At 35.1% G+C, this 234,056-nt stretch overlaps 9 protein-coding genes and 1 long non-coding RNA gene across 21 annotated transcripts; 4 read left to right on the forward strand and 6 right to left on the reverse strand.

Annotated features, from left to right (window-relative positions):
• Nucleotides 1-26,608: 26,608 nt before the first annotated feature.
• Nucleotides 26,609-28,033, reverse strand: LOC132784005 (uncharacterized). Its single transcript, XM_060789351.1, has one exon. It carries the CDS (start codon nucleotides 28,031-28,033, stop codon nucleotides 26,609-26,611), a length of 1,425 nt encoding a protein of 474 aa, XP_060645334.1.
• Nucleotides 28,034-32,320: 4,287 nt separating this feature from the next.
• On the forward strand, nucleotides 32,321-35,767 carry LOC132787134 (uncharacterized). Of its 3 annotated transcripts, XR_009632514.1 has the most exons (6): nucleotides 32,423-32,726; nucleotides 32,793-33,076; nucleotides 33,153-33,583; nucleotides 34,000-34,084; nucleotides 34,143-34,505; nucleotides 34,566-35,767. It is a non-coding gene; the product is annotated as an uncharacterized LOC132787134 (long non-coding RNA). The 3 variants fall into 3 exon arrangements; XR_009632513.1 differs by lacking the exon at nucleotides 33,153-33,583 and having other exon boundaries at nucleotides 34,566-35,765; XR_009632515.1 differs by lacking the exons at nucleotides 32,423-32,726; nucleotides 32,793-33,076; nucleotides 33,153-33,583 and adding an exon at nucleotides 32,321-32,397 and having other exon boundaries at nucleotides 34,566-35,764.
• A 7,969-nt stretch (nucleotides 35,768-43,736) lies between these two features.
• Nucleotides 43,737-45,254, forward strand: LOC132787053 (2,3-diketo-L-gulonate reductase). The gene has a single exon (XM_060793924.1). It carries the CDS (start codon nucleotides 43,847-43,849, stop codon nucleotides 45,173-45,175), a length of 1,329 nt encoding a protein of 442 aa, XP_060649907.1. The 5' UTR covers nucleotides 43,737-43,846; the 3' UTR covers nucleotides 45,176-45,254.
• Nucleotides 45,255-51,624: 6,370 nt separating this feature from the next.
• Nucleotides 51,625-53,542, reverse strand: LOC132784006 (uncharacterized). The gene is made up of 2 exons (XM_060789352.1): nucleotides 53,503-53,542; nucleotides 51,625-52,855 (listed from the first exon to the last, which is right to left on the reverse strand). The coding sequence occupies exons 1-2, from the start codon at nucleotides 53,540-53,542 to the stop codon at nucleotides 51,702-51,704; spliced, it is 1,194 nt and encodes a 397-aa protein (XP_060645335.1). The 3' UTR covers nucleotides 51,625-51,701.
• Nucleotides 53,543-73,496: 19,954 nt separating this feature from the next.
• LOC132785051 (neuroligin-1) lies at nucleotides 73,497-150,366 on the forward strand. 9 transcript variants are annotated; one of them, XM_060791016.1, is made up of 13 exons: nucleotides 73,497-73,584; nucleotides 74,377-75,041; nucleotides 84,016-84,425; nucleotides 84,478-84,695; nucleotides 86,817-86,966; nucleotides 87,028-87,461; nucleotides 88,023-88,373; nucleotides 93,018-93,445; nucleotides 93,985-94,103; nucleotides 97,455-97,772; nucleotides 107,264-108,397; nucleotides 122,497-122,965; nucleotides 149,120-150,366. In XM_060791016.1, the coding sequence occupies exons 3-12, from the start codon at nucleotides 84,178-84,180 to the stop codon at nucleotides 122,922-122,924; spliced, it is 3,828 nt and encodes a 1,275-aa protein (XP_060646999.1). In that variant the 5' UTR covers nucleotides 73,497-73,584; nucleotides 74,377-75,041; nucleotides 84,016-84,177; the 3' UTR covers nucleotides 122,925-122,965; nucleotides 149,120-150,366. The 9 variants fall into 9 exon arrangements, with proteins under 9 accessions (XP_060646999.1, XP_060647002.1, XP_060646997.1 ...); XM_060791019.1 differs by having other exon boundaries at nucleotides 74,587-75,041; XM_060791014.1 differs by having other exon boundaries at nucleotides 73,503-73,645.
• On the reverse strand, nucleotides 77,215-77,982 carry LOC132784007 (uncharacterized). Its single transcript, XM_060789353.1, has one exon. It carries the CDS (start codon nucleotides 77,980-77,982, stop codon nucleotides 77,215-77,217), a length of 768 nt encoding a protein of 255 aa, XP_060645336.1.
• Nucleotides 78,614-82,461, reverse strand: LOC132785053 (modular serine protease-like). Its single transcript, XM_060791024.1, has 4 exons — nucleotides 82,092-82,461; nucleotides 79,834-80,606; nucleotides 79,174-79,753; nucleotides 78,614-79,116 (listed from the first exon to the last, which is right to left on the reverse strand). Exons 1-4 carry the CDS (start codon nucleotides 82,442-82,444, stop codon nucleotides 78,630-78,632), a joined length of 2,193 nt encoding a protein of 730 aa, XP_060647007.1. The 5' UTR covers nucleotides 82,445-82,461; the 3' UTR covers nucleotides 78,614-78,629.
• Nucleotides 131,115-155,029, reverse strand: LOC132785054 (modular serine protease-like). 2 transcript variants are annotated; one of them, XM_060791025.1, is made up of 4 exons: nucleotides 135,260-135,639; nucleotides 132,434-133,206; nucleotides 131,767-132,349; nucleotides 131,115-131,709 (listed from the first exon to the last, which is right to left on the reverse strand). In XM_060791025.1, the coding sequence occupies exons 1-4, from the start codon at nucleotides 135,601-135,603 to the stop codon at nucleotides 131,220-131,222; spliced, it is 2,190 nt and encodes a 729-aa protein (XP_060647008.1). In that variant the 5' UTR covers nucleotides 135,604-135,639; the 3' UTR covers nucleotides 131,115-131,219. The 2 variants fall into 2 exon arrangements, with proteins under 2 accessions (XP_060647008.1, XP_060647009.1); XM_060791026.1 differs by lacking the exon at nucleotides 135,260-135,639 and adding an exon at nucleotides 155,014-155,029 and having other exon boundaries at nucleotides 131,118-131,709.
• Nucleotides 155,030-163,713: 8,684 nt separating this feature from the next.
• Nucleotides 163,714-226,619, forward strand: LOC132787254 (putative transcription factor capicua). Its single transcript, XM_060794186.1, is given in 21 exon segments — nucleotides 163,714-164,058; nucleotides 164,864-165,100; nucleotides 204,894-206,325; nucleotides 206,393-206,530; nucleotides 209,564-210,222; nucleotides 211,098-211,310; nucleotides 211,405-211,529; nucleotides 213,927-214,727; nucleotides 215,739-217,135; nucleotides 217,200-217,428; nucleotides 217,514-217,816; nucleotides 220,550-220,704; nucleotides 221,399-221,468; nucleotides 221,471-221,836; nucleotides 221,905-221,948; nucleotides 221,950-222,251; nucleotides 222,314-222,477; nucleotides 222,577-222,669; nucleotides 222,733-222,917; nucleotides 222,993-223,149; nucleotides 223,448-226,619. Coding segments are annotated over 19 exon segments (6,768 nt in total). The 5' UTR covers nucleotides 163,714-164,058; nucleotides 164,864-165,100; nucleotides 204,894-205,116; the 3' UTR covers nucleotides 223,606-226,619.
• Nucleotides 226,620-227,600: 981 nt separating this feature from the next.
• Nucleotides 227,601-228,967, reverse strand: LOC132787255 (uncharacterized). Its single transcript, XM_060794187.1, has 3 exons — nucleotides 228,778-228,967; nucleotides 227,916-228,285; nucleotides 227,601-227,854 (listed from the first exon to the last, which is right to left on the reverse strand). Exons 1-3 carry the CDS (start codon nucleotides 228,946-228,948, stop codon nucleotides 227,685-227,687), a joined length of 711 nt encoding a protein of 236 aa, XP_060650170.1. The 5' UTR covers nucleotides 228,949-228,967; the 3' UTR covers nucleotides 227,601-227,684.
• Nucleotides 228,968-234,056: the final 5,089 nt, after the last annotated feature.

Here is a 234,056-nt window from a genome sequence, read left to right on the forward strand (position 1 = left end):
AAAAGAAGTAAAAGGTAGATTAAGAATCGCATGATGTTAATTCAGATAAACTGACTAATGATGTGTAAAAAACTAGACTCATCGTCTATAAAACGATGGTGAGCAAATGAATATGAATTTATCAACATTATTTAGATACCAATCGACATAAGAGCTTAATTTTAATCAAGAATCGACTGAATGCTGAAAGTCTGAAATATTTATTTATTTTAGTATATGATATAATTACAAGTTAGTTTACAATACAGTTAAGATACTTTGTTAACTTTATTAATTTGTTTTTTTGTAAAATGTAGTCTAGGTATTAAGACAAAACTTAGAAACTCTCACTCTCAAGAATAAAATGAATTCTTAAATTTGAACTTAATTGCAAATGTACTTTACTTTTGCATATTGTCGAGTCACTGATGTTCTTCACAATATAGCTAACTATGTGATGGATATGCATTTGTGATAGTGTTAATCTGGGTGCACTGTCAATACTTATCGATAGTTCGATACAATCCTATTTGAAGGTGGATTTCTGCGCACGACGCAATAGGCAACCAAATGCAATTACTTTATATAATCTGAATATCTGAATTAAATAAATTACATTACCATTTAAACCATATTTATGAGGAATATTAGACTTCAAGAATATTTCGATATGTATATTAAATAAAAATACCTTGACAAATACACTGTGTATTTTAGCAAGTAGAATTTAGAGTTTAGATTTCATCTACTCTACAAATTTTACTTTATGAATTTCGGCTTTAAGTGTAGATCTTCATAATAGTTGAACATATGTCTGTTATATAAATATACTTTGCCCACTACAATTTTAGTGTGTATTTTACCAAATATAATTTAGAGTTTAGATTTCATCTACTCTACAAATTTTACGTATTTCGGCCTTAAGTGTAGACCTTGACAATAGTTGAACTGCAATTATGAATGTTTGTTTTACAAAGATTTTTCCGTAGCCAAATTACAGGCAGCAGTCAGAGAGCGGTCATAAGAAAGGCGTTTGCTAGGAAGCTGCATTTAGCCCCAGGGATGCGAGTATTAGAGCTCCTATGCACTAATTATACAGCCATACACTTGACTCATGGCAAACAACAAGAATGCCGCATTTCTGTGATGGGGTCGGGTGAAAGTCTCGCGAAGGGGGGATGCTGGGGGACCCTAGAAGCTATGAGCTAGGAGCTTGTGGCATAAAAGGCCAAACCCCTTTGAATGAATACGGTTGAACGCGCTGCGCTCGCCAGGCAGTTTAACTTAATTACAGCCTCTGTTAACTGCTGTCGCCGTCACATCAGGCGTAAATGAACGGAAATGAATTCATAAAATGTGTGCGAGTGTGTGTGTGTGTGTATATGTGTGTGAGGCACAAACTGAACGCAACGCAACTCAACGTAACTCAACTAAGCACAACGTGACGCAACGTTGCGCGTTTAAAAGTGTAAATAATATGTGTGCTTAGTTTGTCAAGTACAGACTGAAGTGGAGTGCAGAGTGAAGTCAAGTGTTTGCCTGCGAGTATCTCTCTCGCTCTCTCATTGTGTGTGTGTGTGTGTGTTTGTGTGTGGTTGCAATTGTAGTACACACACTTCTCTATGGACTTGGGCAGCCCGAAAACTCATCAACAGCAGCAGCAGCAGCCATCATTTTGTATGAAGGCAATAACAAAATACCGCACAAACACAGCGCACAAATTTGTGGTCGACATTGTGTGTGCCTGAAAGGGGAGGAGGATAGGGGTGGAGGATGCGGGTTAGTAACTGTCACCAAATTAAACAAATAAACTCCCTTTGGCACCGGATGTTGCATTCAAAATGCGCTGACTTTACATTTCTGCAGTGCAGTGCAAACAAGTCAAGCTAACGTGAGTTTTCACACTGCGCCGGTTCATGTCCCGGCTATCATCACATTTTCCATTTCCCATCTCCATGGCGACTAATGCATTTTGACGGCCCATAAACCAGAAATTTGATTTAGAATTTTTAATCCAGGGGTTACATAAGTTCATTTACTAAAAATACGAAACTTTCATTTTAGTTTTCTCTTTAGAATATGTGAAACTATAAAAATAGAAGAAAAAAAAGGAAAAGGAAAAGAGATAGTTTAAAGGATTTATTTATAGAACACAGTTAATAGTAGAAATAATAGTTGTATAGTGGGGTCTAAATACATATTTTAAAAATCAATTGTTCACGTTAAATAGATAGTGTAAGAAATTCTATGGCAATTTTATTGAACGTAAATTTTACAGTAAAATAATATTGAACTCTTGTATTTATATGTAGAATTTATGTATGAGTTTAATTTCAAAAGCCCATTAACAAATATATTGTTAGAATTTTAAATTAAAAGTTGAATATACTTCCACTTAATAATTTAAACATATAATTTTTTTGTATACATTTCTTGCTAAATTGATGAAAAGTTAAAGTTAGAAAAACATTTTATATCTGTTCAAAGCCAATATTAATTATTTAAACAATAGTCATTGGACTAAACTGTTTTTATTTAAAAAATATACAATATAATGAAAAAAATTGACTAAGAAATAATTCTCATTTTAAATATGATTAAAATTAGTAGTTTGTAAGAAATTATACCATCCAAGTTTATGAAAAGCCAATTTCACACTTGGTAAATCTTCTTAAATATATTAGAAGCAACAATATAATTAGTCATCAGATTGGACTCAAACTTAACCGTCATCGATCCAAAGATTCATCTCGTCTTCAACTTGAATGTCAACAAAAATTTGGGGCAATGTCACATTACACTTGCTAGTTTTACGAGTATTTGTGAATAGTTTTGCGGATACAGCCTTGAATGGCAGTTAGAGTATTCAGTAAGTAATAAAATGTGCCTTTATTCTGCCAATCCGTCTTCGGTAATTCATTACAACTTGAGCTCAAGTCGAAACGCTCACATTTGCGATGTGTTTGTTGCCAACAGCAGCGGAGGGAAAAGTTGCAGTTTGCTTATCTCTGGCATGTTGCCGTTGCCTGGATACGTGCGGTTGTCATCCTGGATTAGGCACATATCCTTGACTCTCCCTTTGGCCTTTGTGTGTTGTGTATGCGATGGCATTCGCAACGAGTCTGGCGCAAAGCGGCAATGGAACAACTTTGGCCCAAAAGTTACCTTTTGACACACATGAGGCGACGACGCGTGTAAAAGTTTTTGTTGCTGCATAAAATTAGGCGCGGTATCCTTAGAAGGAGAGGGAGGAGGGGCAGCGAAATCTTCTCAGCTGCTTTAATCAGCGGCGTGCGCTCGTTTAACGCAAATTAAATTGTGTTGTGCTCTGTGTTCTCTCTTCTCTGTTCTCTGTGTAGGGAAACTCAACTCCACTCATGATTAACGCATTTTGCTTTTAATTTCCCTTAGCATACACACACACACACACACACACACATCCACAGACAACTACCGAGTCGAGGCTCCTGCAGTTGTTGATAAGATTTTAACACGCCGCATGTATTTTTCGCAACAAGCCCAAAAACTTTTTGGCCGTTGACGCCCCAGCGGCAGTCTCCAGCTCGACAGGCCAACTTTTCAAGCTTAATGCGCCTGGAAAGGCGACGAAGGTAAACGACGATGAGAGACTGTGGAAAACGCACCCGAAAAACGCAAAACGAAAAAGCCTTTGGCGCACTTGGAAACCCGTAACCATACAAGAACTTACAACCAAGTCACACGTCTCTTTTGTTTATGGAATACTCTAACAAAGCACAAGAAGGGTCGACACAAAACATTTTAATTTTAGTTGCCAACAAAGAAAACTCTATTTGACATCTAACTAAATCTTCAAATTTACTTAAACAGCATTAAATTCATGTTTTATATAATGTTTTCGTATAGTGTAATTTCGTTTCACCATGTCAAAGGCATTTTTTCATCCCTTTTTTGTGGTACTTATCTCTTTTTCCCCTTCTTTCGTAATGTTGTGTGGAAAAATCTCTAAGCTGTCTTAAAATTTCTGAGGAAAAAGTTGAGTGTGAAGTGGGGAAAAAGCTACATGAGAATCGGCTTGGTTGCCACACTCCAACCCACCACAGCTTTTCGCTCGCATGAACAGATCAACAGATTAAATAAAAGTTTGGTTGCCATACCTCGCTTATTCCCTCAACTAAGCACCTGCCGCATAAAGAATTGTACAATACATTGTTTGTCATTTTACAGCCAAATACGCGCTGATTGCGGTTAATGATGACACTGCAGATAACCCTAAACATTTTCACTTCCAGCTTCTGCTGCTGCTGCCTTGCAATGTCACAAGGTGAATGGGGAAGGCCCTCGAAATGGCAAATGGCTGATAAGTCGTATCTCACAATTGCGGAAAATTCATGTGTTGCTATTTATTATGGAGTTGAAGATACAATTAAGATGCCAGCAGGGCCATCAAGTGCTTAAGTGCAAAAATGTTATCACTAATGACACTTTCGATCACACTAGAATTGGCTCAACTCAACGAGGCCAATTTATTTTATATTAAGCCATTTAATGGATAAGCAAGCGCTTAGAGCGAAGGTTATCTTGTACATACATATATATTTCTTATTTAAAATTTGTATATTTGTTCTATGTTTTCCTAAGGACAATTTGCTGCAGATTTAATTATTGATATTTTGAATTAACAAGTAAGGGCTGAGATTATCTTGTCCTTATTTTATTTAAATTTTTTCTTTATAGTACATTTGGAATGCAGTTCTATATAGATATACCAAATTTAGACTTTGATATATTTTATTATGTTGCGGTATATTTTTGATATATTGTAAGAATATGGTTTTATTGAAAATGACGAACACATTTTACTGCTTTCTTTTACTCTTACTTGCTTAAAATTGGATCATTATTCTCTACTTATAATGATTTTTACAACAAATCACAATTGCTAAGTTCTTGCAAATATGAGTGTGCTTATTAAAGATTTGGTATTGACTCGCAATTTATTCATTTTAAATAAAATTGCTGTTTAGCAAGTATAAATTGCTAGTTTTGTCTCTAGGTTTTCGCTTTCATTACTCCAATTTAATCTAGTTGTATTTATTGATAATTTGAATACAGCAAACACAGCACAATTGTTAGGCACTTTCGTGTGAGTGTGTGTTCATCGAAATTTTGTTATTGACTCGCATATTGCATATTGCCTAACCAACACTTGACAAGGGCTCTCATAATTTAGCCAGAGAGCATCGTGGAAATAAGCATAGCTCAATTCGTCAGCTGTCTGGATGAGAGCTGCGTATAAATCCGCAACTACAACATTCGCAGCAACTTCAGCCAGAGGCCGACACATGACAAGTGCACTTAATGTTGCTGTATGTGTTTTGTGAACTGCGCTTAGTTAACTGACAGTTGCGTGAACGAGTGTGGCTGAAGCATTCACATAGCCAGTGTCATTGGCATTTGCGTCGAGGAGGCGTGAGATATGTCTGCTCCTGACATTCATTTGAATAGAACGAATACTCGTAAACTCCTCACTCATACATCCACTCACACACACACACACACACACTCAGTTAGTAACAAGATTATCATTACGTTTATTATCATCTTCACTTCCACTTCAAGGACGCACGCAAGCAGAGCAAAAAACCCAGTGACTAGCGGAAGGGAGACGTTCTCATTTCATGTTGTATACTCGTAATTAAGTCGCTCATTTGATGCTTAAATCCTTGCCGCCGACCGCAGGAACCGCACAATCAATCTCAAGTCGTCTGGGTAAATTCGCTCGATTTATTTTTGCCCACTCGATGCGAGCGAGCAGCATTTATCAAAAATGTTGTTGAGCCAGCGAAAATTTGAAGAGTGCTCAGCTGAATTTAATAATCATTTAGGCAGCAAGTAATCGTAAACACTTGTGTGCAAGTACTTTACTACACTACTGTATAGATTGTGCTCGTCGTATTAGCTGAACAGCTGTTACTGCTGCTGCTGCTGCTGTATTTCTCCAATAAACAAATATCACGTATACGCCGCATGAGGCACATTACGCACACAAGACGATGGCCCACGTCTGTCGGGCAAATGCTCGGTAATTGAAACTATTTGCTTTTTGGCATTTTCATTAACGCCAATTTCCGTAAAATTTAACGCACTTCCTGACAAATGTTGCCAGCGCCTGAAATTGGCATCCACGATGCAAAATAGAGGCAACAGCCATTGGCCAAATGAGCGTCGACTTGAAATGTGCTAATTACTTGAAAATCAATTGTCGCAATTCATTTCAGTCTTCCCTCCCTTTCATTTTGGTGTGTGTGTGCTTGCTCTTTCAAAATTAAGTATGTTAATTTAAATTTAACGTTCCAATGAATTTTACTTTGTGCTGTGCAGCTGGCATGAAAGCAGCTTGCATATTCCTTCAAACGAGCAGATTTCGCTCGCGTTCTCTTATTTTCCTTTCGCTGAAAATGATTTCTGCAAATGTTCTTAATGAAGGCCAACCGACATCACAGCCGCCGCTTTAGTCCTTAGTCCTTAGTCGTCGTCCTGTCATGTAATCAACGCCAACGCAAAGTGACGACCATCAAAAAAATTAGTGAACAGCGCGGAAAAAATGTGTAAAGGATTTGTGGGAAGGTGAATGGGATTGAATTGAGCCGCGTGTCCTTCGAATGCTCACCAAATGAAGCTACAATTAATAAATGATTTATGCGGGAATCTTTGCCATGAATATCTAATCTCATAGCGATAGATAATGAGAATCATTGAGACATCGAGCTGTAATTTATCCACAACCCGCATTTTTTTTTTTGTGGTATTCTCAATGAAGTGCATAAAATATTATTAATTATTTGGCAATGCTTCTTAAAGTAGATTGTACTCTTGCAATTTAAGACTTGCTAAAACTACTCGTAACCATGGTAAAAACAAAGCTTTGCAAAGTTACAAACTTTCCCCTTAGATATTAGGATATTGTTGGTTTCTAAAGTTGTGGCATGCAAAGTTTATTGCAAAAAACTTTAGAATACTTTACTTTCTTATTCGTGCGTCTAGCGGCGGTCTCTTGCTTAGGAGATGATGGATTTTGCGAATTGATTGGCAATGTTTCAGGTTTCACATTTTGATGGAGCTTCAAATTTCCCAATCAACGAAATTATCAAGTTGCGTCTGTGCTTCATTTTTACTGGGTATTTATTTCTTTAATCTATTTCTTTAATCTATATTTAAAAATAAATATGAATGAAAATTTAGATTATATATATTCCACTCCTTGAAAATTATTCCAAAGCTCAGTATTATTAGTATTTTAAATATAACAAAACATTTTTTGAAGTCATTGACATTGAAGAAAGAGAAAAAACACGCGTTGGCAGTAAAGTAATTTAAAGAAATCGAATTGGTCTGTTGCACTTACGATAAGTATGTGCTTGCAACACCCAATTTAAGCTATTCAAAGCTCTGGAAGGAATATTGTTTGAATCGTGAATGGCATACAGAATAACAATATAAATGGCTAACGAGGGGGAAAAAGTGCAAGGCAGCAGCACTCGATAGACAGTTTAAATGGCGCAAGAGCAAAAAAAAAAGGTAAAATAAAGAAAGTTTAAATGTAATTTAATGACCAGTAGAGGGATATTTCCACTATGAAAAAGAAAACAGAAATAATAGAATAAATAGAAAACTTTTCAAGTCAAGTTCACTAGCATCTTCGCTCGTACTCGTACCTTGCACAAAATTGCATTTCCACATTTTTTTGCAACCCGAAACGAGAAAAACGTACAAAGTTTTCGTTGGCAATTTATTTGTTTGCTTCTTGCTTCGTTCATTTTGTAAACAGCATGGAAAATTACACAGAACTTTGGCAGCAAAACAAAAGTTAAAGGGAGCTGCATGTATTGGATAAATCAGACTGCAGCTCATTGTTCTCGTTTCTCAGCTTTTTCCTTGTCGTTTAGAGCACCAGCTGACTGACTGGTTGGCTGACTGCCTGACTGACTGAATACCTGACTGCCCAATGTGCAAACATTCTGGTGAATTGGCTTGGCTCCTGGCACAGTTCATTGCCAGTTCACTGCATACGAAAGCATTTGAAGGCATGACTGCAATTGCGATTGACTCGTATCCATCGGTGGTCTCTATTGATCTCTTATTCACAATATAGACGGAGAGAGTTGAATGCTTTTAGATATCACTTCTGCTGAACAAAAGATTTCTTAATATGACGAGAGTTCCAATACCAATCACATTGAGAAGAAATAACTTGAGATGGTCTGCGGGTCTCATATTCTAAATTTTAATCATACAACTAATACAACTTTTAGAAAATAAAACATAACATGAATCACAGAGCCTATAAAGTTTTTATACCCGCTACCCATAGGGTAGAAGGGTATTATAACTTTGTGCCGACAGGAAATGTATGTAACAGGTAAAAGGAGGCATCTCCGACCCTATAAAGTATATATATTCTTGATCAGCGACAACAGCCGAGACGATCTAGCCATGTCCGTCTGTGTGTCTGTCCGTCTGTGTGTCCGTCCGTCTGTCCGTATGAACACCTAGATCTCCGAGACTATAAGAGATAAAGCTATACGAGAGATAGAGCAGAATTTGTTATGTTTGCACGCAGATCAAGTTTGTTTCAAATTTTTGCCACGCCCACTTCCGCCCCCGCAAATCAAAAAAATGGAATAACAAGCGTAATTTTAAAGCTGGAGTAGGTATATATAATAATAACTATAGTAGTTATGATTCCTGAAAATTTGGTTGCGATCAGATAAAAATTGTCGAAGTTATTAAAGAAATACTTTTGTATGGGCAAATACGCCTACTTACAAGGGGTCTTAGTTACTTTGGCTGACAATCTGGTATATTGAGCCGTCTATGGTATATTTTGAATGCGGTACTTTATCGATATACCACATATACCATTCGGTATATTTTTAGTATTTTTGCAGTATATTTGGTACATTTTGAGAATAATACCGCAAAATATATTGCTTTTATTCAAAATGGGTAGCGGGTATCTCACAGTCGAGTACACTCGACTGTAGCTTTCTTACTTGTTAATTTTGAAAACAATAAAGCTTTTATATTAGTTTAAGGTTTCACATATTAATAGAGGAGATTTATACTTGCTATTTATACATAGGTGAGATAGGTATTATAACATAGTGCCGGCAGAAAAGAATCTAAAAGGCAGAAGGAGGTATTAAGAATATACATATACAGTGTCAGTGTCAAAAGCCGAGACTATATACCAATGTCCATCTGTCTGTCTTTCCATCCACCGTTTTGAAGTCTAGATCTCAGAGATAGAAATATATTTTTTTTTCGACTGCACTTGTTATGTTTAGAATAAATAACTGCCAAATTAAGCAACAATAAGTAATATCAGGTGCCCATTACTTCACAATTTATTTTAAATTCATGATTATTCGACGTTTACAAATCCTTCAATAATTGAATGCATATATGTTAAATAACTTGATTGTATGCATATTTGCAAATTGTACAAATTGGCCTATAGTATTTCCTAATAGGATGGGTATGTACCTAACACCTTATAGCTGTTTTCTCTCACTGTGCCTGCGCCGCAGGCAACAGCCACAACGCCAACGGATGTTCAAGGTGGGGGAGGAGGTGGGACGACGGGCGGCGGCGAGGGCGATAACTATGATGAGCGCATAAGGTACTTTCGAATGAAGAAGGCAGAATTCCGCTGCAAGGAGCAAGAGCTGGCCGCAGAGGTCAAGGGGCTTGAGGTGACGTAGGCAAGGCTAGCTATCGAAAATGTCTTGCTCTTGGACTCTTTACGAAAAGACTCAATGAGCAACCGATTTATGAGTTCTATTGATGCTAATAGTCATTTATGACAGCAATAACATCTTCAATACATTCTTCTTATGGGCGACTATTATCTTAGTCATTCGAATCGGATTCGGGTTCAATTCAACTGGATGATGTTTGTCCGGGAAGAACTATAAATAAAAAATAAAATATTTTAAAAAAATATTTATAAAAATGTTCACAACCGACATACGTGAACAATTGAGGAGCATTTTAGATTTTTAGTTAAAATAGTTGTATTTGAAGTGACTCTGAGCTCTGGACTCTCTAGACTAACTATACAATCGTCTAGATAACCTTACTAAGATTATGTTTGCAAAGGTATCTGAGTTATTTTACAATATTATTTAAACTTCATTTCAAGTTGTCATTGAATTTGATAGATCTAGATTCTATAATTGTATCATGGTCTAGCCTAGTCTAAGCGTGGGTATTGATATTGTTTGAGTAATCTTAGTGTGGTATCAATATGATTTAATACGATACCGTTGTGATTGGCAAAACTGATGCTGCCAACTCACCCCAAATATTGGATTACTACATCAAATATATACTAACATCTGTTGGCGAGTGCATCTATTGTCGAATGCAGATGTTATCGCGCCCATCTAATTTGCACAACAGTCGCGTCGCAAATTTTGATACCACCTTAAAATTTAAATTCAAACTGCAAATAAACTGAAAATGCTCACCCCTACAACGTGTTATGTTCAGAATAATGAATTATTGCGATCAGATAAAAATTTTTGGAAGTTATTTAAGAAATACATTTCGGCAAAAATCGGGTCTAAGCTGCTTTGGCAGTCAATCAGATATTTTTTTTTAAGATATGGTATATTTTGAATGTACAATAACAATATATCATATATAGCTTTCAGTATTTGTATATATTTTGTGTATATTTTTATAATACGGTTTTCTGAATAATAAAACATTTATTTTTTTTTTTTTGAGTTAGATATTCTTACCATCATAAGTTAATAGACGAGTTTCAATTGCTCATTCTTGCATTGCGTGAATATTAACTATTTTTCATGCTTCGAAATCAATGTAAATATGTACTTCAATGGCTCGAATTTGTGGCTTTCATATCGAAATTGTCGAAGCTTTTAGTCGCTTTTCGAATGTCGTCACCATAAATGCATTTCCCATTTCACCGTTGCTAAGGGCTGTCAAAAAGCATTCATTAAAATTGTTGAACATTTTCAGTGAATTACAATCACACCGGAACCACAGGCACTCACATTAAAACGCCGCAGGTGTTTCGGCAATTGTGGAATGGGGCGAGATTGGCACTTAAGCCTTTGGAGTTCGCACATGCTTATTACAATCCTGGATATACCATACACACACACATACATATTTATTTACACCTCTTGGAATTCATAGTACTCAGCGTCGCCTACTTTCGACGGTAATCATTTCCGGCACATGAGAGAACTCACCTTAAACACGCAATTATTTAAACGAAAAAAAATTCCATTTAACGCTATCAAGCTGATAACAAATAAAATTGTACATCTGCCATCGGGCAAGGAGAGCCAGGTAAGTGAGGCAGTCGCAGTCTTTATTGCAAACAACAATGGAATGGCCTCTAAGAGGTAATGGAAGCGGCAATGGCAGACGCAGAGGCAGAGGCAAAGGCAGATGGCTGCAAAATGAAAAATCCCTCAATATGCAATTTACCATAAATTTATAATTTACTGACAAATTATTTTCATAAGCCATTTGCATTTATATGGCCCACAAACTGAGACACATGAGCCTGCAGCGCCCTCAAATGAAGCATTGCACGTGAGAAACTGAGCAAAGTCCCTTTTGTAAGGTATTTATTACATGAGACCTAAAAGCAGTTTTTTTAATTTAGCAAAATCTCTTTCTTTCTCTAATTAGATGTCTAACGATTTAGCCTAATATTTGGTAATTACAACTGATTTATTATTAGCCGGAGATACCGTTTGGAAAGCCAACTCTAGGGTATTGTGAAAAGACAACCACAGAAGAGAACAACAGGCTGTTAAGCAGTTAGCAAAGACTTCGCTTTCACTTGCTCCTCAATGCCATTTTTCGGCTTTTATGTACGAAAATTTTGCAACGGGGAAGTCGACTCATAAAATATAAAATTGATTTTCACGCGAGTCATTAACTTCCTTAAGCATCCGCATACAAGAATGTGAGTGTTGTTTTTTTCTTTCTTTCTTTTTATATATATTTTTTTTCGAGGGAAAGGGTGACTGCATTATTCATGTGCTTGTGTGGGAACTTGGGGAAGTTGCACACACCGAAGGAACACTTCTTCCAAACAATGTGGCAATCCGATTAATTTGCCGAAAATTTACCAAAAGAGCTCAGGAAATTGTTTAATTTCATATGAAATTTAAGATGGGAAATGAAGTCGGGTGGAAATTTACAAAAACAAAAGTTTGTTGCGACAAAATTTTGTTAAGTGATGTGTGAATTCTCGCATACAAGAAATGAATGAGTATTTTAAACATTAAATCCCATTATGTTTTAATATTTGCAACCACAAACACGAAATTTCAAATGCAAACTCCCAAACGACTAAAGAAGAGCAAATGAAAAAAAAGTTTTAAAATTATATTTACATTTCAAAGGGTCATTAAGGCACACGTGAAATTTAAAATTTAATTATCAACTAATGTCAACAAACTTAACAAACAATTCATTAGAGGTCACGAAAAAAAGGTAGTCAAATCAAATTAGATTTGATTGTTGTTCACATACAAATTTGTTTCTAGTTTGCAAACAAACTATTACAGCTTTTTGTAATAAAGATGCTATTGAAATATAATCACATAAAATCAATTAATATGTATGATAATTTTTTCAATGATCACTTGACTTCTTTGTGTTGATGGACTCTCAATGTTTCTGTTTTATTCATCTGTGCATATGTTACTGCATTGTGTGATTGTGTGACCACACCCAACTGACGATAGTGGCAATTGGAAATTCAAGACTCATTCTCGCATTTGCACATCAATAAATCGCTGTCCAACGACTTTTCATGCTTTTCTTTCTACGGTCAATGTTGTCTCTGTTGCTTCCGGTTTGCATCGAATGCTCACTTCTCGTTGTAGTCTGTCAATGTTAAGCATTTTATGTTCCATCTATGACTTTTGATGGGATAAAAAACATTCGGCTTTCCCCTCCATCTGTATTCTGAATTTTAAATTATAAGATTAACTCAAATTTCTACCAGTATTGAACAGAAGACTTTAAAAAAAGAAACAAATGAAAATACTCTATTAATACGAACTTTTTATTTATTTTTCGTTCTCTCTCTCTTTCCCTATTCTTGTATGTTTTCTTTAATTAAACAAAGGGTACAATTTATGTTAAAAGAGTGGAAAAAAAATAAAACAAATTGCAACTAACAAATCTCCAAGTTTCTCTCATTTCTTTTTGTTTTTGCACGCTGAGCAAATTTATATATAGCAAAGTAAGCGGTAAAGAAACTTGTGAAGTAAAGGCGCACGGTGCAAGCACCATGGAAAATTAATCAGTGGCGTTTAGTTACATCCACGAAATGTATTTAAAGGCCAAATGAGCGTGCATAAGTGATAGAAAGGAGAGAGAGAGAGAGAGAGAGAGAGAGAGAGAGAGAGAAGAACGGATATAAGAAGGAAAACAAACAGAGGCACTCTCAGGCAGGACTGTCATTAAAGATGTGCCGGAGGCTAGGCTAAATTGCGTATACGCCGTGTATACGAAAAACACTTGAAAACGCGCAGTTAAAACGGAAATTGTGTAGCGTTCTTTCTAGTTCTCTTATTCTGGCACTCTTCTCTCATGTTCGTCGCTTTGTTTGCCGTCTCCGCCACCACTTCTCGGTGTAAATTTCCAAAAGGATACAATTTAAAACGTCTTGGAGCCAAAGGCATTGCTACTAGGCAACTCGAAAGAGCAGAAATGTTTTCACTCTTCTGCTGCCCACGCCTCGCAAATGTAAACACAGACACTCACACACACACAAAAGATACAAGAGAAAGCTTGAGACTTCGGACAGCGCTTGTGTGGGTTGTGTGAGTGCGTCTGTCTCCTAATGAGAATGTGAGAAATGCCTTCAAGTTTTGTGTTAATCCGTTAAGTTTGCGAAATGTAAACTCACTTAAACTGAAATTTACACTGTCCATTCCTCAGCTAGATTCTGTCTTAAGAACACAAAACTCAAACCACAAGACCTTACTAATTTTACAATTTTATTTGATCTTTTTGGAAAAGAATTTCAAATTACAGCCAGCAAATGCTTAATATAGAATAATCTCCGTTCCCAACTACAATGTGGAAATATATAAGCCAGCGACTAATTCATTATAATTATATTTATTTCACTGAATTTCTAATTAAAATAATACTGTCAATTATCTCTTGTTTAAAATCAAATACACTTCAATTGAGATTATTGATATTTTAACACAATTTCATTAGTCAATAATTAACTCACTCCTACTTAATCCTTATAGCCAATTATGGTAATTGGTAAATCGATATTATTACATAGTATTTATTCATTTATTTTCATAAAATGCAGAGTGCATCCTGTGATTAGATTGGCTGGATGGCGAAATTAATAAATTTTATTTTCAAATGCCTTTGGAAAATCAACTGTCGCACATAAAGTTTATTATTTTCCTGCCATAGAACAATTTCAGGTAATGAAATACTCTCGACGTCTGAAGACTTTTCGCGACACGTTTTATTACACTTTACATGTTCAATTTGCAGTGGCAGCCGAAAAGAAACAACCAAAAGCAGCAGGCAACAACAACAGAAACAAGATGAAATGGAAAAAATAGAAAGAAAGTCAAGACGAGACGAAGGAAAAGTTGACGTCAATGTTGCCGTCAACGTTTGTTTGCCTGTTTGACTTTTTTAATGTTTTTCTTCAGCATCGCTCTTTTTATTATTATATCCGGTTTACGTGGCGTATGATGAACACGTTTATTGGTTGCGTGGCATTCGTCTTCTCTCCCGACCCAATGCCTTTCAAAGTCTCGCCACGTTTTGAGTTGTTTATCTATCGTCGAAGTGACGGCGGGTGGTTGTGTTTGCCTTATTGGATCTTGATATGTAAAAAGCGTACGCACACACTCACACTCACACACACACGCACAAACACTAACACATACACACATGAGGGCGAGCTTGTTATTTTTGCCATTTCACACAAACCAATTGACAGCACTCACAATAAAGTCGTCGTGGCAACCATTTGACTTTGATTTCATGTGCAGCTGCTGATATCATAGATTCCTGGCAATTTATTTATCCCACAAAGGCATTTGTTGCCTCTAAGTCCACATAACCTGGTAACAAAAAACACACATTCTTATACTTATTAAATGCTTTGTGCAAATGTGTGTACATTATATTGATTTAGGTTGGCTCAACTTTAAAGCTAGCAAAGATTTCTTCAGTTCTCTGTTGCCAATCGACGTTCAAATTATTGTCATTAATTTTTATATCCAGCAAATTTTTTATGCAATTTAAATTGTAAAGATACTCGATCATATAAATTTAACTTTGTTGCCGCTCGACGCCTGCCAACATTTGGTTGGCAACTCCAGGTTAAAGCGTCAAATGAGGGTCACAAACCAAGACAGAGATTGTGCGATAGCGAATCGCACAAATGCGCAGCTCACACGTAAGGCAACAGCAAAGAGCATAAACCAGGATGGAGTGAGGGCATCAGGACATTAACGACACCGCGATAACTTCAATTTTTCATTTTGGTGATTACAAGAATCTCACTCCAAGCGCATTGCCGCCATTTCCGTTTCCGGTTGCCGCTGTGCCGCATGCTCACTCACATACACACACACACACACACATGCATACATATAGAACACGCTATTAGCCTCGGTTCACATTTTAGTTGTCGCAGCTCAGACACTTGACAATTGCAACACGTGCTCACGATTTCAACATTTCTTGTCTGTCTTATTGTGGCAGACATTTTAGGCTCAATTCTGGAGACACTTTTTTCGCCGTTGCAATGGCGTCTTAAATCACACACGCACATACAAACACACAGGTAAGACCCTCAAGTTGTGAGCGTAAAATATTCAAATTAAAAGGACTTATGTAGGCACTCAATGTAACCGCCATTATGCTACATTGTTGTTCTCAGTCAGCAGTCAGCGCAGCATCGACTGAGGACAGAGACCTCGACCTCGACGACTTCTCCCTCGCCATCGACTTGGCAGTATGGGCTGCTGCTTCCGGTGCTTTCAACGCTAAAGCTGTCATTTTTTTACACTTTAGTTGACAGTGGCAGCCATTTGTGGCAACAACCAGAACCCGCTTCCCACTCGCTGCTAGTTGTCCTTGTGGCTGATGTGATGTGCTTGCCTCTTATTGCTGCCACTGCTGTTCTTCGTCTTGTTGTTGTTGTTGTTGTTGTTGTTGTTGTACCTGTGTATGTCGCATTTTCCGGGTAATTTACATTCCCATCACAGCACATACACATACACACTCTCTCAGATACTCATAGTAAGAGATGCATATAGCAGCAACAAAGTCAACTGGCTGCCATTCTTTCTGCTGCTCCTCTTCTGCTCTTCAAACAATCTTAAAATAATAAAAAATAATCATTTCTTATATCGTCGCAACGTTATTTCACCCTCTTTGTTTTAGTTGCCATAGTTTAGTATTCTGTCTGCTTTATATATTTTTTAATTCTCATATTTTTCCCGTAACAGCTGCGCATTTTATAACCAACAAATTAAGCGCATAAATTTGAGACACAGCATTCCCAAGGAATTTGTTGAGTTTATTGAAATGATTCGCAATCTTTAGCTTTCTTCTATGGAGCTGAGACTTCGTACGAGATTTTCAATAGTGAAAATATTTAAAATATAAATCAAATGTAAGTTTTTATTTATATTAAAAATAGAATGCTATGTTTAATACATTTTGGATTTACCATCCATAAAAGAAGACTTGGGCATGCGAAACCTTTAAGTCATCGCATTGTAAGTTGAAGCCACTTCTTTTTTAGCGTACATTAAAAATATGTATTCGTAGTAAAAATATGTACGTTCATTCACGTTTATATTCACATTTGTGTGTGTACATTTGTGAGGCCTTGAGCAGGCAAGTGGAAAATCGGCAGATCACATTTGATTCATTAAAAATACAATTTCACAGAGCGTAGTTGTGTGTTGCTGCTCGGAGACAGGGAAAGCTGAGAATTGAAGTAAAAACTGCTTCGGCTCGAGAAGAGAAAAGGAAAAGCCCTCGAGTGTACACTTTTCTTACTCTTTGTCTGCACTTCTTCTCTTCTTTTTTTTGGGACCGAGACAGAGTAGCTGCTGAAGCGCACTCAAAAATTTATTGTCGGCAACTCGAAGTTCGACATGAATTTTATTTATTTGCATGTAAATCGGATTTGTGTGACCCCAAAGACATTCGAGCGTGAAATATACCAGCAACAGTCGCCACTCACCCCTGGAGCAGTTCCTTTTGCTCACCAGATCTCTGTCCAGCCTGTGTCGGTCAGACACATTGCATCCTGGCCAAGACCACGTGACCATCCGGAAGGTAAAAGACGCAGAGTTCGTCGCCTGAATGAACACCAAAAGCATTCGTGGGCGTTTGTCTTCGAGGCCTTTTCACTTGGCGCTGTTTGAATGTCAAGGCGTGGTCGAGTTTACTGTTTGTTTCGTGTTTGCTCTTGATTTTCTGTTTCCCTTCCACGGAGTACTTTGAATCAAGGAATTAATTGGGTAACTCGAATCTTCTTTAAAGATTTTTCAATTATTATTATATTAATATATATTTTTTTATTCATCTGATCTTGAAATACAATTGTGAAAGAAAATTGAAAATTTCGTGAATTTGGAATAACAGAGTCTTTTTTTCTCAACACTTTATAACTTTAACTTAAAGTGAATTTAAAATATATTTTTTTTATTTATCAATGCTAAGAAGTTGTCTGAGTAACTTTAATGCTCCGTAATGACTACGAAAATATTTGTCATTATTTTTTTTTAAATTTATATTTACTTCATAGCAGCATTCACTGAGTGAATGAACCATTCTCTACTTAATTTTCAGTTATTGTTAACATTCAGTAGAGCCTTATGTATTTGGCTCATCATTTTTTAGGTTCTTTAAAAGTGTATTCATTCTTCAACTTTCAGAAAAGACAATTTCCATCATGTTTTTATTTATCTGCAGCTTTTAGTTGTTTTGTGGATTCAGTTTATTGTTAGCCACGGAACCTTTTTGCGGCATTCCTTTATCATTTGAAATTTAGTCGGATATGGACGTGGGCAGTGTGTTATGCTTGCATGATTACGAGTACAGGGGCCAACTGGTCGACGGCTCTGTTAGCCAGTTTTCAGTGTGTTTTATTAGCTATTATGCCTAAAATATGGCTTACGTCTCGTTTATTGTTATTTATAATGATTCATTTTGCACGTTTTTATGGTTGCCAAGTGCTAAGAACGGTCGCTCATTGGTCGTTGCAACCGTCCGAGCTTCAATTCAGCGCTGAATCTCCGGTGCTCTGATCTGACAATATTTCACTTCACTTTTTATTTTCGTTAATCCGTTTTATTCGCATTCATACGCCCAAGAGTAGGTATTGCCTTTTGAACTGTTATCTTCTGGATGGCAAATTGCTTTTCCTTCGATCTTACATCTGTCTCGTGCCATAAAAGCTTGCAATAATTTACATGATTCGCATTACCTCTCGTTTTTAACATCTACAATTTCACCAGAATCTACAGAAAATCTTACAACTGAAAACTTGTTATTCAATAGCAGCTTTTAACTTTTAACTTTAATCAGATCTAAATGTTCGTTGCGAGATATAAAAAAATCATGATTACTATAGACATTATTGAAGCTACCAAAAATATCGACTCTATCTTTAAAATTACACTTGTTATTTGATTTTTGTCAATTTGAGGTCGTGGTAAAAGATTGAAACAAACTTGATCTCCGTGCAAACATAAAAATTACTGTTAAACTAATTATATCTCATATATATGTATATTCATACAGACGGACGGGCAGACAGATATGACTAGATCGGCTCGACTGTTTACGCTGATCAAGAATACATATACTATATAAGGTCAGAGATACCTCCTTCTGCCTGTTACATACATTTCCTGGAGGCAAAAAGTTATAATACCCTTCTACCCTACTTTGGGTGGAGGATATACAAATACCAATTTTTGATAAAAATTTACCAGATCCTTATTTGTCATATATAATTTAGTTATCGCTTTATATTATAAAATCTTAAGTGCTTTGCCGTAAGCCGCTTTTAAAGAAATTGTTCATCTTTAAAATGTTGTAAATTCGGTCAAACTATTCAAAACTCATAACATATGGTTTACACAATAGTATCTGGAATTTCTTTTTAAAGATATTTGGTATAATAATATTCATAGTTTTGTAATTATGGCTTATCAGCATACAAATTGAGAAATCAAGAAGTTTTCACTTTAATAGGAAGTATAAATTGAATTGTGAGCTCAGTGAAGACTTTTGACATTATGATTAATCGCATAATCCTTGAATATTAAGTGATTCTGTTTGTTATGCTATTATGCAATGGGGACTGTGATTTTGAGTGCCCCTTTGATAAAAAGGTATCTTAGATATAGTGCAGTGTGTAATGGAACAAAAGAGTGTTCTTTTAGCGAGGATGAGTTACATGTTTATTGCAAATATCTCATAACTAACCGTCCTCAAACTTTCTACTGTGCAAACGGAGTGCCTATCGATAAATTTCAAATGTGTAATAAAAAAATTGATTGTATCGATCAATCTGATGAATCGCCTGCACTCTGTAAGATGCAAAAAAAGCTGGAGATGATCCGAATTCTTTATTCGATGTATAAAAAGTACGTAATAAACATGGAAATAACATATAGTACGTTAAAATTCACTTGACAGCATTTTTATCATGCTCAACGATAACTTAATACATTATTTTTAAACATTAAAGAAAATAATAATTACTAGAATGTGCACACAGATATAGAGAAATAAACTGCACTGACTCGCAGTGATATATTCATTTATATTGATTAACTATCAAAATCTATTAGGCTATCAAATTTGGTTCACAAAAATTAGGTATGATCATTAAATATTATTGCGGCTGAAAAAAAAAATAATAATATAAGCAATATAATTAAATAAGCTTCAATTTAATTTCATAGAACTTAAAGTAATACAAACCTGTCGTAGGGGCCGAAGAAAATTAAATTTCCATCAATTTCATTTAATCTGTGAATTTGGTCAGTGCTTCCAAAAACTCCGACGATTTTACCAACATCGATTTCGATTTGTCTTCCCAATTGAGTTTTATTAGTAGACAATATACAAGTTTTCTTCCAGTCCCGTCTTGTGTAGACACAAGATGCGAAAAGACTTTATCACTTCGTTTTGCCGTATATGCGGAACTGATTATCTACAAGACTCGTCGAGTATAAATTCTTGCCAAAGGGAAATTTAAATTTCCCTCGGCTGCGCTGGCAGAATTTGTACTCGACGTTTCTTGTAGAAAATATGCGGTGCACCTCTTGCCGAAAATCTGTGCTTAGATTCTAGTGCGTAGTTCGGAATATGCAAAATAAAAATACGCTCAAAAATATATGCAGTAAATAAAATGTTTATTATACTTGAAATTAAATTTATTAAAACTAATACAATGAGTACTTAAATTTATATATAATATTATCTAAACAGTTTTACTTATAACTAAATAATATAATAGCTAAAAGAAAAAATTAATTTATTTCGCCGTTTTCAATATTCTTCGCCCTGAACAATGCCTTGTAGTTTCTATTTTTATCATCCAACGTAGCTCTTTCGTGGTCCTCAAAACTGTAAATATAAATACAAATACAAATATATTTTTTAATTTAAATCAGATTAGAATAGTAGTTTAATAATATTAACAACTTACCTCTTATTGTTTTATAAAAGACGCGCAGGAAAAAATCAACTTTCTTGTACAACACTCACAAAACAAATGACAAATGATACACAAAATTGCACATGTTCGAGAAAAGTAGGCGTTAGGGAAATTACGCGTTGCGCTAAGAGTCTCGGTCTTGGCATGACACGAAACACAATTGGGTTGGCAATCTAGTATATTTTGCACTCGACGGTACATTTTGAATCTAATAATAGCCTTTGGTATAATTTTAGAACTATTGGGTAAATTAATATGGTATGTTTTAAAATTAATACCGTAATATTTTGCTTTAAAATGGGTAGAGGATATTTCACAATCGAGGACACTGGACTGTAGTTCTCTACTTGTTGGTATATACATATAAATCGAACCTAAAAAAAAACACTAGCGTAATCGGGTCATAGTTGCTTTGGAAGACAATCTGATATTTTATATTTTTAATGTATATTTATTTCGAGATACCAATTATATAATTTATTACATTTTAGTCTTTTTTTCGGTATATTATTTTATATTTCGAGAATATGGATTTATTAAAAATTAGATTCTAGCTTTCTTGCTATTTGTTATTTATTATTTGCGAAACAACATTTCTAAAATTTAGTTGCAAAATAAACAGACGCAGTCAAACATGATATTGAAAGTCTATAATAATGCAATTACAAATTTTAATTAGTTTAATTTTAATTTAATTAATTGGTATTCAATTATATTATTCAGACAAAAAATGTCCGTTGTCAGGTTGATGTGCCGAATTTGTCCATATCATTTTTTCAGAATTTAAAAAAAAAAAAAACATATAAAATAAGAAAGATACAATTGTGCTTGATGATTGAGAGCATTTATTCGTTATCAATGAAGATCGCGAAAGAGTATTCTGCACTTCACTAAAATGTACACATACATATATTTGAATACTTGTGGTAATTATTTAATTTAATTTATTTATAGACGTCAGCTATCATGCCAAGCTTCAACCCAAGACGATTGTATTTCCTCAGATAAAATATGTGATAACAAGTTCGATTGTCCGAATGGCCGGGATGAGTCTATAGAGATGTGCATGCAAGAACTTCGGTATCCCTATTTTCAATGTGGCCATGGAAAGATCATCTATAATAGTAGTCAACTGTGCGACAACAAATATGATTGCCTCGATGGCTCTGATGAGTTGGAAACTCATTGTCAATTCAACGAAAAATGGATTCCGAAGCCGGCATTTACATGTGCAGAGCCTAAGGGAAATGGTTTAAAATTTACTAGCAACACAACAATGTATGCTAAGAAGGAAAGTAATGAAACACATTATTTTGTCTATGCAAGCTGTGTGGTTCAATTCAAGTGCTACGATTCATATCAAGACTTCAAGGGCATAAAGTGGAATGTTTGCATGATTGATGAAAATGGATATGGAAGATGGTTACATGAATTACCAAAGTGACAGTCAAAATAAGAACTCAAAAACTAATGGAGATTTGGGCTGCAGATTAGATACTTATGATCATTATTCAGAAAATTTGCGCATTTGGAACTGTTCAAACGACGGCACAAATTGCGTAAAGAAGATAGAACCACCTTTAACTGACCCGTATATTAAGTTCAACTGGTCGAAGAACTTTATGTTGTTCCCGGAAATTCTACGTGAAAAAACATTTCGTTGTCGAGACAAAAAATGGCAAGGCTACAAACTGGAAGCTCCACCCCAACCAAGATGCGGCAGTGTGTACTTATTAATAGAATTTTCAACGCCATCTTACAAAATGAATATTTATCAATTTGCTTTTTCCTTTTATCTAGAATTGTGCAATACAAGTGATTTGTATTGTCTGGGCTCGTTGGAACCAAAGTGCAAGAAACGGGACAGAAAAATTATAAACTACAACTCGATGAGCTATATGGAACCCGGAACCACAGTTACTTATGATTGTTTACCTGAATACAAAGAAACTAATTCGAAGTTTACCTCGAAATGCCTTAACAACGGAACTTGGAAATATTCTGGTAGTGGAAAAGATTCTTGCTCTATGAAATGCGGACTAACTGAGGAATGGACCGACACCGCAATTGCCCTATTCACAATGGGCAGCTGCTATTTATGACAGAAACAATACGCAGCAGTACGAATACTCCTGTGGTGGTGTCCTAATACGACATAATAGCGTATTGACTGCTGCTCATTGCATTAGTGATGGAATAAATAAATTTGCAACTACCCGATTTTATGTGAAGCCAGTCTAAAAAGCCAGAGTATCCATCACTGATGGTGACAATGATTGTTGGATTGTTTACAAGATATTTGTTAATCCGTAAGTTCCATTCTGTCAATCATATTTGCAGCTCTTTTGATATCTTTTACCTATTAACAAATATAATTCGACATTGTATACATCCGATTTGGCTCTTTTGCATCTGAAAATAAACCCATATTTGCTATTAAAAATAGTTTGCGTACCAATAATCCACTTTGAGTTGGAGGATGCTTATACAAATCGCAATGGCAAAGGTATTGCATGGGATACGAAAGAAAGAATTTTAAATCAAAAGCTAAATTTATCTATGGTCGATGGAACACTAAAAAAAGAGATAACATCGCAAATAGTAACTTTAACATAAATGTAATTTCATACGAGTATTATGATAGAAATACACTTTGTAAAGGAGATAGTGGCTGCGGCTTTTTCGATTATTGCCCTAACGCCAATAAAATGTGTTTATTCGGTATCGTTAGTACAGGTCAAAGTATGGATATAAATAATTGTACAAGTAACGTTAAAATCAATAGTGTTTTGCATCCGAGCGCACTTGCATTTGTGTAAAAAACTATAGAAATAATTTCTAATAGATGTCCCAATTAATCTATTAAAATTGATAACCATCACCTATATAGAGTTTATAAAAAACAAGTAAGAAAGCTACAGTCGAGTGTGCTCGACTGTGAGATACCCGCTACCCATTTTGAATAAAAGCAAAATATTGCGGTATTTTTTCAAAATATAGCAAAAATACAAATATACTAAAATATATACCAAACGGTGTAATTGTTATCGATATAGTACCACATTCAAAATATACCATAGACGACACAATATACCAGATTGTCGGCCAAAGCACCTAAGACCCCTAGTAAGCAGGCGTTTTGCCCATACAAAAGTATTTTCTTAATACGAGTAACGTCCACAATTTTAATCTGATCGCAGTCAATCAGGAATCATAAACCCTAGAGGTATTATTGTATACACAAAAATTCGCAGCTCCAGCTTTAAAATTACGCTTGTTATTCGATTTTTTTGATTTGCGGGGACGGAAGTGGGCGTGGCAAAAATTTGAAACAAACTTGATCTGCGTGCAAATCTTACAAATGCTGTATAGCTCTATCTCTTATAGATCTAGGTAATCATACGGACAGACAAACATGGCTAGATCGTCTCGGCTGTTGACGCTGATCAAGAATATATATACTTTATAGGCTCGGAGATGCCTCCTCCTACTTGTTACATACATTTCCTGCCGGCACAAAGTTATAATACCCTTCTATGCGTAGCGGGTATAAAAATTGGCTCTATAAAATTAAATTGAAATTTATTATTATTATTATTATTATTATTATTATTATTATTATTATTATTATTATTATTATTATTATTATTATTATTATTATTATTATTATTATTATTATTATTATTATTATTATTATTATTATTATTATTATTATTATTATTATTATTATTATTATTATTATTATTATTATTATTATTATTATTATTATTATTATTATTATTATTATTATTATTATTATTATTATTTTTATGTTCTTTACTTTCCGTTTTATAGCCGAAAAAATATTCAATGATCAATCATAACTTTTGTGAACCAAAATTGTTGGCTTAATAAATTCTTAGAGTCAGGCGATGTAAATGATTTAAATATATAGCCGCGATTTAGAGCTGTTTATTTCTCTACATCTTTCAATACCTTAAATTTGTAATTTTTTTTGTTCTTACTTTACTTTTTTACACTTTTGAATATATATTTCTGAAAATCAGCTGTGTGCACATTTTAATAAGTTTTATTTTCTTAATAAAAATGGTTTTTGGTTTTGTTATCGCTGCTGTCATGTGAATTTTAATATAATTATTACGTACTTTTCACACGTCGAATTTTGAATTCCGAGGTTCAGCTTTATTTCTTCCTCCTTACAGATCACTCGATTCATCAGATTGATCTATCGATCAATCAATTATTTTCTTGCACATTTGAGATTTGTCGATAGGCATTCCGTTTGCCTAGAGTAGAAAGTTCGAGGACGGCTATATATATATATTTGCAATTAACATGTAACTCATCCTCGCCAAAAGAACACTCTTTTGTTCCATTACACGGTGCACGGTTCAGTAAGGTTATGCAAAGTTGAAACCAAAATTGGTAGTACTTTTATACCCACTGTATATTAATTTGATATGTGGCATAGGGGATCTCACAGTCGAGCACACTCGACTGTAGCTTTCTTACTTGTTTTATATTTGTACCAATGTAAACTAAAATCAAATAAAAGTATTCAAATACATACTGGCTGGAAATATATTTGATTTTTAACTCACACTTATTTATCTAGGAGCTGCCAAGATATTAATTTGCAATGCGAAAATGCGCAGATTACTCAATAGGCTGGAAAGATGACGAAAAGTGTGTGTTAAGCAGAAGTTAGGTTCACAATTTAAATCGGATTTCAAGAAACCAATAAACAAGAACTATTGGAAAAATATTAAGATGACAAACGACACAAATCCATTGGACAATAAGGTGATCTGGCAAAATCTATAGCATGTGCCGAGCGTATGCGCGAGTCACGAGCAGCCCCCAATAAGAGGACAAGTGAAATTGGATATTACATCCGATGTGGATTCCTTGGCCGATGTACTAGATATACAGCGATTTGTCAGCGACGTGTTCGCTGCGATGAATGTGCCACTTGAGGCCGCTAGCGAGATGGCAGACGCATTGATCGCCGCCGATTATATGGGAGAGCGAAGCATGGGAATAATCGTCTGCCTGCGATTGCCAACGATCTGCTCAATTTGAGAGTCGATCCACGAACGTGGCCGAAATTGCTTTGTGAGCGCGAGGCGTTGGCCCTGGTGGATGGGCAAAATGCACCAGGACCTGTGGTTGCAAATTTCTGCATGGATTTGGCCATGTCCAAGGCTAGGGAACAGATCATTGGCCTTGTGGTGTCTCGATGCTCCAACAACATTGGCATGGCTTCATGGTACGCATGCCAGTCATTGTCGCAGCCATTGATCCAATGCGCTTTTGCGTATCCTTTGAGGAGCGACTGAGCGATTTCCAGCAGCTGCCGCGAGATGCTTTGCCCTGGGACGCCAATCAGACGCCATTGATTCCTGGTGACAAGGAGAGTCTGCATATGCAGATGGTTGACGATCAGGGTGGCATGATTTTATCACCCTGCACTCTCTATACCCTGCGGGAGTATTATTATTGTAAGCAACATAAATTCGCAACTCTAGTTTAAAAATTACTCTTACTTATGAAAAATAAGATTGCCATGGACTTGACACGAAATGAACTCATCTAGCGATTACTGAAAATATTAAGCTGATAGTCGAATTGAGTCAATTGAGTCAATAATTATCATAACGATTTTATTGTCTCATTCACTAATAAACATTACACAACTCAATTAAAATAGTTTATCAATCTATCTTTTCGAACTCTTCAAAATAAAATAAAAATCTGGAATGCAGAAAGTTTATTTTACTTACAAAAACAAAGTGCATTTTCTATCAAAAGTTTCTAGTAGTTTAAATTTTTGTCAAAATATTATAGCTCAGGAGACGGCAACCGAACATAATCTGCGATATCATAGCTGATAATTCTGGGAGCGATAAAGCCGCCGTAACCAGGACTACTTCTATAGTAGAGGCCAATACCGTACAACGGAACTGGCGGATTTGAAGCAACATCCTGCATATCCAGAAATGGAATCGTGGTTTGTGCCGCATCCTTTTCCAGTCCCGTGTTAACAAATTCGATATATTTCTTCTTGTTTGGCAATGGCTCTGAACTGTGTGTTGATCGTGTTGGTACATCCAAATTATCGATGTTTAGTTTTTCGGGTGCATATTCATAAAAACTTAAGCGCCTAGCCACCGAATTTGTTAAAAACTCTTTGTCAATTGATAACAATAATGCTAATTTATATTGATTTAGTTCACCCTTTTTAAACCAATACGCGCCATGAGATACTTTGAGACTCAATCTCCCAAAGAAGACACCGAAACTCACGCCAGTTACAACATATGTTCTATATGTATGTGTTATATCACCCAGAGTTATGCGACGGTTTTCAGAACTCATTGCATGGTAGTCGACTCCCTCGGTGACATTGAAATCATCGATTTTGTAGTCTTCAATGGGCTTCCACTCAACAGTTGATTCGTTGATCGCACCTCGGGGCAAGAGTTGACCCTGTTGTATTTGCAAGTGGATTATGCGATTCTTCTTCACAAACCGCACTCCAGTCACAACTTTGTTATCCCACACATCCGATATAACTGGTCGAAGATTGAAGTATCGATCAGACCTTGGACCCGGTTCATCACATAGGCAGAAGCAGTAGCTGCATTTGTAAAACAATCTCCTCCAGCTCTCCACATTGTTGACGTCACGCCAACATTTCTCGCGCTCTCCAAATCGAGGCCCGTCACTATATTGAATGTAGTCATAGCGACGATTGCTGCTCTCCGGTGACTGACATACAGATAAGTCTGACTCTATGAACCGACAATCGTGAATTCGACCAGAGCACGAAGGTTGTTGAGAACAGAACTTTTGCTCGAAGCATCCCATCTTAGTTGTGTTAGTGTAATCGGGGCAGCTCTGACTGCATGACCCGTCGCTATTGAGATCCACCTCGTTCTCCACATATCCTTGAAGCAGTCGAGTTAGCTCTTCGTAGGTAACGCCTTGAACATGGTTTTTGGGATCGCAACGCCATAAAACACGATCAGCTTTTTTCATCGTATTTATGAGTGTGTCGAGAGCTTCTTCGTTGATAGTGTTGTAGTTGTTGCGAACCAAATTCGTTTCCGTATTGAAATTGCCTGGGCCGGACACCCGTCGAATCAGCAGTGAGTACTCGATTAGAATGTATGCCTTGAGTTCTGTCAGAGCGATATCCTTATACAATGAGTAGATAAGTTGTTGAGGTGTCTGGGAACTATGACAAAGTTTTTCCGATGACATCTCATATTTTTGCCGGAGTTGACCTAAAATTTCCTTGCTGATATATCGCTGTCCGTAAAGTTTCAAATAGAAATCATTATTTAAGAATTTAAGAGAATTTGGCCGAGTTATTTCTTCAGTGAATGAAATAATGAGAGTGTCATTCTCAGAAATAGACAATTTCTCAAAATTCGCAAATTCCTTTGAAATCGCTTCCATGTCGGCAACCATGTTGTTTATTTCATCCATTTGTGTATCACTATCGAATAAATAGTCATATAGCGGATGCTTAGATAGTGTAACGTGATTTTTTTCGATTTGATTAATTTGTGTGGCGATATTCTTGAAATGTTGAAGCACTTTGATTTGATTTTCGAGTTTTTTCCCATTGTCAAATTCACCAAGATCAATATTTATTTCATTAACATCGGTGCGCACCTTCGCTACTGTTTCATTTGCATTATGAACAAATGATACGACTCCGTCTACTTCGTAAAACGTGTCTGACTGACTTTGTTGACTGAAGAGCACAAATATCAGCAGCAATAGCCACGAAAGTGAGAACTGGATTTGCATTGTACGCAAATAGTTAAATTGTTCTTTTGTTCTCAAATGACCGGCAACAGAACTTTTCGCGATGACAGTAAATTCACGAATGATTCGTATTGAAATGTATGATGAGAATCAAACTTTCATATATATTGTATATGCACATAATATACAATGATCGCCACTTGAATAGATCGGCTGTCTAGTAATTATTTGTTAATCTTTTCACCCAAGATACGATCAAAATCCGGGCATTGTATATTCATGTAGAAACGTGTATTTTCAAAAAAAATTTAGGTTGGGTTTTCTACAAATTTAAAAAAATTTATATTCAAGTGGCACGAGCCGTGCGTGTTAACATTAATCAAAAGATTCAAATTAAGTGATAATTATTCGTAGATAATTTTATATTTGATTGTAATAGACCCTTCGCAACTTGAATTCGATTAAGATTATTTAAAAAGAATTTATCTTTATTTATAAAGTAGGTTTTTTGTTGATCGAAGAGTATTCCGAAGATAGTTTTATTGACAATCGCTGTCTCGCTTGCAGTAGCAATTTAGTTTAGCTAACTCATTTTATAAACGGGTCTGGGGATTCGTTACTCACTTCATCATTTTGTCAAACTTAATAGACCTCTTTTTCAGTTCTGATAAATAAAGGGTCTTTATACAACCATTTATAAAGTAAGCTTTTTGGTGATCGAAGAGTATTCCGAAGATAGTTTTATTGACAATCGCTGTCTCGCTTGCAGTACCAATTAAGTTTAGCTTACTCATTTTATAAACCCGTCTGGGGATTCGTTACTCACTTCTCCATTTCGACAAACGTAATAGACCTCTTTTACAGTTCTGAAAAATGAAGGGTCTGAAAAATCTTGTTGTCTGTTTAAAAACTTGTTTTTAAAAAAAAAATTTAAGAAAGTCAATAATTTTATTATTTTTTTTTTCTAAGAATCATTCATATCAAAAAACTCTCATACATAATATTAAACTTTAAACCGTAAAACAAGATTTTTCAATCTAAGCTAATCTTGTTATACTCTTCTTTTCCAAACTTTATCTTAATAATATACATAGATGTCGCTGTTATTTCAGTTATTACTGCTTATTTTCAGGAGTAGCCCATCTTTAACGATTTTAGTCTTGACTTAGGAATTTTAAGAGTTGTATTCAATTTTACAAGTACGAAAACTAAAGTCGAGTGTGCTAGACTGTGGGATACCCGCTACACCCGCATTTTACATAGTATTACACTCAAAATATACTATACAGTTGTTATTATTCTTCGATATTTTTCTTTTTTTGGGAAAGTAATTGCAAAAATTAAAAAAAAAAATTTATTTTTTTAGCTATCTTACTATTTTTTTTGTAATTTCAGAATGTATATTTATTGATTAAATAGGTATTTATATTTCACACTCAAGAATTAAAAATTCCATATGAGTTTGATTTAGGTAGTGTATATTAGCAACGCCAAGCTGTTAAAAATATCAATGTATACATATGAATATAGATAAGTATCAATCAAAACTTAGCAATGCATTAACATTAAATCTGCACTGCACACAATTATGTACACTAACATTTAATATATGTGATATGTATAGTCACGAATATGTAAATAGTAGAAGCAGCACGACGTGTTTTATTTTTCGCTTCCGCCAAGACTTTCCTGACGAACCAATTCGTCCAATAGGGTATGGACTCCGGGACGGCTTGGTAGTGAAGTGCGCAGTTTCGAACTGTTGTGAAATAAATTATTTCGAGGAATTGTGGCGTGACGCAAATAGCAAAATGAGTGCGGTGTATCAAATAGAAAAGTTGGAGGACATCAATTATGATGCTTGGAACATCCAAATGAAGAGTGTGCTGATACATGCAGAGCTATGGGATGTTGTGTCCGAGGATCCACAAAAAGGCGCTTCCGAAGGCGCCAATAGGACGGCAATGGGTAAGAAGGCATTGGCCATGATCACGTTAAGTGTGAAGACATCACAATTGAGTGCTATCAAAAGTTATATAGCGGCACGTGAATCATGGAATAAGCTGAAAAAGATCCATCAGCCAAGTGGACCTGTACGTAAGGTTAAGCTTTACAAAAGGTTGCACGACGCATGACGGAGGGTCAAAGTATGACAAGTTTCATAAATGTATTTTGTGAAATTGTCGATTAACTTGCTGCGGTTGATATACAGTTAAATAATGAGCTACAGGCCATTATATTGCTTTCAAGTCTACCAGAAGAGTTTGACAATTTTGTAGTCGCCATAGAGACGCGCGACATTCTGCCTTTTATTGAAATTCTGTGCATCAAGCTGAAGGAAAAAAGAGAACGAAGAAAAAGTGTAGAGACGCATAGCAACACGGCGCTCGCTTTTTCTGCGACGCAAAACCAAAAGAGAAGAAGAAGCATACAAACGTTGTCTGTTTCAATTGCGGCGTAAAAGGGCACTCTAAGGCCAATTGTCAAAAAAGATCGGTAAAGCAAGACGCAAAAGCGAAAGACAAAAACAAGCAGTGCAGCTTGTTAAATGCATTGGATGCAAGCAGTTTTTCCAAATCAAACTGGTGTTTGGACAGTGACTCAACGATAGAGCTGCAAAAACATCGTTGTTTCCCAATATCGATATTTTCGATGTTTCCCAGATGTGCGTCAAGATAGCTCCGCAACTTTAGCGTCACATATCGATAAAAAAATATCGGCTAAAAAAAACTTTTTATTTTCGTCTTTTTACGTGATATTTAAACTAAAATTAAAAAAGTTTAAATGCAAAACAATAGAAAATTAAATTATCTTGCTATTAAATCCATGTTCGTCAAATTTCATGCCGTATTTAGGCACTAAAATCGTGATTGAAAAATTGGGGTAGCAACATTTTTGCAAATATCTCGTCTTTCACGAGTTGTCGGTCAAATCGGCTTATGACAAGTTATAGAGTATTGTTTTATAAATATATCCTTAAAAATTCATAATTTTAAAACTATTCGTTTTTGAGATATTTCAAGAAAAGTACGATAACCTCAGCTCCAACCCCATACAAAATGAGCACAAAAAATTAATGCTGCCGATTAATGACCGTAACTTTTTTTGACTTTCTTGTCGGCCATAGCGCACATTATACTTTCGTAGATACAACTATAAGGAAGATATATAGCAATTTTGGTTGAAATCCAACTATCTGTTTTTGAGAAAATTGACCTTTTCCTAACCCGCAAAAACAAGTCGCTGCCACTGGCCAGAGAAGCAGACCCTAGTGGACACTCCCTCGCGTCCAAACGTGACCAATATGACAGATTCTGCCTAAATACATTCCTAGTTGGATTTAAGGACCCACTTAGGTCAGCCATTAGAAACCAAAGGCCAGAGACGATCGAGAAAGCGTACGAGTACGGACAGCTTGAACTAAACTGAACTAAACTTTTCTAGAAGTGTCTGAGTAAACATCCTAGAAACCATAACACCGACAAACAATACATTAAGAACACAACCCAAAAATTGTAAAATTCAAAATATCGTCGGAGTTCGTGGCATATACCAACAACACGTCACCGAGCCATCCTTCTCCGTTCCGGCCATTCCCGCCTATGGTTGACTGTATGGCCTTCTCTTCGGACTGGGGGGGGGGGAGGAGTTAACATGCCCCTCTCACCGGCCACATGGAATAATGCCGATCCGGAAACTCCAAGCCTACTCTATGCAACTCCAAGCCTACTCTGACGATAATACACTCATACATAGATTCTGACATACACACATGTTCATGCCTTTTGTAATAAATTGCCACTGACGAAATAGTCTTATTCTGTTCTCCAAACAGCACAGTGCTTTTATTTGTGAGTATTTCTAACATATTACATATTATCACTGATTAACCTAGGACTATTTTGTTTTAATTTGTTTAAAACTATTTCTTTATGAATATGAATCATTATTATTGTTCCCAGAATATACAACTGTCCGAATAAGAATATTATTGTAATACTAATTTTTTTTATTGTTCAAAATATCTTTTGAGAAGGTGTATTGAAATATACCAATTTGGTATTTCTCATTACAAAAGATTCTTGAACAGCCGTGAACTGGTCACACTAAAAGTGTTTCGCTCTCTGCTCTTTAAGCTCTCTTCCCTTTTGTATTATTGACAGAACGAACAAGTTGTAAAGTAAGTAAAGAAATATAACAAGAATTAATTTAAAACAAAACAACCACTCGCCTTGTTCTTTTCAAGATGAGCGGCAACCAAGCGGTCGTGGTGCTAAATTGCCGCGTATGCACCCAGGCATGTAACTACTACAAATCTCTGAAATGTGAGATCGAGATTGGGCCAGAGAGCAGCACAACGGTGGCAAAGATGCTCACCTTTTGCTTTGGCTTTTCGTATGAGCCGCAAGATGGCGCCGCAGCACGTTTGCCACAGCAAATTTGCATGGCTTGTTTGCCATTGGCGAAGCAAGCATACATTTTAAAGCGCACGGCCATCGAAGCCAACGAAGGGGCCTAGTTCCTCAACTGGTAAATATACATATACAGTACATTCTATTTTTATTTAATTTATTCAAATAACTTTGAATGTACATTTTAATATCAGTAAATTTAAACTGACTTGTGCTGAAATAATTGAATGAACTCATGCTAGTCCCTACACACATACACTAAAATACAGAGTTTTGTTTGTTATTCCTTCGATACGAAGATGAAGAAAATGGGACAATTTTAATGTGTAGTGGAGAGATGAAGAACGAAAAATAATGGCGAATTGTAACGCTACAGCATTTTTTTTTAATTTTATTAAGATGAAGAAAATAAAATGATGAATCCAAAAGTACAAAGCATGTACATACATGTATACTTTTGCACTTATGAATGTATAGTTGAGAGATAAAAACGAAAAATAACGGCGAATTACGGTGCTAGTGCAAAACAAAATAAATTGAAATGGTTTCATGCGTATATGTGCTTGGACGTACTTAAATATGAATTATCCACAAAACTACGGAATTCTTTAATATGTAGAAAATGGTAATTATTATTAGCATTGAGAGCATTGAGTATATATGCATACGTATTTATGTGCATGTTTAAATTTACATACCAACGAAAGAACTGAATACGACAGGCACCAGAAACCGTTTACTTCGTGCAGTGTATTCAAAAACTAATCGCAATTTAATGTAAGGTTCAAGAGGATCCAAATAAGAATTAGCATAAAAGTAAATAAAACTTTACATTTTAAATGAGTTCTAATATGCAGCATGCATTCTTAAGAATAGGCACTCTGTTGAGTGCGACTCGGTCTGTTCAACGGTGGAATATTTTTCACTAAATATGACTATAAACTATTGGATTATCATGCATTCTTATAATTTTTAAAGAATAATACATAAATACATGTAAGACTGACTATTATCATCTAAATTATTTTTTTTTTTTTTCAGGGTCATGCACCAGTACCGCAGCAAGCTGAGGCTAGGCGGCCCATATGTAACCCAGCTACTCTAGGCGATACTGGGGCTGCTGAGGGTATAATTATAAAAAATTGTAATCCAAGGAATTAATAATCAATATTTTCAATAAGTAGGTGACCCTCGTGGATCGGTGCGTGGACGACGATTAATTACCGAAATTGTGCGATCTCATCCCAGTGGTCTGCTTACTAAAATGGGTACTACAGGCAAACCAATCACTGTTCAAACAAATTACTTCAAATTTCCCAATTGGTCGCTTTATCAGTACCGTGTTGATTTCTCGCCCGATGTTGATAATACATTCCTACGTCAGTCGTTCAGGAGAGAATATAAGCATTAAAATAAGGAGCGTAGGTATTGTTGAGGCAATGGATCCTCAGCAGTTACAAATTCTTCTTAACTTGATTTTGCGTCGTGCTATGGAAGGCCTGCAACTTCAAATAGTGTCTCGCAATTATTTCGACCCGCAAGCCAAGGTAAGCAATAAAATGTGTAATTTTTTTATATAATTTTAAATATGGTATGCAATTTTGTAGATTGTATTGGATAGTAAGCATCGAATGGAATTATGGCCGGGGTATATAACTTCAATTCGTCAACATGAATCTGATTTTCTCTTATGCACTGAAATCGCAGTTACTGAAATCAGTTATGGACACGCTTATGGATACTGAGGCCTCTCTTGGTTGGGAATGCCCTGATGCATTCGTCGCACTTGAATGGCTCAATTACTTTATCGATTGACTCTTCGCCCGATATGACCATCTGATCCCTCTTCGACCTCCTCGGTTTCGGCCTCGGCCTCAATCTCTTCCTCCTCCACCTGGGAGGCCATTGCTTCGGCCTCATTGGCGTCGCTGCCGCCCAGCAGCTCGTTCATACTGTTGATTGGCGGAGACAGCGGAAGCACTGTTGCTGTTATTATTGTTGTGACTATTGGCATTGTTGTTGAGGCCCAAACGCAAAAGTTCGATGGCCGTGCGCTTTAAAATGTATGCTTGCTTCGCCAATGGCAAACAAGCCATGCAAATTTGCTGTGGCAAACGTGCTGCGGCGCCATCTTGCGGCTCATACGACAAGCCAAAGCAAAAGGTGAGCATCTTTGCCACCGTTGTGCTGCTCTCTGGCCCAATCTCGATCTCACATTTCAGCGATTTGTAGTATTTACATGCCTGGGTGCATACGCGGCAATTTAGCACCACGACTTACTTACTTTACAACTTGTCCGTTCTCTGTCAAAAATACAAAATTGGTATATTTCAATACACCTCCTCAAAAGATATTTTGAAGAATAAAAAAAATTAGTATTACAATAATATTCTTATTCGGACAGTTGTATATTCTGGGAACAATAATGATTCATATTCATCTAGAAATAGTTTTAAACAAATTAAAACAAAATAGTTCTAGGATTAAGGGAAACCCAGTAAAACCTCAAATCATTGGTTAATCAATGATAATATGTAATATGTTAGAAATATTCACAAATAAAAGCACTGTGCTGTTTGGAGAACAGAATAAGACTGACTATTTCGTCAGTGCACAGTGGTTCCGCCAATATGGGAGTTGCGGCCAAAAATACTTCTAGTTGTTATATTGCTACGAAATTTTGCCCAAAATTCTATAAAAATATTTTGTATATATAGTAAAAAAATTGTCTAGATCGGAATACTATATCCTATAGCTCCCATACAACCTTAGTATGGCTTATATGCCGATAGTGCGCCAAAATACTTCCGGTGGAGTTACAGTGCTAAAATTTGATTATTAGCATCCAAGATCTTCTGTGCACCAAAGATCAAAGATGTACATGCGTAAAAGCTCGTATTTATAAGAAGCGCCAATAAAAAATTATAATATAACAAGCGAAAAAAAGAATATGTAAAATTGTCCACAAACACAAAAAAAAACATCACAAAGGCAAATAAGGAGCAGCAGATTGCGTCGCAAATTTGACCTTGAAAACAGTAAGATAGCTTGAGTTTATTAATGAGTATATACACATCGGCAAAAATCTGCAGCTGAACTTAACATTTTTATTACCTGAAAACATTGGCAAATGCACTGATATCACTCATAAAGGGGGAATCGGGGGGCAACATACCTAAAAATCTACTTGAACAGAGATAATGACGATCACAATTCACTTAAAATTAGTATTAATTAAAATTAAGCAATAACAAATAATAAATAATTCAAATTAATTTCAGTAAAAGAACTTGTTAAAGTAAATATCTTCAACTTTAATACCCTTTTTAAATATTTCAATTTGGTGAATTTTTGCGAACGTCCGACCACTTTGAACTTCACTTTTGTTTTGACGAAAAGCTCACTAAACGCAGTTGCAGCAGCAAAATTGAAGACGTGTTCACACTTTGCATTCTATTTTTAGAATGTCCCGTTAGATTTCCGGAAAAAACTAGCTTGCAATGACAAAATGTGGACAATTTTGAGACAAATTCTTTACATTTTGACTAATTATTTTTAAGTCGATTTTTCGATTTATGGCCTACGGGCGCAACCACTGTGCAATGTGGGAAAGTTGACTTGAGGAGGTCATATCAGTCAACAATTGGAAAGTTAATGTGGTTAGCTCTTACGACCAGACTTGATATTTTGGATTCAGTTGCAAAATTGGCTCAGCGGAATAAGGATCCGCGTGTGGAGCATCTAGCAGGAGTGAAGCATGTGTTGCGATATTTATCTTCAACGTCAGAGTTTAAGCTACACTAAGGAAACGAAAGGCGTTTAAAAGCTATGTCGATTCGGATTTGGGTGATTACCAGAGTGACCGGAAGTCATATACGGGTTATGTACATTTTCTGGCAGGTGGTCCGATATCCTGGAAATCGGAGAAGCTAAGGAGCGTAGCGCTTAGCAGCACAGAAGCTGAGTACATGGCGTTATCAACAGCATGCAAAGAGGCGATTGTTGTGTGCAGACTTATAGTCGAAATTGGTTGCGGCGTAGACAGCACCCCAAATGTAGTCCACACTGGCAATTTAAGTCCGCAACAACTTGCAAGGAATCCTGTGCAGACTTATTAACGAAGAATTTGCCGAAGCAAAAACATATGCATTTCATAAATTTGTTAAAATTGAAGTAGTATTTGTAAATATGCTTACATTGAGGAAGAGTGTTAAAAATATCAATGTTCGCATATGAATATAGATAAGTATTGATAACTAACTTAGCATTAATATTAACATCTGCACTGCACATAATTATGTAAACTAACATTTATTCATAGTCGCGAATAAATAGTCAAAGCAGCATGACTTGTTTTATTTTACGCTTCTGCCAAGACTTTCCTGATGAACCCATTCGTCCAATAGTCATATATAATTTAGTTATCGCTTTATACAATATAATAAAATCTTAAGTGCTTTGCTATGGTATGCCGTTTTTTAAAGAAATTGTTCATCTTTGAAATTCTGTAAATGGGCATTTCCTGGGGTCGCTAACGTACGTTCGTACGAGTTAAATTAAAAAATAAAATCGAAAACAAACGTTTCCTGAAACTTTTTTTTATATTTCAATAGCATTTGTTTAGCTCTTTGGTTAGTGTAAATTATGGGGCTTATCGATTTTTAATTTTCATAATATTGTCTTTTTAATTTAATTAAGTTCCGGTCGCGAACGTACGATTTTTCCATGTTATATTATTTATTAATTTTTTTTTCCACAACTTTTTTTGATTAATAACGTCATATTTCTCAAAAACAAACGGATTTAACTCAATTTAATGTGTCTAAAAACACTTAAAGCAAAAAAATAAATTTGTATTTTTTCAAAAATCCATGCGATACAAGTAAAAATCGACATTTGCTTATAGGTAAGGTCGCAAACGTACGCTACTTTGACAATCAATAAAAAAAAGATTGGTTAGAGTAACCCCAACGATTTTTTATATTTAAAATATACTACTGTGGGCAAAAAGTAAGGTGAATTTTCAATTTAAACTTCGCGGGCCTAACAATTCGGCCTAGTTCTTTTTGTCTTGAGCTGGTAGGACTGTTGATGACATCTGTGCCAAATTTCTCATTATCAGTAATATATTTACGCTTGTGTTTTCTAAATGACCAAGAGTGCATTTTTCGATTTTTACAATGTCTGATTGAGAAGTGCCATCGAATTTTTGTTTGCCGAATGAAATTTCGGCTGCGAAAACGTTGAGGATGTTGCGGAAGACCTTTGGTGATTCTACCATGTCACAAAAATAATGTTTATAAGTGGTACAAAGACTTCAAAAAGGGTCGAGAACGTGTTGATGACTTGGAGCGCTCCGGACGACCATCGGCGTCAACAGATGGCTAACATGTCAATGAAGTGGAGGAATTAGTGCGCAAAAATCGTCGGTTGACTGTTAGAGACCTTACTGATATGATTGGAATATCAGAAAGATCTGTGAAAACCATTTTGAAGGACCATTTGGACCTACGAAACGTCAAATCTCGTTTGGTACCAAAAACGACCAATTTCTGTACATGTTTTTCTTGACCATTTCGCCAAAAATTCGACATATATCGTTCCGCAACCACCATATTCGCCTTATTTGGCTCCGTGTGACTTCTGGCTATTCCCAAAACTCAAGAGACCACTTCGGGGAACTCGTTTCAAGTCGATTGAGGAGATAAAATCTAAATCGAAGAAAGCACTGATGGCTATACCGAAAAGAGACTATTTGGCATGTTTCGAGGATAGGAAAAAAAAGTGTGCATAAGAGTATTTTATCGGGAGGGGGATTAATTTAAAGAGCATGATATTGATTTAGAAGAATAAATAAAGATTTTTCATTTTACAAACAAATTCACCTTACTTTTTGCCCACAGTAGTATATACCAAAATAACTTAACACGCGAAGTTTCATTTACCTACTTGCACTTAATGCGAAGCAATTACAATAAAATGATGTTTTCGGTCGCGAACGTACGATTTGAACATAGATAAGAAGCTAAATAAAAATAAACAGTTAATTGAACATTTTTTCGCTCACCTTGCATTTTTCATCTTATTATTAGATTGATATTAAGAGATTTGGTTTGAAATAATTGAACAAAAAAAATGCATATAAAAGTAGCTAAAAACGAAAAAATTACATTTTTTCAGTTTTCAGGCAATTTTTTTTATAAAAACAACTAATTTGGATATTTCTTTATAACATTATACAAAAAAATACGATGAATGTGAAGATTTTTTTTTTCGGTCGTGGTTTACCATTTTCAGGAAATGCCCATATTCGGTCAAACTATTCAAAACTCATAACATATGGTTTACATAATAGTATCTGGAATTGCTCTTTAAAACTATTTGCGATAAAAATATTCATGGTTTTGTAATAATAGCTTATCAGCATACAAATTGAGAATGAACACGTGTGTTCACTCTAGAAGTTTTCACTGTAATAAGAAGTATAAATCGACTGTCGAGAGCAATGGTAAGGCAGTCTGAATTGTGAACTCAGTGAAGACTTTTGACATTATGATTAATCGCATAATCCTTGTAAATTTAGCGATTCCGTTTGTTATCCTATTATGCAATGGGGACTGTGATTTTGAGTGCCCCTTTGATAAAAAGTGCCTTAGATATAGTGCAGTGTGTAATGGAACAAAAGAGTGTTCTTTTGGCGAGGATGAGTTACATGTTAACTGCAAATATCCCATAACTACCCGTCGTTCAACTTTCTACTGTGCAAACGGAGTGCCTATCGATAAATCTCAAATGTGCAATAAAAAAATTGATTGTCTCGATAAATCTGACGAGTCGCCTGCGATCTGTAAGCAGGAGTATGAAATACAGCTTAACCTCCGAATTGAAAATTCGACGTGTGAAAAGTACGTAATAATTATACAAATACGTTTAAATTCACATGACAGCAGCGATAACAAAAACCAAAACCATTTTTATTAAGAAAATAATACTTATTAAAATGTGCACACAGCTGATTTTCAGAAATATATATTCAAAAATAAAAAAAAGTAAAGTAAGAACAAAAAAAATATTACAAATTTAAAACATTGAAAGATGTAGAGAAATAAACAGCTCTGAATCGCGGCTATATATGGTATTCATTTACATCGCCTTACTATCAATCAATTTTGGTTCAAAAAAATTATAAGTGATCATTGAATATTTTTTCGGCTAAGAAACGGATAGTAAAAAAAAATAATAATAAATAAATTTCAATTTAATTTCATAGAACCTGTGTGACAAAAGAAATTGCATTTCCATCAAGTTCACTTCATCTGTGAATTTTGTCAGTGCTTTTAAAAACTCTGACCATTTTACCAACACCTTGGTTAAAAGTTACACTAAAACATATGTTAAATGCTATGTAAAAAGCTCTATTATCTCCATAAAATGTGTTCGATTTGTGATTAAATGAAATTTACATATGATTACTTCATTCTGTTTTTCAATGTCCCCATAAACCCTTGGAGAAAATAATTTTTTTAAATAGAGTGATCCATAATGAAATAAATTACAATATCATACATCATGAAAAGGAGAGAATTCTTATTGAGTTGTTAATGATAATCATATCTAATGCTGAGACTGGCAATTTTTAATAAAAACAAGTATGAAAGCTACAGTCGAGTGTACTCGACTGTGAGATACCCGCTACCCATTTTGAATAAAGCAATATATTTTGCGGTATTATTCTCAAAATATACCAAATATACTGCAATAATACTAAAAATATACCAAATGGTATATGTGGTATATCGATATAGTACCGCATTCAAAATATACCATAGACGGCACAATATACCAGATTGTCAGCCAAAGCAACTAAGACCTCTAGTAAGTAGGCGTTTTTGCCCATACAAAAGTATTTCTTTAATAACTGCGACAATTTTTATCTGATCGCAACCAAGTTTTCAGGGATCATAACTACTATAGTTATTACTGTATATACCAAAATTCGTAACTCTAGCTTTAAAATTACGCTTGTTATTCGATTTTTTTGATTTGCAGGGGCGGAAGTGGGCGTGGTAAAAATTTGAAACAAACTTGATCTGCGTGCAAACATAACAAATGCTGTCGAAAAAAAATTATAGCTCTATCTCTTATAGTCTCTGAGATCTAGGTGTTCATACGGACAGACGGACGGACGGACAGACGGACATGGCTATATCGTCTCGGCTGTTGACGCTGATCAAGAATATATATACTTTATAGGGTCGGAGATGCCTCCTTCTACCTGTTACATACATTTCCTGCCGGCACAAAGTTATAATACCCTTCTACCCTATGGGTAGCGGGTATAAAAATTATAATCACATTTGCTTGAGTAAGAGATAAAAGGATCAAAGAAAAATGAGTAATTTTATTTCTGGACATTCCACATCTTGACTCATCATAAAAAAATCTTAAAATGAATTCGAAAAAAGATTTGTTGTTTATTTCTGTCTGCTCTATACAATCGCAATTAATTTCGTTGCGTTTCTTCAACTTTTGAATGAATGAATGAATGAATGAATGCCTGCTTTTATCACAAACTGCCTAATCTAATGGCTCTCCCTTTTAGTCTCCTGTTGTAATTGAGCGAGAGCTCAATTTCCTGTAGATAGTTGACTTTTATTTTTCTCTTTCATTATTTTCGGCTCTTTCCATTCTCTTTGATCCTAAGGGTATCCTATTAGGTTCAGAGACAGACTAAGACTGCTTATATATATAAATCGAAATTACAAAACATTTTAAAAATATTGTGCTTTTGTATGCTGGGAAAGGCCACATTTCCTTCGTGGCTCTTCAGGAAGGAAGTCCTGAAGATATTTCGAGATAGACCTTTGAGATAGCTTTGGCTGAAAATCTGGTATATTTTGTATTCCATTATATACTTTTTAATGTTGAACTATATCGAGAAACCAAATATTGCCTTTATGATATTCTTGTATTTTAGAATATTTGTAGAATATGGAATTATTAAATTAAAAATTCCAATTTAATTAATTTTAATTAAATTAATTGATATTCAATTCTAGTTAAATTTAAAATTAATTTATTTATTAACCTCAGCTGTCATGCCAAGCTTCAACCCAAGACGATTGTATTTCCTCGGATAAAATATGTGATAACAAGTTCGATTGTCCGAATGGCCGGGATGAATCTATAGAGATGTGCATGCAAGATCTTAAGTATCCCTATTTCCAGTGTAGCAATGGAATAATCATCTATAATAGTAGTCAACTGTGCGACAACAAATATGATTGCCTCGATGGCTCCGATGAGTTGGAAAGTCATTGTCAAAATAACGATAAATGGGAATGGAAGCAGCCAGTTACATGTGAAGAGCCTAAGAGAAATAATATAAAATTTACGAGCAACACAACAATGTATGATAAGAAGGAAAATAATGAAACGCATTATTTTGTCTATGCAAGCGGTGTAGTTCAATTTGAGTGCTACGATTCTAAAGAAGACTTCGAGGGCATAAGCTGGAATGTGTGCACGATTGATGAAAGTGGAAGATGGTTACATGAATTACCAAAGTGTTTTTTATCTTTTATCTTTTATCTAAAATGCAACTTAACAAATTTGGAACCAGGAACCACAGTTACTTATGAATGTTTACCTCATTACAAAGAAACTAATTCGAAGTTTACCTCGGTGTGCCTTAACAACGGAACTTGGGAACATTCTGGTAAAAGAGATAAATATTGCTCTATAAAATGTGGAGTACACGAGCTGCAAACGTCACTGTCTGTAAATGCCCCAGAAACTGAACCGCACCATTCACCATGGTCAGTTGCTATTTATGACAACAAGGATACGCAGCAGTTCCAATACTCCTGTGGTGGTGTCCTAATACGACATAATTTCATATTGACTGCTGCTCATTGCGTTAGTGATGGAATAAACAAATTTGGAATTAACCGATTTCGTGTGATGCCAGCCCAAAGAGCCAATGTATCCATCATTTATAGCCACAATGATTGTCGAAAGGCCAATGAAACCAATAAAGACGAGGCTGATAAACACAGTGAGTGTTGGATAGTTCAGCAGATAATTATTGATCCGTAAGTTCCATTTTGTCAATCATATTCGCAGCTATTGTGATCTCTTTTACATTTTAGCTAATATAATCCGGAAGTCGACTTTTTATCTGATTCGGCTCTTTTTTATCTGGAAGCAAACCCATTTTTGCCATTCAGAATAGTTTGCATACCGGGAATCCACTTTGATTGGGAGAAAGGTTATACAAATCGCAATGGCTCAGTTTTTGCGTGGGATACGAAAGAAAGAAAGTTAAATCAAAAGCTAAATTTCGTTATTGTCTATGGAACACTAAACAATACAGATAACATCGCAAATAGTAACTTTCACATAGATGTAATCTCATATAGTAATGTTAAAACTACACTTTGTAAAGGAGATAGTGGCTGCGGCTTTTTCGATTATTGTCCTAATGACCATAAAATGTGTTTATTCGGGATCGTTAGTACAGGTCAAAGCATGGATATAAACGAATGCACTAGTAACGTTAAAATCAATAGCGTTGTGCATCCGAGTACAGTTGCATTTGTGAATAAATTTATAAAGGCAATTTCTAATAAATGTCCCAAATAATCCATCCAAATTGATAACCATCACTTATATAGATTTCATAAAAAAAATACAAATATTTTGGTAATGAAATAAAATTAGTTGCGTTGTCTACAATACTTTGACTTCTTAGATTTAGTATAACATTTTGTATTTGTACAAATCTAAACTAAAATCAACTAAATATATACAAATACATACTGGCTGAAAATATATTTGATTTTTAACTCACACTTATTTATCTAGGAGCTCTCTAATCAATGCAAAAATGCGCAGATTACTCAATATGCTGGAAAGATTACGAAAAGTGCGCGTTAAGCCGAAGTTAGGTTCACAATTGAAATCGGATCGCAAGGAACCAAACAAGAACTATAAGAAAGATATTAAAATGACAAACGACACAAAACCGTTGGACAACAAGGTAATCTGGCAAAACCTACAGCATGTGCTTCGCGTGTGCGAGGGTCACGAGCAGCCCCCAATAAGAGGACAAGTGAAATTGAATATGGCATCCGATGTGGATTCCTTAGCCGATGTACTAGATATACAGCGATTTGTCAGCGACGTGTTCGCTGCGATGAATGTGCCACTTGAGGCCGCTAGCGAGATGGCAGACGCATTGATCGCCGCCGATTATATGGGAGAGCGAAGCATGGGAATTCATCGTCTGCCTGCGATTGTTAACGATCTGCTCAATTTGAGAGTCGATCCACGAATGAGACCGAAGGTGCTTTGTGAGCGCGAGGCGTTGGCCCTGGTGGATGGGCAAAATGCACCAGGACCTGTGGTTGCAAATTTCTGCATGGACTTGGCCATGTCCAAGGCAAGGGAACAGACCATTGGCCTTGTGGTGTCTCGATGCTCCAACAACATTGGCATGGCTTCATGGTACGCATGCCAGGCATTGTCGCAGCGTTTGCTCGGCGTCTGCATGTCGAGTGGGCTGCCCGTTTTGGTGGCCAGCGGAGGCAAAGAGCCGCTACTGGGCGCCAATTCGATATCCTGTGCAGCGGCAACAGGCACACAGCAACAGTTCGTCATGAATGTGGGCATGCCGGGCTACACGATTGAACAACTGGAGCTCGATTACTGCAATGGTTATGCGGATCAGTTGCCGCCGCATCTGGCCTTGGATTGCAATGGGCTGGCGACTAACAATGTGGCAGATGCTTTACAGGCTCAACGCTTGCTTCCATTTGCGCCCGAGTACAAGGGATTTGGTTTGGCCGCCATGGTTGAAACACTTTGCGGAGTGATGACAGGAGCACGCTATGCCTCACAGCTGGTGGGACGTCAGGGTTTGTTTGGGACGGATCAAGATGTGGCGGATCTGGGTCAGTTGTACATTGCCATTGATCCAATGCGCTTTTGCGTATCCTTTGAGGAGCGACTGAGCGATTTCCAGCAGCTGCTGCGAGATGCTTTGCCCTGGGACGCCAATCAGACGCCATTGATTCCTGGTGACAAGGAGAGTCTGCATATGCAGATGGTTGACGATCAGGGTGGCTTGATTTTATCACCCTGCACTCTCTATGTCCTGCAAGAGTTGAGCGAGCGCTTCAACATAAAACCTCTTGTGGTTCAAAAGACCGAATAAGATGTGACAATTTATTATAAGCCAAATAATAAATTTAATAGGGAAAATTGTTTATGCCACGCCACGCTACGAAAACAAACTACATACAGTGTTTTTCCCTTAAATAATTTAAGGAGACTTAACAAAATTTCAGAACATACAATAATAACAATTTATTTTATGATGCATGAAAATTTGGATGCGATCAGAGAAAAATTGTGGTTTCATATATAGTATAATTATTATTGTATGTAAAACAGTTCACGACTCTAGCTTTAAAATTACGCTTGTTTTCGAATTTTGTCAACTTGCAAAGTGCAAAAATTTTATCGCTATCTCTTATAGTCTCTGAGATCTAGGTGTTTATACAGACGGACCGGCAGACGGATATGGCTTTATCTTCTCGGCTGTTGAAGCGTATCGATAGAACAATTTATATATTTTATAGAATCGGAGATGCGCTCTTCTGACTGTCACATACATTTCCAGCCGACACAATGTTATAATACCCTTTTATCCTATAGGCAGCGGACTCCATCTATTCCGTAGAAGAAGTTTGACTGACTCAATTGACTAAAGATCATCAATATCAGCAGCAATGGCAATGGAAAACTGAATTGGTTTTTATTCCCTTAGTCTAAAGTAACACAACTTTACGCGCTGTCAATAAATTCTCAAATGATTCATATTAACAAATGTGTATAGATCGAGAAAAAGGAAAGCGGATTATTACATTAAGTTGTTAAAATGTTGTTGTATGTACAAAATTCATGGAATATAAGGGTATTATAACTTTGTGCCTCCAGGAAATGTATGTAACAGGCAGAAGTAGGCATCTGAGACCCTATAAAGTGTATGATCAACGTTCGTCTGGATGAATCCCCACATCTCAGAAACTACAGCAATTACTATGTTTTCACGTAGATCAAGTTCATTTCAAATTTTTTCTGCCTACGCAAATCTGCAAAAATCAAAAAAATAGGCGTAATTTTGTAGATAGGATCCCGAATTTTGATATAAATAATAATACCATGTGATTCCTAAAAACGTGGTTGCGATTAAATAAAACAAGTAAGAAAGCTACAGTCGAGTGTACTCGACTGTGAGATACCCACTACCCATTTTGAATAAAAGAAATATATTTTGCGGTATTTTCTCAAAATATACCAAATATACTGCAAAAATACTAAAAACATACCGAATGGTATATTTGGTATATCGACATAGTACTGTATTCAAAATATACCATAGACAGCACAATATACCAGATTGTCAGCCAAAGCAACTAAGACCCCTAGTAAGTAGGCGTTTTTGCCCATACAAAAGTATTTCTTTAATAACTTCGACAATTTTTATCTGATCGTAACCAAATTTTCAGAAATCATAAATACTATAGTTTTTATTGTATATACTAAAATTCGGAATTCTAGCTTTACAATTACGCTTGTTATTCGATTTTTTTGATTTGCGAAGGCGGAAGTGGGCGTGGCAAAAATTTGAAACAAACTTGATCTGCGTGCAAACATAACAAATGCTGTCGAAAAAAAATTATAGCTCTATCTCTTATAGTCTCTGAGATCTAGGTGTTCATACGGACAGACGGACAGACGGACAGACGGACGGGACGGACGGACGGACAGACGGACATGGCTATATCGTCTCGGCTGTTGACGCTGATCAAGAATATATATACTTTATAGTGTCGGAGATGCCTCCTTCTACCTGTTACATACATTTCCTTCCGGCACAAAGTTATAATACCCTTCTACCCTATGGGTAGCGGGTATAAAAATATATATATATTTATTTTATTGAAGAGGGGCAGCAAGTATCCCACAGTGGAGCACAATCGACTGTAGCATTCTTACTTATTAAAATTAAGATTCGGTTAAAAACGTCACAATAAAAATTATTTGAAAACTAAATGAGAGTAAGAGCTGAACTGATACTTTTAATTCCGAATTGTAGGCTGAGAAGTCGTCGATATAAACTGTCAATCGCGACCTTTTTACAAATCTTTGATGACATGACATGGGTTCGGTTTGACTAAATATTTGTTACATTTGTAGTTTGTGCACTTTAATCTTTTTGTCAAGTATCACAATAGTGTACAAAAAAATGTAACATGTTATGACTATGACCAAGAAAAAAACAAAAATAAAAAAAATGCGCAGCTCTTAAAATTAAGATTGTTGATAACGTGCCATGGATGTTAATTCAAACTTGACATGAAATGAACTCATCTAGCGAGTACTGAAAATATTAAGCTGATAGTCGAATTGAGCCTGGAGAGTGCACAGTGGTTATTTTCAATACAATAATCATCATAACAAATTTATTACCTCATTCACTAATGAGCTTTACACAGCTCAAATAAATCTATCTTTTCGAACTTTTCAAAATAAAACAAAAATCTGGAATGCAGAAAATTTATTTTACTTACAAAAAAAGGGCATTTTCCATCAAAAGTTTCTAGTAGTTTAAATTTCTGTCAAAATATTATAGCTCAGGAGACGGCAACCGAACGTTATCTGCGATACCATAGCTGATAATTCTAGGAGCGATAAAGCCACCATAACCAGGACTACTTTTATAGTAGAGACCAATGCTGGACAACGGAACTGGCGGATTTGAAGCAACATCCTGCATATCCAGAAATGGAATCGTGGTTTGTGCCGCATCCTTTTTCAGTCCCGTGTTAACAAATTCGATATATTTCTTCTTGTTTGGCAATGGCTCTGAACTGTGTGTCGATCGTGTTGGTACATCCAAATTATCGATGTTTAGTTTTTCGTGCACATAATCAAATCCTTTCAAACGCGAAACCATATACTTTGTTAAATCTTCTTTGTCCGTTATTAAATTATACAAATCTAGTTCACCCCTTTCAAACCAATACGCGCCATGAGATACTTTGAGACTCAGTCTTCCATAGATCGTTGATTGCACCTCGGGGCAAGAGTTGACCCTGTTGTATTTGCAAATGGATTATGCGATTCTTCTTCACAAACCGCACTCCAGTCACAACTTTGTTATCCCACACATCCGATACAACTGGTCGAAGATTGAAGTATCGATCAGACCGTGGACCCGGTTCATCACATAGGCAGAAGCAGTAGCTGCATTTGTAAAACAATCTCCTCCAGCTCTCCACATTGTTTACGTCACGCCAACATTTCTCGCGCTCTCCAAATCGAGGCCCGTCACTATATTGAATGTAGTCATAGCGACGATTGCTGCTCTCCGGTGACTGACATACAGATAAGTCTGACTCTATGAACCGACAATCGTGAATTCGACCAGAGCACGAAGGTTGTTAAGAACTTTTGCTCGAAGCATCCCATCTTAGTTGTGTTGGTGTAATCGGGGCAGCTCTGACTGCATGACCCGTCGCTATTGAGATCCACCTCGTTCTCCACATATCCTTGAAGTTATTGTTAGCTCTTCGTAGGTACCGCCTTGAACATGGTTTTCTGGATCGCAACGCCATAAAACACGATCAGCTTTTTTCATCGTATTTATGAGTGTGTCGAGAGCTTCTTCGTTGATATTGTTGTAGTTGTTGCGAACCAAATTCGTTTCCGAATTGAAATTGCCTGGGCCGGACACCCGTCGAATCAGCAGTGAGTACTCGATTAGAATGTATGCCTTGAGTTCTGTCAGAGCGATATCCTTATACAATGAGTAGACAAGTTGTTGAGGTGTCTGGGAACTATGACAAAGTTTTTCCGATGACATCTCATATTTTTGCCGGAGTTGACTTAAAATTTCCTTGCTGATATATCGCTGACCGTAAAGTTTCAAATAGAAATCATTATTTAAGAATTTAAGAGAATTTGGCCGAGTTATTTCTTCAGTGAATGAAATAATGAGAGTGTCATTCTCAGAAATAGCCATTTTCTCAAAATTCGCAAATTCCTCTGAAATAGCTTCCATGTCGTCAACCATGTTGCCTATTTCATCCATTTGTGTGTCACTACCGAATAAGTAGTCATATAGCGGATGCTTAGAAATTGTAACGTGATTTTTTTCGATTTGATTAATTTGTGTGGCGATATTCTTGAAATGTTGAAGCACTTTGATTTGATTTTCGAGTTTTTTCGCATTGTCAAATTCACCAAGATCATTATTAATTTCATTAACATCGGTGCGCACCTTCGTAACTGTTTCATTCGCATTATGAACAAATGCTACAACTCCGCTTACGAGGATATCTAAGGGGTGAACTGACTGACTTTGTTGACTGAAGAGCACAAATATCAGCAGCAATAGCCACGAAAGTGAGAACTGGATTTGCATTGTACGCAAATAGTTAAGTTGTTCTTTTGTTCTCAAATGACCGGCAACAGAACTTTTCGCGATGACAGTAAATTCACGAATGATTCGTATTGAAATATATGATGATGATAAACAAACTTTCATATATTTTGTATATGCACATAATATACAATGATCGCCACTTGAATAGATCAACTGTCTAGTAATTTTTGTTATTAATTTTTTCACCCAAGATACGATCAAAATCCGGGCATTATATATTCATGTAGAGACGTCGATTTTCAAATATATTTACGGTGGGTTTTCTACAAATTTAAAAAAAGTTATATTCAAGTGGCACGAGCCGTGCCTGTTAACATTCATCAAAAGATTCAAATTAAGTGATAATTATTCGTAGGTAATTTAATATTTGACTGTAATAGACCATTCGCAACAAGAATTCGATTAAAATTACTAAAAGAATTTATCTTTATACAACCATTATAAGTTTTCTTCGAAGATTTTTTCGAAAATACTTTTATTGACAATCGCTGTCTCGCCCGGAGTAGTACTAGTTTAGTACGTTCCATATTTTTGGGAGTCATTTCATGGCATGTTAAATATTCTACGGCATATATTGAATGCAATTCAACCGATAATCACGGAATATTATCATTAAATTGTCAGTACTATATATTTTCACTGGTCGGGATGTAATTTAAAATGGATAGCGGGTTAACTCCTCTTTAACTTTCTTTCTATTTTTTTTGTGATTTTAGAATGTGTGTGAATATAATGTATTTATTAAAATAGCTTCTGATATTCCACACACTAGAATCAAGAATTCTATGTAAGTTTGATTTTGGTAGTGTATAAGCATTCTGGGTCCGAATGACGATTCGGTATATGTGATGGGCTTAACAGAAAAAAAAATTGCTCAAAGATTTATTTAGGGTGCAAAGTGCTACTGGCGATAGTTCTAGTCAAGTGGAAAAAAAACACAGAGATTAAGTTGCGAAAGTCTTCATGCGACAGAAGTGTCTACCCTAACTGCCCTAACTAGTTTTAATTACCCTTCTACTTCAAAAAAAGTAAATAAATTAGAAAGTCATGATAAACTTTATAATTAGAACTAAAACAAGTAAGAAAGCTACAGTCGAGTGTGCTCGACTGTTAGATACCCGCTACCCGTTTTCAATAAAAGCAAAATATTGCGGTATTATTTTCAAAATATAATATATACAAAAAATAATATTAAATACTAAGAATATACCAACTGGTATATTTGGTATATCGATATACTACCGCATTCAAAATATATCATAAACGGCACAATATACCAGATTGTCAGCCAAAGCAACTAAGACCCCGAGTAAGTGCGTTTTTGCCCAAACAAAATTATTTCTTTAATAACTTCGACAATTTTTATCTGATCGCAGCCAAATTTTAAGAAATCATAAATACTATTCTCTAGCCCTAAAGTTACGCTTGTTATTCGTTTTTTTTTATTTGCGGGGCGGAAGTGGGCGTGGCAAAAATTTGAAACAAACTTGATCTGCGTGCAAATATAACAAATGCTGTCGAAAAAAATTATAGCTCTATCTCTTATAGTCTCTGAGATCCAGTGTTTCATACGGACAGACGAACATAGCTAGATCGTCTCGGCTGTTGATGCTAATCAAGAACATATATATTTTATAAAGTCAGAGATGCATCCTTCTACCTGTTACATACATTTCCTGCACACAAAGTTATAATATCCTTCTACCCTATGGGTAGCGGGTATAAAAACGAAATTAGATAATAATAAATTTTAAAAATGTTGTTTTGTTGAAAATGTCTTGAATATTTGATCTTGATCATGCGTTCTGAGTTCAATATTATTTTCTTTTATAAATATTCCGTCATCTTAATGTTCTTTAAGTAGTAAACAATTGTATAATGCTAATGTAAGCAGGTCTTCTACTTTCAACCTATTTATGTAGCTGTGAGACTGTCTAAATAGTAAACTGGTATAACCATTCGTATTATTGATAACGTTCTGTATGTATTTGTGTAATCTAAAATGAATTTAAGGTCGAGCTTTTGGTCATGAAATCAGTTGCTGAAGTTCTAAAAATAAACCAAATAATAGACGACTTAAGCGTTGGGGCTGCAGATTGTTTCAATCGTTTCATTTTCAAATAAAACTAAAATCTGGAAAGTAGCAAGATTATTTTATTAAAAAAGTGAATTTTATTGTAAATGAAAATTTTAAGAAACCTTTTACAAATAAATAGTGTAACATATTTTACGGCTCGGAAATTGGCAAACGAACATAATCTGCGATATCATAGCTGATAATTCTGGGTGCAACAAATCCACCATATCCTGGACTATTTTTATAGTAGAGGCCAATGCCGAACAACGGAGCTGGCGGATTTGAAGCAACATCCTGCATATCCAGAAATGGAATCGTGGTTTGTGCCGAATCTTTTTCGATTCCTGTGTTAACAAATTCGACACATTGATTCTCTTTTGACAATGGCTCTGAACTGTGTGTTGATCGGGTTGGTACATTCAAATTATCAATGTTTAGTTTTTCGTGTTCATAATCAAATATCCCACGCAAACTCAAAATTTGTATCTCTTTTACATGTTCTTGGTGACCTTTTATATTATATGAATTAAGTTCACCCTTTTCAAACCAATAAATGCCATGAGATACTTCGAGTCTCAGTCTTCCTTGTTTCACAGCAAAACGCACGCCGGTTACTAAAAATATTCTACCATATTTATATGTAATGTCATCCAGGTTTATGCGTCGGTTTTCATAACTCATTGCATGATAGTCAACTCCCTCGGTGACATTGAAATCATCGATTTTGTAGTCATCAATGGGCTTCCACTCAACAGTTGATTCGTTGATCGCACCTCGGGGCAAGAGTTGACCCTGTTGTATTTGCAAATGGATTATGCGATTCTTCTTCACAAACCGCACTCCAGTCACAACTTTGTTATCCCACTCATCCGATATAACTGGTCGAAGATTGAAGTATCGATCAGACCGTGGACCCGGTTCATCACATAGGCAGAAGCAGTAGCTGCATTTGTAAAACAATCTCCTCCAGCTCTCCACATTGTTGACGTCACGCCAACATTTCTCGCGCTCTCCAATTCGAGGCCCGTCACTATATTGAATGTAGTCATAGCGACGAGTGCTGCTCTCCGGTGACTGACATACAGATAAGTCTGACTCTATGAACCGACAATCGTGAATTCGACCAGAGCACGAAGGTTGTTGAGAACAGAACTTTTGCTCGAAGCATCCCATCTTAGTTGTGTTGGTGTAATCGGGGCAGCTCTGACTGCATGACCCGTCGCTATTGAGATCCACCTCGTTCTCCACATATCCTTGAAGCAGTCGAGTTAGCTCTTCGTAGGTACCGCCTAGAACATGGTTTTCTGGATCGCAACGCCATAAAACACGATCAGCTTTTTTTCATCGTATTTATGAGTGTGTCGAGAGCTTCTTCGTTGATAGTGTTGTAGTTGTTGCGAACCAAATTCGTTTCCGAATTGAAATTGCCTGGGCCGGACACCCGTCGAATCAGCAGTGAGTACTCGATTAGAATGTATGCCTTGAGTTCTGTCAGAGCGATATCCTTATACAATGAGTAGACAAGTTGTTGAGGTGTCTGGGAACTATGACAAAGTTTTTCCGATGACATCTCATATTTTTGCCGGAGTTGACTTAAAATTTCCTTGCTGATATATCGCTGACCGTAAAGTTTCAAATAGAAATCATTATTTAAGAATTTAAGAGAATTTGGCCGAGTTATTTCTTCAGTGAATGAAATAATGAGAGTGTCATTCTCAGAAATAGCCATTTTCTCAAAATTCGCAAATTCCTCTGAAATAGCTTCCATGTCGTCAACCATGTTGCCTATTTCATCCATTTGTGTGTCACTAACGAATAAGTAGTCATATAGCGGATGCTTAGAAATTGTAACGTGATTTTTTTCGATCTGATTAATTTGTGTGGCGATGTTCTTGAAATGTTGAAGCACTTTGATTTGATTTTCGAGTTTTTTTCGCATTGTCAAATTCACCAAGATCATTATTTAATTCATCAATATCGGTGCGCGCCATAATCACTGTTTCATTTGAATGATAAACAAATGCTAGAACTCCATCTACTTCGTATAAGAAGTCTGACTGACTTTGTTGACTGAAGATCGTCAATATCAGCAGCAATGACAGTAAAACCGAAATCCGAATTTTCATCTTATTGTTCCCTTAATCACAAATAATCCGCAACACAACTTATCGCGTTGACAATAAATTCGCAAATGATTCATATTAAAATATTTGTATGGATCGAGACTTGAATGTATAGTATATAAGCATTCAAAATACACTGATCGTCACTTGCATAGTACAACTCTCTTTTAGTCGAGTTATGAAAAATAACTCAGGGTAGTCTATTCCAGTGAAAAAAACTGCTTTCACAATCAAAAGTTTTAAATTAAGTCATAATTATAATGGAATAGCTAAAGATTTGACTTTTTCCTAACTATGTATCTGTTCTTTACTTAGTAGATCTGTAATTTGAATTCGCTGTCGATTAGTCATGAAGCCATTTATAAATATAGCTTATTTGGTGATCATAAGCCATTTCGAAATTTGCAGAATAAATGTATATTAATGCCATAAAAGGTGTCCGCAAATAAAAAACAAGTCGGAAAGTTACAGTCGAGTGTGCTCAACTGTGAGATACCCGCTGCCCATTTTGAATAAAAGCAAAATATTGCGGTATTTTTGCAAAATACACCAAAAATACAAATATAATGGTATATCGATATAATACCACATTCAAAATATACCATAGACGGCACAATATACCGAATTGTCAGCTAAAGCAACTAATACCCCTAGTAAATAGGCGTTTTTGCCCATACAAAAATATTTCTTTTATAACTTCCACAATTTTTATGTCATCGCAACCAGGAATCAGGAATCACAACTACTACTGTTAGTATTGTATACACTAAAATTCGCAGCTCTAGCTTAGCTTCCGCCCCCGCAGTACACTCGACTGTAGCTTTCTTACTTGTTTTAGCATAAGAGCATGTCGATATATCAAATATTGCTTTTGGTTAAAAAGCTTTAATATGTATTTGCTATATTAAAGAAATTAATGTCGCAGTGATATGTTTTTTTTTTTTATTTGGGTAGCTGGTAACTCACAGCCGAATACAGTCGACTGTAGCACTTTTATATGTTTATGTGTATTTTGCGCACTTTTATGTATGTAAACTTTTCTTCCTATGACTAGTCCTTCTTATGAAAAATTAACTCCTCTAAAAATTCAGATTATTGATAACACAAAATGGGGTCAAGGTCAAACATGACATGAAATGAAATTAGCTAGCGAGTACTAAAAAGGCAAACTGAAAATAGAATTGTCTCATTCAGTAATGATTTGAAATCAAAACAGAATATTTCAACTTGAGGCAACGTATCTAAAATCTACAAACAACTAGACGCTGTGTGAACTCTGAAAAATTAACATAAATCTGAAATGCAGCAAGATTGTTTTACTTAAATAAAAAAATAATTTTATTTCTGTCAAATTAATATTACATTATCATTAAATTAATGCAAATTATTTTAGGGCTCCAAAGATGACAACCGAACATTCTCTTCAATGTCATAGCTGATAATTTTGGGAGCGATAAGGCTGCCTGGACTACTTTTATAGTAGAGAACAATGCCTAGCAACAGAACTGGATTTGACTTTGCTTGAGCCGTCGAGGCATAATTTCAGTTTAAAATGGGAAGGGTCTACGAAGACCTTCTCGCTCGCCGGAAAGTTTATTCTTCTTTACTCTTAATGCTCATCATGAGCTGAACGCTCTTTCTTAAGACGTTCATCATATAATTTGTAGTATCGAAAAAACGAATTATATTTATCAGTTGATCATACAAATATGATAATTGATATTTAATTATTACCAACTAATAACTATAATTCAAATGTTTTAAAAATCTCTCGTTTTTCATGTAATACAAATTATATGACGAGTTTCTGAAGGTACTCTTGGGAACTAAAGGGTTATTTTCAAGTACCATTCACAGCTGATTTATCAAATATTTCCAAAACAAACATTTCAATTTTCGTTTATCTAAAAATATTTTAACATTTTGTATGAACAATATTAAAAGTTGTAAAACTATGTATTTAATTGCAATTAATTGCTATTTCAGTTATATAATAACTTGAGCATTTAAAGTAAGTTGAATAGCTGAATTGCAAAAGTACTGCCATGATGCATTGAGTGGGTTAGTTTTCCGATCGTATATCATGGCTTGCTTATGTTTTGAATAATTTAGGGTTTCGTTATTTCAGCATTTTTAAAACGATTTTGCCAATGTAAAACGTGAAATGCAAAAAAGTGAGCAACACGAGAGTCAGTTGCATGTTGCAGCTGCTGTTGCCAAAGCAAGCAGAGAGCAGGAGGCTATGAGAAAGAGTCGAGCAGCTGAAGAAGCGGACGCCAGAGCTGGTGAAATAGTCGCATAATGATGTCTACGATAAATTTTACAAATCCTCGAGCAAGCTTATACTCCTTGCGTGTCTTGCTATGCGCTTCCTCTGCCTGCTCCCCCCGCTGCATCATCTGAGCCACTCTCTGCTGTCATTGTCGTTTCCTTTAGTTTTATTTCAGGGGAAGAGCAGCGGAAGCAGAGACTGAGAGCGACGTGGTTGTGGCAACCTTTAAAATATTTTTGCAATTTATTTGCACACACTCTCACACACACACATGGATACTCGCACATGCTTATGCACTTAACTGCATTCGCATACATATGCAAAATAAAGTGATTACAAAGTCTGCACACTCACACATTCCTCACTCAAAGGAGAACTCATGCTTTAATGCATTAAGGCAAGGAATTCTCATTTACATATGCTCATTCACATGTGTGCGTGAGTATGAGTGTGTAGGTGTGTGTGCTTGATTTGTTTGCACGCTCTCGTGTCAGTAGGCATTACAAGCAAATATTTACGAATATTGTTTCATAATAGCAAACATTTACATGGTATCACGCATTGTTTGTATTGTTGCTGACACACGAAAATAAAAAGATACGCACATTTAAAAATAATGAAAACTAATTAATATTGAATTCAATTAGTTTCCAAAAGCAATATATTACTTGCATAGCATAATCTCACAGAATGAACTTTATTAGATCCACTAATCAGCATCAAAACTTGAGCTAATTTCTACTGATTTAATAAACAACAACATAATGTCTTAATGTCATAATAATGTCTTCTTAATGTATTTAGACATTTTCCCAAAAAAATAACCACTTTTTATTAATGCGAAATGTATTTATATTATATTTTTGTATAAGCGAACACTTTGAAATATCCCATAAAATCGTGTTAGAGCAAAACGAAACGTTTCATAAAATATTTTCAAGTTTTCAAGTTAATATTTTAGTTTACTTTCAATAAATGTCTTTTATTTGAATCTCACTCACTCAGTTACGATACTGTACTCACTCTTATACTGCAAATATTGTATTTTTATGTAATACCCCACATATATATTTCGTCTATAAATATACCTGTTGCACGAAACAAACAAATTGCATTTGAAACTAAGAGAAAATCTTATCACGTTTTCCATGTCACGTTACAAATTTCAAATTAAATTAAATACGTAAAATTCAATCAAAATTATGTTCAGAAAAATAAAACTGATTGTTGAACCCACAACTCATAGGGTTGAAGGGTATAATAATTTGGCGCCTGCAGGAAATATATGCAACAGGCAGAAGATGACATCTCCTAACCCATCAAGTTTACATATGTATGTATTCTTTATCAGCGTCAACAGCCGAGACAATATAGTCCGTCTGTCCGTCCGTTTGAACACCTAGATTTCAGTGACGAATTTTCCTTCAATAGCAGATCTAAACAAATCGCATAATATAAAAAAATAACTAAAGTGTTTGTGATTGCTGAATTTAAGTATTTTGGATTTCGATCAGATAAAAGATACTGAAGTTATTTGATAGATACTTTTGTATGGCAAAAAACGTCTACTTACTACGGGTCTTAAGTCTGGTATATTTTGTACTCTATTGTATATTTTGAATACAATACTTTATCGATATACCAAAAATAGACTTCAGTATATTTCAGTATATTAATTTTGTGTATTTTAAGAATATGTTAATACTATACTGTTTTGGTTTTATTGGAAATGTGTAGCGGGTATCTTACAGTCAAGCCCACTTAACTCTAGCTTTCTCACTTGTTTCATCACGTTTTGAAAATATTCTAAGTAAGTATACACATCTCAATTTCCAACGTATTCTTTTCATTACGATATACGAAAAGTCTTTTTTTTTGTCATTTTACAAGTTTGGAAAATCGTTAGATTCTATTATATTTTTTTTACCAATTTGAGGAATGGTAACTTTGAATATATGTATGTTTAAATGTTTTATTCAAAGTCACTGGAATATTTCTTGATGTAATGAATATTAATAAAATTATTTGTATTTAAAGTTGCTACAATCATTGCGATTTAGTGATGCATGCAAATGATGTCTGCTTATGGATAATTCAATCAAAATTAATTATACACAAAATATATTCTCTACCACAAAATTCGCATGTGCAAAAATTAGCTACACACATAAAGAGAGTGTATAACATTAATATAGATGTTTGTGTGTTTTGTTATGCATATCAATATGTTTATTTATTTTATTTCTCCATTATGTATGAATTTAAATTTTGTTGACACTAACTTGTTGTTGCTCGCTCAACAACTGTTGTTATTTGACTGTGTTGTGATTCGGTGTGTACAACAGCTGGAACAGAAACAGAAACGGAAACAGAATCACCGCGGTGGCAACAGTTAAATGAATCAAATCCATTTCAAGCTATTCATCAAATGTCAGCATGTACACCGTGAAGGGCAGCAACAACAACGCCAAAATGCTGGATGTGTGTGGTGTGGATTCAGCTTTGGATCTGGGGCAGCCGCTTGGACCTGCTGCACAGCAGGGTAAACTCGTTTTATAATTGAATTGATCCCATTATGTAGATGGAAACGGTTTTACATTTCGTTTCATCTCGTCTCGTCTCGTCTCGTCTCGTCTCGTTCGTTTCGCATAGCACAAAATGGCGGACAGCGTCGGGCCGTGCAACTTCCGGTCTGGAGCTGAGTGAGAAAAAGAGAGAGCGAGAGCGAGCGGAAAGTTGCAGTTGCCTGGCATAAATAGTAAATGGAAAGCAACTCGCCAAACGGAGAATGACGGCACAACAGCTCGTCTTTCACTTGATTTTCCTGCTGCTGCTGCCTTTCGCATTGGAGGAGGAGGCAGACAACAAGCTGGGTTACAGTTTGAACTAAATAAATTGAATTTAGTGCTTATGCTCTGTCTCGACATTCGTTTTTAATTTCATTCTGGTCTCAAGCCAGCCAAAAGCAAAGAGCTAACCACGACCCTTGCCTCGGTAGATGGATTTAGATCTGCCCGTTGAATTTATTCCTTCCCTCTACTGTTTTTGTAGTTGTTTGATTTGCCTCGCTGCAAATGCATTTATACTTGTGTATACTGAAAGCCAAGACACCTCTAGTATTCAAGTGATTTTTATTTCCCCTTTCAAAGTGCTTTAATTGCACCTGCAATCTGGTAATTTCATTAGCGCTGCGAGGCTATGATTACTAATTCAAATTAACAGCCAATTGCTCTGCTGAAATCATAAGAAAATTGTGAAACTTGATTAGCAATTAAAGATGGAAGCTAAAAAGGTTATGCACAAATCAATATGAGATAAGGGTCTTCTTTCTAAGAAATATAATAGAATCTAATAAAAAGTTAATAATTTTGAAATACTTTTATTACTCTTAAATTTAAAGTGTAAATTCCAAGTTGAGAAAATTTAATTTAAATAATTATAACTTTATTAATCTAAAATTAAGAGTGTGAATACTGCATTGAATAAAATAGGAATTATATTTTCATTTTTATTTTTATTAGCTTTTATTATGTTTCGATATTGAATCTAAATCATATGAATTGAAATAATTGTAAACTATTTACATTACTCTTAAATTTAGTGTGTACATTCTGAGCTGGAACAAAATCGTTAGAATTAAATTTATCTTCAAGTCCGCATGTACAATACAAAATTCAATATCCATTCCAAGCGAATTGAGTAGCTATGAAAATGTTGCAGATTAACATGAAGAAAAAGCTGGCAGTTGCCGCGTGCTTCATGTTGCCGCATAAGAGTGCTGCAGTTGCAAGCCTGTGTCACGTACTGTGGCAACTGTCCATATCAAATGCAAACCCATGTCGATAAATTTACATACACATGCTCCCAGCTGAGACTGTGTGCAAGTATGTCTAGACAAAGCAGAACGTTCCACAGCTGTGTGTGTGCGTGTGTGTGTGTGTGTACAATACATTTCAACAATGTGGCACATAGAACAAAATGCATAAATCATTGTTCGTGTATTCGCTTGTGGCAGAAAGCGTAAATATTTTAGCTGTTGTTGTTGCTCTGTTTTCTTAGCCTTTGTTTTCCCTTGTCCGAGAATACATTGATAATGAACCATATTCATAGATTGATAGCCATTGTACTTAAGAAGACCAGACAACATTTTGCCACAGCCCAAGACATTGTTCGAACGCCTTCAGTTTAAATTGTTGTTTCAACTGCAAAAAGTGAAATCTGTGCAACATTTTATAGAAATCAATAAGCACACTCAATAGCAATTGCGATTGCAATTGCAACATTTCTCTGGCCACGCCTGCCACACACAGAGACGAGCGATGGGGGCAACTTGGTCATGCAACAACAAAGGGACATCATTTAGCAGCTGCATCCGTAAAGTCTTATCATTGGGGGATTTTGATGTATTACAACGAGTCTGTGAGCTCATTGGTATGCAGCAGCATTAGCTCTGCAAGCCATCTGCAGCATGAAGGATGTGACAGGATCAAGAATCGGACATCCAGGGCCGCCTCATGCTCTCCACATGCTAGCAAAATACTTTTTAAAATATGTAAAGCACAACTAAAAACTTAAGTAAATTTGTTTGGCATTTTCCTTAAATAAATTGTACATCTTTCTTTACCAAAAAAAAAACAATTTGTAATTACGTGAAAATTGTAAAAGTAAAATAAACTTAATTTAGAAAAACTACATTTAAATATAAATTATTATTTCATATATATTTTATTACTTCTGTTCTATAACAGACATTAAATATATATAAATGTACTTACAACTAATTAAATTTTTAAGACTTTAATCTTTGAAAGATAAATACATCTTAAAACAAAAGGTATTTCAATATTTTATTATTTGGCAAATTTTTAAGGTTAATTTTAAAACACATTACTAGAAATATTGTAGCAATATTCATTAGCAAATTTTCAAGTCTTGATCGGCTTCTATAATATTATTATTAATATCAGAACAAATTGAAGCTTCTAATGAGTTTGAAAATTTAAAAATGACTAAGATATTATTCTCATTGAATACTTCTTACTTACTTTTTTAAATGCTATAGTTTATATTAACAAAATATAATTGAAACATTCTCTATAGATCAAACTAGATTAATTTATTGCGATTCTTTTTCCTCAATTCATGTGCTGAAAAACAAATATTCTAAGTATTTGGTCCAACTTTTGAAAAACTATTTGAGGAATCGAATATATGTTGCCCAGCTCTTGATTAACTCTTGCCAGATTGTTGCAATTTTTGAGGCAGCCCTTTTTAAAATGTGGCCCTGAGCCAAGAAAAAACCTTTTTGCCACAGGAATCTAAGCATTTTGCCACACCTGAACATAAGCTTCATTTGTCTTTGGTCAAACAAACAAACAGTAGGTCATGCAGATACACACACTGAAAGCCAAAGAGAGCGAGAGAGTGAGAGCAAAAGGGGAAGAGAGAGAGAGAGAGTAGTGAAATATATAGAGACATAGGGACATACAAGCAAACTTATTGAAGAACTTGGGCTTGCAGGTCGGCACGCGTTTTTAGCATAAATTATCTATAGCATATGCCATGAAGTATGCTGTTATCTGCTGCTGCATAAAAATGTTCGAAAATGTGTGCGAGGAGAGGGAGAAGAAGGGAAAGAAAGGGAAGCAAAGAAGAGGAGCTGAACAGTACAGTATTCTTGTCGATCCATCGTCGCATGTCAGCAGCTGCTATGTTTAATTTACGCCCCCAGTTAAACGCAGGTAAATCCCATAAAGCGTTCCCACAATGCAACGTCCACACTTTGCACTCGGCAACAGTAGGATAAATGGCTGGTATTTTATACTTACATACATACTACATTGAGAACAGTGTTCGGTATGCATCAAATATCAACACCATTATTTGTGCTTTGCCATAGATTCATGTTATTCTCATTGTTGCTGTTGTTGTTGTTGTTGTTGTGGTGATGATGTTGATATTGTTACTGCAGCTCAAATGTCCATGCTCCATGTTGCAACATTGAACAAGCGGGTAACGTGCGAGTAACTGGGTTAGTGTATACACACTCACACACTTACATACTATACATTTGTTGGTCTGCAATGTTTATGGATGGCACAATAATAACGTTCCTTTTATAGATTTAGTTTTGTTTTCTATGGTCTAAAATGTAGGTTATTTATGCTGTAAGTGTCGACAAAACTAGTGGCTCAATTTAAACAAATATACTTTGTAGGCCTCTTAAGAGCTTTCATTTATTTAAGTTCATGTACTACTGTTATTTTTATTCCCGCTACTCATAGGGTAGAAGGGTATTATAACTTTGTGCCTGCAGACATCTCCTACCCTGTAAAGTATATGTATTCTTAATCAGCGTTAACATCCAAAACGATATAGACATGTCACAATTTTTGGTACAGACAATAATAACCACAGTATTTATGATTCTTCAAAATTTGGTTGAAGTCGGATAAAAGTTGTGGAAGTTATTTATAGCAAAAAACGCAAATTGAACTCATTTCTAAGTTGCTTTGGCTGTAAAGTATATGTATTCTTAATCAGCGTTAACATCCAAAACGATATAGACATGTCACAATTTTTGGTACAGACAATAATAACCACAGTATTTATGATTCTTCAAAATTTGGTTGAAGTCGGATAAAAGTTGTGGAAGTTATTTATAGCAAAAAACGCAAATTGAACTCATTTCTAAGTTGCTTTGGCTACAGTCTGTTATATTTTGTACTCTATGGTATATTTTGAATATATTGCCATATCGATATACCAAAAGTAGTCTTCGGTACACTTTTAGATTTTTTGTGAAATGTTAATTTAGTATCTTTTAATTTTTTACCTTTTACTCACTGTCGAGCACACTCGATTGTCGCTTGATGCTTTTATTGTTACGGCCTATAAAAACAATATAGATGCAAAATTAAAAAATAGTATCTGATAAAATTTTACATTTTCAATATACTTGTATAATTACAACGTTTGTAAAAAACGAACCTAGGCACATAGAATAATTTAATATTTTTAAACGAAGAAAAGCACAAACGATAAACCCAGGACGAAACTTTCAAGCCATAGATACCAATAGTCTTAAAATAATTTAAAGTTGCAAGTCAAAGAGCCGCATCTCTCGACTTCAGTCTGATTTACACTCTAGTTTTGTGCACGGCGTTTACTTGTCGTTAGGGTTTTTATAGCATCACTTTTAAACATATAACACTAATAAAGTTTTACTAAAAATAACTAAATATAAAGTTGGAAATATTGTAAATATTGTACATATATTAGACGAATGGATAACTAAATTATCTATGAGAAATATAAAATTGAAATACATATATGTATATTTTATAAGCTGTGTAGGAAGTTAGCACAATAACTTAAAGTATTTTACTTCAATTATGAGAAGTTCTTTATGTCGAAAATAACATAATTTGCGTTTTCAATCAGTAGACATATTTGACCAAAAGAGTTTAATTGACTTCAAATAAATTGCTTGGCTAAAAAGATTGTCATTGCTCTGGTTTTGAGTTGTTTACATCTTGCTTTTTACAAGTAAATATTTGAATTTTCTTTGAATACATATGTATATCTGTGACAAGCAAATTATTTTGCTCATCTTATAACTCATGCAATGTGAAGGCTAATTGCCAACTTTTGGCCAAGGACCGACAATTGTTTTTAAACAACAAATTCACAGACTGTCAGACATTTGGACTGAGTTGAAATATCAAATAAACAGAGCCAAGGAGTCACGCAAGGCTGAGAGGCAAATGTCAAGTGCTGTATATTGCATAGCCGGGGTCGACTGACTGTCCTACTGAGTGACTGACAAAGGTGAAAGGACAAAGCCCACTGCACTGGAAGAGCGCAGAGAGAAAGAGAGCGACTACTGACTGAATCACTGACTTTGTGAACGAAGAAAATGTCAACTTGGCAGTGGAGAGACGAGAATTGTACGCATCGAGGAAGCAGCCTCTGCAACAGCCATTGCACTCTATAAGAGACAGAGATAAAAAAGAGAGAGAGAGAGAGAGAGGGCAATTTTGGTTTGGGCCCCAGACAAAGACTGAGATAAAGTTGGAGACGGAGACGAAGATGGAAATGGAAACGGATGGACGTCTTGTCACATTTAGTGCACTTCTACTTAGGCAGCCCAAGCCAAGATGCACAACAAAAGACACGACGCAAATTGAAAACGAAATACTCCGACTTCAACTTCAACTACAACGAAATGTGACTGAAATGCTGCGTTTATCCACGTTTTTCTTGCAAGTAAGAATGCGCAGATATTCTTCTACTTTTTTTTTTGTTTAAATATTTAAATAGTTTAAAGTGCAGAGTGTGGGTGTGTGTGTGCCTGTGACTTGGCAATTTGAGTGCATTGTTGCTGTCACACGAGAGGGCAAGCCATTAAGTACATTAATTTAATGCAGAACTCTGGCCACACATTCGCTTGCCGCTTGCCGCTTTCCTCTTCTCTTCTTTTCTCTTCTCTTCACGGGTGTGTCCCAGTTTTCAATCCCATTCACAGTCTGTCAGCTTTCATTTGAGCTTTCAGTAATGGCAATCAAATTAAAGCGCTCAATGCACTTGAATGGCAACAACGCCGAGTCGCTTGCAGTTTTTCGCTTTTCCCTCCTCATTTCACTGTGCGGTTCATTTGATTTAGCTGCCTCCCTTTGAGCCCAAAAAAAACGGAATTATCAGCCCCCTGACGAAATGAGTTCGATTTTGGAAACTTGATGTGCCCAAAACTGCAGCATTTTCAATTGCCGTTGCATTGAGCGCATTAAAAGATGTCCAAGTTCGACAATTTGCTTTAAAGGGAATTGAGTATTTTATTACTTATTAAACTTTGTCAACTTGTCAGGTATACATCAAGTAACTTAATTATTTAATATTTTAATACATGCAACGCAAGTATGAATTACAATTATTATTCAATTCAAATAAATTTGTTAGAGGTTTCTTTCAAATTAATAAAACTCTGTTGTGTTGTTTCTCAATTTTATGCGCGTCTATTTTATCGTTGCGACGAGAAGTTACTATAACCGAAAATGGGAATATCAAAGCAAAAGATGAATTCAAGTGTGACCAACATTCATTTGGAAATTCCTGCCAAAATACATGCTTAACTTTAGTATTTTAATATAAGTCAAGATCTCGATTTTAAAAAATCTACTTCGATTAATTTAATTACATAATTATTGTTTAACAAATTAAATATTATTTAAATAAAATTTAATCAGTTCGTTGATTTTCAAAAACGATTTAAGTATATACATCTTATTTTTATACCCGAACCATTGGGAAAAATGGTAGTATAATTTTGTGTAGGCAGAAGAAGGCATCTTCGACCCTATAAACTATATTTATTCTTGATCAGCATCAACAGCAGAGACGATATATAGTCATGTCCGTCTTTTTGTCTTTCTGTCTGTCTGTCCGCTCCTTCGTATGAACGTATAGGGTCAGAGACTATAAGATATAGAAATATATTTTTTTCGACAGCACTTGCTATGTTTGTACTTACAATAGTAACCATAGTATGATTCTAAAAGAAATACTATTGTATGAGAAAAATCGCCTACTTGCTATGGGTCTTAGTATCTTTGACTGACAATCTGGTATATTTTGTACTCTATGGCTTATTTCGAATGTTTTACTATATCATTTAGTACTATATAGTACTGTATAACTACATATTATTTTAATTTAGTTTATTTTAAAATTAATACCGCACTATTTTGCTTTTATTCGTGGGGGTATCGGGTATCTTATAGTCGAGCACATTCGACTGTAGCTTTCTTACTTGTTTCTCTCTCAGTGCTTACGTCTCAAGAGCCTCAAGCCTTAATCGTCATAGCCAAAATTCAATTTAATTACATACTTAACTTATTTGTTTTAAATAGCAATTTTTAATGTAGTTAACCAATAAAAATATCAGCGCATAATTGCCATAACATTTGTTTAATTATGGCTACATGAATAAAGCGAGGCTGGACAGCCAATTAACGTTGGAAATACAAATCGCTTTGAAGTCGGTAAACAAGTCTCTTGAATGGATATTAATTTAACAAGTTGACGACAGCAAAGTTGAGGAACGGAAACATAACTGGCAGAGCCTGTAGCTTCCGTCCAGGAATGAGATGTTGACCGTGTTCCTCTTTCTCTCTCTGTTTGCCAGGATGAGACTCTCTATCTCCACCTCCATTGCCATCTGGTTGTCAACCGGGAGCTGGTCTAGTTCAGTTTGTCCAGATTATAGTGCCTTAGTAGTCGCCTTGACAGTTCACGTTGTACAACTTGAACTTATTTCCGTTTCCGGCCGCTTCACGGAATACAATTAACATTGCGTCCAGCGGATGCTTATGCCACGCCCATGGCGCAAAGGCGCTGAAAGGGCGATGCGAAACAAAAGCTTATGCATAAATTACGAACCAGAGTCACCAGATAAGTGCGATAAATTATCAGGCAGCCAAGAACCGAATGCAATCTGCTGCAATTCCTACATTTCCCTTTCCCTCTATTCTTGCTGCTGCCTTCTTAAAACTATCCCTTTCCACACTCACATCTCAACAATTGCACTGGGGCTTTTCTAAGCAAAACTTTTTGTTTGGGTGTCAAGAAAAAAAGAGAAGGAAATAAAATAACTCAAAACATTGTCATAGGAAAACACACACACACACACATTTGAACACTCCTACACGCATGTCTTTTGTTCAGTCTTAAGCAGCCTTTTAGCCTTTTGGCTGTTGTTGCTGGTGTTGATGTTGTCCTTGTTTTTGTAGTCAGCGCCAACAGCAACAGCAGACAGGAAACGGAAGTTTCAACGCGCAGCGGAAATTATTGTTTAGCCTTATTGTTTAGACTGCTTTAGAAATTTGTTTGTCGAATTATGCTCCGTATTCATGCATTCGTTCATTCGGTTTCATCTCATGGGCATTCAGCCTGCGTTCGCCTGCGTTTCTCGTTAGTTTTCTCGCCGACTAATTTTCGGGGCGTGTTTTTTGCCTACAAATTTATGGCTGCCAAAAATTGTTAGCCGAACATCGCACTCCCCAAGACACACCCGAGCTAATGCCTTAAACATGCTGATTCACATGCAGACATCGCCGCGAACAGGCAAACAATGTCCTGCATTCAAAACTCAAAGTTAACTTCGCAGTTTCAGCAAATAATTCAACAAGGAATTGCACATGTTCTTACTTAGCAAAGTTCTTCAAATTCCCACTTAATTACAAGTTTAAAAGATCTACTTTCTATGCTTTTTGTATATGGAAATATATTGCTAAAAATAAAATTGGGTTTTTCATATTGAAAGATTTTTAAATATTCATTCATCACAAACTAGAAACTCATTTTTAAAAACAAGTATCAATTTTAAGAATACCTAATATGTAAATTATGTGTTACTTGAGCAACCTTAAAACGGTTCTCAATTTTTAATTAAAGTTCGTTTGAATAAATTCTTATCTCTTACCATATTCTCTTGCCTCGGATTAAAAGATAATTGCCAATTGTTTCTAATTAACAGCTTTAAAAGCAAATTACGGCCTATCAATTCAAGACAATAATTTAATGAATTTTTAAGACCCTTAAAAGAATGGTTCATTAACAATAAAAATTATGTGACATCAACGAAAATGGCGCACGGAATGCGATGCTTTCAAGGTAATTAAACTTTGGTTGTTTCCCTCGAAATGAATTTGGGCAAAAGGTATAACAACAATAAAGTCGAGTCCTTTGTTGAGCTCGTGCTTATGCACGTATGCCGAGAAATTCCACAACATTTTAAATGCATTTTAAGGGGACTTTCTGCCAGCAGTGGCAGCACCAGGTAAATTATGGAAAGATTATGAGCTCAAAAGCAACGCGAAATCCAGGAAGATGTTTTTTTCAACGAGACACCAGAAAAAAAATCTATTAAAATAAATTGCAATGCATTTTTTACATGGAAATTAACAGCAACACAAATACAAAGAAAAAAGGAAGAAGCGAAAATGTAGGCGAAGTCAGGTCAGACGACTGTTGATGGCCACAAAGACAAAAGAAACTGTACAGGGATCAGGGACCACGCACTGAATAATTCATGAGTGTCGCCTCGTCTTTGGCCATTGCCATTTTCGAGACGCGGCCGAAATGAAAGGCGTTCTATGGTAGTAAGTATTATATTTAATAAGCCGCGGAGAAGGACACCAAGGGCAAGGCTATCAAAAATTCAAAAGTTCCACGGCCAATGTGTAACGCGTCGTATACGCAACGCGGCACAGTAAAATTTTGACAAATATCGTTGCCTACTTTCAGGCTGCCTGTCGACTGCCGCTTTAGCTTAATCATTTAATAAAACTTTTATGCTGACGACGCAACGGCGACATATATATCGATGCCCCCACTTCGTTTTTCTTTTTTTTTGTGTTGCTTTTCTCTTCTTTCTCAATTACTTTTGTTGTCTGTTCTGCTTCGTGTTCTTTGGCGCTCTCTTGTGGCAAACAGCAGACACTTATTAGCCTTCTTCTCTGCCTTTTCGCTTTCGCTTTCGTTTTCTTTTTTTTGCTTTTTGTCATCATTTCAGACTTTAAATTATATCAATTTCTTTTGTGCATTGTACTCCATTGTCGACGGCGCTTAAGTCTATTGTCGCCTAAACGCGGTTAACTTGATGATGGTCGAGGCTGTCCAAAGTGAGCACAGTTTAATTAGCAGCTCAATTTGTGTCACACCATTCATAATCCCTTGCTGCCGGGTATGCTAAATTCAAATCACTTAGATTTCAAACATTTTCGCAGCATTTCAGCTAAAATACGTTTATGCAAAAGTTACTTTACCTGAAGGACGAACGCGAGTCACAAATTTGCCATTTTTATGTGTCCCATAAACACGAACAACGTCAATATGACGACGGCCTGGCAGAATGCCTGAAAGAATGCCGAGCTCAAAACCTGAACTGAACTGAACTGAACTGAGCTGAAAAGTTGGCAATGCATGTGAGCGCCTTTGGCAACGCATAGGACATAAGCGCATAGCGCATACGCACCGTGGTATCCCAAAGTACAAACATATGCAAAATCATCAACTGAAAATTTGCATACAAATGCCATACATATGCCGCAATGTCGTTGTGTTAGTGCAGCGTGTGTGTGAGTGTGTGTGTGTTTATGTACGAAGTATTTCTGTTGCAATTTCCGGCTACTATAACCGGAAGTGGAGCTGCTCAAAAATTCATGCAACCGTAAAAGAAGCAAAGTGCGCCAATAAGCCGTGTGCTGGAGAAGAGAGGAGAGGAGATGAGAGGCAAACGCAGACGAGGAGGAAAGGAGCCCAGAGTAAATCGTACAACGGAAACGGCAGTTGAGACGAAGCATTGCGAGTCGAATTCGCTGCCAGTTTTGGTCACATTTCACTGGCAAAACTCTTTACATATTTTGTGCTCGTCGATTCTCCCTGTTGCCCAACTTCTTGCTTAGAGCAACTGTTTGTCGCCATTCGCCTTGGACTTGCCTCCATTTGCATACACAATATACGAGAATGCCGCAATTCTTCTCTATGGCCATAGATATTACACATGTCTGTAAGTCCATCGGCAAATATATATGCAAATGTGTGTGAGTATCTATATACTATACTTTCTTTGCATTTTCGCTCCTTTGCAAGGCGGGCAAAAAAATGCTCAGCTGTCAACTCGTAAATCATTATTGCTTCCATTTATTTATTGCTCATTTTTATTAATAGTTGGGAAATTGTCAATAAATTTGAATATCCTACATTAAATCAATCTACTGCTGTAAATGAAATAAAATAAATCTTATTTCAAATTTCAACTCATTTAATAGATATTTTCAACAATTGTAAAAGCTCTGAAATAATTAATTAAAATAAATCCATTTTTTTTCTTAGTTATATACATTTTCTTCTGCTTTTCAATATTCCGCTCAATTGGCTTTTGCTCTTCCATGTTCCTTATGACAAATTTTTGTTCTTTTCTGGATTGTGTTAAAGTTTCAACTTGAATAGCAGGTGCTTAATTATTATCAAGTATATAAAGAGTTTTGACCACCCACGAACGCTGCGAGCAAGTACGTAGATAAAGCGAAAAGACAGAGAGAGATAATTATTGCACTAACGGAGAGCAAAAAAAAAAAATAGCAACGTCAAAGTGCGAAAATTGCTTTTTTCTTGAGAAAATGAAACGCTTGAACAAAGTTAAGAAAGAAATGATTCAACTTGCGCAATCGAATATGTATAGTAAGTTAATCAATTAAGCAATTCGATGTGTATGCAAGCTGCCAGAAAATTCACTTTTCCAACTTTGAAACGCGCTCAGAGTCTTTTAGCAGACGTGAATGTGTGCTAGACATTTTTATTTAACAAAAATTAACACTTTTGCACTAGATTCCTAAATGCACTAATTTAAATGAAATAGTCAAATCAAAAATTTAATACTTCAAATATTTCTATATTTTAAGCGCTCTCAGTTTAGCCATGCAAATTATTAATGCCGCTTTATGAATTCAATTTGTGAATCGGAAAATGCATTTTGCGGGCTTAACCAACAATTCGATCGAAATTGCGATTCAACCATATTTTTTATACATATATATTATGAAAACCTGTGAGTTGCGGAAAAGCAAATATAATAATTGAATTTGGTAACCATGCATACAATGCGATACGAGGGAGAGCTCTGGAAAATTCAAATAATTTGTGGCCAAAGGAAATGCTGTGAAGAGTTTCATGGGGAGTCTTCTGGTGAAAATGCATTCATGTCCTGCTGAACCCAAGGACCAAGGCTCTTGGCTGTGAGTACCTATGAAATGCAGCTGTTCACAATTCCAATATAAAATGAAATGAATTCGCCTTTTAAGCATTAAAAAACAATTAAATATCGCGACACGCAAACTTAATTACACATTTCTGTGGCAATGACAACAATACGAAAACTGAATAAAAAAAAAATGCGTCTGATCCGCCTTCCCACAAAATACAACTCGAGTTCCTTGACTGTGGTTTATGTGTATATGTGTGTGTGTGTGTGGCGCGGTAAACTCTTCAAGTTGAATATTTTATGGGCCTACAAACAAATTGTATAATCAACAATTAAAGTGCGACTCGTGATTTGAGTCTGTTGTGGTTCTGGCCGTGCATTAAGTGCGCATTGTCTGCCGCCATTCGCAAACATTTTCCAATTTGTAGCAAATTGCAAAGTTTCGTACGTTTTGCTCTGTTCTGGCACCATCCTCGATTCAGGCGATGGCGATGGCGATGGCGCTGTAGGCCAGTTAAAATTTGCGGCTGTAAACTTCAATTGCGCGTTAAATTTTCCATGTCGACATTTTGTGGGCACCCCCGCGATTTTCCTCATTTACGCCATCAGGCCTCTGCCCTATGCTTGTTCTTATTAATGGCATTAATTAAAAATTTAATTTGTAACAAACCCGTTTGGTTGTTAAACTCGCGCTGTGATTTCATTTCTCTTTCACTGATTGCTGTCCCATTTTGTCTCCATTCGCTGTCAGTATAACAAATTTATGCAACATAAATCAACCCTTTGAGTGGATTGCTCAAACAGTCTGCGACATCTAGATGTCCCGCCACACATTTATCATAATCATTTTTTGCGCATTTAGCAGCGACCTTCAACACGTCAAAGTACTATTAAAACTATGCAAATGATATCGTCTAGCACAAACAACATAGAGAAGTAAAAATATGGTAATTCTGTTTGTTTAGTAGTTCAAATAAAGGCATCGTTGAAACTAAAAGTTTAAGTTGTAGAATAAATAAACACTTGTTTTTCCACAAGTTGTGCGCAATTCCTAATAAAAATAAAAATATTTTCAGACTGACTCTCAATGTATATACTATTCTTTTATTTATCAATAATTATATGACGTATTACAAATATTACAAACATGTTTTTCCTATCTACTCGTCTGCAACAGTTCGTGGTTTTAATCCTTCCGCATGTTGTGTGCCCATAAATTAAATTGAGCACTCTCATAAATTCTTTCCACTCAGACACATCTCAGAATCTAGTCGTGTGTGTGTGTGACCTTCGCACAATTTGTGGCCTCAGACAAGGCACATGGCTTTAGGATATTCCTCTCGGCCTTAAATTAAATGAAAATAATTTGATTTATGTTATTGTATTAGTCACAGACGCCTCTTTAGACCAATCTTGTGTGCAAGAAATTGGCAGTAATAGTGGCATTTTGTTTTTAAATACAATTTTGGGGATGTTTACTTTATCGGGAAAGACGCAAACGTGTTGTAAATGTCGCCAGCAGGGCGTATACGTATTGTTCATAATGCGTAATTCGATGTCATCCTCAACGTTTTTATACGTTTCAGTAGTGAGACATCAACAGATTTTTTATTTTAGTTTTGGCTTTCAAACGGTATTGGATTTATTCTTTATCTATAATTTATCATATTGGTTAAAACACATGTTATTTTTGATGTTATATTTTATATGCATTATATTATAATTTTACATTTATTTATACCAAAATAAAACTAGTAAAATATACATATGCAGTACGTTGTAGTGTTAAAAAAGAAATATAATAATTTGCGTTATTTTTAATAATTAAATTAATGGAAAAATAGAAAATAAGGTACAAAACAAATATTTTAAAACCAACCCACATTAATTAATAATATATTCTAATATAACATTTGAAAAGAAAATCAAAATAACAGAAAAATATTTAATAGTATAAAAAGTATTTAATAAAACAAAAATAATCTTATAATTGATATCAATGGCCGGATAAACATAAATTAAAATTTTTATCAGCAGTAAAATTTTACATTACTCCTTTATGATAATCCTCAAAGAGAAGAATGCCGAACAAATATTGAAATAATTGAGAACAACACAAATCAAATCGTATAAATTATTCTGGACATTTTCTTGTATTTTATTTATTAATCTTTCTACCTTTTTGAGTTTGATCAATTATTCTATTGCCTGCATTTTAGTATTGTCCAACTGTTTTATAGTATTAGTATTATATAGTTTATCATATTATTTTTAATACATCCATGGCAATTTCTTAAATTTAATTCAGTCACGAAAATTTTGAGGTTTTAAATTTTATTTTAAAATTTCAAAAATGGCAGCATTCCTTATGCCACTACCTGCCTCAATGACGGCCAATTGCCAAGCGACCTAGTAAGGTCGTAGCTAACAATGCTGATGACAAATAAGCATTTCTAAAGTATCAAAATGAAGTTAATTTTGGAGCAACAGAGACCGCCGGTTAAACAGCTGTGCAAGAGGAACAAAAGAGCTGAACATTAAAGCGAAGAGCGAAAGCTTAACATGCAGAATACGTTCCACTTCCAAGAAAGCGTGCGCTATTTCAAACACACAGTTATCTCTCTCTCTCTCGTTCTCTCTCTCTGAGTGTTGCTCTCTCGTCGCTTTGGCTCTCTGTGGAAATGAAACTTAACCCACATAGCAGCTGGTATTCCTGTTGAGTGGCGGCCAACGACGAAGTCGATGGCCCAAGAGCCTGGACAACACCGAAAGTCAACTTCAGTCGTTGGATTTCATTCGTGCGTCGTGGACACAAGCGAATTGTTGCAGCTCCTCTGTGCACGTGGCTACAGATGTTCAATGTGTGTGCGCGTATGTGTATGTGTTTAATTGTATGTGTGTATGTGTGTCTGCGAGTGCGGATTACAGTTACCAAGCGGTAAATAGCAAATAAAGCAGAGGCAGAGTCAATGCGACAAGTAAATCGAGAAACGGAGCAATTGAAAAAGTGTTGAGCTGCCTGCATGTCTCCGTATGCAAATCAAAAACGCTCCCTGCCTTTTAAAGAGTGTGGTGTTTGTGTGTGTTTAGTTTGAGTCCAATCATAATCGTTATCATCATCATCTTCATCGACAGCCGGCTTGCGGTGTGTGATTTCTTTGCACTGCAGCCTAAAAGTATGCAGGCAATTTTGAAAGTTCATACTCAACTTACATTCCACTTAACGGTCATTGACGTTCGTTGGTTTTAATTAATGCGATTGCATGCCATTTCGTATGTGAGCCTGTAATTACGCGCCTCTAATTTTAATCGCTGTGCTTAGAATAATTTAACATGCCAACACGCTACCCGACCAGACCGTGAATAAGGTTTTAATGCACGTGTTTGCCACTCTGAGAAATGGGAAGAGAACTGCGAAATAAAAAGCAAAAGCAGTGAACACCACTAATTGAAAATCTTTAATTTCTTATTATTATAATTTTGTATTATACGAAGTAGTATTTAATTTATGTGTAATATTTGAAATTTACTTAACTTTGATCAAACACAATTTAATCATGTGGTCAATATTAGTTTATTATCAGTAGTGTTTATTTTTGGTGAAGCACAATTCTCCCATCAAAGTATAAGTAAATATTATTTCAGTGTCAAGCATTTTTATTCTCCCAGCGTGCTGTTAGTGCAATAAATAATAAATAAATATTTATCTTGTGCTGATCTTTGTATAACGAAATGAAAGCCAAGCTCAGAGCAATAGCAAATACTGAATAAAAAAACAAAAAATATTAATCAGATTTCAATCATAAATGGATAAACAAAAAAAAACCAAATACATAATCACAACACTTATCAAAGTGCCAATTTAATCGTATGTTAAAGTTAATTGTGTCTGCAAATGCCAACGAAGAAATTAGCAACAAAAGCCTGGTAGTACAATCAATGCTAAATTCCTTCAAAACGGTTTCCAAATTTATGTGAGCAATTGTGTTTGTGAACGTGTGATTGAGAGCTTAGCTAAACCAGCAAAAAAAAAAGTGAAAAATAAAAAAAAAGAAAAAAACAAATGAAAATGCCAACATAAGGAATACGTTCGTTTAAAAGAAAAGGATTTTTTACTGCTTCTGCCAAGGCCACTGACAAAGGACGGACATTGATAAAAATCAACAACAACAGTCATAGCCAAGGATTATTATCAAAAGCGTCGAGCAACAACAACAACAACAACTGCTGATGCCACTGTTTGGCCATAAAATAAAAGCACTGGCGTCAGCAATGCCTATCAGAAGCAGAAGTGAGAGCGATATAGCATACGCGTCTATATAAATTTTAACAAGGTAAATCAAGCAGAAAGAACAACATAACAAAATGAGCTTAAGTTGTCAATTGAAAGGCAAAGAGAAATGTCTGAAACATATCGTAACTGATTGTTCTAGACAACACCCAATTTTTCGGTCCCTTTTTTTGTGTGCGTTTCTCAGTCATCTGTGATTTCTTTCCTCGACTAAATGTGTTCTACGCATCAATTTGTGCAATCCTGATTTTAAAAGGTCGAATCTCTCAATGCTTTTCGTACAGAACTATATTTTAAGCACATTTCTCTTGATATACAAATGCTTCTTTATTTAGTATAATTTAACCCAAAAAAATGGTGTTTTCCCATTATTATATGTATTTTTTTTTTAAATAAAAATAATTAAGAATTATAATATATAATTCGTATATTCTGAATTCAATATTTGACTTGTAAACTAGATGTATAGCTTAGTTTCTTTGCTTAAAACATTGATTTTTTTTTATTTTAATTTAAATTTTTATTTGAAATAAATAATGATTTTATTATTAAGTGATTATATGGTATATTTGGAATTAAGTACTTATCGAGTAAACTACATTTTTAACTCATTTTCCTTGCGATAAAAAATAGCTCCTTTTTTTCTTAAGAAATAATTACAATGAAAAGAAGTTTCAGTTTGTTCAAATTAAATAAAAAAAACTACTTTAATAAAAGTGACTTTAGTGAATACTATCATTATGTCGGATATAGTTGGAATCAGAAGTACTTGACCTTATCAATCAATAGATATATAAAATTGCACAGCTTCTACCAAAAAAAAACCAAAGAAAAAATCAATTTAATGAAGATAAATGCGTTCGAAGTGAGAGAGGCAGAAAGCGAGTGCGAATGAGTGAGTGAGAATATGAGGGAGTGAATCGGACCACCGACTTTCACTTGTCATTGCCACAAATAATAAGCGATTACAATGTCGTAAATCTACGCAGCAACAACACCATCAACAACAATAACAACACACACACACACACTTAGACAGACGCTCGGTCACGTTTGCAGATTCATGTTAACTGCCAGAGCTCAGGTGTTGCCTCAGGAGAGCAGCCATTGCTGAGAGAGACTATTCAGTTATCGACGGTATAGAAAATAAGAAACTGCTATTTTTGAGGAGAAGCCATAATTCACCCGAACACGTTGGCGGCTGTCATAAAAAGTTTTCGCTTATTACTCACACAGCGTATCGACCGGCCCGGTTTATGAGGGAACTGATGAGCTGCGTTTGTGCCGAAATCAAATTAATCATTTTACCAATGATTTCGATTATTCATCTCTTCTTCTATTATCCAAATAAAAGCTCACATATTTTCACACTTTATTTCAAAAAAATTTGTGGCACATGGGCTTTGAGCCGAAAGATTTTACAAAATGTTGAAAAACTCATGCCAATATTGAACCCAGACACAAGACAAAAATTTTAGATTAACCCTTCATAGATTGGAGGTGTGCTCGACTAATTTACTAATTGACTAATTTACCAACCTAATACACAGCAAACATATTACAATATACTGAAGGCTATATTTGTTTTATTTGGCATAGTACTACATTCAAAATATACCATAGAGTACTTAACATAGAAGTTTAATAGCCAAAATAACTAAGAGCCTGTTGCAGTAGGCATTTTTGTTTCTCTGATCGCACCTAAATTTTCAAGAATTATAAAAATCATAAAATAAATAGTTATGGTACTTATATATGTAACTTTGTACCTATAAAGTATATATTCTGGATCAGCGTCCATTTGTCCATCTGTCTGTCCGTATCGCAGAAACTATAAGATTGTTATTTTGCACGATTTTTAGGCTAGAACCATGATTTTTTGTACATATAATAAAACTTAGAATATTCATGATTTCTGGAAATTTGGTTTCGATAAAATAAAAAAGTATGTAGAAGTTGTTTAAGAAATACTATTTAATATTTTGGTATATTTTTTATATATAGTATTTATATAATTTCGTATTTTGTGTGACATTTTTAGAATATGTTTTCATTGGAAACGAGTAGCTGGTATTTTAAAATGGAGTATACTCAATTTTTTCAGGCACTTTAAATTATTTAAAAGAAGAAAAAAAACTGTATCTTTACTTTATTAGCATGAATGAAAATATAATAGAGGTTTCCGTAACTTCGCGTGGCATACACAATTTTCCCTATTACCGAACCACAAGAGGTTTTATGCTGAAGCGCACGCTCAACTCCTGCAGGACATAGAGAGTGCAGGGTGATAAAGTTAGGCCATCCTGATCGTTAACCATCTGCATATGCAGACTCTCCTTGTCACCAGGAATCAATGGCGTCTGATTGGCGTCCCAGGGCAAAGCATCTCGCAACAGCTGCTGGAAATCGCTCAGTCGCTCCTCAAAGGATACGCAAAAGCGCATTGGATCAATGGCAATGTACACCTGACCCAGATCCGCCACATCTTGATCCGTCCCAAACAAACCCTGACGTCCCACCAGCTGTGAGGCATAGCGTGCTCCTGCCATCACTCCGCAAAGTGTTTCAACCATGGCGGCCAAACCAAATCCCTTGTACTCGGGCGCAAATGGAAGCAAGCGTTGAGCCTGCAAAGCATCTGCCACATTGCTAGTCGACAGCCCATTGCAATCCAAGGCCAGATGCAGCCGCATATAACCATTGCAGTAATCGAGCTCCAGTTGTTCAATCGTGTAGCCCGGCATGCCCACATTCATGATGAACTGTTGCTGTGTGCCTGTTGCCGCTACACAGGATATCGCCAAGTAGCGGCTCCTTGCCTCCGCTGGCCACCAAATCGGACAGCCCACTTGCCATGCAGACGCCGAGCAAATGTTGCGACAATGCCTGGCAGGCGTACCACGAAGCCATGCCAATGTTCTTGGAGCATCGATTAGCCACACGCTAATGGTCTGCTCCCTTGTCTTGATCATGGCCAAATCCATGCAGAAATTGGCCCATCCACCAGGGCCAATGCCTTGCACTCACAAAACACTTTCGGCCTCATTCGTGGATCGACTCGCAAATTGAGGAGATCGTTGGCAATCGCAGGCAGACGATAAATTCCCATGCTTCGCTCTCCAATATAATCGGCGACGATTAATAATGCCATCTCGCTGCCTTAAGTGGCACATTCATCGCAGTGAACACGTCGCTTACAAATCGCTGTATCTCTAGTACACCGGCCAAGGAATCGACATCGGATGCCATATCCAATTGCACTTGTCCTCTTATTGGGGACTGCTCGTGACCCTCGCACACGCTCGGCACATGCTATAGATTTTGCCAGATCACCTTATTGTAGAACGCTTTGTTGTTTCGCTTGTCGTTTTAAAATATTTCTTATCTTTTTTATCGGTTCCTTGCGATCCGATTTCAATTGTGAATTTAACTTCGACTTGACACGCACTTTTTGTAATCTTTCCAGCATATTGAGCAATCTGCGCATATGTTATACTAAATCTAAGAAATGTTATACTAAATCTAAGAAGTCAAAGTATTATAGGCAACGCAACGAATTTTATTTCATTACCAAAATATTTGTATTTTTTTGATGAAATTTATATAAGTGATGGTTATCAATTTGGATGGATTATTTGGGACATTTATTAGAAATTGCCTTTATAAATTTATTCACAAATGCAACTGTACTCGGATGCACAACGCTATTGATTTTAACGTTACTAGTGCATTCGTTTATATCCATGCTTTGACCTGTACTAATGATCCCGAATAAACACATTTTCTTGCCATTAGGACAATAATCGAAAAAGCCGCAGCCACTATCTCCTTTACAAAGTGTAGTTTTAACATTATATGAGGTTACATCTATGTGAAAGTTACTATTTGCGATATTATCTGCTATGTTTAGTATTCCATCGACATAAACGAAATTTAGCTTTTTATCTGACTTTCTTTTTCCCGAATCCCACGCAAAAACTGAGCCATTGCGATTTGTATAACCTTTCTCCCAATCAAAGTGGATTCCCGGTATGCAAACTATTCTGAATGGCAAAAATGGGTTTGCTTGCAGATGCAAAAGAGCCGAATCGGATGTATACCGTGTCGGATCATATATGCTAAAAAGTAAAAGATTTTACAACAGCTGCGAATATGATTGACAGAATGGAACTTACGGATTAATAAATATCTGCTGAACTATCCAACACTCACTGTGTTTATCAGCCTCGTCTTTATTGGTTTCATTGGCCTTTCGACAATCATTGTGGCTATCAATGACGGATACATTGACTTTTTGGGCTGGCATCACACGAATTCGGTTAGTTCCAAAGTTGTTTTTTTCATCACTAACGCAATGAGCAGCAGTCAATACGAAATTATGTCGTATTAGGACACCACCACAGGAGTATTGGAACTGCTGCGTATTGTTGTTGTCATAAATAGCAACTGACCATGGTGAAAGGTGTGGTTCCGTTTCTGGGGCATTTAGCGCCAGTAACGCTTCCTGATCATTTACTCCACATTTTATAGAGCAATATTCATCTCTATTACCAGAATGATTCCAATTTCCGTTGTTAAGGCACTTCGAGGTAAACTTCGAATTACTTTCTTTGTATTCAGGAAAACAATCATAAGTAACTGTGGTTTCTGGTTCCCAACTGGGTGCCTGGTCGCATTTCGTAGTTGTTCCGTCCCGTTTCTTGCATTTTGGTTCCATCGAGTCCAAGCAATACAATTCACTTGTACTGCACATTTCTAGATAAAAGATAAAAAAACAAATTGATAAATATTAATTTTGTAAGATGGTGTTAAAAATTCTATTAAAAAGTACACACTGCCGCATCTGGGTTTGGGTGGAAGTTCCTTAGAGTTGAGTTTCCATTCTTTGTCTCGACAACGATACATTTTTTCCCGTAGACCTTCCGGGAACAACATTAAGTTCTTCGAACAGTTGAACTTTACATTCGCGTTAGTTAAAGGTGGTTTTATCTTCTCTACGCAATTTTCGCCGTCGTTTGAACAGTTCCAAATGCGCAAATTTTCTGAATAATGATCATAAGTATCTAATCTGCAGCCCCAATCTCCATTTGTGTTTTGGTTCTTATTACGATTGTCCACACACTCTGGTAAATCATTCAACCATTTTCCATTTCCATTTTCATCAATCTTGCACACATTCCACTTTTTGCCCTTGAAGTCTTCCTTAGAATCGTAGCACTCAAATTGAACTACACCGCCTGCATAGACAAAATAATGCGTTTCATTATTTTCCTTCTCAGCATACATTGTTGTGTTGCTCGTAAATTTTATATTATTTCTCTTAGGCTCTTCACATGTAACTGGCTGCTTCCGTTCCCATTTTTCGTTATATTGACAATGAGTTTCCAACTCATCAGAGCCATCGAGGCAATCATATTTGTTGTCGCACAGTTGACTACTATTATAGATGATCTTTCCATTGCCACACTGGAAATAGGGATGCCGAAGTACTTGCATGCACATCTCTATAGATTCATCCCGGCCATTCGGACAATCGAACTTGTCATCACATATTTTATCCGCGGAAATACAATCTTCTTCGGTTGAAGCTTGACATGCCAGCTGAGGTCTATAAATACATTAATTTTAAATTTAACTAGAATTGATTAATTTAATAAAAATTAAATAAATTAAAATTTTCAATTGCATTACCATAGAATTGCCTACTTTATTTGACTTTGAATATTATTACTATTGATTGTGCCTATTTTATTTAAATAAGAATAAATTACTAAAAGGAATAAATGTGAATTTTAAATAATTCCATATTCTACAAATATTCAAAAATACAAAAATATCATAAAGGCTATATTTGGTATCTCGATATAGTTTTACGTTAAAAATATAAAATGGAATACAAAATATACCAGATTGTTAACCAAAGCAAAGAAATGTGGCCTTTCCCAGCATACAAAAGCACAATATTTTAAAAATGTTTTGAAATTTCGATTTATATATAACCAGTCTGTCTCTGAACCCAATACGATACACATAACGTCAAAGAGAATGGAAACAGCCGAAAATAATGATAGAGAAAAATAAAAGTCAACTATCTACAGGAAGTGTTATACGATGTATTGCTCTCGCTCAATTAGCACAAGGGACCGCAAGGGCGAGCCATTAGATTAGGCAGTATGTGATAAAAACAGGCATTCATTCATTCAAAAGTTGAAGAAACGCAACGAAATTAATTGCGATTGTATAGAGCAGACAGAAATAAACAACAAATATTTTTTCGAATTCATTTTAAGATTTGTTTATGATGAGTCAAGATGTGGAATGTCCAGAAATAAAATTACTCATATTTCTTTGATCCTTTTATCTCTTACTCAAGCAAATGTGATTATAATTTTTTTATTGAAAATTGTCAGTCTCAGCATTAGATATGATTATCGTTAACAACTCAATAAGAATTCTCTCTTATTCATGATGAATGATTTTGTAATTTATTTCATTACGGAATACTCTATTTAAAAAAATTATTTTCTCTAAGAGTTTATGGGGACATTGAAAAACAGATTGAAGTAATTACATGTAAATTTCATTTAATCACAAATCAAACACATTTTATGGAAATAATAGAGCTTTTTAAATAACATTTATGTTTTAGTGTAGCTTTTAAGCAAAGTGTTTGTAAAATCGTCAGAGTTTTTAAAAACACTGACAAAATTCACAGATGAAGAGAAATTGATGGAAATTGAATTTTCTTTGTAACACAGATTCTTCCAAACTAAATTGAAATTTATTTATTTTTATTATTCAATGATCAATCATAATTTTTGTGAACCAAAAGTGATGGCTTCATAAATTTCTAAACTACCATATATAGCCGTGATTTAGAGCTGTTTATTTCTCTACATCTTTCGATGACTTAAATTTGTAATATTTATTTTGTTCTTACTTTACTTTTTTACACTTTTGAATATATATTTCTGAAAATCAGTTATGTGCTCATTTTAATTTTAGTAAGTATTATTTTCTTTAGTGTTTAAGAAAAATGGTTTTTGTTTTTGTTATCGCTGCTGAATTGAATTTAAATATAATTATTACGTACTTTTTACAGGTCGAATTTTCAATTCGGAGGTTAAGCTGTATTTCATACTCCTGCTTACAGATCGCAGGCGACTCGTCAGATTTATCGAGACAATCAATTTTTTTATTGCACATTTGAGATTTATCGATAGGCACTCCGTTTGCACAGTAGAAAGTTGAACGACGGGTAGTTATGGGATATTTGCAATTAACATGTAACTCATCCTCGCCAAAAGAACACTCTTTTGTTCCATTACACATTGCACTAAGTCTAAGACACTTTTTATCAAAAGGGCACTCAAAAAAACAGTACCCATTGCATAATAAGATAACAAACGGAATCACCAAATTTACAAGGATTATGCGAATAATCATAATGTCAAAAGTCTTCACTGAGCTCACAATTCAGAATGCCTTACCATTGCTCTCGACAGTCGATTTATACTTCTTATTACAGTGAAAACTTCTTGACGAATACACTTCATAGCAAACTTTTTGCTTATGACATTTTGTTTAGTTTCGTCTCTCGGGGGCGTTCACTTCCCTTAAAAGATCCGAGAGTTACTAAACAGTGCTTGTTCAACCATGAGAGATTTTACTGTGCTCATTTAGAGAGCTCGATAGCCTATGCCCGATAAATAAAGTATATATGTATGTGTTTTGACGCGAGTTTATGTTGAAAAAGTAAGAAAGCTACAGTCGAGTGTACTCGACTGTGAGATACCCGCTACCCAATTTAATTAAAAGCAATATATTTTGCGGTATTATTCTCAAAATATACCGAATATACTGCAAATATACTAAAAATACTAAGAATGTACCAAATGGTATGTTTGGTATATCGATATAGTACACCATTCAAAATATACCATAGACGGCACAATGTGCTAGATTGTCGGACAAAGCAACTCAGACCCCTAGTAAGTAGGCGTTTTTGCCCATACAAAAGTATTTCTTTAATAACTTCCACAATTTTTATCTGATCGCAACCACATTTTCAGGAATCATAACTACTATAGTAATTATTGTATATATATATATATATATATGTATATATAAATTCGCAGCTTTAGCTTTAAAATTGCGCTTGTTATTCGATTTTTTTGATTTGCGGGGGCGGAAGTGGGCGTGGCAAAAATTTGAAATAAACTTGTTCTGCGTGCAAACATAACAAATGCCGTCGAAAATTTATAGCTCTATCTCTTATAGTCTCTGAGACCCAGTGTTTCATACGAACAGGCGGACAGACAGACAGACGCTGATCAAGAATATATACTTTATAGGGTCGGAGATGCCTCCTTCTACCTGTTACATACATTACCTGTCGGCACAAAGTTATAATACCCTTCTACCCTATGGGTAGCGGGTATAAAAACTCACTTTCAAAAATGTTAAGATGATAAGCTACAATTATAAAAAAATATGAATAATACTATTGCAAAGAGCTTTAAGGCGGAAGTTTGGAAGTTTCACATTTTTGCCACGTTCCCAACCCAGTAAATTGAAAAAAAATTGACTAACATGAGTAATTTTGATTCCTAAATTATAGTACATACAATACATACTCAAAATTTGGTTGCGAAATTTTTTATGCAAAAGTTATTTAAGAAATTATTTTGTGTATAAAAAAGCCTAATTACTAACAATCTGGTATACTTTTTACTCTATAGTGTATTTTGAATTTAATACTTTATTGATATACCAAATTTGGTCTTTGGTACATTTTAGTATTAATACGGCATATTAATTTGGTATGTTCTAAGAATAATACCGCACTGTTTAGTTTTTATTCATAATGGTAATCGAGTACAGTCGACTGTAGTTTATTTTAATTAATATTGCAATTCTTTCATTTTAAAATACTCATGAGACTAGTGAGTGCCGGTATAACTGTAGAGCCTTTGAATTTCGAATGCAATGCATTTAATGCAATTTAATATTTTCAGTTAAATACAAAACACCTGGAGGATGGTTGCTCTGCACATGGAAGCCATCACAACATTGGACTATAGATAGTCTATTCAACGAAGTCGTAGATTCAGCAGCAACAGACAATCTTGAAGTATTTGTGCACTCGACGTCAGAAGGAGAGAGAGAACTTGCTGACCATGTGGCGATGTCGCCATCAGCTCAAGCTGCGAGTGCTTCTATGGGCCTGCCTATTGGGCTGGCTTGGCATTGCGAATGCATCGACAAAAGACTTATATTCAGGTGCTCGGCTGGGGCATCGTATTGTGCAAACGCGATATGGACGCTTACATGGTCTCATTTTGCCATTGGATAACTTTCGATTTTTGCGTTCGGTGGAAGTGTTCCTCGGTGTGCCCTATGCAACGCCGCCAACCAAGCAAAATCGGTGGGTACTCTTTCGACTTGGTTCTTTTTCATTTATTAACCTCTTCATATAGTTTTAGCCCAACACGCGCACCAGCGCCTTGGGAAGGGATACGCATCTCGGACACCTACAGTCCTGTTTGTCCGCAGCGTTTACCCAATATACAAAACGAGACAGCCGCCTTGGAGAAGATGCCAAAAGGCCGCTTAGAATACTTGAAAAGATTATTACCATTTCTTGAGAATCAATCGGAGGATTGTTTGTATCTAAACATATTTTCACCAGTCAATGGTAAGCAAGAGACTGAAGCTATTTGAAAAGAATCACGCATTCATAATTCATTTATTCATAATTCATTTATTTGTTTTTTTAATATTCATAGCACTAAGTTATACGAAATATTTATTTAATGAAAATCTTTCTGATTTAGTTATGTTGATATAATTAAGGAATGCAGATTCTTAACATTTTTTTTAGTCCAGAAGGTATAGGGGTAAATGAGAGAAAATGAAAAACAAAATGGCAGTGATATGGTCACCGAATTGAGACGTGTGATAGCACTAGTGCTGTAAATTTGCGAGGGAAAATCAAGATATTAGAATATCTAGAGAATGGCGTAGGGATTTTTAAAAACATTGATTTTTATCGTTGAGTTCGTGTGTATTCGCGAACTAAGTATATGGTCAAATTTCCAACAAAAATATTATGATATGCCATTACATCACATGTTGCGCTGAAATGAGTATACAAAAAATGTATTCGTGCCCAATTTTGTTTTCCAGTGTTCTATGTTATAATAGTTAAACTATTTTCTACGCAAACAAAAATCGATTTCTTGAAAATTCTACAGTGGTGTTACCTCTTAACTTAAATTAACATAAAATTGCGAAATTTAATGTTGTTCAGAATTTTTAAGGCACACAGACAAAAAGGATTTCGGTGTATATCATGTGACGCATAATCCCAATATTTTATGCTTAAAACGAAGCGATTTTATATACACTCACATTTAGGTACACTTATCTTAAGCCTCTGAACGTATACGATAGATTCAGAGGAAATGGAAATAGCGGAACAGAATGAAAGAGAATAATAAAAGTCAACAATCCAAACTAAATTTATATACTATGTACAGAGTTCTGAAAGAGAGTGCGCAAATGATGATTTGGCACTTTATGATAAAGATTCATTTTAAACATATTTTGCGACAGTTGTCGAACATAATTCTCGTGAGAGAGAATTGTACTTAATAAGTTAATTTATCGTGATCGATTTAACAACATTACTGCTTCGAAACACTTGCTTACTACATGCTGAATTATTTAAATGCAAATGTTTTCTAATTATCTCAACGCACTACATAGAAGGGATTAAAAGCTTAATGCCAAAAGTAAATACATATATGTATGTATTTAACAGTCAGACAGCATAAATATATATTAAATGAATTCCTTAAAAAATGCGAATATATATAGCGAATATATATAGCGAATATATATAGCGAATATATGTTGTTGAAGTTGAGAAAGCCCGATTGCTCTATGCTCTCATATTATAAATAATGTAATTAAATATATCCAAAAATTTCGATGCACAAAACAAAACAATTATTTGTCTCCTTATCATAATATAAAACAAGTAAGAAAGCTACAGTCGAGTGTACTCGACTGTGAGATACCCGCTACCCATTTTGAATAAAATAAATATAATTTGCTGTATTTTCTCAAAATATACCGAATATACTGCAAAAATACTAAAAATATACCAAATGGTATATTTGGTATATCGACATAGTACCGCATTCAAAATATACCATAGACGGCACAATATACCAGATTGTCAGCCAAAGCAACTAAGACCCCTAGTAAGTAGGCGTTTTTGCCCATACAAAAATATTTCTTTTATAACTTCGACAATTTTTATCTGATCGCAACCAAATTTTCAGAAATCATAACTACTATAGTAGTTATTATATATACCAAAATTCGGAACTCTAGCTTTAAAATTACGCTTGTTTTTCGATTTTTTTGTTTTGCGGGGGCGGAAGTGGGCGTGGCAAAAATTTGAAACAAACTTGATCTGCGTGCAAACATAACAAATGTTGTCGAAAAAAAACTATAGCTCTATCTCTTATAGTCTCTGAGATCTAGGTGTTCATACGGACGGACGGACAGACACACAGACGGACAGACGGACAGACGGACAGACGGACATGGCTATATCGTCTCGGCTGTTGACGCTGATCAAGAATATATATACTTTATAGGGTCGGAGATGCCTCCTTCTACCTGTTACATACATTTCCTGCCGGCACAAAGTTATAATACCCTTCTACCCTATGGGTAGCGGGTATAATAATATACATTTCGATACCCTTTAAAAATATAATATTTTATTTTGATTTATTCACAGCAGGCGCTAATGAGAAGAAATTACCCGTCATTGTCTTCATACACGGAGAATCTTTTGAGTGGAGCAGCGGCAATCCATACGATGGCTCTGTGCTTGCCAGCTATGGGGAAGTGGTTGTAGTTACGCTTAATTATCGTCTAGGCATTTTAGGTAAGATATTGTTAAATGTCCTCGATATATATTCAATAATGATATGCTATGATTTTATCAGGATTTCTTAATGCGAATCCCAGTCCACATGTCCACGCACGTGTGGCTAATTATGGTCTGATGGATCAGATGGCAGCACTGCATTGGATACAGCAGAACATTCAAAAGTTTGGTGGCGATCCAAATGTTGTGACCCTGGCGGGACATGGAACAGGCGCTGCCTGTATAAATTATCTGATGACATCACCCACAATGGTGCGCGGTCTCTTTCATCGAGCCATTCTAATGTCCGGATCGGCCTATTCCTCATGGGCTCTGGTCGATGATCCAGTCCTGTTCGCCATTAAACTGGCCAAAGAGGTTAACTGTACCATACCCGAAGATTTGAACAGGCATCACGAGCAGATCGTAGATTGCCTTAGAGAGGTGCCACTGGAAGATCTCTATGGAGCTGATATTCAAGCACCAAATTTTCTTACATCATTCGGACCATCGGTGAGCAACATAAAAATATAAAATTGTTGAATTTCTCTGCTTAAATCGATAAAAAGCTTCAATGGCAGCAAAGGAAATTGAGCAAAGTTCAAGAATATGTTAAAAATAGACGCAAGTGCTTACAAGAGAATAGACTAGAGATATTTTCGATTATTCTTATTCTTATCTATATCCCGTATTTGCGGTTTTTCATTTAGGCATCATCTTTCATTACGAGTTCATTCATGACTTACAATGGTCAAAGGTTCGAGTGTAATTTCGGCTTGTTTCTCATTTAGTTTCGACTATCTTGCTTTTGTGCTTAAGCTTTACTGTTTTTCACGCCGATTTTCATTTGTCCATCTTTTTGGTTCATCTTTTTGCCATACGCTTCAGCGGGCTTTATTTCTTACTTCAGTTGCTTTTGTGCTGTCCTTTAAATGTGGTACTTCAAGTTACTTCATTCTTATTTTTTTTTCTTTAGCATAACAATTGAACGCTTTATATCGAAGTTCTTTTGGTCTCACTCTTACTTTATCTTTATTTTTCCCCTTTTGCTTCTGGCTCTCAATTTCAATTTAGGTTGATGGCGTTGTCATACGACCCGGACATTCCAATCTCGATATCGATGATTTAATGACGCGCAACTCAAAGCGTTCATCAGATGGCTCCCAGTCAGCCGGTGGCAATGGCGGTGGCTCTGGTTCTGGGTCAGCGTTCAGTAGCAGCTCTGGCTACTTTGGAGGTTCGGCATCAACGGCAAACATGGGCGGACACTACGATGTACTCTTTGGCGTTGTCACTGGTGAATCGATTTGGCGATTCAGCGCTCACGATATACAAAATGGATTCGAGGGCGAAAGACGGGATAAAATTATACGCACTTATGTGCGCAACGCTTACAATTACCACCTCAATGAGATATTCTATACGGTGAGTACGAGTACCTACTGTAAGGCGAGGCTATAAATAAGCCAACTAACTGGCTCTAACAAAATGTACCAGACCGGAACTGGCTCGAGACTCTTTGTGGGGGCTCCGTGGCCTACAGTCTGCCACATAAATCTGTTAATCTGATTGCACTTTCTCTTGTTTTGTGATTCATCTGAGGATTTCAAAGAGCTTTGGCCAGACCGTGAAAGACATTTTTTTTAAGGCGCCAGTTACTGTCAAGCCTTAATGATTCTCTTATCTTGAGTCTACTTTTTCATGTTATACAAACACAAAGATTATTTAAAAGATTTCATTTTCCTTGGTTATGTTCATACCCAGCACGAAAGATCTATGGGTAGGAATAACGAAAACGCCACGTAAAGGTTGTTGTTCATTTGAAATTTTATTTACAAATTCATTCGAATTTTAGGTCGGTATTTATCCTATATCCTTAGAAAATTATATTCATAATCTATGGTTTCAAAGATCAAAGATATCATTACACCACAGCTCCGGAATATGCTTTCTATACATACTATAATGTTCGCACATAATTTGAGTAGCCTACCTTGAAAATGAAATGAATAACTAAAAAAAAGTTGACGAGTGAAAGGCAGCATCATTTTGAATAAATGACTGGCTGAAAAAGTCAATTAAAACGGTGGCACGTTAGTTACAAGTGTAGCCGTTATTATAAGTACCCAAGTGAGCACGGTGCGTATAAGTAACATTTACAACTACAAAGTAGCTGACATATTAGCACTGAATTTCGTGTTATGCATGTGCTTACACCCTCAGCAATGTTTTATTCTTTGTATACCCGCTACTTATAGGGTAGAAGGGTATTATATTTTGGATTTGGTACTATATCGATATACCAAATATCTTATTTGAATGTATTTTTGTAGTATTTTCGGTATATTTTGAAAATAATACCGCAATAGTTTACTTTTATTCAAAATGGGTAGAGGGTATCTCACAGTCGAGCACACACACGCATTCAAAATATTCCATAGACGGCACAATATACCAGATTGTCGGATTGTCGCAGCTCTAGCTTTAAAATTACGCTTGCTATTCGATTTTTTTGATTTGAAGTAGACGTGGCAAAAATTTGAAACAAACTTGATCTGCGTGCAAACATAACAAATGCTGTCGAAAAAACAATTATAGCTCTATCTCTTATAGTCTCTGAGATCCAGTGTTTCATACGGACAGACGGACAGACACACAGACGGACAGACGGACATGGCTAGATCGTCTTAGCTATTGATGCTGATCAAGAATATATATATTTTATAGGGTCGGAGATGCCTCCTTCTATCTGTTACATACATTTCCTGCCGGCACCAAGCTATAATACCCTTCTACCCTATGGGTAGCGGGTAAAATTACTCAATTTCTGCTTGAAATATATGTAAATCCAAAATACATATATATTCTGATAAGTTAATTTTGTATTTCATATATTTCGTTTGAGTTTTCTAAACATATAAATAAAATGTACCAAGGCTTTGAAAGGTTTGCAATTAACTGATTATATATTTTTTTTATTTTTTAAAGCGATAATTATACTGAGCTACTTTATCAATTTGTATTAAAGTAATAAAAATAATTTATTGGGTAATATTGTTGTTCATATCAAATTTATAATCAACACAACCAATAAAGTGCACTTTGGAGAATTCAATTATTTCAGCAACAATCTCAAACAAAATTTTGGGATATCAAAGTTATGCAGAAACAGAAAGTTGATAATCACCATATGCTACCATGTCGCTGTGGAAAGCACATACCTGAAAAAAACACTTTAGAGGCGCTGTTCGGAAAATGGTTGTGGTCTCTTGTATATAGTGTACTATGTGTGTGGGCAAACCATTAACTCAGCTGGCAAACAATTAAATTTGCAATTCTTTAATTTTTTCGCTTTTATACCCGCTACGGTATAATAACTTTGTGGCTGCAGGAAATGTATGTAACAGGTAGAAGGAGCCATTTTCGATACTATAAAGTATCTTGATCAGCGTCAAATGCCAATACCATCCAATACTTTTTAACAAAAATCAAATCACAATCATAATTTTGAAGCTAGAATTGGTAGTTTTGGTATATACAATAATAACTATAGTCTTTCTGATTCGTGATCAAGTTTATTTCAAATTTTTGCGACTACCACTTCCGTCTCCCCAAATAAAATGGAATAACAAGCGTAATTTTAAAGCTGGAGCTGCGAATTTTGGTGTATACAATAATTTTTAGGATTAGTATTTATGATTCTTGAATTTGGTTGCGATCAGATACAAATTGTGGAAGTTATTAAAGAAATACTTTTGTATGGGCAAAAACGCCTACTTACTAGGGGTCTTAGTTGCTTTGGCCGACAATCTGGTATATTGTGCCGTCTATGGTATATTTTGAATGTGGTACCATATCGATATACCAAATATACCATTTGGTATATTTTCAGTATTTTTGTAGTATTTTCGGTGTATATATGTATATGGCTAGCGGGTATCTCAGAGTCGAGCACTCTCGACTGTAGCTTACTTACTTATTTTATTTTGTATTTTGTAATGCGCAAGCGAGCGAAATGGAAGGCAGTTAACACGCCATTGCAGCCAAATCATTAACACGCTTTATTTGGCAAATGTGTTTTTGTATGTATCCCCACACACAAATACTCACATACACATGCATTGGCAAGGACATGAAGCCAGTCCACACATACAAAAATATATGTGAATTGAGTGTATCTGCATGGGCATGTAGATGTGTAACGGACACCCAACAACACACACACACACACCTACTTAAAAACGCACAGGCTACACTTAACCCAAATCACAGCAGAAGCAACAGCAGAAGCAGCAGAGTCAACAGTCAGCCTCATCCTAAGACACATCGTCATCGCCAGTCGACGCTGTCACCATTTGCCATATTAAAACCAAGTACATTCGTGTGTATGCACGAGTGTGTGTGTGTGTATGTGAGCGTTTTAAGTGCACACAGACACAGAAGCAGCCGTAAATTGCCAACGCATATATCACGATTATAGCGCATACATTCATTCGTATTTATTTTACTTCATTATACTCGCACTGGCACTCGCACTCATTCACCTACTTGGGGGAAAAGGAGACTGCTTGCAATTCTGACATGGGGTTTCGTTCCTACAATGCATTCAGTAATTCCACATATATAGTCTCGTTTTGCATCGAGCCGTAAACTCAAGAAATGTATCTCTACTAATGAATTACAATTCACTTAATGAATTAACTCCAATGTTGCTAAACTATTTTCCCAATTAAATAAATAACATTAATAAAGAATATACTGAACAAACAATATTAAAGGTACTAAAAAAGAACGTATGAATAAATAATATTATTAGTTTATAATACTTGCTTATTTAGATTATCAACTAAATTTCGGAATATCTTTCAAGTACAACACGTCTTATAAACTGAACAACAATATTGCAACTGTCTTTTATCGAATTTACCAAGCAATTAATATAAATGGAAAAAATTCAAAACAAAAACCCTTAAAATAAACATTGCTTTTAAATTCCCGTATCTTATATGGCATATATTGCGCCATATTTCGTTCACTAGAATTGAGTGGAGTAGTGCACCCTTTTTGGTTTTAAATTATGCATGACATCGATTTTACAGATGCATTTTGTGGTTCACTTAAAAACCCACAGATGGTGGCAAAAATAATAATAACCACAGCAAACAGCACAAGCAAAAATCCGCTTGTAATCCCACATGGATTTGACTTGGCATACACATGTGTTCATACATACATGCATATGCATATAGTAGTACACGTGTACCATACCATATACTCACAAACACAAACATGTATTCAAATGTCCTGTAAGCCATTCCAGTTTCCAGATTCTACATGGTAGTATGTGCATATTAGTTTGGGCTTTGGGCTCAAGCAGACAGTTACAACTGCAATAAGGTATTCTTCTGTTTCAGAATGACAAATTACACTTGCCAATACTTGTCCATTTTATTTGTAAGGGATTATGTTATTAATCATATTTTGTGCATTTATAATTTATTAATTTTTTATGTATACAACATCTTAATAGTTTCATTTTAATTGTTTAAGAAACAGCGTTATAATTTTTTAATTTTTTCACAGCACATGTTTTTTTTTACACGCAGATGAAGAAAAAAATCAAATAATAAGTGTAATTTTATTTTATGAAGTTATTTAAGATAAATTTTTGTATGATAAAAAGCAACTAATGAAATCAAGTTTTTTAATTTTGTTTACTCTACTTTATTTTTACTCTAAGTTATATTTTGAATATCAATATCAATTATAGCCATCAGTATATTTTTAGTATTTGTGCGGTGTATTTATTTAATATAATTTTAGAATATGGTATTATTGAAAATCGTCAGTAACTTTATACTTGATGAATTTAGTAGTTTGAATTGTTCAACATTACTATATTGTTGAAAATGCCTAATCTACCATATGCGCAAATAAAATAAATGGTTCCGAATAATTGATGGGTGAAATTCTGTAGCCTTGAATTCGACATTAATTGAAAAATATCGATTCGAAAGACATGAATCACAGCACTGATAAATTTCATCCTTCCATTGCATGTACCCCCAGATTGTGAACGAGTACACGGATTGGGACCGCACATCACAGCATCCGATAAACACACGTGACACGGCGGTGGCAGCGCTATCCGATGCTCAATTCGTGGCGCCCATAGTACGCGCCGGAGACATATTGGCTGCCCAATCGCCGCCACCCGTCAGCTCATCGACTCCCAGCGGAGCTGGCAACGTAGCCGCCTCCACATTGGCTGCCTCAACACAGCCATCGGGTCGCTGTTATTTCTATGTGTTCGACTATCAGACCAAGGATGGCGACTACCCGCAACGCATGGGGACTGTGCACGGTGAGGATTTGCCTTACATATTCGGAGCACCGCTTGTGGATGGTTTCAGTCATTTTCCGCAAAACTATACAAAGTCCGAGACGGCGCTATCTGAGGCAGTGATGATCTACTGGACGAATTTCGCGCGCACCGGGTGAGTTAAGTAGTTGCAGTTAGTTACCCATCATCATCATCATCATTATCATCATCATTATGATAATGGCCGTTAAGCCACTTACACTAATTTGTCAGGCAAGCGACGTTTCTTCCGCTATTCTAAACACTTCTTTTCTTTCGTGTGCAACACTTAGCGCTGATTGTCCGTAAAGCAAAACTGGGTTTTTTGTCTGCTGGCTGCACTTTCAGCAACAGTCTAACAACACCTGCCGCTGCTGCTGTTCACCTGGCCAACTTACCCAACTAAACAACTACACAACTACCCCACTGCCCGAGTGCCATAAAACAAACTATGTAAAGCCCTTGCATTTTAAGCATTTTCTATTTGTGCACGCAGCTTTTAGAAAGAAAACAACAAAAATGTACACGGACAACAAGAACGCCAGGGCACACAAGAAATTCTTTGGAGCACATTTTCACTCAACTGTATCTTGCAATTTATGTATCTTTTCCCATCTCTGTCTGACATATACATCTCTCTTCTCTTTCCCATTCTTCTTTTTACCATCTGCACAGCAATCCCAACGAACATCATCGACAGGACTCAGTGCTGCCGGTTTCAAAGGAACGCAATCGTTTTCGCAGCATCACCTGGGAAAATTATGATCCGTTGCATCAAAAATATTTGGAAATAGGTGAGATGCCAAAAGTTGTTCACTTTGCAGTTTATTTCGACTATTTTCGTGTGCACTTCTCATGTTGGCTGGCCTTAAAATGGGAATTTAAATACCTTTCTGCAAAGAAAAATGCTTGCTTCAATGGTTGCACAAGAAAACAGATTTTCAAATTTCCATATATTCCGAATACATGTACTTCAACACGAGACTAACAATTATTTCTTCCATTTTATATGCACAATACAAATGTTATTTTTTAAGTTTATTTAAAAAAAAATTACTGCGATGAAAGATGAAGACTAATAAATTGCGAAGTGTTATTAGTAGCTATTAAATTTGTAAGTCAAAGTATTTTGTATTTCCAAAACAAAAAGAATATTTAAGCATTAAAAAGTACTTTGAAAAAGGATAGTAAGCAAGTGAATTCCTGAATTGACTTAAGTACAGATAAATTACACATAACTCACACAATATATTCACATACTTAGAACATAAAAAGATTGTTCAACACAAATTCACCTCACACATTGAAATGAGAAAAGAATACGCGAGACTGTGAAATGAGAGCTAAAAATTTAGCAGCATCTTTCTTAAAAGCGGTACCAGCAAATGTGAGTATCAAAAGAAGAGAAAAAATCATGGAATCAAATTTAATTTAAATTTTAAAGAAGGCCCAGGCCCAAAAAAAAAACCCGACGCGTGCTCAGCAGCAAACTGCGGGGGCTGTTGTGAAATATACGGCGGAAAAAGAAAAAAAAACGTGAAATGGGAGAATGCGGGGTAGCATTACAACGAAAAGAGAAACAAGGCTACACCCGAGTGGCTGTTGAAGGTTACCTACCGGAGATAACACAGAAAAAAAGGGAAGCGACTATCAAAGACAACTGACAGCCAGCTGCGCTTAGGCATGCTCGACTCTAAGTTACCTCGTAATAAATTTATATTGTACAATTACATGTGTTTCCTAATCATAATCCAAATACCCTTCTAACATCAGTACTATGCGTATGTACAGTACATCAGGGTATGCGTATGCCAACCATGAGCGGAGCACATAAAGCTTTATATGATGCCTCCGCGTCATGTCAAATGTGTGCAAATGTTATTAAGTTAAAATTTTTCACACCTTTTTTTGTATGTGTGTGTGTGCGACGAGCAGCAACTCAGCGACAACGAGACAACAATTCAAATTTTATAAAATGGTGCTACATATAATGGTAATGAAATTTTGAATGCCTTTCAGCAGATGGTGTCTAGCAAATGCATAAAACGAATTTACATGATATATAAAAATATACAAAAATCGAGGGTAAAAATGGCACACAATTTAAGTCGATTCATTCTATACCCTTTCATGTCCTGTTTCACATTTAAATTAAAAAGTTGCCGCTGATTCAATCTTATTGTATTTCAACAACGAAATCATTTGAGGTCTAAATTTATCTTTTGTGCCCTCATGTATCATTTATTGGCAATAACATTTGTATACAGCTAATGCCATTTTCTGAGAGAGAAGGAATTTACCTGTTTATGATTTCGACTGAACGATAATAGATGGCAATTGGACTGTAAACGAAGCACTTTACGCACATGTTGGCATTACGAGCAGTATACATATCAAGTATACGACTGGTATGCAACGTGCTTTGTTCGCTTTTTGTTTGATTTTAATTGAAAGGACTCGCCAACAGCTGACACACTCGTCCCTTTTCACGTCCCGATGTCCATACCGAGAGGGCGTTCTTGAAAGACTTCAACTTCTGCTCAATACCCCTGTCATTGACATACAATACGCACAAAGGATGTAGTTGCAAAGGATTTGTCGACGCCCACGACTGATTGCGAGTTTTGATTTGATATGCTGAAAAAGTGAAATCGCAATCCATTCGATTTCAATCGCATCGAATGGAATAGAATTATGAGAATACACTGCACACATGTGTCCCCACAATCGAGCGAATCGTTCACAAAGGCACATTCCTCGCAGATTGAATCATACACACACATTGAAAGGCTCACACTCATCATCATTTATGTACACGTCGCTGAAGGTTGATTTCAAAGTTGTGCTGCATAAATTATAAAGAACCTAAGTGTATGCAATATTTATTAACCTATTGACACTCAACGAATGTAGGCTTCTGCTTATCCAAATGCGTTGAAGTGAATCGATGTTTAACAGATTTTTGTATATTACATATTAGTAAAGTGTTTGTACAAAAAATATGAAATATTCCACATTTTCAAAGTTAAACGCAAAGAGTTGCCTAAATAGGGACGAAAATAATTAATGGTTTGTTAAATTTTACTACTACTATTTCATCTTAAATATAGTTTAATTTACAATTTTAATGCATACATTTTTCAAGTTAGGAATTCATACAAATTCTTTTAAGTTAGTAAACTCGTCTTACTTTTTAATCAATCACGCAAATATTGAGAAAATTGTTTGATTTAAATTTTGTACTTTAAATGCAGCATTAACAAATTGAAATGAAAAAACTAATCAAGTAAAATATTTATAAAAATCTATGAGCTATGCATTTATAGCTGCATAATTAAGTTATACAGGAAACAAATAGGAAAGCCACAGTCGTATGTGCTCGACTGTGACTTATCTAATAAAAGACAAACAGTGCGACATTATTCTTAAAATATACCAAAGAAATACTAAAATATACTGAACGCTATATTTGGTATAAATATCAAAACATTTTTATTATATTTTTGTATTTACAAATTCGAAGAAAGTACTTAATTACTAACCATCGTCATAAGCTAAATGCAATTGAATAATTTAAGTTTCTTGAGAAACGTAGAACAAGACGTGTTGTAAAATATTTCATGTCTTGTGCTTTGATTACTAAATAAACAAACTGGCACGGAAGCCTCTGCTTAGCCCAATTGGCTCAGCCAGGCAGACAGACAGACAGACAGAAAGGCAGATTGAAGGGAAAAGCTGAACCCAATCCCAAGTAAACCCCATCCAGGCTATGACCTACCTGGCGGCATCTAAAATTAAGCACTTTTATGTCGTTCAGTCAGTTAAATAAACAAGACATCAACATCAACATCAAGCAAGGCAAACAGGCAAATGGGGGATAAGGTGTCCTCAATTGCGAACAGTGTTTCACCTTTCTGGCATGCAAATGTCTTAAAAGGCAACCCAAAGCAAGAGCAACAACAACAACAACAACATCAACAAGCAACTGAAATAGTTGGCACCAGGTCAATTTGCATGCATGAATACCATCGTATGTCCCATGGTAATAAAGATGTTTACATTAACGCCTTTGTTTTCGCTTTTATTGTCTATTTTTTGGTATTTCTTTTGAAAATGTCAACACAACGCAACACATCTCGGTGAAGGCATGAAACCGCGCATTAAGAATCACTTTCGAGCTCACCAACTCTCGATTTGGCTGCGTCTAATACCCGAGCTACATCGCGCCGGCATGGAGGATGTGATAGCCCGACACAATCTATTTCGCAATCACGACGATATGGAATTGTACGAGGGACCCGTTAAGCCAGATCCATTTGGTTTGTCAGCTGCCGGCACAACAACAACATCCTCCTCCTCATCGTCGTCGCCGTCGTCGCGTCTCCTGTTTATCGATGAGCAAATGATGGTGAAGAAAGGACGGGTACTGAATGCCTCAGCCTATTTGAATGGCATCCTCGGTGGTGAGTATCACGACCTTTGTACAATACAAATAATGCTGCCAGTTGCTGAGTGTAACTTTTGTAATTGTCTGTAGCAACTAAAAGTCCATCAGACAGACCCTAGGTTATCTCTAAAGGCATTCGAAACAATCAGGCATCTTGCAAACTTGATAAATTTACCAACACTGAAAATGAAGCTGACATTTCGTAGTTACTACACAAACTATTTTGACCTCAATATTTCAATAAGAATTGTTTCATTAACTGCAAATTTATTTATTTTTCGTGTGTAGTTAACTATTTCTTAATTATTTCGAAAGTATTTTTAGCTGCTAAATTACTAATTCTATTGTACATGATTGTGTAAAATCTTTAGTACAATGAATTTAAAAGAATACAAAACTATACGACACCATTTCAAATCAAAGTAAACCTAAATTGAAAAGCGAAAAAGACTGTCTAAATCATACTTTCAAGTTGAAAACTATGTTTTTGGCATTCTAAAATTACACATGTCAAAAGCATAATACAAAGGCATTCACTGACAGCAATCTTAACTAACTTGAGATACAAATAAATACACGTATCTTTAGCATATGTTGACGGCAGACACAACATGGCTGAGATTGCCCTTTAGGCTGTTTGGCTAAGGTCTGCTCAATCCCATTGCTTGGACCAAAATGAAAAATTATATCAATTTAAATCATTGTGCCAAGGGTGACATCACATCTTTCTAAACAATATATATTACAAATTATAATTTAAAGCGCAGTTTCGAACCAGCTTTAACTTAAAATACTTATTCAAAATGTTAATAGAGAAAAAGTTGTTGATAAAATCAGAATTTTATGTGTTGTACCTATTTTACTTGTAGTGCTTGTACTACATTTTAGCAATTAAATTAAATTCCTTTGACCCATTAATGAAATTATTAAAAAATATAAATTTAACAAGCATGAAAATATTTCTGTTGTGTATTAAATTGAGTTTAGTTTACACCAACTCGGTGTCAACCGTTTGTTAAACTTTTCTTCAAGTTAAATTCATGAAATATTTATGTTGAATTGAGTAGAAATATAAAGGATATTTTATATGAAAGTAGTATGTCTACCATTTAAGTAAAATATTTTAATTGTCAGCACTAATATTGCGTAAAGTTGGAAATCTGATAGGCTTGATTTATGATTACTTAGCCAACAAATATCTGAATTTACTGTTGGCTTAACATTTATCTAGCTTTTTGAGCATTACGCATAGTGGTAAATACGAGTAGTTGTCATATAATTTATCGTATTTATATAAGGACTTTATATCTGAGCGCAAATGGGGCACAAATTTGCGCAGATGTGCAAGTAAAATAACTTGGTAAAGCGAAACAAATCAAATATTACGCATACGCCATGTGGGGTTCGACAAAGGGTTGTGCGAGTCAAATAAATGCGAATTGTAAGGCAACATTGTTGCCAAATATTTTTCTCTCTTATTTTTCTTTATTTCTGTGGTGGTGAAAGAGAGGCCCAGATGAGGGGAGTATGTTGTAGGTCTATTTGCTGTGACTTAAGCATATAGGGAGAGCTGGAAATCAACACTTTAGCTTTGGCTTTTGCAAGAATCAGAAGATTTGTTTACACTTGGCAAAAGCATCGGCTTGGGCTTGGGCTTGGGCCTAGTCTGGCACTGTCTGTTTACTTCACTTCTGTGGTTCTCTCAAGTTAAATTGCAAATTGCAAAGTTGGCATTTTGTGCCCGGACCATGACGTTTCCATTTGTGTGTGGCCAACTGACCCAACTCGACCCCCAGCTGTGTCGTTTGCTTATTGAAATTACGTCCGGGGCAGCAGCAGTAGCAGCAACAGCACAGAGCCAGACATCTTTTGGCTTTTGAATTTATATTGTGTCGAGTGCTGACTTTTGAAAATGCACTCAACTGTAATCTGTATTAAGTATGTGAATACTTTGGCGTGCGACTTCGGCTTTGGCATTGGCTTGGGCTTGGACCTTGTTGTATCCTTTCATTCGCATTGTCCGAACAAAAAACAAACATAAATTTGTCGTTTCCATTGCCTTTTGGGCAGCAGTAATTCTAGTTCGCTTTGGCACTGATCTTAAGAAGCAATTTAGCATTCTTTTCAGCCACAAATGCAAACTATGCATAATTTTTATACACTTGCCGCCCAAGCTGAAAAAAACTCATTAAGCCAGTTTATATAAAACTCGTTGTAGAACTTTTTCGACACTTACCCTAAATTAACAGCAAACTTTGATGCTGGATGCTCACGATGATGATGATGGTTTTTTTTCAAACACACTTACTGCTGCCAAGTGCAACGCCAACTGCGGATACGAGAAAGTCACCAGCGCTGAATGCAACTCAAACATCAAATGTGTGTGGAGAGGGGGCGTAGCAACTACTCCCGTCGCCGGAGCCGTTTACATTTTCCCTTTTGGCGTATCTCAAAGTCAAAAGTAAGACAGTCAATTTCAAAACCCAAACTCACTCCCTGTGCACACAGCACTTTGACTTGGCCAATACAAAATGCATTAGCTACCAGCATGAGAAAAAGGTTTGGCGCCATGGCCAAGGGGGTTTTAGCCGGGGAGCAGGAACTGCAGGTTGGTTCCCCTAAGTTACGTCGTGTAAATTAAAAGTTATTGCACTGTTGGCTTAGCCGCAGTCCAAATGACTTGTGTGTACCTTTGACTTTTACTTCTGTCATAAAGTGAGCGACATATAGCGAACGCGAACGCGAACTTTAATATAAAAGCAGTGAATTAAACTATATATATAATGATAATAAGCTAGGAGTTTAATTAATTTAAGTTGTACTTAAATTAATTGTACTCACAGAATATTAAAAACCAGTGTTGAGCAGCTTGCGAGCGGAACGAAGGAATAAAAAATAACTTTTCAGTGGAGTGAACGAACTAAATAAATTCACCTTCATCCCGATTTTTAGTTCTGTTCGTTCTTGTTCATATTCACATGTTCCTTTTAATATCATCCAACTATCGATTGCTATAGCAGCGAAGGAATAAAAAATAACTTTTCAGTGGAGTGAACGAACTTAATAAGTTCACCTTCATCCCACTTTTTAGTTCAGTTCAATCTTGTTCTGTTTTTCAATTTCATAGTGTTCATATTCACATGTTCCTTTCAAATCGTCCAAATATTGATTGCTATAGCAACGAAGAATAAAAATATAACTTTTCAGTGGAGTGAACGAACTGTATAGTTCACCTTCATTACACTTTTAAGTTCAGTTCGTTCTTGTTCATATACACATGTTCCTTTCAATATCGTCCAACTATCGATTGCTATAGCAACACTTATTTTGGCGATTTCTGAGTTCAAATTATATTATAAATGCCTTACAAATTTACTAATAAAATTCAATTATTGAACTATGAACTTTAAAACAACGACTATTATCGAAAACAAACGATTAACGATTTTGATGAACGAAATAGAACTCACAATGACGAAAAAAAAACGAACGAACGAAGCGAACACTTATGTATGTACATCACTGACCAAAAATAAACGAGCGAACTTATTCAGTAAATTGAACTATGTTTACATTATTATCGACTATTTATATATGAATTAGAAGTAGACGGACTTTCGAGCAATATCAATTAAGGTATTCGTTACCAATATATTTTAATTGTTGTCTTCAGAATTGTATTTATTAAAACATTCCTAGTTATATGCTTTCAAATTCCTGATCCTCTCTCAAAGCAATTTCTATTTAAGTTCAGTTAAAAAAACCAAAAAAGTATTTAAACTGTCCGCAAAGTGATGTGACCAACTTAAGGACTTGAAAGTTAAGACAGCCGGAGAATAAGTTTGGCACTGACAAAAAAAGATTATTTCAGCCACAAGCTACAACAGCGCTATCTGAGTGCAACCAACTAATCAGCAAAGCAGCATATCCAAGCCAAACAAACAGGCGAGACGCACCCATAAGACTTGTGGTGGCAACATCCCTTCGGAGTATACAAAATGTTCGTTTCAATTAGTGCAAAAGATAGAAATGCGGCAAAACAAACTCGCCTAAAAAACAAGAGTAAAACAGATAGTGTATGACAGAGACAGAGAAAAAGTGGGAAAAAGATCCGAGATAGATGCACGATGATGATAGAATGTTGGAAATGCGACAAACAGCTGTCAGTGTGACAGTCGAGGACACTAAGCCGGGCAAGGACATGACAGGCCACCGACACCGTCAGCATAACCAACACCAACATCCAAAGAGCAACTGTCTCCCAGTGTCATATAGACTCGACATACTTTGCCAGCTATGCACCTTGGGTTCTTGTCGTCACCTTAGCGCCGTGTCGTGACTTTGGACAACAGAAAAACGCGAGTCCAAAAAAATGTGAAAAAGCAAGAGATAAAGAGAGAGAGAGAGAGAGAGAGAAAACGAGAAAAGCATGCAACTAAAAGCCAAAATATCTACGAAAGCAAAGTCGCTGTAAACAAAGAAACCGCACAAATCGAAAAACCAACTGCAAGAGCAGCAAAAAACCTGGTGAAAAACAGTTGAATAGTTGAGCAGTTGAACAGTTGAAGTTGAAGTCGGTCAGAGAAGGAATGGCATCGCATCGCATTGCACAGAAATGGTAATGGAAATGGAAATGTGTTGAAGTGTCCAGGCTCTGCTCAGCTTTTCTTTCGCCTTCTCTGCCTTTGTATCCCAGACTTTCTTTGAACTTTGAAGTGTTGTTGTGCGCCAGCGTTCAGCTCGTTGGTTATGCTGAATCGCTCAAGTTGTGTCTCGCAGCAACACGAAGACTGGGATTTGGAGGGCAAAGCCACAAGCATGCGCCATTGTTTACTAAGGCCGGTGGATGCACATTAGAGATCTATTTGGATGGAAATCGCAAGGGAAATATGTTCTTGGTATGGATTAGAATTCCAGTTATATTTCGAGAGCAACTTCAGTTCTATTTTTGGCCAGTTAAAGTGCCAAGTGTGAGAACTAGACAAAAGAAAGTTATTTTTGGCACATCTCTGACCGCATTCACCACAAGTGTATTGTGAATGGTGAATCTTATAGAAATGCCTGTCTTACGTTTGTATACTAAATCAATTTTATTTATCTTATTTCGTTAACATCATTTTACAATACATTTTTCTGTTTATTTGAAATCAATGATAGCAAATAGTAAAGATTAGTTTTCAAAAATGAAAACCCAAAAATTTAAATACAATATCATAATTTACAATAATATTTTTAAAAAAATTACAATTAAAATGTATTCCAATAAATATCACAACAGTTCCTATCGCTATTCGGAATCGATAAGAACTTAAAAGGCTTCACAAGTTTTTATTATGGCACATTTTAAACCCCACATATAAAGCAAAATCCATTCAGCTACAAGTAAATTGCTCTACTCCCTCAGACTTGAATAACTTTAAGTTTAATCGAGCTTCAACTTGAGCATGAGACTGCTTCCATACTTTTAAGTCTTCACTCAAGGAAAGCCCTCGTTTCTCGTTTTGTTTAGCCTCAATTTTATAGAAAAGTGAAGAGAAAGTAAGCAACTATGTATTTGTTGTTTATCAAAGATGTTTTTTCGCTTAAAGCTGAAACTAAAATGCCGAAAGTTGTTGAATATAAATTCGTAAAGGGAAATGTTTTTGTGTTTTTGGTGAGCTTTAAGCGGAAAGCCTGTTGACGAAATGTCAAACTATAAGCCATAATAAGTCGCCGCAAATTGAAATATCGCCCGAAAGTTGCTCTAGGTAATCACCTCTTAAATGCCCGCTCCCTGGAGAGGTTAGCATCAGCTGCTGCCGCTGATATCTAATTTATGCAAGGTCATTTAATTGAGGCTACACAGCATTGCAAACAATTTTGCATGCCAAGCATTTTACTTGGCCAAGGGGAGATTTGTGGGAAGAGAGGTGGGGCAGCAGTCATTGGGGCATTTGTAACCTAAGTTGATTTTATGGTTGGCTTTTTTGTCATTCCACTAATTAAAGGCACATTAAGCATTAGGCAGCAGTTGCTTCAGCTCTCTAGACCAGGCCAAGGCAATCTCTTTTTGGCTCGAGCTCGAGCCTGGGCTCCGGCTCCGGCTTCGGCTACGGCTTTGGTTATCTGCCTCAAGTTGCTACGGCCATGTGTCCTCGTACATAATTATCTAGGGTCCTTGAACGCATGCGACGCTTGTTGAGGGCGACTTTAACTCAAGCAACCGTCGGTGCTTCGTCCATGCAATAAAACGAAAACGAAATTAAAATAAAAATTAAAAGGAATTAAAATAGAAATTTCCCATGGTACAAAAAAGCAAAAACAACAAAAAAAAACATAGAAGGAGAAAGCGTATTTCAACTTGAAAATAAATGCAAAATGGAGCGTTTTGATAAAAAGCTTACGGTGGGGCATTTAGAAATGCTCGACTAAGCTACAACAAGTCTGTGGGGGTGTGTGTGTTATTTCCATCTCAGCTACCCCTCTCTTATATATATATCTATATGTATATAGTATATAGTATATATGTATGTATTCCTCTTTGCTTGGGGTCGCAACTTATCTGGTTATGCCATTTAGCAAAAGGGGGGCTTTGGTCCCCCAGCTTGTGAGAGGGGCGTAAAGTGTTTGCTCCTTAAGTCCGTCAAGTGACAGGTTGAGTGTTTTCAAATTGCCATACACCGTCAGAGAGACTCGGACAATTTGGGGTTATAAATAAAGTAAAGCGATAGAAGACAATCAGTGACCACTCATATTTGTTGTTGTCTTGCAGCATAGAAGATTTAATCTACTTGTACACTCCACACGTGCGAAGTGATTAACTCTGCTTAAATGTGGAATGTGCCATCTGCTCATGACACTAGTCGAAGGAATTAAATGTGAAAACAGAGTCGAGGGTGAAATTTATAAAAACAGCTTAGATACTCGAGAAACTTTTCGTTTAATAATGGTTGTTTTACTAAGCAACTAGTATGCTGACTAGCGAGTATAGAAATATTATTAATAGTAAAGTAGAAAATTAAGCAGATTTCGCGACATTTTTCTAACTCATGCCAGAATCATTGTAAAGGTTAAATATGCTGTAATAAGTATTCCTAAATCACTTTAACAAATTTGCGACTTACATTTTTTCCACAAATAGAACTTTAACAAGTAAGAAAGATGGAGTGGAGGGTGCTCGGCTGTGAGATACCCGGTATTCATTTTTTATAAAAGCAAAAAGTTTTCTTTTAAAAATGCACAAAAATTAACATTCTGTTAACATTCGGAAATATGTACATATATCGAAAACTATGTTTGTATATCAATATACTATTGCATTCAAAATATTCTATATAGCACAAAGTATACCAGATTGTCCAAACAACTTAGACTTGACTGCCATTTTTATAGCCGCTACCCATAGGATTGATCAAGAATATATGTATATACTTTACGGAGTCCGAGATGCCTTCTTCTGCCTGTTTCATACATTTCCCGTAAGCACAATGTTGAAATACCCTTCTGCTCTAAGATTAGCGGGTATAGAAATTTATAAAGGCAACATCTCCACTGTGTAATTGTAATCCAGCGAAAAGGTATTTATTGAATGTCGAAAAAGTTGACGAAGGCAGTAAAATTCAACGAATTATGAAATATTTCAGAGGTAAATAATTCGTACTGAAATCGGTCTAACTGGTTATTCAGAAAGAAAATGCGTATTATTGAATGCGAATGCGATTTGAAAATGTAAATTGGAAGGCTCTCAAACGCTACTTGGCAGCTGCAAGAGTTCGCACAAGTTATTGAAAAAAAAAAAGAAATAAATAAAAAGAACAACAATGCGCGGCATATTCGAAAAGTGCCTATTATTAAGGCACTCGGGTTGATTGTCTAAATATTTATGCAAAATACATGCACAAGTCTTTAATCTCGTGCAGAACTTTTGCCGAATTGTTTGATATGCAGAAAATTGAAAAGCAAAACTTTTCAGACAGACTTTTCGACATCGACACTCACATGCACGCACACACACACACACAGACACAAACAAACACCGAAGAGAAAGAAGTATGTAAGGATACACACAAGGATACTCAGTCTGTAAAGTCTTGGCATAAAACAATGCGAAGCGTAGGTAGCACTTGAGCCACAGCAACAAGACGGACTCGAAACAAGGGAACAACAAACTGAAGAACAAAGCAACAGCAACAGCAACTACAACTAACGTACAACAAGACACTTGAGCGCATTGACAAATACATTTTCAAGGAAGTGAACTTCAAAAGCATTTGTTTCTTGTTTCGCAGACGTTTGCAGTCCAATTTCGTATTTACCTGCATGCCATAAAATAAATACAATACGACAATGGCAAGCAGCAGCTAAAGCTCATTCAACAAACAAATGCTTTGCTCTAAAATTCGATAAATAAAATATGATAAATATGAAGGAATTTAAATTCCTATTAAATCCATAACATGCATTTGGCACAAATCTCTACTAAAAGAGAATTTTAAAGTTCTAAATTACCTTATTGTAATCGAGCTTAATAATAACAGTCATTTCAAATAATTCTTGAAAATGAAATCAAAGATTATAAATATGCTAATCTCAAGGTACAGTCGACTACTTTTTTTAGTTCAACCAAATCACTTAAAAGCTTTTCAGTCTGTCTTTTTTTCGAATAAAGTTGAATAAAAAAGTGAATATTTTTACTTCTAGGTTTCGATAACGCTTTTCTCAATGATTATTTTAATTCAACTACATTTGATAGAGTAATAAATTAAATGAATAAAATATCGATTTTATCATATTGATGGCCTCACAAAAAAAAAAAATTATTTGCAGCATTTTAAACAATTTAAATAAATTTTCATTTTGAAAAATATATTATTTATTCATTGATTTGTTAAAAACAATATAACTAGATTTAATTGAAATGTAATACTAGTTAAAAATATTAGAATATTTTGCAAATACAAATATTTTCGATATCAAGTGTGAGAAAGCTACAGTAAACTGTGAAATACACCTCTTCTCATTTTCAATAAAACCATATACTAAAAATATACCGAATTCGTATACCGAAAATATATACTAAAGCATACCGAAGGCTAAAATTCATAATATATATAGTACAAAATATACCAGATTATCAGCTAAAACTACTAAGAATCAGCAGAATATTAAAACTACCAATTATTAATTTAATGTCAATTTATTGAATTATTATGAAATAGCTTTAATAGCAGCATATCCATCATATTATTAATACTATGGCTTCAATTTAAGTCTGTTATCTATGTTTATTTAACACAAACACAAACGTATCTATAATTGCATAACGTGTTTATGCAGAGGCAGTCACATGGCTCGTATGCGTCATAAGTCAAGTTGTGGCGATTTATAATTGCCTAGCTGCAGCCGTAAACAACTTGCTTATGCAATAAATTTATATTCATATCATGCTCTATCTCTTCATCTCTCTGTCTCTTTCACTCGATGTTACTCACAAATTCTCCTTCTTTGTCTATTTCCATACACGTATAGTGAGCACCGTGGAGCCGAACAACATGTATACGACATGTATACCAATTGGTGGCAATTATACGGGCAACGGCGGTGGCGTTTTTGCGCCAACAACCCTGGCGAACGCCTCAACGGACACGCTGGCTTCCGGTTTCGAGGCAGCCGGATATGCGGCCTACTCAACGGCGCTGAGCGTAACGATTGCCATCGGTTGCAGTCTGCTCATATTGAATGTGCTGATATTCGCCGGTGTCTACTATCAGCGCGACAAGACACGGCTGGAGGTGAAGACACTGCAGAAGCAGTACCAGCAGCGGGGCATGCATCAGCAGGTGCCGTATCCGCCGGAGCCCATAAAGCATGCCCACTATCACATGGGACACTCGCAGAGCTCCAATGTGATTGTCGATGTGGAGAGCCATGGCCAGGACACGGCTGGTCAGGCGGCGATGCTGTTGCAGGCGGCTGCCGCTGCCGCCGCTGCAGCCAACGAGGCATCCAAGCCGCCGCCTCCTCACATATGCGCCAACACTGGGATGCAATTGACTAGCCAGCAACAGCAACAGCAGCAGCAGCAGTCGACAAGTCAGCAGGATGGCACAAAAATGGTCGACAACTTGGCCAATGTCACCTACAGCACCAGCAGCAAACAACAGCAGCAGCAGCAGCAACACCAACAACACCAACAGCATCAACAACAACAGCAACAGCAGCAGCGTGAACATATGCAAATCAAGAGCATGAGTGTTGCAGGCGGGACACAGACCTTTGGTCGTGGTGGTGGCAACGCTGGCAACAACAGCGGCGCCAATGTGCCAGGCACTGCTGTCGGAGTTGGAGTCGGAGTCGGAGGTGGAGGCGCCTCGGTTGTTGTATCGGGCAACAGTGTTAGCTACAATCCGGGCCTAATGACTTTGCCGAAGGCAAGCCAATTGCATCATGCAGCAACTTTGAATTATGCCCGCAACACGGCCGCATTGAATCTGGCTGGCGGTGGCACCGCACTTGTGGACAGCCGTGGCAATGTGCTGTTAACCAGCACAGCAACTGGCGGCAACAGCAACATTGTCGGCAGTGGCGGGGGCGGCGGCGATTGCATGACGCTGCCACGCAATCTCAATTTAGCTGCAGCCGGGCGACATAATCCCACGACAGGTGAGTTAACAAAACAAAAACATTTAGCCATGATTGCAAACAACCTCAAATCCAATTGAACAAATGGATTTCTCAAGAAGATGAAAGTGTTTTTTTAGTTCTTTTTCTTTGCTTTCTACGTGCCATATTGATGCAAGAAATGCAAACAAAAAATGCTGAAAACACATGCTGCTGTCTGCTGCATTACAGTGGCATGTTGCAGTGGCAGAAGGAAACAATATTGCGGACAGGTAGCAATCAAGCTAAAATATGATAAGATTTCATTTCATTATGAAGTGCTTTACTCGCTTCTCTTCCGTTTTTCGTTTTCGTTTTTGTTAACGTACTCGAAATGTGCTTAGCTTGCATTTGTGAACATCGATTCGATTTAGGTGGATAATCAAGCTAAAGCTTCCACTTCAGCCACAATACTTGAAATGGGAAATTGTGCTAGCAACTTATGTGATTGGAAATACACATTCGTAATTTAATGGGATTTGATTGCGATTATTGCAAAAAAAGATGAAAGTAAATGAAAAATATTTCTAAACTTTAAGCGCCTTTTCATTTATACTTTCTATGAGATGAGTATTAAATTTACATGTGAATTATTTCATTTAAAAAAACAGAGTGTTGGCAACAACAGCAATCAATGACTTGGCATAAGGTATGCGAGCATTATATTTAGTAAATGGGGCAAACACACACACTCTCGCTCTTCGTATGTATAAATCCACTTTTGAAAAAACACAGCTGGTGGTCGGGCTGCTTGTTAGAGGTTGCCAAACAAAGAGAAATATTTGAAAAATGAATGACATAGCAAAATATGGTGAAGGAGCGCCATACACATAAATATCCTGCAAAATCACCCGAAGCTAACAAAAACATTGCTCAATCAAACTGAATGACCTTCGTTCTGGGTCTGACAAGACCGACAACCGAAAACCGAAAAACGAAAACGAAAAGCGAAGCTCCCCTCTGGCTAAACCCAAAAATATGTCCGCGTGAAAATTGAAATTGTACTAATCAGCCACAGAGACCACCGCCCAGGCAAAAAATGAAATAAAAAAAACAAAAAGCAAACCCCCCGAATGGTTGAAAGCTGTGTTGCGTTTCTCATTCAAACAAAATATCCGGCAAAGCCAACAACAACGAACGACAAAACAAAAAAAAGAGAGCGGAGAACAAATAAACAAGAGCGGAGAAAACATTTACGCTTCGCTTAAGTTCAACGCACTTCTGACTTTTGACCACAGTTTTGCCGTCTGACAGCAGACGGAACCAGTTCTGGGTTCTGGCTAAAAGCAACAGCAAAACAGCAGAGCCATCAGCATCAGGAGTAGATTTGTATCCGTTTGCTCAGGCTTCGTCCGCATCCTTCTGTTGCTGCGCCTGTTTAGCTGATGGTCACAACGGAAATTGTTGTACAAATTATGCTTCACTGATTGCCAAGGCTTTAACGGAATTTTATACCCTGTTCTTCGATGCTTTCAAATGGGCATTAAGCGTTTATTGCGTTCAAAACTATTAAAAAACTTCTACTGGTTATTGTTATTTAATTTCCTATTTTTGCTAAATTAATTAATTCATTTCATCACCCAAAAATTATTCATTTTGACTATGTATCATACAAATAATCCAAGTCTATCCTTATAAAGATTTTAATATCAATCACAACGTTTTAGCAACTTTTATTAAAACATTCCTGCCTCAGCATATTATCTACATTTTTGTAATACATTAACAAGAAACTTACATTTCTAATCAGTTTTTTAAGTATTATAAAAAAAAACTATAAATACAAAATAAATAAATACTACAAATGAAATAAAAATAAAAATATACTATAAATACTATATTTTGATTTAATAAAAATACTCCAAGCTTTTTTTTATTATCTCCCTTCACATATTTACAAGTTATTTTATAGTTTTGAAAACACATTTTCAATTAACAATCTTGTCAATAAAAATACCATAAATACTAAGCAATGAATTAAAATGAAAATATAATATAAATACTTTAATTTAATTTCATGAAGATGCTCCGAGCTTGTATTTATTAGTGCCAAAATAGTTATATACTTATAACACTTTTTTAATTAACAATGTTATTCAAACTAATAATTACTTTATTTAACTTTATTCAGTATTTGCGTTTTCCTCTCACAAATTGTCAATTTATATTTAGAATCGCCATAAAAAAATCTTTTATTACCAAAAATGTTATTTGTATTTAATTAAAAAACTATAAGCTTATATGTATTTATTATTTATTTTCTTCAATAACACATTTCAAACAAATATCAGTTTTTTATACATTTTCTATAGTCGTCTTTTTGGGGCACTCGCCAGTTTATTTACAGGTTAGTTTGTAGTCCAAATAACAACTAGTTTTTTCCTTTTTTCCTTATTCTCGTTGACGTCCTGTTTCTCATATTTTTTGTGCTTGTGCTTGATGAGCTGTTAAATGGCAAATGTGAATTGCAGTTGTGGCAAGTTATTGACAGTTTTTCTCAGGCAACACGCTATGAAGTCGTAACGGGGCACTTCAAAAAATATGCCCGCAACAATAAATTTCCAGTCGAGCTGCCGTGACATCTGATAAATTTGATTGTCCCGACAAAAATACGACAAGCTGCATGCCCCAATAGATGTCGGGTCACGATATGATCGAAACGATAAGATTTTCAATTTCAATCGGAGGGCAATTTAACGATTAGACTTTTCTTCATGGCATACACTACGTATGCGCAATAATTTTTGTCTATGCCAAGTACCAAGCAAATCAAAATCGTCTTGTCTGTGGCCATAAAACGTTAACATTGCCTTTAGTTATTACTTTCGCGCATAAAAACAATAAAAACGGCATAAAACTGTTGTTAGTTTAATGCACGGGACTTGCATAATAAAATGAAAACATTAACTAACTGAGCTCTCTATCCGAGTTTTGTTGTACAATACTACGAGGGTCAAGTGTACGTAGCTTCGAAAGAATTATGTTATTTTTATTGTGGCACCCGCAGTGATGCAGGAGGCGACCCGTGAGAGGTTCTCGCAACTGTTGTTGACATTTTGTCCATAAATAAAATTTCAGCAATCGATAGCAACAAATAACAAATATTCTCGACCCTTACCTGACTGCCTGCCTGCCTGGCTGCCAATTTGCAATTGTTTTCATGGACTGTTTATAAAAGTGGCGCGCGATAAGCCATAACAACCCCAAAAACTGCTTTTACTGTCGATGAGTTTGCACATCCCATCATGTAAATACATATAATATATATGCATGTGTGTGTGTGTGTGTGAATGTGTGGTTCGAATGTTCGGTAATCAAATTACCACAGAACGGAATTCAATGTGCTGTGTAGCAGAAAATTTAATAAAGTGCTTGCACATGAATATGAACATTTCAATATATTGTTTGCACTTATCAATTTTGTAGTGCAAAACTAATTGCCAAGCAATATAATTATTTGGCGAATTGAGAAGAACCGTTTAACAATAGACTAATTACTTTATCTTCACAGTTTTTGTAAATTTAAATTGTTATAATTTATAATTACCTATTAAACTATAATTGGTAACATAATTTATAACTAAGTTAGTTCACATTCAGTGAACACTCATAAAAACAACTTAAAACAATAGTTGTCTTCATTAAAAGGTTTTCTAAAGCCAAAATTTAAATTCAACTTTACATCTGTATTTTTGTTTTTACACATACATCAAAAGTTTTATTGAACCCTTAAGATGTTTCAGATTGTTAATTCAATTAAATTATACGATCTTTTGCTTTAATCTTCAATTCTAATTTCAACAATTCCTTATATTTTGATATCTCTATTATCTCCTAATATAAAATAAATAAGTTTATTTTATTCGTAATGTGTTCGAGGCGGATAATCAACTTTATTGATTTTCCTCTTTAAAATTGACTTTGTTAAGACGGTTTAATATTGAGGAAATGTCTTCACATCCGTTTCCTTTCAACATTTTGGCAAATCGTTAAGCTTAGTTCGATTTCTGTTGATTGTATTTCCATCTTACACCTGCCGATGCATTCAAGTGTGCTTAACGTCATACCTTCCATGCCCATTGACGCGCAAATTGTGCAGAATATTTTGCAGAATCTCGTCTCATATGCAGGCAAAATGTTAGAGAATTTCAATCATAATTCAGCCACTTGAGCAGGTTTATGCACTTTGCAAGTGCAAGACTCTAATTGCTGTTCGATAACGATGGAGTTCCGGCGAAAATTGTGTAGTGAAAACAATAATCTTTCTGCAAAATATGAAATCAAATATAATCAACGTGTTTTCCACCCATCGCCGATTGTTGTTGCTGTCGTAGCTGATTTAATTTTACACGACGCGCCTTAGCGGAAGCGGAAATTTTGTAGTGGCTAAGTGGGTGGGGCGGATGGTAAAGTGGTTTTGAGTACTTCAGTACTGCTTCTTGCACCACTCACAGCGTCTCGGCTGTGGCTGCGGATAAAGCTCGCCACTCGACGCCATTATTATCGGCGCTGTCGTCAGGTGCTCGCATTGCCGGAAGTGGCAAGTGCGCTCCTCTTCTGCTTCTGCTTCTGCTTATGCTTCTGTGCTTGGTATTCTCGGCGCTCTCTGCATTATTTATAATTATTGCGAATTTTCATATAATTATGCGTGGGCGCATACTTCTTCTTGTTCTTCTTGGGTGGCACAGGCAACCAGCCTGAGCCCGAGTCCATCTGGTTGGCAACTTTCTTTTCAGTTATTTATTTAAGCAGCATATTTCTCATCTTCTCACAGACCATAAATATTAAAGTCAACTACAGTTTGAGTCCGTGCGAAAATCCTTACGTAATTAATGTTTGTTCTGAGATTTTTGGCTGCCAGCCTTCCACGTTTTTATTTTTTATTATTATATTCTTCGCATCGTTTTCTTTTTTCTCTTTCGGTTGCTCTGTGCACTCAAGTGGCACATTAATTTGTGTTGTTGCTGCTGTTGCTGCTCTTGTATTTACTGTCTGAAGCTCTTGGATTATACAAAATGCTAACGTTGTTTAACGGCAGTTTAATGCCTCATTACGTTTAGTTCGTTTATTTGAACCTTCTTCAAGCTGGGGAAGCATGTTTGGCTTCCTAATAATCATTACACGAAGTCAACTTATAATTATGCACGAGTTAAAGTTTAATTTTATGTATGTAAAATGTATATTCTTTAAATCGATATAGACGGCTTCATAACTTTTTTTAAATTTCGAATATTTATAATAATAAATTATTTTTACTTTTATTTTTATTGGCATTCTTTTTTAAGTCATTCATTATTAAAATTTGTATTGTTGATTGCCTTTGTACATGGTGATATTTAATAATAATTTGATTCTTAGAATTGCATTGCTTCTAAATATTGATTTTGTGTTGGAAAGCAAAGTATTTGCAAATAATAAATAAGTAAGAAAGACTTCAGAGGAGTGTGCAAGAATATACCAATTTAATACCAACATATACTGAATGTCAAATTTGGTATATCGATGTAAAACAACATTGAACATTAAGCAAATACTACAAAAGTATTCTTTTAAATAACTTATACAATTTTTATCGGATCGCAACCAAATTTTCAGGAATCATAAATATGGTATTTATTATTGTACGGCTCTAGTTTCAAAATAATACCCTAGCGGGTATATTAAGAAAATAAAGAAAGAAAAAATAGGAAATTAGGAAATCACAGGCAACAATAGAATTCTTAAGATTACAATATTTTGTGACAGATTCAGAGAATCGCTTTTCGCATACAAATTCAATTTTATATGATAGGCATTTTTTATTTTTATATGAGACTTGCAGAAACTCACAAATTAGAATCTGAAATTACTGAAGTAGAACAAATGAATGCCGCCTTTTAGCGGCTTTTAGACTTATTAAGTATAAAAACGTTTTGTTGCCAAAATTTTGATTAGAGACATTCCGTAAGCTACAAACAAATTCATCTGCAAAAGTTTTGATGTGTAAAAAACAATCATTGGAGAGCGCAGAGTCAGCGCTTCTCGACCGTAATCATTTTTTTTTTTTTTTTGGTTTTTGTTGGCCAATGCCCGATTCGATCTCGAGTTAAGCGAAGCTATGGCATAGTATTCTTGTTATGTGCTACTTTTCAATTTATTCGAAATGCGGCCAAACAAAATAGCAAACTTTGCATACGATTCGCAGTAAATTCAAAAGCTGCCGTCAAACAAAAAAAGCCGCCAGCAAAAATCAACCAAATTGAGTAAAACAATGAAGCGTAAACGATTTTTGCTGACATGTGTGTGCGTGCGCCTCTGACTGTGTGTGTGTGAGTGCGTGTGCGTGTGTGTGGTATGTAAGAGCTTGCTGAATATAATAAAAATAAAGCAGCAAACAAAAGGCAAACGCGACTCGCCTGCTAAGCCCAACACGAGTAAGTACAAGCAAGTACACAATGCGGCAAATGATAGAGAGAGAGAGAGGGAGAGATAGAAGAGACAGAGAGAGCAGATAGACGCAGACCCTGACGTGACGTGATTGTCATCCACATTGTCAACGTCAGGCGACAAGCGGCTGGCAGACTGGGAAAAAGGGAAGCGACACACAGGAACATAAACAGCTTCATACAAATGTTATTATTGAAATTTCAACAGTGGCAAACACGCACACACTGAAATCGTTTATCACACATACGCCGTGTGCGCCGAGCCGGGCCAAGCTGCAGGAAAAGACAAAAGCAAAAGCACAAAAACGAAAAAGATGATGAAAAATCTATTTGCAAAGCAGCCAAGGCATAGAGGAGCTCTTGCCGCCTCCCTCAATCAAGTTTGTCGTCCCCTTTGTCCCCTAACCACATCGTTTCCATCCTTCTCTATCCCAGTCTGTGGCCATATTTATGCCGCCGCCCTCAACATATGTTTGCTGTCTCTTTGGAGCCACAACAAAAAAATACAAAAAACAAAAAAATAAAAAAAATGTATTCTGAGCCTCCACATTGAATCTTTTCAGTATTCGATCTTTTTTTGCGTTTGCTGTGGCTTGTGATGTCGCAGTTTTGTGTTTTCCTTTCGCTTTCGCTTACGCTTTTCCCTTAGTTTTATTATTTGCTTTACATCTCACACTCTCTGCACTTTGATGACTGACCGAACAAGGGGCATACAAATGTCACTTTTCATGTAGTTGTGGTTCATTCTTTGTCAAGGGGATGATAGTTTTGCCTCGTACTTTCCCTTTTCTCGTCTTGTTATGTCGCAGTCCCAATTCCAAATCTCGTACTCCATTGTTGCTCTGCATTGCGCAGCTAGTTAGATAAGACAATATTATTTTATTGCCCGGGCAGAAGGAAAGCCTACATCCACATTCACATCCACATTGGGGCATCCTTAGTGGTCAACGATGACAGCGAACCAATGTACATTGTGGCCCCAGTAAGCCACACAATTTGGCGTAATAAAGGGTCTGCTTTAAGGCTGCGGTTCGTTCGACATATATAGTATTTATGTACTATAGCAAGAGTGCTTGTAAGTTGTAGGCTACAAATATTTTGATTTAATTTCCTTTCAAAAAGTTTACTGCTCTCATTTGCTATAAAAACAAGTGAAGAACCCTTCTTAAAATTAATCCACGAAATTTGTGCGACGTTGAAATAAATTCGACTATTTTTAGCCTTGAGTCTTTAATTTACCTAATTCACAAATTCATTCTGCTTTACTAAATCTAAATAACTTTGTTAATAGTCTCTTTTTTTGCTTAAATTGAATCAACGTCATTTGTTGACCTATAAATTTATTTCGAAATTTTTAGTTGCAATTGTAACAAGGAATATTATAACTTAATTATAAAAATTTGAGCAACACGAAATCAAATTATGGTAAAGCGCTTTACATATTAAACAATAAAGCATTTTTTATGTTTAAAGACTTTTAATTTAATTGAGACGTTGACTAAAGAAGTAAATTTGTAATGAGCACTTTAAACATTTGAATGCATAAATTTTACTTCAAGCTATTTAGCACACTTAGGTCTAAACTGACACTAAAAAGCTTACTTGTATGTAAAAAAGTCTATTTATCGAATTTTCTTCAAAAATTAACCAAAAGGTCAAGGTATTCCATAATTTGGAAGTAGAATTTGTTCATAATTTGTGTAAGAATTTTATGGATTAACAAGGTCTACAAAATTCGATTTTACTAAAAATTTGACTATCTAAAAGGTAATTAAATATTAGAAATATTTGCATACATCAATTGCACTTAAAGTAATTTAAATCCTTAAATAAGTTTGTCTCTTAACTAAAATGGAATATTTTTTATACAATATTTAAATTGCGGATAAGAGCAAATCGTACTGAAAATTCCTTTAAGAGTTTTGTATATTAAACAACGAAAAATTTTTAAAGCTTAAAGAATTTGTATTAATTGTGAATGTGCATCAAGAGGTAAATGAACGCTTGAAACATTTGCATAAATCGATTTCATTTCAAGTATAAAACTTCAAGTACACAAACTAGATTAAGCCGAAGTATTATTGCAAAATGAATTTATAATTCGTAGAAGAGTTTTGCTTTTCAAGCATTAAATTCTTGTACTCAACTGTGCTCTGTTTATCATCAATTAATTAAAAACTTTTTGTGAAAACTTGTGCTGCTTATCGAGTTATTCCATAAAGCGCATGCTGCGAGACAACTCAAATAAGTTGATAGCAACTGGAGCAGTATTCGAAGCGAAGCCGAAGCTAAAGCTGAAGATGAAGCGGCTAATCCAACTAATAAATTTTTCAATTCGTTCTTTAGCTCGGACACATTCAAGGCACATACATAAATCTACATGGTGACACTCATAAATATTTCATTGATGCGCTTCACTGCTCAATTGAATGTAGCAGGAGCTGCTGCTTATAACAGAAATATGTCCAGTTGGGCGTACCGACTTCCATTTCCTTGGCACTTCCTTGGCGCAAGGAGAAAAAAAAGAACATTCTCGTATATTACTTTTCCTTTTCCTTTTTTTTAATATGCTCGTTCAACTTGCTTTCACCCCTGAGTCTTTTTCTGTACTGTTACTTTTGCTTTTGCTGCTGCGATGCTCTCTGCTGCTGCTGTTGCTGCTATTCGTTTGCTGTTTATTGATGACATGACAAACAAGGTACGATTTCCTTGCACTCAAAAAGTTCGACAACCATTTTTCTTATGAAGTTCCCTAGAAAGTTCTCTTCGCTTTTTTTTTTGGCTATTGTATTTGTATGTACATTAACTTCATTTTGCAATCACGCGCGCCATAAATCCAATTTAATTGTGCTGCTCGTTCGCTCACACACACACACACACACACACTGACACACATGCATCTTAGATACGTTCGCCTGATTTGGCACAGCGCACGCTGCGTATACTTAATATTTGTTCATTCGTGCGCTCAATGCCCGAGTCAATGCTAAATAGACGCACATAAATTTCCCTCGATATCCGTTTGATTTCTTCCCACTGCATTTTGAAAAATAGACTTTTTATGCTGTTGCTTCCACATCTCCATTCCTCTCCTCTCTTAGTCCCTCTCTCTCTCTCTCTCTCTCTCACCCCTTCTCTCTAAGACACAGTACCTCTATCTGATTTAGTACGAACAATTTTGTGCTAAGTTGCACAAACTTTTCAAGCATACGATGTTGTTGCTTGTGACGTCGTAGAGCAGGTCAATCACTTGCTGTGATTTATGTTTGATTGAAAAGCTTTAAATTGTATGCTAATCTGGCATGACATAGAGTCATTTATATAACTGCCACTGCAAACAAAACCAATTGGGTCGGATATTCGACAGTTTGCCTCAATGTTTGCTAATTTGCATGCCATTAGCATTAGCGGGCTATGGTCCTCAAATCCTTCATCGAAAATGCTGGGCATATTAAATTATTATTATATTATGTAATACGAAAATATGATGACATCGGAAATAAATCTAAAAGCAAATTAATTTCTACAAATATCTAAAATGAGCAAATACAAATTAGAACCGGGATAAATTACCAATGTAATCAAATGTAGCCGACTTTATTTTACTATTACAGAAGGTTATTGATTTTCATTAATTAAACTGAATAAAGCCATAAAAGTTAAACCTAAAACATACAAATACATATGTCCTAACATTTTTGCAAAAGGTAATAAAAAATACTCCATAAATACGCACTTTATTTAAAGAAGAGAATTGATCAATATTTGGGTATGTGTTAATAAAAACAAGAATTGGGATAAAGGCACTAATCAAAGTATGAATTAACTGTCTGAGAATGAAAAGGATTTGTGATTTTAATAAATTAAATTGAAGCATAAAAATAATTTATACATATAACTTATAATAAACTAAAAATATTTATAAATGTAATGAATTTATTTAATGAGTCGTTTGAAATATTAGAAGCATTTTCATAAAAGTCTTTGCTTAATTTATCATCTTAAATGTTTGTGTTCAGTCAAAACTATATAATCGATTCGCTCGATTGAAAGCCAATTGAATCTTGAACTCTCGAACGAAATAAACACGTCGTCTCTTTTCGCAATAAACAATTGTTTATTAATGAATTTAGTTAGTGTTTGTGTTGGACAACTGGATAATTTGGTTATAAGCTACAACTCAAATAAATAACCAACCAAATATTGATTGATATTGATATTTATATTGATATTTGATTGTTAAAACACTTACACCAACAAAAAAAACAGTTCAATGGGTTCTACAATATATAATATTTCAATCAATCCCTTTCGGACTTCAAATTTATATTTTTTTATGAAAATAATTGCAAGCACAAGTTCTTAATTTAAGAGCAATTCGATAAAGCCCTTTAAATTATGCAAAGCTTACAGTCTTAAATGTAGACTTCCGTAATTGCGTACTACTAACTTAAGATTTTTATTTTAAAAGCTTATCAACATATAAAGAGAATTTAAATTAAAGTTTTTGCTTAATCTTATCGACGTGTTGAACATATTATAGTGAATAAGCTCAATAGAAATCATCAAGTGTCTAAATGATTGTCTATATGCGAGAGCTCATGTAGTTTATCGACCATAATGATGTCGCTCATTAAGCGCAGATGTTCAATGAAACACTTCACTATCTCTGGGCCATAAATTGCAGGCTCTGATCAAATGAGGCAGACGTGGTGAGAGTTGCTGCTATGCAATCCATGCTCCATTTTGATAAGACCCAAAACAGTCAGCTAAGAATCACAGAAAAAAGAGCAATAAATAAACGTGCTCATTAATGCACAACACACACACACGCGCACAGAAATATACTTGCTCTTAAGGGACATTTGCAATGCACATTTGGCTGCACTTGCGCTGCAGCACTTGACTGTTTGGTTATGGGCAGCACTGGCAGCATGACCACAATGCCACATAGGTCTCTCTGGTTAATGGCAACTCGCGGGAGCCACGTCCCATGGCTGCGGTCAAGTTGAGTTATGCATGCATCGCTTCCGGCCTTGTCATTTCATACTAATCAGCATCCGCTGAACGGATTTCGGGAGTGGAAAAATGCGAGTACATAATTTGGAGCGCGTCTGCTTGGCTTTTTGATTTACATGCAATGGACAGCCAAAAATGTGGCGCAACATTTGCCAGTCTCTATTAAGCGTATGAGCAATTGTAACAGCATTTCACAATGCATTCAAGTCGCTGCTGCATTTGTACAGTACTGCGTATAAGTGATGTGCATATAAATTAGATTTGCTTCACTTCACGTTGCCACCGCACAAAAAAAAAACAAAATTACAAAACCAGCAAAACAACAGAGAACAGAGCAGAAGAGAAATGCATGAAAATTGAAAATTTATTGCATTATATTCCACAAACGCACACGCACACCCGCAGATGAAACAGTCCGGTTTCATTTCGCATTACGCATACGCACCGTTGTTAATTTCGTATTCAGAATTGAGGGCAGCCCCCAAAGGGAAATTGCGCATGTACTCTCGTACTTACTTCCCTTTAACCATATATACTTTATTATGCATTTTAGGCAGCACGTGTGTGAGCGCTTTTGTATGCCACTGTGGATTTTGGCCAAAAAGGCCGCTACTTAATGTAAAGCCTCAGCCATTTGGCAAAGCTTTGATCTTACACGGCATGACTCTCGTGGTCACCTTGACTGTGGTCCCTTTCTAGGCTGCCACTCATAAGCCAGCAGCCATTGACTTTGAATGGTCTCCAGTGTGCGTCCAACGCGCCAGACATTCCTTCATTGAGTTAGTGAGCTTCTACGAAAACGAGGCAATGAAATTATGAATGTAAACAGCCAACAAGCAGCTTAGTTGGGCATAATAAAAGGCCAAGCACATTGGCCGTATCTCGGCATAAATTTCATGCCAACTTTCCTGCTTGCTGCTAAAGGTAACTGTCGAGTGAATTAGCTGAACTACTGGTTAATCTTTAATTAGCGAATTCCCACCTTCACTTACAGCGTAAGCTAAATTATTTAAGCACTCGATGCACCTGCTTGGACTTTATTAATTATATATGTATATATATTTTTTCTGTTCTGAACCTATTCTTAGCAGAACCTTCAAAGCTTGTTTTAAGCTATTCTTGCAAAGAAAAGTTCTTGTTAACAAAAAAGGAGCTTAAACTGTTATTAGTTAAAGTTTATTACATTTTTAATAAAATTGAGAGCAAAAAAAAATGGCGCTTAAAACGCAAAGTTTAATAGTCTTAGCTGAGAAATAATATTCAGATTACTATGCAAAATAGAGCTCAATGATATTAATTTAATTGAACATATAAATAAATATGTTTTAAATACAAAGAATTTTATGTAAAAAGTCCTATTCATAATAAAAATAAAAGAACTACAATTCGTTAATATAATGAAACTGTTTTTTTTAATATATTAAAATTAATTAAATAAAATTTAAACTGCCAGAAATTTAATTTAAATAACTGAAAAAACAAAAAATTTAAGATTTTAATTTCACTACTGAATATACAAATTAATATATGTTTATATTCAATTTTAACTGCAAGAAATAATAATAATTGACTCAAGTGTTCAATTGATTTGGTTAATTAAAATATTTTTGCATGAAAAAATAAAATATTTTGACAGCTTAGTTAAAATATTTAAATTGAATTTCTCAATAAGTAAATTTGTCGATTATTATTTAAATAAATAAATTTATAAATACAGTAATATAGAAATTATAGATTTTAATTTCACTACTGAATGTATTAATTTTTATGTATCGATATAAAGTTTTAACTGCAAGAAATTTAATTTAATTAATTGCATTCATAATGCAAATAAAACAGCATTGCTACATATTTTAATGAAACTGTTTTCATATAATATAAAATGATAGATTAAATACAAATATTTATTCAAGAAGTACAGTTCTTCGCAATAAATTTGTTTGGTGATGTTATTTGAAATCCATAACTTATGAAAAGCTAGAAAATGTATTTCTTTTGCAAGTGCAAACATTAAGATAGGCAAGGGGACTGCGACGACAGCAATGACTTGTCATTTTAGCAAGCAATGCAATAAAAGTGCAAACGCTCTATTTGTGCAATGCAGGCAAACAAATTAACCGACACACCCACATGTTTACGTAGATATTATTTATGAGCATAGCGGTTATACATATGCATGTGAAGGACAAAGGAAAGGGAAGAGTGGGTAGCATGTTATTTGACATGCGGTGGTTTTGTAGCGCTAGAGAAAACATCAAAATATTAGCAGCGTCAATAACTGCACACATTTGCACATTCGGTCTGATGAGTTGAACGACATGCGAGACATGAACTGAGGGTTGGCATTTGAGTGGCACACAAAAAGCGCAGCAGACCCAATAATGCTGTCGATGACGTTGTCGATGTTGATGTTGATGTTGATGTCGTTGCCGATGACAATGGCAACGATGACGATGACGATGTGTATCTAATGGTTGACGTTGCTGTTTGCAAATTGACTTTTGTCAGGCAGTTGTTGCTGCTGTGTGTTGTGTGTTGTGTGTTGCTGATGCGGTTCGTCAATAAATATTAGCTAGATAATATGCCGACATCTGCATAAGGATATATGCAATAAGTAGCTTACATCTTTTCTCCTCTCCTCTCCCCCTCCCATTGCAGAACTACAACAATATCAGCAGCAGCAGCAGCAACAGCAGCAGCAAGCTGGCAAACATCAGGGTAATGGAAGCGTGCTAACTGGCATGCAGACGCATCATATACGCGGTCCACGGCCACCGTTGCGCACCGCCTCCTCGACGACAACGACAACCAGCAGCAACAGCAACAGCAACAGTAGCAGCAACGCCAACAACAACCCTGGGGCTGTCGTGCTGCTCGATCAGACGCCATCGGGTGGCAGCAGCAGCAGCGGCGTCAGCAGTGCACCCAGCTCCTCGAAGGGGCACATTCATGCCCATGCCCATGGCCACATGGTGCACGGCCATGGCGAAAGTCTCGGCATGAGTTCTACCACAGCTGCTTCACAGCATCAGCAACAGCAGCAGCAGCAAGTGCCACAGGCAGCCATCGATGAGATGCGCGTCTGATAGGTATCGGTCTTTGAGTTGGATTTATAGTCATCAACCGGGTAAGTTGACCCTTGGGCATCATGGAAATTTAATCGCAGCAAGAGGTGAATTTCGTCAATTGGCAATTTCATATCTTAGCAACTGTCTGCAATAGTTCAACTAGCCACTAACATTGATATATTGCAATAATAAATACCAAGCAATCCTGGCTTGAGACGTTCTCATATTTAATTAATGTATGGAAAGCAGTTGAAAGAACTTTTTCTTTAAATTTGCATAAGTTTTTTATTGAATTTTATTCATTTTTATTTATTCAAAGTAACAGAAATTTGCTGCACAGTAATTTTTATACCCGCTTCCCTTAGGGTAGAAGGATATTATAAGCTTGTGACGGCATGAAAAGTATGTAACAGCAGAAGCAGAAGCCATCTTCAACCCTATAAAGTATATACTCTTGATCGAAGTTAACTGCCGATACGATATAGCCATGTCCATGGGCAAAAACGTCTACTTTCTAGGTGTCTTTTATGCTTTGGCAGACAATCTGATATATTGTGCACTCTATAGTATATCTTGAATGCATCAGTATGTAAATATACCAAATATACTATTTGTCATATTTTAGCATTTTTGTGGTATATTTTGAGAATAATATCAGAATATTTTGCTTTTACTCAAAATGAGTAGCAAGTATCTCACAGTCGAGCTCACTCGACTTAACCAATAATACTCTCAAATTGAGCAGATCTTTAACAATCGCAGGCAGACGATGAATTCCCATGCTTCGCTCTCCCATATAATCGGCAGCGATCAATGCGTCTGCCATCTCGCTAACGGCCTCAAGTGGCACATTCATCGCAGCGAATCGCTGATAAATCGCTGTATATCTAGTACATCGGCCAAGGGGTCCGTCGGATGCTATATCTAATTTCACGTGTCCTCTTATTGGGGGCTGCTCGTGACCCTCGCAAACGCTCGGCAAATGCTGTAGATTTTGCCAGATTACCTTATTGTACAACGGTTTGTTGTTTCGCTTGTCGTTTTAAAATATTTCTTATATCGGTTCCTTGCGATCCGATTTCAATTATGCAATTAACTTCGGCTTAACAGGAACTTTTCGTAATCTTTCCAGCATATTGAGTAATCTGCGCATTTTTGGCATTGCAATTTAATTTCTAGACAGCTCCTAGATAAATAAGTGTGAGTTAAAAATCAAATATATTTTTAGCCAGTATGTATTTGTATATATTTATTTGATTTGAGTTTAGATTTGTACAAATACAAAATGTTATACTAAATCTAAGAAGTCAAAGTATTATAGGCAACGCAACGAATTTAATTTTATTACCAAAATATTTGTTTCTTTTTTTATGAAATCTGTATAAGTGATGGTTATCAATTTTGATAAATTATTTGGGACATCTATTAGAAATTGTGTCTATAGTTTTTTTCACAAAGGCAACTGTACTTTTATGCACAACACTATTGATTTTAACGTTACTAGTGCATTCGTTTGTGTCCATGCTTTGACCTGTACTAACGATCCCGAATAAATTATTAAATTATTAAATTATTACGATTGTCCATTTTTTCCACACATTTTGGTAATTTATGTAACCATCTTCCATTTCCATTTTCATCAATCGTGCACACATTCCAGCTTATGCCCTCGAAGACTTCATAAGAATCGTAGCACTCCAATTGAACTACACCGCTTGCATAGACAAAATAATGCGTTTCATTATTTTCCTTCTTAGCATACATTGTTGTGTTGCTCGTAAATTTTAAACCATTTCCCTTAGGCTCTGCACATGTAACTGCCGGCTTCCATTCCCATTTATCTTTTTTTTTACAATGAGTTTCCAACTCATCAGAGCCATCGAGGCAATCATATTTGTTGTCGCACAGTTGACTACTATTATAGATGATCTTTCCATTGCCACACTGGAAATGGGGATGCTTAAGTACTTGCATGCACATCTCTATAGATTCATCCCGGCCATTCGGACAATCGAACTTGTCATCACATATTTTATCCGCGGAAATACAATCGTCTTGGGTTGAAGCTTGGCATGAGAGCTGAAATCTATAAATAAATTAAATTAAATAATTACCACAAGTATTCAAATACATATACGTATGTGTACATTTTAGTGAAGTGCAGAATACTCTTTCACGATCTTCATTTAAAACGAATAAATAACATCAACAATTAAGCTGAAGGCCTTTGTAGCCACTTTAGTAATAGTAATAGTGTTAACCTTTGTAAGTAAATAAATAACTAACATCAACAATTAAGCAAAATTCATAACCACTATTTTTTTTTTTTAATTTTGAAGAAATGTGATTGTCACATTCTGCACAACAATCGGACAACGAACATTTTTCGTCCGCATACTAGAATTGATTATCAATTAATTCAATTAAAATGAAATAAATTGAAATTTAAATAAAATCTTAAATTTAATAAAATCTTTTCTACAAAATATACCAGAGTATTAGCCAAAGTTATCTCTAAGGTCTACCTCAATAGATCTTCAGTGCTTCCTTTCTGAAGAGCCACGAAAGAAATGTGGCCTTTCCCAGCATACAAAAGAACAATATTTTTAAAATGTTTTGAAATTTCGAGTTATATATAAGCAGCCTTAGTCTGTCTCTGAACCTAATACGATACACTCAGCGTCAAAGACAATGAAAAGAGCCGAAAATAATAAAAGAGAAAAATAAAAGTCAACTATCCACAGGAAATTTTATACGATGTATTGCTCTCGCTCAATTAGCACATGGGGCCAAAATCGTTTAATCAAGCAAATGTGATTATAACATATTTAGTTCGAAATTGCCAGTCTCCGCATTAGATATGGTTATCATTAACAGCTCAATGAGATTTCTCTCTTATTCATTATGAATGATATTGTAATTTAATTCATTATGGAACACTCTATTTAAAAAAAAATTATTTTCTAAGAGTTTATGGGGACATTGAAAACCGAATTGAAGTAATTATACATAAATTTCATTTAATCACAAGTCAAACACATTTTATGGAAATAATAGAGCTTTTTATATAACATTTATGTTTTAGTGTAACTTTTAACCAAGCTGTTGGTAAAATCGTCAGAGTTTTTAAAATCACTCACAAAATTCACAGATAAAGAGTTACTTTAAATTAAAAAATCGGTTCTATGTAATTAAATTGAAATTTATTTATTATTATTATTATTATTTTCTTTACCATACGTTTTTTAGATTAAAAAATATTCAATGATCAATCATAATTTTGTGTACTACCATATATAGCCGCTATTCAGAGCTGTTTATTTCTCTACATCTTTCAATGCCTTAAATTTGTAATATTTTTTTTGTTCTTACTTTACTTTTTTACACTTTTGTATATATATTTCTGAAAATCAGCTATGTGCACATATTAGTAAGTATTATTTTCCTAAGTGTTAATGAAAAATGGTTTTTGTTTTTGTTATCGCTGCTGTCATGCGAATTTAAATATAATTATTACGTACTTTTCACATTTCGAATTTTGAATTCGGAGGTCAAGCTGTATTTCTTCCTCGTTACAGATCGCAGGCGACTCGTCAGATTGATCGATACAATCAATTATTTTATTGCACATTTGAGAATCAGCGATAGGCACTCCGTTTGCACAGTAGAAAGTTCTAGGACTAGATCTAGTTATGGGATATTTGCATTTAACATGTAACTCATCCTCGCCAAAAGAACACTCTTTCGTTCCATTACACATTGCACTAAGTCTAAGACACTTTTTATCAAAAGGGCACTCAAAAAAACAGTACCCATTGCATAATAAGATAACAAACGGAATCACCAAATTTACAAGGATTATGCGAATAATCATAATGTCAAAAGTCTTCACTGAGCTCACAATTCAGACTGCGTTACCATTGCTCTCGACATTCCATTTATACTTCTTATTACAGTGAAGCCTTCTTGACGAATACACTCCGTAGCGAACCTTTTGCTTATGACATTTTGAGTAGTTTCGTCTCTCAGGGGCAGTGCTTGTACAACCATGAGAGATTTAACTGTGCTCATTTAGAGAGCTCGAGAGCTTATGCACGATAAATAAAGTACATATTTATGTATGTATGTGGTTTTACGCGAGCTTATGTTAAAAAATTCTTATTTGCCATTTTGAAGTTGATAAGCTACAATTACCACAATATGAGTATTATCGCAAAGACTTTCCAGGAGGAATTTAGGATGCTATTATATAACGCAAATATTATGAGTTCATAATAGTTTAAAGATTTTAAAGACCGAATTTACCAAATTGTAAAAATGAAAAATATCATTAAAAAATGACTTACCACAACAATAACTTATGCATTAACTTATGCGATAACTAAATTATATATAAATAATAAGGTTCTGGAAAGCTTAAACAAAAATTGGACGATCTCACAATTCATTTAATGAAATGTATTATATTTATAATTTTATTTAAATAAATAATCTATCAATTGAAAATATTGTAACTTATGTGCTAGCATAACATAAATTAATCACACGTGATTCTCAACCATTTCACCTGTCGGTCACAATCCTCCAACAACTTTCTTTTCATTGAAAATTGCAAAAGCGATGTCTGTGAAGTTGTTTCATTTTGAAATTGCAGGAGCGATGACTGAGAAGTTGTATCTTAATTTTCCTCGATTTCAATTGAAAGTCCACTCTCCAGATTTGAAATATATGGTTCAGTGGTTACATTTGTATTAACGAAATCCACCTCACCAATGTGTCTCAATAAATTTTTGAAACTCTCATCGATTTCCACTCCATTTTCTTGTAGAACTTCCAGAATTTCTTTATTATTTATATATATATTCTCCTTCTTTTGGGGAATTGAACTATTTTGACATTCGATTTTTTCCAAAATGTTTAATTCCGAATCTACTTCGCTAATCATGTTTACACTATCGGAGTTTTTATTTCCAATTGTCAGTTTCATATCATCTTCTTGACTTTTACCAGTGTCTTTCTCAATGTATATTGAACGCTCAACATCAGTTAGTTCACAAACTTCCATTAATATTTTTAGATAGGACAGCATTGCAATTAGAATTATTTGAGCTTGTGTTTTCTTGCCACATTTTCTTTATCAAGAGTGACGTCGGCAAATTGCGTAAAAAGGTTGGGGGTAAAGTCATATCGGACATTGCCATCGTTGTCAACAATCCCATATTCGTTTATATAGTATTGCCATTTAATTCATTAATAATGCCAAAACGTAGTCACACTTCCAAGAACTTGCGCAACTGAGCTGCATAATAGCGACGTCTCCATGTGGATCCCAATTTTTGAAGAGCCACAGCAAGAATATCATACCAATGGGTATTGAAAAATACACTTTTAAATTAAACAAAAATTTTAATAAATATTTCCCTACTAAAAAGTAAGAACTCTAACTAAGAAAAATGTCACATTTAATTCAGTTACTTACACCTGATATCTGTCAATGCATTTATTTAGAATTTTAACTCATTTAGTTCCCAAAAAAATTTACTAAACTAAAGATTTTAAATCTTTAGAAAGGTGTTTAATTAAAGAAGATTCTACTCGCTCAATTTCTGGTAAATTTATATATATTTTAATATTTTAAAATTCTGAATTCTTAAATTCTACATATTTCCAGTTACTTAGACTTGAATTTTGATAATGCAATCATTTAGGTGTTATCTCCCAACAATTAAAAAAAGAATTAAATTAACTCCAATTCTGCTTGAAATATAAATGCGAAATACATATGTATGTATGTAGTATGTATACATTGTGATTAGTTAAATTTGTATTCGCGAAACTAATTAATATAGAAACTCGTTCTCATTTTAGAATTACTCAATTTCTGCTTGAAATATATGTAAATCCAAAATACATATACATTCTGATAAGTTAATTTTGTAATTCATATATTTCGTTTGAGTTTTTTAAAAATATAAATAAAATGTACCAAGGCTTTGAAAGGCTTGCAATTAATTCATGAAATAATTGTTTTTTGAATGCCAAAATTATACTGAGTTACTTTATCAATTTGTAGTAAAGTTATAAAAATAATTTATTGGGGTAATATTGTTGTTCATATCAAATTTATAATCAACAAAACCAATAAAGTGCACTTTGGAGAATTCAATTATTGCAGCATATGTTCGATACTTTCGGGGAATTGCGTCGAATAATCTCAAACAAAATTTTGGGTTATCAAAGTTATGCATAAACAGAAAGTTTATAAACAACATATGCTGTCATGTCGCTGTGGAAAGTACTTACCTGAAAAAACCCTTTAGAGGCGCTGTCCACTTGCAGCCTCTTTATGCTTTTGCATAGTCCGGAAAATGGTGGTTGTCTCTTCTTGTACAAAGTGTACTATGTGTGTGGGCAAGCCATTAATTCAGCTGGCATACAATTAAATTTGCATTTCTTTAATTTTTTTGTGCCTACAGGAAATATATGTAGAAGGAGGCATCTCCGACCCTATAAAGTATCTTGATCAGCATCAACTGCCAAGACGATCTAGCCATGTCCGTCCTTCCGTCTGTCTGTCTATCTGTCCGTATGAACACCTAGATCTCAGAGACTTTAAGAGATAGAGCTATTATTTTCTATAGCACATGTTATGTTTGCTCGCAGATCAAGTTTGTTTTAAATATTTGCCATCACTCACTGTCAAAGTTATTAAAGAGATACTTTTATATAGGCAAAGACGACTACTTACTAGGGGTCTTAATTGCTTTGACTGACAATCTGGTATATTGTGCCGCCTACGGTATATTTTGAATGCGGTACTATATCAATATACCAAATATACTATTTGGCATATTTTTATTATTTTTGTAGTATTTTTGGTAAAATGTTGAGAATAATACCAAAATATTTTGCTTTTATTCAAAATAGGTTTTGGGTATCTCAAGGTCGAGCACACTCGACTGTAGCTTTTTTATTTGTTTTCGATAGCACTTGTTATGTTTGCACTCAAATTAAGTTTGTTTCAAATTTTTATCACGCCCACTTTCGCCCCCATAAATTGTCAAGACTCGAACAATAAGCTAGACTCGCGAATTTTGATAAAAACAATAATAACTATAGTCTTTGTGATTGTCGAAGTTAGTAAAGAAATACTTTTGTATGGGCAAAAACGTCTACTTTCTAGGTGTCTTTTATGCTTTGGCTGACAATCTGGTATATTTTGCATTCTATAGTATATATTTAATGTAATATCAATATACCAAATATACTAGGGTAGGGTATAATTTTTTAAAGAAATACTTTGTCCATTTAAAAATATATTGTAATCTTTGGCGTGTTTCAAATGTAACAATATTTAAATATACCAAATATGTAATGTAGTATATGTTCGGTATATTACTGGTATATTTGTAGAACAAAATTAATAGTTGCTTCCGTAACTTCGTAAGGCATAATCAAATCCCCATATTATATTTATTATTTGGCTAATAATCAATTCTCACATCTTAAGCCACCCTGATCTGACCATTATATGGTTGACACCATATGCATATGCAGTCTCTCCTTGTCACCAGGAATCAATGATTGGCGTCCCAGGGCAAAGCATCTCGCAGTAGCTGCTGGAAATCGCTCAGTCGCTCCTCAAAGGATACGCAAAAGCGCATTGGATCAATGGCAATATACACCTGACCCAGATCCGCGATATTTCGATCCGTCCCAAACAAACCCTGAAGTCCCACTAGCTGTGAGGCATGGCGTGCTCCTGTCATCACTCCGCAAAGTATTTCAACCGTGGCGGCCAAACCAAATCCCTTGTCCAGGAACGCCTCGCGCTCACAAAGCAATTTCGGCGTCATTCGTAGATCGACTCTCAAATTGAGTAGATCGTTGGCACACGCTCGGCACATGCTGTAGATTTTGGCAGAGAAATGTGTGTCGTTTGTTGTTTTAATATCTTTCTTGTAGGTCTTTTTAATCGGTTCCTTGCGATCCGATTTCAATTGAGAACTTAACTTCGGCTTGACACGCATTTTTCGTAATCATTCCAGCATATTGAGTAATCTGCGCATATTTACATTGCAATTTAATTTCTAGTCAGCTCCTAGATGCACAAGTGTGAGTTAAAAATCAAATATATTTTCAGCTAATATGTATTTGAATACATTTATTTGATTTTAGTTAACATTGGTACATATATAAAATGAAATACTAAATCTAAGAAGTTTAACGCAACTAATATTATTTCCATACCAAAATATTTGTATTTATTTTATGAAATCTATATAAGTGGTGGTTATCAATTTGGATGGATTATTATTTGGGACATTTATTAGAAATTGCCTTTATATATTTATTCACAAATGCAACTGTACTCGGATGCACAACGCTATTGATTTTAACGTTACTAGTGCATTCGTTTATATCCATGCTTTGACCTGTACTAACGATCCCGAATAAACACATTTTCTTGCCATTAGGACAATCATCGAAAAAGCCGCAGCCACTATCTCCTTTACAAAGTGTAGTTTTAACATTATTATATGAGATTACATCTATGTGAAAGTTACTATTTGCGATGTTATCTGTATTGTTTAGTATTCCATCGACAATAACGAAATTTAGTTTTTGATTTAACTTTCTTTCTTTCGTATCCCACGCAAAAACTGAGCCATTGCGATTTGTATAACCTTTCTCCCAATCAAAGTGGATTCCCGGTATGCAAACTATTCTGAATGGCAAAAATGGGTTTGCTTGCAGATGCAAAAGAGCCGAATCGGATGTATACCGTGTCGGATCATATTTGCTAAAAAGTAAAAGATATTACAACAGCTGCGAATATGATTGACAGAATGGAACTTACGGATCAATAATTATCTGCTGAACTATCCAACACTCACTGTGTTTATCAGCCTCGTCTTTATTGGTTTCATTGGCCTTTCGACAATCATTGTGGCTATCAATGACGGATACAATGACTTTTTGGGCTGGCATCACACGAAATCGGTTAATTCCAAAGTTGTTTATTCCATCACTAACGCAATGAGCAGCAGTCAATACGAAATTATGTCGTATTAGGACACCACCACAGGAGTATTCGAACTGTTGCATATCGTTGTTGTCATAAATAGCAACTGACCATGGTGAATGGTACGGTTCCGTTTCTGGGCCATTTACAGACATTAACGTTTGTAGCTCGTTTAATCCGCATTTTATTGAGCAAGATTCATCTCTATTACCAGAATGTTTCCAAGTTCCGTTGTCAAGGCACACCGAGGTAAAATTTAAATTAGTGTCGTGTCTGTATTCAGGAAAACATTCATAAGTAACTGTGGTTTCTGGTTCCCAACTGGGTGCCTGGTCGCATTTCGTAGTTGATCCGTCCCGTTTCTTGCATTTTGGTTCCATCGAGTCCAGGCAATACAATTCAGTTGTATTGCACATTTCTAGATAAAAGATAAAAAAAAACACAAATTGATAAATATTCATTTTGTAAGATGGTGATGAAAATTCTACTAAAAAGTACACACTGCCGCATCTTGGTTTGGGTGGAAGTTCCATAGAGTTGAGTTTCCATTCTTTGTCTCGACAACGATATATTCTTTCCCGTAGACCTTCTGGGAACAACATTAAGTTCTTCGAACAGTTGAACTTTACATACGCGTTAGTTAAAGGTGGTTTTATCTTCTCTACGCAATTTTCGCCGTCGTTTGAACAGTTCCAAATGCGCAAATTTTCTGAATAATGATCATAAGTATCTAATCTGCAGCCCCAATCTCCATTTGTGTTTTGGTTCTTATTACGATTGTCCACACACTCTGGTAAATCATTCAACCATTTTCCATTTCCATTTTCATCAATCTTGCACACATTCCACTTTTTGCCCTTGAAGTCTTCCTTAGAATCGTAGCACTCAAATTGAACTACACCGCTTGCATAGACAAAATAATGCGTTTCATTATTTTCCTTCTTAGCATACATTGTTGTGTTGCTCGTAAATTTTAAACCATTTCCCTTAGGCTCTGCACATGTAACTGCCGGCTTCCATTCCCATTTATCTTTTTTTTTACAATGAGTTTCCAACTCATCAGAGCCATCGAGGCAATCATATTTGTTGTCGCACAGTTGACTACTATTATAGATGATCTTTCCATTGCCACACTGGAAATGGGGATGCTTAAGTACTTGCATGCACATCTCTATAGATTCATCCCGGCCATTCGGACAATCGAACTTGTCATCACATATTTTATCCGCGGAAATACAATCGTCTTGGGTTGAAGCTTGGCATGAGAGCTGAAATCTATAAATAAATTAAATTAAATAATTACCACAAGTATTCAAATACATATACGTATGTGTACATTTTAGTGAAGTGCAGAATACTCTTTCACGATCTTCATTTAAAACGAATAAATAACATCAACAATTAAGCTGAAGGCCTTTGTAGCCACTTGTTTAATAGTAATAGTGATAGTGCTAGCGTTAATTTTATTTATAGCTAACCTTATTAAATAATAAATAACTAACATCAAAAATTAAGCGAATTTCATCACCATTTTTTTTTTATGAAATTTTGAAAAAATGTGAATACAAAAATATCATAAAGGCTATATTTGGTATCTCGATATAATTATACTTTAAAAATATAAAATAGAATACAAAATAAACCAGATTGTCAGCCAAAGCAACTAAGACCCATAATAAGTAGGCTGTCTGTAACAGCTTGTGAGTTCTAGATGTTCATACAGACAGACGGACATGGCAATATATCTCGGCTAATTACCCTGTCAAGAATATATGTATATGTATGTACATATATATATTATAGGGTCAGAGATGCCTTCTTCTGTCTGTTACTTACATTTCTTGTAGGCACAAAGATATAATACCCTAAAGGATAGAGGGTGCTTTTATATGCTGGGAAATGCCATATAATACTAACTATAGTCCTTGTGATTCATAAAAATTTGATTGCGATCGGATGATAAATGTCGAAGATATTAAAAAAAAACTTTTGTATGGGGAAAACGCTGACTTTCTACGGGTCTTAGTTGCTTTGGCCTACAATCTGGTATATTTTGCACTCTTTTGAATGTAGTACCACATCGATATACCTAAAATAGCAGTTGGTATATTTTTAGTATTTGTGTGGTATATTTTTTAGTATATTTTAAAATAATACCGCAATAGTTTGCTTTTATTCAAAATTGGTATCGCATATCTCACAGTCGAGCGCACACTGTAGCTTTCTGACTTGTTTAAAATGTTTTGAAATGTCGATTTATATATAGAAACAGTCTGCCCTGAACCTAACACGATACACTCAGCGTCAAAGAGAATGGAAAGAGCCCAACACAATGAAAGAGAAAAATAAAAGTCAACTATCTACAGGAAATTTTATACGATGTATGGTATTGCTCTCGCTCAATTAGCACATGGGACCAAAAGGGAGAGCCATTAGATTAGGCAGTTTGTGATAAAAGCAGGCACGTTTTATTCATTAAAAGGTTGAAGAAACGCATCGAATTTAATTGCGATTGTATAAAGCAGACAGAAATAAACAACATATATTTTTTCGAATTAATTTTATGATTTTTATATAATGAGTCAAAAGGTGGAATGTCCAGAAATAAAATTACTCATATTTCTTATATCCTTTTATCTCTTACTCAATCAAATGTGATTATAACTTTTTTGTTCAAAATTGCCAGTCTCAGCATTAGACATGATTATCATTAACAACTCAATGAGAATTTTTTTCTCTAAGTGTTTATGGGAACATTGAAAAACAGAGTGAAGTAATTATATGTAAATTTCATTTAATCACAAATCAAACACATTTTATGGAGATAATAGATCTTTTTAAATAACATTTATGTTTTAGTGTAGCTTTTAACCAAAGTGTTTGTAAAATCGTCAGAGTTTTTAAAAGCACTGACAAAATTCACAGATGAAGAGAAATTGATGGAAATTGAATTTTCTTTGTAACACAGATTCTTCCAAACTAAATTGAAATTTATTTATTATTATTATTATTATTATAATTATTTTCTTTAGTATCCGTTTTTTAGCCGCAAAAATATTCAATGATCAATTATAATTTTTGTGAACCAAAAGTGATTGCTTAATAAATTTTTAAACTACCATATATTCAGAGCTGTTTATTTCTCTACATCTTTCAATGCCTTAAATTTGTAATATTTTTTGTGTTCTTACTTTACTTTTTTACACTTTTGAAAATCAGCTGTGTGCACATTTTAGTTTAGGTATTATGTTCTTTAGTGTTTAAGAAAAATGGTTTTTGTTGTTGCTATCGCTGCTGTAATGTGAATTTAAATATAATTATTACGTACTTTTCACACGTCGAATTTTGAATTCGGAGTTCAAGCTGTTTTTCATACTTCTTACAGATCGCAGGCGACTCGTCAGATTTATCGATACAATCAATTTTTGCATTGCACATTTCAGATTTAGCGATAGGCACTCCGTTTGCACAATAGAAAGTTGAAGGACGGGTAGTTGTGGGATATTTGCAATTAACATGTAACTCATCCTCGCCAAAAGAACACTCTTTTGTTCCATTACACACTGCACTAAGCCTAAGACACTTTTTATCAAAAGGGCACTCAAAAAAACAGTACCCATTACATAATAGGATAACAATCACCAAATTTAAAAAGATTATGCGAATAATCATAATGTCAAAAGTCTTCACTGAGCTCACACTTCAGACTGTGTTACAATTGCTCTCGACAGTCGATTTATACTTCCTATTACAGTGAAAACTTCTTGAGTGGACATTCTCAATTTGTATGCTGATAAGCTATAATTACAAAACTATGAATATGAATATGAACACTCTTTTGTTCCATTACACTCTGCATTATATCGAAGGGCACTTAAAATCACAGTCCCTATTGCATAATGCGAATAGGATGCCTAGGAGAATCACCAAATTCACGAGGGTTATGCGATTGAACATAATGTCAAAAGTCATCACTGAACTCACAATTCAGACTGCCTTGCAATTGCTTTCTACAGTCGATTTATACTTTTTACTACAGTGAAAACTTCTAGCGAACTTTTTTGCTTATGACAGTGTAGCAGTGCTTGTGCAACCATGAGAGATTTCACTGTACTCATTTAGAGAGCTTGAGAGCTTTTGCCCGATAAATAAAGTACATATGGGTAATTCTCCGACGGATGTCACGTGCGACCATCTTTACAGTGAAAAAAAAAACATAAACTCAAATAATGTGTTTTTTACGCGGGTTTATGTTGAAAAATTCTTATTTTCTATTTTTAAGCTGATAAGCTACAATTACAACAATATGAATAATTTTATCGCAAAGAGGAAGTTGGGATGCTATTATATAACGCAAATATTATGAGTTCATAATAGTTTAAAGATTTTGCCAATAGTATGACGGAATTTACAAAATTTCAAAAATTAAAAATGTCATTAAATAACAAGTAAATAACAGTCGAGTGTGCTCGACTGTGAGATACTCGCTACCCATTTTGAATAAAAGCAAAATATTCCGGTATTATTTTCAAAATATACCGAAAATACTGCAAAATACTAAAAATTTACCGAACGGTATATTATATATATTCAAAATATACCATAGACGGCACAATATACCAGATTGTCGGCCAAAGCAACTCAGCCGGAGGCGTTTTTGGCCACACAAAAATATTTCTTCTTTAAAATTACGCTTGTTATTCGATTTTGATTTTGATTTGCGGGGGCGGAAGTGGGCGTGAAACAAACTTGATCTGCGTGCAAACATAACATTTACTGTCGAAAAAATTATTGCTTTATCTCTTATAGTCTCTGAGATCTACGTGTTCATACGGACAGACGGACATGGCTAGATCATATCGGCTATTGATGCTAATCAAAAATATATATACTTTATAGGGTAGGGGATGCCTCCTTCTACCTGTTACATACATTTCCTTCCGGCACAAAGTTATAATACCACCCTATGGGTAGAAAAAAATGACTTACCATAGCAAACCACTTAAGCGTTTATTATGTAAAGCGATAACTAAATTATATATAAACTATAAGGTTCTGGTCCACTGCACATAATAGGGAAGAGAGGTATAATAACTTTGTGCCTCCAGAAAATGTACATAGTATGTACATATGTATGATATGTATCAGACAGAAGGCATATGCTACCCTACATCAGTGCTGCCAGTTTAGCAATTCTAGCAACATTTCAAAAATTTGCAACTTATTTTTTTAAATTCTATTAGCTACAAATCTAGCAACTTTTTTTTAGCAATTTATCATTTATACTTTACTTAAAGCCTTTTTATTTTGTATTCCCTTTTTGGTAAAAACTGCGATTAATAGTTCACAATGAAATCGGAACTTGTATTTAACTCAATAGTTCGATTATATGAGCTACTTGAGTTCACTGACTTGAAAAGTTAACTGCATTTCAAAAGGTCATTGTGCCGAGTGTTTCTTTATTATTTTTTGAAGTGAAATAAAGATGCCAAAAGTATACAAACAACATTTATAAGGTTTGTTTGGAATTTGAATAATTTTAATAGAAATAAAATAATTTAAATATTAATTTTATATATGTATATAAACTGGTATGGACTACATAGACTTGAAAATAATTCTGTACTTCCCTATGAATACTTACTTAAAATTACCGGAAATGAAAAGTACATGGATATTAATGAAGCAGAAGAAGAATTGGACGCTATTCTAAGCATTTTGTAATAGGTGTTAACAAAATAATAATCAAAAATGTATATACTCTATGAAAAATAACATTTAAAAGATTTGGCAATTTTTACAAATTTACAAATTTTTTTTGTATTTTCTGTATACTTATTTGATATGTTTGAAATGAATACCGCACTGTTTGGCTTTTATTCAAAATGAGTAGAGGGGATCTCACAGTTCATATAGTGAAATGTATTATATTTATAATTTTATTTTAATAAATAAACTTTCAATTTAAAATATTGTATCTTATGTGCTGGTAGCATAACATAAATTAATCACACGTGATTCTCAACCATTTCACCTGTCGGTCACAATCCTCCAACAACTTTCTTTTCATTGGAAATTGCAAAAGCGATGTCTGTGAAGTTTTTTCAGTTTGAAATTGCAGGAGCGATGTCTGTGAAGTTTTTTCAGTTTGAAATTGCAGAAGCGATGTCTGAGAAGTTGTATCTTTATTTTCCTCGATTTCAATTGAAAATCCACTCTCCAGATTTGAAATATATGGTTCACTGGTAACATTTGTATTAACGAAATCCACCTCACCAATGTGTCTCAATAGATTTTTGAAACTCTCATCGATTTCCACTCCATTTTCTTGGAGAACTTCCAGAATTTCTTTATTATTTATATATATATTCTCCTTCTTTTGGGGAATTGAACTATTTTGATATTCGATTTTTTCCAAAATGTTTAATTCCGAATCTACTTCGCTAATCATGTTTACACTATCGGAGTTTTTACTTCCAATTATCAGTTTCATATCATCTTCTTGACTTTCACCAGCGTTTTTTCCAATGTTTATTGAACGGTCAACATCAGTTAGCTCACAAACTTCCATTAAAGAATTTATTATATATTCAATAATATTTTTAGATAGGACAGCAATGCAATTAAAATTATTTGAGCTTGTGTTTTCTTGAAGCTCGCTTGTCAAAGTCATTTCGTTTTTATTTGAAACATCTTCATCACATTCCTTAGGTAACTCAACTAGCTCTATTGCATTTTCATTTATAGCATTTTGACTTTCGTTAGAAGTTGTGTCATTGATATTGAATTTTCTATCGCATAAAGTTCTAAAGATTTGCTCTTTAGCCAGCCATCCAACTCTTCGCCACTTTTGCATTACATCCGGAACGATTTTGCTACCGAATAGAGATCGATGTAATGCCACATTTTCTTCATCAAGAGTGACGTCGGCCAATTGAGTAAAAAGGTTGGGGGTAAAGTCATATCGGACATTGCCATCGTTGTCAACAATCCCATATTCGTTTAGATAGTATTTGCCACTTAGTTCATTAATTATGCCAAAACGTAGTCCCACTATCAAGGACTTGCGCAACTGAACCGCATAATAGCGACGTCTCCAGGTGGAACCCAATTTTTGAAGAGCCACAGCAAGAATATCATCCCAATCGCTGGGTGGATTGAGTTGCATCATTGCGGCGCTTAAATAAATAGCAAATGTAGCCATTGTTTTGAATTATATTTTTTTTATTTTTCTTGTGATCTGATGTTGTAGACGTTGGCGTATGGAATCTATTTCATTTGACTCGACTTCAATGTAGATGTTTAAAGTGATGGTCATTGCAAAGTAAACTTGGGTTGATATTAATATTTTCCATATACGTCAAAGTGCAAACATTCGACAGACTGACAGACAGACAGTCACATTTTTCAGATTCCAACATGTGCCTGTAAATATGACAAGAATTTTAACCCTTTTTGTGAGGCAAAAGAAGGTCAAAGGACAAAAAAGGTAAAACAAAATATGGCCACGTTGCTGATCAAAAATAACAAATGGCATGTCAAACATGCGGCTGCAAAAAATGTTGCCCTTTATTTGATAACAAAAAAAACGAATGTACTATAAAAGCCAAGCTAATTTTACGTCGACTATAGAATACCCTAATAGTTAGTATTTGTATTATAATTATAGATTATTGAGCAATGATTTCTTATCCCTGTAATATTAATATTTAAATTCATTTCTTTATATTATTAAATGTATTTTGATGAATTCATCTCTATTGCCATTTGTAGGGTAATCAAATATTCCCATGCTCCTATTTTTCTTTTTCTTCTCTCTGAACTCAAATGTCGCAGCTGCTGACATGGAAAAATGCGCAAGGCATACAAAGCATACTATCCAAACGCAGCTCCCTTTAGCCCAACATGCGACGTAATGAAGTCATGAAAATACAAAACATGTTCACACACAGCTTGGACGCATGGACACTGAAAAATATTCGCCATTTCCCGCAGAAAAAAGATCTACTTATATACATATGCTATGCATTATAAACCAGGTGCAGCCATAAACGAGGCCAATGAATTTTGTTGGCTTGACATTTAAGCCAAAGGCTTGGTTAATTCAACACCATAAGTTGCATAAGCAAAGTTTACAACGAAAGAAACAAAAACCACTTCCCTGCAAATTTGCAAATTTGTATGTATAAAAGGGGAAAAACTTAAAAATTTAATTTTCATTTCGTGTTGCATAAAACAACAATGATATAAATTCTGGGTGAATGCAAAAATTTATTTAGAGACTGACCGACTATTTAATCCCTCTTTACAGCCAAGAAAGTTATTTTGGTGGATATTGGGTTTATTTTATTTCAGAGATTTATTTATTTCAGAAATCAAATTACAATAAATCAATGCATTCGTATAATTATTGAAAAATACACTTTTACAAAAATTTTAAATTAAACAAAAATTTAAATCAAATCTTTCATTACTATGAAGTAAAAACTCTAAATACAATGCCATATATTGTATAATTCTAATGGCTTATAGTACACTTGATTTCTGGCAATGCATTTATTTAGATTATCAACCCCCTTAGTTCCACAAAATATAAACAAAATATTTTAAAGTTTTAAAAAAGTTGTTTCATTAAAGAAGATTCTGCTAAACTTATTCGCTCAATTTCTGGTAAAATTATACATATTTTATTATTTTAAAACTCTAAAGAAGAAAAAATACTACATATTTCTAGTTACATAAACTTGATATTTAACTATGCAATAATTTAGATGTTATTTCCGAGTAAAAGAAAAAAAGAATTAAATTGACAAAAGCTTCAAAAAGTTCAAGCAATAAAGAAAATCGTTCTCAGTTTAAAGTTACTCAATTTCTGCTTGAAATATAAATGAAAAAAAACATATACGGATAATTCTCTGACGGAATTTCACTTATTTATAAAATTGTTTAAGTTTATGTTTTTTTCACTGTATAGACTGTCCCACCCGACAAATCCGTCAGAGAATTACCCATATGTACTACTATGATAAGTTAATTTTGTTCGCAATTCGCAATGATTTTGAACTTTGATTTGAGTTTTCTAAAAATTTAAATACAATTTAGCAAAACTTTGATAGGCTTACCATTAACTCATTACATATTTGGTTTTTAATGCGAAATTTATATTATTTATTGTTTGTATTGTTGTTCATATTAAATTTATAATCAACACAACAAATAAAGTTCACTTCGAAGAATTCAATTGTTGCAACATATGTTCGAGACTTTCGCGTAATTGCGTTGAACAATCTCAAACAAAATGTTGTGTTATCAAAATTATGCAGAAGCAGAATGTTGGTAATCACCATATGCTACCATGTCGCTGTGGAAAATATAACATACATACATTATACCTGAAGAAACCCTTTAGAGGCGCTGTCCACTTGCAGCCTCTTTATGCTTTTGCATAGTCCGGAAAATGGTTGTTGTCTCTTCTTATACATAGTGTGTGTGTGGGCAAGCCATTAATTCAGCTGGCATACAATTAAATTTGCATTTCTTTCATTTTTTCGCTTTTATACCCGCGACCCATGGAGTAGAAGGGTGTAATAACTTTGTACATGCAGGAAATGTATGTAACAGGTAGAACGAGGCATCTTCGACCCTATAAAGTATCTTGATCAGCGTCGACTACCGAGACGATCTAGCCATATCCATCTGTCCGTCCGTCCGTATGAACACCCAGATCTCAGAGACTATAAGAGATAGAGCTATAAATTTTTTCGACGGCATTTGTTATGTTTGCAACCAAATCAAGTTTGTTTCACATTTTTGCCACGCCTATTTCTACCTACTTAACGAAAATCGAATAACTATCGCAACTTTGGTATACATATGCAATAATAACTAAAGTTTTATGATTCCTGAATATTCGATTGCGATCAGATACAAATTGTAGGGGCCATAGTTGCTGTGGCTAACAATCTGGTATATTTCGCGTTCTATGGTATGTTTTGAATGTAGTACTATATAAATATACCAAATGTAGTCTTTGTTACATTTATAGTATTTTCGGTATATTAATTTGGTACGTTTTAAGAATAATACCGCACTGTTTTGCTTTTATTCAGAATTGGTAGCGGGTATTTCACAGTAGAGCACACTCGACTGTAACTTGCTTACTTGTTTTTTGTTGTATTCTTCTTTTACTTCGCCACTGTTACACCTGACCTGAACACCTTCGCTGTGGGGCAGCATTCCGTCGCTGAGCTGAGCTGAGCTCAGGACATGCAGCATCACCTCCATGACTTTTAGCTGATTAACATTTGTGCTCTTCCCTTGTGCTCAGCAAAATGCAATTTTCCAACTAAAATAAAAGGCAAAAGAGCAGCAAGTGGCAACCGTTATGTAAATTTACATCCACCACACATACACATACACAATACATACTATATATGTACATATACCATATATATAATAAGCGAGTACTCGCCGCGTCGCTTGGGGGCCTTGTGCCGAAGTGTATATGTGTTAAAAGTGCAATAAACATTAATTTTCCATACCATTTTGTTTTCTACTTTTCGCTTTCTTCTCCGTATCTTGTTTCACTTTTCTACCAGCTGCCCGCTGTGCGCACTGTGGCAGTTCTTTAAGTTATGATCCAAAAAAGAGAGAAAAAACTTTGCAAACTTCACAGAAGAAGAAGAAGGAACCAGGAGCACAGTATAAACAATGCAGAGCTCAAGTTATTTACCTAGCTACTAGAAGCTGTGATTTCAAATTATTACCTGAAACTTAGAATCAAGTTGTTAAGTGCTCGAATTGCAAACAATTTTAGACATGCAACCAAATAAAAATTCAACAACTGTTTGTTATTCATTCCGCTTAAAATTTCCATTAAAAAATGTAATTTAATCAATTTTTATAGTGTGAATTCTCGTGGATTAAGTTGCCATCAACAAATTGGACAGCTTGTCAAATTCTTATATATCAAACTTAAATATGATTTGACATTATAAAATACATAAAAGAACTACATTAACAAACAATAATAATTAATATTGATATGTTATTAATTCCATTTCCTTGCTATTGAATCCTTAAAAAAGATCAATTTATTAAGTTGTTTAATTTTTTAAACATATTATTTCAATTTCCGCATTTTTATAAACTAAATAAATATTTCTCTAGGCAAAATTAAATTAATGTTGAAGATGAGAGTCGATTGAGAAATCTTCCTAAATTCATATGCACCTGATTAAAAAATGTAAATACATTAAATTCGTTAGCAAACTGAGTTTTCAATGCTTGAAGCCATACTAAAATATTACGAGAATCAAATTAAATTATTGGGCAACCAATCTTTACTAAAACCCTCAAACACGAACCTTTCAGCAAAATGCATAATTGCCCTTTGATAACAATTTAGTCAACATTAAATGAATTGATTGCTCAATTAATTATAAGGGGATTGATTAAGTTTCAACACTAAATGTGAATTTCTTGAGCTTAAAGCTAAACAGCTTGTTAGCATATTTGGTAGTCATTAAATAACTTAAATCGCATTAGTTAGTTTCAGGCATTTTGAAATTATTGAAGACTCAATGCCAAAGCATTCGACATAATTGCATTCATTAAGCTAAGCTAATCGATTGGAAATGTGTTAATATTAATACTGACAAATGAGTCACATTGATTCTTGTTCAACTGCATTAAGTGGATTCATTTACCTGTGGCTAACTGTGAATTCCACTCTAACATTTATAGTTATTATTATTTTCTCTCTCTGTCTCTCTGCACACTCTCTCGAGGTGGAGGAGCGAAAACCACAGTCGTAAAGCATTTACAGTTTCCATTTCTGCAATGCAAAAGTTGACAGTTTTCGTGCAGAAATGTGCTGCAAACTTTGTGTAATTTAGTTAAAATTACATGTGTGTATTTCTGTGTGTAGACAGCCAAACAAATTACACACACACACACAAATACATATATGTATATGTAAAGTATATATGGAATTGCTTGTGATAAACGCGTTGCGTAATTAGTGCAAAAGTTTCAGTTACATTAGCCAACACGCGAGGTATTAAAGTGAATAGAAAGGATTAGTGAGCTGCTTTCATATTGCACCTGGACTTTGTTCCCCAACTTCTCTTCTTTCTGCGAATGCATAAAACTAATTGCAGTTTGTACATCACAGCTTAAACTTTTTACATAATGCTCTCTTATGACTCTTATGAGCCTTATTTTAAGGTGCGACTGGTTTATTAAATCTGTTCAGTTAATCGGATTGTCTAACTACCTCTATTATTTGTGCAAATACATACATTACATTATTTCGTATTAACGCATTATTATTCAGTGGATTTTCGGTATGACAGTATGATAAAAACCTATATTTTAATGAGATTTATGAGATTAACTATAGAAATATTCTAGAACACAAACAGTGCGGTATTATTCTTAAAATATACCTAATTATTATACTGCAAAAATACTAATAATCATCAATTTATATATTTAGTATATATGGTAGTACTACATTTAAAATATACCTTAAAGTATAAAATATACCAGATTGACAATCAAAGCTGCAAAGTATTTATTAAATAACTTCTAACATTTTTATTTCACCGCAACCAATTTTTCAGGAACCATAAATACTGTTATAATACCCTACTTCGCTATGGGTAGCGGGTATAAAAATCTTAAATCTTTACTAATAGTTTACAAGATCGAATTAGCCATAAACCATAAACATTATTGGAATCGAGAAAGCTTTTGAAGTTTTACTATAAATGCCATTTTAAACAACTAATCCGGTAAATCGTGTTATCGAAGTTATTATAATAAACTTAAAATAATAAATTGAAATTTGTATTCCGTTCAATATTTAATATTTTCGCGTTATACAAAATCAAAATTATCTGTAAGACATTGGCTAATCTCTAAAATAAACTGAAGCTTAATGTAAGAATCTCCCGTTTTTAAGTAGAAGATGCGCAAAGTGGCAAAACAAACACAAACGTAATACGTTAATAATGGCCAACACATGCTTGCACTTAGCGACAGCGAGAAGAAAAGACAAAGGGAGAGAGAGAGAGACAGAGAATGACAGGGGATAATACACTTAGAAAAAAATTGTTAAAACATAAATGAATCGCAAAATCTCTACTCACTGAGTTAAAAGCGATAAGACCAAATTTTAGATTAACCCTTGACCATAAATAGATTTTAGGAAAAAACCAAGTAATCATTTGTTTAAATTGAAAAACTTTTAAATTTAAATCTAGTTTTAGAATATAATCGAACAGGTTAGCAAGGAGCGTTAACACAAGACTTTAAATCAATAAAACTTTATGCAAGATATTTTTATTTTTCACTTAATTTTATGTGAAATTATAAAATAAAATAAATCTTTATTTTAAATCATGTTTTAAATCTCAATCTTGAGATCTAAAAATATATTTTCAAGATTTTTTGCGAAAGTCGAAAAGTTTTAAAAGCAAACTTTTTTCTATTGCTTGGAACGTATATTTTTCTTTCAGTGCAGCAGATAGAGTAAGTTAAAGTTTAAGCAGTAAGTCTGCTCACATTGTTGCCGCGATTTGCATTACGGGCATTGCTCAGTTTTCAGTCAAGTCAAAATGCAACGAAGACCGCCTGCATAGTTAGTTTAGAATCCTTTCCACTTCCCACATACCACTTTCTCCATCTTTGAATGCTTCCCAGCTGGCAATCTGCGCGAAATTGCGCGCTCAACTGTATGCAACTTGGCCAGCTTTAGGAAGAGCCGAGGGAGAACCGAGTTGGTGGGAAGGGGAAAGGAGGTCGAATGCCATCCTGACAGCAGCCAGGACAAAACAAAAGGCAAATGCGCGCATTTTGCCAGCTGCACTTTAGTTTGCACTTTTCGCTTTCTTTGCATAAATTCTCGCGGCCAGGCACAAACTGAGTTTACTCTGCTGCAGAAATGAGCACGCACAAAAAATGTGTGCGGGGGTTGCTAGCTAGCTAGCTATACATATTTACTATATATCTATGTGTGCGTGTGTGTGTGTGTGTGTGTGATTTTCCGTTGAATTTTAAGCCAACACACAAAAGCATAATGGAAAACGCCAACAGAGCGCAATGAAGTATGCAATGCAAAACGGCAGCCGCAGTCACAAAATGGGCTAGTTGGGCAACACTCACACACACACACAGATACACACAGACATAGACAGCAGCAGCGACAAGATACAAGATACATCTACCACATATAGAAAGAGTTTCATGGCCAGGCATCCGAAATGGCACAAAAATGGCACAGACTGATGTTGCCCCCTTATTCTCTCACTGTGTCTGCAGTTGAGCGAAGGCGTGGGCGTTGCGTGTGGGCGTGGCAATGACTGCTCTCAAGGCAACTTGTTCGTAAACATGAATCGTAAACTTTGATGGCAAAAAGGCAACAAAAACAACCAGCAACCAACAACATCAAGCCGTATTTTGTTGCTGCTAAAAACAGACAAGAGGTCATCACAGATAACTATGCGAATGTTACGCTAATTTACCATCTTTCTTTCTCTGTCTCAATATCTCAGCTACTTTGCATTCCCTGCAGTCAAATGAGTCCAAAAAATCCAATTTTTGTTTTCAATTTGTATTTTAATTCATGCTGACAACGTATGCAAACTAAAACGCAAAATTTATTTATTCTTTATGTTTTCTCTAACTATTAAAAATAATTAAATATTATCAGTAAAGTGCGATTAAATAACTTTATTTATGTAGTTCAATAAAGAATTTCTGTTTATTTTCTCTGAGGAACAATAAATTTCATGAATATATAAAAAAAATAATAAACAGAACAGTTGATTTAAAAAGAAATTATTGGTGGCCCCATTTCAAAATATATTTGTCCTTATTCACACTAGATTAAAATTATTCAGACTAACTTTTTTCACATGCGAATGCGATTGCTAATTTATTATTTCTATTGTCAAAGCAAAAAAAATGTGTTGGTACTTATTTATTTTCACTTTGAATGAATGCCACAGAGATTATTATTATTTATTTATTATAATAAATCCATTCTTTAATACTACATTTAATAGAAAAGAGCGTACTGACTGATGGGGCCTCTGACGCGAAGAGATATGTCCATAGATATCACGTCTATCTTCCTATAAATACAGCCCACTAATAAGAATTCTCCGAAGTTCGTTGTTCACGAAATTAGATTTGACGTTTTTCAATAATACAAAGTCGCAGTGAAACATTGTATTATATTATATTGTATATAATAATTAACAAAAAGAAGTTCTCTTTTTTCTACTGCATTGTTAAGTTTACTCTATTTGGAATCGATTTTTGTTGTCTCTATAAAATAACAAATAAAATTAATTATTGAATAAAGTGCCCAAACTGTCAATGCACCTTAAAATTTCTATACTTCCTAGAAATGTCGTCTTATAACAGTTAATCGAAATACACATAAAATGTATTAAGAAACTTACCTTAATAATAATAAGGGAGAAAGTGAATCATTTATTTATTTTTCCAAAAAATGATTTTAATTTATATGCCACGCTAAATAAAAACGAGTTAAAAATTTTCAAATAACATGACTGTTAAATGTCTATTGCACATTTATGAATAAATCGATTTTCTATTGAGCAAAGATATTAAAACAGAAAATTATTGCAAGCGACCTGAAATTCATCTATCAATTTAGTCAAATAAAATAAAAATATGAAAGAGTCTAGAATAAAACAGCGACAACAAAAACTCAAACTCAGTTGGATTTAAAATGTTGAAAATTTTCACTAAATTTAAGCAGAAATTTTAGATCACAACAAGTTCTTTAACCAATAATTAGATATCGTTCAAAATGTATCATTCAGGCACTAGATTTACAGTAGACTGTCACTACTTAAAATGGTTGAAATATATTAAATTAAATACTGTTTTTTTTTTGCATTTTACCTACCTAAAAAAAGAACAATTAGTGACGATGAACATATGTTTAGATGCAGTTGAATTTTTTTATTGGCATGAATATAATCGCATTATGCAAATTATTTGTGTGTATAAATTAAACCGATTTTCATCAGTGAAAAATTTAATTAATTAGCAGTCGCTTTGATGGTAATGCAAAGGGCCATCGACATTATTTTCCGACGCTTCAATTGCAGTTAATAAATCCTTTATTTATTTATTTGGCTGAGTGCTAATTAGCTTTTGAATTGTAAGAGGTTTCCACAAAAACAACAAATTTTTTTTTTAAAGTTTTATAAGTGTTGGCACTTGGACTTTGGCTTCCGCTTCGAAAACGCACTACAAAAATATATTGCGAAAAGTGGCATGAGATTTAATCTATAGAAGCTTAGTTTGTGCTAAAATTCATTGGAAGAAAGACAGTAAACTAATATTGCATTTAATTATTTATTTATAAAGTGCTAAAGTTAGAGTACTTTAAAAACTAAGCAAACAAACAAACAACAACTAAATATTTTTGTATGGCAAAACCGCAAACTGTATGTTTATGTATGTTTGTATTTTTGCGGTATATCATTTTGACATATATTAAGTTTACTTCTCTATGGTAAATTTTCAATGGAGTACTATAACAATATACCAAATATAACCTTTGGTATATTTTTGTATTTTTTGCGGTATACTATTTTGGTATGTTTTAAGAATAATATCGCTATATTTTGTTTTTAATTCAAAAACGTAGCGTAACTTTCTTACTTATTTTCTAAAACTCTAACCTTAAACAAAGCAAAAGTAAACTTATATTTCCTAAAGCTAATATAAAATTGTTCATATAAGGGACATAATAATGTTTATTTTACTGTTAAGATAATGTTGATACTCGAAATCGAATGGTTAATTCACATTACAATCTATATAAAAACAAGTAAGAGTGTGGTGGTAGATGGACAGACGGACAGACAGACAGACCAAGAATATATATATTTTATAGGGTCGGAGATGCCTCCTTCTACCTGTTACATACATTTCCTGCCGGCACAAAGTTATAATACCCTTCTTCCGTATGGGTAGCGGGTATAAAAATAAACTTAATTTGCTATCTTCTGGCAACCAAAAACTTAAATTCCTTTGCTTTTACTTTTTAAACCACTAATTGAAATATTTAAGAATATTAAAGTGCTTAAAGAGTATTTCGTGCTACATTTGAATGAAATGGAAATTTGTTTGCTTGCAGGTCCATAGAAACATTACGTGCTGAAACGCCCGAAGAGTTCTATGCGCTGAAAGAGGCAACCAAACTGGACGACCACGATGACAGCCAGCTCAATGCGGAACACGAAACAACAGGAACTGGAACAGCAGCAGGAACAGTAACAGCAACAACAGCAAGAGGAGGAGGAGGAGGAGGAGTTGGCAGCGAGCAGAAGCTGCAGCTGAAGAAGCTCAAATTCAGACGCGAGATGCACGCGTTGGCAATGGAGGGTGGCGACGTGGCGCGTGGTTATTGTTCCTGCGATGAGCAGTGGACAGTGGACTCGTTGTCGTCACCCACATCCACGTCGACGACCACATCCACGGCAACAATGTCGCCCACGCTGGCAACCGGAAGTGCCAACACCAAATCCGTCGGCAGCAGCAACGGAAACGGAATTGTGAGAATGGCGGCATTGAAACAGAGAAACGCTGCGGGAGGCGGAGGCGGAAGCGGAGGAGGAGGAGGAACACGCCTCAAGCAGCAACATCATGTGCGCTTCTCTGACGAGAAGAACTTCTCGGATTAATCCGAAAGTACTCGAAAACTACTAGACTGCACCTAATCTTTGTTTAGATCTAAGCTACAAATTTCATAAGCTAAGTTAACTGGTTACAACAAACGAAGAAAACAAAAACACATTCAATAAAATATAAATAATAATTGTGGCAACAAGATTAAAGTGTTGTTAAGCGAATCATAAAATGTGTAGTTAAACTTTTGTAGATCATAAGTCATGTAAATACCGAAAATAAGTAGAACGAACAAAGTGTTTAGTCAATGTCAGCGTTTAGTTACTAATCTAGAATCTGTTGTGAACGATATAAGAATTATATATATATGATATTTGTCTATAAGCATGATATATACATACATATATCGATCATTTACTCGTTTTAAGTGTAGCACAACATTTTTTCTACCATTCAGCAAAAAGTAGTTAATAACAATAATAATAATAATAATGAAAATACATTCAAAACGCTGCCCAAACTAAAGATCCTTCTAATTAAATGTGTCGATAACTTGCTGAGAAAGAAGGAGATTAGTAAATAAATACGAGTATATATATATATATATTGGCATTATAATGTGTACATAAAATAGTTAAGTGAAAGCCCACAATCCTCCTTCGAGAACAAACGTGAAAACTAATTGAATAAACCGAATTGAAAAAAGTTAATCGAATGCGAAACCTAAACAGAACTCCTAAAAAAAAAATAAACAATGTGGTATTATTCTATTTAAGTAAAACAAACGAAGAATTAAAACAATGGCTCATATAAAATGGAAACAATAATCCAATCAAAACAATTGCAATAATTGGTCGATTACTTAATCCAATTTAAGTTCGAGGGGAATTATTTGTGCTGAATTGCAATTAATTTGCAATGAAATATTTTGTTTCATAACATGACATTTACAAATATTCTATAAGTATTGTTAAATTGATTTTATCAACAAAAAATTGACAAATAATTATTTGAACTGCATAAATTAAATTCTAAAATCAGTTCTTAAAATATATTTTTAATTAAATTTCCGAATACATTTAGTTGAACTTAGTTCCAAAATATATCAAATTTATTATGCATTTTATAAATTTTATTTGTAAATTTCCTAATTTATTGCAAATAAGAAGAAGTTAAAAAACCTAAAGAACAACAACATAATATAAATATAATTTAATTTTATAAAAAGAATTTAATTTTTGGAAAAATATGTCGAAAAACGTAAAGAAAAACAATATTAAATGTATTTATTTGTAAATTTTCTTATTTAAATGGAAATAAAAAAGATAGTAAAAAAAACTTAAAGAACAACAATATAAAATGTATTTATAGCAAAGTTTATAATCGTCTAGTTAAAAGTATGAAAAGAAAAACGAAAATTAAATAAATAATAATTAATTTAAGTCAAAATAACAAAAACATAAACAAAGAGAACTAAATTGAATAAAATAAAGAAAAATTATTAAATGAGAAATGTAGTTTGAATTTTTGATTTATCACAAAAGTTTTCAACAATTTTCAGATTATGATTAGACAAATTACATAATTGAAACTTGGTCTAGTGATTATATTTTGTGATATTCTTAGAAAATACCAAATAAAGACTTCGGTATTATTTTTGTATTTTTATTTGGTGTATTTTAAGAAATTTTAATAAATGAGCGATTTTAAAGGGTTGTTAAAATTTGATGGCCATCAAATCGAAACTTTCTTCATTGACACATAGAAAAGACGCCACTAGCAGCTAATAAAGACCATCAAAGTCTTAAGACTATAAGCTGCAATTCCCTCGATGCCTTCAAAGGGCTCAGTCATGATTTCATTTTAAATGCTTTCGTTTATATTCCTGCCAAATTTCAGCTTTTCTTTTATGTTATTCTCGTTTTTGTTTTGGGTTTCTGTTTCTGTTTTTGCAATTTTAATGGATGCTTTTTATGGTCGCAGTCGCTGTTCCCAGCATGCAGCGGCGGTTATTAAATAAAGTTTTATGTGCCCAATAAAATACTTTGGGTCCTTGGCTCATTCGCATGTTGCCCCTAAAGGCGTACGCCGTGTAAGTGCCAAAGAGATTGGTGGGGCATGCAACACAACACAACGCAACACAACAGAACACGAAATTTCAAGGTTATTATTGTCGTCGCGCAACTGCGCGAGGGGCATTCAAATTATTATCGCCAACGTGAACTCGGCTGCTTCACAATGAAACTGCATTAACGACAATATCTATATATACATCTGTCCCCATCCAGTCCCCCTTTTCCCCTCCCTTTCCCCTTTAGCAATCTGTGCCGCATTTTAAAGCATCGTCACTGGCTTGTTGCACAGTTTGTTGATGTTTGGCGAAAACTATTCCAATTAACTTGCCAACGAATCCAAGCAAAAAAATGCACAAAAAATGCCCGCTGGCCATTTTGTTGTGCTGTGTTGTGTGTGTGTGTGTGTGTGTGTGTTGCCTCCCCACGTTGCATGCAACGCGACCAAAGAGACGGCGAACAATTTGTTGTAGCTTGTTTTCTTTTTTCCCCGTTTTTCGTTTTTTTTTTTTTTGCAGTTTTTACTTCAACTTTGGCAAAGCGAAAGTTTGATGCAAAAATTTCATTACATATTAAAATTTAAGAGTGTGTGGCACACACACACACACAGATACCACAACACACTCACACACAGATACACACATGTTCTTGTTTCAGCTTGCAGGCATAATTAATTTCAAATTAAACACACTTCAAATATGTTAAAGCATTCTAATGTTTATCATTGCAAATAAGTAAGCACAATGCACTATGGGGAATATCAAATGTTTCTTTGGGGAAAAAACATTTTTCAAATGCAAATGTATAACATTTTCAAGTTAACATATTAGGAATAGATCCTAGTGTTATATTGCATAACAGAAATGTTAACTTAAAATACCAGTCTTAATTAGTGTTGCCAACTCTTCTGATCTTTAAAAAGCTAAAGTAACATATGAAAAAAGCTAGAAACCACCAGAAAATTAGGATGATAGCCAAAATATAAAGCTACGTTAGTAATACAATCTCTTCATTTATTAATTTAATTTATTTATTAAGTATTTTAGAGATCGTCTGTGAAAACGCAAATGACGAAGATGACGCAGATGTCTTGGCATGTGCGTGCAAATCACAAAGTTTTGCATTAATGCTGGATTTGCAATATTTTCAACAGCATTTTTCATCAACGTATGCATCTAGAGTTAACCAATCCTTAAACGCGGGGTCTTGCAACCATGCATGTCACTGTTTTTGTTTATAAATCTTGGGCATTTTAATTGACTCGTGTGTCTTGTTTTGGAAATTGTGAAATACCCAGGTGGTAACACTAGTAAAAATCGTGTGACGTTTCCAGACCTACGATTGGGCACCAAAAATACTTTCTTTCAGTTCCGGATGTAAAAAGACTGTTACAAATATAATTCATTACCATCTCGCGTGCAAGCGTATAGCGAAGAGGCACCCTTTAAACACTTAGCTCTTTCGGGATTGTGGGGTGGGTTTTTGCTAAGCTTGACAAGAAGCCACGAAAAACTTTATTATTATAGAGTCCCTACTGATTCTAAAAACAAACACATGAGTCGATAATCTTAGCAATCACTTCATTAATCAGACTCGAATCTACAAATATTACTCGATCTGAATAATTACAATATATAATCATCTAAAAACAAATACATGCGCACTGTTGAATTCGGACAAAATTAAGAAAAGCGGAGGTGGACTTATAAGATGGTACGGTGCCACACCCTGGTCTATACCCACCCAACCATGGTCATAAATAAGATTGTTTTTTTTATGACCACAAAACTGTTCTACAATTTCCTATTAATTTATTCTCCCATGAAAAAAATTAGAATCTCATTGTAAAAACTCAAATTTAACATAAGTATTTATTCATTGTGGAAAAACAAAAACAAAACCATTTGGTTATAATAATAAAAATGATAAATTTAATATTATTTCAAATTTTGTTCATAATGGCAGCAAATTTAGAAACAAACTTTATACAATATATTAATTTTTCATTTAACTCCTATAATATAATAATAATAAGAAGAAGAGAATGCAAAACATTATAATAATTAATAAACAAAAACTTTGGCACCTAATCTTTCCTGAGCACTTAAGAAAACAAGATTCATGGTTCTTTTAAATATGTATGTCTGGATGTATCTATATTTTATTTTATTTTTTTTTTTAACAAAGAATTTTTGCTTTTAAGTTTTTCTATTATTTTTTTTTTAATATTTATTTTTATTTATTTTCTTTTTAATACTTTTAATCATTTTTATTTAATAATTTTTTTTAATATATTTCTTTTTAAATATGTATTTTATTCATATTTAAAAATTTTTTTTTTTTTTTTTTTTAAGATTTTTTATCATATTTATACCACAAAACGCAATAATAACAACAATATATTACGGAGTACAAATTGAGTTAGCAAAAGTATAGACCTGACCCAAAAGTTAGAGTATTATCTGACAGCTCATATGCTGTCGAAATTCGCAACTGCGAAGGTGGACAGAAATACAGTGCAAGCAAAACTGTGAGCAGTTGCTGCGTGGTCGAACACTAATATATGTATGTATGTTATGTATGTACATGTGCATGTAAATATATACATACAAAAATTTCTGTTATCAGACATTTTTATACCCGCTACCCATGGGGTAGAAGGGTATTATAAATTTGTGCCGGCAGGAAATGTATGTAACCGGTAGAACAAGGCATCTCCGACCCTATAAAGTATATATATTCTTGATCAGCGTCAACAGTCGAGATGATCTAGCCATGTCCGTCTGTCCATCTATGTGTCTGTGTGTCTGTCCGTATGTCCTTATGAATCACTGTATCTCAGAGACTATAAGAGATAGAGCTGTAATTTTTTTTCGACAGCATTTGTTATGTTTGCACGCAGATCAACTTTGTTTCACGTTTTTACCACACCCACTTCCGCCCCCGAAAATCAAGCTACAACAGAATTTTGGTATATACAATAATAACTATAGTATTTATGAGTTCTGATTGCGATCAGAAAAAAAATTGTCGAAGTTATTAAAGAAATAGTTTTGTATGGGCAAAAACGCCTACTTACTACGGGTCTTAGTTACTTTGGCTGACAATCTGGTATATTGTGCCGTCTATGGTATATTTTGAATGCGGTACTATATCGATATACTACATATACCATTATATATATATTTTGTATATTTTGAGAATAATACCGCAAAATATATTTCTTTTATTCAAAATGGGTAGCGGGTATCTCACAGTCGAACACTCGACTGTAGCTTTCTTAGTTGTTTTATTGTTTTTTTTGTTCGGACAACTCGGACTTATTACTTACCAGACAGAACTCCACGACGAAGGCCTTCAAAATTTTGTTGCTGTTGGTGATGATGACGATGAGGATGTTGTTTTCTTATATACATACCTTATACCATAGAGAATATACAGTGGCGATGAAAAGTGGATACATGTTTGTCACTTCTGACTTTAAGGTGATGTAAAATTCGTAAAAATAACATATGTTAATCGATTTAATTTCTTTTTTTCAATAATCTTTAAATATTTCTACTATATATTATATAAAAAGAACAAATTTTGAAAACAGATGTTTATATTTTAAATATTTTTTTATTAAAAAAAAAGGCCAAAAATAGCCTTTTTCACGATTATTTTCTCTGCCGATGCATGTGTTTTATTTTTATTTTTCACACCATCAACGAGAATTTCGGTCACCCAGATCATCCGTCTCTGATCGTAGTCCAATTAGAAAAGAATGAGAGCTGTCGTTGCCAAAGCGACAAAGCTCGTCTCCTACGATCGTTCGCTCGCTCGACAAACTCACCACGGAGGAGAAATTGCATTTGCAGAGGTGTATATCCCTTTATCGTGCAATGGTTTGTGTATCCGCTAACTTTGAGCGGCAAATTTAAAATCTCAAGTCTAAAAGATTTTACGCATATTTGTGTCACTTGCGACCATTACAATCGATAAAAAAGTAAAGATCTTTAGGCATATCGATGTTTTTTTTACCATTGCAATGCAAAAATACTGCAAGTAATTAAAGTGTGGCATCGTAAAACATAAAATACAAAAAGGAAACAGATGTGTTTAAAAAACTAAAGTGTCATCAGTTTTGTTTTGAAAATAGCTATAATTCTCGCTAGCCGCTAGTTCTCGATATATCCCGCATTTTGCTTTTGATCTAGCGGGGAAATAGCTAAATTGGCAATTGACTCTTAACAAGTCGGCTGTTAAATTCAGCTTTTTCACAAGAATGCAAATTTATAATATTTTGGGAATAACATATTAGAAATAGATCAAAGTGTTAGTTACATAACAGAAATGTTAAGTTAAGAGGCCTGTTTTAATATATTCGCCAGCTTTTTTCACAAGGATGTAAATTTATAATATTTTTATGTTAACATATAATATTAAGAATAGATAAAAGTGTTAGTTAGTAACAAATGTTACATAACAGAAATGTTAACTTAAAGACCAGTGATAATGTGTTGGCTGTTAAAGTCATTTTTTTCAGAAGAATGCAAATTTATAATATTTTTATATTAAGGATAAATACAAATGTTAAGTTACATAACAGAAATGTTAACTTAACAGACCAGTCTTAACATATCAGATGATAGTTTTGCAGGGCATTTTCAGATTAATACATTTCTAACAACAAAAGGTAATATAGTACATTGAAATTTCAACTGAATGATCATGCCTTATGTTTTTTACTATCTCTTAATTCTATGATCTTTTTCATTTTTTTCACATATTTCTTAAAATTTGTAAATTTAGCATTTGGTGTTCACGTTTAATTTTTGGTAAGAAAATCAAACTTTGAATGGAGTTGGAAGAAGTTTTACACTTTATCACAGTGAGTGTCCATATAAATGTTATGAAATATTTAGTTCTTAATTTAGATTTTGCGCTGTCTTAAAAAATTCGATTTCTTAGGAAGCAAGCTCTCTATTAACAGTGCAGCTTTACATGTAGTGTGGTTGAGCAGTGACTTATTTCGTTCGAAAATTATAACTTTTGAACCTTTTGAGGTAATTGAATGATTTAAATGTCATATGGTAGATAATTGATAAAGTTATAAAATATGTGTTTGGTTGTAGTGCCCCAAATTTGTTGCTAAAGAGATATATATGTTAGAATTTGTAAAAAAAAATTATTCCAACTAAATAATGTAAGTTCTTAACAATCTAAAATGTTGTATGCCTTTGTAAGATTTCAAAGCTATATCCTTCAATTTATAAAAATAACATTTGTAAGTCTAGAATAAGTGGGCGGGTGTGGTGCCACACCCACCTTCTCGATATAATGATATGAGAATATGTAAAAAAAAAACCGCATTAAAACATTTTCCGTCGCTCGCGAGTTATTAAATAAAGCCGCTAAAACTGGTAAATTTACCCATAGTCCAATGTTTATATATATGTATGTATGTGTGAATGTATGTATATACACATGTATGTATGGAAAGTATGTACACATTGTGTACATCTAATGAAATTTGGGCAACATGATTTATTTGTTTGCGTTTTTTTTTCTCAAATGTTTCTGTCGACGTCATTGAAAGTTCATTTTTTGCTCCTTTAATTGTTGCAAATGTTTATTAACATGCGAGTGTAACACATATGCACATAAATATATTTACTATATATGTATGTAGAGAAGCATGTTTGTGTTGTTCAACATGTTTGGCAAAACACAAAAGTTTTCACTTGTTTAAACTCGCTTTAATTACTACCAGATGCGCAGTTTGTTGGCACAAGTATTTCAATTTACTTTTCATTTAATATATTATATTATATATTTTATTATGTTTGTCAATTCAGCGCTTAAGGAACGAGGCGCTAAATTGCAATTAACCACTAACTGAATGCACAATTTTAATTAAATATTGTTAATTAAAAATTAATTAGTGTTGATCGGAAACGATTTGCGTTGGAGGCGAAAAAAAAACTCTTTTATTAGAGACGGATTAACAATTCTTGCAACGCAGCTTTTTTATTACACCTTTGAATAATTAAAATAAATATACTAATTTCAACTGCTTTCAATTTATACTTCACAAATTATTGTGTTCATTTGAGTACTTCCAAAGTGTATTTTTCTTTTCTTGATTTCATACAAATTCAAAAGTGAATTTCGTTAAATTTCAATTACTAAATAATTTAAAATTTACCTTCAATTTCTGCAAAAATGTTAAGCTTAAAAGCATTCCATAACTCTGATTAATAATCACAAATATTTTACAATTTTACCTACAATAATTATCTTTATTATTATTACCACAACATATCCCATATTTTAATGATTGCTGATTATGGTTAAACATAGAATTTACTTTTTATCTTTAGATAGATAGATTGTAAATAAATAAAGAATATATAAAAAAAAAGATTATGGTTAAAAATATGTCATGTTTGAAAACATTTAATAATGCCGTTTATTATATAATATTATACAAATTAATAAACAGAGAAAATATTTAAAATTATGTAAATTAAAGTATTTAAAAATGATATATTATATATATAAAACATTCTAAAATAAATTTTTTAATTATTTTATTAAAGGTAATACGCAAAGATAGTATTTTAATAACTTAAAGTTCAATAATTTCCTTTTGTTTTTATTTATTTTTCTTTAAATGTAATTTATTATAATTATGTAAGTATATATGGTACATGTATGTACATTATAGAAATATATATTATAGAAACGAAATATTTAACTATAGCTATTTGATTCTTTAATTATGTATATTATTGATTATGAATAAACATATTTTACATCTAAAAAATTCTATAATTTTCGTTATTATTATCTTTATGTGTTAATTCACAATGTATATATAAATATCGTTATTTGATTAGTGTTATTGTTTTCATATTCCTTTTGTTTTTTCTAAATATTTATATATTTAATATTGAATTATTTTCAATATTTAATTTTGTCAACCGTAACACATTCAAATTCAAATCAAGATTAAAATGGAAAGAGGAAGTCCTAGTGTGACCAGCTTAGTTGTATAAAACTTATACTAATTATGAAATAGTATTTTACTTCTTGGAATAGGGATATTCCAACACCTTTGTTTTATAATTCCAGTTAATTGTTCATAAGATATAAATTCACTTTAGGAGCATACTGCAAATTATTTCTTTTACAACCCCAACAAAATTACCTTGCTTCAACATATTAGTATTTTGTTGTAATTAATATTAAGTGTGAATAAAAAGCATGCTTGAGTATAATTATGTTTTTATTATATTTGACTTGGTAAATTTCGCTTTCAATTTCTCAAATACATAAAGATTTCACAAAATTTACTGAACCCTTTTGTTAATATATTAAAAGTAATCGGTTGAAAGCCTCACAAAAGTTAATTAGCTCTTTAGTATTTTTTGCAGACGTAAACAGATTTGTTGAAAGAGTGAAAGAGAAAGAGAGATTGAGTCTAATCACAGTTGTTAATGCTTGTATCACACATTAAATCTATAAAATTAGCACATTAAACTAATAAGCAGATCTGTGTCGTAATTCGCTGCAACCCGAGTCCAGAAAACAAATTCCAGAATACAGAATTCAGAATTTAGAATATGACCCCATTAGCAATGCAATAAACTCGGTCTTGGGACTCGTTCGCTTGTTGTTGCCTTAAATGCATATTAGTTTTTAATGTCGGCTTTTTATGCCAAACTAAATGCGAAAAATGTGTTGACTGAAGACGAAGCTTATGTGGCAGACAGGGGGAACAGAGAGGGGAAGGGGTTCAAGCCAGCTGGCACTTGGTGCCTTTTTATTCTAAATGTTTTATTGTTGGAAATTTTACAAATTACTTTTTATGAGAATTATGCAAAAACATTGTCGCTCCCGTTGTAAACGAGACGCATAAAAACTTGATGACAGGTGTTGCAAATTATGATTATGATTTTAAATACCAACCGTGAACCGTCTCCTCTCCCCTTCCCTCTCCCACACTCGCCATCAATTCACTTTTGCGATCTTTTTATGTTTTTTTTTTGGCCCCTTTCGAATTATTTACAGTTTTAATGAGCAGCAACATTCAGTTGCAACGATTGCTGTAGAAATATGCTAAAATATAGTATATTAAATATACTGAATATATTTCTCATCATTTACTATATAAATATGCTTATATTAAAATAATATACGTAATATATTTGTATATTTGCCTACTGTTAGCTTTTCCGAAAGAAATTAACCTATTTTTAACCCAACATTTCACTTCTATCGTATAGTTAAATTCTGTTTTTATTTATTTATTTGTTTCTTAGCACTTCTTAAATATTTTTTATTATATTCAAGACCCATCCAAAGTCACTAACATTTAATTTAACCAATTTTAAAAGGGTTTTTCTTTTTTATATATCTATTTTTGTTTTACGTATTATCAAAATTGTTTGCATTTTCACATCAAGAATATTGACTAATTAAACATACATTTTTTTTTGTGTGGAAAGTTTATTAGTTGTACTTGAGTACTAAACAAACTAAATTCTTATACAATTTTGACGATCAATAATTTGTTCCATTTATTTAGTATTTCATTTTTGTAATCAAAGAGATTAGCATACTGAAGTTTTGTCACAATGTCTTCTAAATTGGGTTTTGAGTAACATATTTATTAGTTAATTAAGTAGTTTTGTACTTTAAGAATTTAAATTAAATCACGTTCCCTTACAATAATATATATCAGGCATATATTTTAATTGTCACATACACTAATAAATATACGAATAAAAAAAATTTCTGAGTATTTGGTTTTGATCGGATAATTATAGCAAATTACTCCTATTGCTTTGGGTGACAATCTGGTATATTTTTACCTCTATACCAAATAAATAAATATACATACTGAATGTGACATTCTGCATATTTCAGTATATTTTTGGTATATTATATGAAATAATTTGATTTGGTTTTATTTAAAATGGGTAGCAGATATCTCATTGCCTTTCTTACTTGTTCACAACGCATTGTTTAAAAAAAATACACATTTAGTTTATTCGACTTTACCTACAAAATTCACTTCTAAAATTAATTAATTCTATACAAACAAAAAATACACGGCCCTTTCTATTAAATAAATTGGTTAAATTTAATTATCATTAAATTTTATTCCACTTTACCTACGAATTTCACTTCTAAAAATGAATTATTTTATACAAACAAAAAATACACAGCCCTTTCTATTGAATGAATTTGTTTAATTTAATTATCATAAAATTTTCCATACGTTTTCATTTTGTTACAATACCTGGTTTCTTTTTTATTACAAGGCGACTGTTAAAAGTAAGGAACACATTTAGTTAAGTTAGAAAATAAATATTATATAAAAAAAAGTAAACTCAATTTATGCTCTTGCCCTTGTTGAATAAGTTTGATCAAATCTTCTTACATTTATTTTTTTATCAAATTATTTTTTTCACTTTTCTTTTTTTTTTGCCACAACACCTCTGTTAAAAATAAAGAGCACACTTAGTTTATTTAATTGTCCTTAAAATATCTTGATAAATTTTGTATTTCTAACTTTGTTTTTCACTTCTGTTGTAAATTAGTCCACGTTTTAGTTGGTTTACATAAATTGTCAAATCAAATTCGCTTCAAATTGTGACACTTAAATAAATAGGTTCAATTTATCAAGCAATTACTTTCCCATTAAAATTCAATTAGTTGTCTTTTCATAGAATAATAACTTTTTTTGAGCAACTCTTTTCGTTTATTTATGTGTAAAAATTGTTTCGTCATAATTAATTTTGATATTATAAATTACTTTGTAAGTACATTGTTTTTATAGTTTACCAAAAGTTAACTTTCTTTTAACGAGTTGATAATGTTTTCTAAAGTGTTTTTCATTGCCAAACTATGAACTTCTTAAGTACTTGAATTTCTTATGTGTCATTGTTTTAGCAATGCTCTTTGGCATTAGATTGCAAATTTAGAAAAAGGGCTAATTGAATTATTTTCTCCACTTTTTATTTAAACGTTTCATTTCCCAATTCCCTCTTCCCAAATAAATGAATTTGACATATTTTACAACTTTACTTCTTGCGCTCAATTTGTTTCGTTGCGACTCATTAAATTGTTGAGGCAACCGAAATTCCTAATGGCTTCTTTTTGAATGGGCCAACACTTGGTCTAGTCCTCATAAAAGTCAAAAGTTGGAGCATATAACCATTACAACAAATACTGCAAATGGCACACAAAACAAAAAAAAACAACAACACAAGGTGTAAAATTGTTTATTTTCTCACGGCTTACATGACGTATGCGTAATTTATGTCGTAGCAAAAAGAGCAACAACAACAAGAACAACAGAGAAAAAAACCCATTGCGCTGGCAGCAGGTGTGTGGGTCACATAAGCGGTTTAATATTTCTAAACTTTTGCACAAATTTGATGAATGCCTCTATATCTTTTTTATGATTATGGGACCAGGTTACTCTCTGCATATGAGCCAGATCCTTGTGTGTGTGTGTGTGTGTGTGTGTGCTGTGATGCTGCGAGTGTATTGGATTGAGCACTTTGTGTATGAAGCTTTAAGGGATATAAATATAAATGCAAGTACACATAGTTATTGAGTGATACTCAAGCTGGTGGATTTTCCTTTTTTTATACTAAACACAATGTCAGCTTATTTATTTAATAAAATAAATAAAATGTTAAGCAACTAAGAAGGGTTATATTTCATTCATATTCACACTTTTCAGAATAATATTTGTAAATCTTATGAAGTACACATATTTTATATATTTTTATTTATCATTTTGAAAATTTAATATAAATATTTTAGGAGTATTTAATCTTAAATAATACCAGTTTAAATTTAAAAAAGTTCAATTATATTTGTCTTTCGATCGAAATTCTAAAGTTTGCAAAAAAACTAAAGAAACATTGAACAATATTCTAGCACGAGGATATTTCATATATTTACAGATTATGTATTCTATAAATATTTAAAAGAAAGAGTTATTTAAAAGAAGAACAGTTTTCATACAGAGCAACTAACCAAATAATTATTTATTGCCTTCACTATACATTTATAGAGCTGTGTTTTTTTAATTAATCACTATTATAAATCAAGAATTATTCTGTTATTTTGTACATATAATTACAACATGATTATGAATAGATTTTAAATCGAAATGTGTCTCCTTCCTTAATATTTTCATTTTCTTGCGAAACCGAAATCTATTTATTAATAGATACAAATAAAATATTTTCAGACATTTTTAAAAATGTATGATTAGTATGAAATAAATACGTAATGTATGCAAAAAAAAGAATTTGGTAAGTACAAAACTTACGAAAATCGTTCTCATTTCTTACTTATAAATACTTTTAGCAAAATCAAAAAAATTAAAAATGAAAAAAATATTTTTTTTTTCATATTTCGGATAAAAAAAATATTTTTAAATTGGTACGTTAAAAATTTCGAAAGAACAAAACTTTTGTTGCAAAGCTTTACGTAAAAGGTTTTCATCAACGGGCACACTTATTAAAATCCGACAGTTTAGGCTGACCATATTTTTGTCGTTTGAATTGCAAAACAAGTGGATATATTTAAAGGGGTTAACAAATTTGCAAAGACACAAAACACACATAAAATGTGCATCCGCTATGAGTTTAGCAAAATTATAATCATATATAAAACAATTTAAACGTTTTTAACACTAACTTATTTGATTTCAAATAGCCCGCATAAATTCAACACTTGCGGCCAGCGTTGCCACCTGCCAACATTCAATTATTTTTAGGCTTAGAATGTTGCGCATTCTATTATTATTTTAGTGTTCAAGGGACTCCTAAATCATTTATAATAATAACTAAAAATGTAATTGAAAATAATGTATATCATTATTAGCTAAAAAATACTTTCAGGGATACAGCAACGGTCGTCAGAGTCTGGTATATTTTGACGCGTTTTTGGTATTTTTATAAAGCTGGTGTTTTGAACGTGACGAAGGCTTTAGAGTTGCCATTGCTGTTCAGTTTGCTAGAGACATTCGTGGTGTGAACATACATTTGTATGTTAAAATTAGCAACAATTTAATTTTGTGCTAAACACTTGGCAACTCAAAACACACACATACACATATGTATATATATACATAGAAACATATGCAGATGCAGTGTAAATAAGCAACAAGAAAATCAGCTTTCAAGTCGCAAGAGTAATAAGACGACAAAAGCACAAAAAATAAAAAGCATGAAAAACAAGTGAAAAATGTAACAACAAAAAAGTGTAATTTACGGTTGTGTGCATGTATTTGTATGTGTGAGAACGCTCCTCATAGCGGGCATAAAAACAACACCAAGAATCCACGAGCCAATTAAATGCAGTGGGTAATTTCTAATATTTGAATTAATAAGTAATTATAATAATAACAATAACAACAACAATAAGAAAATCGAATCGAGCTAGTACAAAAAAAAAACGAAATGCGCGTGTGAGAGAGCGAGAGAGAGCTAAGAAATTCAACGACAAAACACATACACGCGCGCACACACACACAGCAATATACACTACACACACGTGCCGCTGCCGCTGCCAACGTCGACGCGCCGTCTGCTTCTATGAGAGGCTCTCGCGCTATGTGCGTTTTTATTTGTGTGTGTGTGTGTATGCGTGTGGTGGCGGGGGCTTGTTCAGTAATCAAATGTTGTGATATTGAATGTTGTGTGTGATAGTGTGTGTGTGTGGAGGCGAGGAAACAATATTTAATTTTGAAACAAATTGCATGTTTAATGCTTGTCTCACTTCTTTCTTTATTGTTGTTGTTAACCGCTGCTGAGTTGGCAACACTGTTAAAGAGCGCTACTAACACACACATACACATGCAGTGGAGCTGCGTGTCGATGTCGTTGTCGTCATCGGCGGCATTCGTTCGCTCTCTCGCTCTTTTTACTCTCTCGCTTGTTCGTTCGTTCGTACGGTTTGCTCATTTCAATTTTCCTCAATGAATGAAAATTTTTCACGGTAAAGTGGTCGCTGCGTTAGTCGCAGTCGTGTTGTCGTTTGCCGTTTACGCGAGCTGCGAGCAGCGCGTCGCAGCCGAAACAAATAAAAAGAAAAAATACAAATTGTATCATAAACTTTTAAAACTGAACACATACTTACATATACATATACGTTATATTTTACAGTGCGTTCGGTTCAATAGTGTTTGTGTTAAATAATATATCAGTGTAGTTGTGTGTGTGTGTGAAAAGAAATAATTCTTTGGCATTTTGCATAACAAAAACCACAGCGCAAGCAGCAGCAGCCCCTGGGCAAAAATAATAACACGAGTGACAAAAAAAAACACACACACACACTGACTTACAAAAATATACGCAGCCAGCAGCAGCAGTAGACGGACGCCTACGTCAATAAGCAAAACGGTAAGAGCAATTCTCACTCACTCACAGACCTCTCTCTCTCTCTCTGAAATGTTTCTCTCGCTCTCTGCGTCTGCCTCTGCCGCCCCAAGTTCTTGTATGTGTGTTTGCCAATTGGAAAATTTCTTGATTCTTTGTTTTTCAACATGCGAAAATATTCTTACTCACACAAATACACAAACTTACACTTGCTCTTACGTCGACAGCGGCAGCGACTGCGGCGCTCGTTCGCTTCATTCATCTTCACACACACACGCATACGCATTCACACAGTGACAGGGGGACACGTGTATTATATAGGCACGCGTAAATAGTGATACTCTCTTGCTCTCTCACGCTCGCCTGTTCACTCATGCTGGCTAAAATAGAGTGACCATAGTGCATCTGCTTTGTGTTTTGTTGTTGGGTTGGTTGCTACAATATTAACATACAAATTATAGCGACGATACTAATTTTTGTGCTCTTTTGTTGTTGCCTCCTATTATCATATTTTCCTCTTACAATTTTCACATAATATTGTGCATAAAACAAAAGCCACAGAAGCTTGACAACCTGACAATAAAACGAAACGTACAAAACGAGCTAAACAATGTGTAGAAACATGTGTATGTTAAATGTAAAAGGTTGAATTTGAGATTAGTTTTTGGCAACAGCTACCGAAATGAAGCATAATAATTATACTAGAAAAATTTCAAATGATTTTCTCAATGTGCAATTTTAGACTGTGAGCTCATAATTAATTATAATAGGAAATCAATTAGCATTATGAACAAACGCAATAAAGGTCATACAAGCCAATGCATTTCCTGCCACTCTGCGATGTTCATTGTTCGACAACCCACACACCACTGTGCAAATACTTCTTGCTCACTTCTCTGTGATGATTCCTTGTGTCACGATCTAACATCGTGCGTGAGTTTGTTCTCGCAGCGTGAGAGAAGAATAAATTTGCATACTCGTATTGAAAATGATTAATCGTATGTTGTGAGTAAGTCTACTGCACGCGCTCATCTCTATCTTTGTCTCTACTCTTTCACTTTTTGCGCTTGTTCATGTAACTGTGTATGCGTGTGTGCAAGTGCTTGTATAATTAGCACTACTCTCACTCACTATGACGGCAATTGCAACTGCAGCAACTTTAACTTTGTCCCGCTCTCTCACTCTTGTTGCTAGCTACCTAATTTACATTCGATTGTGCGTGAGTGATAATTACCAGCAAATTACTAAACGCACTTAGCAACTACAACAACAATGACAGTGAGTCGATAACGATGCGAATGATGTGTGTATTGTATGAATGTAGCTACGTAGAATTGAACGCGTGCTCAATTGACATTTATTATTTGAGTTTTTGGTCTCACTCGCTCGGAATCCAATTATTTGTTGTTGTTGCTGTAATTATTTTGATTGACTCTCTTTTCTGTTATTGTTGTTGTTGCCTTGTGACAATTGTGTCTCTGCGATTCAATGTTTGTGTGTGTGAGTATGGGTGCAGCTTTTGTTTGGCAAAAAAAAAAAAAAACGAAATACATGAAATCCAAATAAACAAAAATGAAAATAAAAACAATAGCAACAATTTTCCACTTGCGAACGCTGCGACTGCTGCATTGAAATTGTTTGTAATTAGAGAACATTCTCAGTGGTCGAGTTTCTAGGAATTTTAATGAAGCCCGCAAAAAAAACTGTTTGTTTCACATAAACACAATTGGCACACACTAACACACACAAATACACAGATAACACATAAAACAATTGCCAGACATGACAGCGACACTCAGCGCAATCGCCGATATCGTTGTTGCACAAAATAAAAAAAATAAAACGATCAAAATGAAATAAAAACGAGAATGGAAAAAATGAAAAAAATAATAATAAATAAATAAATATGTATAAAACACATTCACAATATTTGCTTACATTTATTTACACTCAGGGAGTAAAAAATCCAACTTCGAGCCTACGTTGATTGTTTATAAATGTATTTTATTAATGCTTTTCACTCTCTCACTCACTCTTTCGTTCTGATTATAGTTTGTGGCAAAATGTTTTCATAACCTTTATTATACGATGCACGTTTCTCTAGTTTTTTTTCACGTCATTCTTTTTCTGGTATGCAACCTTTTATGGCAGGACAAGTGCGTTTTTCTTTTTATTTGTATTTTGGTCAATTGCAAGTTTCTCAAATGCACTGAAAGAAATAAATGAAAGTTATTATTTCTTATACATATGAACATATATAAAATTTGAAAACTTAAAAAAAAAAGATTTGAATCTTTCTTGCAAATTGTTTTGTGAGATGATTGATTAAAAAAAGCAGATGTAAGAATCTTCAATTTATTACAAAAAATGATTGAAAACGTATTTTATTTTTAAGAAAATTGATTCTTTTATACCAAATATCAGATGATATATGGATTTATTTTGAAAATATGTTGCTAACTAATTGTTATAGATATTTCATAATTATTTCCGCATCTGAAAGCGTTTCAACATAATTATTCATGCCTATGCATCCGTAGTGTAAGCAAATGAGTATTTAACTTCTAATCTCAATTCATGTAAAAGCCTTGAAGTTGTCTTCTTAGGCTTACATATTTACTCATACATGAGTACATAATCTGCTGCATTAGAGCTATTGTTAACATTGCCAACTCAAGATCATTAAAGTTTAAAAGCCGCACAAACACAAACTTACACACGCCTAACTTCAATATCAATCCATCAAAAACCAAAAAAAATAAAAACAGAAAAAACTTGAAATTGCCTAAATCCGAGGTAAAACAAGATCATGTAGGGCATTAAATGCTCAAACAAAACTTGCCAGCCCAGAAAGACACCGACGAAGAAGAAGAAAAAACGGGCAGAAGGAGATGGAGGAAGGAAAAAAAAGCGATGCCAAGATCTGAAATATAAACACAAAATGAAAAGAAAAGCATTTGTAATGGTCTTAAATGAGTATTGTATGGGCTTTGTAGTGGCTATGAAAACTCCATGTTCGTGTCCAAATGCCCATGGCATCATATGGCCAACAGCAGCAGCAACAACATCGGCAACAAAAACAACAACAATGTCGACGAAAACTGCGGAGATTGATGCGAAGAAGAGGCGAAAGAACAGACAGCAACAGCAGACAGTAAATCAACTAAATGATGCATTCTTAGGCAACTCAAAGGATTGGGGTATAATAGATATAAAACAAAACTTGCAACTTGATTTTTCATTAGAAGAAACTAAACGAGGATCTTTAACTAATAACAACTAATAACAACTTAATCATTTTTTAATATAATATATATATTATATTCTTTTAAAAATTCAAATTACTTTATGTTTTCTCCTCAGAAATTAATTTGTCTTTTGACTTTTTATTTTTGCTAAATTAGTTAAAATCTTTATAACGCTTTTCGCGATTTCGAGTTCAACTCTTTAAATTAAGAAATGAATTAAAAATATTTTTGTCTAAAGATTTTAGTTTGAAAATATACTGAATTCACTTATGATCATGATTTTGAATACTGCCTTTTAACATTACTCTTTTGCTAGCTTTTAAAAAGGCTTTAAATATTTATTTTTAACTATTTTTAAGAGATTTTAGTTTGAAAATGATGATCAATATATCGTATTTACATTGAAATATTATATAATGAGAAATAAACATCAAGCGTTGGGATAAATTATAGATTGCAAATTCATTTGATTCGCAATTTTCTATTCAACATTTAATTTATTTGTGTTAATTTTGTTCAAATGTGATTATTTGAGCCTTAGAGTATTTCATGGTTCGGCGCTCACAGTTTCGGGGCATCACTTGGAATGAATTTCATTTGTAATGTCTGCGCTAAAACGAAACCAAAAAGATCGCTTGGCATCGTTGCCACCGGCGGCACTTGGGGGCTGGAAGACTGCAGAGATCGCATGAACAATCATCACAAGATCGGAGCACTCTTGAGCATTAGCTGCAATATATGCGGATGGCAACAACTACAAGAAGAAGCAGTGAAAACAAAAACACAAAACAGCAAAAAGAAAAAAAAAAACATCGATAAGCAACGTCGCGTATACGCAGCGTTGTGCGCGCCAGCCTGCGGGTTATAATACATACAAGCAAGACTGCGCTATGCGAGTGTTTCTGTGTGTGTGAAAGTGTGTATTTGTTGTTGTTTTACTACATACTATAGTATGTACTACGTTTAACACCAGTAGCTGTCTGACAGCTTGGCTGCCGACAACGTTTCGCCATTGTTATTGTTGCTGCTGCTGTTGCTGTTGTTGCCGTTGCTGTTGTTGATTTTTTTCCTTCTTTTTTATTTATTTTATGGTGGCTTTTTGTTCGATCTTTTTTTCTTCATTTTTTTGAAGTTCAAGAATATGAAAAGCAAAACGCGTAAAATGAACTAAACGAAGAAGGAAAAAAAAAGGTAGCCGATTATATGTATGAGAGATGTTGCCAACGCATGCTCTCTGTGTACTTCGGCGTATGTTTAAACTACAAACGCATACATACATCATACCTACACACACGCATCACATGTGCATGCTTGTTTGTTTGTGTGTACTTTGTATGGCCCGCTCTCGCACTTCTTTTACTTGCTGCTGTCGTTGTTGTTGCTGCTGCTGCTGCTGCTGCTGCGTTGTCTCGTCTTCTTGTTGGCTTTTGGTCATTCTGTTTGGATTTCTGTACACACACATATGTATGCGCACGTGTGTGTGTGCGAGAGAGTGAGTTTGAACCGGTTCCACGTTGCGTTAGTTGTTCGTTTCTGTCGCTCCTGGCGTTCTTCTTCTTGATGCTGTTGTTGTCGTTGTTGTTGTTGTTGTTCGTGTAACTTGTCGATACGTTTGCTTGCTGTTCGTTCTCTCGACTTCTACACAGCAAATACTACAGCAACCAGTTGTAATACAACTTCGTTTACCATAGAATCTGTACAAATACACGTGTGTGTGTCTGTGTGTATTGGATTTTTACATTTTTAGGCAAAGCAAGATGCTGGAATATCACATGTTGTTGTCCATAAGTCTTATAAGCATTTTATGAATACCAATGTATCTTTTGCCCTTTGATGTATCTTGAATCTTGTCAAAGCTTTCAAGTCATACGAATTATCCATTACTTATGATTTTTGCATAAAGTGAATATCCCTTGAATTAGAAAGAACTCAGCAGCTCAGTTTTATTTCACAATATTTCTTAAATTCAACATTTGTTATCTGAAATTATTCCATACCCCATTATATTACATTATATTTAGCGTTTGATATCAGGGCACGCTTTTTATTACTCGCATTTCTTTAGATGGATGAATCAACGTTCCATGAAGTCTCTATACAAATTTAATTTCTGATTCAGCGTAACCACAACTTTAGTAATTACTTGAGATTATTCCATTCATTGACCTTGTTTTACGTCCAACTGCAGCAACAGTCTTGGTTGCATAGTCAATTCATAATATTTCCTTGAATTGAAATGAAAACTCGAAACTATTACAAATTCTCCAGTTGTTAATGTGTTGGAAAGGATATTTATGTTTGAATGAAATAGTTAATTATGCATGAAAGAAATCAAAGTAGAAACTTTATAAATGCATCATAATGAAAATAACTGGGCAATTCATATGTAAATACAATAAGCAGGCAAACATTAGCATTTAAAGTGCAGATAGATTTGTATAATAATAAAAAGAAGAACAACATAAATATGACTTGCTTTGTCCTTAACTGTTTTCAGTTTCAATCTGACAATTTATAGCTGACTGACCCTAATCCGCACCTGTATTTCGTTTTTTTTTTTTTTTGTGTTTTCTGTTTGGTATTTCCACACTCTCAACATCGCCCAAAAACATGCGTTCTCTTGATGGTCTCCAAAACAATCTCGGCTCACATTTGCTGTCAGCATTTTCGGGATCATTAATTAAGTCTCTGGCTCTGTCTCAGTTTCGGACTCAGTCTCTATTTCATTCTGTCACTCGTTGTACACGTGAGTCAGTGTGTGTGTGTGTGTTTGTCTCTATATCTCTCTTTGCTCTTTTTGTATCTGAACGTTGCCTGCGAGTATCTGCATCCAGAACCGGAATATTGAAGAAGGAAACAAGAAGTTGGCACTCACTCACTGAGAGGACAGGCAACAGGCCTCTTACGCCCGCTCTCCATTGTCGTTGCCTGTCTGCCCAACTTTGTCTCTGCTCGTTTTTTTTTCTAATGCGATCGTATTAGAATTTCTGTGTGTTTGCACAAAGGCTGCTCTTTGTCTGCTTCTGCTTCTGCTGCTGCGTAAACGAACTGGAACTCGAGCTCAAACTCGAACTGGAACTCGTTGCCTCGTCTCCATTTTCATCTCTGTTCCAGACTTGGGATTTTATTTATTTATTTTTTTTTTTTTTTTTATCTAAAATCATATTGAGCCACTGCCACTGCCACTGCTGATGTTGATGCTGTTTTGTGGCATATACGCATACATATTTAAAGCATGCGTTGTGCCTATTTATACACTCCTTTCATTGGCTGCTGACCCAACTCCCTCATGCCCCCATCGTCTCCCTCCATCCGCTCCATCTGCTTCTTTTCCCTTCATAACGATGAGTAAGCGCACGCCCTCATTAGCATCGAAACATTATTCACAACTTCACAAGAGCCCCTACACTTTTCAGCTTTTACCGATAAGCCGGTGAAAACTTGTTCAAGTTCCCCCACAAAAAAAACACAACAAATAAATAAATAAATAAATGAGTGCATAATACTTCTTTTCTAATTTTAAATATCAATTCGATTCAAATACAAATCACAAAACTAGTTTCAAATGCCGGCTCTCTCAATAAACTTTCAATGTTTGCCAGCTTCAAATCTATAAATTATGGAATTTGGTAACCAACCAATAATAAAAAATACAAATAAACCGGTCCGGTCTGCGGCAAATATGCTGTAATAAAAATCCACAAACAAACACGAAATCAAAGCAAATCAGTTCGAGCAAGTTAAGAATTTTTTAATGCAAATTTCAAATCAATACACAAAGGAAAGAAAATTTAATTTTTGATACCAATATCGGCCCCATCCGGAACCCAATCTCAGTCTCCGACTCAGTAGCCAAACAGCAGCAAAAAATCAAGATTCAATACATTATACAAACCAGAACTAGCCAGATGTTATTTTTCATATCCGCTACCCATAGGGTAAAAGGGTATAATAACTTTGTGATGCTTTATATGTTTACTCTATGGTATATTTTCAATGTAATAGATCATCGAAATACTAAATATAGCGTTCGGTATATTTTTAGTATTTTACAGTAAACTAATTTGGTATACAACATACACCATAGAATATATCGACATACATAATATGCCATTCGATATATTTTCAGTATTTTACAGTATATAATTTCGGTATATTTTAGGAATAATACAATGTATACCATATACAGTAGAATCCGGTTATAGAGACTTTCAAGGGACCGTCGGTATATCCGGAAGACCACCAACCTTTTGTTTATTTTATGGTTGCCATAGGTTTTTAAAATACAACTAATTAATGTTTTAATCAATTTAATTTGTATGGGGACCCACCAAGTCATCCAGTTTTCGTCACAAAAACCGGACGGACGCTATAAGCGACGTCGTTATAACCGGATTCCACTGTATTATATAATATATATGTACGAAATATTGCCTTCGGTATATTTTAAGAATTTAAAGAATAATAGTTTATATACCATACAATTTATTGTCATACTAGGAACTCCTTCCGCTAATGTTTAATATTTTTCGAGTGTATTAATTTGGTATATTTTAACAATAATACCGCACTGTTTTGCTTTTATTGGAAATGTGCAGTGTGCATTTTTTATTGATATTACAGATTATCGACATACTAAATATAGCCTTTGGTATTTTTAGTATTTTTGCAGCATATTAATTCGGTATATTTGAGTAATAATACAATATTTCGAAATCCAAAATATATCCGTTGGTATAATTTATAAAATTTAGAGTGTATTTAGTATATTTTAAGAATAATACTCCATATACCATATAAAAATTATTCCTTCGGTTTGTGTTTATCATTTTTTGGTATATTTTAACAATACCGAATTGTTTTGTTAGTTTTAAAACAGAGTGACGGGTATCTTACGGTCGAGTACGCAAAACTGTTACTTTCTTACTTGTTTCTCATTGCTAGCGGCTTGTTTTCGTTTTTCGCTTCATATATACATTTGTATATGTAAATATGTATCTAACCGATACCGACACACATACCTTTTAATGCTATGCCAAAGTGTTGAGCAAATATTTGTTTGATAAAAGAAAAATAAATTCCAGGTTAATATGAACTGTGCACATTCAAAGCATATACAAAGCGAAGCAGCATTTCGAACTAACAAAATTGATAACACTACAATTTCAATAAGATCTGTATTTCAATATATATATATTGAAGCTTATGTACTTTTTTCACAACATGCAAATCAGCTGAGACTTTGGTTGCCAGAGGCTTACCAAAAATTTGAATAATACTTTAAAATCTAATTGTGAATGTATTGTATTATCTATACTAAAAGTCAATAGTCAGGCTGTTTATTGTTTCAAAGAATGCCTTCTGATAACTGTATCTTTTTTATATTGAATTCCATAATCTTTCAATTAATTGGAAGATAACTCTCGATAATGTTGTGAATGACTTGTATGCAATTTTATCTATGGTAAAAGCAACAGTCATGCTTAATAGGTTTATTCAATATTAATTTGGAGAAAACTGTTTGTGGATATCTATCTATAGATAGAATGGAATTTAATTTGATGATCATTCATAATTTATTAATGAAGAAAACAATAAATATAAACAATTGTTAAAATCACTATGAATCATCATTTTAAATGAATGTAAAGATACAAATAAATAATACAGAAACTTGATTATTCAAATATTTTTCAGTTCATCCGAAATGTAGAAAAGAAAATCTAAAAATATGACTTTCGACTAGATTTGAAATCAATTTTATAATCAGTTTGAAGCTGAGATCAAACAGGGACTGTGCATGTGCTAAAATCCGATTATGTATTTGCTTTGTAATAGTAATAGATTTTATTATTGAAGAGCAACAAAACGACAAACAAATGTGCTTTTAGCTGCTGCAAATACTTTTACAGATTACCTGATTTTAAACGAAGATTACAAAGTTTTCGTCGGGCGGTAGACAGAACAAAAAATATAAGTATTGAGAATAAATTGTTCAAACTTAAGAAAAAAAGGCAGGCAAAATTGTCGACAAATACATGAATAGAAGAGCTCTTCATACAAACATACTCATGTATGGAATTGTGAATACAAAATTGAAAAGAAGAGGTGAAAGAAGCGGCCGCAAAAATGTATGTATATATATATTTATATATAGAGGAGGCAATAACAACAACGATCGAAAGAAAACACGCTGATAAGTTATATGTAATTTAAATTTGTATTTAATAATGATAAGCCGGCACACAAATACTTTAAGCGAGGCATTCATAGGTGTATAGGGAGGGTCTATGTATATATGTATATAACCATATATGTATGTATATATACTTACTTGAACAACGCGTGGTGGGGCTGTGGATGTATGCATGTTAGACATACAATGAAAAAAACAAGTTAATACTGTCAGATTGTCAGTCAGTCAGTCAGTTGGGTCGCGCTATCAGTTTGTCTGGCTTTAATACTTTCATATTGATTTGCTTTTTTTCGTTTTTTTTTGGTTGTTTCATTGGACAAGTCGCGACTATCGGTTGTCTTTGGGGGACAGATAGAGATTGAGATACAAGATACAGGCTTAAGCCAAGTATCTGATACTCATTTTTGGTCAATTGAATTGCACAGCAAGCAACGTTTTCAACAACATTTTTTTATTGCCTTTTCTATATATATGTACATATGTTTGTCTGCCTGATTGGTGAGACGATAAATAAAATTCTACTAGCAGATACCAACTGCATATGGCCTGCCAGATACTTATTTAGCTTGCTATCTAGATACATACACATACGTATGTATATATGTGTATATGTTTGTTGTATATACGATGAATTCATTCTTAACAAAAAGCACAACATTCAGTCACTCCGAGTGTGTCTGTGTGTATTCATTTGTATTTATTATTATAAAGTTTTATCTGCTTTGTAGCGAATGAATGAAAGGCGCTTGGGTCATAAAATTTATTGCTTTCAGTAGTTTTTCAGCTCTTGGCAGGCGGAAAATTGAATATATTTTCAAGTAATCGTCTAAATATTTTCTCGTACTTACGAATATTTATAAACTTTTAAATATCCATGTGTTTTACATGTGTGTTCTGTGTGTGTGTAAACAATTAAAAACAACTCTGGCAATTAATAATGCTGGCGACGTGAACCTTATCGAAAAGTTGTGACTTTTATTGTATGTATAGTAAATGGCTGAAACTATTGAAGTTGATTTATATTTTTATAGTAGCTTTTTGCTGAAATAAATCTTGTAATCTTGCAAATATGAGAGTTTTAAATATGCTGTATGTGCTAAACAATTGAATGAATTGTTTAATCAAATGCGGTTACAATTGAAAGAACGCGCAACCCATTTAAAAGAGAATTAAAATTCAAAAGCGCAACCGATCATTAGCCATGCAAAGACCTTAAATGAAGCGATCCAACGGTAACCTCAACAAGTTTTTTAGTAGTGACTGATCATCATCATCATCAGTTCTGTGCATACAAATGTCGCTTGTATATAGTATATAGTATAATTAAAAGAGCGCTTAAGCGCGATTTCCTTGACTATTTTGGCGTCTCGGCCGAGTTGTGCGTGCTATAAAGCGCCACAGTGCCAAAAAAAATTGTATACGGGTTTCTACACGTTTTATACAGGTATGGAAACCTACACACTACTATATACTTCTATACATACATATGTATGTATGTATATATTTTCGAGCATACGGCGATATCTATAGTTATTACTCACGGCACGTCACAACAAATATAAATAAAATATTAAAATACTCGTACAACAAAAGCGCAAACACGAATGAGAATATACGAATGCGAATGCGAATACAAAACGAAAACTAAATACACCCAGCGAACGATAACTCGAAATTAAGATATGCTTAAAAAGCAAAAGAAGAAACTCGCACATGGTTATGGCCTGGCTTCTTGTTTGTTGGCCGATTTGGGCGGGGGAGGTGGCTAATTCAGTCAGTTGAGACTCTCCACACTCGCTTCGCCTCGTAAACTTGTTGACAACAACTTTGCTCGATTATCGTTCTGCGAGTGTGTGTGTGTGTGTGTGTGTGTGTTGAGTGTGTGTTCAGAATCGGCTGTTACTTTATCTATAAAAAGTGCGGTTTTGATATGTCGCTGTGTGAGTAGACACACATGTGTAGTGAATGGTTGGATCATTAAGTTTCGAAACAAATGATCAGATGTACTCACAAACACACATATAATCTATATATACATTTATAATCAGTTCATTTAACAATACTTGAAAAGTTGTGTGAATCGTTTAACTTCTTGAATGATATATAATGATAGTAAATATTATCTATAGAAATCTATAAACAGTTTTGGTTTCTTTCTCCAAATGAATGGAAAGAACTGAGTGCAAAGTCATCCAATTGATTTATCTCATATAGCTATTAGATCATTAAATGATTCAGGACTCTGTTGGGTCGTCAAGTTCTGATATATAATGTTAATAAATATCATCAACGGAAAACTTTCTTTTGAGTGCGAAGTCATACAGAAGATATGTGATCATTGAATGATTAAATATTTAATATCAGATTTTTGTTTGTCAACTTCTAGAACTGATATAAAATAATAATAAAAATTATCTATCTTTCTTTAGCAAATGAATAGATAAAAATGGAGTGCAAAGTCATCTAATTGATTCATCTAATACAGCTATTAGATCATTAAATGATTTATGATATAATATGAGACTTTTTTTCTTTACTCTGCTGGGTCTTCAACTTCATATATGTTATAGATATAGAGCTACTCATTTTAAATAAAAGTAAAACAGATAATTATACTTAAAATATACCAAATTAATATACCAATCGCTATACTCGGTATTTTCATATAGTTCTTCATTTAAAATACGCCATAGAGTAAAACTTTTTTAATATCAGAATTTTTTGCTAGTCTCTTCTGGGTCGACAACTTGTGTAACTGCCCTCGGTGAGTGTATAATTTGTAGTCAGCATTACTCTTTGCTGATATGGCATTTAAACCATTATTGTTACTTTTGTTGCCTTGCCATATCATAGTATTTATAATACATATATGGCGTGGGGGGCTTGATTAGTCTTAACTCGTCCGACTGTCCGTCTCTCTCTTGCGCTCGTACGTTGGCTCGTTCCGTTTGTCTGACAGTCAATCAGTCGGTCAGTCAGTCAGTTAGTCAGTCAGTCAATCAGTGAGTCCGTCTGTCAGTTGGTCGCTCATTTGTACGCAGCGGTGTCATTCATTTGCCATTTCAAGTGCTTTGCACACTCAGCCAGACATACAAACGAACACACTACGACTATGAGCTGGTTTCCATATACTATACATATATACATATATATATTATACATATTGTATATATGTGTATAAAAGCCATTATAATGCCGGCAGTAGTTGTATATTTTGCTCGATAATCAGCTTTAAACTGTAGCTGTAGTCAAAGTTGTGCAGCCAGTTATTCATTAATAAGTTGTTTAGATGTCAATTGTCATACAGTGAGTGCATAATGTATATGCACACAAATCAAATATGCGACTGTCTCTCTGTGTGTGTGTGTGTGTAATTACTTTTTAAAAGTTATACTGCGAGCACATTTCTTGTTCGATGACTAAACTACTAAAGTATCAACTCACTTATGCAAATTGTATATAATTATTTTACTTACACATATAAATATGTGTAATCGGTGCAAACTTCATGATATATTCTGGGATATTTTTTACTTCCATTTACATTTACAAGGCATTTAAATTTAACAAGTTTTCTAAATCAATGAATGTCGCATATTAATAAATTAATCACGATTAAACCGCATCGAGTGCAGATCTAAATTTATCCTCAGTTTGCAATTATTAATAGAATCATTCCATGTGCGGTTTATTCACATATATACAAATATTTATAGAATATTCTTGTTTGTCGATTACACATTTCAACTGTTGCATTTATCGATAGTATATGTGGTCGACTTTTAAATTCCATAAAATATTCTAGGTTAGAGTTTTACATTTATGGTGTAATACATTCGTCTAATTCACACACTATTATCGTACGATCAGCGCATTTGTTTACCATTTCAGTGCTCTCGGTTTTTGCTCGCCGATTTTAACTAATCTTCAAATATTAATCACTGGCAGGTGTGTGTGCGCTGGGTTCTAATTCTGTTGAAGAACGAAAAGCGAAAAGCATGAACGCATGAAGCGAACAATAAAATTATCGTGCAATCAACTCGCAACGACTTCATCAATCAAGTAGCCAATAAATCATACAATAAATTACTTTATATCAAGACAAAGTGGTGTCAACTCTAACCTAAACACGAATATCAACAATAATGGGCCTGCTTGCCTTTTTTTTTTTTTATTTTTCTTTCTCTCTGTAGTTGTATTTTGTTAGGTTTTATAATCATATCAATGGAATTGTAGGAAACCAGCTACGTAACCAAAGTCACATACCAGGAATTCTGTCGAAAGTCGTCGCTATATAAGATACGGCAGGCTTTGTTTATAAATAGAAGAGGCAAGAATTGCTTTGAATACTAAAAGTAGTAGAGGTGGAGAATTATCGATACTCGACACAATCGATGGTCCTTGACAGTTAGCCATCGCCGACAATTATTGACGATGGCTGGTTTTTAAATAAATGGTTTTTTTTCAAGATTTTTTTGTTATCATAAAAGATACAAAAAGAGAATTTATAACTTCAATTACTGATATTTAAAAATGTTTTCTTAATTTATTTGAATATTTATGAATCATTGGGAATAACATTTTCTGAATCACATTATAATATTTATGGCTTCTCAAATTGGCGGAATTAAATTTTAGAGATGGCGAATATCGACATAATTATCGATTGGCACTCGATAGTACCTTACATAGTACCGATAGTGTTATAGATATAGTTGTACACTAATAGGTATTGGAATGCTTCTGAAACTCTTTTCTGCATTGGCATGGTTCATTTGCTGGCAAATTCATTAACCAAACTTGGAGCCGATTTCGATTATTCAAGATGTTATAAAATCATCGATAGTACCGATAGTGCTGTCGATACACTCCACGTTTCATAGGTATTGGAATGCATCTGGGACTATTTCGATTTATTTTATATAGTATACAACCCTCGATAGTACCGGTAGTGCTATCGATTGCAGTCCACATTTCATAGGACTCATTCGATTGCTCTGGAGATTTATTTTAGATAGTATACAACCATCGATAGTACCGATAGTGCTATCGATTGCAGTCCACCTCTAAAAGGGTTTGGAATATGTTCGAAAGTATTTACTAACGCAACTTAATGTAAGTCGTTTCTGAATTGATTTGGTCCGCTTGATAGCAATTCCATTTAGAACACTTAGAACCTCTTTCGATTATTCTGGACACTCCGTTCTCTGAGCATATGCGGCAAAAGGTTTAGACAGCCAATTAGGGTATGGGCTCAAGTTCCTTAGCAAGAAGCCGTTAGGTGGGGCAGCAAGGCATACAATTGAATGCCTTGGGGCTGCTACCTGTTAAATCGTAAAGTAAACAATGTGCAGAGTGTACTACCAAATTACACACACCCATACACGCACAGATATAGATACGCAGATACTGTGGCATATGTCGGGTTAACTCCGCCTTGCTAGCAAAGCAAATAAACTCGTGTAGCTGCCACCCCCCGCCCCGCACTTCAGACGTGAAAATGCAACCGTGTGTAGATTTCTCAAATACAGTAGCAATCCTCGAACCTCTATTATCGCAGTTGCCCTTTAACTTCCCGTTTTATGTAATGGCCACAAAATTCACTTAAATGCGGCTGTAGATACGCTTAAGCACCTACTAAGGAACAAGTGCAGCATTTTGTAGCAACTTTGCGTGGCACATCTACAAAATCCAACACAAATTTCTACGCTGCATCGTTGTTGTTGTTGTTGTTTGTTATTTGCTCCTTTATTATTTATTTTTGGTATTTTTAAGCTTAATGGCACAGATACTTAGATAGAGACGCAGACGCAGATACAGATACGTATTCAGATACAGTTGCATATACAGATACAGATACAGTAGCCCCAACTCGTTGAAAACTTTAGCCATTTGAGTATATAATATAATGCTGCCTGCCTCGCTTGTATCTATGTGTGTGTGTGTTGTATCTCTCTGTTTGTTGTGTATCTATAGTAAACAAATGCGCGTAAAAAACACACACGACCAGCAAAAATTGGGTGTCTGGAAAGAATGAAGCGGACAAACCAAACCAAAAAATACACAAGAAAAAAGTGGAAAAAGGGGGAAAATATTAATGAAACAACAACAAGAAGGTATCGTTAGTGTGTGCTGGACTCGAGCCACCCGTTGGCTGTTCTGATACCCTATAAAGTGGCGGTAATCCAACGATGCATATAGCTTTATAATGCCATATAGCTTTATAATACGAAATGAATAATATATGACGATCATTTATAGAATTAAAGTTTGTAAAATATTTTAAATACGTTTCGATTAAATTATTGACTTATTTTTTTAATATATCACTTACAAAATATTCTATATTCTTGTTAGTTTTGTGTTCCCATGAGACATAACAATAAATTTAATGAGATTTCAATTAAGTTTTAAATCTGTCATATATGCAATTATGATATATGATTATAAATTTGTTAAAACGCGTTTTAAAGACACACATTATATATATACAAATATCCAGCAAGAATTATGCTTCCAGGATATATGAAACATACATTTCATAACATATCAGAATATCAGAATAATATTAAGATACAAAATATGTCATTTTAGATATTTATGTGACCTACATAAAATAATTTCGATAGATTTATATTTTGAGTCAAGTTAAACAAAGTACAAAAAAAACGCAATTTCTTTATTCGACTTGATTTCTTCTATAGAGAGTTGTTCACAGTAGATCAAAAAGTCTCTCTTAAAGGGTAACTGTTAGTCGATCATTTGGGATAACGCAAGCACAGACTTGTCGTTCGCTTCGCGGTTGTTTTTTGAGGCACGCTGCCCTGTCTGCTTATCTAGATACATGCGCGTCGAGTCTCGACGCATCGCCATCGCCTTGCTTCACTGTACCCTTAGGGTAAGAGGGGGAACGGAGGAAGAAACGTGGAGTCGGCGTGGTGGCAATGTGGAGAAGCTCCACGACCGTGGACTGGCACTGGGATCTGTTGTTGCCATCACCATCAGCAGCACCATCAACAACATCATCATCATCATCATCATCAAGCTCATCATCGTCGCCATCGTATGCGTAAAAATTCTTTTCGAAACGCGCGCGTAAAAACGTAAAAACAAACCTGAAAAGCACATAACACACTAACGAGTAGTTTGCATGTGTGTGTGTGTGTGTGTGTGTGTGTTAAAGGAATAACCACACACAGACATAGACACATTTAAATGCTTATATAAAAACTGTTGTTATTGCCAGCAAGGAACATCTTATGAACTTGTTTTTCTCTCCATTTAGTCGCTGGCCAATGGAGTCAATCGATTTGAGTGCATGTTTGATATCAGGTTGTAACTTTATGCTGTGCTGTGCATGGATCGAATTCATTATTTAACAGCGGGTGACTTTGGCCATGCGTGCTATAATTCTCTTCATCAGCATGACTGTCCAAAGTTCGAGTTTTTCGTTTTTTCTTTATTTTTTTTTTTGGAAGAGTACGGGGTAAACAATGACTGTCGATGTCGATCGCTATTATCACCATAGCAATTGGGCCATAAACTTGATTAGGGATAAGATTCTATGAATTAAATTCACTCGTTGCAAATAGTAAAATTCAAATCCTATCACAATTGTAATATATGTATTTATTAATAGCTTGAAAACTCAATAGACAACAACTTATTTTTATAAATTAAAATGTTAACGCTACCTGCTAATTACAGCTAATTATATTAACGTTTTGAATATAATCAATCTGTCTGCTGCTTGGCGACAAAATTTTTATTTTGCTGGGTATATATTCTTGATTTAAAGAACAAATTTAGTCTACACTAAGTATAGGAAATGTTTTTGAATTCAAAACAGTTCACAAATATAGTTTGACATTTAGAATTTAGAAAATATTTTGAGAAAAATAAATATATAAAAATAAAAATTTCCATCATTTACTAAAACATTCCATTTGTCCTTCCCAACTCATTAACTTATTGATTGCTTTGTTAGTCTAGAGCTGACAACAAAACGACTTATTTCAATCACTTCAAAACAAACAAGAAAGTCGAACAAACTTGACTGTAAGATATCCGCTACCCATGTTCAATAAAAGCAAATCAGTGTTGTATTATTCATAAAATATATCAAAATAATATACTTAAAAAATACTAAAATATACTGAACTATATACAATTTTCAATGAAAGAAAAGCGATGCTGTATTATTCTTAAAATATACCGTATTCATATACCAGAAAATACTAAGATATACCGAATTATTGTGCTGAAAATACTAATATATGCTTGAATGTGTATGCAATTTTTCTATAAATATACCAAATCCATTTACCAAAAATACTAAAATATACCAAATCAATGTATTGAAAAATACTGAAATGTGCTGAAATATATACACAATTTTCAATTAAACCAAAGGAATGCTACATTATTCTTAAAATATACCAAATTAATATTCAAAAAACTAATATACCGAAGAATATATTTGATATACTGGCATAATACTACACTCAAAATTTATCAGATATATATTTACGACCCGATTGGGGACCGACACACTTTCTTCACTATGTTATAATACCCTTCTGCCCCATGAGTAACGGGTATAAAAACTAAAGCAAATAAATAAATAGTTGTTATTATTAATTTCAAAGAACAGAACTAGTGTATATATAGAAGAGTCGAGTGTACAACACGTTTCGGTCATATTTAATTCATGAAATTTATTTCGAGCCAAGACGAAAATATAACAACAACCAAATGGGAAAAGCAGATGCGGAAAATTAAACAATTTACTTATAAATACAATAATAAGTATATAGATATGTTTATTGGTTTGCGCCTTCTCCGTCGTCATATAGTATTGTATGTATATAGTATATACCTGAATCGCATACAATATACACTCTCAATGACTATACGTATGAGTGTGGCGAATCTTTACGACAGCCGGTCGTATGTGTATCTATAAATTTGCCAAATAAAATAACCCCACACAAACACACACAATCAAATGCATTTTATCTGCAATAACTTTCAATACATATTCTCCGTATGCATTTGTTGTGTTGTGTGTGTGTGTGTGTATTTTATTTATACGTCAGACAAATAATCATGCAATTTATAAAATAAATGTTCGTCTACAAAATGGATGCGATAAGGCGAGAGGCGGCTGCATAACAGAAACAGACACAGAAACAAAAAGCTGAAAGAGAAACAGAAACAGAAACAGAAACGAACCCGAAAAATACTCGCACTCGATACTCGAAGCAATGGTCGTGTGATTTTTTCATTCATGCGCTAATCGTCGCACACACACACACATGCACACAACCGATTTCGATATCTTTGCGCATAGTATACACATATGTGTGAGTGTGTACACATACGTACTTATATGTATACTATACTATATACACAAGGTATACGATACGAATATTTACACACTTTGCCTTCTTTTGACGTCTGTTTCTGTTTCTGCTGCGCTCTCCACACACGCGTCAAGCACACACACACACACACACATGGACTGACTGCTCCCTACCCATTCACGTCTCCCTCCTCTCTGCACCCTTCTCGAAGCACCTATCGATTCCACAGAACTAACCGCCCACCCACCTGGGGGCCAAAATATTTTTTGAACATTTTTAATACATTTTAATGCTGCGTAAATAACGCCGAACCAATTGCCGCGACCGCGTGCCCTCGCAATGTTTTGGCTAAATTCAAATTTAGCAAACGCAAAAAGAAAAACAACATTAATTAATACATAAATATTTTCATTATTTTGGTTTCTTTTTTTTTTTGTTGTTGCTGGTGCTGTACAAGAGCAATTTATTTCGCAAACCGGAAAAATGCCTTGTAGCAAATTTCATTGCATACCTCGAAAATTGGTTTATTGAATATGTTGAAGAGCATTTTAAAAATACATACATACAATATACATATGTTTAGTATTTGCTACATAATTAAGTACTTGAATTCAAAATATTTATTCAATCAATTGAAAAAGTCTTTACAAATTTTCCGTAAATATGTGTGATAATGATATATCTTTATCTTTAGGGTTTGATTTTTTTCAATAAAAATGACTGCAAATATTTGAACATGAAAAAGTCTCCACAAATTTTCCATGAATTAATGACAAAGGTTATATTTTAAATTGTATTTATTTTTGTTTACTAATCATGAACATGAATGAATAAGGTGTAGTGTATTTACATACCTAAAATTTAAAAAAAAAGCCAAAAAAAAAAGGAATAATAAAAAATATTGAATAATTAATATAAACAGTAAATAAATAAATTAAATTAGATAATCAATCGAATGAAAAAGTCTTTATAAATTGTGTATGAATTTATTATATTTATATTTTAAATTTCATTTATTTATTGGTCTGGTATTAACTGTTTATATTCAAAATGAATGAATAAATAGACTGAATGCTATATTTGGTATATTGGTATAAAAATGCAAAATATAACATACAACACAAAATATTCTATGTATTTATATGTATATACGGACAGATGATCATGGCTATATCGCCTCGGCTGTTCACGCTGATCCAAAATATATATAATGTCTGACAATCTGGTATATTTTGCACTGTATGGTATATTTTGAATGTGTATCTTTAGCGATATAGCGAATATAACATTTGGTATATTTTAAAGTATTTTTGTGGTATATTATATTGGAATATTTTGATAATACCGCAATCTTTTGTTTTTTTCGGGTATCTCACCGCCGAACGCACTCGACTGTACATTTCTTACTAGTTTTTTAATGAAACTGAATGATTGAATAGTTACTGAAGTCGCCAGAATAAAAGAAATGAAAGAATAAATTCAAATATTACTACACAAAAAATATGAATAAATATTATATATTGCAAGCTAAATTTGACTTCATTCACATTGCAATACTTGGGAATTCAATCAGTGTGCAGTTCGCATTAGTTGAGCACTTCATTTAAGTGTTCATAGTTTTTATTTCATTTAGCTACGCTTGTAATGAAATTTTTAATGATTCCTTTGCATTTCATTCTCATTTTAATTTCTAAGTGCTGCGCTTCGATTTCGATTTAAATTTCTCACTCGAGAAGCAAAACAAGAAATATTCGCACACATAATAAAATATAGGTTTTAACAACTGGAGTGTGCGAAGCGAAGCGGCGAGGTGCGGAAGCAAGAAGGGGACAGGAGGCGGGAGGGTCATAATAATTTGTTCTCCCCCTTGTTGGCGCCACTCAATTAGGGTACAACAACAAGAACATGGCTGGGGCCACAACAACGATAACAACAACAACAACTAAAGCATTAACAACAAATAGGAGAAGGCAACGTTTTGTCGCCATCAGTCAAAGTTCTTGTTTGATTTACATGTTTATCTGTGAATGTGTGTGCATAAATTATACACACAATACTTGAAGTATACACACACACATAGACACACCCGACTATACAGGAATTGTATGGCATTATCGTAGCCGTTGAATGCTTTTTGACCAAATTCAGTTGTGTTAAGTTTCACACATATTGCGATATGCCGCCACAGCTGCCATTCGTCGTTGTCTTCTTTTTTATGCAAAAAAATAAATAAAGAAATAATACCAAACACAAAAAAAGGAAAAAAAAACACGAATCAAAATCAACATAGTCAGAGCCAGCCTGTAATTATAAGCTGCAAAACTTATTTACCAAATTTCTTGGAAATTCATAAACAGCAACAACAACAATGCAAATGCCTTAAAAGGTATTTTGTGGTTTGTTTTTAATGACTTGCTTAAGTTATTATTGCCGCCAGACTGTCACCAATGCAAATATTTTCGGGGTCTCTGGGTTTCTCATTATGATCTCGATATTTATAAAGAGCCAAAGAAAGTGGAGAAAATCCACAATTTCATATTGAACTGTATTTTCTGACACAACAACTAATTATTGGTTATTTCTCTTCTTTTGCAGGTATGTTTCACTCGATTTAAGGCGGATCTATTAAAACTAAAATGGTAAATTCCGATAATGAAATCGGAGAATTATATCGATTGGGAATAGTGAGCGACTTAACTACAAATCAAGACATTAACAATTTGCATTTTTAAACCATTCCCAATGATAATAAACCAATATAAAACAAAACAAATATAATTTCAAATAAAATACCTTTTGCTATGTGCTATTTTAAGGTGGAATTTTCACAATAACCATTTAAATTATTTCGTTTCATTTGAATATGCGGATTATGCCCCAATTAAAGGCATAAATATGTATGTAGTTGTTCTATTTTTCTAATGAGCACAAAACAGTGAAAATAGTAAAATGAAAATAATATTGTATTATTAATAAGTGATACAGATATACATTTATTAGCAATTGCTTAATTAAACTATGCTGAAAATAGTTGAATATACAAAAAAGTTTCTTTTAAATACAAAAATATATTTTAGATTTTTATAATGAAATTTGATAATAGACGCACACTCGATAAATAAATAAACATCTATTTAATAGCAACCTTTGGAAATTAATGGAAATATATATTTATTTGCTATTGTGCAATTGTTTTTATGTAACGTTTGGTAACAATATATATTATAAAGTATGAATGTTGTGGTTTAACATACAAAATCCCCATTTAAATGCCGCTTTATAAATACATGTGTCAAACATTTAGTTGCCAAGTCAATCGATTTTTTAAAGAGCCATTCTTGCTGATGATTTAACAATTTGGTTTAACAAAAAAGCGTGTACTTAAAACAATCGCCAGCTAATCAATTATTCGACAATTTATGTAGACTTCATTTAAAAGCATCGTTATAAAAAAGTGCATCTACTTGATAATCGATTTAATCGCAATACCCATTAAGCAGGCGCAATTCTGTTGCTAAGCTTATACCCTAGAAAAGGCTCTTTAGGGGGTATATCAAACTATCAAGAGTATAAATAAGATTGCGAAATGCGAAATATTTATTGTATATCATTCTATATTGTCTATCACGAGAATATATTTTTTAATGGGTATTCTAAAGTCGTCTGCTGAACTTTGGAGTCTTACATGGGCACGTTCCTTATGTGGCTCAAGTGCAACCTTGATTTTCCAAGTTGACTCTTTTTGAATTTTTTTTGCTTTTCGGTCATCATTTTTTTCTTTCTTCTCTTGTTTTTTTTTTTTTTGTTGATGTGTATTTTTTCACATGCATCGACAATATTTTGTTTGGGTTGATTTTGTTGTTGTATTTTGTTGTTTTTATTTTTGTATGTGTTTTTTTTTTGTATTTCGCATGCACATTTTTTACCCAGCTAATCAGTTACAATAGCATTGCCAGCGGCGTGCTTGGGTTTCGTGATTGCACTTTTAATTTACTACGTTTGGTTTGTAGTATGCACACATGGCACATGCACAATCCCCAAGTACTATATACTATATAAAGTGATATATATTGTGTATGTGTGTATATAGAAACCGGCCGGCCCACGCATGCACATGAACTGGTAACAGGCCAAGAGCCACAAGAGCCAGACCCAAACTCACTACGAACCCGAGTTGTTGTGAGACGGAGACGACGAAGTTGAGTTGAGTTGAGGCGCGCCGTGGCAACCTACACACACACACACACACACACACACAATGTTGTTACTTTGACACGACTCGCCTGCCACAATGCGGCATACAACGGTTGACAAGTCAAAGAGTGTTGGACGGGGAGGGGAGAGTGCAGGGGAGTCATCTATGCTATTAACACAATGCCATGAGAGAGCACAAGAAATTAAATTCAATGAAATTAATTAATGCGTTGTTTGCTTTAAGCGTAGGCTCCAAGCAGGCGCCTTCTTCTTCTCCATCGCAGTAGCTCACTTATTTATTTTCTGGCTCTCAATGTGTGTGGGAGTTTCTAGCGTTTTTGTTTTTTTTTTGTTTTGTTTCTTTTGAGGGTTTTATTATTGAAAATTAGCGCATTTGCATAGCGGGGCTCAAAATCAGATAAGCCAAAGACCATAAATTAGTATCTCAATCGCATTGCTTAAGATTCTCTTCGAATTATAACTGCTCTATGCCAAATGAAGACTGTTTTTGACTGTTATTAATCGCATCTAATGATTTTAATGGAATATATTGCTTAAAAATGAGAAAAATAAATTAAATGAACCATCTCAATATAAACAAAAGATTTAACTAAAACATGTTCCTTCATTGAATGCAGTTTGTAGTAATAAAATTAAAATAATTGTGATTTCTAAAGTTTAACTTTGTCTGTCAATCAATGGAAAACAACTTTATACTATATATACATATATTATATCATCATTATCTTATATATAGATTATATTATAGATGTTAACACTCATTAAATAACTGCTATTTCCGTTAATTTTATATAAATATTAAAATTTACTTATTTTTAAAATAGACAGATTGTAAAAGAAGAGAGAAAAAATGTTTATTATATTATATCATCGTTCTACTCTAAAATGTTGCAATTTCAATGTTACTGAACTTAATATTCATTAAATGTATTCCCATCATTAAAGTCTTTAGCTTTAACAGGAATATTTTATTGATCATTTATGTTGAACATTATCTGAAGTCCATTTAGTTTCATAGACGTAACAAACTTATTATTTTATTGTTGAAACTATATAACGAATTAATAAAAATCAAATTTTATATCACCGATTTTCATCAAAGAGATGATTAAAATAAAACGAAGGAAATGTTCAAGTCGGAGGCGTTGCCTAACAGCTGATAAACTCTTGCTTAAATGTTAAAAATGAAATCTCTTGAATCTTGAACTCAGTGTTTTCATGCGATTTCATCATGATATCTTTATCGCAACGCAGCCCACTCATTTCAAATGGTTTCCTAATTTCCACCGATTGTGAAATCGAAACGGAGATTATACCGCAGAGAGGCTTTAGCTTCATAATTAATGACCAACCGATCAGCTAGGTTTACCTGGCACTCTGAGTCACCTAGATGTTGAACAAGTTTTCAGCTGCTTTTGCAGTGAGATGTCACTGGAGGTCTCTCTTTTGACTAATCGACACATAACGTGACTTGAATTCAATCCCGCAATGGATAATCATCAAGAATGTCGCAGTGTTTTTCTGACAAGTCTGGTTAGTACAGACACGATGACCCTTGACCTTTTTGTGCCTATTTTTTTGTTGTGTGTGTGTGAGTGTGTGTGCCTTTGACATTATCCTGTTTGTTCGCACTTTCCTGCTTAAACACACAACGCCTCAAAGCCAAAGTCCCAAAAATTGAAAAGAGCAAACCACACAAAAATTGTAACTACTTGGTGTGGACCTTATGTTGATGTTTTCACTTTTTCGTTTGGCTATTTGTTTAGGTTTAAAGGCAGACCTAAAAGACCATAAAGTTGACTTTATGTTTTAAAATGAAAAGTACTGTTTTGTATAGAATTTTTTCTTTATTTATATAAATGATTTTATTAAAAATGAGAGTGTAATATTTAGTTTAGCTCATTGAATTGAAATGTCCTCAGGTTGTGTTTTGTGCTGCCAAACAATTTTACTTTTTGGCAACTTTTGCACCCTTCAATCATATTGCATGTCGAGCTGCTTAGAGCACATTCATCTTCTTGTTATTACTCTTCCACTTTTGGCAGTTCTGCTCACAAAATTCTCATATCAAATGGTATGCGGAAGACTTTTATGGCAATTTCCCTTGATATTTGCACCTCATTTATCATGGTTGTGAATTATATGCGAAACTATTGATCATTTGTATTCCTACATTCGCAGCTAAAGGATATTCTTTTGACCTTTCTACAGTTTAAATTATTGTTTACGTAAATTGCTTCAGAATATATAACTTTTTGTTATTTTGTAGCTTAACTCTTTTTTGTGGATCAGCATATTTATTTATTTTGTTTTTTTGGGCCTCGTGCTTCGATTTGAAATTCGAGATAAGCCACAATCAATTAGTGCGTGTGTAAACATAAACAGCAACAACCAAACGCGACGTGAACATGAAGACGGGGCACCTTAAGAGGAGGAAACCATTGCCCACATTCAGATAAATAGGCTGACTGACAAGCCCTACGGGTGGAAAGATTGTGCCTCCAAATTCAAAAAGAATGAAAATTTGAGTAGAGTGTACTTGACTGTGAGATACCCGCAACCCATTCTCTATGAAATCAAAACAGTTGGGGAGTGATGTTATCGTCAAGATATACATAATCAATATTCCGACCAAAATACTAAAATATACTAAAGGTTATATTTAGTATATTTATAAAGTACCCATTCAAAATATACCGGATAATTAAAAATATACCAAATGTTCTATCTTTTATATTCTCTGATATGAAATTGGATCGTCGAAATATACAAAATAAATATTCCGACAAAAATACTAAAATATACTAAAAGTTATATTCAGTATATTAATATACTACTCCATTCAAAATTGGCCAGATACCTAAAAATGTACCAAATGTTAAATCTTTTATAGTCTCTGAGATGAAGTCAGAGATACTAAAAGTTATACTTGGCATATTAATATACTTCTACATTAAAAACATGCCAGATACCTAAAAATATATCAAATGTTCTATCTTTCATAGTATCTGAGATGGAATCAGAGATGCGTTCTATTCAAACATTTGCAATACACACGAAGTTATAATACCCTTCTAACCTGTGGGTGGCGGGTATACAAATCTAGCTAGCATAGTTAGTTTAACAAAAGCACACACACACACTCACGCAATCTATTTGTTTATATGTTTTCCTTTTCGAGTACATGCGACTATCTTGCCTAGATATTGTGGCATGGGTCAGAGCAACAAAAAACATAAATAAATAAAATAAAAGACGAACAAAATACGCACACGCATTTGCTAAGTGGTGTCAAATATTTACATGATATTATATTTCGATTTTCTATTTACCTTTACACACTTTGACTTTTGAGTCTCGTTTCCATACACATTTCTATTTCTTCCAGCTGGCTTTGCATAAAATGCGAGTGCTCTCCAGTGTGATGAATACTCGTCAGATTTTTTGAGAAGCGCCATCTTCTATTATGTTTGTCGAAATCTGCGTAACAAACGATACCATAAAGTATACATATTATTTGTTGGAATACGCAAATGTTGTATCACTTTATTTTTAATACAATTGACACCAGAAAAGTTCCTTGAATTTTAATGGCATATTAATGAACTTGTGCATATTTCTTTATGTTGTATTTCTTCGTTTTCTTTTTTTATTTTTCTAAATTAAATGTCCACTTAAGAGCATCCCAATTAAATAAAAAGCCTAAGCAAATTATCCTGCCTGACCTATTTAGTAAAAGCAGCTGCCACTTGAGCACTTGACCCCCAACCTGAACCTGCTGACTAGATGGCAAAGATCTCCCATTGACCGTTCTGCATAATTGTTTATTATTTGTACACACAGTAATGCGAGAGTGTGTATAGTATTTAAATAAAGCTCATTAAGTCTCTGGATGCTTTGGCGAGCGTGTGGTATTTTTAGTTAATTGGAACTGGCGCTTAATAAGCTCCATGACAATGCTCGTAATGACGTTAACTTTGTCTACCTTTTGTTCGGCTCAAATATCCAGCAGCAGCACACAATGAGCGCCAACAAGAAAATCATCGTGGAACGGCTGCTTCTTGTATTGTATCCTTGTTGTATTCTTGTATCCTGCTACTTGTATCCACTTGAGCTAAAGCCGCCAGCTGACGCACATAAAACTTCAGCACACGTACACAGATGACACAAGGAGGATTATTTGGAAAAGGCCACAGCCTCCACGTCATTAAAACTTAACTGCTCCCCACTACCTATACAACGTATAGGAGTCCAGTCGAACACTTCTTTCGAGTGTTGTACCCTGTAAATGAGATGGGACACTTAATAAAATGTCGTTTTCAAAATACATTCTTCGATAGTTTTATACTCTGAAAATGCCCTGAGATTAAAATGTTAAATTCATTACGAAACGTCAGAAGTTCAATAATTTGTGATTATCTTAAAAATGTATTATTTAATCCCACAATCCTTAAATACGGCATTACAAATTTGTGATTTTTTTGTTTTTTTTTTACTTTAATTGAATATGCGTTTATTAACTAGCATTTATTATATTAAGTTAGTATAACTTTAGTTAATAGTTAGTATAACTTTAAGTGTTGCCTAATCACGCAAAATTTTACATTTTTAAATTTATTAAGAACTGAGCTAAGAGCGAAAACACAGATTTTATGATTGAAATTGTAAAGGAAAAGCCTTATGACAAATTCTCAGCGATTCAATTACTAATATTTTTCTTGTCAACAATGGTATCATTCTAAAATCTAGATTTAAATGCTATATTTTGTAAAAGTTTTTTCTTATAGTGTTTATTTGTTTTATTTTTTTCTTGAAGAAGCTATTTACAATAATTCTATTCTTATATATTTCTCAAGTTTCCACTTCGCTCTCAAATTTCAAATATTTCTGTATGTTTATTAATCTCTCTGAGATTTATACCATGACCTCGATTATTTATTATTATTTATTTTATCCTTAGCTTGAAGCTTTTTACAATAATTCTATTCTTATATATTTCTCAAGTATCTTGTTCGTTTTAAAATTTCAAAAATCTCTATAAGTTTATTAATCTCTCTGAGATTTATATCATGACCTCGATGAATCCTATTAAAATTCTTCCCCTCTGCAATTTTCGGCTGATGGATATCTGTGAGTCGTCCTTCTCGCTTCTCCCTTGGCGCAATCTTGGCCACACTTGTAACCATATTTTCTTTTATGAAACGTTGGGTTTGAGTAAATCAATTGAGGTCCGTGATGCTAACAGACTGCAAAGTAGTTCACAGTTCATTCCCCCAATGCGATGACTGTCGCCTGCCTTTGACACTTGTGGTCATAATAGTTTACTCAACGCCCCAGCAGCAGCAGCAACAGCAGCAGCGACACCGATGGGACCCCTAATCATTTCGAATGGGTCTCTTATCCCGCCCGCCCCTCTCCGCTCTCCCCTCTGATTGTCCCTTGGCCCTTTTTTTGCGCCCACATCCAGCTGCTGTGTAAGCGTTTTATGCGGTTACTTAAGAAAAAATTCTAAATATACCTTTTTTATTCCCCCGTCCACTTTTGTTCATGGGTTTTGTTGTTCTTACCGATTGAAATGCCGCCTTTTTGCCCCTCACTTATCCCCCCACCCCACCCAAAAGTTCTGTGCTCTGCATTTCAAAGCTACCCCAACAACAATTTTGTTATGTACATACATATAACGTTTAATATTTTCTTCTTTTTTTGCTTATATACGCCTCATAAATGTTTGTCGCATGAATTTCATATCAGTATACAATATATGTATGTATATGAATATACATATGTATGTGTGTGTGTGTTAGGTTATTTGATGTTGCGGTGAATTCTTCGAGGGTTTCACGCTTTTTAGCTGCTTCGCCGCTTTTGCCTGATGAGAAGGGGGTTTGATTTATATTTAAGGTTATTGCGCATTTCTATTTTTTTTTCAACATGTCTACCGAAAATAAATATCTGTTAAATTAGGGTAAGGCGACAAATCGATGTTGCCTTTTCACATTTGTGGCAAAAAAAGCGAAAACAAAATTGCTAATATTTATTATTTATAGCGTAATTAAAGTGACTATGAAAAAAACAACTTTTTCGGTAAATTGCGTATTGCCATTATAAATATGTTATATAACATTGATAAATATGTTATATAACAAAATTGAAGCTTATCCTGCTGGTATTTTATATATGTACATTTAGGTGCTATTTTACACCCGATATCCCTTAATTATTTGAAATAATTGGTAACACTTCATGAGTGGGAAAAGGAACACTTAGAAGCTCATTTATTTTTAATAGGGGTAAATTATATATATACAAAATTATTATTATAAAATTGAATATATGTATATTATTTATTATCCGTAAATCCTATCCCCAAAAGATCCCTAAATTATTTGAATTAATTGGTCACACTATATGAATGTGAAAAGGAATACATAAAAGCTCATTTATGTTGAATAGGGATATAATTACAATAAGCTATTTAAAATTAAAAAAAAATACCAGAAATATATTAATTAATGTTTTCAATGAATACTTTCATTCAATAAATATTAAAGTTCTTAAATACAATTCACCTTAACACAACTGAGCGCACGTAGCTAGATGTCAATCACGTATCAATTAAAAATTGCTGACCTCAGCTCAGAGCTGAATTAAAAGCATTGTACAATTTGTTAGCGTGCGTTATTTGAGAGAGTTTTCACTTTATAGCACACGGACCCAACCCTAAACTCGAATCACACAGAGCTAAAAACTAAAAGGTATTTCACAAATGAAAATGATCGAAGCTAATGCATTGCATTATGGCCATGTCCATTTTCCGATTCTCCATTCATTGTATTTATGCATTGGCCACACAACAAACAATTTTCAAAGCACTAACTTTTTATCATTTTACTGGCTTTTGTGGTGGGTTCAACCCACACACACACACACACGATAATTTGAAAGTTTTGGAAATAACTTTTACATGGGAGCCTCATTAGCATTGTTAGCCAAAGTTGATAATAAAAAGTTTAACCGTGAGGGGGCGTGTGTTCCCGATTTGTCTATAGGGTTTTATTGATTTTTTTTTATTGAGTGCAAATTGCGAAGCATTTTCAATCTCCATCAGATCTGGCAGTCTGTGTTGAGCTTATATTGTACCGCAGTTTAATGAGTCAATTCAATTATGAAATACCAGTATGTGTATTTTTCAATAAAAACTTTGAAAACTACGCAATAGCACACAAGTAAAAAATGCCAAAGGAAAATGAAAGCAGCTCCTAAGCCAGGCTGACAGCTGTCGACTTTCCTTCTCCCAAAGGACATTGTGCCCTATACTTGTCTTCGAACTTTGTTTATTTAATTTGCTTAGAATACGAGAAGAAAAAAATCAATTTTATGCAAATGATTTTGGCCAGCCGGCATGTGCCCAACAGCCAAATAGACAAAGACTTCAAAACTTGACAAATTTTACGCTTCATAAGATGCTTTAATAGCAACAAAATATTCCATTAAAAAGAAAGAAAAATATCGTGAAAAAAAATTACACATATTTTCCACGAATACTTTGTGTATGTATGATAAGTATTTTAATTTAAACTCAACACTCATCAGCAGACTGACAGTTATACATAATGCAAATTTCGATCCATTAAAGTTATTGGAAAACACGTTCAATTGAATGTTTTAAATGATAACGCAGAATAGAATATTTATTTATTTAGTTAATATGCTTATTTTATTAACAGCTTACTGCATACTTTGAAATTCAAGCGTAGAAAGAAAATAGGAACAATAATAGTGTGACCATAGGAGTTAAACTCATTAATACATTAATACTAAATATCGCAAAATGTAATTTTTGCCTGGCAATGGTGATATTCCAACGAAGATCATATTGGATTTTTAACTTTTTACAATAAAAATTTATTCACATTAAATTTCAACAAAAAAAATGTATGATTACTATTTATTTATGGACTATATGATATAGTATTTTATTTTAATTGTAATAATCATCTCCATAACTTAGTTTTTTCAATTACTGATTTTTTAGCAGACTGTCAGTTAAACATAGAAATTATATGCATAACTGATTCTGATTCATAAGATCAATATATTTTCTGGTAACCGCAGTGCAATTGAAATCAATTTCTATTTATACTATGTGCTAGTTTTGTAGAAAAACAATTCATATTTTTAATTATTATTATTTAAATAAAAAAATGGAGGTAATATTTTTATTATTCTTGAATTTTATGCAAAACATTAAAAATAACTTTTATTTTCAATTATTATTGTAGAAATTAAAAACTTATAATTTGTATTTATTTAATAATAATTGTTACGTTAAAAAGTGAGAGTATTATTGCCATAATTAGCACCAACTCACCAACAACTTATAGTATTCTTATTCTCTAGCATACTTCCTTCAAATGTTGACTATATATTTATTATTATATATTCTCGCATTGTGAAATGTCGATAAGAGTGTGCTTTACACTTGAACAGTCTGCACATTAGAGATATATGATATATATGTATATATAGTAGCACTCGTATTGGTAATCCTCTCTTTATTTACTGTTTGCCGTTGCAGTTTGCATTTCAATTGCATTTTGCGTAGCGTATTTCTTCTTTTTTTTTTGCTTTTCAATCAATTTGCACAATAAATACTCTGTACACTCGTTTAGTCATCCATATGGCATCATCCATCCGCCTGCCTGTCTATTCATCAATCCACAAGCAAACATATAGAGAAGCGAACGATGCCGTGGCCCATTTGAAATTGCCACATTGAAAACTATACGAAAGGCAGGAATAAAAAACCAAGGAGAAAAATTGAAATAAAAACGGGGAGAACAAAACAAATACCCGCATGCTGCACATTCATTAAACCCACATGCGTTTATAACAATGAAATCAAAACACAGCAGCACAAGAAATTTGCATTTAGAGCTCAATCAAATGCAATTTGCATGTCGTCCAAAAAAAAAAAACAGCTAAAGAAATAAGAGAATACAAAAAAAAGCATAGAAAACGCATTTTTTACTTAGATCGCCAAATATGCTTGGCTTTGGTTTTCTATTTCTATTTTTCATTCGTTTTGTTTGGATTTCATAAATATTTAATAGATTGGCATTGCTTAAGTGCTGTGAAATGCAATCACAGAGTTGCCACCCTCTTGTAAGTTTTTAATTTGTCACTTTGACGAGTGGGCGTCAAAGTCGAATCAATCGATTCAAATTAACTAAATTATCTATAATATCGGTGACGCTTTGAATTTTGAATTTTGAATTTCTTCAAGTATTTGCCACTCTACAATTTGTTCAAGTGACTTGCTCAACATTCATGGGAATATTCTCAAGTGACAACACCTTGCAAAATTATTTGTGGTTAGAAAACAATTTAAATATTAAATGCTTTGCTGTGGATAATAATTTAGGTGTTAGAAGCATATTTGAAGTAAAGGAAAAATATTCATTATTAATTTGAATTCTTTTGTATGCTCTTACAATATTTAAGTAAGTATACATTAAAATGAAATTATAATTCTAATTTATTTTCACTCAGTTAATTAGAAAATATTATATCTGTTAAAACGATTTATAATGCTAAAATTACTATTTTAAGAAAATATGTTTGCAGAAAACTTTCAAAAGCAATAAAAGTGAAAATAACAAATTGTTTTCAAGCTTTCAGCTTATATACTTATTTTTCCCTTACTTGTTTTCTGTTTAATCTCTACACCCTTCAATAATTTTGTGAGATGGAACTGAATTTATAATGTGATTTCTGATATAATATATGTTAAGGTTTACTTCTTATTAAATAATTCAATAATTCAATTCTTGAGGGACTATTGCGATTGCTAACAGGTGGTTTCATGTTTCGTTCTACTCTTGGGGCAACAGCATACATCTTAATCTGAGTGGATCTCATTTCAAATCAATTTCATCAGCAGCAGCAAAGCAACATAGTTAGCGGGAAAAAAAACTGTTACTGCTACTGTAGTTTTGTTTGTTGTTGCTGAAGATTGCGAATAAAATTCATTTTTGCATTCATATACACAGAGGATGTCTGTGCTTTGGCTTAAGCTCAACTTTAGCAGTTGCTTTGCTTGCGCAGCTATTGACAATGACGCCGACTGCAACTGCGACTGAGACTGCGACGCAGCAGCGACAGCAGCAGCATCCAGAACAGTAGCCCAGGCAACGACGACAGCCAAGGCAAACCTCAACTCTGTTTATTCTTGTCGAGCGCATTTTGTTTTGTTTATTTTTATACTTTTCTGCTTCTGCTTCTGCTTCACTCTTTCGCATTTTCTCTTTCAACCCATCGTCATCGTCGCTGCCGTTGTTGTTATAGTTGTTGCTGTCGTGGGCATATTGCATTGAAATTTGCAACACATTCCACTTTGTTGGGCTCTTTGGCTACCGTTTGACGTTTTAGTTGAAGCAGAGAAATACCAACAACAACAACAGCAGCAACATGAGTGAAAAAAAACTGAATTGAAATGATTTAATGCAAATTTTATGCGCCATATTTTTGCATAGCAACGTCCTTTTGTTGCTGCTTTCTGCCTTTGCTCCACATCGTCATCATCAGCGATTGTCAGTGATGTCTTTGTTATTGTTGTTGTGGCTCCTCTCTTTGGCAACATTTTAATACATTTTGCAACGGTTTCGAATTATTTTGATGCATCGACTTCTGTTTGCGTAATTAAAGTGTTCGTAATGCTCCCGGTACGGAAATATTACATCATATCGATATTGCATTATTGAGATATTCGAGATATGATTGTTAGAATGCGAAAGAGCGCAAAGCGATTGCAATTTCTTCACTTTTCCCCTTCAAGAACTTATAATATAAATATTTTATTTGCAACTTGTATATTTAATATTTTTAAATGTTAGAGTTGTATATTGGTATCAACTAAACTGTTGAGTATCATAAAATCATTATAATGAATTTGAGAGCAACAAAAAAACCTTTGAATTTTTCTTTAAATTTCAAAGAAATTCTTAAAATCTGATTTATGTTGTTTATTTATTTAATTGGGTATACAAAATTCTGCTTCTACTGCTGTGGATGTTTATTCCAAATGTACAATGCACAAATAAACAATATTAATATGTCATGGAGTGGAGTCAAACAGCTCTACAAAGTTCTCTGATCCATAGCCAAGTTGCAGCCATTCAACTGTGATAGCTCAAGTGCCGTTTGAGATTTTATGAAGCAAATGACGATGGCAATTAGCTGGAATACAACGTTTTGAGTTCTTTTTTTCTTTGCTGTTGTTTTGTTGTGTGTTCTTTTCGCAGCTAGGACAACAATTTTAATTAGTGTGTGCGCCTCAATTTGAGCAACATCAGCGCAAATTAATCGCAATGCATTAAAGCCAATTAGAACAACGACAGCGACGGCAACAATAACAACAAAGACAAAAATACCAGAGTTGCCGCGGCGCAGCTTCTAGAAGATGTCGGCGCCATTGCAAAATGCTTTGCAATTGTTGTTGTATTTGGAATTGTAATCAAGCTGCAGTCGACGTTGCATCGCGTCGCTGTTCTGCCGGTCAAAGGCAGCAAGCGAGCCAGCCTATTACAGTCATGTCCCCAAATACATACAACGCACACACACACACACACACACATACATATCGCAGTCTTTCTATTTCTGTTATTTCATTTTGCACTTTTTCGCTTCGTCATCTCATCTTTAGTCATTGCAATCAGAAAACGTGCGCAGGACACCTAGCCCCCTTCCCACACCGTCTACCCGTTCCACAACACATAACCCTCGCCTGCTCCACATTTATACAAACAAATTCCTTGTCGTCGAATTTTTGCTCAACATTTTCTCGCGAGTTTCGCGTCGTAGTTGTCGACGTCGTTGCTAGGCAGGAAAGCAGCAAACGCGCTCAACACACACTCTTACATTCAGACGCATACAGACATAATTTACAGCAGCTCTCACACACACACATACAGTCATGCTCACTCACTCACTTAGTGTGCACTCGTCTTTACAACTCAACAGAATCGCAGCAGCAGCAGACGCTGCACTGCGACCCCCAATCTACTCCCCTATCCTCCTAATTCGCCCTCGCCCTCGGCAGTAGTCTTTTCATTCTTCCACGCTGCGTTTCTTTTTTTTTCATCTTTTTTATTTTACTAGTGTGCCGCCCCGCACTTGGCAACAACAACTAAAGCTCAGACACAGCGCATACGAATAATTTACGCCATGCGAAGGCAAAAAGCTAAAAATGAGTAAAGGCTGCTGCAGCAGAACCAACAAAACTGCATGCGAGTTGACCTACAGTCGTGTCAATCGAAATGTGTACACATGACAAATGGTAAACAATAAAATCAAATGGATTGTTGATATAATTTTATTGCTTGAATGACATTAATGGGGAAACGATTAACATTTGAGTTTTGTGTTGCTTTAGTAGTGTATTAATTGATTGATTATTGGGTACATTAAATAATGGACAAGCGGTTAACTTTTATAGTCGCCACTGTTCACTACACTGCTGTTACACGCGCCAATGTAACTTCTTTCTCTTTTTGCCGCTGGCGCGAATTGCATTCATGCGTGCACGTGTGTGTGTACTCTGCACATGGATGTGTGTGTAAAGCTGCTGTAGCTGCTCTCGTCGTACGGGATAAACAACGCACGACTTGTTTGCATTTACTCTACGCAAATGAGCGGCGTTGTCGTTGTTGTCGTTTTTCTGTTTTCAAGGGTGGGGTGCCCTGCTGCAGCAATAGTGTGAGTTGTGGGCCACAAGGAGAATGGGTAACCACAAAAGACCCCCCCTCTGTCTATCCACCAAAACGTCTGCACACAACTCACTCTCACTAGATGATGCTGCTGCGCTGTACTGCGCTGCAGTTTTCCCATTTTGCTATGCTTTGAATGACTAAGAGACTTGTTGTTGTTGATATTATGGAGCAGAATGGGGGAAGAGGACTTCTGACGAGTTGGCAACAACATAAAAATCACAGCACACAAATTCGCCTGCTAACTGAGAACGAATACACATGCCGTCTCGCTCTTGCTATTGTCGTCTACCCCACTCTTGAGCTCTCTCGTCTAGTGCTGCTGCTGTTGTTGTTATTGCTGTCAACGAGTGGGGTTACTGACTTTGCAGCAGCCAGGCAGAGGCAAAGTTTTGCATTTGCATGTGCGTGTATGTGTGTGTGTATGAGAGAGAGAGAGATTGTGTGCATGCAGGCCAATGCATGTCAATGTGTATAGTAAGTGAAGTGCGTGCGGGCAGCGCTGTTAGCGCAGCAGCGTATGCAAAGTGAGTAATTGCGAGGGACGACAGCAGCGAAGCGACGCTTTTTTTTGCGATGTTTCTTTTTGCTTTTCTTTGCGCCAGCTTCTTCAGAGTGCATTTTACACTTTTGCTTGCTTACTTCGCTTTCGTTGATGTTTGGCGCCAAAAACACGGTATGAGAAGCGCCCAACTGCCGTTAAGGTTCAAAGAACTCGTCTAGTCTAATTACGATGCATACGATTGGTCGGTCATATCATAACAAATTAATACGACAAGCATATTTGTATAGCTTCATGTGTGTGTGTGCGTGTGTTTCTTTTACACATGCTTTGCATAGAATTTATCATGACTGCATTGAGATCGATCGTTGAGTTTGTGTCTCACATGCATGAGTGTGTATATGTGGTTAGTTGCGTCTGAATGTATAGGTGCAACTACTAAAACTGCAGCAACTGTCAACTGCAGATTTTAGCCACATAATAATGAGCAGCAACAATAACAATACAGAGAGACAAGCAATAAGAAGATAACTGTGAGTATAATAATTGTTATGCTGGACATCGTTGAAGCATTAGCAATATGAACTGCTTTAATTCTCTTTTGTAATACTGGCAGAATATGTGTTATACTTTCACATTGTTATTTCGGTTAAATTTATGAATTAAAAGAGAGATTTGAGTATGTTTAGTTGATATGCGTTATTATTACTAATTTATGTAGTTCAGCTACATATCCATTGAAGTTATTACTATTGGTATTCTATACTCAAAGTAATTAAAGTGTGCACACTTTGACGGCCATCACTGTTAACGAAACCGCACAAACAAGTGGACTCGCTTTCATTGCCAGCACTGTTGCTATGCGAATGCAGTAACGGTAAAGCGCAGACAGATTGGCAGACGAGTCAAGGCACATTGAAGAGGGTGGGTGGGGTCAGGAGGCCACACGAAATACTCAACAAGGCGTATGGCAGATTTACTTAAGCACGCATCGGTGACAGTGCAAGCAGCAACACTCTTTGTAATTATTATGTATGCACTTACACACAAACACAAAGAATATAAAATCTGTGCATATGTTTATATTTTTGATTCATTTGACCAACAAATCACAGCAGCTTCTGACTGTGTTGCTAATGGCACAACAACAATGCTGGAGCGAGAGAGATAGACTCTAAAGCTAAAGCTCCCACACATTTTATTTTGGCTTTTTTCCTTGCAATTGTAAAACTTTTCCGAGCCTAGCAACAGAAACAGCAGAGTTGTAAAAGCGAAAAGAGAAATGGAATAAAAATAAAAATACAGCAATCATTGCACTTGTCCTGCACACGGCAGCAGCGCAGTAGCAGAAGCATGAGCGAGGTTTTTATTCCTGTTGCCATGTTGCTTCAATTTTTTGTTGTTTTTTTTCTTTGCGATTTTGATGTTATTTTGCCGTGTGGCCCACAATGGGCGTGGCAGTCATTTCCCGCAATTACGCCTACACACAACGAAGTGACACAGACGAAAACAGAAAGAGAGAAAGAACGGTGATGATGAAGACGAAGATGATGATAATGTTTTGTGTGAGTGATAAGCCGAATTGCATTGGTTTCACGAAATATGGCAACGCTGCAAACACTCACCAAGGAGGTATTTTCGTTAAGCCTGCAAGTATGCTACAGTTTTTTTCAAGCCGCTTTGCCTGATTGACTTTGTGTGGGGGAAAGGCAATGAAGAAAATTCAGATGCGTCACGACGAAGACCAAAATAGATATCCATAAAAAAAATATACGAGTATTCAGCAGACGTCAGTGTAAATATGGAATTTTGCAATAGCACAGACTTGAGTAGCAGCTGCCTTTAAGCCGTAATCAGTGATTTAGATATCATCGTCTTATTAATGACTTGTCGTTGCCTTGCCCTTGTGCATGTAATTTTCAGCACCTTTATCGCAATTTCACCTCCAAACTCCATATTCATATTCAAGCGAGTCTCCATTGGTAACTATGCGCAATAATAGACTTGGTAGCTATGCAGTCGAGCCATCTAACTGTAAGTTGGCCTCCAAACACCACTGCAAAGCAGGAGGGGGCGTTATAAGGGTTGGGTATAGCTGTTGTCAAGGCTCTGACGCACAAGTTCCTCAAAGTCGAGGCTGCAACTGCGCTGCACAGTGTCGCAAGTTATATTTGTTTTATCAGTAAATCAAAACGCAAATTAAATGTTGTAAATACGAACATAATTTTTATGCAAATTGTCGTTTTAAGCTGTGGTAAATAATTATTTTAATTAACTTTCATAAAATTAAATCTTAAAAAAAGCAATGCCTTTATAAAAAACATTTTCATTCAAAATTCATTTATAAAAATCTTATCCTTTTACGAATTTAAGAGACCAAAAATATTTAACGTTTACCAAGTAAAATTGCACAAATTTAAGTACTCTCATTTTTAAATCGAATTTTTATTTTGAATATTTTACCTCTTAATGTAATAAAAGTAAAATTGACATGCAAAATATAACACATTTTGTGAAATAGAATTATATACTATATAATAAATTGGATCACTAAATTTGTTGAATGTAGCTAAATAAATGCAATGACCACTGTGCTTTCAGTGTGCTTTCGACGTCAGCGTGTCTAGCATGTTGCGGGACTGTTAACCGTTAGCCGTAGGGTTGCCAGATGAATTTTCGCTCTTTGTATGCAACTGTACTGAGCTGAGCTGCTATATAGTATGTGTGTCTGTCTGCGTGTTGCTGTGCGGCTTTGGCATTAAATGTTTCAAGTATCATTCAGACGAGGGCCTAGAGTATGTATTTCATTTGTGTTTGTACCCATGCATAAAAAGGCGTCTCCTACGCTTCTGGCGGATCCTAGAGGCTGGACCACGCCTCGACTGTTCGTCGATGTAAATTAAAATGTTTCCGCTCTCGTCGAGACAAGCAGACACATCGAGCGAACCCGACAATGAGATACTTCACTGTATTTCAAATTTTATAATTTATAAGCAATGAAATAACAAATTTCACTTGAATACTAAAAACTGAAAAATTTAAATATTTTTTTTTTTAAAGTTTGCACTTATTATATATATAAATTCTATTAGAGAGTTCCTTTATATAATTCATCTTAGGAAATATTAAATTGAAGTTGAATGCAATGAAAATATATAGTACAGAGTATTTCCTGAAAGTTTGGCAGCTCTCGCATTTAAAGTCACCGAGTTGTACTAATTTCTAGGGACGGTCAGACGGACAGCAGGACGCGTCAGCATCGAATTACTATCGAGTTGTGAAGCGCTGTTGCCGCTGTTGGTGCTGTTGGGTGGGGAGTATAATGAATTGTGTGTGCGAGATTGAATTTTATTGGCTTGGCGAGGTCGACGGCGCCGTCAGGATGTGAGAATTGTCAGGATGCGGATTGCACTAATTATGAAATGACATTTTAGCCAGTTGGGCGCCGATTTTAAATGGTTTTCTGCTCTCTGTGTTGTCAACTTGATTAATGTTAATTCGTTTTTCGTTTCGTTTCGTTCCAGGCGGCGACGGCGGCGATGCCAATGATGATGTTGCTGCCATTATTGGGGGCGACCTCGTTGTACAGCAGCAACAACAAGTATTGCAGCTATTGCCACAACAGCAGCAAGAGAAACATCAATAACAATAATATTACTAGCCAATATTAAAGAGGGAACGAGAAGCCAGACACATGTTGCTGCTACAATTGAAACGAGAACAACGAGGAGAGCAACAGCAAGTACAATGCTCAGTGCTGCGAATGCAACAGCAGCAACAGCAGCCACAGCAGCAGCAGTTGCCGCTGGCGAAACTTATGTGATAACAAGCAAACACCACCAACATCAACAACAACAACAACAACAGCAACAACAACAGCAGCAGCAACATCAACAACCACAACAGCAGCAGCAGCAACATTTTGTTGTTGCCGCCAACACAATGGTGATACCAGCAACAGCTGCAGCAGTCGCCGGTATACCAACAGCAACAACCACAACAACAACAAGCAGTGCATTAGCCGTTGAAACTGCACAAGCAACACATCAACATCAACAACAGCCGCAGCAGCAACAACAACAACAGCAGCAACATGTGTTGTTTCAACCTCAATTGCAGTTGCAAGCAGCAGCAACAACTCCACAGCCGCGACAGCTGCCCAAGAAGCGTAAATTTGATCTAGCTGAGCTAGACAAAGCCGAGCAACAGCAGCAGCAGCAGCAACAACAACAGCAGCAGCAGCAACAGTTGCACAAGCAGCAGAAACCCGCCGAAACAAATGGAAACAGCGATGCGTTGTTGTCCAATGGCAATGTTGCTGCCGTGCAGCAGCATGCCATATCGTTGCGGGGCATGATTGCTGTCTCGCCCTCGGCAATCAATTGCGCAGTCGCAGGTGCAGGCGCCAGCAGCAGCAACAACAATAGCAATAGCAACAGCAACGATATCAGGCAGCAGCAACTGCAACGTATTATTATCACATCGCCGCTGCAGCAACAAGCAACCAAGCAGCAGCATGTTTCCAGCAGCAGCAGCAGCAACAATAGTCATGCAGCAATCAATCATGCAACACGCACACACACTCCCGTCTACTACCAACAACAACAACAGCAGCAGCAGCAACCACGTTTTAGCTTTATCTCTCACAACAACAATCAGCAACATGTACAGGAACAACAGCAACCACAACAACAGCAACATGAGCCTGTTGCTCTACTCGATCTCAGCGAATGGACAAACACACGTGTCCTGGCCAAAGTGGGCAAATTTTATGCGCCCGGCATCATTCGGCAGGTGCATGACGCGACTATAGCTGCCACGCCCACGGCCACGCCCATGCCGCCTTCAATACTCGTGGAATTCGATGCAGCCGAATTTGGGCAGCAGCTGTATCCGGATGTGTTGCAACTAGGACGCTACAATGTGATACTAGACGCCAGTCCGCCAATGGCCGATGTGAGTTTCCTTCTTCTTCCCCTCTTAATCTTGTCCCTCCTCTAAATGTGTTCTCTTTCCTCTCTAGATCACGCTGGAGGCACGCGTCTGTGTGCGGCAACGGGTGGAGGATCGCAACGTTGGCTGCGTCTACGTCGAGGGCATCCTCATGGACATCAACCAGGGCACCAAGCAATACACCGTGCAGTTGGCCAACGAGGAGCTTGTAAGTTGTTCAAATTAAGGTTCTTTAAAATATTGCATATATGTAGTTCGTAGACTGGTTCACTTTATTAAGGAAGTTAGTATCAATTTTAAGACTTTTGAAATTTAATTCATTAGCTTGTAAGTTGTCCACACTCCATCAAATTAAGTTTTTTTAAAAAGTTGCATTTAGTTCTAGACTGGTTCACTTTATTTGAAAAGATATCAATTAGACTTATACAATTTAATTCTTAAGCTTGTAAGTTATTCAAATTCCATCAAATTAAGATTCTTTAAAAACTTGCTTTTAGTTCGTAGACTGGTTCATTTTACTAAGGAAGATATAAATTTTTTGCCTTTTGAAATTTAGTTCTAAAATTCTTACATAATCATTTATCGTCAAAACCAATAAAAAGATTTTTGTATACAGCTGTGATCTTTGAAATAGCAGTGCAGATGACCTACACATTTAAAGTTGAAAAATACTATTATAAACACAACTTCGAGACAAAATTTTTTTATAACAGCTTAATATATTTAATTTGCGATAATTAAACATATTTTTCATTTTGGATAATTCAATATTTTTCCGAATGTGGATATTAACATATGAAAATGTCCGTATTATGAAGAACATTGAAATAGCAGTGAAAAAACAAAAATGTAATAAATTTAAAAAAATCTTATGAATAACTTAATCCTTCTAAATTTCGAGTTGAATACGACCTTATAATTTGTTGTATAGCCTTTATTGGCTATTAGAGCCTCACAGCTACGTGGCATGGAGTCCACCACGTCCTCGCAACGCTTGCAGGGATTCTGGCCCTATACCTCCTGTACAACTTGTCAAAGGTGTGGCTTAGATGTCGGGGATTTCTTGGCAACATAATGCTTGAAGTCCTCCATCAGTTCCCAATTGGATTTAAATCCGGGAACTGTGCTGACATGGCATTACATCAGTTTTTTCATGACCAAACCACTCCGTGACCAGTTGGCCGGTGTGTTTATGTTTCGTGGCTCTGCTGAAAACTCCATATTGAAGGGGCATTTCATCCTGAGAATACTTCAGCATGATGTTTCTTAATATATTTTCAAAGATTTCTTGGTCTATGATCTCATCGATCATATTTATAGGTCCCACACCACTGTATGAGAAACATGCCCATATCGTGATTTTAAGACCACCATGTTTAGCGGTCTTAAGGGTATGGTTTAGGTCATTTTAGGTGTTTGGTGGTCAACGGACATATTGTCTTGAACTTTACTAATAATTAACACCAGTTTAGACGCATTTGTTCAAAGGATATTACGCCATTTGGAAAATGGCCAATTCAAGTGGCGCTTGGCAAACTCCCACCTCGCTTTGAGATGTCTATAACCAAGTAATTGCACCTTTTCTGGACTTAGGGTATTCAAATTTGTATCCACCAGTCTTCGGCCAATAGCCACTTCACTGATTCCCCAACTCAGCCCTGCTTTAATATCCCTAGAGGATGCAAATGGATTAGTTTAGCTGAAGAGCACTATGCATCGGTCCTCTAAAATTGTGGTTTTTTGTATCGCACCACGGTTTTCAGGCTTTGATTTATAATTTATGTCATTGAAAACCATTTTGGTAAAACATTTTAGGCGACACAGAACTTTTTTATACAATTTTGCTCCTTCCTAAGCTCAAGAAAGGACCTCCTCTCTACATTGGACCACTTAGGTCCTTTACACACTAAAATTGAAATTTTTTTTATAGTTATAGTGTATTGTCGTATAAACTACAAAAATAAACCAAATTAAACTCACTTTTCATAAAATTAAAAACAATTTCGGCTTTTTTAGTGGAAGAAAAGAAAAAACTGCTATTCTAATGTTCAGCCCGAAAGTGATGCACTTGGGTAAAAATATCAAAATTTCAGAAAAACTGATCAAATCTAACGGGGTTTTTGCTGTTTTCTTATCTTTATGCTTCATTTTACAAAAACAATGTGCTAGCGATCAACTAACAAAAAGGAATAACCAAAAAAAAAATGGTTACATAGTCTTTTCTCTGTCGCACTGCTATTTCAAAGATCACAGCTGTATGTATATAATTGAGACTCTATTATTAATTGTTTACTTTGAGAAACACTTAATGGATTGATAATTAAAACAAAAATATATGCTTATACTACTACTTATACTACTCGAATTATATTTAAATTAATCAGATCAATTTCATTAAAATTGTGATGATGAAGTAGTTCAGAACTAGTTGACAACATTCATTACATAAAATTGGGAAATCTTTCTAGGTATTTTTAGAAAAAATTCCCAATATTCGCTTTTGCATTCATTTTCTTTCTGAACCAATTTATTTGGTCATTAGAAGTGGTTCGGTTCATCGTATCGGACTCAACTTAAACAGTTCCATCCTGTACTTTACTGGTCTGAATTTTTTTAGTTATCAGTTTAAGTTCTGTTTTACTTTCTCTCTAATAGAAATCTATTTCTCATTAGAACTTGTCGATTTTTCCCTAAAATAATGTTCCGAACCGATTTAGTAGCGAGTTACTGCAAACAACTTAAACTGTTTGGTTCCAGTTCAATACTAATCTGAATCGTTTCAGTAATGAGTTGTAGTTCTCTCTAATATAAATCTATATTTAATTGCAAGTTTCCGATTTTTTTTCCTACACTAATGTTCCGAACCGGTTTGATAACGATTTACTTAAACTGTTCGGTTATAGTACAATACTAATCTGAATCGTTTCAGTAATGAATTTTAGTTCTGTTTTACTCTCTCTCTCTCTCTAATAGAAATTATTTTTTCACTAGGAGTTCCACTAAAATAATGTTCCGAACCGGTTTAATAGCGATTAATTGTAAACAATATTCTGGACATATAATTGAGGAAACTTTTCGCTTTTACAAATTATTAAATTTGTTTGTTTTCTTTTACTAAACAAATCATAATTACTACCCATAAAATAATAAGCTGAACCGGTTCAGTAACAGTTCTCAGTAATGTTTTCCTTTCAACTCCTTTCGCTTCAATGGTTTAATTCCTTCTCTTCTCGTCTTGCAGCCTAATACGAAGGTTGTGCGTCGAGCCGATCTGCGATTGCTGCTGCCACCCTGGTGGGATGAGCTCAACGAGCTGACCCCAACGGCGACGACACCAGGTCAGACGCCAGCAAAGCGCAAGCCAGATGCGGCCACAGTAACTGCAACAGCCACTGCCACAGTCTATCCCAAGGCATTTGTGGCCACGGGCTACGACGGCAAGTTGCCAACGCAACCGCAGCACCAGCAGCAAAAACATGAGTATTACCGAGTGGCAGCCACGTCGCCATTTCAGGGTGGTGTTGTGCCACCGCCACCACTGTTGGCGCATGTCGAGCATTCCCAACAGCAGCAGCAGCAGCAGGCCAACGGTCTGCCGGATATTGTGATCTCGCCGGGCAGCAATGGACAGCAACAGCAGCCACATCATCATCTGAAAATGCATGTGCCATCGCCAGCGCAGCAGCAGCAACAACAACAGCAGCAGCAGCGCGGATACGACGACTACGATTCGGATGACGAGCTGAAGCGTGTCGGGATTGGATATTCGCCGGCCGCTGGCGATGTGGATGCCGAGAAGATGAGCGCCTGCAGCAAGCGCAGCAGCATGCAGAGTCGCGGCAGCACATCCAGCTTACTCGACCAGAGGCTGACACCACGATCTCATCCGGCAACTCCAAGGTACTTCACTGTCTTTACAGTAGTGTACGCAATAGCAATAGCCAATTGCTGTGTAAGCAAAATACTCCACTGAATTTACAGTGGTGTGCATTAGCACACATCCATTAATTACAGTAGCGTCCCCTTGCTGTGCCGAATAAACATACTGCATTTGATAGCTTCAGATTTCGTTACAGTAGCGTCTCTTTTGGGCAATATAATACTAATTTAAATGAGTGTCTCCATTTGGGGATTTATTTTCAAGTGTAGCAAATAAAGTATTCGGGTTTAGCTTTATTATATTAATTACAGTAGTGTCCCATTTTATTTTAATTTGAGCGATTTGACAATACGATTTTACAACACTATTCAATTTATAACTTCCAGTCAAGTACTGAAAATATTTCGTATTATCCTTGTAATCACGAGTTACATACATATATGCCAATGTGATATGCACTGCAATTTACAGTAGTGACCCCATTTAAAAAATCCAACATGTTTACCATAGACATGAGAGTTGTAATTGCCATTAATGGAATAATGTTTCCCACTAATTTTCCATCAACACTACAATAATTGGCAACAGTTGAATAACAATATTCACTGTAGTTCACACACAGCACGTGCATGATCCCGTTATACTATTTTGCTTATGCTTTCTGCACACGTACGCAAATGCAACTTTTGCGTTCTTTTTTGGCGCTCTCTCAATCTCTCTCTCTCTTTCTCGCTCTCTTGTGGTGTGTGATTGCAAAAGTGGCGCTCGCAGCTGTCGCTGTGCTTTTTTCGCTCATACCTCGGCAATTGACTTGCACTCAATCCATTAATTATAATTATACATACTCGTATGTATGTGTTTGTGTATTTATGTACAAATGTATTTTGGTTGACAGATCTCAGGCAACGACGCCGCATCGCTTCAAGAAGGGCGACATTGTGGAATCGGAATCCGGAGTGCGCAAGAAGTACAATGGAAAGCAATGGCGACGTCTCTGCACGCTGTGCATGAAAGAATCTCAGCGGCGCGGCTATTGTTCCAGGCATTTGAATCAGAAGGGCAACAACAATGCGATGCCCTCATCAACGGGTCCGGGTCGCTTTCTCAGGTGCCTATAAAACACTCACTCACTCTCTCTCTCCATTTTCCAGAACACTCTCTTACCATGTCTCTCTCGTTTGCACTCTCTCTCTCTTTTGTAGTGATAGTCGATCGAGCAGCAAGACGCAAAACGATGAGGACACATCACGCGACTCGGAAACATCGCCTAACCATCGTGTCACGGGTCGCTATGACCAGGAAGAGACCGATGTGGCCGGCGTATTAGGTATGTGCATCTCTCTCTTTCTCCTCTCACACCTCTTGACTTTTTATGACACCGCATTTTGAGCTCTTGGCTGTGTTGTTAATTCTCCGTTTCTCGATACTCGCTTGCTTTATGGATCATAAAAGCAACCAAAAATGTTGCTGTTGTCTGAAATTTATTCATAGTTTCGCTGCGATTCATTTTCAAGGCTGGCTTTCCCAACCAAACTCTGAACTGAACTCGACCCGACCTCGGGTCTCTCGGAACTCAAATGAGCGCCAGCTTTACCTGTTAATCTATCGTTGTTCACGCAATTACCAACACAGTTACACAGCCTCTCGACTGACGGTTTCTAAACTGTTCTCGATTGTTATTCACGGCGCTTCTTGAAATGTGCGCTACATTTTTTGGGCTTAGCCGACAGCTAAACGCGCCGCCTTAAACACCTTTCGAACAATATAATTTCATCATAAAATTGACACTTTTCTGTTGAAATAAATACCATAAACAGAACTCGATTTATTTTGAATTTAATAGAAATAATTATTTAGGGTTGTCTGGAAGAAAAAAATTAAATTATAATTGTTATAGAATGCAATGATTAGATTTAGAAGAAAGATTTATTTTTAGCATTAGTTTGAAATCAAGAAAAATTTAATAAACTGGAATTTTTAATTAAGTAATTTCATTGATCTGATTTGAAAATAGCTATTTTATTATTCTTATTATCATAATTATCAAAAAAATAGAAAATACTTCTCTTTTATTTAAATGTGGGAGAGAAGATTATTACGATCCATAGCATATTTTGCACATTCTTTTAAAACCCAGCTATCAGTCCAACATATTGGTTAGTTCTTTAAATATAAACAATTTTGATTGAACTGTCTGTAAACAGAATGTAGTAAAATAATAATTAAGTCGTCTGGTAAATGTTAAGCTGGCAAAATACACTAGATTAAAAACAGTAATATGAAAGGTCCTCTTATATTTGTTGATAAGCATTATTTTTCTGATGTATTTTTAAATTAACTTGGAAGGGAAATTAGTATAGAAAATTCCATAAATAGTCAGTGAAAAAGAATTCTGTAGCGCATTCAAACAATCGGTGTAGCGAAACCTTTCACATTGCTTTCAATGCATTTCCAATTCTCTATAAAAAATGCATATCATAAAGTTTTATTGTGGCAATGCGGCTGCTGACCATTTCACATATACACACAAACACACACACACCTTTGGACAAAGGTCGTCGGTTTTGTTAAGGTGTTTTCGGGGCCGTGGTCGATGAGGGGTGCTATTGTTTGAAGTGTGCGTGCAGCGGCAGAGACATCAGCAGCAGCAGCAGCAACTATAATAACAACAAGAAACACGTTAGCTAGCCACTTGAAAGTGTGACCGCAGCGTGATTTAAGCGTAAAAGCAAAGGCAGACGCAGCGACGTCGACGTCAGCGTCGATATGAGCAGCGACGCATACGCATTCCAAAGCACCTGCAGACGAGATCGCTAGCTACACTGCTGCGACGTCGACGCCGCCACTTGAAACGAACAATGCAGCGCAGCCGAAACAAAAGCGAGCTGCGTGCGAAGCGCAACAGATTCTTCTTTTCTTGTTATATTTGCCTTGCCCTGCCTTTGATTCGTTTTTACCTAAACAAAAATGCACTTGAGAGAGCGCGCGTTCACTAACACACAGGCATACGTGCACATGCACACAGACAGTCAGACGTTGAGCAGCACCCACACAGTCAAACAACAGGTAAACAAACATGGACGTCGAGAGCGAACGAACACAAGAGAGAGCAGCAAGCAAGCAATTGATATGATTTTGAGAGAGCGAAGTAGCGTCGGCGGCGCTCAGTTTATGCTGTCGCTTCGTTGGCCGCGCTCAGTTGGATTCTTTTGACGTCGTCGTCGCATTTTATGTTGAAAACTGTCAAAGGCAAGGCAAGAAAAGACAGCACAGTGAACAGAACAGAACGCGGAACGCGGCGCAAAAGCAAAAAATACAACAAATATAAAATAAAGAAGAAAAAGAACACAAAAAAATATAGTGAATACCAATGCGAATGCAGCAGACAAAACGAATGTGACAACGACGACAAAAAAAATAAAAAAAAAACTTTTTCAAGCAAATTAAATACGAAGCAAAATATGTGCAGAAAGTGATGCCAATCAAAGTGATTCAGTGAGCAGCGAGTGTGGAGTCAAAGGAGTTGGAGGCGCAGGAGGAGGAAGCAGCAGCGACATGAACGCGTTCCAGGACTTTGAGCTGGGCGCTAAATTATATTTACAATGCTTATGTAATGAGCTAACACAACAACAAAAACCAAATATGCAAACAAATTGCAGACGATACCAAATGATAACCCTTTCTCTGTTTCTCTCTCTCTCTCTCTCTCTATCTCTTTCTACAGTGTCACTGAGCAGCTCACGCTCTGCAACGCCATCGTATACATCACCCGTGAATCATGCCGGCGCCTCGCCGCTGAACGCCATCCCCCACTCCCCGGTCAATGTGACCAGTCATCGGCAAAACTTCTTTACGCCCATTGCGAATCAATCTCAGCAGCAACAACAGCAACCACATCAGCAGCAGCAGCATGTGAACGTTGTGGCTGCTGTGCCGCTGGACAGCAAATGGAAGACAACACCAAGTCCAGTGTTGTACAACACCAATAATAATAACAACAGCAGCAGCAACAACAACAATGGCTGGGAGAGCAGTCAACATCAGCAGCAGCAGCAGCAACATCAGCAGCCACCGCCACCGCCACAAACAACGGCTGTTTCGCTGGTGATGCATGCACCACCGCCACAACAACAACAACAACCACCTGCCGCTCATCTCAGTGCGCTGCCAACGCCGCCGCCCAGCAGCCTTGGCCACGCCACAAGCGTAATTCGCATCTCAAGCAGCCAGCAACAACTGCAACAATCAGCGCCAACTCAGCAGCAGCAGCAACAACAACAACATGTTGTGGTATCCACGGCTGGTCATCAGACATTTCATCCCGTCATTGTGAATGCGACACAACTGTCGCAACTACAGAATTCATTGCCCGTTTCCGTCGCCCAACAACAGCAACAGCCGCCGTTGCCGCCCACATCGGTTTCGTTTCATCCGCATTCGCATCCGCATCCGCCAACCACGCCCACATCCGCAACAGTGCCCATCGCTGTGGCACAAGCACAGGACAAGCCGCTGCCAAAAAACGGTAAGTGCCACAATTTGTAGCAACTCCCCCGTTAATCAGTCAATTTGATTGGCATCATAAATGTGGCAATCACTTTTGGCATTTAGTTTAATGTGATAACGATTATTTAGTATCGATAGAACGCGAAATGATTAAAAAAAACAAATAATCACATTAAGTTATCGACAATTTTAGACGAATTCAAATCAAAAATTGTATAATAGAAGACTTTATAAATATGTGCTATATTAATTGCAAGAGAGATATAAATAGACAAAGTGAGTGAGCTAATAAAAAGGGAAAAATTAACGTAACCCAAATTAAATAATTGCAATAATATGCTATGATAATTGATGTCATCATAGTTAAGAGAGGGAATGAAAGCGTATTTATAATTAAACCATTAATGAAAGAAAAACAGAACTGCAATTTAGCAGAAAATGAGTGAGACTAACATTATTTTTGAAGAAATATTTCTTCAGTAAATAAAATTAGAAGTTATTAAATATTTATTCTTTAAAATAGATAAAAATTCGAAAGTAAGAATTTATAAACAAATGTATTATTTATGAATTAGATCTTTTTCGTAGCATCCACAGCCATATTTAGTTTGAAATAGAAAAGGAATTTAAAAGCTTTTTAATATTTTCATTCAGTTTAAAAAAAAATCCAAATTAATTCAATATTTAGTGACGATATTTTAAAGTTTCAAAACTTAATAAAGAAATTCAAATTCAAGATGCTTTTCTCATATTGTATAGTATAATAAAAATAACTAATTTATTCATGTGTAAATTAAGCATTTAACATTAGCATTAGTTTATATCTCTCCAGCTGTGAATTTATTATTTGTATATTTTAATATTAACTTATAGGAAGTCAAATTTTTCTAACTTTAAGGATAATAATACAATTTTAGTTGAAAAATATTTGAAAATTTATTTGGGTATCAATTAAATAAGAATTATTGATTGAGATTCCATTTGAATAATGTATTAAATTAACAAACTTTTCTTTTTACGCTCTTTGCAGGCTACAATGCGGCTAGCTATCCGTGGCACAAGCTACTGCCGCAAATGCCGGCCATGACCAAAGCACCTCCAGGAACCGTGGTGACGACGACAACGACCAACAGCAACTACAGCCTGTCGCTGATGCAGCATCAGCACCAACAGCAACAGCAACAGTTGTCGCCGCAGCACACAGCACAACTGCCAGCAACAGTTGCAGCACAGCAGCAGCAGCAACAACAATCGTCGCTAAATCCTAGCAACAATCATCTAATTGTTCCTGCGCCGTTGTCATCGCCAGGCAAGCCACTCAACTGTTCCATGAACGATGCAAAGGCAGCAGCAGCAGCGGCGGCAGCAGCAGCAGCTTCAGCAACAGTGGTGTCCACTAGCACAGCGGATGATCCTGATGAACCGGATGAGCAGCTGGACGACGATGTGTTTGAGACGCACAGCAACAGCACAGCAGTCACAGCAACCACATCGAATGGCAAGAAAACAGCAGCAACAGCGGCAACAGCAATGCGATTGCCCACATACAACAGCAACATACGCAAGCTGGACGAGTGTCACGATGCCAGCGATGGTGTGGCAGGTGCACCAACCACTTCAGCAGCCAAGCGACGCAGTCAATCGCTGAGTGCACTGCAACAGCAACAACAGCAGCAGCAGCAACAACAACAGCAGCAGCAACAGCCGACGACGGCAAAGGCAGCGGAGAAGAAGGTGCGCCGTCCGATGAACGCCTTCATGATCTTCTCGAAGAAGCATCGCAAGATGGTGCACAAGAAGCATCCCAATCAGGACAATCGCACAGTCAGCAAGATCCTTGGCGAATGGTGGTACGCTCTAAAGCCCGAGCAGAAGGCACAATACCATGAGCTGGCCAAATCGGTGAAGGATGCGCATTTTCAGCTGCATCCCGATTGGAAGTGGTGCTCAAAGGATCGTCGCAAATCCTCGACGGGCGGTGGCAAAGGCGGCGCTGCTGCAGCGGCAAATGCTTTAGGAGGCAGCGGCGATGTCAAGCAGCGTCTAGTGTCGGTGGATGGCTCCGATTCGCTGGAGGACGACATGTGTCCATCCACGCCAGGCGGCAGCGGCAGCGGCGGTGCTCAGGCAGCCGAAATGCAAGGCGACATCATACCACTGACCATTGACAACTATAACATTGCCTGCGACGACACGCCCACCACGATCGCCAGCAGTCAAGTGCAGAGTCAGAGCAGCAATGGGAATGGCAAAGTGAAGCTGCCCAAGAACGAGCTGCAGTCGGATGAGGATGAGCAAATGCTGGTGGTGGAAGTGGATGAGCAGCCGAGCAACAACAAACTGGATTTGCAATGTCGCGAACGCGTCAACGACTTGGACATGGACGAGGCGCCCTTTGACTATCGCAAGCAGGCGGACGCGGAGCAAGTAAGTTGCTAGTGCTTGATATGGTTTTGTACTCCATGCTAATCCTTTTCCTTCTGCTTCACAGCGCACTCAAGAGGATCATTCGAGTGCCTGCAATGGCCAGGCCATGTCTGCTCCAGCGACAGCAACAGGAACGGGCGCTGGCGCTGAGCGTGAGATAACGCTGAAGCCGAAGGCAATCAAGGCGCATCCGGGACTGGAGAGCACGATGCTGCAATATCCACAGATGCCCATGTATACGCACTACACTAGTCCCAAGAATCCAATCGGTGTAACACCATTCCAACCCACAGGCGAGCAAGCACTAAATCCATTTAATGCCATTAGCAACAGTTGCTAATTTTGTTTTCCTTTCTTTTGCGGATCTACTCTCAACAGGCGGCGCCTTCAAGTCAATGCCCATTAGTCCCAAGGGCAGCAGCAGTTCATCAACGGGTTGCAAATCGGATGAACAACTGCAGGCTGCTCACATCAAGCAGGAGGACATCAAACAGGAGCCACCATCGCCCTATAAACTGAATGGTGCCCCGCCCCCGGGAGGCGTGATCAGTGCTCCGCCACCGCCCACAAATGCTGTCGGCGCGATCTTCAATTTCAATGTGCCAAATGCAACGGCGCACAGCCAGAAGCAATTTCATTATCCCATCCATCATGCCCTCTGCAGTCCCACTGATGTGAGAGGTGAGTTTTCCAACCCAGCTTACCATAGAAATAATTTCAATTGAACTATGTATGTTTACCCTTCTCACTCCGTCTTCTGTTCCTTTGAGCTAGCCAACAGTTTTAAGTGTTAATTTGTTGAGAAATATGTAATGTAGACAGTCCATTGATAATGTTCCTTAAAGAATAAGATTAGAAAAGCAAAAATTATATATTTATATACGGATATATTTTAAATTAAAATGACGACATTACAAATATGATAGACTCGCTGACATCTCTGTAAATATTCCAAGAAATATATTCTTTAATTTGATCAAAATTGTGTGAATTGTTTCTTTAGCAACAGTACAAGGCTACAAAATCTATAATTGTAGTTTTAAAACTAAAAACGGAACTGGACAGATCATTTATTTGATTACCAAACTATAATATCATTGATGAGTATATTTAAAAAAAGTAAATCTATTTTTCTTAAAGTCGAATCATATTATAGTCGTATTAAATCTGAAAATCTATTTCTTTAAATCAAGCATTTTAAGGATTGAGAAAAAATGTGAGATTTATTAAACAGAGATAATATTTTTATAAAAAGCATCATAAATATTAAAGATAATATATTTTTGTTAAAATTGTCTATTTAGATATTATTCATAAAAAGGATCGTCTATCTTAAAGGTTATGTAAAATTTCTTAGATACTGGCTGGCTCAAAGCAACGGAATAGTTTTAATTTTATTTTCTTCAGTTTTAAGTTGGAGCTCTTCTGTTGTTTTCTAGCATAAAACAATCGAACAAATTGGCTTTATTTGTTATACTATGATTTGTTGAGTATACCATATGATTTTGTTGTGTTGCACGATTATGTAATAGTATTGTTTACACCAACGACAAATTTATGACAATTCAACCACGCCCACACCACCACCCCGCCCCTCGCCCGTAAATCATCTTGATTTTGTATTCAAAATACTTTCTGCATATAACATCTTTCTCTCTGTTTCTCACTTACTCACCATACTTACACACAACGAACATAAACTAACCTCACGTCGCTCACCATCTTCAACACATGCAATCGATCAACTCTGTCTCTTTTCCTCTTTCTCTGTATCGCCCGCGCTTTTACCTTTGTTCATTTCTATGTCTCTCACTTGCGCTTCAAATCACATCTCACCCAAACAAAAAAAAAACGGTAACAAAATAGCTAAAGAACGCGAAGAAAAGCAAAAGACACAAGAGAAAGCTAATGCGAGCGAGGACGAAAGCGAAACAAATAATGAGCACAAACACAAATTGGAAACTGAACTTATAGGCGAAGAGTATGTGGACGAAGATGATGAAGATGACGAGGACGACGATGATGATGACGATGATGACGAACAGTTTATGGATGAGTTGGCGCGTGTGACGACAGATTTCGATGACATTGCTCAATATACAATTGTTAAGCCAGCCACGCCCTTGCCTGCGCCTTCGGTCACGCCAACTCCCACGCCTCCCTCAAATGCAAGTCAAGTACAAGTGCAAGCGCCGCTTTTGAAGCGCAAGCAGTTCACCATTGTGCGCTCGCTGACGCCGCTACAGCCGGCAAATTCACCACATCAGCAGCTAAAGCATCTGCATCAGCGTCGCGTCGAAACGCCGCCCACAGTTATTACACGCGTGCCAACGCCGACGCCGGCGTCGACGTCGACGATCATTGCGACTGCGACGCCGCAGTCGCGCAATCATTTCACCATTATACGTACACAACATACAGCAAAAACAGCACAAACTTTACATTCACAACTACAACTGCAACGACAACAACACACACAACAACAACAACAACAACACCACAACACACCGCCGCCATTGTTTTTCAAAAGCTCAAAAGCTCCGACATCAACAACATTAACATCATCAGCCACAACATTGACACCAACTCCACCACCACCATTAACAATAACAACAACAGCAACAACAACAACTTTGACAAAGACAATGACAACAACAGCAATCACAACGACAACAACAACAGCCACATCAATCAGTAACAGTAACGAGCAACTTATTAAATTTTCCAATAATTTCAATAATGCTGCTGCAACAACAACAACTACAACTACAACAAACAATTCAAACACCAACCAACCAACGAAAACGTCGATAATACGCAAATTGTTGACACTGCAAGATGCGACGAGCAAAGCAACGGGACGCGCCGCCATTTTGTACGATGCTCTGGTGTTGGACACTTTGCATGGCAATGACGATGACGAGGATGACAACGACAACGACAACAACAGCGACATTGCAGAAAGTGTTCAGCAACAACAACAACCGTTGTCAGAGACGCCAGCATCAACAACAAGTGTACAGCAACCGGCAACAATGTTGCTGATCACGGATGTCAACAGCTACAATCAGCAACATGTTGCCGTTTCCAATGCGACGACGGCAACATTGCGACCATTGTCCTTCATCAGCATCAATGCGTGCAACAAGATCACGCTGCCGGCGAACACACGCATTCTGACCACGACGGCAACAACGACCACGCCCACTTTAACTGTGCTCACCAAGGCGATGGCCCCAACAAATCATAGTACTAATAAAGCCAATGAACTAACCATAACGGCCACTGTCGAGTCTGCCCCAAGCAGTGGCAGCAACAACAGTCACAATAACAATAACAAAACTCCAAACAATAACAAAAATAATAACAGCGATGCAACGACCATTCTTATGATCAACTCAAACTCATCCGCAGCTCATCAAGCCTGTGTGCCCAACTCCCCGGCGGCGGTCAGTTTGGGGCATGCGGCAGCCAGCATTGCCACGCCTCCAGCCTCGGCACCAGCTCAAATTCTGGGTGCAGCCGGTCCAGCGCCTCCGCAGAAAATGTACTTCACCATGAGTCATCCGGTAAGTGCAAATCTATAAAGTACTACATATCAAAATTTTAAGATATGTTTTCAATCCGTAAAAACTTCAGGGAATGTGATGATTTTATATTATTAAATTTAGATATATAATGAAAATAAAATACTTAAATGAGAAATCGAGGCTTTACTCTTATTTCTGATACCTACAAATAAAATAAGATAAAAATCATATTTGTCAATATTTTTTTTTTTTTAATATTCGAAAATAAAAATCAGTTTAATGAAATATATTTCATTATTGTGGTTTTTGTAAATACTTTTTCGTTTAAAAGTTATTTATTTTTTTCCGTGTATTGTTTTCATAAATTACAAATTATTTAAGTAGAAAACGACAAATTGGGTTCTAAATATTGTTTTCTTAAATTGAATATATTATTACTTCTTGCAAACACTAAAATCTTTCTAACTCAAAACGTAGACAAAACAAATCCATATTAGCATTGTTCTTGAAGTTTGGAATGAATTTATTTATTCTTTATGGAAAAATAAAGTTTGCAGCATACTTTTGAGCTGATTAATGAAAACAGCAATACCAGATAATAAATTAGTTAATGATTAGCAAATTATGTTTATAGTCTAAATTTAAAGTCGTAGAGATTTAATTGCTTTAAATCCATTTACAAGTAAGGAAAGTAAATTTTGATTTATAAGTTTCCGTGACTTATCTATTACAGTATCAGATGCTGCCACGTACGCATCAGCCGAGCACTCCCAGCCTGGAGCACTTGCAGCTGCAAGACGCTTTTTTTCGCCCGGCTACCTCTTCAAGAAGCACAGCAGTGGCCTCGGGGTGCAGGGAGCGCCGCAGTTGCCTCCGGTTAGTGCGCAAGCGGCAATGTTGTTGCATGGATATGCGCCCAGCAGTCAGCACAGCCAGGAGCAGCCGCCGGCCAGTTCGCCGTCGTATAAATCAATGCCCTCCACACCGAAGTCGGCGACATATCATCTGAGTGCACCGCCCGATTCGGCAAGCAAGCGCAGCAGTTGCGACACAAATGCTGCCGAGGACACCGATGTCGATGTGGATGTGGATGCCGATGGTCATCAGTTTGTGTTGGCGCCGACGCCAGCGCAACTGGGACGTGCTCCGCTGCAGCGACGCAAGAATTTATGTGAGTAACCTGTCTTTGACTGCCTTTTTCAGAGAAGTTTGTCTAACGTACGTTCTTTTACCTTACAGCTCAAAGCAAATCGGACAACAATGTGGGCAATGCGAGTGGCGTATACGGGGGGCAGCAATGGGCAGCACATTGGACGCAAACTGCACTCGCCCACGATGACGGAGGGAGCCACCTCGTCGCCGATTATCGGACATGTGAATAGCAGCAGCCTCAGCTCCGCCTTGCCCACGCCCACCTCATCGACCACAACGCCCAACAGCGATGAGCAGTTGCCGCTAACGCCAACGGCCATCGTCGGGGCTGGCAGTAACAATCCGAGCGCACTCTCAAAGTCGCCGTTGAGGAATGTGCCCGCCTCGGCACCTGCCGTTGTGACCCACAAAAAGAAGAGCGATGAAGTAAACAAGTAAGTGCAAGAGAGTAAAGAGTAAATGCAAAAGAATATCTAATTGAACTCATCTTCTATAGCGTGCTCAAGCAAGTGGACTTTGACAAGAAGTACAGGGCTCTGCCGCAGTTCAAACCAGAGGATTGCCAATCGCCCAGCGCCATTGCAGTGCCGTCCTCGCCTCGCGTCTATGGCACCAACTATCGCAAGAAGAACGCTGTGCCGCCGCCAGTGCAGAAGCTGAGTATGTCATGAATGTTTAACCCGAGAAAGGACGTGTGACTAATATTGAATCCCAATCTCTTGTTTCTTTGTGTCCCCATCCTTTTGTTGTGCACAACAGTGGGCGAGGATGATTCGATTGATGAGCCCGCCTCGGCGCCACCGACAACCACACAGCGTTTCTTTGGTGCGGACTTTAACAATGATCTGAGAGGTAAAGCACATAGTCCACATTATTGCGATAGCCGTTCTGGAATTAATCTTCAATTTGCCGCAGAACTCGAGACCGCCGATCAAACGGGTCGATCCCCCCGCACACCCAAAACGCCGTTGCAGAGCGCACGCTCCGATGCCAGCGAGAAGGGACACCGCCGAGTGTTGGAGACGCGTCGCAATTTGGTCATGCAACTGTTCAACGATCACGGCATGTTCCCAACCACACAGGCAACCATTGCCTTCCAGGTGCGTATTTGCATAGCAAATAAGCTATTGATAATATACATCGACTTATTGTGTGAATTTCGTATTCGATTGCAGACCAAACACATCGATGTCTTTCCACGCAAACAAGATCTGCAGCTGAAGATACGCGAGGTACGCCAGAAGGCGCTGGGAAATCAGGTCTACACGCCACAATCGGACTCCAACTCGTCTTCAGCCACGCTGGGCGCCAATCTGAATACAGCGGCGTCAGGTAATCAACATTGAAAAGTAGGATTAATTGTAGTAACAAGCTTTTGCTTTGAAAACATCTGTTAAACTGAATTCCAAAATGTGTGCTTCTATCTGTTTTGATCTTTAAACCTTATGATTTCCAAAATGTGTACTTGTAATCTGTTCTGATCTTTTAACGTTGCGTAGAAAATGTTTAAGCCACAATAATTTAATAGTCTAATTAATTTCGATGTTTTGCTTTAGACTACTTTTGCTTGTGAGGATTTCTTTTTCATGTTTTAATTTGTTTTATTTTCTATTGTAAAAACATTGTATAGATGTTTTTCCATGTTACTATACGGCAGGTATGCACCAGCAACATCAACACCAACAACAGCAGCAATTGCAATACGCCGAGCAACAACAACAACAGCAGAGTCTGTCACAGGCGAGCCATGGAACCAAGCCAAACGATAATGATACCAAGTACAAGTGAGAAAATGTAAGATGCCGCTTTAACGAATTACAGGATCAGTCAGGACGATCAGGACGTAAACGAATTTGATTAGCTGCGAGTGACAAATTACTTAAAATTAGTAAACGAATTAAGCAAAACAACAATAATTGCAGCAACGCACACACATACACACACACACACATACACAGAAATACATCCACATTCAGAAAGATACAGCACATGCATCAGATGCATAAAGGCAACAAGAGAAATAGTTTATATTGAAAATAAAGAAAAGAAAGGAAACTACATATATATTAAATCGAAAGGATACAAAAATTACAAATTTTAATTACAATATGTACTACAACTGAACAGCAACAGAAATATTGAGAGGAAGTGAATTTATTAAGCAGCTTAATAAAATAAAACAAAAGGAAAGGAAAGTAAGGAAAGAAATTACTAGTTGGAAGATACATAGAATTTTTGAAGCATATATATGAAGTACATACATAATAGAAGAAGCATTGTATAATGATTTAGTTATTAATTTACAGGCAAAACAAATAAAAACAAATGAATACCGTAACAACAGAAAATACGAAATCGAAAGCTAAAACAAACATACAGAACACAAAACCGAAACCGAAATAGCGCATAAGCATTAAACCTAACTTAAATTGCACATTAATTTTGAAGTGTATTTAGCACAAGAATTGTATAAAACAACAACAAAACGATAAGAAAACAAAGTTAAATTGAGAACGTTAACGAAAATTGTAATCTATATATTGCAAAACAAATTGTAGATGTATTGTATAATTAGTCATAACGGTTTTAGAATGAAAAGAAACCGCACCGCAAAATGCTTTTAAATTGTCAGCTTTTTTCATTGGCAAATTGCAATTGGAAAAAGTGAAACATTTTTTTTTAAATTGTATGTACATTACTATTTTAATTATTATTATTATTATCATTATTACTATTATTTTTATTCTTGTACTATTTTCTGGCTTTTTTACACTGTTGTCTATTTAATTTGAATAAACAAATTTAATTTATATAAATACCACACATAATTATATACAGTTGTTAGACGGATCGTTCAGCAAATAAACAACACAACAACAAGTGCAAAACTGTCTATCGAACAACAACAGCAATAAACATTTGCAATTTAAAACAGAATGAAAATTATGATACACAAAACTGTCTTCCACTGTTGCTGCAATACTTGATTTATCAATATTCTAATTGTTTTTTTATGATTATTTTTACAAATTTAATTTTAAATTACGTAGCTCTGTGGAGTTTTGCTTATTTAATTGTATAAATAGAGTGTGTGACTGCGTTTAATTGTAAATTAAATAAATACATTTTGGCTTTCAACAATAATTATTATACTACCATATTTTATGTTAGATTGTACACTTAGTTATTAAACAAGCTTTAAACAAATTTGAAAGCATTGACAACAAATATTCAATGGCGTAATTCTCGATAATTATTTCGCAAGCAAAAGCAGAAGCAAAATGAAATGCCAGAAACTTTGTATTATTATATGTGTGCAACTTGAAGTGTTGTGTCTGTTAAACGTGCAAATGTATTGTATTTTTCTTTCAATCTAATTTTGATTTATCCTATTTTTTAAATTGTATGCATGTATCAAATGTTCTCCATATTCGATATAAGATATTCTCCCTAAATTATGCTAGAATCTGTTTTTTTTTTATTTTGCGCAGTCTCTTAATTCACTTTGCCATAGTTAATGATCTAATGCAGACACAAACACACACCCACACAGACACTCTTTTAATTTGTGTAATGGTTAGTTATTAAATAAATTGATTACAACTTTTTAAAGCTGCACTTAATTATAATTTAATTATAGTTATTTTAGTCTTTATGTTTCCTACAATTAGTTGAAAACAAAATTTTATATGATAAAAACATTTTAGAGTGTTAATGTTAATCAAAAACAAAAAAAAAAGAATAAAACAAAGTTTATAAGCAAATTATGCGTGTGAAATTATTGCAGAGATGCATTAACAAATGATTATAAATTAAAGTAAAAAGAGTATGCATAAAACTCGAGCACACTGAAATCATTGGTGATCTTTTTTGTTGCTTCGAAAAATACTAGAATCTGAATTTAGTATTTGGTTTGAACACATCTTAAAACTAAGCAAAACTAAGCATTACTGATAAGCGACTAAACACGCTACACCGGAACTCAGATAGCGAATTTGTGCCAATGAATACTCTATTAAAATCATACTCGTAATACGTAACAAATACAAGCAAGCTCTAGTGTAATAGAACCCAACCCTGATTCCAATTCCAATCTGAACACACTGAATGGATGGATGGATAATCCAATCATACTTCCTTCCATAACTCTGTCGGCATTCAAATTAGTCAATTAAGATAAGTGCAAGCCGCTAATATATTGGGCAAAACATAGAATCGCAATGTATAATTCACCACAAAAGAACTTGACATACTAGTTTTAGCTACCAGCAAAAAGAGAAAAACTGGAGAACTTATACTTCAAATACAAATCGTATACAATGAAAATCAAGATGAAAACCCCTTTTGGCAAATCAACAATTTCGACCCAACAAAATTTTTATGATGCAAAACTGGAACAGAACAAACAATGAACCAGAGAGTAAACAAAAAGAAAAAGAAAACAAATCTCGATGACATCCTCACATATACTCAAACCAAAAATGGCGTTTCGGATACAAAATTCTAAAATTCAGGTATTAAAAACAGATAGTGTTGTATAATGTTACATTTTTGAAAGCAAAATAAAATATTTAGCTATTTATAAAAAAAAACCAAAAATGAGAAAAACGTAAAAAAAAAATTGATGAAAAATATGGAACAAGTGAGTAAAATTTGCAGAAGCTTGTGTAAAATTTACAAGGTGCTTTTACAAGTTATTGTAGAAACCACATTTTGAAGGATATAAGTCATACATATGTACTATATATTTTTTCAAAGACCCCCAAACAAAACAAAAAAAAAAAAAAAAAAGAAAACAAAAATATAAACCACAACTGTATTTTAAATGCTTTTAAAGAACACTCGAATTTCAAATGAAAATGAAACTAGAATTCTGCTGTAAATGATTCGCAGAGATTCAAATTGAAGATGTTTTTATAGTTTTTAATCTGGAAATGTGTACTTACTTAAGTATTGTAGATCGGGGTTAAAAAGATTCGAAATATATGCAAAAAACAATTTGATGAAATTTCTAGAGGCAATCCTTAAAAAGAAACAGAAAGCATAAATAAAAAAAAATTATATTACAAAAACCAAAACAAAATAAAAACGTTACAAAAAAAAAAAACAATGTTGTTTGCAATTTGTTTGGTTGATTGTTAAACAAATATACTTAACTACATGCATATTGAAATGTGCTTATATTAAGTAATTAATTGCACAATTCTTAAATTAAGTTGAGTGCAAGTAGTGAAATTCCATTCGAATTATAATTTGCTAACGACCTGAACGCTTTGTAAAAAAATATAAAAAAAAGAGAATGCTACAGAAATCAATATTATAAAATGATTAACAAAGTATTTCATTTGTGTGAACGTATGTAATTACTAAGCAGTTATTGTGAACATATTTTTAAGCAAACAAACAAATTACAAATTACGACATACATACATATTTAGTATATACATACATACACACACATATATAAATATATATATATACAATAGCATATTTATAAATATTTAATATTTAATACAAATGTGTGCTGACCGTTGCATATTTTTCGGGAAGAGGCTTTCAAAATGCATTCACACAAACTTTCATGTACAACTCGATTTGCAGCAGGATATTTGCATTTTTTATGGACACACGGCTCCACTCATTAGATGCACACACACGCACACACAAACATACACACATACTCACACCCACACACACACTTACCTGCCACATGAACGACTACACGTGCAACAAAAAGTTTATACATATACATACATAAATTATAATAAATTTATTGAATAAAATGAAAATTGCATTCATAACAAAAAATAATTCAGTTCTGTTCAATGTGACTTGTTGAGATTGGATCGGGAAGAAAGTTCCTTCCTCTAGACGTCAGTTTCCTCGGGAACAGCTACAGGTAACTCTGCCTGAACAGAGCTCTCGATGATGGCACGAAGGGAGCTCAGAATGCTGATGTCGGCACAGTTCTTAAAGTTTTCTTGGGCACCACAGCCCATGGCACCGCTGCCATCCTCACACACTCCCCAGTTATTGCCTAGCATGGAATTGGTAAGTTCAATTTGATGGATAGACTTTCATAGTACTCGACAACTTACCCGCTGTGTAAGTCCAACGGAGAACGCAGTGCTTGCAGGTGACGCCACTGGGCACTTGCAAGGTGGCAACAATGCTGCCCGTTGTGGATCCAATATCTAAGCGATCGCTGTTATCGGCAAACAGCAAACGATGCTGGTTGAAACAGTCCTCAGACTCACTTCCAGCCTCATCCAAGTTGCACAAATGGAAGCTAAAGTAGCCCAAATGATTTGCGGTTATCTGCACGGTTACGTCGAATGTGCTCACTCCAATGTAGCTGTTGACAATCACACCCTGACCATATGTGCCGCCGTTCTCATTGGGTCTCGGCTGGCTGAGACTGTAATCGTCTCCACACAGTCCACACTGGCCATCGTTCTCTGTTTGTTTCTGCAAATAAGATTTCGACAATACTTAGCAAAAGGGTTTGGCAAACGAATATAACCAAATCTATTAAGAAATCAAAACAGTGCGGTATTTTTGTTGATATATACCAACTTATTATACCAAATAATAATACAACATACCAAAAATACTGCAATATATATCAATTTAATATAAAAATAATACTGCAATATACCAAATTAATATACCACGAATAATATATTATACCAAAAATACTACTACATACCAACAGATGTATTTCGTACATCGATAGTAAGGGTTTAAGAACAATGTCTTAAATAATTTCAATTCATTTTACTTACATATAAAATTTATCAAAAGAAATATATGTTGTCAACGTTGTCAATATATGTATATGTATTGTCAATCTAAGCAATTGGGTCCTAACTTCTGGTTCGGAGATGGCTCACTCAGTCTGTTCCTTACATTTTCTTTCGACACAGAATAACTAGTATACCAGTTAGAAATAGTACATACCCAAAAGCCGCCGCAATAGAGTGCATTATCATCATAGTTTTTGGAAGCTGAGGTATCGTAGCGCCAACGTGAGGATCGACCCACTGGACTCAACATCATGCCATGGCCTTCAATTTGGCCGATAGCACTGCACATTAGCAATACTAAAGTCGTAATACTAATCGGATTCATTTTGCTTAAAATTTTCTTTTTCACTGAACCCCAAACCCCATGGGCCAAGGCTTATATACTAGTCCATGGCTTCGGCCTTATCAGTTATCACTCGACAATAGTCACCATTATTAAGGAAGGTTTGGATTTTTTGAAATTGTTTTTACAGTGCCGCTTATATGATTCTTATCAGTTTCTTTTACTATATACTCTACGTTTATGAGCTTCAAATTTTGGGGAATCGTATCATTTTAACAATTTGGCCTCAAATTTTATTGAACAAAACAACTATGACACACTCAAATAATCCGAAAGATATGCGCCGTTTTCAACAATATTGACTCATTAACTTATAAAATTAATTGCAATTTCTCTTAAGATTATTTTTTATACTACATTTTTTTTTTATTTTACTCGTTAAATTTATTACCTTTCTTTTGCTATTGACATATTAACACATCTAGCTTTAACAAAATAATATTGGATATTATTACTCTATGATTTCAAATGTTATCTTTTTATTATTCATAATGGTAGCATTTCACGCAGTTTTCAATAAGTAGGTTAACTCTGTTTTTTTCAAAGTTTACTATTGAAAGCTTCAGCAAAACATGAGCAATGAAGGAACTACCCCAAGATAAGCTTGATAAGCAAGCGCCGTAGCAAAATTGTTTCAATTAGTATTGCCGCTAATTCTAACACAATAAAACTGATTTCCAAATCTGAGACATAAGATTTTGCGCTTTTATGAAAAAAAACCCAAATACTATATATTAATGGTGATCATATTTTTTTCTTGACACTTTTTAAATTTTAATAGCTAGGCGCTCGAATTTTGGTAAAAAGTTGCGTGAAGTTTGAAATGCTATTGTTGTAATGATATTTATTTTAGTAAATACATTGATTGATTAAATATTTAATTTAAATTTAAAGATGAACCACAAGATATCCTGCATTTTATTCATATTTTTTATTTTGGTATCTAATAATAATGAAAAACATTTAAGAAATTTATAGTCGACTGTACTCGACTGTAAAATACCCTGTACCCATTTTGAATAAAATCAAAACAGTGCGTTATTAATTTGAATATTATTATTATTAATAGTTTTAAAGCCAAATTAAAATAAGAAAAATATATTAAAGGCAATATTTGGTATATACAACATTCAAAATATACCATAGAAAGCAAAATATATTAGATCGTCAACCAAAGCAAGGCGTTTTTGCCAATAAAAAAATATTTTTTTAATAATAATAACTTCGACAATGTTTATCTGCTCTCAACCAATTATCGAATCTGAAATATTATATAATAGATATTATGTATTTACCAAAAAAGCTTTAATTAATTGCGTTTGTTATTCGAGTTTTGTCAATTTGTGGGGGCGGAAGTGGGCGTGGCAATCATTTGTAACAAACTTGATATGCGTACAAGCATAACAAATGCTGTCGAAAAAATTATGGTTTCATCTCTTATAGTCTCTGAAATCCAGTGTTTCATACGGACAGACAGACAGACAGAAGAATAAACGAACAGACGGTTCGAGCATGTTGTCAAAATTTAATGATTTCATTCTCATGCGAGCATTTTGGCGAACGAATTTGACGACGAACTCTCCATTAACGGGAACAATACAATTATACAAGGTAGTCTCGTCGGAAAAAGCTTTCGTCAGTGCGTTTTCGTTTTTCGACGCAAGAGGTTGTCTGCGGACGAATTTTTTTCCTGCAATTAACCCTTGTGCAAAATGACATTTTGCAATGTATGCCGTAGACACGGATAGAATTAAAACATTTAGAGAATTAGAGAATTCTCATATATATTATTAATATTGTTCATAAACAACTTACATTTTAAAAATATGTCAATTAGACATTAATATTAGCTTCAAAATACGTAAATATTAATATCATCATCTAAGGGCTAATGCGCATTTCATTGTCGTCTCGCTCACACTGCTGTGCTGAGATTCTTTCACTCGCACTCATTGTTATGATTATAGAGGGAGTGCTTTTGCCGACGAGACTACCTTGTATTAGTGTATCATGGACAACCTCTTGCGTCGAAATACGAATGCGCACTGACGAAAGCTATTTTCCGACGAGACTACCTTGTATAATTGTATCATAACCTTGTGTACCACGCTCGCCAACATGCTCGCCTGTGGATGGCCTGCTTAAGAGTGAAAGTCGCTCGCCATCAACTGACGATGCGAACGATAGTGGTAATTCGATCGTGCGTCGTCGTTTGAATGCGGCCAAAAAGCTGCCAGTGTAGTATGTGCATTAGGGCGGGTCAATTTGTTCCTGTCAAAAAAATCCTGAAAATCGTCCCCCATAATCGGAATCTACGAAGAATTCTAAGAAAATTTCACCATGAAACCATGTGTCTAAAATGAATTCCTAGTCCGCGCCGTGAAGCTTAAAGATTGCACTATGAGGTACATAAGGTATTTCGAGGTATTTAAGGCATTTTAATGTATTTAAAAAAAAATACGCATTTTCCAATTATGTTGGAGTCAATTCTGATTCATTTTTTTACAACAAATTTTATAATTTTTTTTTAAATTTATTTAACTTATAATTTTTTTTTTAATTCAACAAAATGAGCCAAACTTGCCATGTACTGAGCCACATATAAGAAAGTAGGAGCAATGCGTCTGTAACTTTTTAACGAAGTAAGGTATCGGTCTGAAAATTGAAATATATATTCAAAGGCATTTTAAGCAACTAAATAAAAGTAGGCGTGGCATGATAAAAGGCGGAATTTAATTTTATTTTTTCATTCAGGGATCATAACTATTATAGTTATTACTGTATATACCAAAATTCGTAACTCTAGCTTTAAAATTATGCTTGTTATTCGATTTTTTTGATTTGCAGGGGCGGAAGTGGGCGTGCCAAAATTTGAAACAAACTTGATCTGCGTGCAAACATAACAAATGCTGTCGAAAAAAAATTATAGCTCTATCTCTTATAGTCTCTGAGATCTAGGTGTTCATACGGACGGACGGACAGACACACAGACGGACATGGCTAGATCGTCTCGGCTGTTGACGCTGAATATATACACTTTATAGGGTCGGAGATGCCTCCTTCTACCTGTTACATACATTTCCTGACGGCACAAAGTTATAATACCCTTCTACCCTATGGGTAGCGGGTATAATTATAAAATTTGTTGTAAAAAAATGAATCAGAATTGACTCCAACATAATTGGAAAATGCGTATTTTTTTTAAATACATTAAAATGCCTTAAATACCTCGAAATACCTTATGTACCTCATAGTGCAATCTTTAAGCTTCACGGCGCGGACTAGGAATTCATTTTAGACACATGGTTTCATGGTGAAATTTCTTAGAATTCTTCGTAGATTCCGATTATGGGGGACGATTTTTGCGAAAAAAAATTGACCCGCCCTAATGTGCATATATTGGGAGAACACTGTAATGATTAAAAACATTTAAACAGCAACACTTTGTTGCTTTACATAGTATGCGCACATCTCGAGGGAACACTGTTCCAAAATATGAACAGTTAATCAATGATGCTTTCGTTACAGTTAACTGCAATACTTTGTCGCTTTACATTCCGACTCGAGTGCATGCATATGTATGTATATGCACATAAGACTCTCTCTCTCTCTTGCTAATATGCTTTGTCGCATATTCTAAGAATACATAACATAAAATGTAATACATAACTATGCAGCAGCTTCGCTGCCGGCATAGACGGCTTCACCGCGTGCTTTACTAATTATGTACTTAGGCTAGATCATGCTTTGATTTTTTCTAATAAATCATTATCAAAGTGAAAACCAAAAGGTACAGACGTGCCAGTGTCTCAATTAATATTCTCGACACGTGCCTACTGGAGACAAGTACAGTCATCCCACATGGTGACCAAGACGGTCATCACCACACCAGGTACTGGTAGCTACTTATAGCTATTACAATGATGGCTATTACGAGGGTTGCTATTTAAGTTTCTGGCCTAGATCCCTGCTAGACATATTATGACCAATTGGCTATTTCCCAAAGAAAGTTTGAACTTTTATCGATAAAAGCTCCATACAACTTTGTCATGTGTGATCACGTTTGATACGATAAGCGAATAATCAAAAAGTTACCTCAGTCTTCGTTTAGCTTTCATCCTGCGCGGACGCTTTTTCTTTCGGTCCCTTTTCAGCCCATTTCGATCATTTCAGCGGTTTTTTCCCCTACTTTCCCACTATTTTCTCTAGCCCACAGGCACAAGAAAAATAGGAGATCATGGCCAGCACGTCCAACTCACCACCAGACGAACAACTGCCTCTTCAATCAATTCGGCTACTTCAAAAATTAATAATTCAAAATTGGAAAGCACATCCAACAAAATGAACACTGCAAAACAAACGAATAAAAAAAGTGTGACCAGTTCTGAAGCCACGCGCTCAGAAATAACGGACAAAGCAACAAAGCTGAATAAAACGGAAAAAGTAAAAACACCAACAATCACCATGGATAACGGAACTAGCAAGGAAAATGTAAATGGATACTTTTACAACGACAACCACAAAGGCCCTTACGCGGTATATCTGGAAAAAACTTTAAATGGAAATGGCGGAGCCATAAACTCCATCGAGCTGGCGGCTTTCTGTCGTCAAAAGGAATAGAGGGCACAGAGGAGATTAAGAAGATGGGATACGGACGGTGCAAAGTCTCTTGCGACTCGGCGCAGGCCGCTAATAACTTGGCTTACTGTGGCGATTTAGTCGCGGGCTGCTACGAGCCGAAGATCCCTCGCCACCTAGTAAACACGGCTGGCATTATTTTCAATATTCCTTTAAACCTTTCAGATTCCGATATTTTGAAAAACATTAAATCTGACATCACAATAGACCAAGTCGAACGCATAATGAAAAAATCTAGAATTGACGGATAGCTTATCCCGACTGGACGAGTAAAACTGTGGTTTAATGGAGCAGAGATTCCTAAAGAGATAAAGCTTATGTACTCTAGACTGTCTGTTCAGCCGTTCATTTATTTTTGCCAATGTTTCTGCTGTTTCCGGTTTGGTCACCTGGCTAAACATTGCAAGAGCAAGGCCAGATGTTTTAGGTGCGGCCTTGCACATGACAAGCAG

Source organism: Drosophila nasuta, chromosome 2R (genome assembly GCF_023558535.2).
Source record: "Drosophila nasuta strain 15112-1781.00 chromosome 2R, ASM2355853v1, whole genome shotgun sequence".
Taxonomy (NCBI): Eukaryota; Metazoa; Arthropoda; class Insecta; order Diptera; family Drosophilidae; genus Drosophila; species Drosophila nasuta.

Bases quoted from the DNA above. Each gene is read 5' to 3' on its own strand.
- LOC132784005 (XM_060789351.1), bottom strand. From the start codon at position 28,033: ATGTCATCGGAAAAACTTTGTCATAGTTCCCAGACACCTCAACAACTT.
- LOC132787053 (XM_060793924.1), top strand. From the start codon at position 43,847: ATGCGCAGATTACTCAATATGCTGGAAAGATTACGAAAAGTGCGCGTT.
- LOC132784006 (XM_060789352.1), bottom strand. From the start codon at position 53,542: ATGGCGCGCACCGATATTGATGAATTAAATAATGATCTTG. The intron at 52,856-53,502 runs GTGAATTTGACA...GTTGCGATCCAG, and splicing joins TGAATTAAATAATGATCTTG to AAAACCATGTTCTAGGCGGT.
- LOC132784007 (XM_060789353.1), bottom strand. From the start codon at position 77,982: ATGGATTTGGCCATGATCAAGACAAGGGAGCAGACCATTAGCGTGTGG.
- LOC132785053 (XM_060791024.1), bottom strand. From the start codon at position 82,444: ATGATTATTCGCATAATCCTTGTAAATTTGGTGATTCCGTTTGTTATC. The intron at 80,607-82,091 runs GTACGTAATAAT...ATGTATTTATAG, and splicing joins GAAAATTCGACCTGTAAAAA to ACCTCAGCTGGCATGTCAAG. The intron at 79,117-79,173 runs GTAAGTTCCATT...TTTACTTTTTAG, and splicing joins CAGCAGATATTTATTAATCC to CATATATGATCCGACACGGT.
- LOC132785051 (XM_060791016.1), top strand. From the start codon at position 84,178: ATGTGGCGATGTCGCCATCAGCTCAAGCTGCGAGTGCTTCTATGGGCC. The intron at 84,696-86,816 runs GTAAGCAAGAGA...ATTTATTCACAG, and splicing joins CATATTTTCACCAGTCAATG to CAGGCGCTAATGAGAAGAAA. The intron at 87,462-88,022 runs GTGAGCAACATA...ATTTCAATTTAG, and splicing joins TTACATCATTCGGACCATCG to GTTGATGGCGTTGTCATACG.
- LOC132785054 (XM_060791025.1), bottom strand. From the start codon at position 135,603: ATGATTATTCGCATAATCTTTTTAAATTTGGTGATTGTTATCCTATTA. The intron at 133,207-135,259 runs GTACGTAATAAT...ATTTATTTATAG, and splicing joins CAAAATTCGACGTGTGAAAA to ATTTCAGCTCTCATGCCAAG. The intron at 132,350-132,433 runs GTGTGTACTTTT...TCTTTTATCTAG, and splicing joins ACCCAAACCAAGATGCGGCA to AAATGTGCAATACAACTGAA.
- LOC132787255 (XM_060794187.1), bottom strand. From the start codon at position 228,948: ATGAATCCGATTAGTATTACGACTTTAGTATTGCTAATGTGCAGTGCT. The intron at 228,286-228,777 runs GTATGTACTATT...TCTTATTTGCAG, and splicing joins TCTATTGCGGCGGCTTTTGG to AAACAAACAGAGAACGATGG. The intron at 227,855-227,915 runs GTAAGTTGTCGA...ATTCCATGCTAG, and splicing joins CCGTTGGACTTACACAGCGG to GCAATAACTGGGGAGTGTGT.